This window comes from Molossus molossus, unplaced genomic scaffold (genome assembly GCF_014108415.1).
Source record: "Molossus molossus isolate mMolMol1 unplaced genomic scaffold, mMolMol1.p scaffold_m16_p_14, whole genome shotgun sequence".
NCBI classification, from domain to species: domain Eukaryota; kingdom Metazoa; phylum Chordata; class Mammalia; order Chiroptera; family Molossidae; genus Molossus; species Molossus molossus.
Window position 1 is genome coordinate 34,069,555 of NW_023425349.1, and position 216,506 is coordinate 34,286,060.

The window sequence follows — 216,506 nt, forward strand, 5'->3', positions numbered from 1 at the left end:
TCAGATACAGCAGGAGGGAGAGAGAGGAAGAGAGAGAGAGAGAAACATCGACATGAGAGGAACATGTCGAGTGGCTGCGACCCGCACGGCCCAACCAGAGCCGAGGACAAACTGCACCGGAGGTACATGCCCTTAGCTGGAACTGAACCTGGGTCTCTCTGGACTGCAGGCCGACGCTCTAACTGCTGAACCAAACCAGCCAAGGCATGATGGTTAAAATTTTGTTGCCTACATTTTCTTCTAGGATTTTTATGGATTTACGAGTCACATTTATGTCTTTTATCTATTTTGAGTTTATTCTTGTGTATGCTGTAAATTGGTGGTCTAACTTCATTTTTTCGCATGTAGCTGTCCAATTTTCCAACGCTATTTATTGAAGAGGCTATCTTTACTCCACTGCATGCTCTTGCCACCTTTGTCAAATATTAATTGACCATATTGTCTTGGGTCAGTTTCTGGGTTTCTGTTCTGTTTCATTGATCTATATGCCTGTTCTTGTGCCAGTACCAGGCCTTTTTGATTACAGTGGCTTTGTAGTATAATCTGATATCTGGTATTGTGATCCCTCCTACTTTGTTCTTCTTTTTCAAGATTGCTGTAGCTATTCAGGGTCTTTTTTGGTTCCATATAAACTTTTGGAGTATTTTTTCTAGTTCTGTGAAATATGTAGTTGGTATTTGACGGGGATTGCATTGAATCTATAGATTGCTTTGGGTAGTATGGACATTTTAACGATGTTAATTCTTCCAATCCATGAACATGGTATATGCTTCCACTTTTTTATATCTTCCTCTATTTCTTTTTTCAATGACCTGTAATTTTCTGTGAAGAGATTCTTTACTTCTTTGGTTAAGTTTATTCCTAGGTATCTAAATTTTGTTTTGCTGCAATGGTAAATGGGATTTTATTTTATTTTTTTTAGTTTCTCTTTCTGTGAGTTCATCATTGGTGTATAAGAATGCTGTTGATTTCTTGATGTTAATTTTGTATCTTGCTACTTTGCCAAATTTATTTATCTGTTTGTTTGTTTTGTTTTTTTGTCCTCACCCGAGGACATTTTTCCATTTTTTGTTCAGATAGAGTGGGAGGGAGGGAGGGAGGGAGGAAGGGAGGGAGGGGGAGAGAGAGAGAGAGAGAGAGAGAGAGAGAGAGAGAGAGAGAGAGAAACATCAATGAGAAAGAAACACATCGAGTGGCTGCCTCCTGCATGACCCAACCAGGGCCAGGGACAAACTGCAACCGAGGTATATGCCCTTAGTGGGAACCGAATCCGGGTCTCTCTGGACCACAGGCCCACACTCTCTCATTTCTGATTTTATTTGGGTCCTCTCTTTTTGTTTCTTGGTGAGTCTGGCTAAGGGCCCATCAATCTCGTTTATCTTTTCAAAGAATCTTTTGAATTTTTCTTTTTTAGTTTCTATGTCATTTATTTCCGCTCTGACCTTTACTATTTCTTTCCTTCTACTTGCTCTGGGTTTTTCTTTTTGTTTACTTTCTAGTTCTTTTTTTTTTTTTTTAATTTTTTTCCTTTATTGATTTTAGAGAGAGGGTAGAACTCTACAATTAGACTTAATTTTTTAAAAGGCAACATCATTATTTTTTTGGTTATTGATTTGAGAGAGAGAGAGGGAGAGAGAAATAGAAACATCTATGAGAGAGAACATCAATTGGCAGCCACTGGGGATCAGGCCCACAAACTGGGCATGTGTCCTGACTGGGAATTTTTCTTGTTTCTTGAGGTAGACCTGTAGTGCTATGAACTTCCCTCTCAGGATTGCTTTTGCTGTGTCCCATAGTGGGCTAAGGTTTAAATATCGAACTTAAGTTTCCTCTTCCCACATCGATAGCCTCCCACTGATTGGGCTCTCTCAGTGCAGGGCAGGTACTCCACTCCCTGAAGTGAATAAGTGCAAAGAAAGGGCTCAGTGTCTCAGGATAATACAGGGGCAGAGCTGTTTCTTTAATTCAACTAACTTTTATTTATTTATTTATTATCCTCACCCAAGAACGTTTTTCCATATTTTGTTCAGATAGAGTGGGAGGGAGGGAGAGAGAGAGAGACATCCATGTGAAACGGACACATCGAGTGGTTGCCACCTGCACGACCCAACCAGGGCCGGGGACAAACTGCAACTGAGGTACATGCCCTTAGCGGGAGTTGAACCCAGGTCTCTCTGCACCGCAGGCCGACGCTCTAACCACTGAGCCAAACCAGCCAAGGCTAATTCAACTAGCTTTTGAGATTGGTAGTTCTTATAAACAGTTTGGAGGAAGTGGGGTGGGAAGGGGCAATCTAGCTTTTTTAAGCCCCCAAATTATTATACCCATAATAATAACAGTGACAATGGTCATCCCAACAAATTCACCTTGGATCAGCGTTAGAATTGGTGAGATGGAACATACCAGAAGACCTCCCAATTCTCTTCCACGTTATAGCATGCTCACTGAGGAACACGTTCATCTTCATGAGACTCAGAGTTGCAGAGAAAAGTCAGGCACCCTGTGGCATAAGGTAATCTCTGTCATAAAGCCTGTCTTCCTTATCTTGTGAGTCCTGCCTCATGCCACTTCTGCCCTCCTTTGGAGTTTTCATGAGCCATGAGCTCACCTACACAGTGGCACAGGCCTGCCTCTCTCTTCTCTAGTAAAAGGGGGTACAGGGCCAAAGGGGAGGAAGTGTGCGGAGGGGAGTTGCGGAAGTTCAGGAGCTGCTGGGTGGCGCAGGTGCAGGCACTGGGTGGTGTCTGTTCTTTTACTCATCCCTCCCCTCCCCCTTCCTCCCGGAAACCAAAGACTTTGCTACCACCGGTATTGAGAATGATAAGCTGTGGGGGCCAGTCTCAGGGAGGGGTGGGAGTAAGGGGCTGCTGCAGCTGTCAGACCATAAACCAGGCTTACACCCAGCCCAGGGCTGGATACCTGCAGACTCAGCCCCCTCGTCAGCAGTCATGAGCAGAGGTGGCAACTCCACGGATTACCTACTGCCCGGTAAGCTGGGCGGGGCAGGGACAGGGGGAGGGGTCATGTGGTCCCATGTCCCATCTGCTGGGATCTGGAGGGTTAGGCTGGGCAGTAACACCCACTCCCCTATTCTCTCACATCCACAGGAATTCCCTCCTTCACCCAGGCCTGGGGATTGTGGGCCCTCTTAGGGGCTGTGACACTGCTACTTCTCATCTCACTGGCTGCACACTTGTCCCGATGGACTAGTGGCTGGAGCAGGAACCATCCAGGACAGGGACAGTGAGTGGAGGGAAACAGAAATGGGAGGAGAATTTCTCTTTACCAAGAAGTCTCAATTTATCCCCTAAACTTTGTGTTGCAGTTCTGGAGGGTCTGTGGAAGAGGTCCCCCTATATGGGAACCTGCATTACCTGAAGACAGGTAGGAAGCTGGCAGAGAGGAGGGGCACAGAGGTCAGATCTTGGGTGGGTGGGATGAAGGGCTGCAGGAGGAGGAACAAGAAGTGACCAGATTCCTGTTACCTCTCCCAGGACGACTGTCTCAAGAACCGGGGACAGACCAACAGGATGCAACACCTGGAGGCCCCACCAGGGTGAGTCAGTTGTGGCTGAGGAAGAGAGGAGGGAAGGAAGTGGGGGGCACTTTTTCAAGGGTCCAGTGAACCTCTAACAGCCTTGCATCTCCAGGCTGCGGAGGAGGTGATGTGCTATACCAGCCTGCAGCTGCGGCCTCCTCAGGGCCGAATCCCGAGCCCTGGAACCCCCATCAAGTACTCAGAGGTGGTGCTGGACTCTGAGTCAAAGCCCCAGGCCTCAGGCCCGGAGCCAGAGCTCTACGCCTCAGTGTGTGCCCAGACCCGCAGGGCCCGGGCTTCCTTCCCAGACCAGGCCTATGCCAACAGCCAGACTTCACCCAGCTGAGATGGAGGGCCTGGCACAGTGAGGCACACATTGCCCCAGCCTCCTCTGTCCAGGGCATGACTATTTCCCAACAAATCCCCAAAGACAGCCAGCCCCTGCCCAGTCACAGGAGGCGATGTTCCCCAAACTTTCTATCTGACCTGTGAGGGAGATATCTTGGGGGAAAAGCAGGGCCCCAGTTTCTTGAGGATGGAAGAAGCAGAGGCAGTGGACCCCTCCCCACTTCCTTCTCCTCCTGGGAGTTTTACCAGATCCTCTGGACTATTGCTCTTACAGTGTACTCCTCACACCTTAATGTCTCCTCAGACACAGGAAGTGGGCAGTGGGGGAGGGGGTAAGAGCCTAAGAGGAGCTGGGTGGGTATACCTCTGGGGAGGCCACAGGATGAGGGGGTCCTGGAACCTAGCAACCTGAGGAACCCAAACCCGGCTTCTGATCTGAGAACCTTGGCAGGAGAATAGGTCTCCATCCTGCTGCCTCTGTTGTGTCCCAACGTTTTTAAATAAAATGTCTTAAGAAGTGTTTAGATTTTACCTAGTGGGCTACAGACCTGCAATAGACCCCACATGGTGGTAGTGTGAGCTTTGCTGTCTGCACAGAACACTTCCCGGGGAAGTCTAGCTGGGGAAGAGGGTCTGAGAAGAGCTGCCTCATCAACACTGGAGGCCAGAGCCCAGCTCCTCAGATGCCAGTGTTGCTGCTAGAACATCCCCAGAATTTACACTCAGAGCCACCCCACTCCTATCGCCTGGAGTCTGCAAGCTCATCAGCCCCTGACCTACTCTCCTCATGGGCTCTATTAACTGTGCTGCACCCCCGCCCCCAAAACCTGTGCCTTAGGCCCTCTCCCCTAGGGCCTCTATAGAGGCAGGTCCAGCTTGACAGACATGAGGTTTGACAGACAAACTTCTCTCCTTTCCGCTTGGAGTCCCAGAGAAAGCCGGAGTAGGGAACAGTGCGCCTGAGACTGGCCGGGTGGTCCCAATAAGGGGGACTTCCTCTGCACACACAGACACACAATAACCCAAATGTCCTGGGGCTCCTGGACCTGGGGACCCCAACCTGCGCCTCCCCAGAAGAGGCCGGGGTCGCCGTTAAGAGCAGGCAGTTGGGGCTGTGTGGGAGGGAAGGTGACTTTGAGGGCGGGCACCGGATGCGGGGAACCACTGGCAGCGGAGTGTGGGGTTCTGAAGACTGCTGTGCTGACGACTGGCTCTACATGTCAACGGCCTGGGGCACTGAGGGCTTCACCCACGAAGAGGCAGGGTTGGGTTCCGCCACCCCACTTGGGACCCTCTGGGACTCGCAGCCGAGGCTTCAAATGACTGCTGGGGCTCTGCGGCACCCGCGGCACCCGCGGCCTCCCGTCGGTTCAGGACCAAGCTCCGAGCGCCCCCTCGTGGCGTGTTGCGGCCTCGCCACCCCCTCTGCGCAGGCGTGATGCTGCCAGGTCCGCGGCATGCTGGGAGATGAAGTCTCGAGACTTCGGGACCGCCCTGGAGACCTGCCTGGGATGGCGCTGAGACCGGGCACTTAGCTCCGGGAACAGTGGGTACCTCCTGCGTTCGCAGAACGTAGCGGACTCACTCCTTGTGGAGCTGGGTGTGATTTGAACTTTGTTTTCCTTCCAGTTTCCGAAGCCTGGATCCTCTGCCTTCTCTCCCCTACAACCCTTGGATTTTTCTTACCTTATCTTGTCTGTCACTGAGGCTCACGCCCTAGCCAAGGACCCCATGACTGAATGTCAGGTCTGTGGCAACTTCCTAATCGATCCCTACGTCTAGGAAATAAATAATTTGGGGCAGCTGGATGCACCTCAAATACTTTCTGAGGGCCCCCTTGCCACACCTCTCCAGCTGGTTGAGTTGTCTCACCTTACCAACTACCTGGGAGTTCTCTCCACTTCCACAGCGCCAGGTGCTTCGCTTAGTGGCCTCCCTTGCCTCACTGGTGTTTGTGTCCAGCCAGGAGTGCCCTGTCCCAAGCAAAATTCCAGGAGCAGGTCCTTAGGGGAAGCCATGAGGGCCCTTTGGGGGCGCAGCTTTCCCCCTCTTCCTGAGATCCCAGCTGGGAGGACAGGGATAAGCCCAAGACCCAAAGAAGAAGGGTCTTTGGGATGGTCAAAGGTTCAATGGTAGGAAGTTCTTAACGAATTATTTATAGGTGGAGAGAAGCCTCTGAAGTCATCCAACCAAGGCCCCTCTGTCTTTGGCCTTGCACTGCCCTTTGTCAAGATGAGTCTAAACTCTCAAGCTGGTTTTAGCTCCAAGGAGGGTAACAGAGCTGGAACATGTCATTTAGACTTCATTTGACATCTTGGATCCAGCCATGCCCCGAGCTAGATCTGCTTCCTGAATTTTTTGGTTATGTAAGCTAATAAATTCCTTTTTTGCTTAGTCAGTCAAAGTTAGATTTTTCTATCTCTTGCAACTTTGAATTCTGAATTCATAATAATGGCTTCTGTTTTTTTTTTTTTTTAATCCTCACTGAGGACATTTTTCCATTTTTTGTTCAGATAGAGCGGGAGGGAGAGAGAGGAAGAGAGAGAGAGAGAAATATCGATGTGAAGGGACGCATCGAGGGGCTGCCACCCGCACAACCAACCAGGGCCGGGGACAAACTGCAACCGAGGTACATGCCCTTAGCGGGAACCGAACCCGGGTCTCTCTGTACCGCAGGTCGACGCTCCAACCGCTGAGCCAAACCGGCCAGGGCAATGGCTTCGGTTTTTAAGTCTTTTGGTGACTATTGCTTTATCTTCAATAATACTTAGACTGTTCAGAGCGAGGGAATTCTGCACATATAGCAACCCATGAAGACCTCCCTTACACCCTCCTTTGATAAGTCTCACCTATAGGTGAGGAACCTTAAGTAGGCTCTGCTGAGCTCTTGGCAGAGAATTTGAAGACAAATTTCTGGAGAAGAGCCTCAGAGCCAAGAGCAAGGCAGCAAGTCCTAGAAACAGCCTGCTTTGTAGGAGCAATCACTGGTTTTGCTGAGTCTCCCCTACTCTCAAAAAAACAAAACAAAACAAAACTAATGGACAATTTAATTTCTCAGCCCTTGAGACTGGGAAATGCAGACAAAGAGAGACCTGCTGGAGGAAACAGGTAAATCTCTGACTGAAAAAAATGTATGAAGCTCAAACACAAAAGATTTCCCTGATTTAGAAAATGTGTTATCAGAACTAAAAATGTTTACAGATAAGTCAATGGAGAAGACGCCACTGCTAAAACCCCAAAACAAGTCTAGAAAATTAAAGACGAAGTATCTCAAAATGTAACAAAAATAGGTGATGCAAATCATGTGGTTAAAGATGGGAGACTGGAACAGACCCAGGAGATTTAATTCAGTTTCCGTGAGTTCCTGGAGCATAGGAACAGGAAAGGAGAGGTAATCATTAAATAATAGATTAAACTTCCCTGAGCTAAAGAAAGACTAGACTGATAGGAAAAGACACACACTTAGCCTTCTACAGGTTAAAATTCCTAAGCTCTAAGGATATGGGAAATCTTAGTACATTTTCAAGCAGAAAGAAAGTTTTCTCTTTTTAAAAAAATTTCTTTATTGTTGAAAGTATTACTGATGTCCCCACTTTTTTCCACCATTGACCCTCTCCTCCTCCCTGATTCTGCCACCCCACTGCCTTCACCCCACTATTGTCTGTGTCCATTGGTTATATGCCTATATGCATATAAGTTCTTTGCTTTATCTCTTCCCACCCTCCTCCCATCTTCCCTCTGAGGTTCGTCAGCTTGTTCCCTGCTTCCATGTCTCCAGATCTATTTTGTTTGTCAGTTTATTTTGTTGATTAGATTCCACATATAAGTGAGATCATGTGATACTTGTCTTTCTCTGACTGGCTTATTTTGCTTAGCATAATACTCTCCAGGTCCCTCCATGCTGTCTCAAAGGGTGAGACATCCTTCTTTTGTACAGCTGCATAGTGTCCCATTGTGTAAATGTACCACAGCTTTTAATTCACTCATCTACTGATGGACACCTGGGCTGTTTCCAGATCTTAGCTATTGTAAATAGCACTGCTATGAACATAGGGGTGCATATATTCTTCATGATTGGTGTTTCAGGCTTCTTAGAATATATTCCTAGCAGTGAGATCATTGGGCAAGAAAGTTTTCTTCTTACCTGCTACCCAGGAAGTTAAAAAACTGCAAAATTGATTGCGAGTTAGAGATAAAAGGCCTGTAACCTAGACCCAGCCACAGAGGAAATAAAGATATTAAAGATTTGCAAAATTCACCAAGTATCTCATCTGAGAAATACTTTTAAGACTCTAATGAGACTTCCGGTCAAGATGGCGGCGTAGGTAAACGAGGTATAGCGTCCTCCCACAACCACATCAAAGTTACAACTAAACTACAGAACAACCATCATTCAAAACCGCCTGAAATCAAGCTGAATGGAAGTCCTACAACTGCGGAATTAAAGCAGCAGCCACATGCAGACTGGTAGGAGGGGCGGAGGCGCGAGAGCCAGTGGCGAGATGGGCTGGTCCCACACCCACGTGTGGCGGATAAAAACCAGGAGGACACCTCGGCTGGGAAGGTCCTTCCTGAGGACTGAGGGGTCCCTGTCCCACACCAGGTGCCCTGCTCAGGGTTCCAGTGCCAGGGAGAACAGTCCCCATAACTTCTGGCTGGAAAAACCAGCAGGAACTGAGGCTCAGGGAAGCTGACGCTGCTGGAGTCCCAGGCAGCTCCTTAAAGGGCCCGCGCACGAACTTATCGGACTCTCTCCCTCTAAGCTTGGAGGGGAGGCAGCTTGAGGGGCACCAGAGACATACAGGGAAGAACTGAGCTGTTTGGCACTGGAGTGAGGGCTGGAGAGGGGGCTTTCTCGGGGACAAACGTGCTGTCAGAGGCCTTTGTTCCTTTGGTGAGCCCTTCCCGGGGGGGCAGCAGACAGCCACCATATTTGGGACTCCAGCAACCTGGCTCACACTGGTAGCCCCGCCCTGGTGACTCCCTGAGGCCCCGCCCCACCCAACTTTCAGGCCCACCCAAGCTGTTGCCACTTGCTTAACCATAGGATTGGCCTGTCTTGGATCCTATTTCAGGTTTTTCCTAAATTCTTTCAAACAAGCAGCATCAGATCTCAGCTAACCCCATATCTCTCGTTAAGTAATACACAGAAACAAACACAGGGAGGCAGCCAAAATGAGAAGACAAAGAAACAGGTCCCAAATGAAAGAACAGAACAAAACACCAGGAAAAGAACTAAGTGAAATGGAAATAAGCAACCTAACAGATGCTGAGTTCAAAATACTGCTTATAAGGATGCTCAATAAACTCAGTGAGAACCTCAGTGAACTTAGTGAGGGCCTCAAGAGCATAAAAAAGGACCAGTCAGAAATGATGGATGCACAGTCAGAATTGAAGGAGGTATTAACTGAAATAAAGAATAATTTACACAGATTCAATAGTAGAGTACATAAAGCCAAGAAGCAAACCATCGATTTGGAATATAAGGAAGCAAAAAACACCCAATCAGAACAGCAAAAATGAAAAAGAATCCAAAAAAAATGAGGACAGTGTAAGGAGCCTCTGGGACAACTTCAAGCGTGCCAACATTCGCATCTTGGGGGTGCCAGAAGGAGAAGACCGAGAATAAGAAATCGAAAACCTGTTTGAAACAATAATGGCAGAAAACTTTGCTAACTTGGTGAAGGAAACAGACATACAAGTCCAGGGAGCACAGAGAGTCCCAAACAAGATGAACACCAAGAGGCCCACACCAAGACACATCATCATCAAAATGCAAAAGGTTCAAGACAAAGAGGGAATCTTAAAAGCAGCAAGAGAAAGGCAGCTAGTTACCTACAAGGGAGTTCCCATAAGGCTGTCAGCTGATTTCTCAAAAGAAACTTTGCAGGCCAGAAGGGAGTGGCAAGAAATATTCAGAGTGATGCAAAGCAAGAACCTACAACCAAGATTATCTATCCTGCAAAGCTGTCATTTAGAATCGATGGCCATATAAAGAGTTTCCCAGACAAGAAAAAGTTAAAGGAGTTCATTACCACCAAACCGTTATTATATGAAATGATGAAGGGTCTTTTTGAAGAAAAAGATAAAATATATAAACAAACAAAATGGCAATGAGTAAATATCTATCAACAATGGAATCTACAAACAAAATGAACAGGTAGAACAGAAAAGAAACATTCTCATAGATACAGAGAACATTTTGTTGGTTGCCAGATGGGAGGGAGTTGGGGGAATGGGTGAAAAAGGTGAAGGGATTAAGAAGTACAAATTCATTGCTAGACTGACAAACCTCAAAGGGAAAGGGGTTGGGGAGTGGGAAGAAGTAAACTAAAGAACTTATATGCATAACCAATGGACACAGACAATAGTGTGGGAAAAGGTGGGAAGGGTGCAGGAGTGGGGAGGAGGGGGTCAATGGGGGAAAAATGTGGAACATCTGTAATACATTCTACATTCAACAATAAGGATTAAAAATAAAAGACTGTAATGAGCCCTGGCTGGGTGGCTCAGTTCGTTGAAGCATCACCTCATACACCAAAAGGCTGAGGGTTCGATTCCTGGTCAGGGCACATACCTGGATTGTGGTTTCAATCCCTGGTTGGGGCACATAGGGGTGGCAACCGATCAATGTTTCTCTCTCTCTCTCTCCCTTTCTTTCTCTCTAAAATAAAAAAAAAATATATATCTTTGGGTGAGGATAAAAAAGACTAATGAAACAACAAATGAATCAGAACAGAAACTTCAAGATAGGGGAAGATGAAAAGGAAAGAAAGCAGTGAGGAGCAATGAACCATGATCTATATTTTTCTATCTATAGCTCTATTTATTTATAAGATATAATATAAATGCTAAATAGGACTCGCGGAACAGATGGAACACACTGTAAGGAAATTCTAATAAGTATTAAATTATTTCAATGAAACTCTGGAATCAGCTGGTGGGTATAAGGGAAAGGTGAGTGTTCCAGGATCTAAGGATGAGAGGGGGTGGGGGAAGGGTAGTGAAAGTAATTTAAGACCATATATATTAGGGTAGGGAGGAAGTAGAAGATAAGTAGAGTATGATGGAAATAGTTGTTGTTCTGTGAAATAGTATGTTTCACATACTAGAAGAGTCATGTGTCTAAGAGAACAGGGCAAGGGACGGTAACTATTAATAGAATGACAAACTCCAAATTAACAAAGGGGAAAATGGGGTGAATAGCCATTCATTCAATTCAGCAAAGGAAGAGTTCACAACAATGTTTAAAAATTTAAAACCAAGTAAGATGGTAATAATAAATCAAATACATCACTCATTACAGCAAATATGAGTGGACTGAATTCTTCCATTAAAAAAATTGTTATATTTTGTTATAAGTCAAATTCTGGTCTGTATTACTTAAAAGAAGAACACTTAAGGCAAAGTGATAAAGAAAGATGCAAATTAAAGATGTGGGAAAGGCATACCAGGCAGTTAAACAGAAAGCAGTGATAATACTGATATCCAACAAGGGCAATAAGTTGAAAGTGGTGTGAGGATTGCCTGCAAGGAAGTAGGTGGGAACTTTAGGAGTGATGGGCATTTTCTGTGTCTTGATTGTAATGGTGGTTACATGATTGAATATCTCTGTCAAAACTCATAGGGTTGTACACTTAAAACTGATACAATGTATTGCATGTAAATTACACACACAAAAAGCTGGTTTTAAAAAAGAATGAAATTATTGTGTTCACAAAATTTAAATGCTGAATGAAAAAAACAGTGTAGCCCTGGCCGGTTTGGCTCCGCGGTTAGAGCGTTGGCCTGCGGTCCAGAGAGACCTGGGTTTGGTTCCCGCTAGGGGCAAGTACCTCAGTTGCAGTTTGTCCCCAGCCCTGGTTGGGTCGTGTGGGTGGCAACCACTCGATGTGTCCCTTTCACGTCGATGTTCCTCTCTCTCTCTCTCTCCCCCTCCCACTATATCTGAACAAAGTATGGAAAAATGTCCTCTGGTAAGGATAAAAAAAAGTATAACTTGGAAAGTTGACGGATACAAGATAAAGGTGACAAACTACTTTTTTCCTACTTTAGCAATAAGCATCTCAAATTGAAAATCAGAAAAATATTCAATTTATAGTTACAGAATTATAAGGTCTTAGGATAATAACATTTATAGTCACCATAATGCCGTATACTGCTGTAAGCATTTTGAATTAATTTAATCAATCCTCACAACACCCTTTTGAGAAAGATTGCTATTATTATTCTTATTTTACAGAAGAGAACACTAAGGAACAGAGAGATTAAGTGATTTACCCCAAATCAATCGCTGGTAATATGTTAGAATTGGGATTTGAATCCTGGCAGTTTGGCATTAAGACTATCCTTGTAATCACTGTGTTATAGTATGTAAATTTTTTTAAAAATTGAGATATAATTGACATCTAATATTATATTAGTTTCAGGTGTACAACATAATGATAAAATATTTGTATATATTACAAAATGATTACCACAATAAGTCTAGTTAACATCCATTACCACACATAGTTACACATTTTTTTCTTGTGATGAGAATTTTTAAGATGTACTCTCTTAGCCACTTCTAAATATACAGTACAGTATTAGTAACTATATTCACCATGTTGCACACTGCATCCCTGTGACTTACTTATTTTATAACTGTACATTTTGTGTTTCTTTAAAAAATATTTTTATTAAATTTTTTTTTTAGAGAGAGAGAGAGATAGAAACATTGATGTGAGATAGATACATGGATTGGCTGCCTCCTGCACGCCCCCCATTGGGGACTGAGCCTGCAACCTGGGCATGTGCTCTGACCAGGAATCAAACCTGAACTTCTCAGTCCATGAGACAATGCTCAATCCACTGAGCCACACCAGCCGGGCATAACTGTAAGTTTTATAGTATGTGAATTTAATCAAGAAACACACAGTACTCATATGAAGAAAGTTATAAAATATTATTAAAAGACACAAAGCAAGAGTAAGACAAACAAAATCAACCATTTCCTTGGATGGGAAGATAAAATATCATTAAAAAATCAATTATCCAAAAATTAAAGTATGTATACAGTTAAAACAATTACAATTAATATCTCAAAGATATATTAATATCTCAAGAAAAAAATTTATCCTCACCCAAGGACATTTTTCTATTTTTGTTCAGATAGAGTAGGAGGGAGAGAGGAAGAGAGAGCGAGAGAGAGAAACATCTACGTGAAAGGAACACATTGAGTGGCTGCCTCCCGCAGGACTCCAACCAGGGTCGGGGACAAATCACAACTGAGGTATGTACCCTTGACTGGAATCAACCTGTGACTCATTGGTCCGCGGGCCAACGCTCTAATCACTGAGCAGAACTGGCCAGGGCAAGAAAAAATATTTTAAGAAAAAAAAAAGTGAGATAAGTTTGCCTTACCAAATACCAAAACATACTATAAAGCCACTTGATCAAATCAATAGTTAAGGGGGAAAATTGATCTGTGGAATAAAGCAGGAATCCAAACTAGGTGTTTGTATAAATGAGAACATGGCAAGTCAACTCACTGGGAAAAAGAAGGCTAACATAAAAAATGGTCCAGGAACAATGGGCTGTCCTGAGTGCCTACTCTGTGCTAGGACTGTGCACTAGTAGGGCTTGCAGTGGGGCCTGGTGGGTGAAAGCCAGCCTCTCTGGCAGGACATTCACATCATCAAAGTTGGAGGCAGTGTAAGACTGTCCTCATGGGTTCTGGCTTATCCCCTCTACTCCACTGTTCATCTGCCTTCCCTTCCTGACTTCCTGCTCTGCAGACTCCGAGTTCCAGCATCAGAAGCAAAGACAATGAATGGCTTTTCACAGATTGTTTAACCAGCTCTTACAATTGCATAATTGTGTAAGGGCAATTCCCTGTAACAAATCTTTTAATTAAGTGTATATGCATATCCTAATGGTCTGCTTCTGTGGTTAAGCCGTTTATTATTGAGATATAATTGATATATAACATTGTATAAGTTTAAGGTGTACAATGTGTTAATTTGACACATTTATATATTGTGATATGATTACCACCATAGTTAGCTAACACCTTTATCATGTCACCTAAATGTCATTTCTTTTATGTGGTGAGAATAGTTTGATTGAGCCTTGACTGACATACTAGATGAAGGACATTGTTATTCTTTCAACTTTCCTTTAGGCTTGAAAATAAGATTGTGGGGGGAGAAGAATATGTACAAAGGATCTAATATTAATAGAAGAGCAAATCCAACTGACCAATAAACATGAAAATATGTTCAAATTCACTAGGAGTCAAGGATATACAATTTAATGTAATAATGAGATACCACTTTACATTCATGGTGGAAAATGGGGGTTCAAAACCATTGAGGAACTCCAAGAGCCAGTATATCATGTGCTCTCAGAGTTGTCCCCACCCTCCCACCAGGTCCAGATTACTGGTGTGTTTACACCAGCTCTCACCAGTCACTGGTTGAGAGCTGCTCTGGGGGAGGCCACTTTTGGCCAGCCACATGTTGGGGTAGAGCCGCTGCCAAAGAAAGGTGCAGGCGAAGATGCTGGCAGTTGAAAGTCAGGCAGTTGGGGAAAAAAAAGAAAAAAGAAAGTCAGGCAGTTGTTCCAATTGGTAAGGCCTGAGGGGACAGGGATGGCTGAGGCACTGCATTGCTCAGACCCACTTATGTCCCTCATCAGATTCAGGCTGTTACTGCATCTTTAAAGTCACAATTTCTTAAAAGAGGAGGAGGAGGGGGGAGAAGAATAAAATTTACATCTGGAGGGATAGTGGGGATAAACTACAATCCCCACTGCTGTGGTTGGTTCTAAGGCTAAAGCTGAGATTCACTTTTATTTTATATCCTCACCTGAGGACATGCTGAGAGAGAGAGAGAGAGAGAGAGAGAGAGAAAGAGAAACAGAGAGAGAGAAAAGAGAGAGAGAAACATTGATAGTTTACCTTCTGTATGCACCCCAACCAGGAAAAACCACAACCCAGGTATGTGCCCTGACCAGGAATCGAACCTGCAACCTTTCAGTGTACAGGATGACACTCAACCAACTGAGCCTCTCCGGTCAGGTGAAATTCTTCATTTTCATCCTCTACCATCCCCTCTCTCTCAAGCAGCACTAGATGCCTGGTGGGTAACTTGGACTTTCATTTCCTGGGCCCTGACTTCTATGCCCTTTTTAGGCTGTGATAGCCACAGTTGCCCATTTGTGGCACACGTGAATCCCCTGGCATGTAGGTACATTCTGCCTGCTCCCATCATGTAGCAGCAACCCTATCTCCTCATGATAATCAGGTTCGATTACCCCTGCCAAGATAATCTACTCCAAGTGTGTGAGACAGGAGGAGCCAGGCATAATGCTAAGTATGGAGGACTCTACTCTGTGGACAGACGTCGACTCTACGCAAGCTTTCACCTCCAGCTCCCACTGTGAACTGAGTGGTCATCTCCATACTCTCCCATTTAAATTTCGGAGAATGAAAATGTGATAATTCTGATTTCCAGGCCAGGCCACCCCACAGGCCACAGACTTGAGTCAGTTGCCCAATCAGCTGAGGTAAGAGGGGTTAGGGTCACATAATATAATTTTTGGGGTCTAGGGCTGCCTCATCAGCAGGGGTCCGCCCCCCTTAAAGAGGATGGTAGGTGTGGCTGGAACAGTATGTGACATATTTAGTAAAGGTGATGTAGTCCTGAGGGGACAGCCTTTTGACCCCTTCGAGCTCCAAAAAGCCTGATAACTGCCTCTCCCCTCAAACTTAAAAAAAATTTTTTTTCCTTTATTGATTTTAGAGAGAGAGGAAGTGAGAGGGAGAGAGAGATAGAAACATCGATGAGAGAGAACATGGACTGGCCACCTCCCGCATGCCCCCCACTGGAAATCAGGCCCACAACCTGGGCATGTACCCTGACCGGGAATTGAACCAGCGACCTCTTGGTTGGGTTGATGCTCAACCACTGAGCCACACCGGCTGGACTTCCCTCAAACTTTTGTATATAAATTACTGTTAAGCCAGACTCCTTCCATCCCATACTTCTGTAACTTATTTTTTGAACCCCAAGTTTCATTTTTTCAATAAATGCTAGCTGTTATTATTACATTTATTATAGTTCATTTTGTGGTTTCAAACCATCATTTTGCCCTCCCTTAATGTTTGATCCTTGAGTCCCTTTTGGTGTATTTCCTTTTTTTTTTTTTTTTTATAGTTCCGTGCCATCAGCATCTAGGAATGTGCTTTTTTTTTTTTTTATTCTCACCCGAGGACATTTTTTCCATTTTTTGTTCAGATAGAGTGTGGGAGGGAGAGAGAGAGAGAGAAACATCGACGTGAAAGGGACACATCGAGGGGTTGCCACCCACACGACCCAACCAGGGCCGGGGACAAACTGCAACCGAGGTATGTGTGCTTAGCGGGAACCGAACCCAGGTCTCTCAGGACCGCAGGCCGACGCTCTAACCGCTGAGCCAAACCAGCCAGGGCTAAGAATGTGCTTTTTATGTCACCATTCAAGAAAGGACCAAAGAGAGGCCAGGGGTAAGTCACTGGAGACCTACTGGCACTCTTTGGCTTCAGTGATCAAAGGGCTGCAAATGACCTTCATAGTACTATGAGATGGCTCACTGTTCTCCCTCTTGGCTTGAAGCTACAACAGACTTTTAAAGATGCTTTTGTACTCGGTCAGTATAGTTCAGTGGCTGAGCATTGATCATGTACCAAGGGGTCACCAATTCAATTCCCAGTCAGGGCACATGCCCAGGTTGTGGGCTCAGTCCCCAGTGGGGGGATATGCAGGAGGTGGTCAATCGATGTTCTCTCATTGATGTTTCTTTCTCTTTCTCCCTCTCCATTCCTCTCTCTCTAAAATCAATAAAGAAAAAAAAGATGCTTTTGCTAAAATCTATACTTACTATATCTGCAGCATTCATGTCCTTGATTTATGTCAGACACTGTCAAGACAATCCCATATTTTATTAATTTTCTTTCTTTATTGATATTAGAGAGAGAGGAAGGGAGATGGAGAGAGAGATAGAAACACTGATGACAGAGAACATTGATTGGTTGCCTCCTGTATGCCCCCCACTGGGGATTGGGCCCACAACCTGGGCATGTGCCCTGACCAGGAATCGAACCAGTGACCCCTTGGTGCATGGGTTGACGCTCAACCACTGAGCCATACCTGCCGGGTAATTATTTACTGTTTATAGCATTCCTGCAAGTGTTCCTGCAATGGATTTATATACATGCTGCCCCTACCTCCTATACACCACAGACACAAGTACCCTGACTGCACCCTTCCACCCCCTGCCACCAGCTGAGCTATACTCCCCCCAGGGAATCACCAACACACAGCTGTCTCTTATCTAAGGGTGTCCCTGACCAGGTGCCTGGGGGAGGGGACTGGGTTGTTGGAAACTTGAATCAAGCAGGGACAGTTAACAGCTGCAGGGACACCTTAGGAAACAATGAGCCTTAAAAGGAAATATTTGTAGAATCTGTCCCCATGACCTTTTAATACTTTTCTGAAAATGACCCGTCATTCCCTGCCATGGAGAAAAATAACAGCTTTAACAGGCACCGTTTACCTACAGAATCCTTTGTGCTTAATCCTCTGGGCAGGCTCTGATGCTCCCCCAACACAGACATCCCTAAGAGATGCGCGCGCGCGCACACACACACACACACACACACACACACATGCCTCTCCCTGAGACACATTCCTCAGGTGACAAATGTGCACTTCTGCCTCAGTGGGCACTTTGGGGCCGGCCGGGTGCTGCTGTTAGGCAGAGCTTTCCACAGACCTAGGCCCATCACAGCACACTTCCACACGCCAGTAATCACACACTATGAGCTGTTCGCATGAGGTGAGAGACTCTTTTCCCCTTTTCTTTTCCTCCCCACAGCTGCAAGGAGGTGTTTCTGAGGGGGTGGATGTCACCCACTAGGGGTGGGTTTTCCCCACCCCCGGTCTTGTCTTGTTCCAACTTCTTCCCACCCCAGAAGTAGGCCCTTTCAGGGCCACATTCTGGATCACGTCCTGGTAAAAAAGAATCAGGGGGAACCTCTGAACCACTGCTCATCAGCTGCCTCCTTCTTCCCCTGGTTTCTCTCTCTTCCATCAGCCATCAATGATGAGGGCCTCTCAGCTCCTGATCTTCCCCCATAATTGTCTCTTTCTCTTCAGGGCTGGGCATAAAGGGACAATGTTGGGACTTTTTAAAGGGAGAACTTTACTAGTAAAGGAAGAAAGAAACCACCCTGGCTGGTTTGGCTCAGCAGTTGAGCGTCGGCCTGGGGTCCAGAGAGACCTGGGTTTGGTTCCTGCTAAGGGCACGTACCTCGGTTGCAGTTTGTCCCTGGCCCTGGCTGGTCGTGCAGGTGGCAGCTACTCGATGTGTCCCTTTCACGTCGATGTTTCTCTCTCCCCCTCCCACTCTATCTGAACAAAATATGAAAAAATGTCCTCTGGTAAGGATAAAAAAAAAAGAAAGAAACCAAAAAAATATCAAACCTCAGAAGGTCCAGAGTGTGCATGGTTAGCACCCAGACCCTGCTTTGTCTTTGCTTCCCATTGTCTGTGAAGCTGCAGCCCTTCTTCATCCTATGCAACTCCTTTGCTTACCTGCTGCCTGACCCTCCAACAAGGGTGCATGAGCAGTCAGTGCTGCAGGCTTTAACAGAGATGCACAAGTTGGGGTTGCCCTCATCCTCACCCCCAGCCTGGTCCTAGCCCAGAGCCTCTGCCTCCAGGACTCAGCTTGCTGGATCCAGCTCAGATGTTGGGAAACAGGAGATGCCATGAGTCCGGGGGTGGGGGTGGGGGTGGAAGGGGCTGACTGGCCATAGGCATGTAGGCATGACAGGGCAACAAGGGTGGAAGGGTCGGGGAAATGCTGTGGAGTCTGGGGATAATACAGAGGAGAAACAGTGTGGTCCTAGATTCTCTGCATCCTCCAAAGGCTGCTGTTCCCAGGAAGAGGTCTGGAGTGAGACTCCCTGAGTGTGGGATCCTTGGCAGCTCTGTGGGCCTATAGCAGGAGGGGAGCTGGGTCTACTCTGAAAGCCCCCAAATTGATGGGTAGATGAGCCCACAAAGTCAGGGACCCCTTTCTGGGAACAGATACCTGCTGGGAACCCCAGGATGACAAGGACCTAGGGCTCCATACTACAACCCCCCCCAATCTGATGGGGAGGATGAAGCCCCACCCTGGAGCTTCAGGGGAGATCCTACAGGGTCAGTTGAGCGCAAAAGAGCTCTGGCTACACAGAGAAAACCTGTGGACAAGGCAGCCAGGAGAGGAGCCATAGGGCAAATCAGGGGAGATGATCAGAGGATGGGCATTTGGAGGCTGGCACTGCCAAGGTGAGTCTGGGTTTATGAGGTGGAACAGAGAGACGACACAGTGGTAGGCTTGAGTAGTGGTCCTATGACCCCCTAAGCCCCAATCCCCATGCTCTGGACCTCAGTTTCCCCTCCCCTGCCCCTCTGGCCAGTGCTCAAATGCCACCCGCTTCACTGAACCCACCTGTCTGAGACTTGCTCTCATCTTCCTCTTTTGTGACTAGAAGTCACAGGGCAAAGCACTAAGCCGTACAGTCACAGAGGGAACACAGAGCCTAAGAGCGTGAAGGGACAGAGGGGAGAGTGGGAAGAGAAGCTTGCCACTGGAAGAGGGGAGACAGGTGGGGCAGAGGTGCCCAGGACCATGGCTGAGTCTGTCACCTATGCAGACCTGCGGTTTGTGAAGGCTCCCCTGAAGAAGAGAATTTCCAGCCAGTTAGGACAGGGTAAGGGCAGATGAGGGGTCTCCTGGATTCTGCATCCCCATCCTCCTTCACTACTGCACCCCACCGACCCCATTCCCCACTCACACCTTGGTCCCTTTTCTCTCCTCTACAGACCCAGAGGCTGACGACGATGGGGAACTTACCTATGAGAATGTACAAGTGCCCTCAATCTCAGGAGGGGCCTTGAACTTGGCCTCTTCTGGATTAGGGGACAAAGCTGGTATGGCGAGCCCAGGGCTTGTTTGTTTGGGGGAGGGGGGGCTGTGTCTTGAGCTGGGGAGTCCAGAGTGGTCTTGGGAGGACAGTGTCCTTGGGAAAAGGGGCGGGGTTGGTTCTTAGGAAACGGAAGATCGAGCGCTGGATAAATGGCAGCCAGGGGAAGAGAAACGGTACCGGGGCAAGGTGGACGCCGGTGGAGACAGGGGTCGGAGGACCAGGCAGCCCTGTGGGGCGAGTTCGAACGGAAAAGGAGTCAGGGCAGGGGGAAGAGCGGTGGAGGCCGGGGTGAGAGCATTCCTGGGAGAGGGTTTGGGGCAGACGGAGAGGGTCCCCGGGGAAAAAACAGGGAAGACTCGGACCGGCCGGAGAAAACCCCGGGGAGCTGCGGAACCCCGGAGAGCGCTGAGGGACACCCGGAGGAGCGGCCCAGACAACGGGGGCCCTGCGGTCTCAGCGCGGCGGGGCGGGTGGGTGGCTGGAGTGGCAGCAGGGGCATTTCCCGGGGCTTTCCGAATCTAACTGGACTCGCTCGCCGGGCGCAGGAGTTCAGTCCGAGCCGCCAACTGCGTTCCGGAGCTCCGCGACGTCAGCAGCAGCCGGGCGGCTTTCAGGCTGTGAGTACTGCGCCCGCCCCGCCCCGCGCGCCGCCCGCCCCGCCCCGCGCGCCGCCCGCCCCGCCCCGCGCGCCGCCCGCCCCGCCCCGCGCGCCGCCCGCCCCGCCCCGCGCGCCGCCCGCCCCGCCCCGCGCGCCGCCCGCCCCGCCCCGCGCGCCGCCCGCCCCGCCCCGCGCGCCGCCGCCCGCGGCCCGGCTTCCGCGCGAACACGCGGGGCGGAGCCTCGGGCTCGGGGCTCGCCCACCGCGCAAACCCCGAGAGGCGCGGCCGGGTGGGCGCCCCGTGATGTGCTGGCGCCCCGCCGGGCACGGGTCTGGTCCCCGGCATCCCCGCCCCCCCCCCACCACTTTCACCCCCATCTTTCTGAGATGACCCATATCGGCTCCCCACACCCCACTTACGATGGTCCCCATTCACATACCCCCTGCTTCTATCTGGGTCTGAGATTTAGTCCCCCTCTACCAGGTAGCGCCCTCAGTCCTCACCAGTAGCACTGCCAGCCCTCATTCTGGTGTGTCTTCCCTGTGCTACCTGCGGAAACTCATTGCCCGACAAAAGCCACCTGCCTGCACCGTGTCCTCGGAGGGAGGCTCTTTCCCATGAATCCCACCCCTCCTCCCCGCCCGGTTTGTATAAACTTTCCTGGGGCTCACTGCCCCTCTGCCACTGTCTTCTTAAGGCCGTTCAGCCTGCTCGAAATACCTCCTTCTGGGCCTGCTCCTCACCTGCCTGCTGTTAGGGATGACTGCCATCTCCCTGGGAGTGCGCTGTGAGTGTGGCTCCCCCATTTTTCTCTTACCCCAAACAACTGTCCCTCACTCTCCCCAACATCGGCCCTTCCTTCAGCAGGGCCCGGGTTACTACTACCGCATCCTAAGCTTTTGGTCTGGTTTCCAGCCAGGTCTGTTCTAGAGCACTGTGTCTTCCTAAATTAACCTCACTTGATAATCCAGTACCTCCTTAAGCTTTAGGCAGTCAGAGCTTCTATTTCAGTCTGCTATGCAAAAGGTTACAAGAAGCAGAAAAAGAATTGATGCTGAAGTCACAGGGCACCAGGGCAGGCTGAAGAAGGTGCCATCTAAATCTCTCTCTCTGGCCAAACAGATCTGCAGGTGTCTCGGCAGCTCCAGCACGCCAACAGGGTTCTGGAAGCCACTAACAGCAGTCTGAGGCAGCAGCTCCGCCTAAAGGTCACCGAGCTGGGGCAAAAGGAACAGGATCTGCAGGGGTCCAGGAGGAAGCTGGCCCAGAGTCAGGAAGCACTACAGGTGGAACAGAGAGATACCCAGGCTGTCAAGGAGCAGTTTCAGGGCTGCCTGTCCAGCTGGGAGGGGACAAAGGAGGCCTTGAGACATGAGGAAGAACAGAGGAGGACCTCGGAGGAGAGGTTGAACCGCATGCGGGACACAGTGAAGCCCTTCTTCACATGCCCCTCACAAGGTATCTGCCTAGGAGAGGAGATGGGAGGGATGGATTGAAGTGAGGAGACATTCGTGGCAGGGGTGCAGGGGTTCTATCAGGGGTCCGTTGAGTTGTTCAGGAAAGGAGTAGTGAACCAGAGTGGTGGCTGACAAGCTGTGGAGTCTTAGCCAACAGGGAGAAGGATCGAGTTGCATACTGGATTTAGGGGGACTCACCCAGCTCTAAGGCAGGTCTTGGGAGAGAGAAGGGCAGCAGCCAGCAGTGCAAAGCATGCTGTCCAAAGCAGCAAACTTAAGTCACATCAGGCTTGACATCAATGTTCAGTGTCAAGGGTCCAGGAACCCCTTGAATTTGGATGTGAAATTGGTTGTTTGCACATTTTCTAAAGATAGGGTCTATAGCTTTAATTAGTTTTTACTACCTATGAGATTCCCCAAAAGATTAAAAATTACTGATTGACAAGGCACAGTCTGGTGGTGGGCAAGGCAGCTGAAGCTCTCAAGTGTGGGTGACACAATGAGGTGGGTGGCGGTAATGTGGGGTAGGGAACTGGGGTGGAGTGTACATCCAGCCAGAAAGGGGGAATGAAGGAGGGGGACACATCAAAGGGAGGGGCTGTGCCAAAGCATGCTGAGGTTCGAGGCAGGGTACCAGGCCCAAGGGGACTGGACTGTTCATGGACTAGTTATCTGTGGTCAAGGTTAGGTTCAATCTAGCTTAGAGGCCATCTGGATACTCTCCCCTCTCCCAGCTTAAAACAGTGAGATTATGTGCATACTCCCAGACCTCATTTTTTTACCTTCTTAGTCCCTATGGCCCTCAGTTCCATGCCAGTGCTGCCACTCCGATAGCTGCACCCTAGAGCCCAGCATCCCAAACTACTCTTCTGCTGAAAGGACAGTTTCAGACCTCCACTCTGACCACTACTGCCCCCACACTTCTTCAACCTCATGTCTCCACCCCGCTGACTCCTCTGCTTCCTTCTTTCTGGCAGCTGTCACCTGTCCTCACTTCTACCACCTTGCATTCCAGGGTGCATCCCTTCAAACACTCACTGCTTTGCTCCACTATCCTTCTGAAGCACCTGACTGGCAATATCTCAACTCTGGGTGAGCTCCACGGCCCATATTGCTCCGATGTGTGACAAATTGTGCAAATTCCGCTTGGTGCCACTGAAACTCTAGTTTCAACCTCAGCTGGGTCTCAGCACTGCCTGGCAACTCTGCAGTGGTCACCCTGCTCGCCACAGTAACTCCTTACTCTACTACCCTTGCTCTCGCTTTGAACAGATGCCCTGCTCACCAGAGAGAAATTCCCTCCATTTTCCACCACCTAGTCTATATATTCACTTCCATTTTTGCCCACCCCCATCTCTTGCAAGGATAACTGCAACAGCTTGCTGGACATTTTCCCTAAACACTGCCCCCCCCTTCCACTGTACATATTGCAGCCAGTGTAATCCTTGAAAACCAAAAACCTGGTCATTGCAGTGAAAGCATGTCATTCCAGTTAATTAATCAAAAGTTACTGAATACTTACTATATGTCCAGCACTGTGCCCAGGCACTTGGGGTACAGCCAGTGAACAAAATTTCTATATGTAAAACCCTACATAGACTTTCTTTTCCTTGTAATAGAAAAATAAAAAATCCTTTAATGGCTTTCAAGGCCCCTGACTACCTTTCCCCTCACCCTCTTCTATTTGGCCACACCAACTATTTTTTTTTTATCCTTACCCGAGGACATTTTTTGTTCAGATAGAGTAGGAGGAAGAGAGAGGAAGAGAGAGAGAGAGAAACATCGACGTGAAAGGGACACATCGAGTGGCTGCCACCCGCACGACCAACCAGGGCCGGGGACAAACTGCAACCGAGGTAAGCACACTTAGCAGGAACCAAACCCAGGTCTCTCTGAACTGCAGGCCGATGCTCTAACCACTTAGCAACCTGCCAGGGCCACACCAACTATATTTGAAACATCCTCACCAGAGGATATGTTTTCAGTAATTTTTAGAGAGAGGAAGGGAGGGAGAAAGGATGGAGGGGAAGAGAGAGAGAGAGAGAAAGAGAAAGATCAATGTGAGAGAGAAGCATCAATTTGGTTGTCTCCCATATGCACCCTGGCCTGGGATGAACCCTGAAACCTAGGTATGTGCCCTGACCCAGAATCAAACCTACAGCCTTTTGGTGCATGGGACAAGGCTCCAACCAACTGTGCAACCGGACCAGGGCCACACTGACTTTTTTTTCTTTAAATTACTATTTTTGAGGTGCATTCTGGTGTTGGGCAAGGACAATAACTCAAGCAATGGAGAGAGGTGGGTTGGCATCAGGAGCACAGGTTGATATGTGGGATGTTAAAGAAAGAGGGATGTTTATTTCTTATGGATAGTCAGGAAAAAAGGAAGAGAGGAGAGACAAATTTTGAGGTGGAGGGAAGGGAAACAGAGCTCACATCAAGTGTCTGACAATTTCAGCGAAACAGGAACCAAGGTTGTGTACTTGTGGAAGAGTGGAGAGAGCTAAGGAGGTGGCTAGCAGCTTGAGGAGTGTGGGAAAGTTTTCAGTATGCAGCGTGGACTGCTTTTGGGAGCGAATGGCTGAGGGACAGTCCTGTTGAACACTATGGGTACCTAGGTGCGGTTAGCCAAAATGGGGGGGGGGGGAGGGGTAGTGGACTGTAATTGTTCAGAAATTGGGAACGGTGCTACCAGCCCTATTAAAATAAACCTACCAGACTGTTGAGTAAACTTACTGAATATTAAAGGCTTGCACTAAGTGTACGCAGGTTTGGCATTCTCAGAAAGATTGCAAAGATCAAGGACTGGAAGTCAATGAAAGAGCTGAGATTAGACCCAGGGGAACATTGTCAGCAACTAGATCACTGAGCAGTCACTTTCATTTCAAATGTTGAACTCTCCTATCTGGGTCTGGGCTGTGCTGTCACACTCTTTCTGTTTTTTAGACACCTGCTGTCCTGTGGGATGGAAACCGATAGAGAAGAATTGCTTTCATTTCTCACTTATTAACAGAAGCTGGGAGGAGAGCCAAACCTATTGTACATCTCTGTCCTCCAAACTGGTCACTGCTGGGCCCAATGATCATTATTATTATTATCGTCCAGTAAGCATACCTTTATTCACAGGCTGTCATGGGTACTGTTGGGTAAAGGGACGTATGTCATCAAGTCAGGAATGGCAGTGCACACAGGGCGCGCATGCTGTGGGGTGCATTCCTTTCCTATGCAGCTTCTCAGCACAGTGCTCCAGGCAGCCCCAAGGATTAGAGTTGGCATGAGAGTTGAACAATCTTTACTGTTACCTGATTCTCATTTCAGCATTCTGGGCTGCCTAACAGATTCTTTGGCTGTTGTGACCCCTCAGGCAGAGAGGCCCCAGACCTGGTGGGCTGGTTTGTAGGGATTGTTTCCTTGAGACCACAGCAGCCCACAGAATGACTCCCCTTCAAAGGCTGGCAGTTCTTACCCAGGTGGGAGGTGAAGTGAAGGGTGAGCCTGCATCTGCCGGGTGGCACTTGCAGGATGCAGGGATAGGTCACCAATGAGCTGATGTTATGCACCAAAGATGGGCACAGTCCTCTTGTCAGAGCTCCTGGGTCTCCCCATTCATTTCCTTCTATCAGGCCAGGACCCTTCTTTTACACCCTCCCCCTTTTCCACGAGTTCTCATCACTCTCCATTCACCTCTGGTATCTCTGAATCTCCCCTCAGAATACTTATAACAGCCGCATATATAAGGTGTTGAAAGATGATGATTGGTCTCATTCTTATTGGATTGACTACCTGTGGGAGACGAAGCAGGGGATTAATGGTAAAAGATCCTATGGGTGAGTTCGTTAGGACTTTTGGGTACCTCCAACGTCATAATCCCTTCATGAACCTAGGGCTTCACAGCTGAGGAACCCTGGCTTCTAAAAGGCTACCCAAACTGAGGCCGTACTTCCTCAGTCAGGGCCACTTGGGGCACTAAAGTTGCCCCAGGGGAGTAAGGGGGCAGTGGGTAACTGAGATCAACCCCAGGGACCTTGAGATAGGATAGTCACCTCCTATGTTCCCTAACTGGAGTTTCCATCTATAAGCCTTGGGGTGATTTTTCCCTCCCCTGGTCCTAAAGCCTCTTGGGGTTGGAGTCCAGACATCTGTCCCTGAGCCATACCCAAATGTGGCCTTGGGTAGATAGGGTGAGTTAGGATTTGGCTAGGTTTTATGCAGGGCAAGGGGAGAGGAGGAAGGGGAAGGGAGGGGGCCAGAGCCTATCCCAGTTCTATTTCCTCACTCTTTAGTTTTTATGTTCCAAATACAGATGTTGGAGGGCAAATAGATATCGGATAGAATCCAAAGAGTGTTCTTCTCCTCAACCCTGCATCTGTGAGAGGGAAGCTTTTAGGTATCCAGATTAGCACTGTGCTGGTAAGTGTGAGGATGGGACTGAGGCATGGGAGCCTCGGGGGACAGGGACTCAGCAAGGGTCCAGCTGCTGGGGGTGGGGGGACCTGTCCCTGGGAGTAAGTCCTGTTCACAGCCCCCAGGAGCTTGGTACACTTATATAAGGAGTGTTGCACAGGAAGAGGTGCAGGGGAAGCCTGGAGCTGAGGGGAGGCTGGTGATATGACTGTCTAGGGAGCTGGATGAGGGTTCTTAGTGACAGTCACTGTGGAGCTCATTGATATTGTATATTCTTCCAGATCCTCATGTCAACAAGAGCCTGCGCCTCTCATCCCTAACCTGCTGCCACAGGTCCTGTGATTATCTCCCTCCAGTGTCCCCTCAATTTGCTTGGACAGTGCCTGGCCAAGGGCTGATCTATGCCCAACACTCCTAAGCAGCCTGCTGCCTGCTTGAAATCCTGTCCCAGAAACTGGACTATTCCTGGGGGAAGGGTGCAGGACACTCTAGAAGAGATTTTGGCCTCCCGAGAACCTCCCATAGTGGAATGGTGGGGCTGGGGAGGGCGCATGGGCTGAGTGGATAGGGGCAGCCCGGAGCCAGCCAGGCAGTTTTATTGAAATATTTTTTAAATAATCTGCACGTGTTAGTCTCGTGTGTCAGCAGTGCTGTGTGATCCCAGGGGTTGGGTAGGGAATATTCTGTCCCTTGAGTCCATGCTGAGGTTCCTCTCCATGGAGAGAGGAGCTGGTCACCCCATCTGGGACTGGCACTGTCGAGCATGTGCGCTGTCCTCACAGGGCATCCTGAAGGCCAAAGTTGGAGGCCCCGCTGCTAAGAGCGTGCCCCAGGCAGCTGAAGGCTGGGTGTGGGTGGCTTGGCATGGTGCCCTCGGTGGCAGAGGAGACTGCCAGCCTCACAGTTCAGGTTGCGGTAGCGGGCAACAGCTGGTGTGGGGCGGGGGCACATGGATAAGAAGCCAAAGCTGAAGGGGCCCAGGCAGCAGCCAGGGCAGGGTAGCCCCTCCTCGGACTCCCGAGGAGCTGAAGGGGGCGGCGAGGGTTCTGTCCGCTCCAGGGCTGCCGCCCGGGGCAGGCTGTGCTGGGCTCGGTTCCAGGGCTCCCCGGCCCAGCCCTGTGGGGAGTTCACCACCACAGCTGGGGGGTTGTTGTTAAGGGGAGGTCCTGATCTAGGGGACCAGGGCTGGGAGGCTGACGAAAAAGTGCTGATGAAGTTGTCTGTGGCCACAGCCAGGGGCAGCTGGGGGGCTGGTCCTGGGGGTTCCGGCTCAGGGCTACTGCCCTCACACTCCATTCTCTCTTCAGCTGTGGGGCCCACAGTTGGAGGGCCAGGGCCTGGAAGTACTGTCTCCATACGTCGGGGGAGCTCAGGGGATGATGGTAATGAGCGGCAGCGACGGACAGGTGTCCCAGGCTGAAGTAGGGTCTCTGGAGTGGTCACCAAGGGCAGCCAGGTAGAGGAGGGCAATGGTGATGGTGGTACAAGGGGCGGGGGGGTGACTGGCTTGCTGGGTGTGTCCAGGAGCTTGATCTTACCACCCCTGAGGTCTTCCCGTAGTGAGAAGGGGTTGACTCGAGTCAGATTGTCCCCCCATTTGGGGGGTGATTCTGGTGATGGGGGCAGGAAGAGGTCTGATCTGCTTCGGGAGAGCCGGGGGTCTGGCCTGGGAAGCGTGGCAGAGGGACCCCCTCTTGGAACAGACCCTGTCAACAGAGAAGTCTGTGTTCACTGTTCTCAGCACTGATAGTTTCTTGAGGGTCTCATTATTCACCAGGAGGCTGGTGGGACTAGGGCTTAGAAAAGGGAGTCTGACAGGGTACTTTGGAAAGGGGGAGATGTCACCTCCAGGCACTTTTTACCTTTTTCCTTCCTTAAGGCTCTAGAATTAGAAAACTATCTTCTTTGAGATGTCCTCTCAGGCCCAACCCCATCCCTAAACTTCTCAAAGAATAAATACACTTAGTTTCCCCCAGATAATTCCCTGAGTTATAGGAGGAGAGAGGCAAAAGGACTCCAGTTGGGTCAAGGTCATGCTCACTTACCCTGATTGTGTATCAGGGGAGCCCTGGTGAGGGGGGCTGGCTCAGGCAGATGCTCCAGGATCCATTCCAGGTGCTGGGTGATTTCAGTGAAGGGAGCACGAGCGCTAGGTTCCATCTGATGGATAAAGACAGGGGCAGCTTCTCTCAGTGCTCCAAAAGTGGGTTCCTGAGCTCTCTTTCCATCACCTGGGACAGGACAGCCTTGTCAGCTGGTGGATGGGGGTGGAGGGCAGGGAGGGTGAGGCTCTTACACTGCAGCAATGGATGGCCAGGAGCAGGAAAGGCAGTGGGCAGTCATCCCCTACCAGGGTCTGGAAAGCAGCCACATCCAGGCCAAAGTCCTGCAGGATAGAAAGGAAGGGCCTCCAAGTCAGCTTTCCTTGGGTTCTCTTTCTGCCCCCAGTCAGGACCTCGAGCTCCAGGGAACCCTTCTTGGTTGTAAGTTGCCCAGCCTGGAGTTCCTCCTTTTTAAACCTGGAGACATCATTCACCTCAGTACGGGGTAGGTAGTCAGGGTCTGCAGGTACTCGTGCAATGAGCTCACAGAGGACAATCCCAAAGGCAAAGACATCGGCCTGAGTGGAGGAGATAATGTCAGTGGGAGGAATTGACAGTTTTCATGTCAGAATTTTGTTAGAATGTGTCAGAATTCACCGGGGAGTCTGAACAGTTTTCATGTGTTGGAGGAGTGCAAGGGGGGTCTTGGGGGCCTCCTGAGTATCTGGTGGGGTTGTTGAAGAACTTGGGACAGGGACTTAAAAGAGTATCTCAAGGGTCTCTGGAAGACTTGGGGATCTGAAGAGTTAATGTCTTACCTTTTCATCATATAGCTCACCCCGCAACACCTCCGGAGCCATCCAGTATGGGGAACCCACCACAGCCAATGGCTCCTTCCTTTCCCCTTCCCTGTTGGGCAAAGGCAGAGTGGTCGGAAACATCCAACATACACCCTCCCCAAACAAAAAGGGATGAGGTCAGGCCCGTCCTCACCCAGGGGAGCCATCCCTGGGTTCTTCACTTAGATAGGGGCCTTCTGGGAGGTTTGGTGGAACAGGGGCATTCAGCTCACCTATACACAGGAATCTTCTCAGCCAGCCCGAAGTCACCCACAACAGCTGTGAAGCTTCGGTCTTCCCGACGAATCAGACAGTTCTGATATACACATATAGTATCCACACACCCATCACCTTCTGCTCTTTGATCTCCCAACGTAAAACCCAAAGCTCTGTCACTCCAGAATAACCCCAACCCTCTCCCAGTTCTCCAGTGTACCCCAAACTTGCAACATCATCCATCACTTCATACACAGTATGGTACTCAGCCCCTCAGAGCACAACCCCTCACCCCAGTCCCCCAGTGCCTTGCTACTCTAACATCCTTATATATTTATTATCCTCATTCCAACACTCATGGGCTAGTTACAACGCAATAGTCTCAAATGTCCCTTCATGCCTCTACCTATCTGGCCAGCCTACCTTGGATGTGAGGTCTCGGTGGAATACACCTTTGGCATGCAGGTACCGCAGGCCGTGGGCGATGTCCAGAGCCAGGCGGAGCCTGACAGGCCAGGATAGGGGTTCAGGAGAGCTGAGCAGCTGTTCCAAGGTTCCCCCATTCATATACTGGGGAATAGTGGGAGGAGAAGGGGAATGAATGTCAAGGATTCGGTCTGTACTCTAGTCTCCTATTTATAAGCCAGGGGACACTCAGGAGGATCACAAAGGTCAGTAGGGTGGGTCGGTGCTCCAGGGTTCCAAATTCATATTCTAGGGCTGTCCTATCCAATACACGTGCAACTATTTAAAATTAAATTAGTAAGTTTAAATGAAATTAAAGATTCAGTTTCAGTCAGACTAGCCACATTTCTGTGCTCCCTAGCCATGTGGCTAGGGGCTAGTTTTGCACAGAACACATATAGAACATTTTCATCACTACAAAAAGTTCTATTGGACAAGCACTGTTCCAGAGGATATAGAGGGTGAGAACGGCTGAGGCCTTTTGTGGTTTGCCCAAAGGAAAGTTTAGGGAAGACTCCCTGAGAGGAGGTCCTTCTGCCTCTCACTATTCCTCTGTAGAAGCACCAGGGCGTTGACTCTCTCCCCTTGGTGGTGGTGAGGTACCCCCTTCCAGGCCCATTCTCACCTCTGTAAGAGCGTGCAGCTGGCCCTGGTGCACACAGACCCCCATGAACCTGGAAGAGGGAAGGGAAGATAGGAGGGTAGGCTGCAAGAGACCGGGCCTCTCCGTAGTTCCCACTTTTCCAGCGGGATCTTCCCCTTTCTCCCAGCAAGCGGCTGGGGCCGCTCACCTTAGGATGTTGGGGTGCCGGAGCCGGTTCATCAGCTGCACCTCCCGTAGCGTGTTTCCCCGGTTACTAGGGAGCCTGTTCATTTTCAGCACCATGACTTGCCCTGACTGTCGGTGCCGAACCTGGGGGTGTCAGGGGCCGGCGAGTCCCGGGCAGGTCGGACGGGTCGCCCGCGTCCAGGCCCCCTAACTCCAGCCTCCAGTCTAAGGCTTGGTCCCGCCCCTCTGCCTTCTCTGCGGGTCCTACCTTGTAGACCTCGGAGAAGAAGCCGGCCCCGATCTTCTCGGCGCAGTGGAAATCGTCCACGCGCGCCAGGCTGGACACGGCGCTGCGAAGAGCCCGGTAGGAGGAGGGGCGGCCCCGGCCTGGGCCTCCGCCCGCGCCCCCCGGCCCCGGGGGCCCCTCCCCGGGCGCCTCTCCGGGCCCGGGCCCAGGGCCCCGCAGTGGGGGCCGTTCCCCGGCCATGGCCGGGCCCCCAGCCCGGGCCTGCCTCACATGGCAGGGTCCCCGGGGCCCGGGCAAGCCGCGCTTGCCATGGGAGCCGGCCCAGCCCGATCCCGGGCGCCGCGACTCTCGCTCCCGCCTTGGAGAATGGAAGATCTGCCGAAAATCCTGGACCCGCCCCCGCCGCGCCGACTTGCTGGGCCCGAGCGGACGCCGCGCCGCTCCGCTCCGCGCAGGGCCTGGGCCTGGGCCTGGGCCGGGCGGTGGCGGTGGCGCTCTCCGGCGCCGGCGGGCAGGCGGGCTCCCCGCTGGCGGAGGCGGCGGGCGGCGGCGGCTGCTCGGCTTCACCGCTGGGGCTCAGGCTCCGCGGCCTGCCGGGGGCGGGGCTGAGCCGGGCCTCTGCTTAACTCCTTGGAGCCCGGCCCCCAGGCAGCGGCCACGCCCCCTCAGGTACGCACCCCCAACTGTTGGCCACGACGAGCTAGGCGAATAGGTCTGGGGCGTCAGGGTCAAATAAATTCAGGCCCGAGCTGAATAACCGAAGGGAGTTAAGGGCTGATTGTTCGTACGCGCAAGTCAAATGTCTTTTAGCTGCGCAGGGAGTCCTCTCTCCCACCCTCAGGTCACTGTCAGTTGCGGGCCGGGCTCGCCAATTAGATCCCTCATGGCCAACCAAAATCTAAGGCAGCCCAGCAGCCTGCTCACCTTCCTGGCCTCCTCCCTGGTCCACCCTGCCCATTCCCCAGGTCTCCACCCTCACACCTTAAACCTCTAGACTCCCTGAAACTTTCTTCCTTTTCGGTCGGCAGTAAGCCCTTGGCCAGCCCATGCCTAGTGTGGCTCCAACTCCTCCTCACTCCATCCCACCTCCCTCGAATAAAGTTCAAATTCCAGAGCCTACGCCTAGTGACACAGAGCCTAGACCGTCTTACTATTTCGTCCAAATGATCCTTTTCCTCAAAAGAGAAGTCTCCACCTGCAGGGAAGCCCCTCCTTCCGGGAGATCCTACCCCTAGGCCAAACTCCGCCCCTCAAGGGGTCCTTCCCCTCGAAGACCCCTCTCCTCCTCAATGAGACCCCTCCCCTTCAGGGGAGCCTTTCCTCAGTATCACACTGCTAACGTCAGTGTGTACCAGAACCTCTCGGCAAGACACCTCTCTGCGTGTTCTTTCCACGCAGTGAGACCCCCACCTCTCAGAGTGACTCCACCAGTCATTGTGACCCCTCCTCTCAACGTGACTCCTCCCCTCAGCGTGGCCCAGCCCTTAGCAGCAGGTTCCTCCCTCCATCACAGAGGAATCCGATCTGCCCCCTCAGGCCGGAGGAGGAGTTGCAACTGCGGTCTAAATCGGCGTCGAGTCCTAAATGCGCACGCACTGTTTCGGGACCCTGTGTACTCGCCTTACGCTGCGCTTCCGGTTCTTCTCTGGCGAAGTAGCCAATCATCGCCTGGGATGGGTGATGTCGCTTGATACTGGCGGCGGCTCCCTGACGTGGGCGGCGGTGAACGCCACCTAGCGGTGGAATGCAGGGCGGCGGGAGTGGAGGCTTCGAGCCTCAGGAGTGAAATAGGCTGTGGAAAGAGCACGGCTGAGTTCTGTAGAAAAATTCGAAAGTACTGTGTTTCTATTTCTGTTTCTGTAGTAAGCTGAAAAGAGATATGTTCCATGTTTATGAGAATTGGGGCCAAGTACTCTTTGTCAAGGGCTAATGAGAAAAGAATAAATAAAGGCAGTCTTAAATGATAAAAGATGCATTAGGGTCAGGAGAAGGCCAGTTGCTATCTCAGTGAGGGAAGGTTTTGTGCACAAGTTTGGAGAGAACAGGAGAGATGCACAGTCCTTCCAGAGCCAGCGGAGACAGACCAATTTGGAGAAACCTGTGCTTTGGACCATGAGCATCATATTCATTCTTCCAGAGACAATTTGGTCTTAGCAAAACAAGCTCATTCATCCCATTAAATTAATGTTAACATCTACAACTATTTAATTTGTAAGTTTGCTTTTTATAGAAGTATGAGAGCTATACATACTAACAATTTATGCCTCATTTTGTTCACATAATATCATAATAGATAACTTTAGTCGACACGTATATGACCCTTTATCCAAGTTTGAGAATTATTATAGTTGATAGATAGTACTTCCAAGCAGAGGAGCCAGGTACCTGTTTAAGAAAGACTGCTGTGGTGGTTGTATGGAGGCAGGGAGTCTGCTTAGGAAGGAAGACCTGACATTGATCCAGTTAGGAGCCGATGAGGGACTGAACTAGGATAGGGATTACAGGGAAGGACAGGAGGGAAAATCCCAAGTAATATCGGAAAAATTGCCCATTGATTAGTATCCAAAGTCAGTCCTGTGGAGAGAAAAAGCACCAGCCAGGATAATTTTTTAAATTTCTAGCTTAGATGATGGGAGATATCAATTGAGATAAAGAATCCAGGAGGAGGACAGGTTGAGTGGAAGAAGGTAAGTGATTGCCATAAACAAAGGGGTGATGGTAAAACTGAAGGTGAATGCCATCATGCAAGTAGGGTGTATAGAGGGGAAATAGGCTGGCAGTGGAATCCTGGGGAAAACCAACATTAAAGGGCAGATGGAGGAAGAGAAGTCTGAAGGAGACTGAGAAGAAAACCTGAAAGATAGGAAGAGAATTTAGAGAGTCTGGTGCCGTGGAATCTAAGGAATGGAGAGTTTAGGAAAAATGGAATAATAAACAGCATTAAATAGTGCAGAGGGACCTGCTAAGATAAATTTTAAATGTTTCTTGAGTTAGGCTATTAGAAGATGCTTTTGTTGTTTTTCAAACTTTTTATGATGGAAAATGTCAAACAGTAAAAAAAAAAAAAAAAGAACAGGAAATAGAACAATGGACCCTTATTTACCTTGGGTGAGTAAGATCATTTTGTTGGAGACCCTTGCCTTAGTTGTACTGTTGCCATCAGTGACTGAGTAAACATACCAGCTTCATGTATCTGCCAGTGATTCTCCAATGACCAACTCATGGCCAATTTTGTTTAACTTATACCCCAACCCTCTTCCCCCACCCAGTTATTTTGTGCATATTTCTGACATTAGAGAATTTCAGCAATAAATATTTCAGTATGTTATCTCTAAAAGATAAGGATTCTTCTTTAAAACAAAATCACAGTATCACTGTCACACCTACAAAATTAACAATTTGTTAATGTCATCAAGTGTCTAGTTATATACATTTTCCCCATTGTTTTATAAATATTTAGTTTTAAAAATTGTTTATGTGAATCAAAATGCAAGTAAGGGTCATATTTTGCAGCTGAGATGTCTCTTAAATTAAAAAAAAATCTTTACGTGTACTCGCCATCTTTTTTCCTTATTTAGTGATTACAATTTTTTTTTAGCCCTGGCCAGTTTGGCTTAGCGCTAGAGCGTTGGTCCTCAGATCAATGAGTTGCAAGTTCAATTCCAGCCAAGGGCACGTACCTCGGTTGCAGTTCATCCGGGCTCTGGTTGAGGTCATGCAGGAGGCAACCAGTTGATGTGTCTCTCTCACATCGATATTTCTTTTTCTCTCTCTCTCTCCCTCTCTCTCCTTCCCTCCCACTCCATCTGAAAAAAAAAAAAAAATGGAAAAAATATCCTTGAGTGAGGATTAAAAATGTGAGAGAGAAACATGGATCGGCTGCCTCCTGCATGACCCCTACTAGGGGATCTAGCCCACAATCCAGGCATGTGCCCTGACCAGGAATAGAATGGGGACCTCTCAGTCCCTGGGACAACTCTCAATCCACTGAGCCACACCAGCTGGGCTTAATTGTTTTTAAAGAAAGTAGGTCATTTATCTATCGAGTTTCTCAAAGTCTGAATTTTGCTGAGCTTCTTCTGGTGTAATCCTCAGCTCTAATTGTTAGTAAATTGTTAGAGACTTAATGAGATTTATATTTGATTATTATTTTAAAACTAATTCATAGGTGGTTTTAGTATATTTACTAGGAGGCATACACTGGTGGTCATTTTGTGATGTTAGTAACTAATGATGATCATTGTCTATACCAGCATAGCTCAAACTTGGCGCTACTGACATTTTGGGCCAGATAATTTTTATTGTAGGGAGCTGTCCTATGTAATATAGGGTGTTTAGCAGCATCTCTAGCCTCTACCCACTGGATGTCAGTAGTAACTCCCTCAATTATGACAACCAAAAATGTCTCTAGACAATTGCAATTGTCCCGTGGGGGGCAAAATGTCCCTGATTGAGAACCACTGGTCTAAGTTCATTAATATAGGAATCAGAACTTAATATTCTCATTCTTCCATTCCTTCTTTGTTAGGTAGAATAAATACCTCTACAAAGAGAAACTTTTTCACATTAACTATTTGTTCCCTAGAGCTATATTTCATGTAGGAAAGCAAGAAAAATGCTTGTTTCCCTTTTATCAGCTTTTAAAATAACGAGTTGGTTACCTAGCATCCTCCAACAGGAACCAGTGAGGTTTTTTAGTACTATTATAAACTTATAATTTAACACATATATGATGTGTCTCAATCATTGACAATTTGTAAACATTTTGATGCTTAAATTGTCCTATTTTGGCCAATGGGAACTTATTCAAGTTGGCACCTGAGAGTCCTTTTGATGTGACCCTTAACGTTTCTTGCTCTTTGATATAAAATCTTCCAGGCTAATTTTTGCATTCTTAGACTACAACTGGTATCGGCAATTTTTCCCAATGATTCATGGTTCCTTTTAATTGGAAATGGTGTTTAAAGACCATAATCTGGGTATTAGGGATATAGGTTATTTGGTTTTAGGAAGAACAATTAAATTAAATCAATTAAATTAAATATATATCAATCACCTGTTCTCAAAATAGTCCCCACCATCTCTTTATTACAAAAAATTTCAAACATGCAAAAAAGTTGAAGAAATGCACAATGCACACCTGTGTACTCCCACCTAGATTCAACAACTGTTTACATTTTATTGTGTTTGTTCTCTCTCTCATGTGGTATGATTGGATATCATATCATATACTTTTTAAAAATCCTCACCCAAGGATATGTTTTTATTGATTTTTGGAGGTGGGGGCGGGGGAAGAGAAACACTGATGTGAGAAAGAAACATTGATCAGTTGCCTTCTGTATGCACCCCAACCGGGGATTGATGCTCCAACCAAATGAGCCCCACTGGCCAGGGCTCATATCATATAATTTTTTTTTTTTTAATCCTCACCCGAAGACATTTTTCCATTTTTTGTTCAGATAGAGTGGGAGGGAGAGAGAGGAAGAGAGAGAGAGAGAGAGAGAGAAACATCAATGTGAAAGGGACACATCGAGTGGCTGCCACCTGCACGACCCAACCAGAGCCGGGGACAGATTGCAACCGAGGTATGTGCCCTTAGTGGGAACCAAACCTGGGTCTCTCTGGACCGCAGGCCGACTCTCTAACTGCTGAGCCAAACCGGCCAGGGCTCATATAATTTTTATTGTACCATTTGAACTTAAGTTTCAGGCATTGTGACACTTCATTAGCATTACCTGCTAAGGTCATTTTCTATGTAACCATAATACCATTATCAAATTTTGAATTACTTTCTTAAGTTTTATTGGCTTCTTCTTCTTAGGTCTCTTTTGCTGATATTCATCTTCGTGACCTCTAAATAGTGGTGTATCCAGAACCCCATCGTTGGACTTCTCTTCTCTCTACATACATACACAGTTTGTCATTCCATAACTCCAAGGCTTTAAATACTATTTATATTCTAATGACTACCATTTTCTCCTCTCAGTCCAATCTCTTCTCTGAACTCTACACTCCTATAATCAATTGCTTACTCATCATCTCCAGTTGGATATCTAATTGGCTTTTCAAAACTGATGAATACAAAACAGAACTCTTGAATCTCGCCCCTCTTCCCAGCTTTTCTTTAAGGCTTCCCCATCTTGATAAATCCAATCTATTAGTTGCTCAGGCAAGATAATTCAGTTATTCTGACTCCTCTTTTTCTCTTTATCCCATATCTAGCCCATCAGCAAATTGTGTATGCTCTACATTTGAAATCTATCTATAACCTGACCGTTTCAGACATTTCCACTGCTTCTAACCTAGTCTGATCCACTACTGTCTCTTGTCTGGATTGTTGCAATAGCCTCCTTTCTGGTCTCCCTGCTTACATCCTTGTTTCCCTACAGCAGTGGTTCTCGACCTTCCTAATGCCGCGACCCTTTAATACGGTTCCTCATGCTGTGGTGACCCCAAACCATAAAATTATTTTTGTTGCTACTTTATAACTGTAATTTTGCTACTGTTATGAATCGCCATCGGAAATATGTGTTTTCTGATGGTCTTAGGCGACCCCTGTGAAAGGGTCGTTCGACCCCCAAAGGGGTCGTGACCCACAGGTTGAGGACTGCTGCCCTACAGCTTATTCTCTACACAGCTGCCAAATATTCCTTTTAATGTGCAAGTCAGATCATTTTATCTCTCTGCTTTAAACCTTCTGTCATCTCACTCTGAATCAAATCCAAAATATTTCCTATGTTTTTCTTTCTGACTAATATTTATACCTTTAATTTCTATTCCCTTGCTTAAGACCTTCAATATAATGTTGAGTGAAGTAGTGAAGTAGACCCTCGTATCTTGTTCCTGATCTTTAAAAGAATGCTTTTAATGTTTCACTATTAAGGTTCATGTTCACTGTAGTTTTTTTGTAGCTACCTATACCAATTAGCTGTTTTCAAAAAAGTTCCAAGTAGGTAACCATTCAAAAGTCAGTGCCATAATACAACAATTATTTATTTTCATAAATTTGTGGGTTGACTGGGGTCAGCATTCTAAACTGGGACTGGCTGGATGGTTTTGCTGTGCTTCATCTGTTTCTCACTTCTCCTGGGACCAGCAGTACAGCCTGGCATGTTCTTGCGGTGATGGAAGAAGGGTAAGAAGATAAGCACAGTTTTGCAACTGCTTTTCATGTCTTTAGATCACACCATGTCTGTCAACATTCCAGTGGCCAAAGCAAGTCATAGGGCCAAGCCCAAAGTACACTCTGTCTATGGAGGTGGTGATAGGGAGAAAAGATTTCTAAACAATAACACTTTACATTAATTTTCTGTGTTAAACTGACTTTGCATTTATAGAATAAGCCCAATTTGATTTTGATTTGTTTTTCCCATCTTGTTCTCCCTTTCCTTTTTTTTTTTTTAAATAAGTTTTTATTGATTTTTTTAGAAAGAGAGGAAAGGAGAGAGAGAAACATCGATGTGAGACAGAAGCATCGACTGGCTGCCTCCTGCACGCCCCCTACTGGGGATTGAGCCCACAACCTGGGCATGTGCCCTGACGACTGGGAATAGAACAGGGACCCCCTCAGTCTATGGGGCGACACTCAATCCACTGAGCCACATCAGCCGGGCTCCTTTATCTTTTAACATTAGATTTTGGTTGCTTTTTGTGGGGTATTTTACAATTTTATTTTTTATCAGCTTTATACTGAGATATAATTCACATACCATATAATTCACCCATTTTAAGTATACAGTTCAATAAGTTTTATTATATTTACAGAGTTGTGCAACTATCACCACAATCAGTTCTAGAAATTTTTTGTCACCCCTTGGAGAAAACTCATGGGCTTAGTAGTTATTCCCTATATCCCCCGCAAGCTCCCTTACCCCCAGCCCTAGATAACCATTAATTCACTTTCTGACTATATAGATTTGCCTCTTTTAGACATTTCATATATGGATTCATATACAATATATGATCTCTTGTATTTTGCTGCTTTTACTTAACATGCTTTCAAGGTTCATTCATGTTACAGCATGTATCAGTAATGGGACCATGAACGAGAAGATAGCTACTAAGAAGGGCTGGTGGCTAAATGGGCTCAAATTTTAAAACAGAGCCTAGCAGCCATTTCTAAACAGGGGCCTCTCTTCAGAAGTGCACTCAAGGAGAAGCCTGCACTGCACTGCCTGCCTCCCACACTGAAGTGCCTGCCTACACGCTGTTCCTGCCATCTGAGCCAGTCCTTATAAAGGAGATCTTGGAATTGTATTTCAACCAGTAGGACTGAGACTTACTCCATCCAGTTGGAGCTATGCAGCTATATCCTCAACAGCATCTTTACTGACCAATCAGAATGGCTCCATTATGACTAATCAGGATAGTGCCATTGGACCAATCAAACTTCAGGTGAGGATTTGGAGCCTTCATTTGCAAGAGGATGAACCAATCAGGGATCAGGGGTGAGGACTTCTCTCTATATAAGTCAGCTCCCCTGTGGCTCACTTTCTCTTTCTACCAAAGACTGAAGACCACATTTCCCTAGCTGGAGCTGAAACACCAAAGATATCTTGCCAAATCAGAGTGGAGCAGAGCAGAGCTGTCTAGCCAGAGAGGGGGCTTGGCCAAGAGCCATCTTCCCCAGGGTTGCCTTTCTCCAGGGCCACATCATAGCTGTGCCTGTTTCACAGCTGTACTGCTTCATAATTGAGCTGTAACACTATCGAGCTGTTTGCACTGAATAAAGTTTCCTTTTTCACCGCACCCCAAATTTGGCATTCCTGTTGGCGTTGAATTGGCACCAACAACCATTGGTTGACAAGTACTTTATTCTTTTTATGGCTGAATAATGTTTCATTGTATGAATATACCATGATTATCTATTCATCAGTTGAAGGTCATTTGAGTTGTTTCCATTTTTGAATTGTTATGAATGATGCTCCTATGAAAAATCATATGCAGGTTTTGTCTCATGACCTTTTTGCTTTGTTTTGTTTTATTCCTCTGTTCCTCCTTTGCTACCTTCTTTTGGTTTAAATAAGTATTTTTAGCCCTGGCTGGTTTTGCTCAGCAGTTGGAACGTTGGCCCAAGGACAAAGACTTGTGGGTTCGATTCTGGTCAAGGGCATGTAACTTGATTGCGGTTCAGTCCCTGACCCTGGCCCTGGTCGGGGTCGTGTGTGAGGCAACCAGACGATGTGTTGCTCTCACACTGATGTTTCTCTCTCTCTCTCCCTCCCACTCTATCTGAGGACAGATGGAAAAATATCCTTGGGTGAGAATTAAAAATATATATATTTTTTAGCATACTATTCTAATTTTCCTGTTTTTTTTTTTTTTTTAAATTTATGATTTAGTCAATTTCTTAGTGATTGCTCTAGGGATTAGAATCTAGTAAAATTGTTGAAAAACAAACACAGTGACCTATACCATATATAGTTGATTTACTTTCAATAACTCCTGTGAAGAACACCTATCTTGTCATAATGCTGGAACTAGAAGTCCTCCAATGTGTCATCTCACTGGTAATGCTGGTTAATAAGAAAGCTATTGACATTTAAATATATTTTTCATGTAATAAGCCATCTTACAGTACTATTATTAGTTGCCATTGTTTTTCAGTGGCTTCTCAGGGTTTTATAGTTAAGCAGATAAAATGTTTCGAAACATTTATGATTCTTTATTATTTTTATTTCATGCACTATCTAGACCATCTAGAATAATGTTGAATATAAAGGTGATAGTGATCAGTCTTGTTTTGGTTCTGACTTTTATAAGATTGCCTAACGTGAAGGACTATCAACTCTGCATGTTACCAACCTTTTTTTTTTTTTTTAAATAATTTTTCTTTATTGATTTTAGAGAGAAAGGGAGAGGAAGAGAGATAAAAACATTGATGAGAAAGAACATCGATTGGCTGCCTCCAGCATGCCCCCCCGCCCTGCCCCGGGACCAGGTCCACAATCTGGGCATGTACCCTGACTAGGAATCAAACCGGTGACCTCTTGGTGCATGGGTTGACACTCAACCACTGAGCCACACTGGGTGGGCACTAGCATCCATCTTATTTCCTTCCACTCTCTCTAAAAATCAATGGAAAAAATATCCTCAGGTGAGGATTAACAAAACAAACAAAATAAATAAATATCAGAGCACTAATTCCCCCCAAAATGTAGATGGGGTCAGGCATATATAGATTTTTAATTGATTTTTATAGAGAGACAGGAAGGGAGAGGGAGAGTGAAGCACTAATTGGCTGCCTCCTCCATGCCCCCTACTAGGGGATCGAGCCTGCAACCCAATCATGTGCCCTGGCCAGGAATTGTACCAGGACCTCTCAGTCCATGGGACAATGCTCATTCCACTGCAGGTGGGGCATTTTTGTTTGTTTGTTTGTTTTAATGCATCAGCCTTTGGTTCTAAGTAAAAGAAAAACTAAAGTCACCTTAATAATGAAGTTATTTCACATAAAAAGGTTAGTTAAATCAGTGGCTCTACATTACCATCAAGGACCCAGGCCTGTCTACTCTACCACCCACCCTTAGTGTATTCAGGCTTTGTCCCCAGATTAGTTTAGCTTTCCATAAGGTTTCACGATGCCTGCCCAAGTTCCATCATCACATCCACAGAACTTCTAGAGGCAGGAAAAGGCATCATTCCTTCTTGTCCATCTCTTTCTTTTTAATTTGTTGTGCATCTTTTTTAAGAGCAAAGAAACTCTTCCTCGGACCCTCCCTCATCCTAGACTTCCTTTCATATTTCCAGAGTGCCACAAACTTATGCTAGCCTATCACTGGCAAGAAGTATGGGACCACTGTGATGGGCTTAGACTAATCTAGACTCATTCATAAGGCTGGCTCCAAGCTCCCCTGACGTTGCTGGCTGTTTGGCAGAATGAAATTAAGGTTCTGTTAGGAAAAATGAAGACGGGGTAGGGAATAGGTATGAGGTGTGCAACCAACAGTGTCTGTTATAGAATCCAAATGTCCAGGTTGTTAACCTTGACACACTACTGCTATTCTGGGCTCTCCCCTCCCTCACTCTAGCACAGCGATTTTCAACTGGTGTGCCGCAAGAATTTTTGAAATATGCAAACCTGACTACGTATTTAGTCAGGGGCACTGACCTCTTTTATTTTAGATTGTCAAATTAAAAAATGACAAAAGCCAACAAAACAATAGCTGTCTGGTGTGAATGAATCAAAATTTTACTCATTTTTTTTGTCAGATTGGCAAAAATATATTTTTTGGTGTGCCACAGAATTAGTCATTCGTTTATATGTGCCATGAGATGAAAAAGGCTGAAAATCGCTGCTACATTTCCTTATCTATGAGCCAATTCCCCTGCAACTCTAGCTCTAAATGACGCACACCAAGGCTGTCCTTGGCAGAACAGTGGGGAACATGAGAGGTATTCCTTGGGACCCAGTGCTCTTGTGCAGTTCCTGAGAAGTCAGTGATGTGGGCTTAGTCACACGAGGCACTGTCACAGTCTGGGGTAGAGGAGAAAGGCAGAGAATCCTGGAAAGGCAGACTGGCCTGGCCTTGATGGACCCCAGAGCTGAGCTCTAATCATGCTCTCCAACCTCTCTGAGATCCCTTCCTCTGGGTCTCTATTTCTCTTAGAATCTGAATTCTTTTCTTAACATATTTTAATTTGCCCCCTAGTCTTAAATCCCAACATTACCCTCATATCTCTTTTCCTTTAATCCCCACAGTAAAAAAACAAAACAATAACAACAACTTGTATCCACTGACTTTACTAACTATTCATTGATTTCCATATGTATTAGAAACTTAGAGACAATACCAGACAATAGGGAAGAAAATTAAATTTTAGTAGCTGTGTGCCGAGTTCTTTTACATACACTATCTGACTATCCTTAACAGCACCTTGTAGGTTACATTATATTAACCTTCACATTAGAGTTTAGAGAATTCAGGTTCAGAAGAAGTTAAGTCAGCTCAAGGGAACAAGCTATTAGGAGTCATGACTGCTGGACTTTATGCCTGTACTCTTTCCCCCTCTGGCTTCATGGTCTTTATTTTTTTTCTTTATTGATTTTTTAGAGAGGGAGAGAGAGAGATAGAAACATTCATGAGAGAGAACATCAGTTGGCTGCCTCTTGCATACCCCCATTGGGGACTGGCCTGCGACCCGGGTATGTGCCCTGACCAGGAATCGAACTGGTGACCTCTTGGTGCATGGGTCAATGCTCATCCACTGAGCCATACCAGCCGGGCTCATGGCCTTTACTGTTACAAAAAACATTTGCATACAAGAATTTGAGGCTCACAACAACAGCAGGGTGAGTAGTAGTATCTGCATTTTATAAATGGCAATGAGGGTTAGAGATAGTAAATGACTTGCCCAAAATCACATAAAGCTTAGGTTTTCTTACTCCTACATAGTACGCATTCTGCCACCATGAAGTGTGCCTAGCAGAGAGTGGCATATTGTTGAATGGATGATGATCTAGATTATAGTAGGTATTCAATAAATAAGTGTCAAGTTATACTATTGAAAACTCACAATGTCACTGCCTAGAGGTCTCTAGTTTCCTTTTTTCCCCTGTCACCTCCCCTCTGGGCTCCCCTTAGACACTCTCTTTTTCCAAGGAACTCCATCACATTTAATCATGACTCACAAGGAGCAGAATCCACATCTCCTCAGGCAGCTGCTCAGATGAGGCCTTAAGAAGGAAGGGTCCTGCCCTGGCTGGTATGGCTGTTGGTTGAGCCTCATCCCATGCATCGAGGGGTCACCAATTCGAATCTCAGTCGGGGCACATGTTGGGGTTCCAGGCTTGATCCCCAGTAGGAGACATGCAGGAGGCAGCCCATCAATGTTTTGCTCTCTCATTTATGTCTCTTTCTCTCTCTCTCCCTGTCCCTTCATCTCTCTCTAAAATCAGTAACAACATATATATTTTTAAAAAGTGTCCTCTTTTGAGATAAAGCTGAATAGACCTAACAATTTTTGCTCTTCCACATCCCCCCTCAGGAATTCCTTGGAGTGGGAGGCAGTACTGAGACTCTTCTATGACTCCAGGGGGCAAGACTGCATTTCCTCTGGGGTGGAGAGACCTGTGAGCCTCTGCTCTCCAGATGCACTGGCTTTGGCCCTGGCAGTCATTCACGCTAGTGCCCCTTCCCCTCTCTCCTCCCTTAGCCCCGCCCCTGCCTCTGGCTCCGCCCCACAGCCCTGGACACAGTGTAAACAGCCCAGAGCCTCTGCTCAAAGGGAAACAAACGGAACTGCCTGTGTTCCCATGGCTATGGCCAGCACCTTCATACCGGGGCTGAACCCTCAGAATCCTCATTATATCCCAGGGTAAGACTTCTACCCAGAGCACAGCCCTGCTTGCTTCTGGGACTAGGGGTACAGGGATAGTTGTGCCACCTAGACTTTGGGGGCCAAGTGGACATACCTGTACAGGAGGCCCAGGGCTGGAATGTCTATGGTGTTGGATAGAAAATGAAAAGCAAGGCATAGTGGTAGCTGGGCTTGCCACAAAGCTTTGTGTTGTCTTTTCCATGGTAACAGGGTAACAGTAGAGGGAAAGGGTTGAAAATGGAGAACTGAGAAATGCCTGCTCCAATTATACAAGAAGCTGAGTTCAGAAAAGATCAGGGCTTCAGAGGTCTCTGCTTCTGTCTCTGGGGAGGGTGAGGCAGGGGGATTCTAGAGATGAGTGGGTGAGTCCTGTGCTACAGGTACACTGGACACTGCCCACTACTTCGGTTCAGCATGGGCCAGACCTATGGGCAGATGACCGGTCAGCTACTCCGAGGAGCTCCTGGCCTAGCCTGGCCCCCGGTGCGTCGCATACTTCTGCCTCCCATTCGGCCTCCAAGATCTCCCGAGATTCCTAGGGGAAGCCTGCCTGTCAGGCGTGGGCACAAAAGGCTCAGTTCCAGCATGATCCCTGGGTACACAGGTATGTACACAAATATGAACAGGTGCCCCATCCCTGAATGTGTACCCCAAACACTAACAGAGAACTTCCTTCTCCCCTTCCCACCCAGGTTTTGTCCCCCAGGCACAGTTCATCTTTGCCAAGAACTGCAGCCAAGTCTGGACTGAGGCTCTGAACAATTTTACTCAGTGGCATGGGGAACAAGGGAGTCAGAAGCTGCCAAAGGAGGTCAAGGGAGAAGACCTGGAGAAAGACCACCAAGAGCCAAAGCCGGAGCCAGAGCTGGAGGCGGAGGAGCCAGAGCTGGGGCAGGAGGTAGGACAAGTGAGACTGAGAAGGCTGGGGTGGGAGTGGGGGGAGAGTGCAGTGTGGTGGGAGTGGGGAGCCCTACAGCTGTGTAGGCTGGGGACATGGGCTTGACTGCCAGCTCCACCCTCTGGGAGCTTGTGTTAGAGCACAGGGGCTAAGTGTGATAGTCCCATTTTTCTTCTGTCAACTTCCCTCCCAAGGCTTCACCCTATTCAATGGACGACAGAGATCCTCACAAGTTCTTCATGTCAGGTGAGGGAAGTGGGTAATGACTAAAGGTGTGGGGAGGCCCCCAGGAGGTCCTGACCCAGTATCCCCACACCCCCAGGTTTCACTGGTTATGTGCCCCGTGCTCGCTTCCTCTTCGGCTCCAGCTTTCCTGTGCTCACCAACCGGGCACTGCAGGAATTTGGACAGATGTACTCACAGGGCAAAGCCCAGAAGGGTCTCGACCATCTCCCCCCACTTTCAAGGACCTACCCTCAGAACCTGGGCCTTTTACCTAACTATGGGGGCTATGTACCAGGTGAGGATGGCCCCAGAGAGAGGGAGAGAGAGAGAGAGAGCGAGAGAGAGTGTGTATGATAGGTAGAGGTGGTTTGGGGGGTTGGAATAGATATGGGGGATCACAGATCATGTAGTTCAGTTTTATCACTGGAGAGAAAAGGAAACCGAGGTAGCTCATAGTAGGGAATTAGGACCAGATTTTGGAGGGCAGCTTGGAGGGTCTGGGCAACTGGCTGAGAAATAAACGGCTTTTCCATGCCACTGACTACATGTGACAGACTCTCTTGGCCACACAGGGTATAAGTTCCAGTTTGGCCACACATATGGGCATCTCACCCATGATGCTCTGGGCCTCAGCACCTTCCAGAAGCAGCTTGTGGCATAGGTACCTGGATTTCAAGTTCTCGCTTCTTTTTTCATCTATCCCAGCCATCCTTTAGGAAGAAAGAGAGATGGCTTGGAGGGCAGGGGGAGGCAAAAGAGAAAATGGTTTGGAGGCCAAGCACCTTTTTTATTAATAGGTATAATAAATAAATAAATAAAGAAATACATACATAAACAGAAGCCTGGGCTCCTCCTCTCTTCTGACCACCAGGCATTGGCCACAGCCTATTTACATCTGGGAGCTTAGGGATCTGGCTCCTTATACTGTCACCCATCATCCTCACTACCCTGCAAATGGGCCTTCTGGTCACCTCTATCCATTCTTGCCTGCACCCATGGAAGGGCTGGTCCAGATGGGCTGGGGAAGTCCTGGCAGCTCAGGGCTGCATCCCTTCCCTCCTTTCCTGGGTGGATAAAGGTCTGGACAAGGTCATGGGACAGTTAAGGGGGAGTAATTAACACTGAGCACAGGGATATGTGGCCCCAGCTCTCAGTCTGCTCTCTGTAGCCAAGCCAGAGGGCTTGGGAAGGTCTCTCAGGCTCTGAGTCTGGGTCCTTGAGGCCACCAGCATGCACAGGGCCTCAGTTCTGGCTGCTTCCAGGAGTTGGACTTGGAGCTGGGGTCAAGGTCACGTAGGCCAGAGGCACCAGGCCAGTGTCAGGGCCACGGCTGCAGCGCAGCCAGTCTCCTCCAGCCGGCCCCAGCACTCGAAGGATATCTCCCTTGTGGAAGCTCAGCTGTCCAGGGCCTGTGGCCAGATGGTGGCACAGTGCCTTTACCTCGCTGGAGAAACAACAAATGGAGGTCAGAGAAACCCCACCCAAAACCAAACCCAGCCCCTCAGTTCTTCAGTCTCCCAGGGCTCACCACGGGGGCTTGGAGGGCAGGGCTGGAGAGTGTGGTTCCTGCAGGCTCTCCTTGGGCCCTGGTTCCCGGCGGGCACCCACTGTCTGCGCCACTAGTTGGAACATGGACTTGTCCAGACTCAGCCAGTCCGAGGGTAGCCTAGGGGATAGCAGTCGGGGCTCTGACTGTGCCCTGGCTTAGGCCAGGCTCCCCAACTCCCTCCGTCTACACCATGAGCTGCCTCTCACCTGTTTGTGGGCCGGACCTCGCGCTGAGCCTTTCGAGACCCAAAGAGGTGTCCCCACTTGATGCCCCCAGGTGAAGGCCCGGAGGCTCCTTCCTCATTTTCTGCTCGGGGGGCAGTAGACCCCTCTCTCTCCCGACTTTGTCTCAGCTCAGCCAGCACAGAATCAGGGGGGCTCCCCATCCAGAAGGGCCAGCCCCTGTCCTGGCCAAAGGTCTCCTCAGGGGCAGGGCAGGCCTCAGCTCCCTCCACTACTCCCTCCCGGGGGGGTGGCCCCCCACCTCCTGCCCCTTTCTTTTTCTCATTGCTGCTGCCACTGCAGCTATTATTGCCACCACGGGGGAACCTAGAGCCCTCTGTGGAGCCATCTATGTAGACCTGGGAGCTCTGCATGAGCTGGTGCCACCAGCCAGCCTGCCCACTTCGGGTCCTTCCACACCCTGAGCCCCCAGCTGCCTCTGCCACCTCTTCTGTCTCCTCTTCTTCCTCCTCATCTTCTCCACCTTCTGGGGCGCCCACACCTTTCACCCGTTCCCCATGGGCTGCCCTGTCCTCCTGGCCCCGGGCCCGGGCCAACTGCAGCGTTGAGTGGGCAGACAGCAGTAGGTCCTGGGACACGCGCAGCAGTTCCTTGTGCTGCCGCTGCTGCTGCCCACTTTGCAGCAGCCGGTGCTGGAACAGCAAGTCAAGGCTGAAGGGCAGCAGGGCCAGGGGCTGCAGCAGCAGCAGCAGCTCCTCAAAGAGGCCAGGGCACACCGTATGTGCTGCACTCAGGAAGCCCCATGGCTGGTAGTGGGTCTGGATAATATCTAGGGGAGAAAGAGAGAGAGACTGAGCCACACAGGGGTGGGCCTTTGAAGGGCAGCCTGGGCAGAGCTACTGCATCATGCTGCACAGGCTGGGCACTGTGCCATGCAGAGGGGTGCAGTGTAGGCGATGCCTGCGGCTGTGCAGTGCATTAACTCTACGACCTTAATTGGCAGCCCCGAGTTCAGAGGAAAGAAGTGCTGGGCTTCCTGGTCACCCTGACTTCTGGATTGCCTGAGTATCCTGCTGACTGCGAGGCTCTAACATAGCAGAAGCTGGGGAAGGACTTGGGTAGAAGCCCAAGTTTGAGGATGAAACCTTGTGTGGTTCCCTTTTCCACCTCTAGCATCTGAAAAGACAGCCATGCCTCCCTCTTTTGAGCCTGTGAAGTCTGGTCTATGTTGAGTTTGCAAGACAGGGCAGGGTTCTGGGCATTACCTTCATGGTTATAGAGGTGATTAAACCAGAACTCCAGGGACCGGATGCTGTAGGGAAATAGGTGAAGAGAGATGAGTCTTACATGGACATAGATACTAAGGTACAGAGACAGACACATGGGTCAGATATAGGGCAGACCATAGGTGAACATCCCCCTTCTATGGCAGGGATGCTACCTGGTTCATTTCATGTCATATAGTTCTGAAAAGTCAGTGGAATGTAAACAGAGGGTGAACATGTGATTCACAACCAATCACTTCCTCCTAAAATGGAGGCATCTTGCACAAGACCCAGGTTGTCAGAGCAGCTATTGAGTGACAGTACAGAGCCAGGGGATGACCTGGTCCCACACTTGAGAAAGAAGAATATGATGACATGGGTTCCCAGGTGGACTTAAGGTCAAGCAGGATTTGGAAGCAATGCTGAATTGAGAGGATCAGAGAAATATCCAGAGAAACTGAGAACCAAATTAATGTCCAAATAAGCCAGACTGTGGATTTACAAAAGCAAAAGACCATGATGGTGTCAGTGCTAGCGGGCTATGAGTGTGGTGAGAAACCACTGACCTACTGAGAGGCTGTAGCTAGGTGGAGAGGAAGTGAGCCTTGGCCCTGGCCACAGATCCTATAGATCCCCTTTCTGTCTGTCTAAGGAGTTGCTTCCTCAGAGGCAGCAGAGCCCAGGGAGAGGGCTGGTGGCTCGCAAATCTTTCTGCATCATCACACACTTACTTCAGCAGGCCGAGGATAAAGGCGTTGAAGCGCATGGTGTGACTGGTGAGCTCTGGGAATTGGCTGACTTTGTTGTAGAGGCCATGCAGGACCTTGGTGGATGGACCTGGGAGGAAGCCAGAGTTGGAGGTCACATGTCCAATCTCTGGAACCCTAAATTCACTCCAGGATCCCCATCTTGCACCCAGCACTTACCTAGTTGTGTAGAAGCCTCAACCACACTCCATGGCATATTCTTACGTTGCCCAATGATGACGTCGAGCACAAAGGCCTTGAGCCCATCCTCCAGCACAGCCCGGACCGCGGGGCACAAGTACTTCAGAACCAGGTGGCCTACATTGGGGCTAACAGAACTGTTCCCCAGCTTTGCCTGTGTATGCAGTAGGGAAGTATAGGGAATCATTTGAAGTCCAACCCTGGTCCTCTCTGACCCTCTTAGCACTCATGGTACTTTTGTTGTGATTCCCATCCCTAAGTACCAACCCTGGGTTCTAGATGCAAGAGAGCAAGGCAGGGTGGCAGCATAGGGAAAGTGAGGGTCAGCAGGGTAGAGCTTAGCTCTCCATAGTTCCTTGCCTACCTTCACCCCAGGATCCCGGCTTGTGCCAAAATGGGCCACAATGAGGTCCACTGCAGTGTTAACAGCTTTCACCAGCCCTGTAAGAGAGAATTTGATGTAACAGGTTCCTGAGCAAGTCCCTGGGCAACTCAGCTGAGCCTGAGCCCTCAGTGGGAAGGGGGAAAGGCTTCCATACACACACAATCTCTCTGTCCCTGCACATGGGTCTCACCAAGGTACCAGGACCTGGCCACTTCCTATTTTTGGCCAGTTCTCAAGCCCCTCCTGTTTTCACCTCCCAGCTGGGACCCAATTCAATGATCCCATTATCGAGAATCCTAACTTCTTTGCCTTCTTACTCCAATCCTGGATGAATCTGTCTGTCTTCTCCACTCTGAGACACCAGGCTACTGACTGCTGGATAAAGTCCAGGACCACTCCCACCGGGGACTGACAAGGGCACTTCTCTGAAGTGTGCCTTGTGGCACCCTCAGCTATGCTCTCAAGTTGCCATGCCAAATCTCAAGCCCTTGGTTCCACTTCACACAGGGAGCAGAGGCCATGCATTCCTTCAACTTTCCTCTCTATCCAGAAGACATGACTATATTATATCTTGTCTCCCTCCCTTCTGCCTCTCACTCCCTTTCCATCTTGGAGGAAAGTGGCTGTTCCCCTTCTTGCCAAAGGTTCTTTTTTTTTTTTTTTATCCTCACCCGAGGACATTTTTCCATTTTTTGTTCAGGTAGAGTGGGAGGGAGAGAGAGGGAAAGAGAGAGAGAGACATCGACGTGAAAGGGACACATTGAGTGGCTGCCACCCACAGGACCAACCAGGACCGGGGACAAACTGCAACCAAGGTACATGCCCTTAGCGGGAATTGAACCCGGGTCTCTCTGGACTGCAGGCTGACGCTTTAACCGCTGAGTCAAACCAGCCAGGGCTTGCCCAAGGTTCTTCCCTCTCCCTAAGCTCTGGATCTCCCACTCTGCCTCTGAAAGGTTCTTTAGCTTCATCTTTCTTTTAATAGGCTCCTTCCCCTTCAGCCTCTCAATTTTTTCTCTCCATCATCTCACTGAAACTGCTCTCTCTCTTATGGTCCCTTATTTACTAACTAAAGTGACTCCCTGTCAGTCTGTATCTTACTAGATGTTACATCTCATTTACCCTGTAGCAACTGAGTTCCCTCCTCTAGAGCACATGTACATTTATTTATGACATGCAGTCTCCCTCACTAAGCTCCTGGAGAGAAGAGACTGAAGCCTGACTCCCAAGCATCTGATAAATGGCCCTTGCTCACTTGCACATACTCATGGTACATAGGCTTCTTGCCCCAATGGCTGTGCTTTCTAATTCCTTCCTGGCACTTGGAATTCTAAGAGAGGGAAATATTCTGGAGGGCCAGATAGCAAGGCAACAGGCACAAATAGTGACAACAGCCCAGCCAGTGTGGCTCAGTGGTTGAACGTCGACCCATGCAACATGAGGTCACCAGTTCGATTCCTGGTCAGGGCACATGCCCAGGTTGTGGGCCAAATACCCAGTGGGAGGAATGCATGAGGCGGACAATCGATGTTCTCTCTCATCGATGTTTCCATCTCTCTCTCTCTAAACAATGAAGAAAACAAAAACAAAAAACAAATAGTGACAACAGAATTTCTGGCCTGAGCTGGGGGTAATACCCACCTTTTTTCTGAAGCAGATCAATTGAAATGGCTTCTGAGTTGCCATCTGGGGACAGACAAAACTCAGCTGGAGGTTTTTCAGTCAAGGAAAAGGGATCTTGGAAGTCAGGGCAGGTCAGTGGTAATGGCTTCACTATTTGACCTGGAAAAAAAGAGAAAAATCAATCCCAAGAACTCTCTTTCCAAGAGTTGCAGCTTAGTTCTGTGTCTTATACCCTCCGGGACATGTTCCTTTGGGATTGACCCCCTTCTCTAGCCCTTCCCAGCTAAGGCAGAGCCTGCCCTGGGTGTACTGGGGACCTGGCCCACACACCATTCAGCCGGCAGTTCAGGTGGCCAGCAGCACTGAGGGAGCCAGGGAATTCAAAGATGGGGTTCCTTCGGGCCAGCCGAGCTTCCTGTGGCCTTCGGTCTAGGCTCCCTGACAAACCAGGTGGCCCTAGTGGGTTCTTCCTCCTGTATTCTCGCCACTTGAGTGCTTGAGGGGATAGGTGGTTAGCTGAAAGCAGAACAGATTAGCAGAAGAGACAGCCAAGAATTAGCAGGAGACAGCATTTCATATCCACCCAGTGGGCCCATATGAAACATGAGGGTTGGGAGTGAGTGCTGGGGAAGAAGATGCAAATATTTTGACCTCTGATCCCAGCAGGAGTATAAGAAACCATTCAAAGGTGGGGTATCAAAGTGTTTGGGGCAGGCTGTGAAGCTCTTACCGTTGCTGGGCCTGGAGGCCATGCAGCCTTCGCCACCTCCCCGGCCCAGGCTCTCTGCTCGGCTGAGGGTAGATCTCCAGGAGCCCAGAGGAGGCAAACTTCCTGTTCCATGGAGTCGGTACTCAGCCAAGGTCAGTATCTTCTGATCCTCCTTCTGGGGCTGCTGGGAAGTGGCAGGCTGGACAGCAGGACAGGAGAGGCTCCATGGGGGTGAGCTTTCTGTGGCTGTGGCCTGCTCTGGGGGAGGGGAGCACGAAGTGGAAGCAGAAGAGTCGGTGAGCCCAAAGGGGCCGGCACTCCGGATAGGGGAGTAGCTGCCCAGGGGTGACGGTCGTGAGGTTTCTGGCTCAGGCCCAGCTTTCCTGGCACCTCTGTTGGTGGATGCCTGTGACTCCCCTAAAGGATCTGAGGCAGGGACTTGAGCTGTGGGGGCAGCCAGTGGGGCAGGCTGCTGTGCACGGCTGCAGCCCGAGAGGCTGTAGAGCTGGGAAAGGCTGTGGAGGGCCCGGGCCTTGGCCAGCTGCTTGGGGAAGTGGTGCTGGAACACGAAGGGCTGGATGGGCAGCGTGGTTGGCCTTTGCTCCTTGCTGTAGCGAAGGACTGGTCGGCTCTCAGCACCACCCCCTGTGGCAACATGGATGGAGAAGGAATCAGATGGACAGATACTGGAAGCACACAAGAGGAAGCACTGACACAGACAGAAGATGCTCACTGGGGAAGGGGAAAGAGATGGGCAGGACCTGGGCTGTAGGAACTGAATTGGGTAGGGGAGTCCAAGTTTGTGGAATATGACACTGCTCCCCATTTCTTTTGAAAAACTTTTCCTATTGTTTATATGATACTAAACTGTCTTGTATTCTTAGCTGTTTACCCACTCTTCATTTTCTTGACTTCAAAGGTGGATATACCTTAAGGCTCAATTCTTATATCTCACTTTACACATTTCCCCTGTATTACTGAAGTACAAATATTCACACAGGTGTCTCCCGAACCCATAGCTTTAGCCCCGACCTTCCTATGCTCTCTAGATCATTCTGCTTTAGGGTTTTGCTTTCATGTAAAATTTGCTATTTTAAAGCAGCTCATCCATCACCTTTCTCCTGATGACTTCCATTTCTGTCTGTGGCAGAATCACCATTTTCTTTGTTTCTAAGGCCCAAAGACTTGGAGTCAGAGTCACAGATTTCCAGGGTAATTTACTTCAAGCTTTCACTCATCATCCCCTAGTCCATCCAAGTAGGCACATTTCATTTTTGAGTGAATTTAACCATAATAAAGTCTTTCTTTACTTGTAGCCAGAATCAGCCTCCTGTAACCCTTATTCACCCTGCTCCTACTCTTTCATGATCCAGGCATTGGAGCCTCATAGTCCAAATCTGCTCCTTCTACACATACGTATTCCCCCAGAGCAGTCCTCTCCTGCTCTTTCAGCCAATCCTCAGAACAATGTCCCTCAAAACATGGGGCTCAGAACTAAACACAAAACTCCAGGTCACTTTGTCTTTGTGTATGGGTTGTGCTTCTAATAAAATACTGTGCATACTGTAAATATCTGAATGAACACAAGGTGATGCTATACACAGCCACACAGCTTAAAAACCTGGGTGTGGCTTTCTAGCACAGCTCAGCGACTCAACAAGTCTGAGAGGCAGAAGTTACATCCTTATTGGACAGATCAGGATATTGGAAATTCAGAGATGAAGTCATTTGCCCAAGGTCACACAACTAGGAAGTGGCAGAACTAGAATTCTGTCTAAGCCAGAGTCTGACTTTGGGGCTAAAGTTCTCTTTACCACATTGCACTACACATGAAATAGCATCAGGCTGGGTTTTCCTATCCCTCATTTTTTCCCATTACTTTACTTCAGTGACTCTTAAAGGAATGGTGACCACAACCCCATTAGGGAGGTGTTTCAGAATCACTCCCAGGGGATATTTTCAAACCATACCTTCCTGTCATCCCCAGTCAGTGCTTAGAGAGTAAACTTTGTCATTCTCCCTTGCTCACTATACTGTAGCCATACTCCTTCAGTCCTTAACATGCCATGTTCATTAACATCTCGAAGCTTTTTGTACCTGCTCTTCTTCCTGCCAAAATGTTTTCACCGTTCAGGCATCAGCTTAAACATCACCTGCTCAGTAAGACTTATTCTGACCACCCCGGCCCCTCTGGCAAGTTACACTCTATCTCATTACCCTGTTGTATTTTCTTTTTAGCATTTTTCCCCACTATCAGAAGTGTTATTTGTTAATTGTCTTTAAAAAAATTAAAAAAATTTTTTATTGATTTTTTAGATAGAGAGGAAGGGAGAGAGAGATGGAAACATCGATGTAAGAGAGAAACATGGATCGGCTGCCTCCTGCACGTCCCTGATCAAGGATTGAGCCTGCAACCTGGGCATCTGCCTTGACCAGGAATTGAACTGGGACCTTTCAGTCCATGGGAAGAAGCTCAATCCACTGAGCCACACTGTCTGGGCTCTGTTACTTCTTGTAAGGGCTCCAGAAAAGCAGGGTTTTAAAAACTATTCATTGATGTATCACCAGTGCCTAGAACACAGCCTGGTATGTAGTAGGTACTGAATAAAGATTTGTTAAATGAATGAATCTCTATTGAACCTTTGGTTAAGGCTAGCCTCAGTGCATCCAAATCTTCTTATCAGCTTGCTTCCTAAAATACCAATTTTATTTTATCCCTGTGGCCACTACTGCCCACAGAATAAAGTTGAATCTTCTCAGTCAGGTAGGTGTCCACACTGGCCACAGGTTAGGCTTCTCTCCCCGCACACTTCCACACCTGCCATCCTCATTCACACTACCCACTCCTTCCACTCCAGTTTCATCTTTAAGCACACTACCTGTCCTGCTGGGAATGTCCTCTTCCTTTCCACTTATTTAAATATCAAATTTCAAGGCTGAGCTGACCCTGGCTATCGGATTAGGTCCTCCCAATCCTGGCTTTATTACATACCTCCTATATAAAATATATTTGAATTAGACTATTTAGTCCTACTCTTTTAAAAATCCTCCCCACTGTTGGTCTGTATGGCTCAGTGTACTGAGTGTTGTCCCATGGGCTGAGAGGTCCCAGTTTGATTCCCGGTTGTGGGCTCAATCCTCAGTAGGGGGCATGCAGGAGGCAGCCAATCGATGTTTCTCTCTCACATCAATGTTTTTACCTCTCCCTTATTCTTTCTAAAAAAAATCAATAAAAAAAATTAAAAAAAAAAAATCCTCCCTGCAGAGGAATAAAATGAGGGAAAGGGGTGTTGGCTATTGTGGGGAATGGGTCTCAGTTCTACCCCTAGGGAACACAAGAGCAAATTTTCTCTCTTTTCTATGTGACAGTCCTTAAGAAAATTGGAGAGAGACCACATTCACTCAAGTCTGCTCTTCTGTAGGTGACATAGCCCACTCCCTCAATTTCTTCCTAAAAGGGAGGGCCCAGAGCTCCCAGCTGAGCACTGGCTGGTTCAGAGGAGTGGGGAACTATCAACTCCTCCCTTCTGAAGTCTATGAATAAATCCAGTCACTTTCACTTTTTAAAAGCCCTTCAAAAGTGCTGATTCATTCTGAGTTTGGTAAATATCCCAAATAACTCAAGTACAGCTTACATATCAAACTTCACTTTGGCCCCTGCTTTATTAGTTTTTCCAGATTTGGTAAGATCCTTCTGAATCTTGAGTATGCTGTTCAGGATCTCAGAGACCTCAGCTTCTTTTGTCACTTATGAATTCATTGATTTGTCACTCGTTTTTTTATTTAAAAACATTTTTTTTTTTTTTTTAAACAGAATCAAGAGAAGAGCCCTATGGTGGGTCACTGGAGACTTAAGGAACAGCACACTATCTTGATATGAAAAGTCTTACCTGATAGAAACAACTTTTAATGCCTCTCCTCTCATCTCTGACCAGGATTGTTCTTGCTCTCAGAATGCCAGCCACAAGATCCCCTGTGCCTACATACACCCGCCAGACAATGCAATCTAAGAAGGGAGTGGGTTCCAAAGGACTGGCTAATCCCTGCTGTCTCAGACCCCCATCTTCCTGAGAGACCCTTCTTCATACCCTCCCTCAAGGGCAGCTCCTCTGTGTATGTTAGGAGTGTGAAATCTTCTGCTGGACTATGTCTCCCTAACAGCAGAGATAATACTATTTGTGGTTTTCTAACTCCTTTCCTTTGATAAGCCAAGAAAGGCAACCTAAGGCTAGAGCACAGCAAATTTCCCTTTATCTCCCATTCCCCTTCCTGCCATACCCTCTAAGATCTGGCTTCCATCCTCACTATTCCTGAATGCTGCTTTTAGTATTATCAGCCTTAACTCTTAGTGATTTCTTTTCAGAATTCATTTGGTTGAACCTAATTCTTTTTGAAACTTTCTACTCCTTTGGTTCTGTGACTTCACTCTCTCCTGGTTTTCCTTCTATTTCCCTGTCTAATTCTTCTTAGTCTCCTTTGAGGGTTGCTCTGCTCACCCTTAAGTCACGGTATCCCTAGGACTCTGTTCTTGTTCCCTTTATAGCTCCACACGTTCTCCCTGGATGCTCTCATCCACTCATAGCTTCAATTACCACTTTTATGTCAACGATTCTCCCCTCATGGTAGTCTCCTGATCTCCAGGGGTCCTTTTCAATCTACCTTTCACCCAAACAACCAGTGATCTTTATAATATGCAAATCAAAACAGACTAAGTTGTTATAAACAGACAAACAAAAAAGCCACTTCCCTGATGAAAATCCTTCAGTGGTTCCATCCACATCCCACTATGGCTATACCCAATTATTTGTAGAGGGATCCCCTGTGCCTACATATACCCGCCAGACAATGCAATCTAAGAAGGGAGTGGGTTCCAAAGGACTGGCTAATCCCTGCTGTCTTTGAAGAATGGCCACAATCACTGATGAAAGAATGAACTTCACTGACACCCAGTGTGGTTTGCCTGTTGGACATATCCTTCGGCTTTCAGACATAACCCTTAGCACAGCAAATTCCTAAATGTGCAAAACTGAATTCATGGCTCATCCCTTTTCTAATAAATCTAAATTCTGTGTTTGCAGTCCCTAATTATGTATCATCATCTTTCCAGTTATCCAGGCTTAGAATCACAATCTTCTGAGTGCTTCCTTTCCCAATACGTCAGCCTCTAATTCCTGTTGATATTATCTCCTCAGTGTATTTTTTATCCTCTAACCTCCTTCTCCCCTTTATGACTGTAGGACATGCCCTGGACTGGAAGATGACTGATCTAGGCTAAGGAACCTCTAGTGGGATGGATGGAGGGGGGGGGGGGGTTAACAGGGTCCTATCACTGAGGAGACCATGGATATATCCTGGTATTCTCCAGCCTCTAGGGTCCTTACCGTCAGCTCTAGCTCTTGCATCCCTCTGGGTATGGCTGTTGGCTGGGCTCCCTGGGAGAGCAGAGCCTGGATCCATCAGCTGCATCAGGGGGCCTTGCCCAGCAGCTCTGAGGACAGCAGGTGACATCTCACTGGACTGGGGGCCCTGATGGACCTGGGTGGACCAGGGCTCTGGGCCAACTAAGTCCATGCCTAGCCCCAAAGGCATGGGTGGTAGGCTATGGCTACAGTGAGTACCCTCATCCTGTGAGCCCACCCTATCTTGTTGGGCTTCTTGAATGGGTGAGAACTCCTGGGAGGAGTCCCCAATGCTCACTCGAAGTGGGGGGGAGCCAGAGCCTGTAGTTTTCTTCCGGCCCTTGGCGAGCTCAGCAAAGGAGGTGACCCGCCTAGGTGGGGAGCTAGGCCCAGCCAGAGCTGTAGGGCCCTCACTCAGGCGCACTGGGCAACTCAACATGCGTTCCAGGGAGCCCAGGCGGACAGGAGGGCTACGCTCCAGGCTACGATCATAGCTTCGAGAGCGCTGACGTCCAGTGCTAACGTTGGGGGGTGAAGTATTAGTGTATACTTGCCCCTCAATCACAGTGGGGCCCATGGGAGTTGCAGCATCCAAAGGCCCAACTTGTTCCTCTGTTTGGGCTTCTGGCTTCTGGAATAGATAATACTCAGAGGGCTGGCTAGAGCCAGGGTCTGGGCCAGAGCTTGGTACAGGACTTATCTTGGTGTGTTCTTCAGAGCAGCTGGTGATGGAAGAGCCAGCAGGGCTTGGGGATGATTGGGAGGACAGATCACAGGTGACAAGTTTATAGTAATTCTGTGTGGCCACAACAAGACGGGCCTGGCTCTGGAAGCAGGCTGTGAGGTCAGCCACAGCTGGGCAGGGCTCACAGTGTGGGCGGTAGGAGTTGCAGTTGGCATCCAGCTCAGGAGATGAGGCATGAGGACAACCATAGCCCCCTTCCCTTCCTCCACTATCAGGGTGGTGGGACTCACAAGACATCTTAGACTCAGCTGGGGAGGGTTGCAGGTCCAGGTAGAAGGCGCCAGGGTCTGAGTGGCTGCAGAAGGAAGAGTCGCTGCAAGATTGTGGGGCAGAGTTGAGATTGGCATGGGAGTTGCCATGCATCTTATTGTAGAGGGTGCTGAAGGTGACCAGCACACCATCTGAGCTGTTGCAGGAGGAGTCACTCACATAGCCCATGGACTGGTCAGCTGCCTCAGACTGACTGGATGTGCTACTGCAGCGGCAGTGCTGGGGTCCTGAGCCTGAGCATCCAGGATTCCTTGGGGATTCATCTGAACTGAGCTTCCATTCCTGGTCAAAGGAAAAGCCAGAGGTATCACTGGCTCCCCCTCCACTGCCACTCCCACCAGGTCCCCCACATTCATCCAGCTCCATGGTCTCTGTTTCCAGCTCTGGTTGGCAGCAGTGGTTAGTGCTACACTGCTGGGTATCCAAAGTGGTCACTGGCTCCTGTTCCTGCCCCTCCACCACTCCAGCCCGACTCTGTGTTGCCCCCCATGGCCTGCCCACTCTGGGGCCAGGTGGTGGCAGCTGGAAAGAGGAGAGATGGAAGGTGGGCTGGCCAGCTCCATGCAGGTGGAAGGACTGCTGGGTAGTACTATCACCAATGCTGTCATCATATAGGTCACCAAGTCCTGGCTCAGCCACACCCTCCTGCAGCAAGAAGGGATTATGTCGTTTAGGGGCCCCAGGGCCTCTTCCATCCCGACCCCTACTTTTGGTGCTGCTGTCTGCAGACCATGCAGATCCCCCTGGAGCAGAGTGCAGACTGTTGTATAGCAGGGAATCAGCTTGTCCTAGGTCTTGATCAGGCTGGGTTATGCCCAGCTCGGGTGGGCAGAAGGGATTGGGTCTTGTGCTCCCACTACCTCCACTTGCCCCTCCACAGCACTGCCTGTCTGGGACTTGACAGTGTACCAGGGGGATGTGGTGGACGATGAGGGTCTCTCCAGTCAGCTTTGGGGGACTATCCATTCTGGAAAGTTCGAACAAGGGCATCAACAGCACCAGACACTGCCCCCGGAGCCCAATGGGGCAGAACACATTTCATCAGGAGAGCTTGGCACCTGGAGAGAAAGGGAAAGAAAGGGAAGCTAATGTCACTTCCCTGGAAGTCTGGGACATGCCCTCATATAATTTTCAGATGGAGAAGAGCTCGAGAGGAGAAAAGAACCAGAGTCAAGATGAAGCTTAACAACACGACCCGATAGGACAAGGGGTATCCCAACAAACTTTCTGCATCGCACAGGTCCAGCTCTTGAGTTTCCCTTCATTTTAAGTTTGCTGTGCATCCACTGCGACAAAAAGCCAGACCCCTTTTAATGCCACATATGAAGATCTGGGGATCTCAGGGACGGCATTTCCTTCTCTTTCAAGGACCCTGTTCTTAGCAGTAAACAATGACTAATCCTGAGTACAAAAAAAGTATGAATAGTGGCATAACTAAGAAAATACCACTAGGATGTCTGATATGATGCTAAGCATTGAGGGGATACAGAGATATCTTGGACACAGCTATAGCACAGAAGTTTACAGATGAGGAGAAAACCACAAATTCTATAGCATGTCCTCATAGCAATAAGTTATAATTTTGCAAGAAATATCATTTTTAGGTATACTATATCATTTGACCCCTATATCATCTCAGACTCCTTTCCTCCTCCTCCAAGCCCCAGAATACTTGTCCCTGTCTGATGGCTATGGGCTTAGGATACTCACTCTCCCTACTACAGTATTGCAGCTTCTTGAATGCAAAGACCAAGGTGGGCATTAGAGTGACTGCAAGTATGGCTGATGCCAACCTCTTCCTTCTCAGTGGAGGTGGAGTCTATTTTTATCTCTTTTCTATCATTCTAGCACAACCTCACATAAGGCCTGGCAAACAGAAGAGGAATAATACATTCTTAATATTTGTCTAGCTCAGGGTATAGATCTTCTGAAGTATCCAAATTCTGCTTAGTTTTAGCCTGGAGCTTTCACTATGGGGGTCCTCTAGAAAGTATTCTCTTCCCAGCTTTCCCTCTGATAGGCTAAGGTAAAGTTCTCTCTTATTCAAGGTCTCCTGGCTCCAAGTACACATAGCCCATTCTGAGCTTCTCTGGCCTCCTGGCCAGACTAGGCAGAATGGCTTCCTCAAGTTCTAGTCTTCTGTGCTACCAAGTTCAGATCCTAACAGTCTTTACTTGCTCTGACTCCTCATATCCAATTTCTCCTAATTCATTAATTTCTTTTCCTTCCCTTTTTATTCCTGTCATTTTTCTTTCATCTACCATGAGTCTAAACCCCCATTGTCTAAGTTCTCCCTCATTTAGTTGAACTCTTAATACCACCAATCTTTAAAAATTTAAATCATTTAGATCACAGGGTCACGGCACTTCATGTAAAGCACAATAAAGAGCTAGGCAAATTTATGCTCAAGGATACGGACAGGTAATATATAAGATAAAAAATTCAAATGGCTATCCCTGGCTGGTATTGCTCAGTGGATACAGCGTTGGGCCATGCACTGAAGGGTCGCAGGTTTGATTCCAAGTCAAGGGCATGTACCTGGGTTTCAGGTTTGATCTCAGCCACATTTGGGCCCCTGTGGAAGGCAACTAATCAATGTGTTTCTGTCACATTGATGCTTCTCTCTCTCTGTCTCTCTCTTCTTCCCTCCCTCCTTTCCACTCTTTCTACAAAAAAATCAATGGAAAAAATATCCTCTGTAAGTATTAACAACAACAACAACAACAACAAATTCAAATGGCTAATAAATACATGTGTAAAAGACACAGTATTAAAATATAACTATGTGTGTTAGGTTAAATTATATTAAAATTTCAAAGCAAGTATTTACCATCTTTTTCTTTTCTGAGAGGAAAGCTCCTTCGTTGGACTTCCAAGCCTCTGTGTATTGACTGAGGTAATGAGTAGATAAGGAGGAGGGCAGAAACTAGAAAGGCTAAATTGAGCTATAAGATTAAGAGTTATAGAAGAAAACATGGGAATAAATCTTTGTCATCTTGGGTTAGGTGATGGTTTCTTAGATGTGACACCCAAAACACAAGTGACAAGTGAGAAAATAGGTAAGGTAAGGTGAACTTCATAAAAATTAAAAACCTGTGTGCCTCAAAGGATACCATCAGGAAAATGAAAAGACAACCCACAGAATGGGAGAAAATATTTGCAAAGCATGTTTCTGGTAAGAGATTTCTGATCAGAAGTCTTATAGTTCAACAATAAAAAATGTATAATCCATCCTGGCTGGTGTGGCTCAGTTGGTAGAAGCATTGACCCTGCACCAAAAGGTTAACCCAATTAAAAACTGGGCAAAGAACTCAAATAGACTTCTCCAAAGAAGACCTATAAATGGCCAAAAGTACATGAAAATATGCTCAACTTCATTAGCTATTAGAGAAATAAAAATCACAGTGAGATACTACTTCACCCCCACATTGGCTGAGATAAAAGACAATAACAAACATTGGTGAGGCTGTGGAGAGATTAGAACCCTCAGATATTGCTGGAGGCAACATAAAACCGGTACTGCAGTTCCTCAAAATGTTAAACATAAAGTTAGTATATGAGCCAGCAATTCTACTCCTAGGTATATATCCAAGAGAAATGAAAACACATGTTTAGCCCAGTTGGTGTGGCTCCATGGTTGAGCATCGACCCATGCACCAGAAGGGTGCGGGTTCGATTCCTGGTCAGGGCACATGCCCTGGTTAGGGGCCAAATCCCTAGTGGGGGAGCATACTGGAGGTGGCCAATCGATGTTCTCTCTCATCAGTATTTCTATCTCTCTCTCCCTCTCCCTTCTTCTCTTTCTAAAAATCAATAAAGAAAAAAAAAATGTTTATACAAAAGCTTGTATATGAATATTCATAGCAGCATTATGTATAGTAGCCAAAAACAAAAAATGGGAACAATAAAAATGTCCATCAACTGATGAATGGATAAACATAATGTGGTGTGTACATGTAACAGAATATTATTTAGCAATAAAAGGAATGAAATACTAATACATGCTACAACACGAATGAACCTCAAAATGGTAAATGAAAGAAGCCAGTCCTAAAAGGCGGCTTTGTATGATGTTGTATGAGTCCATTTACATGAAACGTCCAGCATAGGCAAATCAACAGAAACAGAGTGTAGGTTAGCGATTGCCAGGGACTGGGATGCCGGGATGGGGAGTGACTGCAGATGGTATGGAGGTTCTACTGGGGGTGATGCAAATGTTCTGAAATTAGACAATGGTGATGGTTATACAAGTCTGCATAAAATCAAAACTACGAGATTTTATGGTATGTCATTATATCTCAATTTTATAAAAGGGTGAGTTTTATAGCATATAAATTATAGCTTAATAAAGCTGTTATTTAAAACTTTTTTAGACTCGGGATGGGGCATCGCCGCTGCAGCTACCACCTCAGGAGCTGATGAGTATTTGGCACTGCGTGGGAAGTCGGGGGGGGGGGATGTTTGGGGGGGCCGCAGGGGGAAGCTGGCGTGGTGCACTCAGGGCAGCCTGGTGCCCCAGTAAAGCCTATTTAGACAAGAAAAATAACAAAACATTTTTAAAAATAAGAAGCAAGGATTAGGGCTTATGAGAAGAGGGAAGAAGAGGTGAGGAAGGGAACCAGTGTTGAGCATTGGAGGGTACTGGGCATCTGCGGAGACAAGGTGAGAATGAGAAGAGAGGAAAACTGCCTTAAAGTGTGGGATTTCATAGACAGAGAAAGGGAATTTTTGGAAAGTTTTGCTAGGAGGTACATGAGATCATTTCCCCTTCACTCCTCCCATCTTTTATTCCTTTGCTGAGAAAATTGTGGGCTCAAATACATATGCCACAAAGATAACAGAAAGTTGGAAACACCCTAAAATTCCAATAATAGTCAATTTAAAAATGTACAAAACATCATTAAAATAATGTGTTAATATGATTATTGACTTGGGAAAATGTTCACAAAATATTAAGTGCAAATAGCAGATTACAAACAGCATGTACAGTCTGACACCATTTTTGTAAATAAGTGTCTGTCTTAGTTCAGGTTGCTATAACAAAGTACCTCAGACTAGGTGGCTTATGAAAGGCAGAAATTTATTTCTCACAGTTCTGGATGCTGGGAAGTCCAAGATCAAAGTGCCAGCATGGTTGCATTCTGGTGAAAACCCTCTTTCTGGTACATAACTGGCACCTTCTTGCTGTGTCCCCAGGGGGTGAAAAGGATAAGGGACCTCTCTGGAGCCTCCTTTATAAGGACCTAATCACCTCCCAAAGGCCCCCTCTAACTCTCATTACCTTTGGGGGATAGAATTCAACATATGAATTTTGGGGGACACAAACATTCATACCATAGTGGTATGCCTAGAAGAAAATTCAAAAGCATATACAACAAATGTTAACAGTGTGCATATCTCTCTTGAGTGATTTTAGATTATTTTTAAATTTTATTCTTTTGTTTCATTTGTATTTTCTAATTTTTATATAATAAATACCCATTATGTACATAATTTAAACAGTTTTTTCTTTTAAATACCACAGATACCATGGTTCAGGGGTTGGGGTGGGGGCTTCCCCTTACATATGGTACTAGGTTTCCCTAGGATCCAGGCCATAATCCAAGGTCTGAACTTAAAGGAGCATAGAGCCCTGGCCGGTTTGGATCAGCAGTTAGAGCGTCGGCCCATGGACCAGAGAGTCCCAGGTTCGGTTCCCGCTAAAGGCATGAACTTCGGTTATAGTTTGTCCCTGGCCCTGGTTGGGGTCGTGTGGGTGGCAACCACTTGATGTCTCTCTCTCACATCAATGTTTCTCTCTCTCTCTCTTCCTCCCTCTCTCCTTCCCATTCTATCTGAAGATAAATGCAAAAATGTCCTCAGGTAAGGATAAAAAAAAAAATTTAAAAGGAGCAAGAAAACTTTCTTGTCTATATAGCAGTAATTTTGGGAGTACCTATGGGCTACAACTATCACTTGATCTTCAATGAGCACTTCCCCCTCCCTTTTGAAGCACCATTTTTAAGAGGCATTCACTAGTATACACGGATAAGAATTTATTATTCCGATCCACAAAACTATTACTGGGTCATACATGCATTCAAATGGAAAAACATAGTGACATACAGAGTCTAGACAGAAAGCTGATCCTCTCAACCAGGAATAAGGAACAAATGGATATGGAAGGTGATGAAGAACCTTTGGCTGGAGGGCTCTGACAGTTGTATTAAATGTTATGTTTACATATCTGTCCCCCAGACTAGAGTACAGTTCCTTGAGGTCCAAAGCTGTGATATAGTCAAATCTGTGTCCCTAAAACCTATACATAGTGCTTGGAACACAGTAGGTGCTTGGTTATTTGTTGACTCCTATTTTACCCATTTAAAAATAGACTTTTTGCCCTGGCTGGTTTGGTTTAGTGGTTAGAGCATCAGCCCGTGGACTGAAGGGTCTCGGGTTCAATTCCTGGTCACAGGCACGTACTTGGGTTGCAGGTTAGATCCCCAGCCCCAGTGCGGGAGGCAACCAATTGATGTGTCTCTCTCACAAAAATGTTTTGTTTCTCTCTCTCTCTCCCTCCTTCCCTTCCACTCTATCTAAAAATCAATGGAAAAATATCTTTGGGTAAGGATTAACAACAACCCAACCAAATAGACTTGTTTGTCTTTTTTTTTTTTTTTTTAAATTGAGTTTACGAGTTTTAAAAAATTTATTATGGATATAAGTCTTTTTATCAGATGTGGCTTTACCCATTTGTTTTCTTAATGGTGTGTGTGTGTGTGTTTTAACTAATAGAAGTTTTTAAGTGTATGAAGTTCCATTTATCTTTTTTTTCTTTTAAGGTTAAAGCTTTCTATGTCCTAAGAAATCTTTGTCTATCCCAAGACCATAAACAAAATTTCCTGATTTTTTTTCTAAAAGCTGTATAGTTTTAGCTTTTCCTTTAGATTGTATCAAATCATATTTTAAGTATAAAGGTCTTTCACTGGTTGATTTCATTCTATTTTATATTTTTGTATCTTGGGGGGTCTTACTCCTTCTACCAAGGGGAATGCCTGCCAATTGTTTCTCCACAGATAACTCTAGTTCAGCCAACTAAGGTGAAGTTCTGTAGGCATGTCATGAAATTTTGTATTCATGTCTTCCCCACCCTTAAACTTTCACATGCATATTTTCATGTGTCACCTCACTGATCCTCACAACAACTCATCAAAGTGGGCAGAACCACTTTCATCTTAAACAAGAAGGAAGTTGACACCCAGAAAAATAAAATGACTTGTCCAGGATCACTCACTGAATAAATGACAAAATTAAGATGGGTCTCAGTAATCCTAACTTTTGACCTTTTTTTCTTGATCAGTTAAGAATGTAATAATATTTTGTACAGGGGACTTGATTTCAAATACCACAGAGCACATTTAGTGAGAGCACATCTCTTTGACTTCTTTCCTGGGAGTGACTTGTTTGTTCCATAGTAAGACAAGTTTCATACTGTGGCCCATGAGCTCTAATAAAGGTGAAGAGAAAACAAGGAGGTGGAAGAGCTCTTTTCAGACTCTTATATAATTTGCATTCACTCACTTCTCTGTTCTCTAACCTTACTGTCCCTTTCATATTACTGCTCCATGTTCTAACACTCTTCAATCTCACCTCTTGCCCTAGTTCCCAGCCCTCACGTCCCCACCCCATTCACAGTCCCCCAAATTCTTTCCCCAGCTCTGTAGTTCACATTCCTCAATGCTTCCTGGGAACTAACACCTTCCTACAACTTCCAGTATATTCCTCAATCATATATTTGCACAATGTGGAACTAGTGATTCCTATTAGCATATGTTTTTGAAAATTCCACCAAGGTGGTCCAAGGAAATGGGAATTTAAGGAACACTTTCTATCTGCTCAGGAATAGGGTAACTAATAGGGCAGGAAAATGTTACTAAACTTCAAGGACAGGTTTACCCTGTCTTTGGTCATAAGCATTTTTCTGTCAGTCAACAGAACCCCTTCCCTCTTTTCTTGGCCTCCTAAAGGAGGATGGGGAAGACAGTGGTACTCAGTTGCTATTCTCCAGCAATCTGACCTTGACTTGAGGTCCCAGGAGGAGCCTCAGTAGGACTGATAACCTTTTTCCTTCCAGGGTCCTCTCTTGGGAAGGACTAGAGGAAAGAGAGCAGGAGGGTGAATTCAGGAGTATCAGCTTATGCTTAAGTCTCTTCCTGTTAGAAATCTAAGTCTGTATAAGAAGACTGATTATAACAGGTAAGGTGCCCTAGGCATTACAGTGGCTGCCTCTCCCTCCCTCCCCCCAATACTGTGGAGCCTCTTGGTCAACATTCTTTCTTACTCTATCCATCCTTACCTGGAGCCTGGTGGCTCCCATAGTGCCACAAGATATGGTATGTGTGTCTATGTGCATGTATGCATGTATGCATGTATGCATGTGTGGAGGGAAAGGATGGGCTGCATGCTTCTCAGCCCTTCCTCTTGAAAGCTGCATAGACCCCTGCTTGTTCTCCATCATAAACTCAGTGGCTCTAGTGGTGTCTCCTCCCATTAAGCCTTTGTTTCTAGACCTGACCCCCTCCACCTGACCCACACTATAGTAGCTTCATTAGAAATGCCCAGAGAGGAAGGAGGGGCTCTTCCACTCCTTGACAAAAAACCCACACAAAAAAACAAAACCCAACCAAAGAAAAAAAACCCCGAAACCATCAGCCCAAGCCTCGGCTTTTACCCATCTCTGCACCACAGCCCAAATATATGCATGGATGAGCTTGTTTAATGTTTGCTCTCATGCTTGCTCTCACTCTCTTTAGGAATGACAAAGCCAACCTTCAGAAGCTAGGGCCCAAATGTTCTGGACGGTTACCCTACCATCCCTGCCCTGCCCCTCCCCCAGCTCCGCTGAGCCATACCTTGGTAAGGAGCCTTGCGCTGACCCCCGAAGATTCTATGCCTTTTGCATTCCGACCAAGCTCTACCTTGACAGTTCCAGCTGAGGCACTGTTCCACGGGACCACACGGGGAGCTGGGCCGATTTCCTCAGATCTGATTTCTGCTAATACAATGGCATCGTTGCTAATGCAAGGAGGCTGCGCAATCCCAGCCCCAATATCCTCGCTGCTGCCGCTGGTGCTGCGGTGACGTTGCTGCTGAGGGAAGGGGGAAGGGAAAGGAGCAGGCAAGCCCACAGTACAGCCGCTCAGCCTCCCTCCCTATCAGTCCCCGAGGGCCTTTAGCCTAGGAAAGGGGGAGGGTACAGAAAGCAGACCGCCTCCGAGGGCAGTCAGTGCTGGAAGATGAGAACTCTCAGGGCAGCGAAGGAAATTAGGGAGAGCACAGGGCCTAGCTCCTCTCTTGTCCTTAAAAGTCGCAGGACAACGTCTGAGCAGAGGCTTAGTTTCCTTCCTTCCTTTGGCCCCTCCTTTTAGATCTTAGCCAGAAACCTCTCCCTCCTCTTTTTGCCCACTCTGAATGATTTCTTGTTTTCCAGCTTTTTCCTTTCACTGGGATTCCAGACTAACCTCAGGGTGGAGCCCCTGGCCTGGGAGGGGATTCCTGAAGTCCTGAAGGGAGGCTGCAGGACCAGCAGTAACACCAAGTTCTGTCTTTATGGATGCCTGTCTAGACTTAGCACTAGGCTTTTCAGGGCGTGCCTCTTCAGAGAAATTAGGTCTATCTCAGAAAAAAAGAGAGACTGGGCCATAGGCAGGCTTCTATACACAGGGTGGTAGTGAGCCTTAGGACCAAGTTGGCGGCAGGCCCCCTTCCTAACACAGGGTCTTCTAATGTAAATGGAGTAGAACCTTCCCCTCTCTCACCGACATCAGTTTTGGTCTGTGCTGAGTGGGGTCCAGCTGGGTCTGTGGGGAGGCACAATCCATTTGGGCAGGCCAAGTGGGTGGGAGGCCTATTTTCTAGGGAAAGGAAGGCTAAGGAAAGGAAATGGTCTCCCCTAGTTCAGAAAAAAATATCTGTTCTGCCTGTAGACCTACAGAGCCCTCTACCCCTCCCCTGCTCATGTTCTGGGCCAGTTCTGTGGCAATCAGTGAACAGTAGAGAAGCCACAGCCAGAGCCAACTGTCCAGCAGGTAGCAGCATGTCTCTGTCTACTTCACGCCACGGCTCCCTGCTACCACCCTTGAACATAAAGATGGTCTCAAGCTGGGCTTGGCCCCTAAGCTCTAGCCCTGCGTGGGGCTCCTTCCAATGTTGACTACTATCTGGGTTCCATAGCCAAACCCTTAAATATCAGGTCCCTAGAAAGAAGGCTTGGGTCCACTGGCCAGGAACATAGCAGCTACCACATAAGATCCAGAAGAGATATAGTTTCTTTCCCCTTATTGCTTCTTCTATTGTCTATGAAACTCATGTGCCCACTGATGCTATGCTGAGATGAGCTGAATTATACAGAGAAGAATAGAAGTGGCTAAAATGCCAAAACTTATCCCCAACCTTAATATGTTTGAGGGGCCTTAGACCCTTGATCCTACAAAGCAGGAAACGAGGAAGGGAAGGAGAGAGAGAGGCTGCTATTCATAAAATTAATCATTAGTGATCCTCACAGGGAAAGTAAAAGGAGCAGAAATAGTCACTGTACTTCCCTCTCCCCTAGCTGATACAGACTTCAAAGGGGGTTAAATAAGCAGCTGTAGATTAGGGCAAAGTCAGTTTCCATGACCAAGTAGTTGGAGTTCTAGCTTCTTCTTATAAGAATTCTGGGCCCCAGGTCTTTGTCCCTGAAATTTCTTTGAAGCTAAACCATGCATTGCACTGGAGAGCCACTCTTTATGAAATGTTTCCAGTTGCTTATATAGAAAGTGGCCGCTCTCATATTTCCAGTGCTTGGCTTATTTTACTATGTCACAGACCACATTGTCACCTACTTTCCACCTACTATTGCCCAAGATCTATAAGGCTTCCGATGAAAGATCAAATTCTTTTCTCAGTAGAAACAAAATACAAATAGTGTCATATTATACACCTCAACTGCCTCTTAACTAGTCTGCTCACCTGCAATTTACCTTCTAGTACTGCCAGATTCATCTCCCTAAAGCACCTTCTTTCTTCAATATGCCACTCCTCCTATCCCTTTAATGGTTTCTCATTACCCAGAGAATCAAGTTTAAACTTCTCATTTTGGCTTTCAAGGTCCTTCATCTTGGGTCTCTCTACTGCTTCTCTACCCAAACTTACTTCCCACATCCCATCATGTAGTCCTTCAAACCTGTTTTATAAGCTCATTTTCACTCTGCTGCCTTTGTTCATTCAGATTCTCCTGCCTCTTATACTTGGCTACACTCAGAATTATCCCAGACCTGCAAGGCCCAGATCAACTCCCCCATCAATCTTCACTGATCACCCCAGAGCCAGAAATGATCTCTCTGTCTTCTGAATCATGGCTGCAGGTTGTTAACTTTTTTTTTATCCTCATCCCAGGATATTTTTACATTTATCTTCAGATAGAGCAAGAGGGAGAGAGGGAGGAGAAAGAGAGAGAAACATCGATGTAAGAGAGACACATTGATTGGTTGCCACCTGCATGGCCCCAACCCGGGCCAGGGACAAACCGCAATCGAGGTACGTGCCCTTGGCCGCAATCAAACCCGTAACTCTTTGGTCCATGGGCTGATGCTCTAATTACTGAGCCAAACCGGCCAGGGCAGGTTGTTGATTTTATAGACAAGAAAAAAGTCCCACAAAAACCAGGGGATTGATATAGAATTGGCAATTTCTCATATCGCCAAGTAGCATCATTAAAAAAAAAACAACACATCTTACATCAACTATCATCAGAAACTAATACAGTCCATGGTAAGTTTAAGGATTAAGTAAATCATTTCTCATTTGACATGATTATAGTTCTTTCTTTGCATTCTGCCTTAATGTCTCTTCTAGACTGCACATTCCAAGTTATATTAATCTTTGTATCCCCAATAGTCAGTGCACATGACAGTATAATTTTTTTTAATTCTCACCCAAATATATTTTTCCATTTATCTTCAGATAGAGTGGGAGAGAGGGAGAGAGAAAGAACATCGATGTGAGAGAGACACATCAACTGGTTGCCTCCCGCATGACCCCGACCAGGGCCAGGGATGGACTGCAACTGAGGTATGTGCCCTTGGCCGAAATAGAATCTGAGATTCATTGGTCCCTGGGCTGACGTTCTAACTGCTGAGCCAAAATGGCCAGGGCAACAGAATAATTTTTATTTTGTCTTTTCCATAAAACCTAACATGGTGTTTGGCATATAAAAGGTGGTTAAACAGTCTTGTTCAATAAGAGTAGTCTAAAAAGAGATGTTCCTTGAGTGTGTGGTGGGTAGAACTGACTCAAAAGGCTTGGAAGAGAAGACCCCCGCTGTTCATGTGGGGGAAATAAAAGGTCAATTAAGAAAGCTTAGGAAACAAAGAATAACTTTTTATGATCTTGAGTTAGACAACACATTCTTAGACATAATACCAAAAATATAAGTGTCAAAATAAAAAACTGTAAGGTGAACTTAAAAAAATTGAAAACTTTTGTGCTTTTAAGGACACAATCAAGTTAGTAAAAACACAATCTACAGGATGGGAGAAAATATTTGCAAATCACATATCTGATAAGGGACTTCTATCCAGAATATATAAAAAATTCTTACAATTCAACAATAAAAAGACATAAAATTTAATTAAAATGTGTGTGAAGGATCTGAATCGGCATTTCTCCAAAGAAGACATACAAATGGTCAATGGCACATTAAACGAATCTCAACATCATTAATTACTAGGGAAATGCAAATAAAAACTAAAATGAGATACCACTTTACCCTACTAGACTGACTAAAATAAAAAAGACAGACAATAAAAAGTGTTGATGATGATGCAGAGAAATTTGAACCCTGATATGCTGGGAGGATTCTATTTATTTATTTATTTAATTCTCACCCGAGGACATTTTTTGATATTTTGTTCAGATAGAGTGGGAGGGAAAGAGAGAGAGAGAGAGAAACATCGACGTGAAAGGGACACATCGAGTGGCTCCCACCCACATGACCAGGGCCGAGTGGCTGCCACCCACATGACCAGGGCCGGGGACAAACTGCACAAACTGCAACCGAGGTACATACCCTTAGGGGGAACCGAACCCGGGTCTCTCCAGACCGCAGGCCAACGCTCTAACTGCTGAGCCAAACCAGCCAGGGCTGTTAGGAGGATTTTAAAATGGAGCAATCACTTTGTCTTTTATCTTAGCCATCACTGGCATTCAACCCAGGAATCTCAGACAATTCCCTCTTTCTTTTGTTTTCAACACCAAAATTATTTAAAAAGTGGACTATGTTAACTCTTCTTTTTCCTTAACCATTTCTTAAGCACCAGCAATCTGTCTTTTTGTAATACTTGATCTGTCTGAAGCAGTTATAATTTTTGAACGTATAATATTTAAATGTCTGACACTTAGCCATCCTCTACTATTGAGATATCCTCCCCCCCTTTGGTTTCTGTAATACCAATCCTCATAGTTCTACTTCTTAAATCATTCTTTCTTCATTGTTTAATAAAACAATACCTGGCCCATATTTAAATGTAGATTTACAACAAGGCTCAGAACTGAATCTTCAACCGGAGAAGTGTTTAGCCTTCCCATTATGCTGTTGATTTCCAAATCTTACATTCTTCCTGAACTTTGAGAATCAAATCTCCAATCGCCCATTAGATACTTCTTACTATCACCTCAAATTCAACACATCTTAAAGCCAAACTGATTTTTCTATTTGAAGTCAGTTTTCTTTGGACTACTAGTAACACAAGATTGAAAATGTTGAGTCATCTGGACTCTCTCTTCACATTCAGATAATCACCAAGTTATGCTGAGTCTTCCTTCCAAAGTTTTAGGCACTGATCTAATCATTTATTGTGTTTTTACTATAATCCAGCTATTGGGCTAAGCACTTACTTACATTATCTCATTTAATCCATATAGCCATTCTCTAAACTAAGTATTGTTATCACTATTTTATAGATGAGAACTCTGAGGCTCAGCAATATTAAATAATTTCCCTAAGGCAACTCAGTCAGTAAATGTTTGAGCTAGGATTCAGATACAGATTCGTCTGATTCCAAAGTCAGTGTCCTTAACCCTTATTATATTACCTTTCAAGTTCCCACCCCATCCCTAATTCCTATCATCCTAATTCAGACCTGCATTACCTCTCCTCTAGATTTTTATATAGTCTTCGCACTATTTTTCTTGCTTTCATTCTGGCTCTTTCAGCTAGCCTATATACTGATATAAGATTAATCTCCTCAAAGTACTACCTTCAATATGTTACCTATTAAAAAGCTTCCAGTGGCTCCCAACTGCCTATAGGATAATCCAACTTCTTTAATGTGGTGTTCAAAGTTCCTTCCCACTTATCCAATCATGTTCCATGGCATGCCAACTTTATTCCATATTCTGTTATCATGGAAGTCTTTCTTCTGAACTTCTTCAATATTAACTGTTTGCACAACTCACTGGGTATCAAGCTGTGGCCATTTTATTCTGTTATTTATCTCTTGATGACAGCTACTTTTGGAGTGTGGGCTGTGTCATATATTTTGATAATTATGAGCACAGAACTTAGGCGTTTAGTAGAGCACCACTCCTGTTTGTTTGGTAAAGCTACTGGGCGGCAAGCCCAACGGGGCTAGCTGAACCCAAGTACGTTTTCAGAAGCTTAGCCTCGAATAGCATATTTAATGAGAAGGAGGACCGGAAAGAAGACAAAAACCAAAAAGCTGAGTCTTAGTAAATAAATCTTCAATGCTGAGATCTTAAACTCTTAACCCTCGTTTCTTTCTATTTTTATACTGAGGATGGAAAGATGACTGAACAGCTGTGTCTTCAGTCAATACTTCCCAACCATTTATTCCCACAGTCATGACCATAGAGCAAAAGTTGAAAAGAGACAGCCTGACACTCATACCTTGTGTGTCAATAGGTTTTATGTAGCTTGCATAGTAAAAATGTCACCATAAAAAATTTGACTATTTATAAAAAAAATAATCTGAGTTTCCAGGTTATCTTGCTTGAAAAATCAGAAGAACCGAACATGCCAGGCCCCCATTCCTAGATGGTAACAATTAGCTGGATTTGAGAAGTGGTTGCCCTCATAAGATGGGCATGTGCCCTTCAGTTTGACGTATTCCCACCACTTTTTAAAAAAATTGATTTGAGAGAGAAAGAAAGAGAAATATTGATTTTTTTGGTCCCTCTTAGTTGTGTATTCATTGATTCTTGAATGTGTCCTGACCAGGGACTGAACCCACACCCTTGGTGTATCAGGACCAACTGACCTGCCCTCCTAGGGCACCCACCACTTGTTATGGTCTTTTGTACCTTGCCAGCTTCACTGGTTCACTTTACTTATTTGCCTGGATTCTATAAGGCATTTGAGTGTACAACCCTTGCCCAGAGTAACAGCTATGCTTTTTCTTTAAAACAATTTTTTTTCTTTATTGATTTTAGAGAGAGGAAAGGAGAGAGACATAGAAACATTGACGAGAGAGAATATCAATTGGCTGCCTCCTGCATGCCCCCCACTGGGGATTTGGCCCACAACCTGGGCATGTGTCCTGACCGGGAATCAAACTGGTGACTTTCTGGTGCATGGGTTGACGTTCAACCACTGAGCCACACCGCCAGGCAATATGCTTTTCTTTCTTTCTTTTTTTTTATCCTCACCCAAGGACATTTTCCCCTTTTTTTTTGTTCAGGTACAGTGGGAGGGAGAGAGGGGAACAGAGAGAGAGAGAGAAACATCGATGTGAAAGGAACACATCGAGTGGCTGCCACCCGCACGACCGACCAGGGCCGGGGACAAACTGCAACCGAGGTACATGCCCTTAGCGGGAACCGAACCCGGGTCTCTCCGTACCGCAGGCCGACGCTCTGACCGCTGAGCCAAACCGGCCAGGGCAATATGCTTTTCTTTATACCACCCCTATCCCAATTTACCTCACATTACCATAATAATGTTCATTGCAGGATTATTTGCAACAGCAAAAAACTGAAAACATTCTACATATCCAGTAGAAAAATGGACAATTAAACAGTGGTTTAGCAATGCAGTGGAATATAATTGAACCACAGAAATTATGTAAATTTGTTTTAATCCTCACCTGAGGATTTTTTTCCATTTTTATTTTTTCAGACAGAGTGGAAAGGAGAGAGATAGAGAGAAACATTGATGTGAGAGGAACACATCAATTGGTTGCCTCCCTCATGACCCCGACCTGGGCTGGGGACAGAACCGCAACCGAGGCACATGTCCTTGACGAGAGTCAAACCCATGGCTCTTCGGTCTGCAGGCTGATGCTCTAACCACCTAGCAAACCAGCCAGGGCAGAAATTATGTTTATAATGAATGTTTACTGGTATAGAAGAAGGCTTAAAAGAGAATTAAAAAGTAGGCTTTGCTACTTGCATTAGAGTGAACAAGATAATTAAGGGATTTACTTGTGCAAAAAACTAAACCTATATAACACATACTTTTATTTTGTTTATTTTTTTAATTTTTTCTCCTTTTTACTGAATTTATTGGAGTGACACTGGTTAACAAAATTATACAAGTTTCAGGTGCACAATTCCACAACACATCATCTGTACACTGTATTGTGCGTTCGTTCACTACCCCAAGTCAAGTCTACTTCCATCACCACTCACCCTCACCCATATCCTCCTCTACCTCCTCCACTCCCTCCCCCTGGCAATTACCACACTGTTATCCCTGTCCATGAGCTTTTTTCTTTTTTGCTCAATCCCTCCACCCCCTTCGCCCACCACCTCCATCCCAGACAGCTGTTAGCCTGCTCTCTATCTTAGTGTCTCTATTTTGCTTGTTAGTTTTGTTCACTAGATGCCATATCTGAATGAAATCATATGGTATTTGTCTCTGACTGGCTTATTTCATGTAGCATAATGCTCTCCAGGTCCATCCATGCTGTTGCAAAGGGTAAGATTTCCTTTACAGCCGAATAGTATTCCATTGTGATTTTTTAAAACTATTTTTGTATACACTTCTTCTTTTTTTAATTGTTGAAAGTATTACAGATGTCCCCCTTTTAACATATACCTTAAAAATTTTTTTTTCTTTATTGATTTTAGAGAGAGAGGAAGGGGGAGAGAGAGAGAGAGAGAGAGAGATAGAAACATCGATGAGAGAGATCTTCAATTGGCCGCCTCCTGCATGTCCCACACTGGGGATTTGGCCAACAACCTGGGCATATGCCCTGACTGAGAATTGAACAAGTGACCTCTTGGTGCATGGGTTGATGCTCAACCACTGAACCACACCGGCTGGGCTTAACATATACTTGTATAACATACACTTTGAAAAGCATTTCAGGACTCACAATAAATAAATTTCCGAGTCTGCCTCCCCAGCCCCCAAAAGGGGAAAAAATCATGAGCAAGGGGTAGTAAGCAAGGGGGAGGACCAGAGTTCCTTGTGGGCCAATTTCCCAACCATTCTAATTGTGTGGTCAGAATGACAAGCCTTGGGCCACTAGAAAGGTGAAGGAGCTAAACCCGAGACCTCCACGTTAAGCTGAGACCCTCAAAATAAGCTCAAGTGAGCCAGGGGTGGTAGTTCCCTCCAACTTTTAGCAGAAGCAGAGACAAATCTTCTCTAGAGGAAAATATTACCAACTTAAGTTGACAAGATCCTCAAAATTAAAGAGCAAGCAAGAATTAGTTTATATCAAAGATCATGAACATACATGTAAGCAAGACATTATGAGCAAGTCACAGAGAAAACAACAAATAATACATTTTATTCCAAGAATTTCAGATATTAAGAATGTCAGATACAAAATACGTATCAGCTATGTATGAAATGTTTTGAATAAAAGATAAAAATCTCAAAGATAAGCAAGTAACAAGAGATTATTAGAGAGATCGAGGAGTGGTGAAAATAAAACATATATGAATATAATCATTGGTTACTGAGCATTCTTATGCCTGGACCTGGTCTATTTCATGGGGAGTCACTAGGTGAAAAAAAGGATGTGGAGACTAAAAGGAGACACAGTCTACCCCCTGCTCCATAGCCTACTAACAGTAGCCTACTCAAACCAGTGTGTGAAAATGCTGTACAAACTATAAATGTTTTACAGAAATGCTGTAATCCATTGATGATTTTTGACTGAATCAGTTATTTACTCTGATGGTTGAAAGATAATGATTTTCTATTATTCCGTCTACATTTATTAGTTGCCATTCTAATATAAGAAAGATTTCCCTTTTCCTTCCTTCCTCTCCTCTTATTTATTTGGTATCAGTACAGGCTCTTGTATTCTTTTCTTTTTTTAAAAAAAATTCATTGGGTCATAATCCATTGCGGATATTCTTCTTGATTTTGATGTTCAGATTGTCCCAGATTTGGCACTATTTGCCTTTTTATTTTTATTGTGAAGACTTTTCCAAAATTAACTATTTTGGAATAATTTTTGGAAAAGCTGAGAAGATTGTTCAGCATTTCTATTTGTGTCCTTTAACCAGTTCCCTTAATGTTACCGTTTTATATAATCATAGTACATTTGCCAAAAAAAAAGAAATTAACATCGGGTATATTACTATTAACTAAACTGCAGACTATTTGGATTTTGCCAGTTTTCCCACTAATGTCCTTTTCTATCATTTGGCTTTTAAAAAAATAGAAATGTAGCCCTGGCTGGTTTTGCTCAGTGGTTAGAGCATCAGCCTGTGGAGCAAAGAGTTGCGGGTTTGATTCCAGCCAAGGGCACGTACCTCAGTTGCGGTTCAGTCCCTGGCCCTGGTCAGGGTCCTGCAGGAGGCAACCAGTCGATGTGATCAATGTTTCTCTCTCTCTCTCCCTCCTACTCTATCTGAAGATAAATGGAAAAAAATACCCTCCAGGGAAGATTAAAAAAAAAAAAGGCAAAATGTATATATAACTTTTATAAAATGCAAGTTAATGAAAAACAAAATACCCCCCTCCCAAAAAAAAAGATATGCAGATATATACTGGAGGCACTGATAAACAGCTTGGATGATGTTACAAGTGTAGCTTAGTAAAGAAAAAGATCTGCATTTTCTGTCAAGACAGTGAGTAGTTTTGAAAACCATCCAGGCTATTTTTTAGTGAAAATAAGCAGTGCTAAAAAATACATATACTATGTGATCTTAGTAGACCTCTGTCCCTAGTTTTTCCCAATAATCACTCTGCTTACCTTTCACCTCAGGATGTTCTTCTTTGGAAATCAACAGGAAGTATGTTTGTTTGTGTTGACCTAGTCAGGTATTCACTACACCAACAACAACCTATGTTGGGTAACTCCTTTTAGTCATGTTCTCACCTCAGACTGCATGACTGATTCCAACAGGACAAGTCAGGAGTGCTCAAATCATAACAAGTCAAAATAAACAATGATATACTATATACTCTTCTCTGATCTAGAAGCATCCCAAGGCCATTAATTAAAATCATCTCAGGAGTCAATCAATCAATCAAATAAGCAAGCAAGCCACTAGCATCCACTGTACTCCTACTACGTATAAAGTACCATGCTGGATGTTCAGGAGTTAAAGCCCAACCCGAGGGGCTCAAAATTTTGTTAAAGTCATTGCCAACATGTCTCTGGAGAGGGCTAGGGCAACAAGAAAGATGTTTCAGGATGTGAGGTAAGGGTTGTGCAGTGGTTTAAACTGGGCTTTTTCAGCCCAATACATAAAACAGAACTACTCTGTTTGAAGCAGGGGATATCTAAAGGCCCATACACTCCAACTCTCTCTCCATTCTCTCCACAGTGGGGCCCCAAAAACACCTCCAGGGGACCCTAGGGCTTGGAAGAAATTCTGAAAATCTCTGGACAAAGGCAAGACTAAGCATGGTTTGTTGGGGTTGGAGAAATGGGGACTGAAACAAATGATTAGCTGACAGAAAGCATCTCTTCTCTTTCTTCATGGCTCTTAAATCAAATGTTTTGGAAATGATGTCAATTAACAGCACTAATAACAAACCTAATTCTAAGTACAGAAATGATCTTTCTGCATGAATTTGGAAAATCAGTTTGTATAACTGCCTACCAAGGATCTGTGTGTTTATAGGCCATAGATTTGATGGAGACTGAATTTCCTACCAGACAAGTACTTCTCTCCAAAATGTGTTAAAAGATGCTGAAACAATTTGGAAATTTAAGAATACAAGTGATTCCTGGGGTTGTCTGGGCTGAGGTGCAAGGAGAGAATAAAAGGCTGTTAGATGCTTGAGAGCACCTGGCTATGGCATCGGGAGTCTGGTTCTACAAATGGAATAGCAGCCAACCTCCAGGAGTTCATCTGACTCTCCTCCAGGTTGTGCATAGCTGCTCCTAGCTGAGGAGGCCACTGATTTGAACTGGTGTTATGTTATTTTGGACTCCAAGTGAGGCCAGCCAGCATGCTGAGAGTGTGTTGAAAGAGACCTATCCCTGAAGAGCTGTTCCAGACACACCAGCCGCTTCCTTATCGGGCTTCTCTGACAGAGTTCCCTTTCGAAGCACAGAGCTTGCTTTGCTGTTGGCTTCTCAACAATGCTACAGAAAGGTTCAGCTAAAAGCCCACTCTTAAGTTAATTACAAACACTCCAGAAGAGGCCTGGCTTTAAAATAGAATGGGCTCTTTCCTAAAGCCACCTGGTGTGGGCATATTTTCTTTTCCCAAAGTCTATCTCCTCCCTCATAAACTGGAAGTATGCAGGCGTCTTTAACATAATCAAAATCACTGACAGAGAATATCCAGGGGAGAAACCCCCAACGGGTTCCAAGCTGTACCTAAAACTGCGAAGGCCCCAATTCAGTGATGGAGACTACAGCGCTGGGAATTATATCCAGGAATCTTTTCTTTATACCCAGGAATAAACTAAAAGCCACTGACCTCACTGAGTTGTAAAGGGTTCCTTTCCTTTATTCCATAAAATCTGATGATAAACTCAACTTTGTCCCAGGATCTCTCTCTGCTCAAATGGGATTATACATAGAAAAAAATATTCTCTTCCACTGATCTAGTTAGCAGCTGTATGCCTTTATCCATTAGGACAATCATTTCACTCCCTCCTTAGCTGAACTCATAGTACCTGTTTGGAGGCAGAGGGCGGAATCAGATGACCTCCTAATTACAAACCAAGCCAGGTTAAAACCTGTGGCTCAAGGGAAGGTTCTTATGCAGGGTGCTAATAAATGTCCTCCCTCTCAACCTTCTGCCTTTCAACATAAATACAGACACATACACACCGCTATATTCTCAGGTGCTTGGCTTCTAATTGCTACAGTTACAAATCTCTAGAGATTGAGAATTTGCTGTAAATTCTATCTCTTTGGAGGATGGGTTAGGAAGAGAGAGGAAGACTGCAGAGAATTAGGAAAGATTTAGTTCCTACCTTGACAGACTGAGTTCTTCAGATGAGGGGATGGAGAAAGCAGCAGTGAATGAGGCCCACAGGGTAAAGCAATGGAGAGATAAAGCCTCCTCATGCTAGGTGTAGTGAGCAGCAAGGGAGCAGGAAAACCAACCGGAGACAACACCAGGAGTGGGTGCTGAAAGGTCTACCGCGGGCTGCTGTGCTTGGATGTAGCTCTCAAGTGTGTATTTGCAGGAGATAGTTAGCTGGGACAGAAGAGGACCTTATGTTTCTCCTTCACTGTTCAGTATGGTCAACCCCTTGCTTTTCCTTTGGTTGTTCCTTTTGGCTCCAGGGCTCTAGGAAGCAAGGCCAGTATCCTTTACTTCCCCTCCCCCCAGGCACTGGACTGCAGGTTGGTAAGCTGCTATCCAATCAGCCTGTCAAAAGCTGTAAATAAAAGGCCACATATGCACAGTGAAGTAGGGTATGAGAAGAATCTAGATTGAATTACACAAGCCAGTTGTGGAGACAGGGTGGGGGTGGTAGGAGAAAGAAAAAGAAGCCTAGCCGCCCTTCAAGGAAATATTTTCCTTCAAGCACACTCCTTCCTCAGCATGACTACTAGAAACCATCAAAGCCTTGCTCCCCTAGGTTCCAGTCTGGACGTTTCCTCAGCAGAGGAGTCACTGTCCCTGAGACTCCCCAGAGCCAAAACCTTTTCCAAAGGTGATTTATCTTCCAATAGACTTCAGATGACAGTCTCCATGTCCAGCTCATTGTGCTTGGTAAGAGCACTGGGACTACCTCACTAGCAGGTGTCAGTAAAGACCATTTCTGTGAACCAGTTATTTGATGTTTGCTTTAGCAAAAAAATTTTAAAGCAGGTGGCTGGAGTGTGGTCTGGGTCCTGAGTATTCAGAACCTAGGTACTATATGATTCAGAGGATGGATTTTTGTTCAGACAGGTCTGGGTTCAAATTTGACACACTACTTGCCAACAGTGGACTTTGGGAAGTTACTCAACTTCACCAAACTTCAGCTTCCTCATTTGTAAAACTGTTATATTTTCCCTCAAAGGCTTGAGGCGGAATTAAATGATATTGCATGTAAAGTGCCTGGCATAAGGCAAGTGCTCAGTTATGGTCAACTATTATTATTATATCATTGGCAGAGGACCAATGGAGTCCTTTCCTTTCCCCATTTCCAATTTTACAGAAAACCTAAAGGCTCTAGTCCAGGAAACCAGCGGGCAAAATCTCTTTAAAAGAGCCAAAGAAAATGGGAAGAGTCATGTTCCTTTTTTCCCTTCCCAGCACTAGGACTGAATTACTCATCCTGTGTGGATTATACCCTGGACTAGCAGGCTGGTCTGGGGAACCTAAGGCTTTCCCAAACCAAAGATACGAATTCATCTCTAGTGTTACCTGTTGAGGGGCATGCTCCCAGACTGATGGTGCTTCTCCAGGAGCCCGAGTTCAGATCCCAGTAGGTATAGGAAAGAAACAGTCTGATCCCAAGCTGGCAGGATAGGGCTGTTGTCTGCCCATCACAGCTGCCTGTGAGGCCTATGGGTTAATAATAGCAACTCTGATGCCAATGGATTAAGACAGCACTGTAGGAGGTGTTTATTTTTACACTCTGGCGTCAGTATCAAGTTCTACTGGTTACTGCCCAAATCTAGGGCAGCTTCCTGCTATAGGAGTGGCCCCAGGCTTCTTCAGGATGCTAAGTTGGATTGTGGAGGAAGCAAACCTTGTTGAGAACAGTTCACTATTAACAGGGACAGGGAAGAAGAAAGGGAACAGTTCTCCAGTCCCAAGGGGCCAGGTGGACCTCACATGAGGGCTGTTGTTTATAGCATTCTCTTGAGTCAGGTAGGCCCTGGACAAGGTACCTAACACATTGTTTTGGAAGGGCAGAGCTTGCACGTGTGCGTGCGTATGCGTACACACACACACACACACACACACACACACGCACACACTGGTTGCAGTGAAATGATCTGAACAAAATCAAGAAAAGACTGCCATTCAACCTTCCAGAAGTTCAGGTCTGTCAATCACAAGTCCCAGAGTTTTTAGCAGGTGTATCAAATCCCTTGAAGATTGACTTAGCCAGAGCTTCTTTCCTAGACATGACACGATACGATAGAAACACTAAGAAACTAGCCTTCATCTGGTCAGGAGCCAGTGCCCAGAAAATTTTTCTTGAAAGCTTCTTTATCCCCAGGTCCTAGAGACTGGGGTCCCAGAGACCTTACACTTTGACCACAGTACCTGGAACTCATGATATCCCAGTCATCGCCCTGAAAGACAGCTCCTAACACAGATTTCATCTCATCCTGTTAGGCAGACGGGTGTGAGGAGGCTGACAGCTGGACAGCTGATGTAAATAGATGTAGACGGGCCTGCTGAGGGGCCATGTGCACAAGAGACTGCTATGGAATGACAAAAATGTACCACACACCAGGTAGGAATGCTGAAGTACAAAGAAAGCAGCCAAGTACATAGTACCAATGGCTCCATCATCTTCCTGCCTACGGCTGACTCATAACCACTGGCAGTGACACAACATATCAATTTCTTGAGGAGCCAGGGTGGTAAGAAGGCAGACTGGTGAACCACTCATTCAATACATTTTTCCCCTGTCATTCAAGGCTTATCTACCCAGACATCAGAACAACAATACAGCCTCAGAACAACCAGATTTGATCACTAGAGATATGGGGTTTGATCTCAGCTCCATCTGGAAACTACCCATGCCTAGGATGGTGGCAGGATGCCCAAGGATAGGATCACTGCTTTCATTCCTGGCTTTTTGTCTGACTTGCTAGGTCATCTGGGGGCAAGGTACCTGTCTTCTCAAAGCTCTAAGTTTACCATCAGAAAAGGGGCTAATTTTATCCACCTGGTATTGTGGCAAGGAAAAAAAATTGAACAATTAAAATAATAGGTAGCAAGAAATGTAAATAAATGCTGTAAATTCTTTGAACTAAGCATTTCAGAAATATAATGGTCATTCATGCACAAACGTAGAGAGCCCTGGCCTTCTGAGTTTTTTCTTCTTCTAGGTCACGGTGGCCATGTTGAGAAGTGAACCTGGTCTGTGCCTAGAGGTGCAGTTCCTGCCTTTCAGGACTACAATTCCTACCTGTAGTTTGAGGAACGGTTGAAATAGTTAGGAATTTGCTTCCCTGGACATAAGGTATTAATTTCTACTAATACATAATAGAGAAAGTAGAAAAATGCAAGCAAAAAGAAACACCTCCACTCACCTACTTACTTCATTTACAAATCTAATTCTTCCCTATGCTTGGACCCAGGACATAGATTTTAGGCTTGTATTCCATTGATACAGCATTCAGCAGCAGTACTTACAAACTGGGCTTAGCCTGAAGGTCTGAGAAAGCAACGTTAATGAAAGGATGCATTCCACTGCTCAGTTAGAACAAAGGCAATACTGTATTCTAAACCCAACAAAAGCCTTCACTCTTTCTAGCCCAGCAATCCCTCAGTATGAGGTTAGTTTGCCAGGTCTTCAGAGCTCTTGGAGAAGAGAAATAGAAATGTATTCTCTGTTGATGCTGACGCCTCTTTTTCTGCAATCCAAAACATGTTCTGACATCCTGCAGCCTCTGGTGAGACCCACCTTCATTCAGCAAACTCCATCTGTCATGGGCCAGATAGTAAATATGTAAAGACACAGATAGTGAATATTTAGGCTTTGTGGGCTGCACAGTTCTGCCATATATATAGAACAACTCTTTTTTTCTTCCTTTTTAAATGTTTTTTTTAGCCCGACTGGCGTAGCTCAGTGGTTGAGCATCGACCCATGCATCACGAGGTCACCAGTCACAGCACATGCCAGGTTGTGGGCCAAATCCCCAGTGGGGGCATGCAGAAGGTGGCCAATCAATGTTCTCTCTCATTGATGTTTCTATCTCTCTCCCTCTCTCTCTAAAATCAATAAAGAAAAAAAAACATTTAAAAATATTTTGATATATCTTTAATGTAGAACAACAACTTTTTAAAAATGTAAAAACTATTCTCAGTTTGTGGGCTGTAAAAAATCACCCTGGCATGGACTGTAATTGGCTGACCTCTATACTAGATCTTAAAGCCTGTCTATTTAAAGTCTGTCACTCAAAATTCTGACTCTGCTGGGCCTGCCTAGAGTCCCTCTTTCCTCTTTCCAAAGGGTTGGTGCACATATTTCAGAAACAGCTCCTCTCTAAGGAGCCACTGAGGAATGTGAAGGAGGAATTCTGAGGTTATTTGCATTGGAGCTCACAGACTGGATAATTCCCCTCATATAAAGCGCTTCAAAAACATCTGTGGAATTTAGTTTATTGCATTATCATTCTGGAGTGCAGACTGAGCCATAAACAGTCATTATCTTTCTATTTCTGCTTAAAATACTACCCATGTCTCTAACAGGCTTTCCCCCCATCCACCAACCCACACTTGAATTGGCTAAGGTCCCAGATCCTTCTCCCCCTGCCCCAACCCCAACACCCATCAGGCTTCTATATGCGGTATGGTTGTGGATACAAAGAAACTCATTTTGAGCAAAGACTTTGGGCTGACTGTGAATCTAGAATTTACCGCAAATAATTACAGACTTTGTAAACAGGGATCAAACTGCTAGAGAAGCAATCTAAGAACATTGTGCAAAGAGTAAGGAATCACTGCAGTTATACCTCCCCATAGACTAGAAGGAAATGAATGACTTACAGCTAAAGACTAATACTTATAATAATACTGGCTATTATTTATTATCTACTATGTTACCCACTGTGTTAGATGTCTATCATAAATGCATTTCTAATCTTCATAATAGCCCTGCAAAATAGATACTAGTATCCCTATTTTGCATTTGAGGAAACTGAGGCTCTTGCAAAGATAACTTGATCCAAGATCAGAGAGCTAGAAAATAGGGGCCTTGGGCTTGGAACTCCTGTCTGACTCACTTCAAAGCCCTTGCTCTTTCCACTACAACATACTGTTAATATCCTTGGTGAAGAACAATAAGCAAATGCCTTAATTTAGGTCCTCTTTAAACTTTATTCTAAATAGCAACAATCTGTTGGTCTGCTCTTTTCTATAGTCTGAATATTAATGAATGACAAGGTGCTTCAAATCACAAGCATGACAATTTTGCATGGTAATGATTCAGATCAAATCAATATAGCTATATTCACATTTAAGTTGGGGCCTTATTTGAGCTAACACTTGTCTATTCTTTACAACAACAATAAACTGGGTTTTAATATGTTAATCTTTGCCTAGTGGCCAAAGAAGTCTCTTTTCGGTAGTGGTATATGTAATTTTTGTGTCATCATTGTTATCTTGTAAATAATTTGGCCAAATTGTTTCCCATTTTCCCAGGCCCCAGATTGTTAGTTGCCAAACATCTATTCTCTTTCAAATTAATAGAACTCCAATATTCAGCTGGATACAATGCTGTCCAACTAAAATTCTGAATTTCCACTTTCCTGGGAGGTAGATGTGGCCATTTGACTAAGTTATGGTAGAAGTGTTTGTGAGACTTCTGGGTAATTTTCTAGAGACAAACAGGTTGCATCCTCCTTCCTCCCTTCCTCTATCCTGATGCTAGGAAGGTAGGTGTGATGGGTAGAGCTTCAGCAGCCATCTTGGACTATAAAGATGAACTACGTAAAGCAGTGCAAAAAACTGGAAGGGGCCTGGGTTTCTAATGACTGTGAAGCTGCCATTCCAGCCCAGGACTGTCTACCTCTAGATTTTTGTTAAGAAATAAATAAATTTTCATCTTATTTATGTTACCAATTTTGGGTTTCCATTACTTATATTTATTTCCACTTTATATATCCTATCACATCCCAATAACTACAGTCTTATTAATTCTGTCTATCCTTCTCCATCCCCAATGCTACTACCCAAGACCAAGGTATACTTATCACTTGTCTGAACACCTACATCAGCTCTAACCTGGTTCCCTTCCCAGAGCCATCCTTTCAAAATGAAGTCTATTTACGTCATCCTCTCATTTAAAAACCCTTTAAAAGCTTTCCATAAAATCCATACTCCTTAAAGGTGTACTCTGCCCTTCATAACTTACCTCTTCACTCTTATCTTTTGCCACCCCTACCTGCTCTAGTCATACCATCACTTCTATACTGATAGGAAAATGGCCCCTCCATTTGTCTTACTAATTCTCAACCATCCTTCAGGTTTTAAACTGAAACTCACAAGTTCAATGGCTCTTCCCAGACCACATTATATGCCCTGATTATATGCTCCAAAAGCATCTTGCACTTCCCTGCATTGCGTTTTATAATTGTTTATTTTTCTTAAATTTTTTTTTTCTTTATTAATTTTAGAGAGAGAAGAAGGGGAAGGAGAAAGAGATAGAAACATCAATGAGAGAGAACATCAACTGGCCACCTCCTGCATGCCACCCACTGGGGATTAGGCCCACAACCTGGGCATGTGCCCTGACTAGGAATCGAACCGGCCACCTCTTGGTGCATGGGTCGACGCTCGACCAATGAGCCACACCAGCCAGGCTGTTTACTTAACTTCTAATGCTAGAAAACAAGCTCCATGGGGCAGGAACCCTGTTTATCGTTATTTACTATTATATGTCCAGAACCAAGCATAGTGTCTGGTATACATTATATCTATATCTATCTATATCTATGTAGATATAGATAGATATAGATATATATATTCTTACCCAAGGATATATTTTTATTACTTTTAGAGAGAGAGGAAGGGAGAGAGAGGGAGAGAGGAAGGGAAGGAGAGGGAAGGGAGAGAGAGAGAGAGAGAGACATTGATGTGTAAGAGAAACATCAATCAGGCTGCCTCCTGTATGCATCCCTAACAAGGTCCAAACCTGCAACCTAGGTATGTGCCCTGACCAGGAATCAAACCTGAAACTTTTTGGTATATGGGAAGATGTTCCAACCAACTGAGCCACCCGGCCAGGACAGTAGATTAATATTTTTGAAAAAAATAAATTTTCAAGAGGGCAGCAAAGCTATATATAAATATTTGAAATAAATATACCCTGTAGTCTACTTCTAAAAAATACATTTAAAAGAAATAATATGATAGCCCTGGCTGGTTTGGCTCAGTGGTTAGAGTGTCGGCCCATGGACCAGAAAGACCTGGGTTCGGTTACCGCTAAGGGCACGTACCTCAGTTGCAGTTTGTCCCCGGCCCCAATTGGGGTTGTGTGGGTGGCAACCAGTTGATGTGTCTCTCTCATATCAATGTTTCTCTCTCTCTCTTCCTCCCTCTCTCCCTCCCGCTCTATCTGAAGATAAATGCAAAAATGTCCTTGGGTGAGGATAAAAAATAAAATAAATAACATGATAACAGTACACAAAGATATATACATGAGAATTTTCTCTTTTTTAAGTATGTTTTTATTGATTTTTTTTTTAAAGAGAGAAGAAAGAGATAGAAACATCAATGTGAGAAACATTTATCAATCAATCAGCTGCCTCCTGCACGCCCCCTAATGGGGATAGAGCCCACAGTCTGGGCATGTGCCCTGACTGGGAATTGAACTGGGACCTCTCAGTCCATGGGATGATGCTCAGTCCGCTGAGTCACACTGGCTGGGCATTTCTTTTTTCTTTTTCTTTTTGTTTTGTTAATCCTCATCCATGGATATTCCCACTGATTTTTTAGAGTGGAAAGGAGGGAGGGGGAGAGAGAGAGAAAAACATCGATGTGAGAAAGACACATTGACTGGTTGCCTCCCGCACGACCCTGACCAGGGCCGAGGATCAAACCTGCAATCCAGGTATGTGCCCATGAATCAAACCCACAACCCTTCGGTCTGTGGACCAACACTCTAACCACTGAGCCAAACCAGCCAGGGCTATACATAAGAATGTTCTTGAAGTATATTTATAAAAGCAAAAATTAAAAATATTCTAGCCCTGGCCAGGTGGCTCAGTTGGTTGGAGTGTTGTCCCTACACCAAAAGGTTCCCAGTGGATCCCAGGTTGGGCTGGGTACGAGAGACAATCAATCAATGTTTCTCTCTCTCCCTCTCCCCCTTCTTCTCTCTAAAATCAATTTTAAAAATTAAAAAAAAAAATCTAAATGATTCCTTATTAATGAATTGATTAAATAAACTGATGTAATCCATGCAATGAAATACTCTACAAAACACAACAATATTGTGTTAGGAAAGTTGCTGAGGCCAGCTGGTGTGGCTCAATAGATTAAGCATCCTCCCATGGACTGAGAGGTCCTGGTTCGATTTCCGGTCAGGGCACATGCCTGGGTTGCAGGCTTGATCCCTGGTTGGGAGCGTGCAGGAGGGAGCTGATCAATGTTTCTGTCTCTTTCTCCCTTCCTCTCTCTCTAAAAAAATCAATAAGATCATATTTTTAAAAAAGTTGCTGAAGCCCTTGCTGGTTGCTCAGTGGTTAGAGCGTCAGCCCATGGACCAGAGAGACCCGGGTTTGGTTCCCACTAAGGGCATGTACCTCGGTTGCAGTTTGTTCGCAGCCACGGTTGGGGTTGTGTGGGTGGCAGCCACTTGATGTTCTCTCTCGCATCGATGTTTCTCTCCCCCCCCCCCCACCCCACTTTATCTGAAGATACATGCAAAAATGTCCTTGGATGAGGATAAAAATTTAAAAAAAAAGGTGATACATGCAAAAATGTCCTTGGGTGAGGATAAAAAAGACAAAAAAGTTGCTGAAATAAAACTATTTCCATTATAAAGCTTTTTCTAAATAAAGCAATTTACAAAGTACAATTTATGGTATAATCCTATTTTTATTAAAAAAAAATACACACATTTCATCTCTCCCCCCTTAACCTCACCGGTCTTTCTTCTTTTTGAATATCTGTATTTTCTGAGTTTCTGGCAGTAAATGGGCTAACGGAATCTTTTGGGCCATCTTGGATCCTCATAGGCCTGAAAGCCTAGGCCTCATGGACTAAATTCATCACAGGAGATAAGAAGGACCACACACTTACAGCCCTAAAGAAGATAATACCTGTACCAATGTAACAAGTATATTAAGTGCCTAACATCCTATTTCAGGGAATAAGCAAAAGCTACAGGAATGCCCTAGGACAAATTATAATTCATTGGGAAAGCTATTAGTTATTTTCAAAGATTCAAGTTACATTCAAAGTTCTAAAATGCATTATATTAGGTTGAGAAAATTATGGAAATAAAAGCAATGAAGATGAGAATATTCTTAAAATTGTGCCTGTTCCTTTTATGAACAATTTAGTAAAGTAACAGGTCACACCTGAAGAGGGGAGATTTTCTGTATTTTTGTTTACCTTGAATTAGCTAGCAAGGAAATTCACAGGTGGACAGCAACCTGATGGTTAACTTTATAAGCAATTTAAGGATATAAGAATTATATAAAGTGCAAAGGACTATAAAGCAAGGAAGTGTATTATAACTATTTATATATATTTTCTCTTTCTTGGTTACATGTTAAGGATACAGACGGTCTTGTTCATTTTTGCAGTCATTTAACTTAGCCTAGAGCCTGGCACATGGCTTAAAATGTTCAATGAATTGAACTAAGGAGAAAATGAATCTTCACCAAACAAAATTTGAAAAATTTCTTTTTCCATAGCAGAACTTGATTCATTATAGCCATAGAAATATTTATACACGCTTAGTTGCAGTCCTCCTTGCTGGGGTGCTGAGAGGATAAACGGCTGCCTTCTGGCATGTGCAGAGCCAGTGCGCCCAGGTACAGCTCCTCTCCAGGGTTTCCCTTCACTTCGGCACTGGGCTCCTTCTACTGCTACTGGGAGCCACAGCATGAGAACCAGAACAACAAGTTCCAGCCAGAATGACAGATATCCCTCTCTCCCTCTTTTTTCCTCTCTCCCCACTTAACCTCATTAGTCTTCAACTCTGCCTGTTAGCTGCTTCCAATGGGGCTGCTGACCATCTAGGAAAGAATGTAGGATGTGTCTCCAAATAGTCCAACATTAGCTGAGAAACTGTTTTTTTCCCCCTAAAAAATGGGCAGTCTATAAAGTTACATAAGACTCAGCTCTCCTCACTGGGAGCTTTTCCAACTCCAGCTGGAAAGATTCCTCAAGCTGCTTAGAATGTCAGGAAAAGGGTTTGGAATTTCCTGATTAGCCAACCTCTATTGGAGCATCTCTGGGTGGAGGTGGGGAGGTTCCAGCAGAGACAGCAGTAAACTCTGTGTTCCCACCTCCCCTCAGCTGTGGCCCCATCGAGCTCCCCTGGAAACAGGAAACAGCATGATCCACTTATTGTTAAAATCTCAGAACAAGGACAAGCCCCAGTGCCAGAACCAGAGCCCCTGAAGTAGGCAGGATTTGGGGACTCTAAAAGCCCAACCTAGCAGCACACCAACAGGGGTCTGGAAGGGCTTCCTTCCCTGCTTTAGCAGATGTATGGAGGAATTTGTTCGTGACCCTCAGCTACCCCTATCTTGCCCAAGGATTAGATGAACCAGTTAATAAACATTAACTGAGTAGTTACACAGTGCTAGGCACTGTACTATGTGAACAAAACAGAATTAGTGCTTCCCTTCATGGAGCTTATAGTTCACCTGGGAACACTAAACAAATAATTAAGTAACTGATTATACAAACTATAAAGCAGGCCTTTGGAATGTGCTACATTCAAAGGAAAGACAGCTAATCCGTAAAAGCCAGCTCTGTCTAGGGAGGCCAGTTAGCATATTAACCAGGGACCAGCTTATACTGAATTGGCAACTGAAATTATCTGTAACTGAAAACTCTGGCCCTTGAAGACACTAAAATCTATCAATAATCTGCTCTCAGTTGAGCTCCATTTTTATTCCTGTTCATTTTTGCTGGAGTTCAGTCCCTATTTACATCACACACTTTTATTTAAGGCAATGAGCTCACTTCAGCTAACAAATTACTGTCCATTATAATGAGGAAATAGAACCCTGATTTGCTCTTTCCAACTTTAGGCCATTCACTTTTGTTTCATTCTGGTCAACATAGAGAGCTAAGAAAAGGTTGGTACATAACTCTGCTCTTAATTCTGTAATTCTGTAGCACTGGGCAAGTTATTTGATCCCCTTCAGCTTGGGTTTCTTCACCTACAAAATGGGAATAATAATACCTCTCTTACAGGGGGTGGTGGGAGTTAGAGAGAAGATAAACCAATGAATGCACTGACTGGTATTCAGTGAGGGCTCAGTAAATGGCAACTATAATAAATATGAAACAGGGATTTCTTCTTTTCTTGAACCTAAGTTTCTCCTATTGCCTTTTGGAGACTGCACTATTGTTCAGTTTACCAATTTACAACAGGGAATCTTGTCATTGTTACACCCAGTGCTTTTTTTTTTTCAATAGAATACCACTTCAAATTCTTTAACCTGCATGGCTCTGTTCTTTGTTTTCCTATAGCTTGTAAAGTGGATTTGTCCCAGGAAACATCCCAAGGGAATACATAGAAAGAACATTAGAGAAAATCTGCAAGTTATCTGTGAATCAAGAATTTCCCACCCAGTGAATACAGTGAACTAAGGTACATGACTACCTGAATTGCTGACTATTAGCAGAACACACTCAAAGTGAGTCCTCCCCATAAACATTCTCCTGAAAAGGTTTGATAAGATTCTCCTTAAAAGGTCTAATTACTCCAAACATGTACACCATGTGCCCCTTCCCAAGTCCCATAGCTTCTGTTTTAGAAATGACTCTTTATCTTCTCTTCTAATTCCTATGATTAGTGCTCTAATTTTAGGCCCTCCTTCAACATCTCTTTCAAGGGCTATTAATCCAATCTTTGGACAAAGATTTCTATGGGCCAGGAACTGAGACTATTCCTAGAATTACAGTGGTGAACAAAATAGATATCCCTGCCCTCATTGAGTTTACAATCTAGTGGAGGAAGGAGACAATCACACAAAGAAAAATATAATTACAAAATATGATAAATGCCATGAAAAAAAGAGTACAGGCTATTAAGATAACCTAATTAAGACTGATTAAGAACTTGTCAAGTGATGTTTAAGTTGAGCCTTGAAAGGAAGTTAAACAGGAGAAGAGTTGGGAAGAGTCTAGACAGAGGAAATAACATGTTTGAAAGCCCTGAGGCAGAAAAGTGGTTGGTATCTCAGAAAAACTTAAAGAAAGCTAGTGTGGCTGAGAGTGACCATCGTATTTGACAACTGGGAGTTCATTGGTGATCTTGACATAACAATTTCAGGAGAATGGTAGGAAATGAAATTAGACAGGAGAGGGTACAGAAGTGAATGTAGAACAGAATAGACAGTATGATGGCCAATGAAGGTTGGCTGTTAGCACAGAGAAATGTGACAGTACCTAGAAGGTAATATGGTGTCAGGGGATTTATTTTTAAATTAATATTTATTTTATCAAATTAATATATGCACATGATTACAAAGTTAAATAGTACTATAAAGTTTATAATGAAAAATAACAATCCCTAGCTCTACTCTTCTCCACCTCTGTGCTGTTCTCCAGAAACCATTAATTTCAAATCTTGTAACTATCTCATATGGCATTTATGTCCATGTTTATAAATAATATGCTTATTTAATTATTTCTTGATTGTAAACATTCTTTTGACTTCCTAGTATGGAAGACAAAATGTTAGCATTTTTATACTCACCTTCCCCATAATTTTTGATAGAATTAATATCCAGTTTTTACTATGACTTAGTAGTCTGTGGATTCTTATTATTACTATATAATTTATAATATAACTTTTAATACTTGGCTCTCTTTTGGTTTGTTTGGTTTTCTATGTATTTGTCCCCAATTCTTCCCAAATTCTCTAGCAGAATTGTAAAAATCCCTCTCAATATAATTTTCCAAATGGTCAAATACAGTTCCTTTTTTTCCCTCCTGGAAGATCTTCTGGCTGAAACTTTCTTTTTCCCTGATACATTCTGAACTTACTCCTTATCTCTGGGCTTACAATACCACTAACATGCCAAACTTCTCTTTATCATCAACCTAGGAACCTCCTTTGCCTTTCTTTTGTGTTAGCTGCTCTGGATCCTAGATCCCATGATTTCTTCTGTCTTGTTTACTCTCTCATTTTGCTGGAGCATATCCTATAGTAGCTTCTTAAGAAAGATTATATAGAAGGAACATTTTATTTTATTTTTTTATTATTATTTTTTTATCCTCACCTGAGGACATTTTTCCATTTTTGTTCAGATAGAGTGGGAGGGAGAGAGAGGAAGAGAGATAGAGAGAGATACATCAACGTGAAAGGGACACATCGAGTGGTTGCCACCCGCACGACCCAACCAGGGCCAGAGACAAACTGCAACTGAGGTACATGCCCTTAGCGGGAACTGAACCCAGGTCTCTCTGGACCACAGGCTGATGCTCTAACCGCTGAGCCACACTGGCCAGGGCAGAAGGAACATTTTAAAAATGAATGTCTGAAAACATATTTAAAATTTTTTCACAGTTGATAATTTGGCTAGAAATAAATTCCTCTCAGAAATTTGAAAGCAATGCTTCATTGCTTACTAATTAGATTCTATTATTGTTAAGCGCAATGCCATTCTGATTATTGATATTTGTATATAACTTTATTTTTTTAAACAAAAGTTTTGAAATTTCTCCATATCTAGTATTTCAATTTTCATGATCAGTTACCCTGGGACAGGTTACTTCTATTTGTTGTACTTGGACCTTTCAATTTGAAGACTTGTATTCTTCAGTTCTGGGAAATGAACTTCTTGTATTCTTTCTTTAATTACTTCCTCCCCAATGACATTGAAGGTTTAGAAAAGAGAGGTATTAAATGATAGAACAATATCCCCAAGAAGTAGTAGTGGCTCCAGATTTTCTATATAGGTTGAACTTAGAATCAGCAAACAGATCAAAAGGAGTGGGTGAGAGTGGGGTGGCATCAGGGATAGTCTTAAAATTCCATTTGTATAGCAATTACAGTGTTTGTACTCAGCATATTCATTCATTTGGGGTAGCTTAAAAAGTGTATCATTTATGTATAATACTCTCTGCTGTATGAGCATAAAAACCAATCTCAAAATACCTTAAATAACAGAGGAAATTTATATCATACATATCAAGAAGACCAGAGGTAGAGTTACTGCAGGGTTAGTTAATTCAGAGGCTCAATGTGTTGTTTAGATTTTTTTTAAAACCCTCACCCAAGGATATTTTTCCATTTTTCTTCAGATAGAGTGGGGGGGGGCAGGGAAGGGAGGGTGGGGGGAGAACTCTGATGTGATAGAGACACATTGATTGGTTGCCTCCTACACGACCCTGACCAGGGCCAGGGACTGAACCTCAACTGAGGTACATGCCCTTGGCCAGAATTGAACCCGGGAATCTTTAGTTTTCAGGCCAATGCTCTAACTGCTGAGCCAAACCGGCCAGGGCATTATTTAGATTTTTTTATCCTTGGGTGATAGGATGGCTGTTACCATCTGAACCATTACATCCAGATACGTTACCATCCAGAGGCCAGTGGGGAGGAAGGTGGACACTTAAATAAACTCTGTTCTGTTTCAATGGGAAAATAGTTGTTGGGTAGACAACCAACTACCATGGCTGAAAAGATAAAGTAGGAGGGTATATAATCCAGTACACCCGGGAAGAATTAGCCTTTATAAGGAGCTAGGGTACTTCCTCCATTGCAACTAGTGAGGTGAGGATGACTGTAGACATATTTGCAGGTTGGTGGTAGGAAGTAAGAGAGTTCGATTGATGGCTTTCTTTTTCTTTCTGAGATATATGAGTCAGTCATCATCAGAGTGTATGGAGGGTATAAAGGGATAGTCAGTGGCTGAAGATAGTAGTGAAGGTATAAAATGTTTGTTTTAAAAAGTGGAGGAGGTTGCAGGTTTGATTCCTGGTTAGGGCACATGCCTAAGTTGTGGGTTCAATCCTCAGTTGGGGTGTGTATGGGAGGCAACCAACTGATGTTTCTCTCTCATATCATGTTTCTATTTTCCTCTTTCTAAAATATCAATAAAAACATATTTTAAAAATGTATATAGGTTTCAAGTGTACAATTCTATAATAAATCATTTGTATATTGTATTGTGTTTCCAACACCCAAAGTCAAGTCTCCTTCTGTCACCATTTACCCCCCTTTACCCTCTTCTACCTCCCCCCATCCCCCTTTCCCTCTGGTGATCGCCATACTGTTATCTATGTCTATGAGTTTTTGTTTTTTTTTAATGTTTTTAGTGATTTTTTGAGAGAGAGAGAAACATCGATGTGGGAGAGAAACATCGATCAGCTGCTCCTGCACGCCCCCTACTGGGGATTGAGCCCGCAATCCAGGCATGTGCCCTGACTGGGAATTGAACGGGGACCTCTCAGTCCATGGGATGTCACTCAATCCACTGAGCCACACTGGCCAGGCTGTCTATGAATTTTTTAAATGTTGCTTAATCCTTTTTTCACCCAGTCCCCAAACATGCCTCCCTTCTGACAGCTGTCAGTCTGTTCTTTGTATCTATGAGTCTGTTTCTGTTTTGTTTATTTATTTTGTTCATTAGATTCCACATATAAGTGAAATCATATGATACTTATCTTTTTCTAACTGGCTTATTTCACTTAGCATAATACTCTCCAGGTCCATCCATACTGGTGAATAAGGTAAGATTTCCTTCTTTTTTACGGCCAAGCAGTATTCATTGTATAAATATACTTCAGCTTTTTTATCCACTTATCTACTGATGGGCACTTGGTTGTTTCCAAATCTTAACTATTGTTAAGTAATGCTGCAGTGAACACATGGCTGCATATGTTCTTTCGAATTAGTGTTTCAGGTTTCTTTGGATAAATAACCAGAAATGGAATCACTGGGTCATAAAGCAGTTCCATTTTTAATATTTTGAGGAAACTCCATACTGTTTTCCACAGTGGCTGCACCAATCTGCATTCCCACCAACAATGCATAAGGGTTCCCTTTTCTCCACATCCTTGCCAACACTTGTTTGTTGTTTATTGATGATAGCCATTCTGCCAGGTGTGAGATGATATCTAATTGTGGTTTTAATTTGCATTTCTCTGATGATTAGTGACACTGAGCATCTTTTCATGTCTACTGGCCACTTGCATGTCCTCTTTGGAGAAGGGTCCATTCAGGTCCTTTGCCCATTTTTCAATTAGATTGTTTTTGGTGTTGAGTTGTATAAGTTCCTTATAAATTTTGTATATTAACCTCTTATCTGATGTATCATTGGTGAAAACGTTCTTCAGTTCAGTGGGTTGTCTTTTCATTTTGTTCATGGTTTCCTTTGCTGTGCATAACCTTTTCAGTTTGATGTAGTCCCGTTTATTTTTTCTTTTGTTTCCTTTGCCCAAGAAGAAAGAACAGAAAATATATCATTACGAGAAATGTCCAAGGTTTTACTGCCTATGTTTTCTTTTAGGATTTTTATGGTTTTGAGTCTTACATTAAAGTCTTTAATAGATTTTGAGTTTATTTTTGTGTATGGTGTAAGAAGGTGATCTATTTTCATTTTTTTTGCTCATATCTGTCCAATTTTCTCAACACCATTTATTGAATAGACTGTTTTTATCCTATTGTATGTTTATGCCTTCTTTGTCAAATGTTAATTAACCATAAAGGTGTGGGTTTATTTGTGGGCTCTCTATTCTGTTCCATTGATCTGTATGTCTGTTTTCATGACAGTACCATGCTGTTTTGACTACTATAGCCTTGTAGTATAGTTTGATATTAGGTAGCGTGATTCTACCAACTTTGTTCTTCTTTCTCAAGATTGCTGTGGCTATTAAAGGATTTTTGTGGTTCCATAAAAATTTTTCAAATATTTGTTCTAGTTCTGTGAAATATGGTATTGGTACCTTGACAGGAATTCATTGAATCTATAGATTGCTTTGGGTAATATGGACTTTTTATTATTTATTTATTTATTTTTAAGAAGGGAGAGGGAGAGAGAGAGAGATAAAAACATTGATGACAGAGAACATTAATTGGCTGCCTCCTGCATGCCTTGGGCCCACAACCTGGGTATGTACTCTGACTGGGAATTGAACCGGTGACCTCTTGGTTAAATGTATTCCTAGGTGGTTTTTTGTTTGTTTGTTTGTTTTTTGCAATTGTAAATGGTATTGTTTTCTTGGTTTCCCTTTCTGATAGTTCATTATTGGTGTATAAAAATGCAATTTCTGGATACTTAATTTTGTATCCTGCTACTTTACTGAATTCATTTATTGGTTCCAGTAGTTTTGTGATGTAATGTTTAGGGTTCTCTATATACAGTATCTTGTCATCTGCAAATAATGACAGTTTTATGTCTTCCTTTCAAATGTGGATGACTTTTATTTCTTCTTGTGTGATTTCTGTGTCTAGGACTTCCAGTACTATGTTGAATAAGAGAGGTGAAAGCCGACATCCCTGTCTTGTTACCAATCTTAAGGGAAACAGTTTTAGTTTTGCTCATTGAGTATGATGTTAGCTATGGGTTTGTTATATGTGGCCTCCATTCCCACTCTGCAGAGATTTTGATTACAAATGGGTGCTAGATTTTATCAAGTGCTTTTGTTTCGCCTCTATTGATATGATCATGTGATTTTTTTTTTTTTTTAGAGAGAGAGTGGAAGGAAGGGATGGAGAGAGAAAGAGAGAGAGAAACACTGATGTGAGAGAGACACATTGATTGGTTGTCTCTGGAACAACACCAACCAGGGCCAGGGATCAAAACTGCAACCCAGGGACATGCCCTTGACTGAAGTCGACAGGCTGACGCTCTAACCGCTAAGCCAAACCTGCCAGGGCTAATCATGTGATTTTTATCCATCATTTTGTTTATGTGTCACATCTCCTAATTTGCAGATATTGTAACAACCTTGCATCCCCTAAATAAATCTCATTTGATCATGGTGTATGATCTTTACAATGTATTGCTGAATCCAGTTTGCTGATATTTTATTGAGGATTTTAGCATCTGTGTTCATCAAAGATATTAGCCTATAATTTTCTTTCTTTGTAGTGTCTTTATTTGGCTTTGGAATTAGAATAATGCTAGCCTCATAAAATGACCTTGGTAATCTTCCCTCCTCTTTAATTTTTTGGAATAGTTTGAGAAGGATAGGTGTTAGTTCTTTAAATGTTTGGTAAAATTTACCTGTAAAGCCATCTAGTCCAGAACTTTTGTCTGTTGCTAGTTTTTTTTTTATTTCTGATTCAACTTCATTAGTTGTAACCTATCTATTCAGATTTTCTGATTTGGTTTTGAAAAATTGTATGTTTCTGGGAATTTATCCATTTTATCCAGATTGTCCAATGTATTGGCATATGGTTGTTTGTAATATCTTCTTACAATCCTTTTTATTTCTTTGGTGTCAGTTGTTATTTCTTCTCTTTCATTTCTGATTTTATTTATTGTTTTTCTTTTCTTTTTATTAATTTATTTTTGTTAGATGTTTCTCCTTTTTTCCTCAATGACACCCTCCTCCCCATACCCCCCACCCCGTCCCCAGCTTCGTTGTCCATGTCCATTGGTTATGCATACATACATATAAAAAATATTGAACGCATCACAAATTTGCATGTTATCCTTGCAAAGGGGCCATGCTAATCTTCTCTGTATTGTTCCAATTTTAGTATATGTGCTGCCAAAGCAAGCACCATTTCTGATTTTATTTATTTGGGTCCTCTCTCTTTTTCTCTTGACGAGTCTGGTTAAAGATTTGTCAATTTTGTTTATCTTTTCAAAGAACCAGCTCTTGGTTTCAATGATCTTTTGTATTACTTTTAGACTCTACCTCTTTATTTCTGTTCCGATATTTATTATTTTCTTTCTTCTACTCACTTTGGCTTATTTTGTTCCTTTTCTAGTTCCTTTTTTTTTTTTTTTTTTTGGTACATGCCCCTAGCGGGAACCGAACCCGGGACTCTCTCGTCCGCAGGCTGACGCGCCAACTGCTGAGCCAAACCGGCCAGGGCTAGTTCTTTTAAATGTAAAGTTAGATTGTTTGAGATTTTTCTCTTGTTTCTTGAGGTAGGCCTGTAATGCTAGGAACTTCCCTCTTAGAATTGCTTTTGCTGTGTCTCATAGATTTGGGGTTGTTGTGTTCTCATTTTCATTTGTTTCAAGGTATCTTTCAGTTTCTTTCTTGATCTCATATTTAACCCATTCATTTCTTAATAACATGTTATCTAGCCTCCAGGTCTTTGTGCGTTTTTCAGTTTTTTTCTTGTGATTGATTTCTAGTTTCACATTATTATGGTCAGAGAAGATGCTTGATATGATTTAAATCTTCTTAAATTTATTGAGACTTGTTTTGTGTCTATCCTAAAAAATGTTTGATGTGCACTTACTTGAAAAGAATGTATATTTTGCTGCTTTAGGATGAAATGCTCTAAAGATATCAATTAAATCCATCTGATCTAGTGTGTCATTTAAGGCCATTGTTTCTTTGTTGATGTTCTGTCTAGAAGATCTATCCATTGATATCAGTGGAATGTTGAAATCCCTTACTATAACTGTATTACTGTCAATCTTTCCCTTTATGTCCATCAAGATTTGCTTTATATATTTGGGTGCTCCTATGTTGGGTGAATAAATGTTTACAAGGGTTATATCCTCTTGTTGGACTGCTTCCTTTATCATTATGTAGTGTCCTTCTTTATCTCCTACTGTAGCCTTTGTTTTAAAATCTATTTTGTCAGATATAAATATTGCTTGCTACCCCAGCATTTTTTTCATTTCCAATTGCATAAAATATCTTTTTCCATCTCTTTATTTTTAGTCTGTGTGTATCTTTTGTTCTGAGGTGGGTCTCTTGTAGACAGCATATATATGGATCTTGTTTTCTTATCCATTCAGCTACACTACGTCTTTTGATTGGAATATTTAAGCCAATTATATTTAAAGTGATTATTACTGTTTTTCAAAAATTGTATTTATTGTTGAAAGTATTACAGCTATCCCTCCCTTTCCCCACTTTGACACCCTCCTCCCTGCTCCCGCACTCCTACCTTCACCACACTGTTCTCTGTGTCCACTGGTTATGCATATAAGTACATCGGTTCTTTAATTTATCTCTTCCCTCCCTCCACACCCCCTTCCCTCTGAGATTTGTCAGTCTGTTCCCTACTTCCATGACTCTGGATCTATTTTGTTTGGCAGCTTATTTTGTTCATTATATTCCACAAATAAGTGAGATTATGTGATGTTTCTTTCTCTGACTGGCTTATTTCACTTAGCATAGTACTTTCCAGGTCCCTCCATGTCATCTCAATGGGTAAGAGGTCTTTCTAACAGCTGCATAGTGTTCCATTGTGTAAATGTACCACATCTTTTTTATACACTCATCTACTGATGGATACTTGGGCTGTTTCCAGATCTTAACTATTGTAAATAGCCCTGCTATGAACATAGGGGTGCATAAATTCTTACTGATTGGTGTTTCAGGATTCTTAGGATATATTCCTAGAAGTGGGATCACTGGGTCAAGTGGCAGTCCCATTTTTAATTTTTTGAGAAAACACCATATTGTTTTTCATAGTGGCTGCACCAGTCTGCATTCCCACCAGCAGTGTACTAAAGAAACCTTACCTCAACATCCTCACCAGCACTTGTTTGATTTGTTGATGGCAGCTATTAAAGTAATTTGTGTGTGTGTGTGTGTGTGGGGGGGGGGGGTATGTGCCCCTAGCAGGAACCGAACCCAGGACTCTCTGGTCCACAGGCCAAACTGGCCAGGGCAAAGTGATTATTGATAGGTACATATTTATTGCCCTTTTATTCTTTCTAACTTAAAAACTATGTTTTTCTTTTTTTCCTTCTTCTTCTTCTCCTTCTTCTTCTTCTTCTTCTTAAAAAAGACCTTTTAACATTTCTTGTAATACTGGTTTGGCAGTAATGAACTCCTTTAGTTTTTTCTTGTCTGGAAGATCTTTATTTATCCTTCCATTTTAAATGCTAGCCTTGCTGGCTAAAGTAGTCTTGGTTGTAGGTCTTTGCTTTTCATCACTTTAAATATTTCATGCCAACCCCTTCAGGCCTGAAATGTTTCTGTTGAGAAATCAGCTCATAGTCTGTGGGAGCTCCTTTGTGGGTAACTAACTGTCTTCCTCTTGCTGCTTTTAAGATTCTCTCTTTGTCTTTAACCTTTCCCGTTTTAATTACATGTGCCTTTTTCCTTTACCAGGTTAGGGAAGTTTTCAATAATTATTTCTTCAAATAGGTTCTCAATTTCTTGCTATTTCTCTTCTCCTTCTAGTATGCCTATGGTGCCAACGTTGTTACACTTCATGTTGTCCCAAAGGTCCCTTAAACTATCCTCATTTTTAAAAATTATTTTTTTTCTGCCCTGGCCAGTTTGGCTCAGCAGTTGGAGCGCTGGCCTGCGGACCAGAGAGTCTCGGGTTCAGTTCCTGCTAGGGGCACGTACCAAAAAAAAAAATAAATATATATATATATATGTATATCTATATATCTATATCTATATCTATATCTATATTTATATCTATATCTATAGAGAGAGAGACTTTTAAAATTATTTTTTTCCTGCTCTGATTGGGTGTTTTCTGCTGCCTTGTTTTCCAAATAGCTTGCTTTCCAGATTTGATCCTCTGCTTCATCCAACCTACTGTTTATTTCTTCTAGTGTATTCTTCATTACAGATATTGTATTCTTCATTTCTGACTGGTTCTTTTTTATGGTTTCTATATCTTTTCCACGCTGTTGAAGTTCTCACTAAGTTGCTTAAAGTTTTCATTAAGTTCCTTGAGCATTCATATAACCATCTTTTGAGTGCTATATCTGGTAATTTTCTTGCCTCCATTTTATTTAGCTCTTTTTTTTTTAAATTTTATTTCTCCTGTTCTTTCATTTGGGACATGTTTCTTTGTTTTCCCATTTTGGCTGCCTCTTTGTGGTTGTTTCTATGTATGAGGTAGATCTGCTATGGCTTTATGTAGTAGGTGTCCTGTGGGACTCAGTGGTGCAGTCTCCTTGATCACTTGAGCTGGGTGCTCCTGGAATGTCCCCTGTGTGGGTTATGTGAGCCCTCCTGTTGTAATTGAGTCTTGATTGCTATTGGCCTGCACACATGTGGAGCTGATTGTCAGGCTGGCTGACTCTGAAATCAACTGTGACCACAGTATATGAGCGGCTGTGCAGGTGCTGACCATATGAAGCAGAATTCACATCAGTAAGGTGTGGTCCCTGCTGAGATCTCCCTTTGGATATGCTGCTTGTGAAGCTAACTGGATCCTGCTCTGATGTTGGCCATTGGGTATATTGGTTCTGGGGCCTCTTGGGAGGGACTCTGGTACAGGTCAATGTTAGATGCTGCCTGTGACTGACTCTGGGAAACCTGTTGGGAACTACAAAGTAATCCATACTTTGTGTCTGCCTCTGCTTGGCATTGGTGTGCATCGGAAGGACCAAGCTGTGCACCAAGGCTGGCTTCTACCATCACTGAGCCTGGGAACTGGTCAGCAAAATATCCACCTCTGCCTGCCTCTGCCTGCCTCCACTTGTTGGGTGCTTGTTAGCCTCAGTCACTGAAAGAGCCTCTGGGGGTACTTGAGTTGCATGAGGTAGGTTCTCAGTGAGTCACCAGGTAGGGGTAAGTGGTGTTCACCAGACTAATACAGGTTCAAAGTTGGTGCCAGTACTCAGTCAGAGGCCACTCAGCAAAAGTCCCAGGGTATACCAAGACTAGCTACTCCATACCAGCTGGCCACACACCTTTGTGGTTGGGTGAGGTCTCAGGGAGTTGTCAAGGAGAGACCAGCAGAGTTTATCAGGCCCCAAAAGACAAAGAGTTGGCTGTGTGAAGGGAAGGGTCTAAAAAGGTTGGGTGTGTGAGGAACAAATGGCCCTCATCCTAGAGCCATACAACTCAGTCTGTCCAGATTCTGCTGGGAGCCCAAGTTCAGCAGGGCAGGCTGCAGGAGGGTGGGGCTGCTAGGAGCCCTGAGTTTGGGGCTGGTCTATCTCCTGTGTGGGGGAGGTGCTGCTGCTGCCAGTCAGACTCATGGGAAAGTGGGAGAAATGGCCCCTGCTGCAAAGCCACACAACTCAGTCCCTGACGTCCACTGAGTCTGCCTGGACCTCTCCACCCTGGTCCAGGCAGCTCACTTCTCAGCAGGTGACCAGCTCTGAAGGGTGGGGTGATAGGGAGTCCAGGGGGTTGGGCTATTGCATTCCCCAGGCTGATGCCATAAGGAGGGGGGTATTCTACCTAAGAAAGGTGGTGTCTGGGGTGTGGGAGAGGGACTGAGCACAGGGATCCTGGTGGCTGTCCCTTTAGCTCTCTCTCTAGAGCCACGATCCCCAGTCTCTCCTCACAGGACTCTAGTCCATTCCTCTCTCCCTCTATTGGAGCCCAGGGTGAGTGGCTGCAAATGAGATTGTGTGTGCTGGTCCTTGAAGAGGGCACTGGTGTCTCTAACAGACTCTTGTGTCTCCCTGGCAGACAGAATCCCCGCTGCTTTTCACAGCCAGATGTTACGTGGGAGCCTCTTTCCAGTTCTGGTGCTCTGGGCTGGGAAGCCTGGACTGGAGTTGAGACTCCACGCTCCTCAAGGGGAACCTTTGTAGCTGAGATATCCCTCTGGAATTTCAGCCACCACCCATGAGAGCGGGGTCAGCCTTTTTTTGCATCTCTGCCCTTCCTACCAGTCTCAATGTGGCTTCTTCTGTAAATCCTTTGCTATAAGGCTTCTGTACAGCTAGTCTTCAGTTGGTTATTCAGGTTGATGTTCTATATTTTAGTTGTAATTCCAGTTTGGTCCTGGAAGGAGGTGAGTGTAACTTCCACCTACTCTGCCACCATCTTGGATCCCCCCTAAATAGTCATTTTGTATTAAAACAAACTAATTTGTTAATGTAAATATTTTAAATGTACCAAAATTATTATAATCTTGCTTTTGATTTCAATAATTTTTAATATATAAGGAACTTCAAAAAGTGGAAGAGCCAAGCTTTCTCTAGGTCCGTGAGAGACCCTGGATTCAAAGACTATTCCTTACTTCATAGAGTTTACAATTGTGTAAGTAATGGAGCCCAGGCAAGGCCAGTGGAAGCATAGCACAAATCTTACACAAGTTTGCAAGGGGTGATCAGGAAAGGTTTCAGAAAGGAGGTCTAATGAATAGATTCTTTTTTTGTTGTTGTTAATCCTCACCCAAGGATATTTTTCTACTTATGTTCAGATAGAGTGGGAGGGAGAGAGAGAGAACCATTAACGAGAGAGGGACACATAGACTGGTTGCCTCCCATACGACCCCAATCAGGGCCGAGGATGAACTGCAACTGAGGTATGTGCCCTTGGCCGGAATTGAACCTGTGACTCACTGGTCTGTGGGCTGATGCTCTACTGCTGAGCCAAACCGGCCAGGGTAGTAGATTCTTTTTAAAAAAAATTAATTATTGCCGTGGCCAGTTTGCTAAGTGGTTAGAGTGTAAGCCGGTGGACCAATGAGTTGTGGGTTCGATTCCGGTCAAGGGCAGGTACTTCAGTTGCTTTTGTCCCGGCCCTGGTCGGGTTGTGTGAAAAGCAACCAGTCGATGTGGCTCTATCATGTTGATATTTCTCTGTCTCTCTCTCTCTCCCTCCCCCTCACTCTATCTGATGATAAGTAGAAAAATATCCTCAGGTGAGGAATTAAAAAAAAAGTTAATTATTTATTTTAGAGAGAGAGAGGAAGGCAGGGAGGGAGGGGGTATGAGAGACAGAGAGAGAGAGACAAAGAGAGAGATAGAGAAATAAACATTGATTTGTTGTTCCACTTATCCATGCATTCATTGGTTGCCTTTTGTATGTGCCCTGACTGGAGATCAAACCTGCAACCTTGGTGTATCAGAATGATGCTCTAAACAACTGAGTTATCCAGCCATGACATTATGAGTAGATTCTTAAAGAAAGAGTAGAGCCTGGCTGATGTGGCTCAACGATTGAGCGTTGACCCATACACCAAGAAATCACTGATTGGATTCCTGGTCAGGGCACATGCCCAGGTTGTAGGCCAAATCCCCAGTGGGGGGCATGTAGAAGGGGGCTAATTGATGTTCTCTCTCATTGATGTTTCTCTCTCTCTCTCCCCCTTCCCCTCTCTCTAAAACCAATAAAGAAAAAAAAATATATATATATATATAAATGAGGAAATATGCATGCAGGTCTGAGAAGAATTTGTTAGAGAGAACCACATGAGTAAAGAGAATTCCTCACATTATTTAGCCATGAGAAAGAAGGAAATCTTGCCATTTATGACAACATGGATGGACCTTGAGGGCATTATGCTAATTGAATTAAGTCAGGAAGAGGAAGACAAGTACTATATAATATTGTTTATATGTGGACTCTAAAAAAGCCTAACTCATAGAAACAGAGAGTAGAATAATGGTTCCCAGGAACTAAAGGGTTGGAGAAATGGGGATATGTTGGTCAAAGGATACCAAATTCTACCTATAAGATGAATAAGTTCCAGGGATCTAATGTACAGTATGGCGATTATAGTTAACAATACTGTACTACATACTTGAAAGTTGCTAAGAGCATAGACCTTCAATGTTCCCACCACAAAAAAGAAATGGTAATTATGTTAAGTGATGGAGGTTTAACTAACCTTAAAGTGGTAATCATTTTCCAATATATAAGTATATCAAGTCAAAACACTGTACATCTTAAACTTAAACACTTTTATATGTTAATTATATTTCAATAAAGCTGGAAAAAGCGAGGGGGAGGAGGGGCATTCCTCAGAGACATCTGCAACCAAAAAATCCGCAACCAAAAGCCACACTCACCACATAGACTCCTAGAGTATTCACTGAAATCACAAAAGGAAACCAAAGGTCTGATCATATAGAAATTGTAAAATTTCTGTCTAAAAAGTTCTCTAGAAAAGTTTGAAATTCTCTATTCTCTACTACAGATTCTCACATTTCAATAAAAAGCCATAGTTGTCTTTTATTCTCATGAGACAAATGGTCCTTGTTAACTATCTATTAACACCACTGGGTTGTCAGAAAGAACTGATCAAATGCATAATAGAACAGGTTGTCCTGCTTCCAAGCCTCCCTTCTCCAACCACTAGCATTAGGAATGAATAATCATGTTGTAGGTGGCTGTGTTGGATGTCAGGCAAAGCATGTTAAACAAATCAGTCTATAAAGTGAAATAGACACTACACTATCTAAGAAGTAAACTATAACTCTAAGTAAACACAATACTATTTTGTTTATTTATTTATTTTAACTCATCTTTATTGTTGAATGTACTACAGATGTTCCCCCTTTTTTTCCCTATTGACCCCTTCCTCCCCAATAATGCCCCCCTCCTGCCTTCCCCACACTATTGTTGGTGTCCATTGGTTATTCATATATGCATAGAAGTTCTTTGGTTTATCTATCCCACCCTCCCTCCCCCCTTCCCTTTGAGGTTCATCAGTCTAAAAACAAATTTGTGGTTCTTAATTCCTTCATCTTTTCACCCATCCCCCAAGCCCCCACCCATCTGGCAAGTAACCAAAAAAATTCTCTGTATCTATGAGTCTCTTTCTGTTCTGCTTGCTCATTTTGTTTGTAGATTCAATTGTTGATAGAGATGTATTAATTGCCATTTTATTGTTCATATTTTTGTCCTCCTTCAAGAAGACCCTTCAACAATTATTTTAAAGAAGTAGGATAGTTGTTGCATAACCAAGTATGAGATATCCCTCACAGTAGTGACCTTGGGGAACTTAATTCATTCTAATAGTGCTCCTATTCAAAATATTTCTGGAACTCTTTTGGAACTGCAAAAATCCAACCTAACCAAGTCATAAAATTGTGAGACATAATTAATCACTGTTTTAAGCCACTAAGTTTTAGGGTGGTTTGTCTTACAGTAATATATGTGAGACAGAAATATTTACAACACTGTGCTTTGGGGAATATTTAAAAGAAAATTATTAGTCTTACAGAACAACTCTAGCTATGCAGGACACTCAGAGGATATGTTGGTCCGAATAACAAGTTTGGCTATATCCTTAAATAAACAGGATATAACACTTCAAAAAACAAGAAAAGAATATTTTAGAAGAGAAACAACTCTAAGACAAATGGGATCAGCAACAGGTCCTCAATTTTCTCCTCTTAAGTTTTTGCTTTTTGTTGTGGGGTCATCTAAATCCTATCTATATTGACTTTAGGAATACTTTGCTCTCCTTTTTTCCTTTACCTGACTATGAATAAAAATAACTTTACATTTTCCGCCGAGTATGATAAATATAAGGCTGTATATTTTTTTTTTTAAAGAACTGTACAAGAACAGAAAGGACAAAAGTATAAAAACAGATAAGTTAAATATAGATTTTAGGATACTAGGATAAACAAGTTAAGTATAGACTTTGGATCCTAAGATAACTAAAACCTAGCCAGAAGCTGGCTGGCCCTGTTTTTCTCTCCACCCAGTTATCAATTCATTGTCCTTGACTGCAGGACCTCACACAAAAAAGTCAAACACAGCAGACATTTCAGAGCTCACTGTCTCATATTCCTGGAGAAGATAAAAGACCATTTTATTAAACCAATAATTACAGAGAACAGAGGTTTTCTTCTTTATCAAAACTAATTTTAAAAGCTTTAGGTATTTTGATAAAACATTAAAAATATACACTTTTATTTATATACTTGTTTTATATAAAGTATATAAGCTATAATGTTTTCTTGATGAATTACTATGTATTAGCACTAATTAATATACTAGGCTAAAATACAGTTTTGTTCTCAGTATCTGTTAAGGACCTATACATCAAATCCTCAAACCCACAAGACTGTGTATTAAGAGGAAATATGGTTCACTTTTGCCATTTCTATTCAACAGAGTACTGGAAGTCCTAGCTAGAGCAATTAGGCAAGAAAAATAAATAAAAGGCATCTGCATCTCTGTTTGCAGATGACATAATCTTATATGTAGAAAACTCTATAAGTTCTCCCCCAAGCTGTTAGAACTAATAAATGAATCCAGCAAAGCTACAGAACACAAAAATCAACACATAAAAATCAGTTGTATTTCTATACAGTAGCGATAAACAATCAAAAAAGGAAATTAAGAAAACAATTCCATTTATAATAACATCAAAAATAATAAAATACTTAGGAATAAACTCAACCAAGGAAGTGAAAGACATACACTGAAAACTACAAAATGTTTCTAGAAGAAATTAAAGAATATACAAATGAATGGAAAGATATCTTGTGTTCATAGATTGTAAGACTTAATATTGCTAAAATGTCAATCTCTAAAATATGCGACAACATAGATAGACATTATGCTTGGAAATAAGTCACAGAAAGACATACTGCCTGATTCCATTTATATGAGGTATCTAAAATAGTTAAACTCATGAATCAAAGAGTGGAATGGTGGTTGCCAGGGATTGGGGGAGAGGATAGTTAGGAGTTGCTTGCTATTCAATCAGTATAAAGTTTCAGCCAAGCAAGATGAATAAGTTCAAGAGATCTGCTATATAATGATGTACATATTATAGTCAACAATATGTTGTACACTTATAAATTTGTTAGGAGGGTAGATCTTGTTATATGTTGTTTCCACAAATAATAATGAAAAAAAAAGTCAATGCTACCCAAAGTAATCTATGGATTTTATGCAATTCCTTGCAAAATCCTGATGACATTTTTTTTTTTTTTCAGAAATAGAAAAATCCAATCCTAAAATTTAAATGGAATCTCAAGGAATCCTGAATAGCTACAACAATCTTGAAAAACGAAGCTGGAAGACTCACGTTTTCCTATTTCTAATTTTACCAAAAAGTTACTGTAATCAAAAGAATGTGGTACTGGCATAAAGACAGATATATAGGCCAATGGAATACAATAGAGAGCCCAGAAATAAACCCTGGCATATCTGGTCCAATGATTTTCAACAAGTATGCCAAGTTTATTTAATGGGAAAGGACAGTCTTTTCAACAAATAGTGTTGGGAAAACTGGTATCCACATGCAAAAGAAGGAAACTGGGCCTTTATCTTACACTACATATACACACTAACTCAAAATGGATCAAGGACCTAACCATAAGAGACAAAACTATTAAAAAAAAAAAAAAAACTTAGAAGAAAACATAGGGGGAAAGCTTCATGACACCAAATTTGGTGATGATTTCTTGTATATAACACCAAAAGCACAGGTAACAAAAGAAAAAATAGGTAAATTTGACTTCATCAAAATTTAAAACTTTTGTGCATCAAAGAACTATCAAAAGAAAAGGCAACCCACTAAACGGGAGAACGTATTTGCAAATCACATATCCGAAAAGATACTTCTATCCAGAATACATAAAGAACTATTACAACTTAAGAATAGAAAGACATATAATCTAATTTAAAATGGCCAAAAAATTTCAATAGATTTTTCTCCAAAGAAGACATAAAAATGGCTAATAAGCACATGAAAAGATGTTCAACATCACTAGTCATTAGAGAAATGCATGTCAAAATCATAATGAGATACCACTTCATAGTCATTAGGATTACTATTATTAAAGAAAAAAGAACATAAGTGTTGGCAAAGACACGGACAAATTGGAGACCTTTACATTGCTGTGGGAATGTAAAATGGTATAGCCACTATACAAATTAGTATGGCAGTTTCTCAAAAAAGTAAATATAGAATTACCATATAATCCAGCAATTCTATTTCTAGGTATATACCCAAAAGAATGGAAAGCGGGGACTCAAAAAGATATTTGCACAGCCATGTTCATAGCGGCATTACCCACAATAGCTAAAAGGTAGAAGCAACCCGAGTGTCCATGGATGGATAAATGGATAAACAGAATGTGGTATATACATACAATGATTATTCAGCCTTTAAAAAGGAATGAAATTTGGATATAAGTTTCAACATGGAACCTTGTTGACATTATGTTAAAGTAAAAAAGCCAGTCACAAAAAGATAAATAATGTATGATTCGACTTATATGAAGTACCTAGAGTAGTCAAATTCATGGATAAAGAAAGTAGAATGGTCGTTGCCAGGGGCTTGGGGGAAGAGGGAATGAGGCATTATTGTTTAATGGGTAGAGTTTCAGTTTCAGACGATGAAAATGTTCTGGATATGGATGGTGGTGATAGTTGGACAACAATGTGAATGTACTTAATGCCACTGAACTATGAGAATGGTTAAAATGGTAAACTTTGTTATGTATATTTTACCACACACACAACAGTAAATGTGCTAAACAAAAGGTTCTGCTATAAGTTATACTTTTTCTTTAGAATCCACCTTTCACCCCACTCTCACCTATGGCTGTCTCTTTCAGAGCAATGTTGATATCTGGCCACTCAAAATAATATGCTCACTTTGCATAATGAACTCATTTGACAGGAACTGCAATATCATATGCCAATGTCTGTGTGGGTGTTTTCTGGGTAATCTCAATACAGACCAAACTATCTCTACAGAGCCTGCCCTTACCCTAACATGCAGTAAGCCATCTCAATCAAGTGACTTTTGACAGGGTGCTTAGTCACTGTGTATGAGTAACAGAAGAAAAGGGTGAGTTATTGTACTAAATTTGTAGAGAGAAAATAAGAATGCATAGGCCTACTCATAAACAAGGGTTGCTAGATTTAGCAAATAAAAATACAGAACACCCAGTTGTTTATCTGAAATTCAAGTTTAACTTGGCATCCTGTATTTTATCTGGCAATGCTCTGAAGTATTGGAAGTTGAAGAGAAAATAAATAAAATAGTCCAGAGAATTATTTTGGGGATACTGAGGTCTTAACAGGGAGCACAGACAGGAAAAAGTAGAAAAGCTCATTAGAAATATTGATTACCCCCTGGCCAGTGTGGCTCAGTTGACTGGGCATTGTCCCTGCACCAAAAGGTTGCTGGTTTGATTCCCAGTCAGGGCACATGCCTGGGTTATGGGCTGGATCCCGGACAGAGAGCATGCAGGAGGCAGCTGATTGATATCTCAGTCTCACATTGATGTTTCTCTTTCTCTCCCTCTCCCTTCCTCTCTCTCTAAAAATTAATAAAAGAATCTTTAAAAAATGTATTGGTTACAAAAAAAAGTATTGGTTTCCAGATCCCATGCTCATGGTTAATCCAGCTCAGGAGTCCCTCCCTGCTTTAGTTCTATGATCCAAGACTTACTTATAAAGAGGTCAGAAGGTGACAGAAAGAGAAAGTGAAGAGGGATAAATCAAAGTTACAAATGGTTGGGAACATATCCAGACTCCTGTTAGGTAGGCCTGGCCTTAAAAATGGACCTTAAACACAACATAAAAATCAGAGGAAATCAGATTTTAACTCTGTCTCAAAGCAGAACAGAAACAATGGTATCAAGTGCCCTGTGGCCACACAGCAGGAGGGGCACAGGTAACAGAATAGCAGGGATAGGTGGTGGGATCTCTCTTCCATACCACTGCCTCTTAAGAACTCCAATCACCACTTTTACTTACTAATACTCTGAGCCCTAGTTATAATAATGCCACTACTAGTCAGTCAACTACTTCTCAGCTTATAAATTCCTACAACGTTCCAGCTATTGTTTCATCACTCAGCAATATTATCTACTTCCCCCACAGAGCCTGAGCCCAGACTGAGGTCTGAACCCTGTCTTACCTTCATGAAATTGAATCTGTTTAGGTCACCCTCCTACGAATCAATAAAAACAGGTTCCAGGCTCTCTGGGAATTCCATCTTTAAAAGGTCCATGTTCTTGTTTATTACTGACACTGTTCATGTGGTGGTAATCCCTGTCTGATTCTGGTCTACTGAAATATAAATGGCCCATATGGCCTGATGACACTACAGTAGTATTTAGGGATCTTTGATCTCTCTCACACTAGGCCTCCCTGGGATGTCTATCCCTCCAGACTCTGAGATGGGGGTGGGGGTGGGGTGCCATGTGGGTACCCAGGAGCTAAAGGGTAAAATAACTGAGGTTCTTCATTCCTCCAACCTGTCCTGAGGCAGTGGCTGACCAGCTACACTGAGTCAGCTTTAAAAGCTGTGGCTAGCCTTCAGAATTCTTCCTCAGAGGGAGCAGTTAGTCTGTTGAGCAAGAGGAGCGGTTCACCTGGGCAAAGCTCTCAAGATTATCTGGGCAGCCTCTAAGACACTAACCAGTCAAGATTTCTGCAGCACCAGCCCTGATTTTTTTTTTGTAAACAGAGCATAAGTGGAAAACAGCTGATACATAGAAGCTTGTATGTAAATAAATTAGATGCATGAGTAGAAAGACTGAATATATTCAGTTTTATGCTCCCAGTATGAGCACTACAAGTAACGCCCCCCCCCCCCAAATGCTCTTCCTTTTTTACCCTTTCATGTACCTTAGTCACACCTTTCCCACTAAAGCAATCTGTCTCACAGCCTCTGCATAGGGCCCGTCCGTCCGTCCGTCCGTCCGTCCGTCCGTCCATCCATCCATCCATCCATCCAATATTTACTGAGTGCCACCGCGTGTCAGCCACTGTCCTGGGTTCTGGGGATACGAATGAATAGTGTATGGTCCTTGTCTCCAGGGCAGTCCCCCGGGGTCCACAGGGCCAGCTTGGAGGTCTCAAGCAGGCCGGGGGGCAACAGAATCATGGTGCCCTTTGCAGCAGACAAGTGCAGCTGGCAAACTGCCAGACCAAAGGTTTTCCGCAAGGCAAAACTGGATGCACAAGGGAGATCCCATCCCGGCTCCGGCAGATACCAACTTGGAACCAGGGACCAGGGCTGGGGAGGGCGCTGGCTGTGGGGGAGGTCCCCGCCGCAGCCGCGGGGCTGGATGCTGGGCCTCCGCACTCCTCCAGGGCCATCACAAGAGATGTGGGTACAGCGAAGACTACTGGGCGCAAGTCGGCTGAGCGGGTGCCTCCCAAGGGACAGTTTGAGGAGACGGTTGGGCTGGATCTGGGGTGACGCCCAAAGCGATAGGTAGTCCTGGGTGTCTGCAAGTTCAGTGGATGGTAGAGTTGAAGGGTCAGGAAGAGGACTGAGGATGAGCTGGGTCCAGAGGGTCAGAGTGGAACTGGACGAGGGGGCTGAGGAAACCAGGGGAAAGAACTGAGGGGAAGGGCGGGGTGCTGAGGGCTGGGTAAATGGGCAGACAGAGGGCCTTCTCCTAAGGCATCATTAGGAACGTGAGGGCAAAGGGTCTCCCGGACCCCGCTGGGCCGCGAAGAGGCGTCCCTACCTAGTCTCTCGCCTCAGCGTGGTCGGTTCTACAGCGGCGGCGGCGGTGGCGGCGGCGGCGGCGCCTCGAACCCTCCAGGGATTGCGTTGCAGCGGGGACAGGACGGCGCCCCCCTCCTCTCCAGGCGGGTTGGTAACGCCCGGTCCCCCCTGCAGCTGCGAGGCGATGGTCCAATCTGGATTGCCCTCTAGCCGCCCCTCAGGACGGCGCGTTGGTTCGGTCCACTGGACTCCGGGTGCTCGACCCCTTCTCGGGCTCCCGCAGCGAAGGGCGCAGCGAGTCACGCGCAGTGCTTTCCCGCGAGGGGCGCGGCGGGGCTGCGGCTGTGGCCCCGCCTTCTGCGGCCCGCGCCCCGCCCCTTCGGGGTGGTGTCTGCCGCAGCGCGGCCCCAGTGCGCTGCAACCTAGAACCCAGGCGCACAGGCCTACTGGTTTAGAAGGTAGGTGCATTTGCTCAGCCACCTCCGCCTGAGCGGCGAGGATCAATCCTGACACCCAAGTAGAACCTCTTGGGAAAAATAGAAGAACAACAAAACTAAGGCCTAATCTCAGCTGACACCGATTAAATCAGAATCACTGGGGTGGTAACCAGGCTTTGATATTTTTTAAAGCACCCCATGCATAGCCATGGTTAAGAAGCCCTGCTAAAATCTGGAACTGACAAAGATTCTCTCCTTTGACCAAAACTTGAGTCAGGCTCTTCTGAGTCCTCTGCTGGATTTAGGCTCGACCTTGCGCTTCTCTCTCTGGCCTTGTAGAATTCAATTTGAGCAAGAATGCTGATAAGTCAGTTTAGTGCAAATTCCCCATCCTTGGTATTTGACCACCCTGGATATCTTATCATCCTGGGCTGGTGTCGGTAAGAATTTTGTTGAGTCAGTCTAGCAAGAATCTCCATTACCCCTGATGTTTCCTCTTAGTAATTGCTATGGTCTGGATGCTATGGTTCACATCTATGCTATAGACCAAGTGCTGTGGTCCAAAATTCATATGTTGAAATCCTAACACTTAAAGGTGATAGTATTAGTAGGTGAGGGACTTTGGGAAGTGATGAGGTTATGAGGGTGGAGCCTGAATGAATAAGATTAGTGCTCATGAAGACCTTACAGAGCTCCCTAGTCCAATCCTACAAAGAAGAGTCTGCAACAAAAACCCTACTTGGTACCAATTTGGGGCTGCTAGATTCCAGAACAGACCTTCTGTTGCTTATAAGCTACCCAGTCTAAGACTGTAATTTCCCATGCACTGACTCCTACCCTTCCTTGTTCCTTGGCTATAAATCCTCACTTGTCCTTATTGGGTTCTGAATTGAGTTCAGTCTCTCCCCAACTGCAAGACTTCATTGCAGGGGTCCCTAAACTTACCATGATTGTCCCCCTTAAATAAAGTCTGCCTTACCATTTTTAACAAGTATCACGAATAATTTTTTCTTTAAAAATTTTTTTTTCCTTTATTGATTTTAGAGAGAGAGGAAAGGAGAGTGAAAGGGCGATAGAAACATTAATGAGAGAGAACATCGATTGGCTGCCTCCTGCATGCCCCCCACTGGGGATTTGACCTACATCTGGGCATGTGCCCTGAAGGGGAATCGAACAGGCGACTTCTTGGTGCATGGGTCGATGCTCAACTATTGAGCCACACCAGCCGGGCATGAATAATTTTTTCTTTAACAGAACTCATGTGCTTCCAGCTCCTTATGGTAGACAGGGTGTGTGTGAGACATTGAGGATCCTATTGTCTCCTTCTTATAGCCAAAGTGGGGATGGGGCAGGTGGTCATTCAAAAAATAGTTATTAGCCCTGGCCGGTTTGGCTCAGCGGTTAGAGCGTCAGCCTGCGGTCCTGAGAGACCCGGGTTCGGTTTCCGCTAAGGGCGCGTACCTCGGTTGCAGTTTGTCCCCGGCCCTGGTCGGTTGTGCGGGTGGCAGCCACTCGATGTGTCCCTTTCACGTCGATGTTTCTCTCTCTCTCTCTGTTCCTCTCTCTCCCTCCCACTCTACCTGAACAAAAAATGGAAAAATGTCCTCGGGTGAGGATTAAAAAAAAAACAAAAAAAAACAAAAAAAAACAAAAAATAGTTATTAGAAGCCTGCTGGGTTCCATGCTCCATCAAAGAGTTAGAGGCTGAGATTTGTGCTCTAGGCACACATAGGTTTGTTGGGTCACAGTCAAGGAAGCAGATAAATGTCACTTTGTGTAATGCATCTCCAGGCCTCACAGAAGTGGTATGACCCGAGTTTTGAAGAATGAGTGGGAGTTAAAGGGTGTGGGGGAAATTATCATGTGCAAAGAACAGAGGGGCAAAATATATGATGGAGGTGTGGGGTGCAATAGAGAGAGCATAGCAGAAATGGTCAGGGGTGTGATGATAAAGAGCCTCCTGTGATATACTAAGGAGTTGGGACTTACCTGGAAGCAATGGAGAGACACTGAAGGGCTTTATGCAGAGGCAAAAATGGCCAATCAAATACAAATTTTAGAAATAAAATTCTGAGGGTGGAGAAGGCTTGGGTTATCAGCAGAGGGACCAATGAAAAGCCACATGTTGCCCTGGCCGGTTTGGTTCAGCGGTTAGAGCGTCGGCCCGCGGTCCTGAGAGACCCAGGTTCGGTTCCCGCTAAGGGCATGTACCTCCGTTGCAGTTTGTACCTCCGTTGCAGTTTGTCCCCGGCCCTGGTTGGTTGTGCGGGTGGCAGCCACTTGATGTGTTCCTTTCACATCGATGTTTCTCTCTCTCTCTCTGTTCCTCTCTCTCCCTCCCACTCTACCTGAACAAAAAAATGGAGAAATGTCCTCGGGTGAGGATAAAAAAAAAAAAGAAAAGCCACATGTTGCCCTGGCTGGTTTGGCTCAGTGGTTGGAGTGTTGGCCCTCAGACCAAAGAGTCGCAGTTTTAATTCCTGTCAAGGGCATGTACCTTGGTTGTGGTTTATCCCCAGCCCTGGTCATGGCAGGGTTGTGCAGGAGGCAACCAGTTGATGTGTTCTCTCACATCGATGTTTCTCTCTTTCTCCCTTTTTCTCCCTCCCTCCCACTCTATATGAAGATAAATGGAAGAATATCCTTGGGTGAGGATTAAAAAAAAAAAAAAGTCACATGTTTGTATAGTTAAATGGTTCACGGTGGGGACTTATCCCAATGTAGGCCAGTTAGAATCCCTTTCCTGAGAATTTGGAATCGGGGGAGAGAGAACTATATGCTTACTCCTGGATAGATTTATATGGAAATTTGAAAACTGTGTGTGACTATCATTTACTTGCCAAAGGGGCTGAGTAGCAAAGAAAACCAATTTGCTGAGAAGAATCAATCTGTTGCATAGAGAGGAGCCCAGTCTAAACACACAGAGAGGAGCCCAGTCAAGACACAAAAAGACAAGTCACCAGGTTCTTGGGGCCTTCCAGCAGCTGGTTCCACTTCTTACAGAGGCCCAGCTTGATTCCTGCCCTGGGTTGATAACACATCCTTCTATCCATTCAGACAGTCATTCAGCAAGAGTGGTTACTTCCTGTTATTTGTGTCAAGAGATGATTTCTAAAAAGGTAAAATTATGAGTCTTATACAAATATAAACACATATTAAATTCACTAATTAATGAAGGAACCAGTAAGATTCTATCTAAAACCAGTTCAAATGAGCATTTGACTCCTAGAAATGTTTATTCTCTACCAGATAAAATTAATTTGCATCACTGGGAACAGGAGTCATTTGCATTGTTATGGGCAGAAACATTTTGCATTATAACCAATATTGAAACAGATTTGCACTTTGGAAATCTCACTCTAGTTGGAGTGTAAATATTGAATTAGAGGAAGGTCAAAAGACCAGTTAGGAGACTCTGTAGTAATTATTATGAGAAGTGAGAGGGTCTGAATTAGGGCAGTCACTGAAGGGTTAGATAAGAGGAGATTGATTCAAGAGATTTAGGGTATAGAATCTATGTGACTTTAATTAAATGTATCACTGGGGGCAGGATTAGGGGGCAGAGTCTAGGATCACTCTCAGGATCCTCCAAATGCTGAATCTTCTCCAAAACTCTGCATGTATCTTAGAAGTGAAAGGCAAGGCTAGAGAGGGCCCAATAATAAAATGTCCAAATTTTAACCAGATCCAGAAGACACAGGAAGCCCTTAAAGGATGCAAAGCTGGGGCTTGACACAATCAAGTTTGTCTTTCAGACAGATTATTCTAGTGATGCTTTGGATAGAAAAAAGCCAGGGAGATAAGTTGGGAGATTTTGTGCAGTAATCCAGGTGAGAGGTAATCAAAGTCTGAACAAGGGCAATGGTAGTAATAATGGAGGGGACTGAAAAAAAGACAGAATAAAGATGTAGAATTTACATTACTTGATGAGTCATTAGACATAAGACTATAGGATGAGTCCCATTATTCTGCCTAGTGTAACTGGAATGATGATGGTGGAATCTTGGGATCAAATTTGGGGAGGAAATGATCATTACAGGTTGGTGGGTTGAGTAGGGGTTTCCCAAGATTCAAGTAAGGGTTTCAGAGTCAGTTTGAAAAATGGATCTGGATTTCAAAAGAGAGATCTTGGATAGAGAGAGAACGGAAATTAACATGAAGTCAGGATAAATGTACAGAGAAGAATGAGTGGAGAACCTAGTACTGAGCTTAAGGTGTGCTGAGGATAGAGCTATATGGTTAAATGGTGTGGTCATATTGAGGTTAAGATAGAATTTAGCAGCAGGGGACAGAAAAGTGGCATGGGTTTAAAAAAGGAGAAAAAAGGGGCATAAGGGAAATTCTGGTTTAATTTGAAGGGAGAGAGTGGTTCAGTGATATTTCTTGGACTATATTATTGTCCCTGGAGCCCAAACAGACGATACAAATCTCTCTACTCCAAAATAAGCAATTTATTACTCCATCAACTTTTTACATACAATTTCCCAAGTACATACAATTTCTTCTCAAAATAATTTATGGAATGAAAACAAATGTTCACCAATTATGGCTATGTCCCTTTAAGAAACAATTTAATCCCCTGCAGTCTCCCCCTCCTAGTTCTGAGACTCAAAAAGGTACCAGTTTTTGGGGCCAAAGGGGTTAAAGAGAGGGAAAGAAAGCAAAATTTTGAGCTGTCTTTAAGGCAAAAACCACCTCCATTTTGGGGGGGCCCAGATACTCTCCTTTAGCTTCTTATGATTACCTTTTCACAGATGTCTCCTCCTTTTGCTACCAAGGCCAGCAAAAGACTTATCCCGAATCCCTCAGATACACCTGAGAAGAGTGACTGAATGGGACTGTCTGTGTGGGGCTCTAGCAAGGTTAATAGTTGCCCTGGGTATGGAAAACAGGGTCCAGAGTAAAGTTCTTAGGTTCTATTTTATTTCCCTTTCTCCACACTGCCCCTCTTCACCCACTACACTTCCACATTTGCTTGTCTGGACTAAAACTTAGAAGGGTTGGTAGAAGGGAAGTCTAAAGCCACTTTTTCTTGAAATGCTGCAACTCTGACAGATGTCTAGGAGCTCTTTCTTTACCTTTCCTTGCCTTATCTGGGCACAGCCTTCTAGGGAATGAATAGGCCGAGCCCCTGGAGTGAGAGTAGAAGAGCAGGTTTATGCTGCTTTCCCAGAGACCCGAAGCCCTTCTTACTACATTAGGTGAAAACAAGGGAGGAAGAGCAATGACTCACTCTTTTGGGGTTTCCCTAAAGACCTCTACTTTTTATGACAGCTGTTTATCCTGGGCCACTTGGACTTCATAAACTTGCCAGAAGTGATGAGGGGCCCAAAGCCCTGTTTGTGGGAGAAGGCATAGGCAGAACGTCGAGGACCTGCACTTTTCAGTTTTCTCTGGATTGGGAGTGGCAGTGGATGTTTCATGCCGTGAATTGTGTCAATAACCTATAGCCAGAGCAGGGAGGACAGGGTTTTTATCCACAAAGGCAAAGGCAAAGAGGGTCATGAATTAAATTATATCTTGGTTGATTCCCTGTTGCACTCACCTTATCTACACTGATGGGCCATAATAATGGTTTGAGAAACTGGTACCCAATGGCAGGCAACATACAGAGGACCACGCTGAGGACAACACTGAGCCACAGTTGTGGCACGCTCAAAGTGTTCCTTGCCACACCTGTAAACAATGAGCCAGGAGGGGAAAGACAACCTGAGCCTGGAGGAAGGGGGCTGTCAGCCAGAACTCAGATATCTCTGTAGTCCAAAGAAGGAAGTTACTGATTTGGACACCGTTTAGTCTCCTGAGAAATAGATAAATGCAAAAGAACTGCAGTGAAGTCCTTTGTACAGCCAGTCACTATGAATTCACATGCCTTTGTCTCCCTCTAAAGGCCAGGCAGGGCAGGAGAGGTTTGGGGGTGTTGGGGGGAGGGTGTTATAGGCATTGTAGAGCATTGAGCTGGACACAAAAATGGGATAGAGGACTTTGGAGGGGAAAAATGAATGGCTTGATGAGAGGTGGGAGCCAGCTACATCTACATATCTGCCCTGTCTGTATTTTGTCCTCATCAGAGTGGAGATGAGAGACAGGGAAATTAATATGTGAGACAATAAGGCAATATATGCCACGGCGGAAGGAATATTGGACTGAGAACCAGGGGACTTAGATTTCAGTCATTTAAATTTTAAAAGCCTTCAGTCCCTAAAATGGTGCTAATAATTCTTAGCCTGACTACCTCAGAGGATGCTTGTAAAGATCAAATTAGGTAAGAAATTGGAAAATATCTTAAAACTCTATAAGGTAAAATAGTTCCCCTAGCTAGATTTGAGTTCTTTAGGGCAAAAACCATGTCTTATTCCTATCTATAGCCACAGAGCCTAGCACATAGTAATAGCTTCTCAGTAAACATTTATTAAGCATATATACTTAGTTCATACTCGCCACCCCGACCTCCCACCCCCTTGCCACACACTGGACAGAGCCTTACCCAGGAATCGGAAGATATTGGGGAACAATAGGCACAAGCCATCACTGTACAGGAAGAATAAGATGCAGAAGTAGAAACCCAGGCTACCCCAGGTGAAGAGATGGTTTATCGTTGTCCAGTAGGTTGTCTCCAGGGCAATCTGAAAAATACCCTCTTATGTGAAATATTCAATAACCTATCAGCCACCTCCCTTCCCCAATTCTGTAACAGAGGATTCTCCCTTCCCACCTTCCCTCCTTTCTTTCAGACAGTCTCCCCACCCAATCCCCTTACCCCCACCACTATTGTCCACACCTGCATTGTGACCACCCAAAGCAAGGAGGTCTGCACTATCAGGGAGAAGGACTGGTAGTCAGAGATTTCCTTCCCGTCACTGCTCACTGAGTTGAAAATGGTCCCCATGGGAACAAAGAACAGCACGAAGGAACTGTAGATCCCATGCACTAAACACTTCACAAATTCCTTCTTGTTGAAATAGAGGTTGTGCTGGCCTGGCTCATACAGCTCCGGGAAGCGTAGGCTCCATGCTTCATTCACATCCTGGAAACACCAGAAGGTAAGGAGGAAGGCTCAGGAAGGTCCCATCTCCATCAGAGTAGAGGCTTCTCCCCATACTGAGTCTGCTGCCATGCTGCCTAGGAGCCTCCTCATGGGTTACTTGAGAAGTGGAACCAGAGAGCAGATGAGTGACCACAGATACTTCTTGAAGTCTACTCTCTAGGCAAGGATCTAGGTATTGGAAGAAAGCTAGTAAAAGGTCAAGATGGTGGGAAGGACCTAGAGGCGATGAGGATTGCAGACTTTAAGAAAGGAGGCAATTAGGATTGAGGTAGCTGAAAGGGAGGAACTGGATCTTGAGGTGGGGGAGGCAGTGGGGATGAGACCCCAGTTTTAAGCATTCCAGTGAAAGGAGAGGGGAAAGCCAAAGGGGACGAGTGAGTCACTTGGAGGGATCCATGTTCTATAGTATCCATGTTCCTCCCATTCCCATAGCTACTGGTTAACTCAGGTAAGAGGATTCTCTATGTGGATAACAAAGTTTAGGGCTCGTTTTGAGAGGTTGTGGATCCCTAGAATTAGACCACTGAAGCTGGCTAGGACTGTTGAGTGCCACAACTCATTCCTCTCGCTGCTCTGAGGCTAGCAGCTACTTCATGAAGAATTTTCCTTCCTACCCTGCTGGAGATCAGGAACTGTGATCTCACGATGTCCTCCTTCAGCTACTTTATTCCTCTTTGGAGACTCCTTTTCTAGTCAATGTGTGCCTAGGACTGGAAGTTGGGATAGAAGAGAAGAGGTAGGACACCAGGACCCCCAATGCCCAGGAAATTTCTGACAGAGACAGATGGCTCCCTTATGTTGACTCCCTATAATTCAAAGCTATAATATCCATAGTCCCATGCTTGGCCTTCAAGAACCCTCACCTAGGCCTCCCTGCATTGGCTTATCTCCTTATCTCTGTATGGGTCTCTCCTAGTCCTGCTTTACCTAGTCCTTTCCCAATGACTCTCTTTCCTTTCACTACTTTTGTACACACTTAATTTACTGTACAGTACAATGCCTATGTTTCTCTCTACAAACATAAAATGGAGGCAAGAAAACTTAGATTTCTAAAATTAATGATTATTCTATGTGGAAGAGGGTTCTTTACTTTATCCTATGATATCTCTCAAGGTGATGAGCACTTTTCTTTGCTCTAGAAATTACTCCATTTACTCTTGCCTTTGTAGAGCCCAGCTCTTTCTGTCCTCCTCATTCTTGGGAATACTCCTCAAGGGCCCAGGGACTTAAGCCCAGACTAAGGCTTGCTGCTAGTCTTACCTGGTCAAATAGACTCAAGCCCAGGATGGGGAGGCAGGTGTAGATCAGGTTGTAGAAAGTGATAAACCAGGTATCATAAACTGTCTGGAAGAACACCAAGGAGATTTCTTAGATTCTGCTCTTCTCCAAAGTCCCAGCTCTACCTCCCAGGTCCAAGGGAGCCCCCTTTCCCCCCCCCCCCCCCCCCAGTGACTATACTAACTTAGAGTAGGATTTGAATTTTGGAAATCTTACTGAGAAGGCTGACTCCAGTCTCTATTTGGTCTTACTCTATTTAGAACTCTGGCTACCAGGCTGAGGTAAGGCTATACCAAGCTTGTTTGTGGTCAACCTTACAAGGTTGATTTGGACCAACCCTACCATGACCTGCACTGCCCCTCCCTGCACAGAAAGACCCAGAGTGGGTGCTAGGGAATGCTAGCTATACCCCTGCAATCCTAGGCATGTAAGCCTCTGGGATTTTTCTTTATCTGCTTTATGGCATTCAGTAGCTTCTGTAATACTGGACACTTCCTAACATTGGCAAGCAGAATAGACCTAATGACCCTTCCCTATCTAGGTGTTCCCTCCTGGGGCCTACAAAGGCTCTTTTCCTTGTAGCCACAAGAGGTCAGTAGCAACACATACATACACACACCCCCCTACACCTCCCAAATGAGACCTGCTTTGTTAGACACTGGGTGTACAAGTCTATGGCTGTCTGCTGACTGGCCCTTTTCTCCTAGAGCCTAAGGCAACAGAGGTAGTAGGGATCTCCCAAAAGAATTGTTCCTGAGGTTGTTTCTCTTGGGAATCTTTGAAAGACTTGTGAAAAACTTCTCATAGGAAAAGAGACTCCTTATGGAACATAAAAATCTAGGTGTCACCTCTCCCCACTACTGTGGGGGAGATTTCATATTCAAAGGTGGAATTAATTCATCAGAGCAGACCTAGATGCATAAGAACAATGGGCAGGGCTTACTTAAAAACCTTTCATGAAAGAAGTTATAAGTCTGGGGTGTGACCCCCCACCATGACCTGCCCAGTTAGAAATTTATGTTATTATAGCACCCCTTTTTCATCCGCAGAACTGTAGTAGGCAGCTAGATAGGCATGAGCTGAGTAGAGATGATAGGCCAGGTGCAGAGGGTCACCAGGGTGGAGAGCCCTGGGTGCCTGGCAAAAGGCAAAACTACAAGCCCTTGCTTGACCACTCCCTTAACTATTAACCCCTGGAAATGACATCTAGGATTCAGCTGTGTTTCAGCTCCAGACCCAGAAAAGAAGCAAACCACACGAAGTGACTGATGTCAGGACTGGCTGCATTGACTAATGACCCCTGCTCTGGTGCCGACCAATCAATAGTGACCATGACCCTGAGGAGACACATCTGGAAAGCTGATGAATATTCTATAGAGATCCTCCCTCTCATGAGACCTCCAGATAAAAGCCCTCAGGATGGAGGATCCAGTAGGGCTCTCTCTATGGGGCACTCCCAAGCCTTTTCCCACCCCCTTCTTCCCAGGCCCTTTTTTTTGCCTCTATAACTTGTTCCTGGGCCTATTTCTTCTATGGCTCACTTCTTCTACCTCTGAGACTTTCTAAATAAACTTTCTCTTATAGTTTGAAAAAATTTCATTGGAACAATAGTGTGTGTGTGGTTTTTTGAGGAGGGTGTTGGGTTGGGGAAGGAGAAATAAGGGCTAGCTGTGTTTCCAAGTATGGCTATAGGTGAACACCATAACTGGTCTGTCTGGCAAGACCCAGAGGTTCCTTGAGGCTTAGCCTATTCCATAAAGATTACTTTGGATGCTTAAAAAATAGGAGAAAAGAAAGAAAAACTCCCATTACATATGTTTGGAAACTCTAGGTCTCTGTGTCAGGGAAAGGTGAAAATATCTTATGGGAGAATTCTGAAGGTAGGAGTCAAGGCCAAGTCAGAGCCAGGCCAGATAAATTCGGGTTTGGAAATCTAAGGTTAAGAGTAGGGTTAGGAGATGGGATAAGCATGGTTGAGGAGCTTTACAGATGGATGGCAGCATGTCATACATTTGGTCTCTAGAGGAGAAAAAGAATTTGAGCTGGCTCAAGCGGGGGTGACTGGAGAAGACCCAGTTGACCAAAGTGGGAAATGCCACCTGACCTCCTACCTGTGCAGAGAACCCGCTGTAGAAGGAATACCAGAAGTGCACCAGGGTGAAGGCAAAGTTTTTATAAAAGAAGTAGCTGAGAAACTTGCACATGCGATTATAGGACCAGCGGCCATGAACCAAGAGTAGACGCTGAAGATAGTGGAACTGGCAGAAGCTGAAGTCGCTGTTGAGCATGGCCTGCATTCCCTCCTGGCCACTGAGGCCAACCCCAATATGGGCAGCTGCAAGAGAAACCCCAGAAGCTTCTTAGCCATAGATGTTGTTTGCTGGGCCCCCAGCCTGGAAAGTATAAAAGGAAGGCTGAGATCATGTTGTACAAATCCATTATTTTACCTTTGGAAAACAGTTAGGCCCAGCTCAAAATGGCACTTAGTGGAGCCTTTTCTCCTTAGTGCATTGCCCCTCCCCCACGAGTCAGAAAACAGCTCCTTCATCTGCACTTTGTTCTGGATGCTGCTGCTCAGGAATGTGGGGCATGTCTAGTTCTAGAAAGCTGTCCTGAATGGGTTTTGCAACTACTATAGCCACCTGGGCTCTGTCTTACTGTGGTGCTGAGGTAAAAATTTATTCTTATCCCTTGAAGCCACTTAAATAAATTAAAAATGCAGGATAGATGCCAATCTATCACAATATTTAATTACCTGTTTATCTAAGGAGCTAAAATCCAACTGTTGGAAGGAGTAAGTGATGTACTACTTTGATAGTGTTCTTCAAAGGCCTAGGGTGACTTTTTTGGATAAAGCAAGGATTATACTTGAGAGAAGATAACACTGAAGTTCCTAAAACTTTTAATTAGTCTGTTGTAGTGTAGGCCAAATTCATTGATTTTTCTGGCACATACCTATTGCATTGCTTAATGGAATAATTGACACCTGTGAGGCCCTAAAAACCAGGAAAGTCCTAGAAACTGGGAAAGAGAGAAAGAACACTTCCTAGTATTGAAATGGAATATTTGCTAGTGTTTCTTGTTTGGAGAGAGGCTGGATTGGAGGACCACAAGATGTTGTCCACATCTCACAGAACAACAAGTTGCTGGAAGCTAACAATATTCAGCTGAAATTAAAACCAGTTTCAGCCATGTGCTTCTATTGGTCTAAAGCATCAGTAAATCTGCTCTCCTCCTCCAGCGAGGGAAATTAGGGCAAGCTCTCTAAAACACTGCCTTAGGGAGGAAAATATCCCTGCATTGGGGGTCACAGCTAATTCCCTGGTTGGGCAGCTCTTTCTTCAGCCTAACTTTGCTCAGGCTTATAGCCTTCAAAAACAAAAAGAACAGATTATGACTCCTGCCCAGTGGTCCTTTCTGTGGACTTTGATGCCATCTCAGAAAGATGGTGTGGTAGTAGCACAGCTTGTTGTTCTATGTATATATGCATGGGTTCTTGTGGAAGTTGTGTGTATCTATACATGTATGAGTGTTGAGTGAATTAATCCAAATGTGTGTGCATACCTGTGGGTATGGGCTGATGTATGCATGTGTAAATAAATGGGAATGCAGGTATAGGGAAGCATAAATGTAGTTGAAAAACAGTATCAATGTACAGTATATACAATATGCAGGAGTATGAGCCAGCAACACACTGTCACCCAGATCAGTTTTGCCCATAGAGGAAGAAAGAGGCAAGCCCATGCCTGGGAGCTACTGCCCCCCACCCCTCACATGCCTTTGATCATGCTGACGTCATTGGCCCCATCCCCGATGGCCAGTGTCACCTCCTTCTTGTACCTCTTCACCAGCTCCACCACCTGGGCCTTCTGAAGGGGTGTCATCCGGCAGCAGATAACCCCCTTGCACATGCATGCTGTTCGCAGCAGTTCCAACTCCAGGTTCCCTTCTAGAGCATAGGCCTGTAGCACCAGGACACACCCACATTTCAGGCTGCCCAAAAAGGTTTTCAGGACAGGACCTTTCTAGGCCCTTCCCCTCCCCACCATAATTCTCCTGTACTACAGAGGTGTCAGGCATTGCTATTCCCAAGGCGCTCCACCCCTAAGGGAGGCCAAGCCCCTACATCAGTTCTAGGCATCCTCACATCTGACCCAGCTTCCAGTGGGAAACTGGTCAGTCTCTCACTGGGTCTAATCAGTTAACTGGGCTATAAGGCCAAGTTTATTTTTGGAGGACCTGGTTCTGCTCCCTTTCTCCCTTCCCCTAAGTGACAGGCCATATTAGTAGTGAAGAATTTAGATAAGGAAGGAATATGCTCTTGGCTTCTCTTTCCTCATTATTCCTGCCTCAAGAGGCTTAGGAAAGGTGTTTGTCAGGCAAGGGCACATGAAAGGCAGGGGAATAGGGGGACTCATGGGTCATGAAATTTCCCTGAAGTTGGCTGGACTTAGGAAAAAAGTTCCTTGAAAGAAGAGAACAGAGTTGTAGCTCTGTGTTGCCCACCAGACTGTAGCCATTGATGACCAAGCCATAGTTGCCATTGGGCACCTCCTCAGGTATCCAGGAGGGCATTTTGGGCTTCGTGGCAAGGTAAGTGTTTATTGGGTCTGATTCCAGTAGAGACTCGGGTTTCATCTTGTACATTGCTGACCTGAAAACCAAGAGTAGTGGTTAGTGTCTGACCTGAAGCCCCAGAACTTAGGAAGGAAAATGTGAGAATGGGCAAGGTGGACATAGAGCCTCTGAAAAGCACCAGCCAAGACCTCTGACTTGACTGCTTCCTGAGCTTGCCACTGCCTTAGGTCCTTGACCATCCGCACACCGCACTTCACCTCTCCACACTCCAACCTCTTGAACCCTGATGCTTATTCACAAAATTCTCTCAAATGTTTTAGGTTTTTTGTTTTCCCCTTTTCCATTTCTTCTCTATTCCTTCTGGTAGTGTGGGGGCCACATTGGGTGAAGAGGTGAGTGGGAGATCTTGTGTCCAGGGACTGGCTTTGGGAGCCCTCTCGTCTGTACCTGAGTTCTTGCTGAACAGTCTCATTATCCTTGCCTTCCACAATAAACAGCTCATCCATTTCATCCTCAAATATGTTACAGGCATAGGCAATGTTCACAGCAGTCTCTGCAGGGGAGGGGAACACAGGTTGCATTTTGGCTAGAACTGGGTGTTTTCACAGTATACAGTTACATAGACACTAACAGTGGGCTGCAGAGCCCATTTGTTCACATTTGCTATGTATGCAGAGTGTTTTTCATGAGTCAGTGGAGACCATATTCAAACATCCATAGGAGACTGTTTACTTGATACAGACTTGCGAGTCATTTATCTATAACTAGGATCATTCTGGCTTAGCTTTCTCTACAAAGCCTTCCTGTTTCCTAAAGCAATTCCATTTTGTATCCACTTCTCCAGGCAATCAGGATGCATTTCCTTGAATAGAACTGTGTACATTTCTATGGTAGATTGTGTGGGAGACTGAGAAATGTTTAGGTTGTAGTCTTTCCTTTACATCAAGAAATCTGAAATTCAGAATAAATTCATACCAAAGAAAAAAAATTAAGTCCTGAACCCTGGCTGCAAGTGGTATTAATAGTCGGAGAAGAGTTGCAATTGTCATAAAAACTTTCTTGGAGAAAAGCCTTGAGGATGAGTAAGACTTATCTAGGGGAAGAAGAAAACATTTCAAATGGGGAAATAACCCAAACAGAGGTCCTAGAGTAGCAATTAGTTTGTTTTGGGACATATTGTAGATAATGGTCACATTAGGATGCAGATAAGGATGTGTAGGCAGTAACAGAGTATCAAGGTCATGAGGACAGGATGGTAGAGTCCCAACTACCACATAGAGTCGCTATAGGTACCTGAGCAGAAGAGCAACATCATAAAAGTAGAATCTTTTAAGTTGTTTGTAGGCTATGCTGAAATTAATAAGGGCAAAAAACAGAGAGATCAGTTCAGAAGTTTTTACAGAAGTTCAGCCAACAGGTGACAAAGGCTGAACTACGGTGGTGACATAGCCCAGAGAATTTTCAGAGGAATTGATAGGATACATGGTGAGAGAATGAATCTTTGGGACAACAGAGAGGGTATATTCAAAGACAATCTAAATTTTTTTAGCTTGTGAGCTCCTGGATGTCTGTGTCCTCAGTGCCTAATACAGCATCTGGCATAAAGTACATATTATAGTTAGCAAATTGTATGTAAGACTGGGAATGGAATTTTCCTATAAGAACCTGATCTGGGTTATAGATATTTTTCAAATAAATGGATAAGAAAAAAAGAAAAAGAAGAAATGGCTAAGGTGGATAGGGAAGATGATCCATTAGGTGAAGTACTCCCCTTTACCTTGCTTATCTCCAGTTAAAACCCAGATTTTAATTTTGGCTTTGTTCAGCGTTTTGATTGTCTGAGGTACTCCATCCTGCAGCTTATCTTCTATGGCTGTGGCCCCTAACAGCTTCGAACAGAGATAGCAATGAGTGAGGAAAAAGGACAGTCACAGCATTTAGTGCTACCCAACAATTCAACTGGGACTTCAGCATCCTCCTCAGTTAGCTGGCTCTGTCCTAGCACGAGGACCCCAATGATATAGAACTCAGTACTCTTGACCTCTCTACAGAGGCAGCTTTTCAACCACGTGCTGAAATCAAATTCGGAAACGCGGAATATTAGGGACCAGAGAGGGAAGAGACGTGCCCAAGTTGTACGTGATGCTGTGTGCCACTTCTAAATCATTTGTTTCTCAACATGCTTTCACTTCTCCCTTGACTCATAGCATGTTTCCTGGCTTTGGTCTCCAAAAGCAGTGGGTTCCAGATAAGGGATTCCCTACATCCCATTCCAGTTTTTTTTTTTTTTTTTCTCCAACCCTATAAGAGCTTGGGTGATCCTCTTTTGGTTGTACCTTAAAGCCTTTTCCCATGAAAATGTAAATAACTAGATTATAACTTCTTGTTCCAACACCACGTCTTCTCTGTCTGACACTCCAACAGTGCCGGCCGGCCACAGGGATGGGCACCATTACTGAGCCTGAGGAACTGACAGACAAACTACTAATTTCTGCGAGGCCTCTAGAAGGACAGTCTAGAAATACTAACCACAGAATTGGCCATGGAAGGAGATTGTAACCTTTGGAATCTATAAATTTCCCCTTTTGGTATCAGTAATTTCTCTTTTTATAGCAGAGCCAGGTTGTACCAGTCTGGTCAAAAACTTTGGAGTCATTCTTAACTTCTCTTTTTCTTATATCCTATGATCTAATCCATCAGCAAATTCTGTTGGCTCTACTTTTAAAAAATGTACAGAATTTGACAATTCCTTAGCACTTCTATCTGGTTTTAAGCCACAACTATACTATTACAACTACCTTCTAATTGGTCTCCCTGGGTCTGTGCTTGCTCCCCTCCAGTATAATCTCAACAAGGCAGCCAGAGAGACCATTTTAAAAGCCATCACATCACCTCTCTGGTGAACTTTTCAGTGGTTTTCCATATCTCACTATAAGTTCTTATACTGGCCTATCAGGACCCTCGACTACTTCTCTGTTTCGTGTCCTTTTATTCTCTTCTCCTTACTTTCATTGTACTCGTCACCCTGGCTGCCTTGCTGTTCACTTAACAAGTTAGGCCTGCTCCTGTTTCAGGGCCTCTGTTCTTGCCATTCCTTTTGTCAAGCTAATCCCCCAGAGATCTGCTTGGCTTGCCACCTTCTTGAGGTCTCTGTTCAGATGTTTCCTTCACAGTGAAGACTAAGCAACTATGCCTTGTCCTCTTCAAAACACGCACACACATACATGCCGATATGCTCTAGTTTTCTTTCTGGTTTTATTTTCTCCCATAGCACTTTCACCATCTAACATATTGTATATGTTACTTTTTAGTCTGTTTTGTCTACTGTTATGTGCTCTGGGCTTAAAACAGTGCCTGGCATGTAGGAGGCACTTAATAAATATGTCAACTGAATGAATGAATATTTTTGTCTTGAATATTCCATCAGTTAGTTCTAGATTATCTAATCTGTTATTCAAATCCTGATTTCCCCTAGATTACTTAGTTTCTGTGAGCAGATTTGGAATAAGAAACATTGCCAGAAAGATGAAATTTATAACTAGTACATTTTTTCATTATTTATGGATTTCAAAGATCCAGAACATCCTGAATTAGCTTGGATTCCAGTATCCTGTATCCAGAGAGAGCCTGAAGCTATTGATTTGCTGACACCCACTCTCAGAGCCCTTGCTCTGTCTGCTGACCACCATCCCCCTGGCGCCCCAGTCTGTCCCTGGCTTCCTCACACTAACCACCAAGTCTTTTTCAACCTCTTCATAGACACTTGTTATTTTATTTTCCCGATTCTCCAAAGACGAGCAGGCTTCGTTGTGCTTCTTGCTCCAGGCATGGAAGAAGGAACTGTCCAGTTCTCGATAGGCCACAACGAGGGTTCGAAGGCCTTCAATGGCAAATTCCTGAAAGACATGTGTGTGCGCTGAGTGGGCCTGGGCTGGGTTACGGTTGAGTAAAGGGAGTGGCAGACTGACCCCATCTAACTGCAAAATAGGGTTTAATGGTTGGAACCATGGGGCTAGTACCTAGCCTAACCAGAAAGCAACTGTTGAGCTTTCTTAGCAAAATGTCCTAAGGATTGAGCCAGCATAGCTGGGGGTAAAGTTTGAGAGTAATTCTGACAGATAGAAAGTTTTAGCTTCTACCTGTAGTTAGGTAATTTGCTGTGTGACTGTGGGAAAACCCAAAACTTCTAGATTTCTTTCTTGTAAAATTGGCATAGTAATTCAGCCCCTACAGAGAGGATAATGATGTCTGTAACATGAGAATGAAGAAAGTAAAAAAGAATTGTTATAAAAAATAATCAAAGGCCCTGGCCGGTTTGGCTCAGTGGTAAGAGCATCAACCTGCAGACCAGGGAGTCCCGGGTTCAGTTCCGACTAAGGGCATGTACCTCAGTTGCAATTTGTCCCTGGCCCTGGTTGGGGCTGTGTGGATAGCAACCAGTTGGTGTGTCTCTCTCACATTGATGTTTCTCTCTCTCTCTTCCTCCCTCTTTCCCTCCCACTCTATCTGAAGATAAATGCAAAAATATCTTCGGGTGAGGATGTAATAAAAATAATAATAATAAAGGCATTACTATTTTTTACAAGCATACATTCATTTTATTTTCCTCTTTTTCTGCCTTCTTTCATCACATATTCAATGGACATCTCAATTAGCACACATATTGGGTATCTGTCTACAGCTGTTGACTCAGAAGCATTAATGAGGCTACTGCTGAAATGCTCTCCGGGTGAGAGAGCATCTTTTTCTCCTTAGCCCCTGAGATATATCCTAACCATAGCTTGCTGTCTTGCAGAAGCATACTCCTGACCACAAGGAGGTCTGGGTGAGAATGTAGGTAGATTAGGGCAGAACTCATATCCAACCAAGGGTGGGTTAAAAGCAGATTTTGTGTATTGAGAATTGCACATGAATAACAATTCTACATGATCACTGTTATTATGAGCTTCAAAACAATTCACTTTGGCATTATAAGAGAAAAAAGAAATAGAATTTATCATCTTGATATTTTGCTCTTAGTTCTCTGTATAATTCCTGAGTGTTTGGTGTAAGCTGTCAGGTGAAATTAATGTAAGGCAGTATATGTAGGGAGTGCCATCTTCTAAACCTCTGTACTGTTGGCAGGTGAAGCTATGAAACAGAAGCCCAAGAGAAGATCTTAGAGACTCCTTAAGAAGGAAAAAGATATGGCAGAAAATGATTTTGCATAGGATACTGATAACAGTATTTCTTATCCCTTCTGTTTTTCCTTTCTCTTCTGGTGATCAAACTAGGGCCCTGGGGCCAAATCCTGACTGCCACTTATTTTTGTATGGCCTGTTTGTTGATCCCTGTTGTACAGGTCCTGGAGCTATGCTTCTGCATGAGTGGGTTTTTGGAGCTTGACGTATAGGTTTATCATCAGTGGTTAACAGATTGTAGTACAGTCAGGTTTCTGTTAAGGTTGGTAATAGGAAGCAGGTCAAAAGATCTGAAACAGTTTTATGGCTCCCTCTGAAGCAAGTCTGTGGAAATGCTTTCTGAGAAAATAACCTAATTCATGTGTTCTGGAAGTTTTCAGACTAGCTCATAAAAAATACTATGGTATCCTGGTCGGTGTTGCTCAGTGGTTAGGGCGTCAGCCCACACAGCAAAGGGTCATGGGTTTGATTCCTGGTCAAGGGCACGTACCTGTGTTGCAGGTTCAATCCCCAGCCCTGGTTGGGGTGCATGTGTCTCTCTCACATTGATTTCTCTCCCCCACCCCTTCCCTTCCTTCCACTCTTTCTGAAAATCAGTGAAAAGAATATCCTTGGGTGAGGATTAATAACAAAATACTGTGGCCTCTGGCAGCCAGTATAAGACATAAGAGTCATCCTGTGTAGGACATTTAACCAACTTTTTAAAATACTTGAGATATAATGTAGATACCATAAGATTCAGCCTTTTACAGTATACAAGACACTTTAAAAATTTTATCCATAAAGTTGTGCAACCATCATTACTATCTAATCCCAGAATATTTTCATCACCCCCAAAAGACACCCCAACTCATCAGCAGTCATTCCCATTCCCTTTGCTCTAGCCCCTGGCAACCACTAATCTACTTTCTGTTTCTACAGATTTGCCTATTCTGGATAATTCAAACAAATGAAATAATACAGTATGTGGCCTTTCTGGCCTTTTTCACTTAGCACAATATTTTCAAGGTTCATCCACATTGTAGCATATATCAGTACGTCATTCCTTTTTTTTTTTTTTTTTAATCCTCATCTGAGGACATGCTTATTGATTTTAGAAAGCAAGGAAGGGGGGTGGGGGAGACAGAGAGATAGAGAAACATTAATGTGAGAGAAACATCGATCGGTTGCCTCCCATTCATGCCCTGACTGGGGAATGAACCTGCAATATTTTGGTGTATGGGACAACACTCCAACCAACTGAGCCACACTGGCCAGAGCTACATCATTCCTTTTTGTGACTGAATAATAGAGGATGTATCAAATAGTCCCCTAAGTGGCTCAGGTCTAGTGATTCTTGCTCTGTACCCTAAAAGCAATCTGTTCTCATCATGGCTGGTGGGGTGGGGCCTCCAATACCAGCAGGCCCTATTCTGAAGCAAATTCTAAGTCTGACCATGGGACCTCCAGAGCTAGAAATCAGAGAGAGGACTATTCTGATTGTGATAAGTGCTTCCACAGATACAATCCTTGTCACTCTCCTGAGATCCTGTGCCATCCAACTCCTTGAAAATGTGGTCAGTGAGAATCCCACAGAATGAGGTAGTTTTGTGTCTTTTTTCTTTTACCCGAGGATATTTTTCCACTGGTATTTTTCAGATAGAACGGGACAGAAGGAGGGAGAGACAGACAGAGGGAAACAATGATGTGTCTGAGAGACACATTGATTGGTTGCCTCCTGCTCAACCCCATCCAGGGCCCGGGATTGAACCTGTGACTCTTCAGTCTGCGGGCCGATGCTCTAACCACTAAACAAAATGGCCAGGGCAGAATGAGGTAGTTGTTATTCTTCCATCAATTAAAGAGACATGGACACCAATATATACCCATACAGAAACACAATGACAGAGGGACACATGTGGACACTTATCCAGGTACACAGAACCACTCACAGCTTCCCTCCTGTATAACCTAAACACTTACATCTAAATGTTCCATGGTCACATCTCTGAGGGATGCACAGGATGGATGAAGAAGCTCACAAAGGATGGTGTCTGCTCCCTTGCAGAACAGCATTACCCGATCTTCAGGTGTCCTCACTAAGGATAAGAAAATCAAGCAAAGTAACCACATAGGCCCATTGTTACAAGAACTTGTCTGAGCCACTGAGGGATGGCAGGAGGCTGTTCCCATGGCATTTGTTTCTGATACATTTGGGGGCTAAACACTCAATGAGTGGCCACACAGGATAAGTGATATGGCGAAGGCTGGTGAGAGTGAGAGAGCACCTTTTGAAACCAGTTCTTCCAGTATCACCCGTGGAAGACTGATGCAGAATCACATTTAGCTTCTCAAGCCCAAGTTTTATATCAAGGCTCACACCTATTAAGGACCAAGGATGAAAATGACCCAAACTAATTGAGAAAAGACAGTATAAATTTCCCCTATACTTCTGTCCTCATCTCTACTCCAAATTCAGGCTTTATGAATTATTCTCTGTTCTTATCTGAGCTTTAAGGGTTCTTACAAGTCACTTCATAGGAATGCTAAAGAAGGGCCCTAGTATATGGTAGCAAGCCCCCACTGTGTATAAAAGAAAATATAAAGATATGTGACAGAGAATGTGGAAATGGCTGTATTTGAGGCATAGTACCTGTGAGAAGGCATGTGGGTGGGAGAAAATATTTGTGTGTAGATTAAAGAGAAAGTCAATGTGTAAAAGTATAAAAGTACATGAAAGACAAATAAGGGGAGAGAACCTGCTGGGAGGGGGCACCCACCAATAACAGACATCCTCTTGCGCACATTGTTGAAGTCCAAAATAGCCAGCAGTTGGTAGACTTTGGTTTTCCCCGTTTCGACCACCGTGATTGTTTCAGACGTACGGGAACGCAACACAAAGCCAAAGTTCCTGGCAGCAGTGACCAAGGCACCTTCATCTGGGGACTGAGCCTGGTATACCAGCTCACCTGGCAGGACAGAATAGGTTCAGCCAGAGCTCACAGAGATGTGCAGCTGAAGTCCATCCAGAAATGACACTGTCTTCCAAATGGTTTACATAAAGATGGAGCTCAAGAGAGGACACCTTTCTTAAAAAATTCCTCATAGTTTGGCCTTAAAAGCCCAAGTTATATAGAACAAGTCAGTATTTTTTTCTTTCCAATATTTTCAACTCATTTCACAATCCTGAGTTAGTATTACAGAGGCACATGGTACATGCAGTATATACAGATGAACAAAACATAGGCAGTTACTCTCCAACTTTAGTGAATAAAGATGGCCCAGGAGGGTTGTTAAAAATTCAGGTCCCTTGGTCCTACCCAAACTTACTGAATACAGAATCATAAAATCTGGGAGGAGAGCCCAAGAAATATAATTTTTGTTGTTGTTATCCCCCCTACCAAGGATATTTTTTTCCAATGATTTTTAGAGAGAGTGCAAGGGGTGAGGGGAGAGAGAGGGAGAGAAACATCGATATGAGAGAGACACATCTATTGGTTGCCTCCTGGACGTGCCCAGACCAGTGCTAGGATTGAACCTGCAACCCAGGTTCGTGCTCTTGACTGGGAATTGAACCTGAGACCCTTCAGTGTGCGGGCCAATGCTCTAACCACTAAGACACACTGGCCAGGGCAAGAAATAGCATTTTTAACAAATCTCCTGGGTGAGTCTCATTTAATCTATTTAAGTTTCAGTTTCCTTCAAAACTGGAATCATTTTTCTTTTTCTGTTTACCTCAGAGAGCTGTTGTGAAGATTGTGGTAGATAATATAAATGAAAACAATTTATAAGCTGTAAAGTAATATACAAATATAAAGTGTAGTATTTATAAAGAGTATATTAACTTTAAAGGATGTGATTTTTTTTGGTTGCCTAAATTATTTTTTGTTAAGGAAAAAAAGTCTTCATTTATAATTGGTCATTTCTCTGTTTCTAAAAAAGGCTTGGATACATTCATGGATGACACAGTTATACAGGGTCAAGCAAAAGTAGGTTTACAGTTATTCATATGGAAAAGAATATAATAATTAATAAATAATAATACAAAAATAAACTGTTTCATGTACTCACATCTACTGTTGCCCCACCCTGTATTTGGTTACTTAAAGAAACTAAGGATATGTGGGGGTACCTTTACATTGTGAAGTAACAAAAGGACAACTCTATTCACCCTTCAGGAAGTCTTGTGAGAGATATGGGGCTGATCTGGGGGATAATTCAGATGGACTTTATGACAGAACATCACAGAGTCTCAAGATCAGAAGCTCCTTATATAGCACCAAGTTCGACCCCTATCCAATGATTGAATCTTCTTTAAGACCAAACTTGAATATCTCTAGTGATTAAGAGCTCACTACTTCTCTTGACTATCCATTCCATTGCTGGGTAACACTTCCTATTAGAAAGTTCCTTCTTAGATTAAACTATTACAAGTGATATCAAATCACCCCCACCTCCAACCAGCCTAGACTCTATGACATATTCTCAGTCTATGAGGCCTTAGACCCCTTCTCACCTTCCTCTTTCTCCTCTGTCATCACAGTATGACACAATGAGAGTGCAAGGAAAAACAAGTGCACCCATCGATCTCTCCTTTTTATTGCTTCCACCAAAGTCTTGTCATAAAATGAAAACTTAGGATCAGCCAGTTTGTTGTAGGAGAAGTTGACCTTTTCTGTTTTCTGGAACACATAAGCCAGAACAAACTTCTCAGCAGTAGCTTGACACTTTCTAAAAGGTCAATTTGGGAGCAATTTCTGTAATGTGATAAGAAATCTTAGGAGGATGGGAAGGGAAAAGCAAGATAAATGGAGGAGATCCTGTGCTGGTTTCTAAGGCCTTTTTAGCTCTGACCTGTACCATCCATTCATTTGGGCCAGGAAAGATCCATCCCACAGGACACAAGCTGAGCACTGCTTGGCAGACCCTTCATACTCCCTTTCTCCCCCAGCTATCCTGAATGATCAAAGGCCAGCTTCAGTCTCTACTGTTCCAAGTTCCAAATCTATGATAATCAAAACTGCGGATATGAGGGGGTAACTTCTCCCTATTAATAAATGGCATCTGGCTGTCTTCCTGATTTGGGGAGCTGGGAATGGAACTGAGTCCTGATATCACTGTGGTATCAGGTCAGTGATATCACTGTGTTACACTATTCTTATTTAATCCCACAGCGGGCTAAGAAGGAATACTGCAAGACAGAGGCAAGGCTGCATTACAAGGAATCTTCACTACATAGTACTTGTTCCAAATTTCATTTTGAACCATTTTTACTTGACCTGTCAGCATACCTGATTCCTTCCTGCCTAGCTCTAACATGGTCCTTGACTTTGTCTCAATCTTTGGACTTAATATTAACTACCATTTTTGTGGCTATGATCTTGGCTCCTATGGATACGACTCTTATTCTCCATTTCAGCATTTTTTTTTTCTGGTTTAATTTGGCCCTGAGACTCTCTTATCCCCATCCTGGAGTGCAGTATTAACAGATTTCTCCAGCCCATACCAGAACTCTCAAGGATATTTCTCCAGTTCTTTGTAGTTGTGGTACTACTTGGGCTGGACCCCAATATGTCAAGTACAGACACAACTGTCCTGCTGATGTTATGTTGAGGTAAGGGAAGTTTGTAGTGAGCTATATGGGCTTTTTTCTATATCCCATATAGAAAGAGTTCTGTCATAGCAGCAAGGAAGTACGGTCAGGTTCAGAGCCAAGCCCTAGATCTGGCCAACCACATAAGCTTTGTAAGTTTTGGGAACTTTATGGGTTCAGTAATTTAAGATAAATCATTATATAGCATCCCCTGAGGCTTTTCTAGAATTGGATTCATTTTTTTTATTTTTTATTTTTTTCTTATTGATTTTAGAGAGAGAGAGGAAGGGAGAGGGAGAGAGAGATAGAAACATTGATGAGCGAGAACATCGATTGGCTGCCCCCTGCAGGCCCCCCACTGGGGATCGGGCCCACAACCTAGGCATGTGCCCTGACTGGGAATCGAACTGGTGACCTCTTGGCACATAAGTTGACACTCAACCACTGAGCCACACCAGCCGGGCTTTTTAAAAAATATTCACCAGAGGACATTTTTCCATTTATCTTCAGATAGAGTGGGAGGGAGGAAGGGAGGAAGAGAGAGAGAGAGAAACATTGATGTGAGAGACACATTGATTGGTTACTACCTACCCGACCCCAACCAGGGCCGCTGATGAACAGCATCCAAGGTATGTGACCTTGGCCGGAATTGAACCCCGGACTCTTTGGTCTGTGGGCTGATACTCTAATCGCTGAGCCAAACTGGCCAGGGCTAGAATTGGGCTCTTGTACTGGCACATTCTTTAAAATTAGAAGCTGGTGCCCTGGCCGGTTTGGCTCAGCGGTTAGAGCATTGGCCTGCAGTCCAGAGAGACCCGGGTTCGGTTCCGGCTAAGGGCACGTACCTCGGTTGCAGTTTGTCCCCAGCCCTGGTTGGTCGTGCGGGTGGCAGCCACTTGGTGTGCCCCTTTCACGTCGATGTTTCTCTCTCTCTCTCTCCCTCCCGCTCTATCTAAAAAACAACAACAACAACAAAAGAAAAACTAGAAGCTGGTGAGTGATGAGAGATTAACTGAAGAGGCAGGCATGAGGCTGATCCTACTTTAGCATCTTACATGCAATAGGGAGTCACAACAATTTTCTGCTGGAAGTGACATAATTGGATTTGTATCCGAGAAAGTCATCTGGTAGCAGCATGGAGAATATATTGGAACTAGCAGACAAAGGGAAGAGTTGTTATTTTTATTATATAAAGAACACTTTTAACTTTAAAAAAAAGGCAAAGAATATGAACAGGCAGTTCACAAAATAAGTATAAATGGTCAATAAAGTGATCGGGAAGGGGAAGGAACATAAGCATATAAAAATGATTCAATCTGGTTAGTAATCAAAAGAAGGTAAATTAAATAAGATGTCATTTTTCACCAGTTAACTTTCTAAAGACTAAAATATTGTTAAGACCCAGTATTGACAAAGGTAGGGGGAAAAGGAATTCTCATATATCTTTGGTGGGATTTTATTTTATTATTATTATTTTTTTGGTATGTGAACCTAATGGGAACTGAACCTGGGACTCTCTGGTCCACAGGCCAACGCTCCAACCACTGAGCCAAAGCGGCCAGGGCTGGTGGGATTTTATTTTGATGCAATCTATCTAGAGGGCAATATGGTAATATTAAATGCATAAAAAATGTGCCCTTTCACCAACCAATTTCACTTCTAAGATTTTATTCTAAGGAAATAATAATCAGAAGAGGAGACAAAAATGTATGCACCAGGGTGCTTACCACAATGCTATTTATAATAGCAAAAGAAAATTGAATAAAAATAGGTTCTAGTTAAATTAAGGTATGTCATCAGTACAGTTGGATACAACACTCATTCAGAATGATGATGCAGACTTTAATTTACTAACATGGAAAGAGGACCACAATATAGTCTCAAGTGAATAAAAAGAGGCTGAAAATAGAACTTCCGGTCATAATGGTGGTGTAGGTAAACGTGATACTCACCTCCTCCCACAACCACATCAAAATTACAACTAAACTACAGAACAAACATCCTTCAGAAGTGCCTGAAATCAAGCTGACTGGAAGTCCTACAACTACAAAATTAAAGAAGCCACATGGAGACTGGTAGGAGGGACAGAGGTACGGACAGGCTGGTCCCACACCCACATGTGGCAGATAAAAATCAGGAGGGACACCTCGGCTGGGAAGGTCCTCCCTGAGGAATGAGGGGTCCCCCTTCCACACCAGGCTACCAGCTCAGGGTTCTAGTGCCAGGAAGAGAAATCCCTATAACTTCTGGCTGTAAAACCAGTGGGAACTGAGGCTGAGGGAGACTGAAGCTTTTGGAGTCCCAGACAGTTCCTCTTAAAGGGCCCGCACACGGATGTACTCTGAAATGCTCCCTGTAAGCTTGGAGGGGAGGCAACTTGAAAGGCACCAGAGACACACAGGGAAGAACAGTTGTTTGGCCTCGGGGCGAGCGCTGGAGAGGCAGCTTTCTCCTGGACAGACTTGCTGTTGGAGGCCTTTGTTCCTTTGGTGAGCCTTTCCCCAGGGCAGAGGCCACCATATCTGGGACTCCAGCAACCTGGTTTACACTGTTTGCCCTGCCCTGGTGATTCTCTGAGGCCCTGCCCCACCCAACTTTCGGGCCCACCCAAGCTGTTTCCAAAGGCTTTACCATAGGATTGGCCTGTCTTGGATCCTGCTTCAGATTTTCCTAAATTCTCTCAAACAAGGAGCATCTGGTCTCAGTGAGCCCCCTACCTCTGGTTAAGTGGCCCTAGGCCTGGCACTAGAAGCAGTCAGGCTTGGTTCACAACTTGGCTTTGCCTGGGCACCTCCAAGCCCAGCACAAGCAGCAGCCATCAGCAGATCACTTTGTAGTTTATGCCTGGTGGCTCTGGATAAACACAGGCAGTGGCTGACCTTTCCCCAGAGCCAGCACACCCAATGGACAGCTTCAGACCATGTTGAAACACCACCACCCAACCACCTCCACAAGTGACATGCTCAATGAGTGGAACCTTGCTGAAGTAAGTCTTGCTCTGTGTGGTGGGCTGTTGCACAGCTGATCCTCCTACATAGTCAGAGGCCAGTGGTTAGTGGTCAGTGGGCACAGCCAGTCCTTGCAGCTGATCAGCCTAAGTAAATCCCTCCCATTCCTATGCCAACAGCAATCAAGACTCAATTACAACAGAAGGTTGTACAGTTCACACTAGTGGCGTACTTCGAGGGCTGAGGTGATCAGGGAGGCTGTGCCACTGGATACTACAGGACACCTACAATAATAGTCCACTCTGTGAAGCCTAAGAGACCTAGCAACTCTACCTAATACATAGATACAAACACAGGGAAACAGCCAAAATGAGGAGACAAAGAAACATATCCCAAATGAAAGAAAAGAACAAAGCTCCAGGAAAAGAACTAAATAAAATGGAAATAAGCAATCAATCAGATACAGAGTTCAAAACACTGGTTATAAAGGTGCTCAAGGAACTTAGTGAGACCTTCAAGGAACTAAAGAGAACTCCGAGGAACTTAGAACATCAACAATATAAAAAAGCGCCATCAGAAATGAAGAATGCACTAACTGAAATAAAGAATAATTTACAGGGAATCAATAATAGAGTAGGTAAAGCCAAGAAACAAACCATCGATTTGGAATATAAGGAAGGAAAAAACACCCAGTCATATCAGCAAAAAGAAAAAAGAATCTGAAAAAATGAGGATAGTGTCAGGAGCCTCTGGGACAACTTCAGGGGTGTCAACACTCACTTCATAGGGGTGCCAGAAGGAAAGAAGAAAGTAAGAAATTGAAAACTTATTTGAAAAAATGATGACAGAAAACTTCCCTAAATTGGTGAAGGAAATAGACATAAAAGTCCAGGAAGCACAGAGAGTCCCAAACAAGATGAAACCAAAGAAGTCCACACCAAGACACATCATCATCAAAATGCTAAGGGTAAAAGACAAAGAGAGAATCTTAAAAGCAGCAAGAGAAAAGCAGGTAGTTACCTACAAAGGAGCTCCCATAAGACTGTCAGCTGATTTCTCAAAGGAAACTTTGAAGGCCAGAAAGTAGTGGCAAGAGATATTCAAGGTGATGAAAAGCAACGACCTATAACCAAGATTACACTATCCTGCAAAGCAAGCATTTAGAATCGATGGACATATCAAGAGTTTCCCAACCCTGGCCGGTTTTGCACAGTGGTTAGAGCGTCGGCCTGCGGTCCAGAGAGACCCAGGTTCGGTTCCCGCTAAGGGCATGTACCTCGGTTGCAGTTTGTCCCTGGCCCTGGTTGGGTCGTGAGGGTGGCAACCTCTCGATGTGTCCCTTTCACGTCGATGTTTCTCTCTCTCTCCCTCCCACTCTATCTGAACAAAAAACGAAAAAATGTCCTCTGGTGAAGATTTAAAAAAAAAAAAAAAGAGTTTCCCAGACAAGAAAAAGCTAAAGGAGTTCATCACCACCAAAACAGTATTATATGAAATGTTGAAAGATTTTCTTGAAGGAGAACAGAAATATGAACAATAAAATGGCTATTAATACATCTCTATCAACAACTGAATCTACAAACAAAATGAGCAAGCAGAACAGAAACAGACTCCCAGATACAGAGAACTTTTTGTTGCTTGCCATATGGGAGGAGGCGGGGGGAATGGGTGAAAAAGATGAAGGAATTAAGAAGTACAAATTGGTTGTTTGACCTATGAACCTCAAAGGAAAGTGGGATGGAGGGCAGGATGAGATAAATCAAAGAATTTCTATGCATATATGCATAACAAATGGACACAGACAATAGTGTGAGGAAGGCAGGATGGGGGCAGGATTGGGGAGGAGGGGGTCAATGGGGAAAAAAAGAGAGGACATCTGTAATACATTCAACAATAAAGATAAGTTTAAAAAAATTTTTTTTTTTTTTTATCTTCACCCGAGGACATTTTTTCATTTTTTGTTCAGGTAGAGTGGGAGAGAGAGGAACAGAGAGAGAGAGAAACATCAATGTGAAAGGAACACATTGAGTGGTTGCCACCCGCACAACCGACCAGGGCCGGGGACAAACTGCAACCGAGGTACGTGCCCTTAGCGGGAACCGAACCCGGGTCTCTCAGGACCGCAGGCCGACGCTCTAACCGCTGAGCCAAACCGGCCAGGGCTAAAAAAATTTTTTTTTAAAGAGGCTGAAAATAGCATGTGTACTATGATTCTTTTCTCCCTCCTCTTTCTTTCTTTTTCTCTTCTCTCTTCTTCCTTCCTTCCTTCCTTCCTTCCTTCCTTCCTTCCTTCCTTCCTTCCTTCCTTCCTTCCTTCCTTCCTTCCTAATCTATCTATCATATCTAGATGTATATGTATGTGTATATATACATAGGGAAAACATATTTTACATTGGTTATTTAAACAGGATTAAAATATTTTAACTTTCTTTTCATACATTTCTGTATTGTTTGGATTTTTTTTTTTTATAGTGAGCACAGATTATATTTTTAAACAGAAAAAAAAACCCCACAATAAAGCCATTTTCATTTTAAAACACAGACCCAAATCTCCTCAAATAAACATAGGTCATTTATACAATGCTTTCTGATATTATGGGGCCAATAAAAGCTTTAATATTTCAGGGACTAAGGGAGTCCTAGGTTGTGTTCAGATGCTGCTGTGCAGCATGGCCTCACTCAGCTTCCATATGCATTTCACAGGGAGCTGAAATCACTCACCTCAGAGACTTCCACCTTCTGTCCATTCTTGTCATAGACAACACCTGTTGGTAAGTAAACAGCAAAGCCTTGACAAGGGTCTTAAAGAAAGGTTTAACATTGTTTTTTTTTTTATCCTCACCTGAGGACATTTTTTTTTTTTTTTACATTTATCTTCAGATAGAGTGGGATGGAGAGAGAGTAAAAAACATTGACGTGACAGAGACACATCAAGTGGTTGCCACCCACACGACCCCAACTGGGGCTGGGGACAAATTACAACCAAGGCGCGAGCCCTTAGCGGGCACCAAGCCGGAGACTCTCTGGTCTGTGGGCCAACGCTCTAACCGCTGAACCAAACTGGCCAGGGCAACATTTTTTTATTGAAGTAAACAAATATATATATGTAAAACAAAATTTGTCATTTGAAACATTTTTAGTGTACAATTCAGTGACATTAGTTACATTCACAATGTTGTGCAACAATCTCCATTATATTTCCAAAACTTTTTCAGCATCCGAAACAGAAACTCCCCAGTCATCCCTATTCCCAGCCTTTGGGAACCTAATGTACTTTCTGTTTCTATAAATGTGCCTATTCTTGATATTACATATAAATAGGATCATACAATGTTTCCTTTTGTGTCTGGCTTATTTCATTTAGCATAATGTTTTCAAGACCATCCATGTTGTAGCATGCATTGGAACTTCATTACTTTTTAAAAAAATTGTTGACTTCATTACTTTTTATGACTGAGCAATATCCCGTTGTATGGATATACTGAATTTGTTTATGCATTCATCTGTTGATGTGCACATGAGTTGTTTCTACTATTGGGCTATTGTGCATAGGACTGCAATGAACAACAACATATGTCTATTTATTTGAATCCTGTTTCAATTTTTTTTGGTATATACCTAGGAATGAAATTACTGGGTTATGTGGTCATTTAAAGGAGGGTTTAAAAGGTTTTTTTTCTTTTGATTCTATCATCCTAGACTTGCAGTCAAGCTGCCTCAAATCCTCTCAGGCTACCTAGCCCTCAGTGCTACAGTAAGCTTCTTTCCCAAAGACAGTGGTGAGAAGGCATATGTGTGGGTCCCAACTCTTCTCCCTTAAGTGAGAGTGAGGTGAGACTGTAGGTTAGTCACTGAGGGACTTCATATCTCAGGAAGCCCTCCAATCAGAAAAGTTACCTAGAAGAGATGTGAAAATAGGGCTAGAATATTTAGGATTCTAGGCCAGTGGATAGTACGGACAGAATGGGGGGGTAGAAGACAGTCTGAGGCCAAGCACAGAAACACCCATGACCTTTTTCAACTTTACCCAGTGTATGGTAAGGTCTTATGATAAGCCAGAGAATAAGATCCTCATCCAAATAAATTCATCCCCAAACAAACTTTGTTTGGCAGGGTTAACAGGAAATATTAGAGTGCTCTAGCTTTTTAAAAAATTCCTCACCTGAGGATATTTTTCTACTTATTATCAGATAGAGTGGGAGGGAGGGAGAGAGAGAGAAACATCGATGTGATAGAGCCACATCGACTGGTTGCCTCCCGCACGACCCGACCAGAGTTGGTACAAACCACAGCTGAGGTATGTATCCTTGACTGGAACTGAACACGCGACTCATTGGTCCATGGGCTGACGCTCTAACCACTGAGCCAAAGTGGCCAGGGCTAGCTTAAAAAATTAAATTATTTTTTAAAATTGAAATTCATATAACATACAATTAACTATTTTAAAGTGTACAATTCAGGGGCATTTAGTGCATTCACAGTGTTGTGCACCTACCACATCTCCTTAGTTTCAAAGCCTTTTCATCATCTCAGAAGACCATCCACGTGCTCTAGCTTTTTAGATGTGATTGCCCTCCTCTGCTAGTTAGTTCACTGGGCATGAATGTTCACACATACAAGGCCTTAACACTATCACAAAAACAAGCTTAAGGCATGAAATAAATGAGGAATTGGGTATGGGAGATACTAAGCAAAGTCTGACTACACTTTGACGGCTTCTCTCAAAACTGTTTATTGCTCTGAGGGAGAATCAGGAAATCAGCAGCTTCATAATATGCTGGTTGCTCCATCTCATTTAATATGAGTGAACTGACATTCCCAAGACATTAGAAATTCCTTGAGGACAGAGATTAAGTTTATATATCTTGGTATTTACAATGTCTAACATGATGGATTGTATCTACAAGGTACTAAATAAATACTTTTTGAATAGAACTGGATGGGCTAAGTGATTTTTGCCTAGTGAATAGAGAAGGCTATGAGAATAAGAGGCAAATGTGAATTTCAGAGGCACATAGATTTAGAGCTTGATTCTTCTTCTTTTTTTTTATCCTCACCCGAGGACATTTTTCCATTTTTTGTTCAGGTAGAGTGGGAGGGAGGGAGAGAGAGAGAGACACAGAGAGAGAGAGAGAGAGACAGAGAGAGATATCAACGTGAAAGGGACACATCGAGTGGCTGCCACCCACACGACCAACCAGGGCCGGGGACAAACTGCAACAGAGGTCTGCGCCCTTAGCGGAAACCGAACCCAGGTCTTTTGGGACCGCAGGCTGATGCTCTAACCGCTGAGCCAAACCGGCCAGGGCAAGCTTGCTTATTCTTAAAAACAATTTGCAAAGTAGTTCTCCAGTACTCAGGAAAAGCAGGAAGACATACATACCATATAGTGTCCCATTAATAGAACACTTGTTGAAAATCATTATGTTCTGAGTCAGGGTCCCTGTTTTGTCAGAGAACACGTATTTGACCTGGCCGAGCTCCTCATTAAGGGTAGTGGTGCGAACCTGTGCTGGTGTGTTCTTTGGTGCATAAAACATCTTCTGATCCCAGTTGATATAGAAACTGTTGCCCAATCTTATTATCTCAACACTAAGGAGAAAGAAAAAAAAAAGGTCCTGGGTCAGAGCAGGACAAATACATTATCCTAGTTTCCTTACCAGTCTTGTGGTAGGGTAGGGCCAGCATCTGAAAATCATATCAGAGTATCTTCTCTGGGAATCAACAATCAATCTTGTATCATAGGACCCTTGCTACCAGCTAACCCATTATAATTCTGACTTTGACCATTATCACACAAGGCATTACCATCTGGATCCAGACAGACTTGATTACCTTTGCCAAGGCATTTCCCCTTTCACTCTTTCTTCTTCCAAAACATATCTAGGAAAAGTCACAAATTTTGAACTTCTGTGGTAATGCAAGGCCAAATAGAATTAAGAGCTAACTTATAAAAAGCAGCCCAGGCTTAATTAGATGATTATAGCTGCTGTCATGTAAATCCATTGGTGGGGGAGAAAGAGAAACTTGAAACACTAAGAGCTTCTTTGATTCAAAAGAAGGGGAGGATCAGTGAAAATCAGCAGCAGCTTACAGGAACTGATCTCTGATAAATGTCCAGGCAGAGCCTACCTGTGGGGAAGCTTCTGCCCCTAATAGCCTCCTTTTCATTTCATCCTACTTTCCCCTACTACCTTTGTCACATTCCTCTTCTGTTCCAAACAACATGCCTTATAGATTCTTTATGGTTAACATAAAGCGCCTTCATTTTAAAACAGTGAAGACTTTTAAAGGGGTCTTCTTCCTATTAACATTCATACTTAATGTGTTCGTTTAGATTGCTTCATTAGTAACCTGTCTGGGATAGGTACATTGAGCAACATGGACTTTTTTGTTTGAGTTGAGGGAGGAGGTGCTTGACTCTCCTCATTTGTCGTGCCCTCCCTTCCTTCTCCATACCACAATAGCAACGTCTCTAAACCAAAACATTTAATCACATTATTTCTTTCCTTATAAAGATCTTTGCTGCTTTTAGGATAAAATTCAAACTCTTTGGCTTGATATTTAAAGCTCTCCTGGATTGGTCCTAAACTACCATCTAACATCTCACTCTAGGTTGTTCTATGACCAGATCAAGCTTTAAAAAAACCTTCAAAAAAACCTCCAAACCTTTGCATATGCTGATCTTCCTGCTTGTAATAGTCTTTTCCTATTTTCTGCTTGGTGAAGTGTACTCTTTTCTCAATTATGAGTTTATTATCTTTTTTCTGTAAACACCTAAGCCTTTCTAGGCAGAAAGGCTCCTCATTTATTTCATGCATTCACATATATTTCTATTACGTAGTTTTTATATTGTACCATAATTATTTATTTAAGTATCAGTTACCATGGCTATGCTGTAAGCTTATTTAGAGAAAGGGCTACCTTATTATTAATTTTTCTTTCTCTAGCATCTAATACAGTGCTTGGCTCATAGTAAGTGCTCAACAAATATTTGTTAAATTAACAAGATCATTTAGGTATGTAGAGTGCTATTCAGGTTGGAATGCCACAGTGCAGGGTTTAGGAAACCTGGAAAGAAGGATGAGAAAATGTGTTTGGAATGTGCATATGTGAGAGGAAATGTTGAAAATAGAAAAAGGAAATCAGAGTAAAGACTTATTTTACCTATTTCAATTTTTGTTCATAGTGCTAATGAAAGGGGGGAAGAAACATCCTTCTTCTTCTATTCTCCAACTATTAGGAAGCAAAACTTAGGTCACAATTACACCTACCTTCCATTTTCCACGTTGTTTCTTGGGAAACTGCATTCTGAGTTCTGATGAACTGATTTACAAATGAATGTTTGGACTCTAGCTCATTGATAAATTAGGGGCTGCCTGGCTTATGCTTTAGCATCACAAAATTTGTGTGTATTTTTTCTAATGATTTCATGTGCTTGTATGTCTTATTTAGTCACTTACATTATAAGCTACTTGAGGGCAGGACAATTTTCTTTTTTGTTTAACCCACACATATCTAGCATAGTATTCTGGATGTGGAAAACATTTATGCAATCTCCAGATATTTCTCAGAGTGTTTTATACACCAGGCACTGTGGAAAGTAGTGGGTTAAAGAGCACACAGTCTGTGCTTTCTAAAAGTTCACATTCTGGCTGGGGAATTAATCAGGAATTATGTTCTCAGTTCCTCTACCTGTAAGCCAAAGTGATCAAAGAAGCCTACCTGACATAGAGTGAAATAGGCACCAGGGTGTTGAGAATAATGAAGTAGGACCAGAATATGAAGATGGCAGAGACAACTGATGAAGAGACATATTCTTTCCGTGGTAGAAAACTCTGGAAGTAGTAGCCTTTCTTGCTCTCCCAAATGCCATGCCCAATTGCTAGGATAAAACACATGCTGCCTAAAAACAGGAAAATCTAGGGGGAAAGAAAAATGATTAACTTAACATTCTATCCAAGGCATATACTACTTCAGTTCTGCCTTTTGGAGCCTATCTCTCACCAAAGCTTCTCTCTCTTCTTGAAGGGGCGTGTGTGCGTGTGTGGGTGGTGGGGGCGAGGGGGTTGCTGTTGTTTATAGGCTCTAGGCAGTAGTACACAGGACAGAAAAGACAGCCCAACAGCAGCTATCCTTGGGATTTTGAAGGGATATGATAACTAAAATATATTAAATATCAAGTGTCAGGAACTGTGCTAAGTACTTTACATATATTACTTAATTTAATATTTATAATACTGCTCTTTTAATAATAGATGAGGAACTTGATATCAAGAGTGGGGAAAGTATTTTGCCTAAAGGCATTTTACTACTAACCAGGAGAGACTGGTTTGAACCAGTTCCAGAACCAAACCTTTTATTTTATTTATTTGTTTATTTTTAAAGTTAATTTTTTTTTCTTTTTTATTTTTAGAAAGAGAGGAAGGGAGAGGGAGAGACAGAAACATTGATGAGAGAGAACATCGATTGGTCGCCTCCTGCATGCCCCCCACTGGGGATTTGGCCCACAACCTGGGCATGTGCCCTGATCAGGATTCAAACTGGTGTCCTCTTGTTGCATGGGTCGATGCTCAACCACTGAACCACATCAGGGAGGCCAGAACCCAACCTTTTAATCCCTCCATTATTGAAATTATATGGTGCTTGAACAAAAGTCTAAACTGTGTGGCATTGGCTTAGCAGTTGGGGATGGGTTGATGGTAAGAAACTGATACAAAAGGCTGAAAATATGGCAATCATATTAACAGTTAAGAATTTGGTAAAACTTGAAGACAGACCATGTGCCTGCTGAGCCTACATAGCTCTAAGGTAGGTGGTTAGAAAGGATTAGAATATTAGTGCGTGTTGACTGCCTTTGACAAGGTATTAGAAGAAAGAATTTAACTAGGGAAATAACTGGCCAATTTATAAGCAGAAATGAAAAAAATAGGGAGAAATTTGGGTCATCAAAGGACTGAAAAGCCTATTTTTTTTTTTAGAAACTAAAGAGGAAGAGATAAGATTAAGCTCTTAAGCACACGAGGCCCAATTGAGATTAAAGATGATACCTTTTTACCCAAGATTATTGTTCCAGATCATTGCAATTTTCTTGCCATTAAGTTGAGAGAGAAAGAATGGAGACAAGGAAGCAAAGAAATAAGATAAATTTGAGAACTATGTTTAGAAAAGAACTTTGGGGGAGAGGAGATAATACTCCAGAACTCCTTTTACAAGGCCAGCATTACCCTGGTACAAAACCCAGACAAGAACACTACAAGAGACCAGCCCGTGTGGCTCAGTGGATTGAGTATCATCCCATGGACTAAGAGGTCCTGGTTTGATTCCCTCCAGGTCAGGGCACTTTCCCGGGTTGCAGGCTTGATCCCCGGTAGGGAGTATGCAGGAGACAGCTGATCTATGTTTCTCTCTCACATCGATATTTCTTTCTCTCCCTTCCACTCTCTAAAAAATCAATAAAAACATTTTTAAAAAAAGAATACTACAAGAAAAAATGTTCATCAGGCCAATGTTCCTGATGAACATAGATGTAAAGCTTCTCAACAAAATAGTAGCAAACCAAATTTAACAGCACATTAAAAGAATCATACACCATGATCAAGTGGGATTTAGACACTAATAAAAGAAATTAAAGAAAACACAAATAAATGGAAAGATATCTTATGTTCATGTATCAGAAGAGTTAACATTGTTAAAATGTCCATACTACCCAAACCTATCTAAAGATTCAAGGAAATCCCTATCAAGATTCCAATGGATTTTTTTTTAAGAAATAGAAAAATGATCCTAAAATTTGTGTGAAACCATAAAAGACCCAAAATAGTCAAAGCAATCTTGACAAAGAAGGACAGAGCTGGGCAAATCACAACTTTCTGATTTCAAACTATACTATAAAGCTGTAGTAATCAAAACAGCATGGTATTGGCATAAAACAGCAATTCCACTTTTGGGTGTATATCCAAAGGAAATTAAATCACTATCTTTAAGAGATATTTACATCCCAATGTTCACTGAAGCATTACTTACAATAGCTAAGACATGCAAACAACCTAAGTGTCTATCAACAAATGAATAAAGAAAATGTGGTATTATACATATTTACAATGAAATATTATTCAGCCATAAGAGAAGAAAATTCTGCTATTTGTGACAATGTGGATGAACCTTGAAGTTATTCTGCTAAGTGAAATAAATCAAAGATAATTACTGTATCATTTCACTTATATATGAAATCTAAAAAATATAAACTTATCAAAACAGAGAGCAGATTGGTGGCTGCCAGAGGCCAGAAGTGGTTGAATGGGAATGCGTGAAGGTAGTCAAAGGGTACAAACTTCCATTTATAAGTGTTGGGGATGTAATATACAGTATGGTGACTATAGATAACAATCATTGTATATTTGAAAGTTGTTAAGAGAGTAGATCTTAAAAGTTTTACCATAAAAAATTGTAACTTTGTGAGGTCATCAATGTGTTAACTAACCTATTATGGTTATCATTTCACACTATATACATATATCAAATCATTATGTGGTACATCTTAAACTTACACAATGTTATATGTCAATTATATCTTAATAAAACTGAAAAAATATTTTTAAATTATGTAAATAGAATAATATAGTATATATTCTTTTTTGGTCTGACTTCTTTCAATCACTATAATTATTTTGGGTTTCATCCATGTTTTTGCATCTACCAATTCCTCATTTCTTTTTTTTTTTTTTTTTTTATCCTCACCCGAGGATATTTTTCCATTTTTGTACAGATAGAGTGGGAGGGAGAGAGAGGAAGGGAGAGAGAGACAGAGAAACATCGACGTGAAGGGACACATCGAGTGGCTGCCACACGCACGACCAACCAGGGCCGGGGACAAAGTGCAACCGAAGTACATGCCCGTAGCGGGAACCGAACCCGGGTCTCTCCGGACCGCAGGCCGACGCTCTAACCGCTGAGCCAAACTGGCCAGGGCTCCTCATTTCTTTTTATTTCTGAGTAGTATTCTTGTATGTATACCACACAATTTGTTCAATAATTTACTTTTTATTGGACATTTGGGTTGTTTCCAGCTTTTGACTATTACAAACAAAGCTGCACTGAACATTTGCATACAAATCTTTGCATGGACTTATGTTTTTATTTCTTTTGTAAATATCTAGGATTGAAATTGCTGGGTCCTAAAGTAAATTTATATTTAACTTTTTAAGAAACTACCAAACAGGCCCTGGCAGGGTAGCTAAGTTTGTTGTCCTAATATGGCAAGGTTGTGGGTTTGATAAATGCATAAATAAGTGGAACAATCGGTGTTTCCTCTCTCTCCCATTTCCACTCTCTCTCAAAAATCAATTAAAAAAACAACTACCAAATGTTTTCCAAAATGGTTAAAAAATTTTACATTCTACCAGCATTATATGCTCTCATACCTCTAGAAAATCTATGTATGACATTATTGTGAACCACCTCTAAGTCTACTAAATGATCTTCAAACTTGTATCCTCTGTCACCAAATGTGACTACCTGAAAACAACCCACCCATCCCCATGCTAGATGATTAGGTCTCATCTTTGATTCACTGATGGGAAAGTCTTTGAAGACAAGAGTAGAAAGGCAGGAGAAGCAAGTCTAACTAGAACCATTCTCAGAAAATGAAATAAAAAATCATTTTTTATTATAAAAAATTTTAAACATGTATTAAGGTATATATACAGCACAGTGAATCCCTATGTACCCATTACTCAGCTTCAATAATTATCAATTCATGTCGATGAATTGGATGAGTCTTATTTCATCCAAACCTCCTCTTCTCCTGCTCTCCTTTTTGTTTTAAGCAAATTTCTCACATTTTATAATTTTATCCGTAAACAGTTTAATACATATCTTTTTTTTTTATCCTCACCCAACCCGGGTCTCTCTGGACCGCAGGCCGACGCTCTAACCACTAAGCCAAAATGGCCAGGGCAGTTTAATACATATCTTTAAAGGATCTTATTTAAACACACAGCTACAATACCTTTATCATTTAAAAAAACAGTGATAAGGGGACTTCTGGTCAAGATGGCGGCGTAGGTAAACGCGGTATCACCTCCTCCCACAACCACATCAAAATTATAACTAAACTACAGAACAACCATCATTCAAAACCACCTGAAATCAAGCTGAATGGAAGTCCTACAACTACGAAATTAAAAAAGAAGCCACACAGAGACTGGTAGGAGGGGCAGAGGCGCGGATGGGCTGGTCCCCCACCCACATGTGGCAGATAAAAATCAGGAGAATACCTCAGCTGGGAAGGTCCTCCCTGAGGAGTAAGGAGTCCCTGTCCCAAACCAGACTGCCAGCTCAGGGTTCCAGTGCCAGGAAGAGAAGTCCCCATCACTTCTGGCAGTAAAAACCAGTGGGAACTGAGGCTGAGGGAGGTTGAGGCTTCTAGAGCCCCAGGCAGTTCCTCTTAAAGGGCCTGCCCATGAACTTACTCAGACTTGTTCCCTCTGAGCTCCAGTGTGGGGGAGGCAGCTCAAAAGAACTGAGTTATTTGGCATTGGGGCAAGGGCTGGAGAGGCAGCTTTCTCCTGGACAGACGTGCTGTTGGAGGCCTTTGTTCCTTTGGTGAGCCCTTCCCCCATGAGGATGGCAGATGGCAGCCATATCTGGGACTCCAGAAACCTGGCTCACACTATTTGCTCCACCCTGGGGATTCCCTGAGGCCCTGCTCCACCCAACTTTCAGGCCCACCCAAGCTTTTACCAGTTGCTTTACCATAGGTATGGCCTGTCTTGGATCCTGCTTCAGATTTTCCTAAATTCTTTCAAACAAGGAGCATCTGGTCTCAGTGAGCCCCCTACTTCTGGTTAAGTGGCCCCAGGCCTGACACTAGAAGCAGCCAGGCTTGATTCACAACTTGGCTTTGCCTGGGCACCTCCAAGCCCAGCACAAGAAGCAGCCATCTGCAGACTGCTTTGTAGCTTATGCCTGGTGGCCCTGGGTAGAACACAGGCAGTGGCTGACCTGGCCCCAGAGCCAGCACACCCAATGGACAGCTGCAGACTATGTCGAAGCACCACCACCCAACCACCTCCACAAGTGACACACTCAAGGAATGGACTCAGTGGATACCAGAGCCTTGCTGAAGTAAGCCTTGCTCTGTGTGGTGGGCCCCTGTACAGCTGATCATCCACGGTAGTCAGAGGTCAGTGGATAGTGGGCACAGCCAGTCCTTGAAGCTTACCAGCCTGAGTAAAACTCTTTCATTGATGTGCCAACAGCAATCAAGACTCAATTACAACAGAAGGGTATATAGTCCACATGAGGGGTGCACTTTGAGGTCCCAGGTGAGAGATTAGGGAGGCTGTGCCACTGGACCCTAAAGGACACCTACAACAACAGGCCATCCTAGGAAGCCCAAGAGACATAGCAACTCTACCTAATACATAGAAACAAACACAGGGAGGCAGCCAAAATGAGGAAACAAACATGTCCCAATAAAAGAACAGAACAAAACTCCAGGAAAAGACCTAAACAAAATGGAGATAAGTAATATAACAGATGCAGAGTTTAAACACTGCTTATAAGGATGCTCAATGAACTTAGTGAGAACTTCAATGAAGTAAGTGAGGGCCTCCAGAGCATAAAAAGACCAGTCAGAAATGAAGGAGGCACTAACTGAAATAAAAAAATAATTTACAGAGATTCAATAGTAGAGTAGGTAAAGCCAAGAAGCAAACCATCGATTTAGAATATAAGGAAGCAAAAAACACCCAATCAGAACAACAAAAAGGAAAAAGAATAAAGAAAAATAAGAATAGTGTAAGGAGGCTCTGGGACAACTTCAAGGGTACCAACATTTGCATCATGGGGGTGCCAGAAGGAGAAGAGAGAGAACAAGAAATTGAAAACCTGTTTGAAACAATAATGACAAAAACCTTCCCTAACTTGGTGAAGGAAACAGACATACAAGTCCAGGAAGTACAGAGGGTCCTAAACAAGATGAACTCCAAGAGACCCACACCAAGACACATCATCATCAAAATGTAAAAGGTTCAAGACAGAATCTTAGAAGCAGCAAGAGAAAAGCAGTTAGTTACCTGCAAGGGAGCTCCCATAAGACTGTCAGCTATCTTCTCAAAAGAAATTTTGCAGGCCAGAAGGGAGTGGCAAGAAATATTCACAGTGATGACAAGGAAGAACCTACAACCAAAATTACTCTATCCTGCAAAGCTATTATTTAGAATCGATGGACAAATAGTTTCCCAGAGAAGAAAACGCTAAAGGAGTTCACCACCCACCATTATTATATGAAATGTTGAAGAGTATTCTTTTTTTTTATCCTCACCCGAGGACATTTTTCCATTTTTTGTTCAGGTAGAGTGGGAGGGAGAGAGAGGAACAGAGAGAGAGAGAAACATCGACGTGAAAGGAACACATCGAGTGGCTGCCACCCGCACGACCGACCAGGGCCGGGGACAAACTGAAACCGAGGTACGTGCCCTTAGCGGGAACCGAACCCGGGTCTCTCTGGACCGTAGGCCGACGCTCTAACCGCTGAGCCAAACCAGCCAGGGCTTGAAGAGTATTCTTGAAGAAAAAGATCAAATATATGAACAACAAAATGGCAGTAAATACATATCTATCAACAATTGAATCTATAAACAAAATAAACAAGCAGAACAGAAACATTCTCATAGAGAACATTTTGTTGGTTGCCAGATGGGAGGGGGGTTGGGGGAATGGGTGAAAAAGGTGAAGGGATTAAGAAGTACAAATTGGTTGTTAGACTGACAAACCTCTAAGTGAAGGGGGGTGGGAAGGTGGGAAGAAATAAACCAAGAAACTTATATGCATATATGCATAACCGATGAACACAGACAACAGTGTGGGGAAAAGCAGGAGGGGGACGGGATTGGGGAGGAGGGGGTCAATAGGGAAAAAAGGAGGAACATCTGTAATATAGTCAACAATAAAGATAAGTTTTAAGAAAACAGTGATAAATCTTTGAAATCATTCAATATTTGACAGTTGGATGATAGATGCAGAACAAAACAGAGGAGGATTGAGATAAAAGAGAATAAAATCTGCTTTTATTCCTAGCCTAATGCAGATTCATACTGAACAGTTCAGCTCTTTGAGATCAAGGTCTGTCTGAGGCCATACAGCCCTTCCTTCTCAGTCTTACTCCCACTTCCCTCATTCCTTTCTTCCTTCCTTCCTTCCTTCCTTCCTTCCTTCCTTCCTTCCTTCCTTCCTTCCTTCCTTCCTTCCTTCCTTCCTTCCTTCCTTCCTTCCTTCCTCTCTCTCTCTCTTTCTTTTCCTCACCTGAGGATATTTTTCCATATTTTTGTTCAGATAGAGTGGGAGGGAGAGAGAGGAAGACAAAGAAACATCGATGTGAAAGGGACACATCGAGTGGCTGCCACCCACAAGACCCCAACCAGGACTGGGGACAAACTGCAACCGAGGTACATGCCCTTAGTGGGAACCAAACCCGGGTCTCTCAGGACCGCAGGCCGATGCTCTAACCGCTGAGCCAAACCAGCCAGGGCCCTCATCGTTTTCTTTAATGAGTCATGTGAAAGCAAGGCTGTTCTTGTGGTGCAAATCAAACCTCAGTGATGAATTGTACTGGCTTTGCCTTCTTTTTGGATAGTCTATGTGGCCAATATTAAGTTGGCGACTATATTCTCTACCTGCTACTTCTCTAGGCCTACTTCATCACTTCCATTGGGAAAAAACAGGGAAGGTAAAATGATCAGAACAAATTATTACATTTATAAATATAAATATTTATTATACACTATTAGAATAAATAATTTCAAACCCCCCAAACCTGTGGGAGAAGATTATAGTGTGATTTTAACACACTGCTGCATCCTTATTGCTTGGATAACTGAGAACTACCCATGGTTTCCAGTGATGTGCCATGTCTCCTTTGTTATATGGTGAGTCCCTCAGAGCCAGATCTTTCTGCTCAGATTGGGCCACTAGAAAGGAAAATCACCGCTATCAGACCAAGCCCCAGAGGGCAGGGTTTCCCCATCAGCTTGAGGCCTGCAAGGGGTAGGACACAATCTGCTGTTTCCTCATTCCTAGAGCTTTTCCTGCCACCCTGAAGCTCTCTAAGCCTTCGCAGATGTTGTTTCTTATTATTGTGATGGAGTTTCACATTGCTTCCTTTCTATAGGAAGAAACAAGAAGTTGGCTGTTGCTACAAACCCCAGAGGTTGTTTATTACCAGTCAGTCAGAACCCAGAAGTGCAGATAGCCTCTCATTTCGCAAAAAGTGGTTCTGGTAAAGGCTGAAATGACACTCAATTTTGTCACTCTAGACAAAACTGACCAAGAACTAGGGCCATCGCTGTCACAGTGGGGCTCCCAGGCTTCCCGGGCAGGCAGTAAAAAGAAAGTACTCCTTGTTCCTTTGGCCCTTCATAGTGTTTTACATAGCACTACCTCAGAAGTATATCCTGAATGTCTGGCATTATTTCAGTTTCTAGCTCTCTGCTTCTTTGCCCCACCAATACACTCCTTCCTAATAGACGAGGTTTCAGAAAGCACTGTCACTGTGAACTCTGGTCAGTGGGGCACGGGAAAGGAATTCAACTCCAGCTCAGCTCTGGGCTCATCAGGAAGATGCTTTGCTAAACATGCTTCTGGTGTCTGCCAGATTTCCCCCTAAGAAACATTTCCAAAAATGGGAAAAATTATTTAAATCAGGAAGGGTTTCTGCTTCAACTTCAAGAAACAAGTCTGTATTATATCTAACTACATTAACAATGTCCTGGCAAAAATACCACATGAACAAAACTGCTGAGCTAATAAGAACCTAGCTAATTCGAGAACATTTCTTCATTTAATAACCATTCAAAGCTATTTTCTGAGTACTATTTTGTGCAAGGCAATCCCAAGAGTATGGAGATGAATATGACAAAATTTCTACCTTAGAGGATCATTAATTTGGTAGTTCAGTTATTCACTATTTCCAATAATTCAACAAATAATAATGAAGTTTCTATTATGTGTCAGGCATATTTCTAGGGACTGAGAATATGGTGGTGAAAAAAGACAATATCTTTACTCTCAGAGAGTTTACAATCCTGTAGAGATAGATGGACAATAGAAGAGTTAAGAAATGGGAAAATATAATTTAATTAGTGGTAAGTACTGTGAGAAAAATAAAACAGTTTAATAGCATAAAGAAGATCTTGGTGGGGGCAGCTACTTAATTTTTTTATTTCATTAAAATTTTATTTTTGGAGTACATAAATGGATAAATTCCAACATAGTAGCAATACAGAGTATTTAAAAAAATTTAAAATTTCTTTCTATTCAACATTCCATCTTTGTTTTGCTTTCTATAAACAAATATATTAAATTAAAATAATAATACTCTTAACCCCAAGTTCAATGCTGAGTACTTTCAATTATTTATTTTTGAGCACATAATAAAGCAGAGGCAATTAATTTTCCTGAACATGTTATTTCCATTCAGAGTTTAGTAATTACTTTAGCTTATTCTGTCACAAATGATATAACCAAATGGCCTAAATATCTAAAATCATAAAACTATCTTAAGCCAAGTCAATCATATGTATAAAGTTAATATAAAATAACAGTGATACCAGTACACATTTGTTTTGCACCCTACTAGAAATATGCCAAAATAACAAGCTTTTTTTTTTTTAAAGAAGGAGGTCCTTGGACAAAGGGAGAAGTCATATCATCAAAAATTATTTTAAAAATTGTAGATAAAAAGAAATCTGCCTACAATTTAACTAAATAAAGGAGGAAAAGGGAGTACATCATCTGGGTTGTTGTCAGTTCAGGAAAATTCATTTATCATTCCATCACAAACTTGTCCACTACCTCAAAAGCTCAGCATCAGACTCTCCAGGCATTCTATTACTCTCCCACTAAGTTTTTTTACATGGACCATAAACCTACGTTTATGGTAACTACAGAATATTATACTGCTATTTAATCTGACAGCAAACAATAGAAAAATGATAGACCATCATAAATGAGGGCTAGATTGGCTTTTGGCCATCTCAATACCTATGAAAATAGGAGTAAAATTGAATCATTAACAAACAGTATTCAAAGAGCACTGTATTATCTAATGTGATTTATAAAACAAGTAAAATTCAGTAATCTTCAATGGAAAAAGCCATAGTATTTGAAAATTAGGATTTTTAAAAATGTTTTTATTAATTTTTAGAGAGAGAGGAAGGGAGAGACAGATAAAAACATCAATGTGAGAGAGAAACACTGACAGGCTACCTCCCGCACTCTCCCTCCTGGGATTGAGCCCGCAACCGGGGTTTGTGCCCTGACTGGGAATCAAACCGGGACCTTTCAGTCCATGGGATGATGCTCAATCCACTCAGCCATGCCAGCTGGGCAAGAATGTTTTGATGCTGATTTTTTTCCCAAAGTAATACTCTACAACACTTAAGTTGAAATAAATTCCAAACTCACACTTACTTGCATTACCTCAACTTAATAATCCAATAAATGACAAAAAAGACAAACAATGAAAACAGTATCATATAGCACAGCAGCTTTGTTTGGCTTCCTCTGGATAAAACCTTTAGTTTTTCCATAGTTTTTACCTAGAAATCCAGTCGTAGAATCAAATTGAGAACCATTTCAACCAATAATTTATATTGACTTTTAACTTCATGGCCTATCTCAAGGGAAAGAGAATTACAGCAGTTACTTTGTGTCTCAGACTTTCAGTGAATCTGTCGTTTTCTTCTTCACAGGCACTATACCCACTATTACAGTAGCTCTAGTTCCCATAGTTGCCAGGAGGTACTCCTTCACCCAGGCCTGCACACTTTATCCTGCTAGAAGAGGGAGGGAAAAGGTGGGTGCCGGGGTGGGATGGAAGGGGCCAGGATCATCTGGATGGCATTTTCAGGGTGAAACACCAACTTCTTCCCCTAAAGTGCTACAACATTAGGAGCAGTGGCTACTTTAGATAGGATGGCAGAGAAGGCTTCTTTGAAAAGGTGGCATCGGATGATAAAAAAGCAAGCCATGCAAAGACCTGGGGTAGACATTGCCAGCAAGGCCAAAGGTCCTAAGTTTGCTTTCTCACTTGATATTTAGTTTGCCTGGGTATAGATTTCCAGGTCAAAATAATTTTCACTAAAAACTTTGAAGGTAAAATCCTACTGGTTTCTAGGACCTAGTGATGGTGGTAAGAAATCTGATGCCAATCAAATTCTCATTTTTTGTTCATATTCTTATCCTTATTAAATATTTGATGGACTTCTCTATACCCTTGGAGCTCTAAAATTTCATGATATTTAATGAATGTTATAAATCTGAAACTCATATCCTTCTCTAATTCTAGGAAATATTCTTCTATTATTATTTCTTTGACAATGTCACCCCCTCTATTTTCTCTTTCTGATACTCCTGGTAGACAAATTGGAGGTACCTAGTTTGGCTCTCCATTTTAAAAAGTATTTATCTCATATACTCTATCTCGTTGTCTTTTTGTTTTGTGTTGTAGGAGAGTTCTTAGACTCTTTATTTCAGCCCTTTTATTAGCTTTTTAATTTCAGCAATTTTTAATTTCCAAAATTCTTTTTTGTTGTTGTTTGTAGAGTGCTTTCCCTTACTTATTTTCAGGAAACTATTCTTATTTTATTTATGCAATTCCTTTTTCTTCTTCTTTTAATCCTCACCTGAGGACATTTTTGGATTTATCTTCAGATAGAGCGGGAGGGAGAAAGGGAGGAAGAGAGACAAAGAAACATCAATGTGAGAGAGACACATCGACTGGTTGCCACCCACACGACCCAAACAAGAGCCAGGGGACTAACTGCAACTGTGCCCTTAGTGGAACTGAACCTGGGACTCTCTGTTCTGCGGGCTGATGCTCTAACTGCTGAGCCAAACTGACAGGGCTGCAATTCCTTCTAAGAACAGTAATAAGAATTGTTTGAAAGTTCTTTTGTCTTCCCTGAATTATAACTTGTTTTTTCTGGGGTCAGTTATTCTATTTATTCATCTTTATCCTCCTCTTGTGCTCCTGATTTCCTTCTAGTCAACCTAAAAATATGAGTAAAAGAGTAGTTTGTTACTTTGGTTGGTTGTTTTCTTTGGTTAAGTTTGTTTCCCCAATAGGCCACTACCTTGAATGGAAAGAAGGAACCACAAGTTCTGTATAGGTAGGCAGTATATGTTGTTTGACAGGTTTTGCCCTAGGTCAAACAAGGAGCTTGCAGGCAAACTTGAACCCTTGATTTAAAATAAAGCCCAACTGTCCATCAATAGATGAGTGGATAAAAAAGCTGTGGTACATATATACAATGGAATACTATGCAGCTGCAAGAAAGAAAGATCTCTTATCCTTTGAGACGAGATGGAGGGACCTCGAGAGTATTATGCTAAGCAAAATAAGCCAATCAGAGAAAGACAAACACCAAATGATCTCACTTATTTGTGGAATATAATGAACAAAGTGGGCTGATGAATGAAATGGACCCAGAGACATAGAAAGGAGTATGGTTCAGACTGACAAAGCTCAGAGTAGAGGGGTGAGGGGGGGATGGACAGATGAACCAAAGAACTTGTATGCATAACCAATGACATAGATAACAATGCTGGGGGTGGGGTGGGGAGGAGGGTGTCTGGGGTAGGGGGGAAGGCGAAACATCTGTAGCAAAAATAAATAAATAAAAATTGGAGGAAAAAAATGAAATTATATAAAATAAAGTGGGTTTTGCCTGGCTGGTGTGGCTCAGTGGTTGAGTTGACCCATGAACCAAGAGGTTGCTAGTTCAATTCCCAGTGAGGGCACATGCCCAGGTTGTGAGCCAAATCCCCAGTAGGGGGCATGCAGGAGGCAGCCAATCGATGTTCTTTCTCTCTCATAGATGTTTCTATCTCTCTGTTCCTCTCCCTGTAATAATCAATAATGAAAAAATGTTTTTAAATTAAGTGGGTTTCACTCTGAAGTGATGACACCCATATTAGAAGATAGCACTTAGTTTGTTTGAGACTGGAAGGTAAATATATTTCTTACTGCTATATGTATGCAGTAGGTATAATAGGATGGTACAGAGGGTCATTTGTTGAAGAATGTATTTCCACTGAAGCTTTTACTACTCTGGTTTATCTATTAGTATAATCTGTATACTTACTGCCTTTCAAAAACTCATCAACATCTCAGGTCTGCTGAGGGTTCCTCATCCTCTGTCATGGCGGTTAGGTATTTATTTTCTGTTTATACTTCTTTACAGTCATTTCATTAGGCTTCAACAGGAAGTGTCAGTCTCCTTCTTAAACTGGATGCCCCAAAGTGAACAGAGTACCCCAAATAATATTTCATACTTTCTGAAGGAAAGAGTGCGTGAATGACCTCACAAATGTAGGAATTCATAGCAACTACTCTGCTAGCTTAGCTGCCCTGGCATTTATACCACCTCTCTGCTGAGAGGCTGAGCAGATCCCTTTATACGCCTGCTCTAATCTACACTGCTGTGCTCTAGGCCTGCTATTCAACTCTCATCCTAGGACTTCCTTTCACTGCTCCCATGTTTCCTGGCTTCCATATCTTCTCTCTTCAATTACTCTGGTTTTCTTGAGTATATGCTAGAAGTTTCCTAAGAGAGGATACGCAATGAGTAAATTTTTTTGAGTTTGCACATATGGAAATTTCTTTACATTTGAATTTTATTGATAATTTCACTGAATTTAGAATTATAGGCTGCAAATAATTTTTTGGCAGACTGTTGAAGGCTGTTGCAGGTGAGAAGGCCAATGCTATCTGATTCCTGATCCTTATTTTATTTCTCTCTGGAAGCTTTTGGAATCTTCTTTTTAATTTCATATGTTCTTCACATGTGATCAGTCTGCCATGTGAAACAGGACTTGTCATGTGTTTTAATTTTGTCTCCTCAGGGAGACAGCAAGTATAACAGAAATAGCATTGCCCCTGAAAAGTTATGCCTAGATAGATGAATGTGACTATTAAAATAAAATTGTGTTTGTAAAGTATCTGGCACATATTGATACCCTACCCCCAAAAGTGAACTTAAACACTTGAGGCCTGGACCCAGGTCTTATACATCCTTATGATTCTCACCACATCTGGCATGTATTGGCTACATAACAGATGCTCAGTAAATATGACTTGATGACTTGATGAGTCATAGACCTCTCTTTGCCATTATTTTTCTGTGGGATTTTATTTATGATATTTATCTTTAGTGTGTCTCAATTTGTAAGTTTGTCAAATAGGTAAAAAACTTGCTTATTGTTCATGGATGTAGTGAGGCTACAGTTAGTGAGTAATGTGAAAATATTTTAAAAAGTTAAAACCCCTCTACAGATGTCAAGTATTGTCACTGCCCTTAAGGTAGGTAAACAAGCAGCTGAACCTTCCTATGTATATGGGAGACATCCTGTTATGAAGATAAGCCTAGGCTTAATGTCTAATGATATATGTCCCTAATATTATCAAAGGCATATTTACCTATGTCACCTTTGTAAGTCCTTAACTGTGATTGTCTTCCTCATTGAGGAACCAGAAAATGTTTCTTTGTTTCAACTGCTGAAAGCTATGCAAACAGCAGTAGAAAAAGAAAGACAGTGGATATGAGTTTTTGGTCTTAAAGTTGAATAAACCTTCCTAATTTTCTAAAACACACTTAATCCAAAGGATTTAGAAAAAGGAATGTGATATTCATATAATAAATAATGGAGAACAGTTTACAATTCATATATTTATGAGAAATGTACAGAAAGAAAAGGCATTTTTGAATTTTCGGAGTCTAAGTAATAGAGTAAAAATAAAAATGAAAAGTCATGTAATTTAGTATGGGCAGCACTGGAACTACTTGGTTATGCAGAGAAGTTGTGTGAGTGAGGAAATTAATCTGTCTATATCTGACAAGAATAAAGGCGACCTGTATATGATAGCATGGAAATAAAGTAATTGATTAATTAGTCTTCAATTTAAACTTTTTTTTTTTTTATCCTCACCTGAGGACATTTTTCGATATTTTGTTCAGATAGAGTGGGAGGAAGAGAGAGAGAGAGAGAAACATTGACGTGAAAGGGACACATTGAGTGGCTGCCATCCACATGACCCAATCAGGGCCAGGGACAAACTGCAACCGAGGTACGTGCCCTTAGCAGGAACCGAACCCGGGTCTCTCTGGACCGCAGGCCGATGCTCTAACCGCTGAGCCAAACCGGCCAGGGCCAATTTAAACTTTTATTATCAAGGCTGATTATTCTCTACTGTAGTGCTTTTCAAACTTAATTTCTTAGCAGCAGAGTCCTCTGTTTCCTAACTGAAATCTTACAGAACAGACAAATGTGAAGCTGCTCTTTTTGAAGCAGGAACTTTAGAATGAGGAAGCCATGACAAAATTCAATTGCTCACCTATTTTCCCCCTGCAGCAGCCCTTAGATTCCTCTAAGGAAATAGAGTTTGAAAATTATCAGTTCAAATAAGGTGTTCTATTAGCCAAGTAAGGTTTTATTTATGTGGTCATAAGTAAAACTGGTTATGAGAGAATAAAAATTCATCTTGATTTCTTCTTTTTTATTAATCCTCACCTGAGGATATTTTCCCATTGATTTTTAGATATAGTGGAAGGGAGAGAGAGAAAAAAACATTGATGTGAAAGTGACATATGGATTGGTTGCCTCTCGCACCGGGGCCAGGGATTGAACCTGCAACCAGGTACATGCCCTTCACCAGGAATTGAACTCACAACCCTTTGGTCCATGGGCCGACACTCTAACCTCTGAGCCAAATTGTCCAGGGCAAAACCCATCTTAATTTCTAATACAGGGTCCTCTATCCATCTGAAACAAATCATGACTATCCTCCACAACAGAGGTATAAACTAGAGAATTCCTTATCATTGGCTGTTCTTTTCTGCGGCAGACGTGAGTATGTGGGGTCCTAAAGATTACCTGAGACTTTCAAACAATTAAATTCCCTTCACGGAAGGAAGGGAATACATGGAAGGAAGGGAAGTATGCCTATTTGTAAAGAAATAGAAAAAAGGATATGCAAGCATGGAAAAGATTGACAGATCTCAGAGGGAAGGGGGGCGGTGGGAAGAAATTAACCAAAGAACTTTTATGCATATATGCATAGCCCATGGACATAGACAATAACACAGGGAGGAAGCCAGGTGGAGGGGCGCAAAAGGGAGAAAATGCGGGACATCTGTAATACTTTCAACAGTTAAAAAAAGAAAAGAAATAGAAAAAAATATTTTACGTACCCAGAGCACAAGGACATTCATGAGATGGTCTATGTGTGTCCGTTTAAAGGAGGACTTTCCACTGTTCTGCATTAATTTGGTGTCTGGCCCTAAGTGAAATGGGGAGACATCAGCTCTTAGAATTATTGAATATACTCACAGGCTTGAAATTGGGTTGAAATGTACCTTTATGATTACCTAATCAAAACTCTTTCCAGTGCCAGGAATAAAACCCTGGAGAAAGGTTCATAGTTGGTGCCAATAACTCAAAGTATAGAAAATTTGTATCTAGGAATAATTCCAACTACTTCTGCAAAGTGCAGCAATGCTAACTCCTCTCACTGCAGCACCTGAGGGGTGTATTCTTTCACAGATGAGCTAAGTCAGAATAGAAGTCACAAGCTTCTCTCTCATTACCATCTGCTTAATTCAGCATAGAAAAGGAATTTTCTGATACTGAGGTGTTTTTTTTTTTTTTTTGAGGAAACACACTGTTGGACCAGGTTCTACTTATTAAATTTTTTTTTATCCTCACCTGAGGACATTTTTCGATATTTTGTTCAGATAGAGTGGGAGGGAGAGAGAGAGAGACATTGACGTGAAAGGGACCATGTCACCCGCATGACCCAACCAGGGCCGGGGACAAACTGCAACCGAGGTACGTGCCCTTAGGGGGAACCAAACCCGGGTCTCTCTGGACCACAGGCCGACGCTCTAACTGCTGAGCCAAATCGGCCAGGACATCTACTTAAAGTTTCTAATTGGGAAAGGAAGAAAGGAAAAGGCAATGGCAGTGATTTCTTCTGAGGTAGAAGCTGGGGATCTGAGACGTCTCTGGGGCTAAGAGACAGAGTCCATATTTCTTCATGACAGGGCAGACAGTAAGCAGAAGTAAAAGCTTTTAATGACCATGGGCATTAGGGTTGGAAATTACTGACTAGAGAGAGATGGCTGCAGAGAAAACATAAGAAGTTTAGAAGAAAGTGTAAGTAGAAATTTCTCTAGCCTTTTACTATCTGATTATTATTCTTACATGTACTCTAATGAAGGAATTTCATCAATGTTTACATATGAGGGAGCTGGAACTTCCCTGGTATGTGGATGAACTCTGAGAATGCAGTGCATAAGCTATGCCATTCTTTCCTCTTAAGCATTCCTTGAAGGGCGTGAACTAATGAGAAGTTTGGCTGAGAGACTGAAACTACAAGGGACAGTATCTTCCAAGGATTCACAGAAAGACTACCCCTACCCCAGGTTTCAGAAAGAATGTGGAGATCACAGCAGAACTTACACATCATGTAGCAGTAACAGCAACTCAGTGCTGCACTACACACCTTGAGACACTCTTAGGTGGCATCAGTTCTGTATTCTGAGCTTCCCAAAGCCCCCAGAGATTTTTCACTACCATGCAACCAACCAAGAGTCAGAGGGAACCCTTAACTAGATTTGTGCTTGTTGGCAACCTCATTGCTGTTGCTTTAGGGAAAATTTTTTTTTTTTTGCTAAAAAAGAGCTTTGTATGTGTGGCAATGTGTGTGAGTACCTGCTTAAGAACAGTAAAAAAATAAGTCTACTTCAAATCTTTTGAGCTTGGGAGTAGGCAGCCTAGAAGCTGCCACTTATAGGTCAAGAATAAAAAAAAAATGTTCCACCAAGGCCTCCCTGGACTCTTAAGTTTCTCTCCAGGGCTTGGATCCTATTATTTTCCACAGAAGTGAGGCATCTAGGATTCCCATGTCTAGGACTAAATTTTCTAGAAGGGGAGTGACCCACTGATTGGTTGCCTCCCACATGACTGCAACTGGGGCCAGGGATCAGACCTGCAATCCAGGTACGTACCCTTGACCGAGAATTAAACCTGTGACCCTTCAGTCCATAGACTGATGCATTAACCACTGAGCCAAACCAGCCAGGGAGAAAATATTTTTTTTTCTTAAATCATCCATCCATCCATCCACCTCCTTTTCTTTCTGTCTCAAAGCCATAGTGTTCTGGTGTATATCTGAGTACCATATCTACATTCTGAAACCTAAGTGCTCACAACTTGGCCATGAATTGAATCCAGCAGGTTGGGACGACTAACTGTGGCTCCAGGGATACGTACCGGTATAAATCACTAAGCCATAGCACCAATCTGTATTCCTGATGATGCATCCTCGGAGCAGCAGCTTGTCATGGTCCAGGATGTGGTTTTTTCCCTTATAAGTCAGTATTCCTGTGAATCTGCCCAACTTGTTATTGGGAGACTCACACCTCACTTCACCTGAAAGACAAAAATGAAGAAGTAAGAGTGCTGGCTCTGTAATCTTAGGCCTTTCCTAACAGGGTAGAAGGAGGCTTAACATAAAAGAGAAAAGAACATCCCTCTTTCAAAACACATACATATCCTATCCTCTCTCAGATGCTGCCCATTTCTCAGCAGCTCCTTTTAGAAAGACAGGCAAAGGTTTCTGGGCATCAGAGAAGAGTAATCCTGTTTGTGGCATGGGTTATCCAGAGAGAGTCATGGATGAGAAAACCCCACAAGATAACATCACTATCAGTAATGCTAGATCTATGAGCTCTAAATCTGAAAAAATTTTTTAAAAGCTACTTAACTTAAAGCAACCCTAGTATTTTTTCAAAATGAAAATAAATTTTACTTTTTTCTGATTAGTTAAGCAAAATATGCCCTTTGTAAATATGTATACACTATTAAAAGGAGAATGGAGAAGTAATATTTACCCACTGCTTAGAGATAAGTGCTATTAACCTTCTGAAGTACATCCTTCCAAGTTTTTTCTATACGTGTACTCATAAATATGTATAGGTTTCAAAAAACAAGTTTATGCTATATATGCTAAGCATAATCTATTTTTCCACTTTCTAGTATGTTGCAAATATTTTCCCATGTCAATAAATATCAACTTGAATATTATTTTTAAAAAGTTATATAGAATTCACTGTATGAGTATACCATACTGTATTTAACCAGTCCTTTACTGATGAAAATTTGGGTGGGCAAACCTAGGTGCTAACTCACCATCAAAGGCAGAAAGCAGCTTCAAGTTATTTTCCATTTCACTGGTAACAGAGATGGCCTGCTTCACTTTCAGGTTGGTTTCACTAGAGTAAAGGACACAGTCACCGGCATACAGGGCATATACACAGCTTCAGTACAGGTCTAGTTTTTCCTACTTCTTCATGGAGTTTTAGAAAATAGATGTTGCCAGTAGAACTTGGGCTATAGGTTTGAGCCATAAGAGTCACTCCCACTATTCTCTCTCAAGGACAGTGTCGAGGTGGATGCCTCCCCAAGGAAACTAATGTTACCGTACACTCTCCCCTCTCTCACTGAAACACAACACCATTCTTTTAACCAACCCATGATATTTTGCTTGACAGATGCTCTAGAGAAGCTGAAGAGACATCACAAAACAATGTGGAGGAGGCATCTGCTTCCTTCAAGAATAAGGAGCATGTTCTGATAAAAACCTGCACAAACCTTCAAGTAAACATACTCATCACTTCATAAATATTTATAGGACTCATGAAGGGATCCAAATTAACCATTTGCTGATATAGGAGTACACAGAGACAGGAACAAAAATAGAAACCACATTTCAAAAAACTTGTGGGCACTAAGAGGAATGTTTGTAAGAATGCATACAAACTCTATAGGACAAGCTCTCTGAAGATGGTCTCTATCATCCTAAGATCTTAACTTTTGCATGGTAATATATTTCTACCTTAAATCCTTTATAGAACATGGTGTTCTATCAGTAAATAGTTACCTCCATACTCGTTCTCCCCTCCCGCTGGATACTTTGGAATTCTATTCTGAAATTTTACAGTTCTGTTAACTTCTTTCCTGTCACTCAGCCAGAGTGTTTCCAGTTGAGAGATGGAGAATATGGAGTTTATTTGCCCAGATTCTGTACCCAGTGAATGCTTGATTATTGCTGTTAAGAGCTTAGCCTTCAACTTGAGGTCCCAAGAGTCTGGCCTCCTATCTTTTCTTATCTGGATAATTCTAGCCTCTTTGGAACTTCCATCTGAGAATAAAATTCATTTTTTGCATCATGTTCTTCCTCAGTGAAAAATCACTAAACTGGCTCAATCACCTTAATGAACCATTAAGAAGGAACACTCACCCATCCAGTTCTGCTGTTTCTATATATGTCATACTGTAGGGCTCACTGCTAGAGAGTAACAGTATATCAGCCTGTGGTCAGAAAAGTCAGAGAAGATAAGGAAAGCAGGAAGACAGACTTTTAACATTACAGTGTGACAAGAGTATTTACCTTAGGAACAGATGTTCATCCTAAGAATTTTATAGACATTTGGTTTACTTTCTTTGCCTAGGAACCATCACTGCTACCATATACCCTTCCTAAAACTAGCCTCACATTACTTGTAGTTCTAGTGAGAGGTGGACAAGAACAAACTTCTTATCACAGGAACTACTGATCTCTGGATGCAAAGTGAGGCAGATGAAAGTCACCAAAGTAGTGGTAGTAGATGTGCTAAAAGGATTCCCTTGCACCCACTCAAGCCAAAAGAGAAAGAGCCACAGCCCAAAGAGGTACTCACCGTGACAGGCTGATTATTTTCTAATTTTATTATATCTCCCACTTGGATATTCATCCATTTTTTCTTCTCCATCCTGTAAGAAGAAAAAAAGCTGAGATGTATCATTGCTACAATCAAGAATAGTCCCCCCCTTTTTCAAATTCCAGGGTTATATTTCTTTAAATCTTATTAAAAATTCAGTTTTCTTTGAATGTTCTAATATAAACATAAGTTCTTGTTGCAAAATCACTGTTTATATATCCTTGAACCTCTTTCCTTTGGTTTCAAGTATCATCTCTATGCAGATAAATCCCAATATGTTTATTTATTTTGTTCCTAATTTTCAAATCAGGATAATAGTACTAAAGGGTAGTAGCTATAAGCTTTGGAGAAAAATATCTGAGTGTTTTATTTTGTCTTGATTTGACATTCATTTTTGCTGTCTGCCACCATTTTCACTAGTAGAACATGATGTTACAACATTCTGGCTTCTCCTGGAGATTTAAAAGCTTATATAGCCCTGGCCAGTTTGGCACAGCAGTTAGAGCATCACCTGTGGACCAGAGAGTCCCAGGTTCGGTTCCAGCTAAGGGCACATACCTCGGTTGTGACTGTCTCCGGCCCCCAGTTGGGGTCATGTGAGTGTCAGCCAGTCGATGTGTCTTATCTCTCTCTCTCTCTCTCTCTCTCTCTCTCTCTCTCTCTCTCTCTCTCCCCCCCTTCCTCTCTCCCTCCTGTTCTATCTGAAGATAAATGCAAAAATGTCCTCGGGTGAGGATAAAAAAACACACACAAAAAATAAAAGCTTATATAAAAGCTTACATACATAAGGTTTTAAATGTATGTTTTTAAAACAAAAATTTTAAATGTTGTATCATGTATATTTTATATTATGTTTGTATTATGTATTGTTATATATGTTTTAAAACAAAAATTTATATTTTGTTACATAAGGAGCTGTCAAACTACTACTACTTTGTCCCTGTACATTATAACAATCATATGTCCCAAATTTAGAAGAGGAGGAGATATTCCATCTCGATTTAAAATATTCAATCCTGTTGTGTCATAAGTACATTTTTAATTTCCAAGCATTGCATTCTAACCTTTGACTTATAAAATTTGGTTATATAGCTAGAGAAGGCACTGCTTGGACTCCGGAGGAGATCTTTCACATTGTATTCTCTGCTTTATGTGAATGATACCTCCTGGAGTTCTGTAACACTCTGGTACTTTCCCTAATATAAATACTTAGAAATGCTAGATAAAATAAAGCCTACATTCTTTCAAAAAGCAAGGCTATATTTAACACAAAGTGAGGATCCAGGAAAAAAGACAGAACTGAAATTCAGAACAGAAGCATGTTCTGAAGCTGTTCTTGCCCTGAACTGGGGAGAGGATTCCAGCCTTAATATTAATAATAGCCCACCAAAGGGCCAAGAGATTAAATTAAGCCTTAGGGTCTTGAGATCCAGTGAGTTGGAACTGAGAACGCCTCATAAAGCTAGGACTCTGGAAAAGGCAACACCATTAAGAAAAAGGTGGTCTAAAAGAAAAATCAACTCACTGGCAAGAAAGTTTTTCTCTTACCCTGGAGGGTTGGGCATCACTGTATGGAGGACTCCCCTGATATTCTGTAACCTCATGAGGTATGGGAGTAGGTGATACCCATGAGTTACTTGGCAGAAGCAAACAAAACCCCTCAGGAGGGATATAACCTGAACTCAGGCCACTTAGAATTCCCATAAAGAAAGTTCAACTAAAGATGTGTTTTTAAAATTCTTTTTCCTTTATTGATTTGAGAGAGAGAGGAAGGGAGAGGGAGAGAAAGAGAGAAACATCGATGAGAGAGAACATCAAGTGGCTGCCTCCTGCATGTCCCCCCACTGGGGATCAGGCCCACAACATGGGCATGTGTCCTGACTGGGAATCGAACCAGTGACCTCTTGGTGCATGGGTTGACACTCAACCACTAAGCCACACTGGCCAGACTCTTCCCCATCTCCTAATACTTAGCACAAACATCGCCTCCTCCAGAAAGTCTTCCTTGATTCCTTTAACAGAAAGTCTTCCTTGATTCCTTTAACCAGCTATGATTGCTCATTTTTATTAATTCTTATAATAGTCTTTGTACCTCTTATGATAGTCTTCATATTTTGCTTTAAAAAGGAATTATGCCTGCCTTTCTCCATTCCTGCCAAAGGTGAATTGCTCAAATTTTACAGCACCCCACCAAATATAAACATTAACCTAACATTTTAGATAGCTATGACCAAACACCATCATAAAGGGGTCAACGTCAATACTTTCTTTAGATTGTTAACAAAGAGATGGTCTGACCAAAGGCTATGGAAGAATTCTAACATAAGCCATGTTAGAATCCATTGATATTTTACAGACAGATGCTTCTGTGCATATTAACACTATGTAATAATTTATTAATTGCTTTAATATATATTATTTCATTTTTATTTTCATAAACATCCTCTAAAGTAAAGACTATGTTCTCTACTTTATAGTTAGAAAATATGAAGCCCAGAGAGGTCTGAGATCAGATGGTGCTTTCAGGGTATGCTAGATCTAGAAACAAATTCTTCTTATGTCTAATCTGAGGTTCTTTTCACTGTCCTGAAGTACTTTCCCAAAGTCTCTACCACATCAAGTATTCACAAGACCAACCCTCTCCCAGAGCAGGTCCTACTTAAACTAGCTTCCCTAGAAGGTCTTACCTGCCATTCATCAGGACCAGAACAGAACGGTTGTTGACCTGATTGTCATTTTGGTGCCTTTTCTAAAATTATACAAGAAAATTTTCAGGTAATAGAATTGAGCAAATTGCATGTAGAAAGTTAATACTTTGAAATATCATCCAGTGTAGTTCACCCTGTTTGTAATTTTCCTCTATCCCCCAAAGTCCTTCCACCATTAAAACAGGCCAAGAGGCTGATTGTCTTTGAGAAGTGGAAAAGGGAGGTCTGAAAAAGAACCAAGGGAGAAAAAAAATTTTTTTGGCTTATAAGATCAAGAGCCAAAGCCTTGGGGAAGAGAACAAACAACTTATATCAAAGGCCACAGAGGAAAGAATGCAAAAATAATGGGCAGGATGAGAGTCTCATACTCCTTGGTAAGTAGAGGGAAAGCTAAGTATCCTCAAGCATATTCCCATTCCACCCCCAACCATGGTCCACATTCAGAAGCCTATAGTGAATGCAATGAGAACTCCATAGACTTTTTCTGTAGCAGCTTTGCTCAGTCATCTATTCAAAGACCAAATAGAAGGGGGGAAAATACAGGGTATGTCCTGGTTCTAGGACACATGAATCCTCTCCTTCCACTTGAGATTACACCCTGGGAAAAGGGCAGAATTGGGAAGGAGGCAGAAAGAATCCTGAATTTGTCAGAATATTTGTCCTAAAGAGATGAAGTTCTAAGCCAAAAGTAACTGGGTTATTCTGAATTGGCAAGTTAAGTTTTTGTCTCTTTAAAAATGGTTGGGATTGTGCGGTGGTTGTTATGAACTATATTGAGTTCAGTTACAGAGAAATAAAGTAACATTTTGCTTTGTGACTTCAGTCATAATTGAATTATGACTGAAATTTAAACCATGTGCTAATTCTGGATTTAAAGAGTTACAGACTTGCCCGGCTGGTGTGGCTCAGTGGTTGAGCATCGACCCATGTACCAGGAGGTCGCTGGTTCGATTCCTGGTCAGGGCGCATGCCCCGGTTGTGGGCCAAATCCCCAGTAGGGGGCATGCAGAAGGCGGCCAATAGATATTCTCTCTTATTGATGTTTCTATCTCTCTCTCCTTCTCTCTTCCTCTCTAAAAATCAATTAAAAATAAAAATAGAGTTACAGAGTTAAAGAGCTAGAGAAACATCCTTCTCAAACTTTGGTCTAAATAGCTATTCTGGCAAAATCAGGACTCTCTTATGGAGGATGCAAGCAGGTCAACAGGACTGGCTTCCCAAACCACTAGTAGGCATGGAACTGGGTCCTCACTCTTATCCTTTTTTTGCAGGGCCTGCTGTAAGGAGCAATGAGGAAGCCAGGCAGCACTCACTGGGAGCCAGTTTCTCTCTCCAAGGCCAGGAAAAGAGTCAGCCTCTGCTTAAGCATGTCATAAGGCTTTCTAAAACCAGAGGGTTCCTGGCCATGCATACCTAATAGAATTGAAAGTTGTAAAGGGAAATAGGGAGAATTGGAAAGGAGACATTAAATATACAAAGGGAAGATAAGAACAGAAAAAAGAGGGAGGAGGAGGCTGATGGATGAAGAGAAGATGGATATAAAAATGAGAGAAGAGAGAACGGAGAAAGGAGGATGAGAGCAAACCTAGAGAGAGCTAAGCGGGGATTGAAAGAATAGGTTATTAAAAAAGAGATGGAAGGAAGCCTGGAAAAGGGGCAAAGAATGGTAACAAAAAGGTGGTCCCTTTCTGGCCATGCATAGACCACCAGTCTTGGGCCTATGAAAATTACATATTCCTCTGGAATAGATAGAGAAACAAGGAAAGAACACGTCTCTTTCCAGTCAATGCTTCTTCAGAGCACTAGATAATTCTTGGAAGTCCTTCTTGCCCCTTAGCCTGACTAGGTACAGTGTGGAATTAAAGGCCTAGAAAGTCACTTTACCAGGTCATCAATGGCATCTTTCACTGCTGTTATGGTTAGCACCACTATCAGGGGTATCACAGTTGAGTACCATGCCAAGGAGGAGATCTGGGGAATCAACTGTGAAGGGGAGAAACTTGGGTGAGAAAGCTTAAAGGATAATATACTTCCCCACACCACAACATCATTTGCACCTCCATAGGTTCATAATAAATTCAACTATCCTAGTTGCTTTCCACTGTTTGCAGCCTTTATATAACCCCCCAAATATAAGTGAACATCTTCCAAGAAAGAAGGAAAAAAGAAGAGACTGTAAATTGCTATCTATCTGTCCTGAACTCTACTACATTTGTCTTGATGGCAAAGGGTCATTTCTCCTGTGATAATGAAGGTGCTGGGGGTAGGAGAGTAAGAGTGAACATGGGAAAACCTCATACCCTCCTATACCCCTTCAGCATAGGGGAAATGAGATGATCTGTCCCTCTCTCCTAATTTGGGCCTACCCTGCCCTGCTTCCTTGCCCTGTGCTGGTACTCATGTTCTAGACCATTTTCCTTCCTCAGCACTCCTGCACTGTAACTGTCAGGAAGGCTGAGACAAGGAGAAATGGGGTTACAACTGGTTGGGGTAAAGAGTCTGTAGCCTCCTATGGTCAAGCTGAACTGTGGCCATGCAGCCATAATGAGGAGCTCCCCTTTCTTGGGATCCAGTGACCTTGTTTCCTTCTTCTTATATAGGCTTGTTTCATCCTGGCTAATCCTGACCACAGCAACTCTAGAGGACTGGCCTGAGATCCCAGCCATCCATTTGCCTGTCATCTAATGAGAAAAGGCATCTCTGAGTTTAGGGAGGAGAAGGACTGATTATACAACTTGACCCCAGAGAGGTTGATAAAATGTTCTATGGAAAAGGCCCCAAAAGGCAATACCTGTAAGATTAGCAAAATGAGAAAATATGCATTGGCAAGTCTCTGGAACTGTTCAAATAGGTTCAGGGGCAAGAAGTTAAAGACATTATATTTTGAGGTCTTGATGGTATTGTTCTGTGAGTAAAAGAAAATAAGCACAATTAGAGGAACAAAAGACCCTCCCACCTCCCAGTCTTTTTTTATTTTATTTTAGAGAGAGAGGAAGGGAGAGAGAGAGAGAGAGAGAGATAGAAACATCAATGAGAGAGAACATCAATTGGCTGCCTCCTGCTTGCCCCCACCCCCCCTAGGGATTGGGCCTACAATCTGGGCATGTGTCCTGACCGGGAATCAAACTGGTGACTTCTTGGTGCATGCTCATCCACTGAGCCACAGGCAGGGCCCACCGCCCAGTCTTTTTTTTTTTCATCCTCACCTGAGGACATTTTTTGCATTTATCTTCAGATAGAATGGGAGGGAGAGAGAGAGGAAGAGAAAGAGAGAAACATCGATGTGAGAGACACATCAAGTGGCTGCCACCCACAAGACCCCAACCGGCAGGGCTGGGGACAAACTGCAACTGAGGTACATGCCCTTAGCAGGAACTGAACCCAGGACTCTCTGGTCTGTGGGCCGACACTCTAACTGCTGAGCCAAACAGGCCAGGGCCCACCTCCCAGTCTTAACAAAAAGGACCAAGGCCTCTCTGTGGTATGGTAAAAAGCCACAGTTCCCCTTCCAAAGGAAAGGAGAAATGTTTGTCTCCCTTTGTCCCAATGTTTTCTTTGAGGCCTAGAGAGGTCTAGAGGATGCAAAGATGTCAATGCTGATCACTATGGGCTTTTTTGGGAGACAGAATGTATTTCTACCCTGGATAGAATTCTTTGTGTATTGATACTATTGATAATGATAAAATCAACAACAATAAAAGCTTATACTATTGAATATTTATTACATGCAAGGCATTGTTCTCATTATTTTACATGTAGCAACTTATTTAATCCTCAAAACAACCCTATGATGAAGTACTGTATGATTACCTTTTTTTGATAAGTAAATCGAGGCACTGCAGTTATTTGCCCAAGTCCACCCTGTCAGTTGCAGAGTTGGGATCGTGCTGTCCCCTGAGACTCAGTCCACTTGTGTAGCCATCCAAATACTTCCCTTCCTTAGAATCATAAATCCTTCAGTTTCATCTTACCCTCTGGCCCCTAAGGTCCTCCTCAGTCCTAAATAGGCAAGTTATTTGTGTTAGCTCATTCCAGAGTTCTCTAATGAAGCTTTTCTTAGTCTGGCAAACTCACTTTGGTGTGCCTTTACATGTTGGTTTCATTGCTGAAGGATGTCAATGCCAAAAGCAAATTGTTGTCTCTCAACCTTAACCCACTGAAGGTTCTTACATTGGTTGCTGTCAGCATTAGGAAATCATCTGCCCTCTAATAGTCCTGAGAGAGTTTGACTAGTTTCGGCCTACATCTAAGCTATTATTTTGCTAAGTGAAAACGGGAATTTGCTACCTCTTCAGATCTCAAGATGTTTACAGGACCATCTTACTTTCTATCTTTGGATCTTCAATTATTTGACCTAAGATGTCAGAGCTTGAATCTAAGAGCTCAAGAAAAGCAGAAGAATGAGACCAAGTAATTCCTTACCAACAGGGCTTCTCCACCTCTTCCATCTGTAAGGCCTAAACAAAAGAATAAACCCATCTACAGGCCTGGAGTACAGATACCACTCAAGTATGAGGAACCTTGCTGGGCCCTGCCTTGGGAAGGCATCAGAGTGCTCTTGGAGAACCAAAACCATTCAGTCCTAAGGCAAAAACTTGCCCAGGAAGGCTAGATAGGCTACCCAGCCAAGACTTGCCCCAGGTCTGTTTCCCAAAGGAACAGAAATTTGTTCAAATACTTGGGAATTTAGAGATCTAAGCCAACACTAAGATTTCCTTGGTGTCATTTCATTATTTTCTCCATAATTTTTCCAATTAACAATTGGAAATTGTTGAACACTATACATTTCTCAAGGTTTGCTCTGTTCACAGCCCTATGCTGGGCTATGCTAGTAGAGGCTGAAAAAGAATTAAACAAGATTTATCCCAGAGAAGCTCATAGGTTTGCCTTGAATGGAGTTCTTTGTTTTATTTATTTATTTATCTGTTTATTTATTGGTATGTGCCCCTAGCAGGAACCAAACCCGGGACTCTGTGGTCCGCAGGCTGACGCTCCAACCGTTGAGCCAAACCGGCCAGGGCTTGAATAGAGTTCTAACTAAATGATCTATAAGGGCCCTTCTAGACTAGAGAGTATGTTATTCAACATTGAAATAGTTTTCTTTGATCATAAGATACTAAGATACTGTGGATTTCTAGGTGTCTAAGTCCAGATGGCTCTGATACTTGGACCCAAAGATCTTTTCTTTTGCCTTACAGAAGCAGCTGGCTGTCACTATTAATTTTCCATTTGATTTTATAGCTAATTAATGTATTTTGTGCTTCAATTCGCTTGGGTAGCATTTGTTTAGGAAACAAAGACAAAAGCCATGCTGATTCTGTCTCAAGAGAGAAGTATCAGTACTTCTTTACTTAACTTGGCAACTAGAGTGTTTTGTTCTACTCTTAAATGTCAAACCAGAAACAGTATTTCAAGAATGTAGCACATCTGCTTAACTATGAACTTCCTCAGTGTTTAGTTATTTTGGCACATGTGATAATATTTAAGCATAATAGAGGTAGTGGGTTTTGGTTTGGGCTATTTATTTATTTGGGCATTGTACTTAATTGATGGCTAAATGGTGGAACAGAGAAGGCCAAGGACGTAATGGAATCAGTATTTAGGGGTTGGGAAGAGGAAAAAGAGTAGGAATGGGAGAAATAGAGAAATAGGAGGAAAATGAACAATTAGTAGGACCAGGGAAATGAAATGGTTGTTAAATAGATAAGAATCAGTCAAATCTGTTTATTTATTCATTAATTATTCAGCATATATTTATTGAATGCCACTTATGTGCTAAACATTGTGATAGAAACTGTGGGTATAGGTTGAATGAGACTTGTTCCCCTTTTTAAAGGGGTAACGTTTCTTGTTGAAAGAGAACTAACATTTTTCATAAGCACACTTAACTCCTACAACCACCATGTAAGGTGGTGAACATTATATGCTCTTTTTATAGATGAGGGACCTGAAAATCAGAGAAGTTAGCATACCTAAGGATGCAGGGTTAGTAAGGTGTAGAGCTGTGTTTAAATTCTGGTCTAAGGCCAAAACCTAGTTTTACTGTACCACAATGCTCTGTATGCAGGTCTAGAAGACAGAGCATGGGAAAACCTGCTCCTATGTCTATACCCTGAATACTGTTAATTTCCAGAAATTATATGCTAATATTCTACAGAGACTACAAATACACATGGCTATATATATATTTTTATAAACTTACAGCTATACAACATTAAACCCTCAATTAACGTTGTTGATAGGTTCTGCAACTTTAAGTGAAAGACGTATAATGAAACCAATTTATTTATTTTTAAAGAGAGAGAGAGGAAAAGGGGGAGAGAGACATTAATTTGTTGTTCTACTTATTTATGCATTCATTGGTTGCTTCTTGTATGTGCCTTGACTGGGGATCAAACCCACAATCTTGGTGTATGGGGACGATGCTCTAACCAACTGAGCCAAATAGGCCAGGGCTGAATGAAGACATTTTAAATCTTCATCAATAGGAAACTGGTTAAATAAATTAAGGTATCTTAATATAATGGAAAACTATGCTGCTATTAAATGAATTAGGTAGATCTATATGTATTGTAGAAGATAGATATCTAAATGAAAAAAGAAAGTTGTGAACTATGCCTTCATTTGTGCAAGAAAAAGCTACAGTATTTCTTTTGTAGAAGTTATATATATAAAGCCCCAAATCTGACATATATTATCCCTGAGCCTACATCACTGGATTAATTTTGGTTCTGAGCCTTCACCCCACCAGCCCTCATTGTATGGAGTGTGAAGGAAAGTAGAATCTGTTACAGGATCTACATCTACAATGAAGTTTCTGCTCCACCAAAAAGGGGAATATTAGAGGAAAATTTCAGCCCCCTTCTGAAATAGCCAGAGACCTGTTACTCACCGGATATCCAAATACAGTGTTGAATTCTTCATTGTTGGCTTGCAGATACCTCTCTTGTTCTAAGAAAGAGGAGAGAAATGATAAGAAGAATGCCCCTCTGCAGATCAGCCTGGGATGCTGGCTGCTAGTGAAGACTTCACTACCTCATGCTTTCTTGGTGAGGATATCTGTCTAAAAATGGGAATTTGTCTCTTTATTTAAATAATCAAGAAAACCCTGGCCGGTGTGACTCAGAATGCTGAAGTGTTGTCCCGTGCACCGAAGGATTGCAGGTTTGATTCCCGGTCAGGACACATACCCAGACTGTGGTTTTGATCCCAGGTCAGGGTGCATATGGGAGGCAACTTATCGATGTACCTCTCTCACATCAATGTTTCTCTCTCTCTCTCTCCCTCTCCCTTCCTCTTTCTCTAAAATCAATAAAAACATATCCTTGGTTGAGGGTTAAAAAAAAAGAATTAAGAAATACAATCAAGTCCTAGCTGGTTTGGCTCAGCAGTTAGAGCCTCAGCCCTCGGAGCAGTGAGTTGTGGGTTCAGTTCTGGTCAAGGGCATGTACCTTGGTTGTGGTTTGTCCCTGGTCCTGGTTAGGTCGTCTGGGAGGCAACCAGTCGATGTCTTTCTCTCACATCAATGTTTCTCTCTCCCCGCCCCCTCCACTCTATCTGATTAGAAATAGAAAAAATACATTCCTAGGTGAGGATAAAAAAAAAAAAAGAAATACAATAAAAATGAAAATCTTCAAGTGCTTAAGCTTTCTGAAGGCAACAGAACAAGTAATTTCTGAGTTTTCCATCATTAATGTTTCCAGTAAATCCTAGTTTATGTCTCCACAGATAATAGGATGGCCTGCACTAACACTACTGCGAAACACAGAAACCCAGACTGCTCTCATAGGTCAATTCCAGTACCTTAACTTGCTTAACTAAATTTAAATTAATAAGTCGTTACTGAGCACTGAAGCAGTGTGCTAGATGCTGTCGGGGGATGAGTAAGACAGAGTACCTGACTTCAAGGAACTTGTAGTTCAGTAGGAGTAAGCCTGATAACTATAACACATGACAAAGCCATCATATCAAAACACATATATGTTATGAACTATTCCAAATAGTGAGTCCATTACCATGTTACAAAAAGTCTTAAAAACAAAACAAAATTATCAATAGATCTTTCTGCCCTAAATGAAATACTCCCGTAGTTTTTTCAAGTCTTCATTGGTTCAACAAACATTTACTGAGTTCTTGACAGGTGTCAGGTCCTGTGCTAGGTCTTATGGTTACATTATCCCTGACTATTTTGGGACTACTAATCCCAGTGGGGAAGATAAACATAAAAGAAAACTTTAATCTACTGTAAGGGCAGGAATATAGGCAAGAATAGGAGTGCACAGAAGAGGGGCTGGAAGTAAGGAAAAGTAGAATATGGAAGTGTTCCTGGAACACTCAACAGACCTCTCCATTGTTTCAAAAATATTACTTTATGACTCTTTATAAAGTTCTACTATTCTATTATTTTCTTATTGAATTTCACATTTATTAAATTTAATCCTACATATCACTGATTATTTCTTAATTTAAAAAAGATATAATAGTTTTACCCTGCAATTTATCTGGGTACAGCAGTCTATTCTCTCTAAGCCTACCAACCCTGAGGGATACATGGAGTCCAGGCTCTGACAGCAACTGAATACATACCTCCCTCTTTGAGTTTAAGAGTAGAGTAAAGCAGGTAGATCCCAAAGTTCAGAGCTTGAGTTGGTGGAAACAGACTGAGACTCCAAAGTAGGGGCAGGATTAACCTTCACCTAGTTCTGGCTCTGATACCAGACCTGCCATGAAAGAAGACAAAGGCAGAAAAAAAGTAGGGTTTTCACCATGAGAGGAAGACGAATTGAGGGTTAGAAAGTCAGATATCATAAGATGCCTCTAAAAAAGGAAAAGCAGGGATGATGAGAAAAATGGTTAAAACTTCAGTTTGTACAACCTACAAGAAGAAGCTGAAAGTCTGAGAGAGAAAGACAAGCATAAGGAAAGAAAGCATTCAGTCATGTTTGAGATAACAAAGGCAGGAAGAATGTTTTCAGATGGGATAATACAAGATTAATTCGAGATTCCCTAGGGCTTGTGAGTACTCTTGAGAAAAGACTGGGATGACTGTTTTTCCCATTACTTGTTAAATCAAAGTTTATTCCTGTTTGGCTGAAATGAGAGTGACAAAATGTAAATTATGGATGAGAGGTTAGAGCTATAGAAGAGCAGAAATTAGCTTAGACAAAGAAAGTACAGGAGACGGTCTAGTTGAAGAGGCCTTGGATATGGAATTCAAGGGGACAAACACCTAGCTCTAGCCTCTGGTGACTGCAGAAAATGTATCCTTCACTGGGAACTGAGGGTTGAGTCTATAGCCTGTTCCGCAAAGGTCTGGTTTCACAAAAACCTGTGTGTTGGGAGCTTGCCTGCGGGTGGTAAAATCATTGATTTGAAAGGGCCAGATATGTTGATGAAGCAAGGAACTTGATATTATAAAATATGAAGTGGGCTTAGAGTTAAAACTACGGCAGTCTCCCATAGTGGTTAAGAAATTAGGCAATCAAGTCAGGCTGTCAAGTTTCAAATCTCAGTCCTCCTCTTACCAGCTGTGTAGCCTTGAGGATATTACTTAACCTCTCTGAGACTCATTTTCTGCATCTGTAAAATGGAAACGATAATAATACCTACCCATAAGGTTATTGTGAGGGTTAATAAATTAAGGGATGCAAAACATTTTTAAACAATTCCTGGTATATTAAAAATGCTCAGAAAGACTTAGCTGTTATAGACTGAGCTCTATGACTAAATTGTTAAGTGACTTATGGCAAGTTACTTTCCATGTCTGGGTTTTAGTTTCCTCATGTGTAAAATGGGGTAGTAAAATCTACCTTATATGCTAATGTGAGGGTTACATGAGATGGTAATTATAAAGTGATTACATAATTCCTGACACATCAAAAGTGTTCATTAAATGATATATTTTTGTCCTTTACCTTATGCTATGTCAAGGAGATTGCATAAGCATTGTTGATACAGTTATCTATGCCCAAAATAGAATTTGAACATTCCGCTATCAACTGTGGATGTCCTAAGCTGATCCAGCCAGTAGAGAAGAAAGGGTACAAAAGCCCCAGTCTAGTGAGGGGAATTTTACTCAATCCTTTGATGGGATGGTAGCAGAAGAGAAGTGTCAAAAAAGGAGAAGCCTCTATGTAAGGATGTCCTTGAAACTTTGCCAGGGTATAAAACTTAGCTCTTATGCAATCATGATGTAATTCAACGTCAGGTTTTGGGTGGTTACAGCTACAGAAGATTGAAGATTAGCCTAGACAAGGAAATGGTAGAAAGTAAAAAGGAAAATGAGCTCTGTAAAAGGGAACTAGAGAAAGTGGCACACTGGAAGATAAGTAGCCAGGAGAAAGAAGGAGAGAGAGAGAAAAGGGAAGGAATGCCAGCTGGTCAGGTGGAAGTCAAGCTTAGGAGGTTCTGAGCAAATATCAGAAAGTAGTCACAAATGGGGTTTTCCACATAAAGAAACAAGATCAGTGAGATAATCTTCAGGAGTGCAGGTCTCTAGTAGGCCAGGCAAGGTCCCCTCTCCTTATACCACCAGACTCCCAGCTCAATTAAGCACAGGTGCTGGTGAGAGAAACTCAGCAATGACCCTTGTTGACATTCTAGACCAATAGCATAGGTGATCTTGCCCAAGTCACCTAATGCATGTGACCGAGATTTCTCCATCTCTAAAATTAAGTGAGGATAGCTGCCAGGGGAAGGATAATTGGCCAATTTTTGGAATTTTGGGTCAGATGAGTTAGAATCAATTTACATTAAAAATAATGATTCCCACATGATCACAATTTTCCTGTGGTAGTCAAATAGCATACTAAAACATTAGTGCTATCAGTAGATTTAGCTAGCCATATGGCATCCAGTCTTGATACACACAAACATTTACATTTCACCTCTCCAGACTGCATCTCTAAAACATCTGGAGGATAGATAGAAAATGATACTTCCATTTAAAGAATGGTAAGAAGAGCTGAACGGCATAGCACAGAATCATCACAGGAAAGGCCAGTGTCTGTGATCCTACAGAAGAGGCTGTAACTAATTTGTTTTCTCATCACCATTTCATTACATGTTTCTAGTTCAGTCAGTCTATCCACTGTCTCATGGTTTACATTCAGCTTACTTATCATACTGATTATATCATCTTCCCCCAGTAAACAAAGAGCTTCTTAAAGGTAGAGACCATGCTTTCTTTTTTTGTTTTCTTTAAATATCTGTAACCCACTGCTTAGCTCAATATTAGTCCCTGGGTTTAATAAAGATTTGTTGAATGAACAAACACACACATGCAAATGGATGCTTAGAAACATGTTCTGTTAAATTGTGGTCAAGTTTCTGCCCAAACACCTCCAATGGAAGAGAATTACCTTTTCCTTGTGGGAATATCTACATAACCACAGAAGAGCTGGGCTGAAAGAGAAACCCCAGCTAAAATGAATTCTTTGTTGCTCTTTCTGTGCTAAGTTCAGCAAACAGGAGGATATTTAGCATAGCTGAAGAGGGTGGGTACAGTGCAGTATTAAAAAGAACCTGGATGGCCCTGGCCGGTTTGGCTCAGCGGTTAGAGCGTTGGCCTGCGGTCCTGAGAGACCAGGGTTCGGTTCCCGCTAAGGGCGCGAACCTCGGTTGCGGTTTGTCCCCGGCCCTGGTTGGTTGTGCGGGTGGCAGCCACTCGATGTGTTCCTTTCACATCGATGTTTCTCTCTCTCTCTCTGTTCCTCTCTCTCCCTCCCACTCTACCTGAACAAAAAATGGAAAAATGTCCTCGGGTGAGGATAAAAACAAAAAATTATAATAAAATAAAAAGAACCTGGATGCCCTGGCCTGTTTGGTTCAGTGGTTAGAGTGTCAGCCTGCGGTCCAGAGAGACCCGGGTTCGGATCCTGCTAAGGGCATGTACTTCGGTTGCAGTTTGTCCCCGGCCTTGGTTGGGTCATGTGGGTGGCAACCTCTTGATGTGTCTCTATCACATTGATGTCTCTCTCTTTCTCTCTTTCTCTCTCTCTCTCTCTTTCTCTCTCTCCCTCCCTCCCACTCTATCTGAACAAAAAACAAAAAAAATGTCCTCAGGTGAGGATAAAAAAGAAAAAGAACCTGGAGAGGAAGCGCACTAAAGTCTTTTCCCCCCTAATAATCACATCATTTTTATCAAGAAAAAATTTACATACAGTGAAATGCATAGATCTAAGTGTCCAATCCGATGAGTATTGATGAATGTGTGTACCCATGTAACAATAAGTTTAATCAAAATATAGAATATGTGCATCGTTCCAAAAGTTTCTTCATTCCTTTTTCCAGTCATACTTTATCACTAGAGGCAACTGCTGTTTAGCTATTTATCATAATAGATTAGTTTTGCCCATTCTTTTAATTTCATAAAAGAAGGGAAGTGGAGGCTCATTAAAGTCTTGAATGTCATGGAAAGTCCAGTTCTTGAGCTACCATAGCTCTCCTCTTACCTCTGCGTCTGACCATCCTCTATAGCTTCACTAATTCTCCTGTCTGAGGTTAGCAGAAACAAGACTAGAATTACTCAACGGAAAAGATACTTAAGAAAGTAAAATAGTAATAAAAGCAAACACACACCACCACCACTACCACCAAACCCTAATTTTTGAACAGGACACCACAGAAGATTGGTTCGGCTAGCACAAGTCAAGACCTGCTCAAAACCTAAGGCCCCACCGTTATTCCTCGTAGAGAGATTTGGTTTTGGTTTCTCCCCTTTCCTCTCCTGGGGAGAGGTGAACAGGAATATCATTCATATTACTTCAGGCAGATGACAGTTGGAAGTGGTACTCTGCCATCCTGACCTCATTTGGAATATAAAAGCAATCCTTTCTCATCAGAGTGATAAAGATAAAATTAGTCATGCTTGATTGAACTGCTAGACATCATTTTCTGTGCTTCTCAATCATAAAATCTTCCATGGTATAGGCAATGAGAGGTTGGGAAGGTTATATTGAGGGCCATCAGTTAGAACAAAATGCCATTCACACAAAGTTGGGTCTAAAAGTAAACCATGGTGATGCTAAAGAAGCAATTTAATGCTAAGAGAGTCAAAACATAATCCCCTTTGCTTAGGGTAGCCAGATTTAGCAGATAAAAATACAAAAGCAAAATATGTCCCAAATATTACATGGGACATAGTTATGCTAAAAAAAAATTTATTTGTTGTTCACTGAAATTCAAATTTTACTGGGAATCGTGTATTTTTTCTTCTTCTGTTATTGAGGTCAGGAAAAGTCCCTACAAATTAGTTCAATTGTTGCTTTAAATTTTCTAAAGAAACAGTATTCTAGAAACAAACTAAAAACTTTATTTTAGATGTCTGTTTTATTCTAAATAACTATTGAAATATAATACAGATAGTATACAATTTACCTATTTAAAATAAAAAGTATAATCAACAGTATGTTCACACAGAGCTGTGCAACACAGATGTCTACTTTGTGTGTTTATCTGAATGTGGTATTGCACAGGATTCTACTACTAAGGCTCCGAGTAACTTTCTGCTCTACATGCCACAACATCTATGCCCTCCCCCTTCCTGCTGTTTCTTTTCATCCCTTTTTTTTCTGGCCCTCTCTTTTTGCTTCCCTAAATTAGTTATTTTCCTTTGTGATTACAATTTAAAAAAAAAAAAAAATTTTTTTCTTTATTGACTTTAGAGAGAGAGGAAGGGAGAGGGAGAGAGAGATAGAAACATCGTTGAGAGAGAACATCGATTGGCCGCCTCCTGCATGCCCCCCCCTTGGGATCAGACCCACAAGCTGGGCAGGTGCCCTGACCAGGAATTGAACCGGTGACCTCTTGGTGCATGGGTCGATGCTCAACCACTCAGCCACACCGGCTGGGCTGTGATTACACTTTTTTCTTTTCTTTTCTTTTTGTTACAGATGTTTCTCCTTTTTTTCCCCATTGACACCCTCCTCCCCATACCCCCCACCCCGTTCCTGGCTTTGTTGTCCATGTCCATTGGTTATGCGTACATGCATATAAATTCTGTGATTTATCTCTTCCCTCCCCCCACCACTCCCTCTTCTGAGGGTTGTCAGTCTGTACCCTACTTCCACGTCTCTGGGTCTACCCTATTCCTCAGACTGTTATGTTTACACTTTTTTCTTTAATGATTTTTCAAATCACCCAAAGTAACACATAGATATATTTCCTTTCCATTTCTCTCCCTTTCCCAAGGAAACCGATGCTAACAGGTGGGTGTATATCCTTTCGGTCCCTTCTTTTTCAGGGTATTTGCACATAAACATATATACATATACAAACACTGGCATATGGTTTTTTTAAAACTTATGAGATCCTACTATATGTTTTGTTCTGCAAATTGCTTTTTCCTTTTCACACTATGTATTGGAGATCTTTCTTTTTTTTTTTTTTAATCCTCACCTGAGGATATTTTTCTATTTATCTTCAGATAGAGTGGCAGGGAGGTAGAGAGAAGAAGAAGGAGGGAGAAAGAGACAGCAAGAGAGAGAAACATTGATGTGAGATGGACACATTGACTGGTTGCTTCCCGCATGACCCCGACCAGGGCCAGGGACAGAACTGCAACCGAGGTACATGCCCTTGACTAGAATTGAACCCACAACTCTTTGATCCAGGGGCCAATGCTCTAACCACTGAGTAAAACTGGCCAGGGTAGAGAGCTTTTTTTTTTTATGTACGCTTTTTTAAAAAATTATTTTTAAAGTTACTATTGATTTTAAAGACAAAGGGAGAGAGGGAGAGGAAGAGAGAGAGAGAAAATGATCAATGGGTTACCTCCCACACGCTCCTCGACAGGGGACTGACCCACAACCCAGGCAGGTACCCTGACTGGGAATCGAACCAGCCACCATTTGATATATGAGATGACACTCCAACCAACCAAGCCACACCAGCCAGGGCTGAGATCTTTCCATGTCAACACATACAAGTGTATTTCATCCTTTTGAATTTACTATTTAGTATTATTTAACCATCTATCAGTACTTGTTAATAATTTTATTGTTTTATTATTGTGGTGGTCATGATGGCAATGATGACATTTGCAGATGTGTATGGATGGTAAAGGAGATGGAAAGAAGAAGTATAATAAATGGATAGGCTTATAAACTCTAGGACAAGAGGGAGCTTTTTAGGCACTGTAGGAAAATAATTTAGTAGAACCATATAACATATTTGCAAAACAGTAAAGCAACAGTTCAAGGAAGGATATAAATAAGATTTAAAATGAAGTTTAGAGACCCAAAAGAATTGAAATCATATGTCTATACAAAAACTTGTACATGAATGTTTATAGCAGTATTGTTCATAATAACCAAAGAGTTGAAACAACCAAAATGTCTATCGGTTGATGAATGGATAAACCGTGATATACCCAAACAATGCAATGGTATTCAGCCATAAGAAGGAGTGAACATGCTGCAACATGCATAAACCTTAAAAACATTAAGTGAAAGAAGCCAGTCACAAAGGCCACGTTATATGATTTCATTTACGTCATGTCCAGAATAGACAAATCCATAGAGGAAAATATATATTAGTGGTTGTCAGGGACCTGGGGAGGGGGTTATTGGTAATGACTGCTAATGGTACAGGGCTTCTTTTTTGTTAAAATATTCTAAAATTAAATTATGGTTATGGTTGCAAAATTCTGTGACTATACTAAAAAAATTCTGTGACTATACTATCACTAAATTGTATGCTTTAAAAGGGTGAATTTTATGACAGGTGAATTATATCTCAATAAGGCTATTATTTAAAAAAAACAACAAACGTTAGAAACCAAGCACTACAGGAATTCAAGAAGGGGAGATAATGGTGGGGGTTGGGGTGCAGGTGGCTAGAATTGTTAGAGAAGGCTTCATGGAGACGGACTCACACTAAACCTAAAAGATGAATATAGGTTCGTTATAGATGTAGGGGACAGGTATCTAGACAGGAAGAACTTAATGAAAGGTTTGGCATTATACTTAGATAAGTTGTATGATAGTATATTAGTAAGAAGAGTCTAAAATGAGGCAGGAAATAAGACTATAAAGTTAGGCCTTTAATGTTAGGCAAATAACCTTAAATTTTATCTAGTAGCAGACAAGGAATCCAGAGAGATTTTGAGCAGGGAAAAATCTGATAAAGCTGGAATTTCAGAAAGATTAATATATTTACAGAGGACAAGATTGCAGACATAAAGACCACTTGAAAGATTGCTGCAATAGTCAACACTTGAAATGATGAGAACCTGAACTAAGAAAATGGTGAAAAATAGAAAGGAAAAGTAGTTAAACAAGATGCTGGAACTAGTCAATAGTCTCTCTATGTACTATAAGTTTTCCAACCAGAATAGGCTGATAACCTAGAAAAGGGCAGAGGTAACTGCCAAATAACTAGGTTTGCCACTATTATTTTGTTGACTCACGCATATAGGTGACATTATGGACAGACCAGCATTAGTTGCTCACTGCTCAAAATGGCACAAGCAATAACTCTACAGTACTACAGTAGTAGAAACTCTACCTAAAGGCATTTAGACCACAAAAACTGGTTTCAATTATTTTACATTGGGGAAATTTTATTTTTGGGATAACCCACATTTATAAATGTTCACGTTCTTTTTTGTTTGTTTTTGTTTTAATGTTTACTTATTTATTTTTGTTACAAATGTTTCTTATTTTCCTCCATTGACACCCTCCTCCCAATCCCGACCCCCACCCCTCGCCCCAGCATTATTGTCTATGTCCTTGTTTACACATACATGGATATAGGTTCTGTGGTTTATCTCTTCCCTCCCCCCATGTCCAGCTCTTCTGAGGTTTGTCAGTCTGCACCCCACTTCCATGTCTCTGGGTCTACTTTGTTCCTCAGCTTGCTTTGTTCATTATATTCCACAGATAAGTGAGATCATGTGATATTAGTCTTTCTCTGATTGTTTTGTTTTGCTTAGGATAATACTCTCCAGGTCCCTCCATGCCCTCTCAAAGGTTAAGAAATCTTTCTTTCTTACAGCTGCATAGTATTCTACTGTGTATATGTACCATAGCTGTTTTATTCACTCATCTACTGATGAGCACTTGGGCTGTTTCCAGATCTTAGCTATTGTAAATAGCGCTGCTGTGAACATAGGGGTACATATGTTCTTTCTGATTGATGTTTCAGGCTTCTTAGGGTATATTCCTAGAATGGGATCACTGGGTCAAATGGAAGTTCCATTTTCAATTTTTTGAGGAAACACCATATTGTTTTCCATAGTGGCTGCACCAGTCTGCATTCCCACCAGCTGTGTACTAGAGTCCCCTTTTCTCCACACCCTCACCAACACTTGTTATTTGATGATTTGTTGATGGCAGCCATTCTGGCAGGTGTGGGGTGATACCTCATAGTTGTTTTAATTTGCATCTCTTTGACGCTGAGCATTTTTTTCATATGTCTTTTGGCCATTTGTATATCCTGTTGGAGAGGTGTCTATTTAGGTCCTTTGCCCATTTTTTAACTGGGTTCTTTGTCTTCCTTTTGTTGAGCTGTATGAGTACTCTATATTTTTGGAAATCAGCACCTTATCTGATGTATCATTAGTCGTTATGCTCTCCCGTATAGTGGGTTCCCTTTCCATTTTGATGGTTGTTTCTTTTGCTTTGCAGAAGCTTTTGAGTTTGATGTAGTTCCATTTGTTCATTTTTTCCTTTGTTTCTCTTGCCTTAGGTGTTGTATCAGTGAAAATTCTGCTGTGTGCGATGTCTGAAATTTTGTTGCCTGCATTTTCTTCTAGGATTTTTATGGATTCATGAATCACATTTAAATCTTTTATCCATTTTGAGTTTATTTTTGTGTATGGTGTAAGTTGATGGTCTAGCTTCATTTATTTGCATGTAGCTGTCCAATTTTCCCAACCATTTATGAAGAGGCTGTCTTTACCCCACTGTGTGCTCTTGCCAACTTTGTCAAATATTAATTGAGCATAATTACTTGGGTCAATTTCTGGGTTCTCCATTCTACTCCATTGATCTATATGGCTGTTCTTGTGCCAGTACCATGCTGTTTTGATTACTTACTATGGCTTTGTAGCATAACCTGATATCCACTTTTCTGATCCCTCCTACTTTGTTCTTCTTTTTCAAGATTGCTGTAGCTATTCGGGGTCTTTTTTGGTTCCATACAAACTTTTGGAGTATTTGTTCTAGTTCTGTGAAATATGTCGTTGATATTTTGATGGGGATTGCATTGAATCTACACATTGCTTTAGGTAGTATGGACATTTAATAATGTTAATTCTTCCAATCCATGAACAAGGTATATGCTTCCACTTTTTATTTATTTATTTTTATCCTCACCCCAGGACATTTTTCTATTTTTTCGTTCAGATAGAGTGGGAGGGAGAGGAAGAGAGAGAGAGAGAGAGAAACATCGACGTGAAAGGGACACATCAAGTGGCTGCCACCCGCACGACCAACCAGGGCTGGGGACAAACTGCAACCAAGGTACGCACCCTTAACGGGAACCAAACCCATGTCTTTCTGGACTGCAGGCCGATGCTCTAACTGCTGAGCCAAACTGGCCAGGGCTGCTTCCACTTTTTTTTTTATCTTCCTCTGTTTGTTTTTTCAGTGACCTGTAGTTTTCTGTGAATAGGTCCTTTACTTCTTTGGTTAAGTTTATTCCTAGGTATCTTAATTTTTTGGCCTCAGTGGTAAATGAAATTTTTTTTTTAGTTTTTCTCTCTGTGAGTTCGTTTTTGGTGTATAAGAATGCTGTTGATTTCTTGATGTTAATTTTGTATCCTGCTACTTTGCCAAGTTCACTTATTAAATCTAGTAGATTTTTGATGGAGTCTTTAGGGTTTTCTATGTACAATATCATGTCATCTGCAAATAATGGCAGTTTCACTTCCTCCTTTCCAATTTGGATCCCTTTTATTTTTCCTTCTTGTCTAATTGCTGTGGATTCCAGTACTATGTTAAATAAGAGTGGTGAGAGTGAGCATCCCTGTCTTGTTCCTGTTCTTAAGGGAAATGCTTTTAGTTTTTGCCCATTGAGTATGATGCTGGCTGTAGGTTTTTCATTATATGGCCTTTATTATGTCAAAATATGATCTCTTTATTCCCACACTGCTGAGCATTTTTATCAGAATGGGTGCTGGATTTTGTCAAATGCTTTTTCAGCATCTATTAATATGATCATATGGTTTTTTTGTTTGTTTTTATCCTCACTCGAGGACATTTTTCCTTTTTTTGCCTTTTTTTTGTTGTTGTTCAGATAGAGAGGGAGGGAGGGAGGGAGAGAGGGAGGAAGAGAGGGAGGGGGAGAGAGAGAGAGACACAGAGAGAGAGAGAGAGAGAGAGAGAGAGACATCAACAGGGCTGGGGACAAACTGAACCGAGGCACGTGCCCCTAGCGGAAACCAAACCCGGGTCTCTCTGTACCGTGGGCGGATGCTCTAACCGCTGAGCCAAACCGGCCAGGGATGATCATATGGTTTTTATCTTTCATTTTGTTTATGTGGTGTATCACATTTATTGATTTGTGAATATTGTACCATCCTTGAATCCCTGGGATGAATCTCACTTCATCATGATGAATAATTTTTTTGATGTATAGCTGGATCCAATTTGCAAATATTTTGTTAAGGATTTTGGCATCTATGTTCATCAGGAATATTGGCCTAAAGTTTTCTTTCTTTGTAGTGTCTTTATCTGGTTTTGGAATTAGAATTATGTTGGCATCATAAAATGAGTTTGGAAGTCTGTCGTCTTGGATTTTTTGGAATAGTTTGAAGAGAATGAGTGTTAGATCTTCTTTGAATGTTCAATAAAACTCTCCCGAGAAGCCGTCTGGGCCTGGGCTTTTGTTTGCTAGGAGTTTCTTGATTATATCTTCAATTTCCTTCATTGTTACTGGTCTATTCAAGTTTTCTTCTCTTCCTGGTTCAGTTTTTGGAGAGTGCGTTTCTAGAAATTTGTCCATTTTGCCTAGATTGTCCAATTTTCTGGTGTATAATTGTTTGTAGTATGTTTTAATATCCTATGTATTTCTGTGGTGTCAGTTTTTAGTTCTCCTCTTTTGTTTCTGATTTTGTTTATTTGGGTCCTCTCTTTATGTTTCTTTGTGAGTCTGGCTAAGGGTCCATCAATCTTGTTTGTCTTTTCAAAGAACCAGCTCTTTGTTTCATTGATATTTTAAATTGTTTTTTAATTTTTATGTCGTTTATTTCTTCTCTGACCTTTACTATTTCTTTCCTTCTACTTGCTCTGGGTTTTTCTTTTTTTTTTACTTTCCAGTTCTTTAAGTTGTAGGGTTAGAAAGTCAATTAGGAATTTTTCTTGTTTCTTGAGGTAGGCCTGTAGTGCTGTGAACTTCCCTCTCAGGACTGCTTTTGTTGCATCCCATAGATTTTGTGTTGTGTGTTCATTTTTATTGGTTTCCAGGAAGTTATTAATTTCTTCCTTGATCTCCTTGGTAACCCATTTGTTATTTAACAACATGCTATTTAGCCTCCATGTGTTTTTGCATATTTTTCTTGTAATTGATTTCTAGTTTCATGCCATTGTGATCTGAGAAGATGCTTGATATGATTTCAATCTTCTTGAATTTGTAGAGACTTACTTTGTGTCCTAACGTGTGGTCTATCTTCGAGAATATCCCATGTGCACTTGAGAAGAATGTATATTCTGCAGCTTTGGGGTAAAAGTTCTGTAAATATCAATTAAGTCCAGCTGATCTTGTTCATTATTGAAGGACTCAGTGTCCTTGTTAATTTTTTGTCTAGAAGATCTATCCAGTGGTGTCAGTGGGGTGTTAAAGTCACCCACTATGATTGTATTGCTCTTGATCTCTCCCTTGAAGTCCTCCAGAAGTTTTTAAATATATTTTGGTGCTCCTGTATTTGGTGCATATATGTTTACCAGGGTTATATCCTCTTGTTGGATTGATCCCTTTAATATTATGTAGTGACCTTCTTTGTCTCTTATTATGGCCCTCATTTTGAAGTCTATATTATCAGATATGAGTATTCGTACACCAGCTTTTTTTTCATTTTCATTTGCCTGGAAAATTTTTTTCCATCCCTTCACTTTCATCCTGTATGAATCTTTTGTTGTGAGGTGGGTCTCTTGTAGAAAGCATATATATGGGTAGTGTTTTCCTATCCAATCAGCTCCCTATGTCTTTTGATTGGGGCATTTAAGCCATTTACATTTAAGGTTATTATTGATAGATACTTATTAGTTGCCATTTTAATTTTATGCCTGTGTTCCTCTCTCTCTTTCTATTTCTCCTTCTCACAGCAGTCCCTTTAGCATTTCCTGCAGTGCTGATTTAGTGGTGGTAAATTCCTTTAGCTTTTTTTTGTCTGTGAAGCTCTTTATTTCACCTTCAATTTTGAATGATAGCTTTGCTGGATAGAGTAGTCTTGGATTCAGACCCTTGCCTTTCATTACTTTGTACATTTCATGCCACTCCCTTCTGGCCTGCAGTGTTTCTATTGAGAAATCAGCTGACAGTCTAATGGGAACTCCCTTGTAGTTCTGTCTCTCTCTTGCTTCCTTTAAGATTCTTTCTTTGGCCCTGGCTGGTTTGGGTCAGCGGTTAGAGCATCGGCCTGCAGTCCAGAGAGACCCGGGTTTGGTTCCCGCTAAGGGCGCATACCTCGATTGCGGTTTGTCCCCAGCCCTGGTTGGTAGTGCAGGTGGGAGCCACTCAATGTGTCCCTTTCATGTCAACGTTTCTCTCTCTCTCTCTCTCTCTCTCTCTCTCTCTCTCTCTCTCTCCTTCCCACTCTGTCTGAACAAAAAATGGAAGGATGTCCTTGGATGAGGATTAAAAAAAAAAAAGATTCTTTCTTTGTCCTTAACGTTTGCCATTTTAATTTGATGTGTCTAACTGTGGGTCTTCTGGGGTTCATCTTGCTTGGGACTCTGGACTTGTGTGACTTTTTCCTTCACCAGTTTAGGGAAGTTTTCTGTCATTATTTCTTCAAACAGGTTCTCTATTCCTTTCTCTGATTCTTCTCTTTTTGGTACCTCTATGATGCAAATTTTGTTATGTTTTGTATTGTCCCAAAGCTCCCTTTAAACTCTCCTCTCGTTTTTTAATGTTTTTCCCCATTTGCTGTTCTATTTGGGAGGGTTTTTTTTTTTCTACCTTGTATTCTAACTCACTGATTCGGTCTTCAGCTTCTTCTAATCTACTGTTGAATCCTTCTAAGGTATTTTTCATATCAGCTACGTCATTCTTTATTTTCTCTTGATTTTTTTTTTTTTTTTATCCTCACCCGAGGATATTTTTCCATTTTTTTGTACAAATAGAGTGGGAGGGAGAGAGAGGAAGGGAGAGAGAGAGAGAAACATCGACGTGAAGGGACACATCGAGTGGCTGCCACCCACACGACCAACCAGGGCCAGGGACAAACTGCAACCGAAGTACGTGCCCTTAGCGGGAACTGAACCCGGGTCTCTCCGGACCGCAGGCCGACGCTCTAACCGCTGAGCCAAACTGGCCAGGGCTTCTCTTGATTTTTATTCATAGCTTCTACCTCTTTTTTAAGCTGAGCTCTTTTAATTCTCATTTAGTTGCTTGTAGCTCTCACTGAATTTTTTTTTTATTTTTTTTATCCTCACCGGAGGATATTTTTCCAGTTTTTGTTCAGGTAGAGTGGGAGGGAGAGAGAGGAACAGAGAGAGAGAGAGAGAGAGAAACATCGATGTGAAAGGAACACATCGAGTGGCTGCCACCCACACAACCGACCAGGGCCGGGGACAAACTGCAACCGAGGTATGTTCCCTTAGCGGGAACCGAACCCGAGTCTCTCAGGACCGCAGGCCGACGCTCTAACCACTGAGCCAAACTGGCCAGGGCTCTCACTGAATTTTTTGAGCACCCTTAAAATCATTGCTTTAAATTCTTTGTCTGTCAAATTGCTTTTTTCCATTTCATGTAGTTCCTTTTTCTAGTGATTCCTCCTTTTCTTTCATTTGGGTATTGTTTCTTTGTCTCCCCATTGTAGCCATCTGGTAGTTCTAGGCCCAGTGAGGGATGTTGGGATGTGTAGGTAGGTCAGTGTGTACCAAATAAGACTGCTGTGCCTCCCAGACTGTTTTGGTGTGTGGTGCCTCTTGCCTGCTATGGGTCCTGGAGGACTGACTACTGGAGGCTGGTACTGGTGTGTCGTGGTAGGCACTGCTGCTGAGTTGTCATGTGGTCTCACTAGTGTAGCAGACCACTGGGTCATCACACAGGCCCCATGGGCTGCTGGGTCACGGGTCCCACTGGTCCTGGCTGGGGTGCGCTGCTGCCTGTTGGGGCTCAGCTCCCAATCAGCCTCTACTGATGCTCTTGGGGATGGGTCTCAGTTGCCTGTCTGTGTTGCTGCTGCCTGGGGATGGATGTCTGCTCCCCAGCCTCTGTTGTTGGGGGTGTGTCTCTGCTCCAATCAGGCTGCTGCTGTGGGGGGATGGTGCCTGGCTCCCAACTTGTTTCAGCTTCTGCAGCAGACATCTTGACAACGCTGCTACAGTGCTGCTCCTGTGCAATAGTCTGTGTTGACACAGCAGGGTCCACTGGTCCAATGGTGCAAGGTGCACTGGAGGTTTTAGGTCGCTCAGCCCTAGCTGCTCCCACTGCCTCCTCCCAGAGCCAACCAGGGATCTTCCAAGATGGTGGGGCCTTTGGGCGGCGCAGGGAGACGTGTTCTGACAAGCCACTTACCAAGGTAGCAGGGTGCTCCCTGTCCACAGCACAGGAACCCTCTGCCCCACCTTTCTGCACTGCTCGAGGTTGCTCATCCACACTCATGTCCACTCATACTCTCTCACACTCACTCACACTCTCACACACTCAGCCTCGCTCCAGTCCTGCCTGCCACCATCTTCAGTCTGTGCCTAAATGTTCACATTCTTAATTATCTTCCTGAACAAAAGCATCACTCATAGATTTTTATTTAATACATTTTTTTTTCTTTATTTATTTTAAAGAGAAGAAGGGAGAGGAAGAGAGAGATAGAAACATTAATGAGAGAGAACATTGATTGGCCGCCTCCTGCATGCCCCTCACTGGGGATTTGGCCCACAACCTGGGCATGTGCCCTGACCAGGAATCAAACTAGCGACCTCTTGGTGCATGAATTGATGCTCAGTCACTGAGCCACACCGGCCAGGCTCATAAGATTATTATTATTTTTTTAATCCTCACCCGAGGACATTTTTCCATATTTTATTCAGATAGAGTAGAAGGGAGAGAGAGAGACAAGCATCAACATGAAAGGGACACATTGAGTGGTTGCCACCCCCATGACCCAACCAGGGCCGGGGACAAACTGCAACCGAAGTACGTGCCCTTACCGGGAACCGAACCTGGGTCTCTCTGGACCGCAGGCCAACGCTCTAACCGCTGAGCCAAACCGGCCAGGGCTCATAAGATTATTTTTATACATTTACGTAATGTTTACCATGTGCCAGATACTGTCCTAAATGTTTACAAATATTACCTCATTTAATCCTCACATCAGCCTTATGAGGTAGCATAATTTTATTATTAGCTTCATTTTATAGATGAGAAACTGTAGCATAAAAAAAAAAAAAAAAGAAGAAGAGATTTGCCCAAGAAAACATAGTAAGTGTGGAGCTAGGATTCAAACCTAGAGAGTATGGCTCCAGAATCCATGCTCGTAACCACTATACCTCCCATGTGACCTTTCTTCACAGAACTTATTGTAGATATAATTTGATATTTCTATGTGCTATTATTTAATCAAAGGCTATTACTTAATCAAAGGCTATCCCTCACTAAACCATAATCTCCATAAGAGCAGGATTCTGTCTAGTTTGTATTGCCACTGTACTGCCAGCATGTAGCACAGTCATTGGCATTCGTCTCATGGTTGATAAACATTTGTTGAATAAATAAGTCTTTATTAATGATTAATGCATTCTTCATTTGCCTTGAATTTACTACTCCCTAAAATATTCTGTTCTCTTTATATTACTCTGTTCATAAGAACATGCAGAAGAAATTGGTCAGTTAGTTTGTTTTCCTCAGCCCTTTCTCCTTTAGTAGTTATGAGAATAGGAGACAACTCCCTGGTTTTCCCTTGGTTGGGAGTTTACTGACTTTCTCTTCCTGGAATTAGGGTCTGTGCCCTTAGAATGAGCTCTCTCCAGGAATCAGACATCTGCACAATCACAGAAAGTAAAGAAGGCACAGTGTGGCCTTAAATCAGTGACCTAATTTCATTGTCCATACCTTATTTACTACTCAAAATAAAGCTGAAATATAGAACTATATTCTGGCTTGGTTTTTCAAAGTTTTATGTAAAAAACTTTAGTTTTTCTCATGTCAGGCAGTTTCATCCTGAAAGCTGGCTTGGGTGTGAGTACCCCAGTTCCTTTTAGTACTTGGCTTCACCAAAGGAAAACATGAAAGCATTATGAAAATACTTTCTAACACTATGGGCAGATCCATTTGCTCTAGCCACAAAAAGGTTGCAAAGGATAACCTTATCTTCCTTGGCAACTTCTTTTCACAGTGACCACTGCTTTTTAGCAGAAGGTGGTTGTGAAGGATGGGGAAAGAAAAAGGAACACGTGCGTTCCAGGTGAACTTCCAAATAAAAAAGTACAAAAGATGAGAGATTGTAGCTACTCCAATTAAAATTCTCAGATAACAAAATAGTAGAGCTTATACTAATAAGTACAAAGTGCTTACCTCTGCAAAGCATATTTCCTTTCCTGGTCAGTAGTTTGGTAGATTGGTAGTTTTACTGGTAGGCTGGCCAGTCTGTTTACAATATATGCACACATATACATGCACACACACACTTTTTAGAGGCAATAATAATGACATACAAACTTAGATATCTCCTACTCAGTTCACCTACCTCCACTTTGTTTTTCCTCACTCTGGCTGTCCAATATAGACATTGCAGAGTAGTACCAACTATAATTTGACAGAATTTCTGTAAAGGAAATAAAAGATTCAGAATGAGAATTTCTCATGCTGATAACATTTCACTTAAACATATTTTTAAGAAACTTGGAACTTGATCTCTGACATAAAAATAATCTACCTCTAGCCCTGGCCGGTTTGGCTCAGCGGTTAGAGCGTCGGCCTGCGGTCCGGAGAGACCCGGGTTCGGTTCCCGCTAAGGGCATGTACCTCGGTTGCAATTTGTCCCCGGCCCTGGTTGGTCGTGCGGGTGGCAGCCACTCGATGTGTCCCTTTCACATCGATGTTTCCCTCTCTCTCTCTTCATCTCTCTCCCTCCCACTCTGTCTGTACAAAGAATGGAAAAATGTCCTCAGATGAGGATTTAAAAAAAAAAAAAAAATCTACCTCTAAGATACATAAGCTAAATTTTATAATTTATTTAATGTCTTCAACATAAAGTTATATTTTCAAAGCTTGGGAAACAGATACCAATTCCTGGCAGCCAAGTCTAAACTGATGACTACAATCTATCAGAAAAATTATTTGAAACTTGGAAACAGGTAAAAGAAATCATTGGGTGATCTTTCGGTACAGTTTTGGGCTTACACCTTTGATTCGTTTTCTATTGACTGTAGTATTCTATAACTCTGTAAGGCAGAGGTTAATTTGTAGATATTTATTTAGTAGAGATACAAATATTTAAGTTTGGTGAAAAAATATCTCCAAAGGTTATGCTTTATACACTTTAGGACTTAAATAGTTTTGTGTATAATTCAGAAATCTTATCTTAACATTTCTTTATTAAATTGCCTATAAATACTTAGCTCCTAAATTTTCACTTGAACTGGTCTTAACATATTACTCACTTCTTCATTAATTAATGAGTTTAATAAAATATTTGACACCTGTTCATTTTACATTTATACGTGAGTCGTGTTCCTTAACTTTTTTTTTTTTTTTTTTTATCCTCATCCGAGGACATTTTTCCATTTCTTACTCAGATAGAGCGGGAAGGACAGAGAGGAAGAGAGAGAAACATCGATGTGAAAGGGACACATCGAGTGGCTGCCACCCACACGACCCAACCAGGGCCGGGGACAAACTGCAGCCAAGGTACGTGCCCTTAGCGGGAACCGAACCCGGGTCTCTGTGGACCGCAGGCGGACGCTCTAACCGCTGAGCCAAACCGGCCAGGGCACTTAACTTTTTAATAGTTATATTTTATCAAATCCCATGAGTTTGCTATACAGAAAACCCCTTCTTTCTTCCCTCCTTTATCTCCATCCTTAACGCAGTTCAGAAGAGGCCAATAAAGTATATATTGCAGTTAATCTATTTCTTTCCGGTCTCTTATTCATTAAGTGTGGATAAGCCAACATTAGAAAACTTTATAGGCATTTTCATCTTAATCATCCAAAACAAGATTAGGTGGGTGGGGGGATCATAATCTTGAGGGAAGTTTTAAGTCTAAGTAAAAGGGTGTTCACAGGAAGCAAAGGGATATTCAACTTAGAAAAAACAGCAGCAGCAGCAAATCCCTGGGCAACTATGAGCACTTTGGAATGAGAATGAGTCCAGTTCTGCCCTCAGTGAGTCCCAAGTGACTTCATTAAGGATACAGTTGCATCAAATAACTTTAGGAGCCAGGGAGTTAATAGCAGTTGGGTGTGAAACAGTAGAAAATGAAGTGCTGGGTATTGTGACAAATTGGTGAGTGCATGCCTTTTATGAAAGTATTCAAATACAAAAAAGAAAATTAAATATTGTGCAGATCAAACAAAATTCACTTGTGCTTGTTAGCTACAAGTTTTGTATCCCAACCCAAGGTTTCTATTTCTTCTGTCAATAGAATCTGTGTTCTCCTACCAATGTTAGCAGTTCTAATATTCATTCTCTAGGCACCCAGTCCTACTCTATTTGCCTACACCCCACAATAGACTTGGGGTTACTACTGCTGCTGAGAAAGGAGAGCCAAGGATGGATGTCCTGAAGCCCTGGATTCTCTCCAACTCTTACAGGGCCATCAGGCAATTTTTTTTTTTTATCCTCACCCAAGGACATTTTTCCATTTTTTGTTCAGATAGAGTGGGAGGGAGAGAGAGGAAGAGAGAGAGAGAGAAACATCGACATGAAAGGGACACACGACCCATCAGGGCCTGAGACAAACTGCAACCCAGGGACGCGCCCTTAGGGGAAACGGAACCCGGGTCTCTCCAGGCCGCAGGCTGCGCTCTAACCGCTGAGCCAAACTGGCCAGGGCGCCATCAGGCAATTTTGAGAGGGTAGTCTGGCCAAATTCACACAGTAGCTCGGCTTGGAATGTGAAATGGTTGGTTATAAGGCGCAGTAGCATGGCTTGGAATGTGAACCCGGGGCTTGAGTAGTGACTGTTCAGCTGGAACCAGGCACTCACTCAATCTTGTGACGCTTTCTGCAGGCACATCACATTACATAGCAGCCAACTGAAAAGTACATTAAGCTGTTAACCTCAGAAGAGAGATGGAAGAATGTAAGGGAAGGGAGGAAGAAATGGGATGTGTGTGTGTGGGGTGGGGGTGGGGTGAAATGGAAGACATAAAGGAAAAAAAGGATTAGGAAGCAGAGAACTGGGTTTATTTCAAAGTCTGCTACTAATTAATGACAACATGATTTGGGGCAAGTTATTAACTACTTAATTCCTTGAATATATTCTAAAAAGATAATTTTTTTTTTTTTAATCCTCACCCGAGGATATTTTTCCATTTTTTGTACAGATAGAGCGGGAGGGAGAGAGAGGAAGGGAGAGAGAGAGAGAAACATCGACGTGAAGGGACACATCGAGTGGCTGCCACCCGCACGACCAACCAGGGCCGGGGACAAACTGCAACCGAAGTACGTGCCCTTAGCGGGAACTGAACCCGGGTCTCTCCGGACCACAGGTCGACGCTTTAACCGCTGAGCCAAACTGGCCAGGGCAAGATAATTTTTTTTTAAGAAACAGAAAATATATTAGGCAGATACATGATAGAGAAAGACCCACTAAGAAATAAATTTGTCAGAGAGAGGTTTAGGGGTAATTATATATTATACACTAAGAACAACCTTAGTTTCCATTAGGGGCTGAGAAGAGCTGTGAGAGGGTTAAATTAAATAAGGTATAAAAATGTCTGCCGCTTTGCTTGGCTCAAAGTAGTCAATCAATAAATAGTAATACTTTAAAATTTTAATATACATGCCCACCAGGTTGGTAAAAAAAATTTAAAGTCTAATAATATTGTTAGAGAGAGAAAGTGGAACTACCAGAACACTTACATATTGTTGGTGGTATTATAAATCAGATAACCACCTTGGAAAACAATTTGGCCTTACCTAATGAAGTTAATGGAGCATTTACCCTTTAGCCTAGCATTTACCCTATAAGTCCATTTTTAGGTATAAATCCTAGGGAAACTCTCATAAAATGGTATATACAAGGATGTGTGCAATAGCACTGATCATAACAGCAAACCTCAAAACCAACCAGATGGCTATTAATGGTGAATGGAGAAATAACTTGTAGTATGTCCATATAATGAAAGCTATATAGTAGTAAAGATGAGAGAACTACAGTTATACACATTAACATTGTTAAATCTCCGGAATATAATATTTAGGAAAAAAACAAATTGCAAAAAATTATGTACATTATTATTCCATTTACATAAAGTTAAAGATCATGCAAAACTATATCATTAGGAATATATACTTTCAAGGTAAACCTATAGAGAGAAGCAAGAAAATGAAAAATATAAAATTCAGACTAGAGGTTAGGGAGAGGGGGATGGGATGGAGAAAAGCATACTGAAGGCTTCAAGCTACACTTTGCTCATGTTATTGTAACCCTTTACAATAAACTTTATATATATTCAATATATAATAAAAGAACTAAAAATTAAAGTGAATATACCAACTGTATATGAAATATTCTTCCTGTCTTACACAGAAAAGTAATCTTAAAATTACCCTTATTGAAACAATAGGTACAATTTGGGTCACTACATTTTAAAAAATGTTTTATTTTGAGATAATTTTAAATTTTCAGGAGATTTCTCCCTGGCTGGTTTGGCTCAGCGGTAGAGTGTCGGCCTGCAGACCAATGAGTCCCAGGTTTGATTCCGGCCAAGGGTATGTACCTCGGTTGTGGTTCATCCCTGGCCCGGGTTGGGGTCGTGTGGGAGGCAACCAGTCGATGTGTCCCTCTCACATCAATGTTTTTCTCTCTCTCTCTCCCTTTCTCTCCCTCCCACTCTATCTGAAGATAAATAGAATAAAAATATCCTCAGGTGAGGATAATAATAATATAATCATAAATTTTCAGAAGATTTCTGAAAATAGTATAGAGAATTTCCATACACCCTTCACCCACCTTACTCTTATGTTAACATCTTATATAACCATAGAACAATTAACAAGCTAAGAAGTTAACCTTGGTATACTATTAATTGAAGTGCATAAATTATTTATTTTTAACCAATTCTTTCTATTACTGTGCTTTTTAAAAATTCCAGAATCCCACATTGTATGTAGTTGTTTTGATTACCTTGACACTTCTGAAGGGTACTGAACAGTTGTTTTGTAGAATGTGCCTCAACTTGAGGGTTTTTTAAAAGTTAGGGGTTCTTTTATTTATTTATTTTATATAATTAAAAAAAAATTTTATTGATTCTTAGACAGAGAGGAAGGAGAAGGGATGGAGAGAGAAAAAGAGAGAAACAATTAATGTGGGAGCAAAACATTGATCCGCTGCCTCCTGCATGCCCCCTCCTGGGGATCGAGCCAGCAACCCGGGCATGTGCCCTGACTGGGAATCAAACCCACAACCTTTTTTTTTCTTTATTGATTTTAGAGAGAGAGGTAGGGAGAGGGAGAGATAGAAACATTGATGAGAGAGAACATCGATTGGCTGCCTCCTGCATACCCTCCACTGGGGATTGGACCCACAACCTGGGCATGTGTCCTGACCAGGAATTGAACCAGCGACCTCTTGGTGCATGGGTCAATGCTCAACCACTAAGCTACACTGGCCAGGAAAACCTGCAACCTTTTGGTGTATGGTACAACACTCCAACCAACTGAGCCACACCTGCCAGGGCAATTTGAGTTTGATGTCCCCTTCTCAGTGCATCATCTTAGTAGTTGTATGTATTCTTGGCGATCTGAACCTAAATCACTTGGCTAGGATGGTGTCCGCCAGAACTCTCCACTATAAACTTACAATTTTTCCCTTTGTAAATACTAAATATTTTGGGGAAGAGTCATCATATTCAAAAAAGAAGATAGAAAAACAGTAGAGTCATAAAAGATGCACCAAAAAGAAGTCAAGGAATAGCACCAGCCTCTATATAACATGGCTATAGGAACTAAGCTCTTCCATTTAAACATGAGAATTTGAAGGTAGAAATTAACAGGTCCCACCTTGAGTTGATCATATCCAAGCTGCCTTGACCTTGGACTGAATCATATAACATGGAAATGAAATGACTTTGACAAAACTTGGGGGTTGGAGGTGGAGTAGTGATTTATTAGCCTCTAGTCTTCCAATTGACAACACATTGCAAACCAACTTCAAGTTTCCCCAAGCTGTGATTCTGTGCTCCCCCTACACGTACTTTACACACACACACAAAATAGCTGAATTTACTAAGTACAAAGTTTTGGAGGAAGTCTTTAAGTTTATATTTAACTCAATCTGAAAACCACATAAACTATAATACAAAATAAAGTCTAGCAATGGCATTTATGATACCAGCCTAGCCAATGACTTTTAGTAATAGAGTATGGGCTCTTAATGGACAAATCTGTCTTCCAGAGAATGGAGCTCTTCCAACACAGGAACAAACTCCTGGTTGACTTGAATGTTTTTGAGAATCTCACACAGAAGTAGATGTACACATCATCCCCGGACCGAAGTAAGAGCCACATTTTCCTCAAACTGTTATGTAAAATCATGAAAGTTTCCAGTCTATTTAATTAAGATTTCTCAGAGTTAGGTATTATATCCAATGCACAAATCCCCAGAGTTATTCCAGAAATCAACATTCCTCCATCCCAGTTCCCACCATGTGAATTTCAGCAAATCTAACAAAAGTTTTATTCTTAAACTTTTTTTCCCCTTTATTGATTTTAGAGAGAGGGGAAGTGAGAGGGAGAGAGAGAGAGAAACATCGATGAGAGAGAACATCCACTGGCCACCTCCTGCATGCCCCCTACTGGGGATCGGGCCCACAACCTGGGCATGTGTCCTGACTGGGAATCCAACCAGCGATCTCTTGGTGCATGGGTCGATACTCAACCACTGAGCCACACCAGCTGAACCTCTTCTTCTTTTTAAATGCAACAGAAGAACATAAAAATAATAATAATAAGCAAGTCTAACCACAAAATGCTTTTAAAGGCTCAGTCTGAGACCCACCAGCACTCCGCACTACACTTCTCTTCTCAGTTATAGTCCCGACCTTATCCCCTCCTGATTTCAACCACAACTTCTTCCTGAGAGGAAATACTCTCGGAAAACAAAGATCTTTCAAACTCCAGGAGGTGTGGGGAGATATTAAAACATCTACTAGTCTATGATGCCATTTACATGACTTCATCTTCAGTTTCCTACTTCTGATTCCTGGCTTTTGGAAACATTTGTTGTGAATTTTTTTCTTGAGTCCTCTACATAGAGAAAACAAAGTGTGTCTTAAAACCCTTATTTACAACCTGCTTCTTCCAAAGGTGATTCATGGACCCCTAATAGCCTTTGGATTAACTTGATTTGGTTTCAGGTGATGTAAAGCAAAGAGTTGAAGATGAATATAAAATAAACTTTAAACACAAAATGGAGTAGAAAGGAACCTATAAAACACTACAGTTTTTTAGCTACTGCTTCTGTTTTCAAACTCACAGTATTTCTCAGGAGGTATCAGCTTAATCTATAAGGCAGGCTTTGTAAAGCAACTGTGTGCTACAAAACCACCTCTTGCCCTGGCCAGTTTGGCTCAGCGGTTAGAGCGTCGGCCTGCGGTCCGGAGAGACCCGGGTTCGGTTCCCGCTAAGGGCACGTACTTCGGTTGCAGTTTGTCCCCGGCCCTGGTTGGTCGTGCGGGTGGCAGCCACTCGATGTGTCCCTTCACGTCGATGTTTCTGTCTGTCTCTCCCTTCCTCTCCCTCCCTCCCACTCTATCTGTACAAAAAATGGAAAAATATCCTCGGATGAGGATTAAAAAAAAACACAAAAAAACAAAAAAACCACCTCTTTTCTGCCTAGAGCTTTGAATTGGGTCTGAACTAATACTGGAGTCCACACAATCTACTTCTGGAGCTTGTAATTTTGCAGTCTCACAAAGTAAGTTCCTTATTAGGTAGTATAATCCTGATGCTTTGGGGATGGTTTATTGTCCCTTTCCTTTAGTCTATAAAAATGAGTTAATGTTTACTAAGCTAGTCTTAACTGTTTTGAACATAAAGGTAGTTAACAAATGTCTGTTGAATGGAATCTTAGAAACTAAGTGTAATGCTGTCTTTGAAACAAATATTATTTGTTTTAAAATTGGGGGCAAGAAAGAGCACTGACCAATGGGGAGTTTGGAAACCTCTGTTCTACATTCCTAAATTATTTGGCAAATGACTCATTCCTTCAGTTTTCTAGCTTTTCTCATCTATAATAAAGGGCAATGCCTGTCACTTCCCCCTCTCATTCTAAAAAATACAGTGTAAAACCAGGATTTTCAAATGGTGTTATGTAGAGCAGGGAGGGTTCTCAGGAGCTGAAATAGGGTGAGAAGTAGAGGGGAGCAAGGAAGAAGAGGGCACTTCCTGCCTCAACTTGAATAACTGCTTTTATCTGGGAGTTTCCTATATTTTAAATAGAAAAAGTGGTTTCTCCTGCTAAAAAAACAAAGTTGGAAAATGATCTAGATGCTTCTGGGATAGTGCTTATTTGAGTAAGTTAAAATGTACATTTGTAGATGGAATGTCAACCTCCAGCAAGGCCAAATGCAGTTCAAAGTCCTTAAATAGCCTCTCTCGATGTACCTAACCTTGGCACATATGTGACCTTGAACAAAATTCCCAACAAAACACATAAGTACTGGGACCATTTGAAGATATTTACCTCATCACTGTAGTCTTTTCTATTCCTAGTTACCCCATAGTTCATTTCAAGGTACTTAGTCTTCTCCTCCCTTGTTTTCATGACAATTTTTCTTGTTTTTCTCCCACTATAGAGCTAGGCTTTCCTAAATTTAAACCCTGGAGCCAACACTTAACAAATGTGTAACCTTGGGCTGAGATAATCACTCTGAACTTCAGATTTCTTATCTCTCATGTAAAGATAATCACTTCACCTTGACTGTGAGGATGATATCAAATAAGGCACATCAAGCATATAGTGCCTTACACATAATAGGTACTCTTCCCTCAAAGCATTCTTTTCGTCTTTTTTTTTTTTTTAAATATGTTTTTATTGATTTTTTAGAGATAGTGGAAGGCAGAGGGAGAGTTAGTTAGAAACATCATTGTGAGAAACATCCATCGGCTGCCTCCTGCACGCCCCCTACTGGGGATCAAGCCTGCAACACGGGCATGTGCCTTGACTGGGAACCAAATGGGACTTCTGGGTCCATGGGACCATGTTCAATCCACTGAGCCACACTGGTCAGGCCAAAGCATTGTTCTTATCCCTGTTCTCTGGTGTGCTTTCCCTGAGTTATGAGATTATATCATCTCATTTTATCTCTAGCCCTAGCTCCTAAAACTATCTAGACCCAAACTCATACTGTTGGACATTTCCTCTTAGGTGCTCACTAGCATATCAAGATAAACATATTTCAAAATGACATTTCTCACCTTTTATGATTTTAAGCATATCTGCTCATCTGCCTTACTATTCTGCAACTATTGTTCATAAAATCTAAGATTCACCTTCAGTTCCTTCTCTGATAACCTGATAGGTCCTATATATTCCATCTGAGGGTCTCTTAAAACTATTACCTCCTTTCTAATCCCACTAATATCATTTCAGATTCTTTACATTTTCCTCCTGGGTTTAATATCCTGCTTCCAACTTTTCTAAATTATCCACTGCTTCCCTAAAGCAGAATACTGGTCATGTCTTCTTATCTACCAGCTCCAAAACCTTCAACGGCTTCCCATGGGTTACTGAATGAAGTTCAGATATTATCAGCCCACATTCAAAATGCTCTAATTTGAACTTAAACTATTCTTTCATCTTTCCTTCCACTATTTATGGTTATTCAATTTGGCCTACGTAAGGGAATATAGTCAATAATATTGTAATAACTATGCCAGGTGGGTACTTGAAATATAGGGGGGACCATTCGTAAAGTATATGATTGTCTAACCACTATGCTGTACAGCTGAAACCAATACGAAACAATATATATATATATTTTTATCCTCACCCGAGGACATTTTTGTGTGAGGGAGAAAGGAAGGAAGAGACAGAGAGAAACATTGATGAGAGAGAGACACATCGACTGGTTGCCAACCACACAATCCCAACTGGGGCTGGGGACAAACTGCAACCGAGGTACATGTCCTTAGTGGGAACTGAACCCAGGTCTCTCTGGTCCGTGGGCTGATGCTCTAACTGCTGATCCAAACTGGCCAGGGCCAATATAAAATAATTCTGAATGTAAACTATAATTGAAAAAAAATTGGCCTATGTACAATTCCTATATATGGCTCATACCTATGCCACTGCTCACACTGTTCCTTCCAAAGGTAATGCTCTGCTCTACATCCGTCAAAATCTCTTCAAAGGCTATTTTACAAAGGCCAGCTCAAAACCCATAAATTTCTCAATGAAGTTTCTCTGTTCCCCAGATCCAGAAATAACCTTTTATCCCTCCTAACTCCCTACTACTTGGATGGTATTATTCTCCTAAAATTAATCATTTTTTTCCCTTGTGTTATGATTATTTTTTTATTTTATTTCCTCTAAAAGACTGCTAAGTATGACCATGTCTAATTAATTTTTGTGTCCTCTAAAGACCTAGCATAGGGCCTGACTGCTGAATAGGAGACTGATTTTTTAAAAATAAACTTAAAAAAAGAATGAAGACCATTAGTAGATAAGTTAATTAAGAATATCAGCCCATATAGACCAGTGAAACAGAACAGAAAACCCAGAAATGGACCCAAGGCAATATGCTCAATTAATATTTGACAAAGGTGGCAAGAGCATACAGTGGAGTAAAGACAGCCTCTTTAATAAATGCTATTGGGGAAATTGGACAGCTACATGCAAAAAATGAATCTAGACCATCAACTTACACCATACACAAAAATAAACTCAAAATGGATAAAAGACTTAAATGTGACCCGTGAATCCATAAAAATTCTAGAAGAAAATGTAGGCATCAAAATTCCGGACATCATACACAACAGAATTTTCACTGATACATCACCTAAGGCAACAGAAACAAAGGAAAAAATGAACATATGGTACTACATCAAACTCAAAAGCTTCTGCACAGCAAAAGAAACAATTATCAAAATGGAAAGGCAACCCACTGTATGGGAGAACATCATTGCCAATGATATATCAGATAAGGAGTTAATTTCCAATATATATAGAGTGCTCATACAACTCAACAAAAGGAAGACAAAGAACCCAATTAAAAAATGGGCAGAGGAGCTGAATAGACTCTTCTCCAAACAGGACATACAAATGGCTAAGAGACATATGAAGAAATGCTCAACATCACTAATCGTCAGAGAGATGCAAATTAAAACAACAATCAGGTATCACCTCACACCTGTCAGAATGGCCACCATCAACAAATCATCAAACAACAAGTGTGGCGAGGGTGTGGAGAAAAGGGGATTCTAGTACACTGCTGGTGGGAATGCAGACTGGTGCAGCCACTATGGAAAATAATATGGTGTTACCTCAAAAAATTAAGAATTGAACTTCCATTTGACCCAGTGATCCCACTTCTAGGAATATACCCTAAGAAGCTGAAACACCAATCAGAAAGAATGTATGTACCCCCATGTTCATAGCAGCACTATTTACAATAGCTAAGATCTGGAAACAGCCCAAGTGTCCATCAGTAGACAAATGGATAAAAAAGCAGTGGTACATATACACAATGAAGTACTATGCAGCTGTAAGAAAGAAAGATCTCTTATCCTTTGAGACGACATGGAGGGACCTGGAAAGTATTATCCTAAGTGAAATAAGCCAAGCAGAAAAAGACAAATACCACATGATCTCACTTATATACGGAATATAATGAACATAACAGTCTGAGGAATACAGCAGACCCAGAAACATGGAAGTAGGGCACAGACTGACATCCCTCAGAAGAGGGGGTGAGGGGGTGGGAAGAGATAAACCACAGAACTTATATGCATGTATGCATAACCAATGGACATGGACAACAAAGCCAGGGACGGGGTGGGGGTGGGGGATGGGGAGGAGGGTGTCATAGGGGAAAAAAGGAGAAACATCTGTAACAAAAAAAATTTAAAAAATATATATCCATTCTCTCACAAGTAAAAAAAAAATTGCTATTAAAAATTAACACATTTAATTAAAAAAAAAAGAATATCAGCCCAAGGAAAACCTTTCTGAAAAATACGTGCTACAAGATGTCTCTTGCTGATCATCTTCATCAAGACAATTGCTATAAAGAATGAAAATACTGCCCTGGCCGGTTTGGCTCAGCGGTTAGAGCGTCGGCCTGCGGTCCTGAGAGACCCGGGTTCGGTTCCCACTAGGGGCGTGTACCTCGGTTGCAGTTTGTCCCCAGCCCTGGTCGGTTGTACGGGTGGCAGCTGCTCGATGTGTTCCTTTCACATCGATGTTTCTCTCTCTCTCTCTGTTCCTCTCTCTCCCTCCCACTCTACCTGAACACAAAAAATGGAAAAATGTTCTCGAATGAGGAAAAAAAAAAAAAAATGAATGAAAATACTTTATCTGGTGATGTTTAAAATCAGCTCAGCGATCTGTACATCTCTCAGTTAAAATCAATCCATAGACACATTCCTCTTAGCTGCTCTACTTCATTAGATACAAATGTGGCAGCGATAAAGTAGGGAGCTTCTGTGACTAACATAACCCCACATCCTAAACTGTGAGGGATTTCCTGGGCCCTACATGCTTACTTCTCTGCTTGTGGTCTATACTCTACTACTCTACTTCATAGCAGAGGGCAGAACCTTACTAATGTTATCAGGTAAATAAGCTGTGAGGTTAAGTCACTGCAGTATGAGGTTCCCTGTGGAGTGTGGAGTCTAGCTTGACTGATGGACAGAAAATGAGTTAAGATGCTGTTACTATAATCCAGAGTAAAAATAATAAACAGATAAATTAAGGCACTGGCAATGGGGATGGAGTGAAGTGGTTACATTTAACAGTTATATAAGAGGTAAAAATCAACAAAGAATTGATCTTGGTGAATTCACTCAAGTCCAGGATCTGGAGTTCAGTTCTTAGGCTTGGAAATTTGGTATTGGCTGTTTGTTGAGACTGAACCCATAATTCAAATGAACATTAATAGGTTTCAGAGGCTGATGTAAAACCAGAATGGCAAATTATTTTTTGCAATAAAATACAATAATTGTCATAGTGATTACAATATTTGCTTTGGCATATTCAAACTTTTCTCCTTGTAGGAAGACTATATAAGAAACCAGTCATCAATAGAAGGTTGCTTGATCAATACAGAATTAGAGGTAGAAAAATTAAATATTGTGTTTCAAATGCTTAATAGCATCAGGTTCAATGGGGTGATAGGAATGTTCAAGTTTGTGAGCAACAGTCTCTCCTTGGACAGTACATACTTGGATAGGCACAATTAAAGTATGCTCTCACTCTCCTGTTTCTATGTTGCCTTTGCTAACCAACAGCACTTCTAGAATATTCTTTAGATAAATATCTTTAGTCATCTTAAACTTTCCAGTCTGTCTATTACAGGATTTTGAATAGTGTTACCTGAAATTGTGTTAATGTTACAATTTAATTTTCAGTTGTAAATCTAATTTCCCTTATTTCCAAGATTTTAGAGATGGGGTTGGGGGAACAACTGACCTCTCAGTCACCATATACTGCCTACAAACTCCCAGTGAAAGATGAAAATGACAATGGGAGAGAGAGGGAAATGGGAAGGATCCAAACAAAATATGGGTTTACAAAGAGGAGGATCTTGCAGGCAATAAACCTTAGGCTGGATACATAAAATTCTATAATTTAAACAGATCAAATCCTGACATATTATATCACCAAAACATCTGAAGAGAAATACTGAAAAGTGTCCTTGGGACAGTCATTTAGCCAGAAACTTTTCATAATATATCTTCCTTATATTAATACATCTACCATTTATTGAATACCCACAATGTCCTAGGTACTATGGGAAAAGTGAAAATTACCTACAAGTAATCTCCACCCTTGAGAAGCTCACTATTTAGAAGGGCACATAACAAGTACTTACAAAACAGTGGGATAAGTGAGATAAGAGAAGTAGCTTTAGTTGGAGCACAGAGGAAATAGTAAACACTTCTGTCTGGGGAAAGGCAGGGTGGGGATAGTAAAGAGTTATATCACAAAGGACGTAACTCCTGTGTGCTGACTCATTATCACCAGTGTTAAACTTGGCAATGGCTTATCCAACTGAATGGATGCATACCTGTAACACAGCAGAAGGCTCTAAACCATAACTTCCAACCCTGGTCATAAAACCTCAAACTGTTCTATTTTTAAATATGAAGAAATTCTAAATTTAAACCCATTTAAATTCACTTTTTTAGTTCATTAAAAATTATAGAAATAATAAGAACAGTCATACAGGCACATTTTAATGAGTTTGGTAGGTAAGTAAGGGGTATTGTGATATCAAAATTACAGTTATTGGATATTATAGCAGCAAAAATGATGCAAATTCCTGACTGAACCCTATTGTCCTGGTTTTCTACTTTAATCTTTAGTCTGTTAATGTTCATTTAAGACTTACCATGTGCATTTTGTAATAAATATATATATTAAGTCATCATGTTGTACATCTTAAACTTAAACAATGTTATATGTCAATTGTATCTGAATAAAGTTGGGGACAAAAAACAGCCCTATCATGTACATGTTACACTGAAATGCACAAATGAGTAAGACTGTGAATAAGGGAGAAAATTAGATCTAATGGTACAAATAGATATCATGCAAATGATAAGTGCCTTAAGGTGACTTGGGGGAAGAGGTAGTAAATAAAGTGCCAAAATGATTCTGAGGAAGTAGAGTTAATATAGTTAGAGAAGTAAAAAAAAGGCTTAATAGAAAGTTGCATTTGAGCTGTGTCTTACCACAGCTGTTGAAAGTCTTCACAAAGAATAGATTCAAGCCTTTGTTCTCCTGATAATCAAATAACCTTTTAAAAAGATGTCATATTAATTAAAATTTTATCATTGCAGCCCGGCCATTGCAGCCTGGCTCAGTGGTTGAGTGTCATTGATTCATGTGCCGAGAGGTCACCAGTTCGATTTCCAGTCAGGGCACATGCCCAGGATGTGGGCTGAATCGCCTGTGAGGGCCATGCAGCTGGTGGCCAATCAATGTTCTCGCTCATCGATGTTTCTGTCTCTCTCTCCCTCTCCCTTCCTTTCCCTCTAAAAAATCAATAAAGAAAAATTTTTAAAAATTTTATCACTGCATACATATTAATAACTATATCTAGTTATACAATACTTTATGGATATAATGTGATAAACATTTTTTTAAATGAAAGATCAAAAGTAGAAAAGTAGAAAAATAAATAAGGTGTAAAGTTTAGTAATTGTGTATAAACCCTCTATGACCCCAGTGTTTTATTATTACTCAACATTTTCTTGTTCAGAGCTCTTGAAGGCCAAGTAGTTTTCTTAGTTGTTGGCTCTCTTGAAAGGATGATTAAGAGATTGAAAAAGCAACAACAAAATTTTCTTTAAAGGTATATTTGGTCTTACTAACCCATGTATTATAGAATTTTGTTATCATATAATTCATTAAACCTCATTGTATTGCTTTAAACCTGTTGGACCTTTCATTTTACATTTATTTATTTATTTTTATTTAAATTAATTAATTTATTTTTGTTACAGATGTTTCTCCTTTTCCCCCCACTGATTCCCCTCTTCCTCTCCCTCCCCGCCCTCTCCCCAGCTTTGTTGTCCATGTCCACTGTTCATGCATACATGCATATAAGTTCTGTGGTTTATCCCCCCCTTCTGGGGATAGTCAGTCTGTACCCCACTTCCACGTCTCTGGGCCTACCCCATTCCTCAGACTGTTATGTTCATTATATTCCACAAATAAGTGAGATCATATGATACTTGTCTTTCTCTGTTTGGCTTGTTTTGCTTAGGATGATACTTGCCAGGTCCCTCCATGTCATCTCAAAGGATAAGAGATCTTTCTTTCTTACAGCTGCATGGTACTCCATTGTGTATATGTACCACTGCTTTTTTATCCATTCGTCTACTGATGGACATTTGGGCTGTTTCCAGATCTTAGCTATTATAAATAGTGCTGCTACAAACATGGGGGTACATATATTCTTTCTGATTGGTGTTTCAGCTTCTTAGGGTATATTCCTAGAAGTGGGATCACTGGGTCAAATGGAAGTTCAATTCTTAATTTTTTGAGATAATACCATATTGTTTTCCATAGTGGCGGCACCAGTCTGCATTCCCACCAGAGGTGTACTAGAATCCCCTTTTCTCCACACCCTCGCCAACACTTGTTGTTTGATGATTTGTTGATGGCGGCCATTCTGACAGGTGTGAAGTGATGCCTCATTGTTGTTTTATTTTGCATCTCTCTGATGACTAATGATGTTGAGCATTTCTTCATAAGTCTCTTAGCCATTTGTATGTCCTGTTTGGAGAGGAGTCTATTCAGCTCCTCTGCCCATTTTTTAATTGGGTTCTTTGTCTTCCTTTTGTTGAGTTGTATGAGCACTCTCTATATATTGGAAATTAACTCCTTATCTGATATATCATTGGCAATGATGTTCTCCCATACAGTGGGTAGCCTTTCCATTTTGATGATTGTTTCTTTTGCTGGGCAGAAGCTTTTAAGTTTGATGTAGTCTCATATGTTCATTTTCTCCTTTGTTTCTATTGCCTTAAGTGACGTGTCAGTGAAAATTCTGCTCTATATGATGTCTGAAATTTTGTTGCCTACAGTTTCTTCTAGGATTTTTATGGATTCATGAGTCACATTTAAGTCTTTTATCCATTTTGAGTTTATTCTTGTGTATGGTGTAAGTTGATGGTCTAGTTTCATTTTTTTGCATGTAGCTGTCCAACACCATTTATTAAAGAGGCTGTTTTTACTCCACTGTATGCTCTTGCCACCTTTGTCAAATATTAATTAAGCATATTGCCTTGGGTCCATTTCTGGGTTCTCTGTTCTGTTCCACTGGTCTATATGGCTGTTCTTGTGCCAGTACCAGGCTGTTTTGATTACAGTGGCTTTGTAGTATAACCTGAAATCTGGTAATGTGATCCTTCCTAGTTTGTTCTTCTTTTTCAAGATTGCTGTGGCTGTTTGAGGTCTTTTTTGGTTCCATATGAACTTTTGACGTATTTGTTCCAGTTCTGTGAAGTAAGTCATTGGTATTTTGATGGGGATTGCATTGAACCTATAGACTGCTTTGGGTAGTATGGACATTTTAATGATGTTAATTCTTCCAATCCATGAACAAGGTATGTGCTTCCACTTTTTTATATCTTCCTCTATTTCTTTTTTCAATGACCTGTAGTTTTCTGTGAATAGGTCCTGCATTTCTTTGGTTAAGGTTATTCCTAGGTATCTTAATTTTTTTTGCTGCAATGGTAAATGGGATTGTTTTCTTAACTTCTCTTTCTGTGAGTTCATCATTGGGGTATAAGAATGCCATAGATTTCTTGACGTTACTTTTGTATCCTGCTACTTTGCCAAAGTCATTTATTAAGTCTAGTAAATTTTTGATGGAGTCTTTGGGGTTTTCTATGTATAGTATCATGTCATCTGCGAATAATGACAATTTCACTTCCTCCTTTCCAATTTGGACCCCTTTTACTTTTTCTTCCTAATTGCTGTGGCTAAGACTTCAAGTACTATGTTAAATAAGAGTGGCGAAAGTGGACATCCCTGTCTTGTTCCTGTTATTAAGGGAAATGCTTTTACTTTTATCTATTTTGACTGTAGAAATTTTATTTTAAAAATATATTTTAATTTTTTGCCTGGCTGGTGTGGCTCAGTGGTTGAGCTTCAACCCATGCACCAAGAGGTTGCCAGTTGGATTCCTAGTCAGGGCACATGCCCAGGTTGTGGGTCCAATCCCCAATGGGGGGCATGCAGGAGGTGGCCAATTGATGTTCTCGCATCAATGTTTTTATCTTTCTCCCTCTCCCTTCCTCTCTCTCTCTCAAATCAATAAAGAAAAAATATTTAAAAAATATATATATAATTTTTATTGTTGATACTATTACAGTGTCCCCATTTCCCACCCCCTACCCTTTGCTCCCCTCCACCCAGCCCCTACCTACCCCCTTCTCTTTGGCCATCACCCCACTTGTCAATGTCCATGGGTTATGCATATATGTCTTTGGCGTGGACTTTAGAATTTTTTTATCATATAATTCATCAAACCTCATTTTATTGCTTTAAACCTGCTGGATCTTTCATTTTAGTAGAAAAATATTTAATTTCCTACAGCAGTAACCAAGGGAGTGGAAATCCCTTAACTGGTATACTTTGCTCCCCCACCAGTTCCCACCTGTTTCTTCATTTCACACGCTCATAAACCTACTTTATTCTTTACACAGAACACTGTTAATGCTCTTTGATGTTTTGTTATGTTTTTTAATCCTCACCCAAGGACATTCCTCCATTTTTTGTTCAGATAGAGTGGGAGGAAGAGAGAGAAACATTGACACGAAAGAGACACATCGAGTGGTTGCCATCCGCATGACCCAACCAGGGCGGGGGACAAACTGCAACCCAGGTACCTGCCCTTAGTGGGAACCGAACCCAGTCTTTCTGGACCGCAGGCCGATGCTCTAACTGCTGAGCCAAACCGGCCAGGGCAAGTAATGTTCTTTATATCTAATCACCAGTACTACACAAATCAGTGCTTTTTTAATTCAATTTTTAAAAATATGGTTTGACTGATTTTTAGAGAGAGAGGAAGGAAGACAGAGATAGAAACATCCTTGTGAGAGAGAAACATTGATCGGCTGCCTCCTGCACGCCCCCTATCGGGGATCAAGCCTGAAACCTGGGCATGTGCTCTACCGGGAGTCAGCTGAGACCTCTCAGTCCATGGGATCATGCTCAATCCACTGAGGAACAATGGGGCCTCAGTGCTTTTTAAAAATAACTCCTTTAAATATCTGAACCTATAAGAAGGATCGACAGAGATTCTCATCACTTGCATTTGTCCAGCTTTTATAGCTTATAAAAATTATCTCATTAAGCTCTGGCTGGTTTGACTTAGCAGTTAGAGCATCTGCCCAGGGTCCGAGGGGTCACGGCTTTGATTCCAGGTCAAGGGCCACATACCTGAAATGCAAGTTCAATCCTGTCCCCAGTTAGGGTCCTGCAGGAGGCAACCAATTGATATCTCTCTCTCTCTCTCTCTCTCTCCTCCCCTCCCTTCTACTCTATCTAAAAATTAATGGAAAAGTATCCTCAGGTGAGGATTAACAACAACAAAGTCATCTCATTAAGCAAAGGCTCAGAGAGATGGTAAGTGGAAAATCTCAGAACTGGAATTCATGCCTTTTATTTTAAAATCCTAAAACCAGGAGGCCCATTTCAACCTAATTGGGTGACCATTTCTCTACTCCAAACCACAGGGATTCTTTTTGCTGTGCAGAGTGTCTCAAATTGAATTTATTTTATTTTATTTAAATGAAGATCTAACCTACTTGGCTATCATTTTGCCTGAGCCAACACATATGACCATCCAGGTTGTAACTGCATACCTTCAGTGGTCACCATTAACAGAATGCAATGGGAACTGTGCCCCTGGACTTATAGATTGTCAGTCTATGATATTGGCTTTTTTTTTTTTTTTAATCCTCATCCGAGGACATTTTTCCATTTTTTGTACAGACAGAGTG

At 42.7% G+C, this 216,506-nt stretch overlaps 6 protein-coding genes, 1 non-coding gene and 1 pseudogene across 18 annotated transcripts; 3 read left to right on the plus strand and 5 right to left on the minus strand.

Moving 5' to 3' along the window:
* The first annotated feature begins 2,344 nt into the window (after positions 1–2,344).
* SIT1 (signaling threshold regulating transmembrane adaptor 1) lies at positions 2,345–5,240 on the plus strand. The gene is made up of 6 exons (XM_036261774.1): positions 2,345–2,387; positions 2,725–2,988; positions 3,108–3,243; positions 3,326–3,384; positions 3,495–3,556; positions 3,651–5,240. Exons 1-6 carry the CDS (start codon positions 2,345–2,347, stop codon positions 3,882–3,884), a joined length of 798 nt encoding a protein of 265 aa, XP_036117667.1. The 3' UTR covers positions 3,885–5,240.
* A 14,220-nt stretch (positions 5,241–19,460) lies between these two features.
* CD72 (CD72 molecule) lies at positions 19,461–26,965 on the plus strand. Of its 3 annotated transcripts, XM_036261402.1 has the most exons (9): positions 19,461–19,670; positions 19,783–19,890; positions 20,432–20,503; positions 21,183–21,272; positions 21,608–21,943; positions 24,889–25,046; positions 25,654–25,769; positions 26,246–26,352; positions 26,628–26,965. In XM_036261402.1, the coding sequence occupies exons 1-8, from the start codon at positions 19,589–19,591 to the stop codon at positions 26,340–26,342; spliced, it is 1,059 nt and encodes a 352-aa protein (XP_036117295.1). In that variant the 5' UTR covers positions 19,461–19,588; the 3' UTR covers positions 26,343–26,352; positions 26,628–26,965. The 3 variants fall into 3 exon arrangements, 2 of the variants coding, with proteins under 2 accessions (XP_036117295.1, XP_036117296.1); XR_004959504.1 differs by lacking the exon at positions 26,628–26,965 and having other exon boundaries at positions 24,956–25,046; positions 26,246–26,336; XM_036261403.1 differs by lacking the exon at positions 21,183–21,272.
* On the minus strand, positions 26,908–31,164 carry TESK1 (testis associated actin remodelling kinase 1). 2 transcript variants are annotated; one of them, XM_036261400.1, is made up of 10 exons: positions 30,946–31,164; positions 30,700–30,821; positions 30,534–30,582; positions 29,867–30,013; positions 29,461–29,543; positions 29,207–29,297; positions 28,883–28,966; positions 28,643–28,732; positions 28,392–28,506; positions 26,908–28,052 (listed from the first exon to the last, which is right to left on the minus strand). In XM_036261400.1, the coding sequence occupies exons 1-10, from the start codon at positions 31,162–31,164 to the stop codon at positions 27,163–27,165; spliced, it is 1,890 nt and encodes a 629-aa protein (XP_036117293.1). In that variant the 3' UTR covers positions 26,908–27,162. The 2 variants fall into 2 exon arrangements, with proteins under 2 accessions (XP_036117293.1, XP_036117294.1); XM_036261401.1 differs by lacking the exons at positions 29,461–29,543; positions 30,534–30,582; positions 30,700–30,821; positions 30,946–31,164 and having other exon boundaries at positions 29,867–30,006.
* Positions 31,165–44,179: 13,015 nt separating this feature from the next.
* On the plus strand, positions 44,180–46,106 carry FAM166B (family with sequence similarity 166 member B). 4 transcript variants are annotated; one of them, XM_036261383.1, is made up of 6 exons: positions 44,180–44,241; positions 44,625–44,848; positions 44,937–45,151; positions 45,337–45,388; positions 45,511–45,662; positions 45,940–46,106. In XM_036261383.1, exons 1-6 carry the CDS (start codon positions 44,180–44,182, stop codon positions 46,081–46,083), a joined length of 849 nt encoding a protein of 282 aa, XP_036117276.1. In that variant the 3' UTR covers positions 46,084–46,106. The 4 variants fall into 4 exon arrangements, with proteins under 4 accessions (XP_036117276.1, XP_036117277.1, XP_036117275.1 ...); XM_036261384.1 differs by having other exon boundaries at positions 44,937–45,195; positions 45,337–45,397; positions 45,542–45,662; positions 45,940–46,088; XM_036261382.1 differs by having other exon boundaries at positions 45,465–45,662; positions 45,940–46,088.
* Positions 46,107–46,133: 27 nt separating this feature from the next.
* Positions 46,134–113,176, minus strand: RUSC2 (RUN and SH3 domain containing 2). Of its 6 annotated transcripts, none has more exons than XM_036261378.1 (13): positions 67,333–67,612; positions 59,351–59,499; positions 57,409–58,723; positions 52,049–52,672; positions 51,649–51,834; positions 51,337–51,477; positions 49,675–49,751; positions 49,290–49,464; positions 49,095–49,200; positions 48,364–48,410; positions 47,123–47,927; positions 46,896–47,033; positions 46,134–46,811 (listed from the first exon to the last, which is right to left on the minus strand). In XM_036261378.1, exons 2-13 carry the CDS (start codon positions 59,429–59,431, stop codon positions 46,610–46,612), a joined length of 3,897 nt encoding a protein of 1,298 aa, XP_036117271.1. In that variant the 5' UTR covers positions 59,432–59,499; positions 67,333–67,612; the 3' UTR covers positions 46,134–46,609. The 6 variants fall into 6 exon arrangements, with proteins under 6 accessions (XP_036117271.1, XP_036117273.1, XP_036117269.1 ...); XM_036261380.1 differs by lacking the exon at positions 67,333–67,612 and having other exon boundaries at positions 57,409–58,484; positions 58,601–58,723; positions 59,351–59,395; XM_036261376.1 differs by lacking the exon at positions 67,333–67,612 and adding an exon at positions 112,936–113,176 and having other exon boundaries at positions 57,409–59,499.
* LOC118630409 lies at positions 98,296–98,402 on the minus strand. The gene has a single exon (XR_004959631.1). It is a non-coding gene; the product is annotated as a U6 spliceosomal RNA (small nuclear RNA).
* Positions 112,218–197,416, minus strand: LOC118630078 (phospholipid-transporting ATPase FetA-like). The gene is made up of 29 exons (XM_036261775.1): positions 197,344–197,416; positions 178,384–178,442; positions 174,283–174,396; positions 173,376–173,474; positions 171,471–171,532; positions 168,763–168,835; positions 168,324–168,394; positions 167,213–167,295; positions 166,295–166,453; positions 164,212–164,300; positions 147,683–147,879; positions 145,341–145,549; positions 142,679–142,722; positions 135,933–136,098; positions 134,197–134,385; positions 133,400–133,515; positions 129,989–130,153; positions 128,035–128,146; positions 126,705–126,810; positions 126,186–126,333; positions 125,458–125,641; positions 123,791–124,014; positions 121,662–121,745; positions 120,135–120,380; positions 119,841–119,979; positions 118,899–119,029; positions 118,616–118,797; positions 112,936–113,442; positions 112,218–112,770 (listed from the first exon to the last, which is right to left on the minus strand). Exons 1-29 carry the CDS (start codon positions 197,384–197,386, stop codon positions 112,218–112,220), a joined length of 4,554 nt encoding a protein of 1,517 aa, XP_036117668.1. The 5' UTR covers positions 197,387–197,416.
* LOC118629936 lies at positions 158,437–162,055 on the minus strand (annotated as a pseudogene).
* Positions 197,417–216,506: the final 19,090 nt, after the last annotated feature.

What these genes read in the sequence shown, in the direction of transcription:
- TESK1 (XM_036261400.1), bottom strand. Translation starts at nt 31,164, where the DNA reads ATGGCCGGGGAACGGCCCCCACTGCGGGGCCCTGGGCCCGGGCCCGGA. An exon ending in GTGAGCTATATGATGAAAAG is followed by an intron (nt 28,967 to 29,206) that starts GTAAGACATTAA and finishes TCCTCCACTCAG; the next exon opens with GCCGATGTCTTTGCCTTTGG. An exon ending in TCCCCTGATACACAATCAGG is followed by an intron (nt 28,053 to 28,391) that starts GTAAGTGAGCAT and finishes CTCTGTTGACAG; the next exon opens with GGTCTGTTCCAAGAGGGGGT.
- CD72 (XM_036261402.1), top strand. Translation starts at nt 19,589, where the DNA reads ATGGCTGAGTCTGTCACCTATGCAGACCTGCGGTTTGTGAAGGCTCCC. An exon ending in TTCCAGCCAGTTAGGACAGG is followed by an intron (nt 19,671 to 19,782) that starts GTAAGGGCAGAT and finishes TCTCCTCTACAG; the next exon opens with ACCCAGAGGCTGACGACGAT. An exon ending in TGGATTAGGGGACAAAGCTG is followed by an intron (nt 19,891 to 20,431) that starts GTATGGCGAGCC and finishes CGCCGGGCGCAG; the next exon opens with GAGTTCAGTCCGAGCCGCCA.
- LOC118630078 (XM_036261775.1), bottom strand. Translation starts at nt 197,386, where the DNA reads ATGTCTATATTGGACAGCCAGAGTGAGGAAAAACAAAGTGGAG. An exon ending in CCTATTTCACTCTATGTCAG is followed by an intron (nt 145,550 to 147,682) that starts GTAGGCTTCTTT and finishes CTTTCTCCTTAG; the next exon opens with TGTTGAGATAATAAGATTGG. An exon ending in AGGTTGAAAAAGACTTGGTG is followed by an intron (nt 128,147 to 129,988) that starts GTTAGTGTGAGG and finishes CTCTGTTCGAAG; the next exon opens with CTGTTAGGGGCCACAGCCAT.
- SIT1 (XM_036261774.1), top strand. Translation starts at nt 2,345, where the DNA reads ATGGTCATCCCAACAAATTCACCTTGGATCAGCGTTAGAATTG. An exon ending in TTGGATCAGCGTTAGAATTG is followed by an intron (nt 2,388 to 2,724) that starts GTGAGATGGAAC and finishes TGGGTGGCGCAG; the next exon opens with GTGCAGGCACTGGGTGGTGT. An exon ending in CACCTGGAGGCCCCACCAGG is followed by an intron (nt 3,557 to 3,650) that starts GTGAGTCAGTTG and finishes TTGCATCTCCAG; the next exon opens with GCTGCGGAGGAGGTGATGTG.
- FAM166B (XM_036261383.1), top strand. Translation starts at nt 44,180, where the DNA reads ATGGCTATGGCCAGCACCTTCATACCGGGGCTGAACCCTCAGAATCCT. An exon ending in AATCCTCATTATATCCCAGG is followed by an intron (nt 44,242 to 44,624) that starts GTAAGACTTCTA and finishes CCTGTGCTACAG; the next exon opens with GTACACTGGACACTGCCCAC. An exon ending in TGGGGCAGGAGGTAGGACAA is followed by an intron (nt 45,152 to 45,336) that starts GTGAGACTGAGA and finishes TTCCCTCCCAAG; the next exon opens with GCTTCACCCTATTCAATGGA.
- RUSC2 (XM_036261376.1), bottom strand. Translation starts at nt 59,431, where the DNA reads ATGCCCTTGTTCGAACTTTCCAGAATGGATAGTCCCCCAAAGCTGACT. An exon ending in CCTGAACTGCCGGCTGAATG is followed by an intron (nt 51,478 to 51,648) that starts GTGTGTGGGCCA and finishes CTTTTTTTCCAG; the next exon opens with GTCAAATAGTGAAGCCATTA. An exon ending in CTGCCCTCCAAGCCCCCGTG is followed by an intron (nt 46,812 to 46,895) that starts GTGAGCCCTGGG and finishes TTGTTTCTCCAG; the next exon opens with CGAGGTAAAGGCACTGTGCC.